Below are 228,252 nucleotides of genomic sequence, written 5' to 3'. Positions count from 1 at the left end.
TTTCAATTATATGTATTTTTTAAATTGTGATTTAAAATCTTTTATTGCCCTTAACTTTGAATGTTTTTTATCCTTTTCTTTTTAGAATGTTTTTTTCATATAAACAAATTGTTTAATTTTTCATTATTAAATTTTATTTAGTTTACATCTAACCATGTTTTTTATATATTTTTTATTTGAATGTGCTGTGCTATAGTATTTATGTAACACAATACTTTTTATGTTTTTCACATTATATTGAACAGTTTTTATAATATATTTAATATGTATTTTGTAAGGTAAGAAACACTGCGTGCTATGTATATTAATGGCATCACCACATAGCCTCTTCTACGAAATTAAAGATTTTATACCAAGAAAGGAAAAAAATATGATGTACGAAGCCTATGTCAAAAGTAAATTGATCGCCTTCTGGGGAACTGGTAACAAGACAGACATAACAAGAATACAAAGACAACAAAATAAAATTCTTAAACTAACATACAACCTACCCTACCTGACCTCTACGACTGAACTGTACAAAAAAACACACCAGTTTGACATAAACTACTTGACTAAAATTTAGACCTTAAAAATTGTGCACAAAATAACACTGGAAAACATGCAAGACGAGGACATAATATATACACAAATATAACACCAGACAATAACAACACTATTATATTGAAAAAGCAAAGACGAACACAGGACAGTCAAAAATACTACATTATGGACTTAAACACTACAACGACTTACCTTAGTACTTGAAAACTTTTACTGGAGACAAATTTAAAATCAATCTGAAAAAGCACATGATGACTGAACTAACTAGACTAGACGAGACATAAAATGACTAGACAATATTACATTTATAATGTAACCCTAACGGGTTTTTTAAAATTGTAAATAAAAAGAAAAAATATATTTATATATATATATATATATATATATATATATATTCGTTATTGTTAGTTAGTCGTTGGCAAAAAATGAAAAGTTATGGTTTATTCAACTAAATAAATTAAATTATTACTACAAATTTGTCCTAGTAATTTAGTAAAGTAAATTATTTAATATAATAGACTATTGCTGTATTCTACGATCATAATAGCTGTGTCTGCGTTTACAGCTAATACACATTCAGAGTTCCATCCAACTGTATGATATATTAAGTCTTCACGTGATTAATTTGTGATGCAGTTGTGGCCACGTGCATTGTGAATTCGATTATGGACTTAAATCGGCGTCAAAAGTAAGGGGGAGATAATCATTCATTGAGCTTTACAAATCGGCGAAAATAAATCTCATATAATTGCATTTTTCTTGCAAACTGAACTATACCGCGACGGACCGCTAATATTCAAATGATATTAAGGTTCTTAAAATCACAACATCCTTTGTCGTTGAGTATTACTTAATTGACTTTTTTGCATGTGATGTGCGAGAAATTCAAAATTAAATTTCTAACAAAAACATTTTGTCGTTTTTTAAAATCTTGTTCTTCACATACTCGTAGATTGAGTGTTTCTACTGACATGTCTTAGTGGAGCTGCATTTTAATTATCAAACAAACAAACAAAAATTCAGAGGATAGAATGCCATATCAATCTATCTTTGCACACAGACCTCGCTTCCTCTATATTTATACATCTTCTCACGCACGCACGCCGATTATTCCTACTTTTGACAAGTCCATCTTTAAGTATTTGATGGACTTGATCGTGCCATTTTTTCCTCGGTCTTCCTCGTTTTCTGTATCCATCGAAATTCGCGTCGTAGATCCTTTTAGCCGTTCTTTCGTTGTTTATTCGCCCTACATGTCCAAACCAACGCAGCACCCTTTTCTTGATTCTGTCGATAATGCATATCTCAGCCTTACACAGTTCACGGATCTCGACATTTGTGCACCTATCATACGTCGTTTTACCACACATTTACCTAAGGGATCGCATTTCGACAGCATTTAACCTGCTTTTATCATCATTTTTCTAATTCTATACTTAATATACGAATAATAATAATAATACGAATATAGTTTTATTCCACCTTTATTTTTATTTTTTACCAGTGACCGGGTTTCGTCGTGACCGACATCGTCGCACTGATGGGAGACTAAATTTTTTTTTATGTTACGTACGTACAATTGCCAGCAGGGGTTGTAAATCATGTTTTTTTTATAAAAATGGGAATAAAAGAGTTTAAATTAAAATGATTTAAGTATAAAGTAAAAACAATTGTATGAATTTAAGTGTTATTTAAATATGAAAAAATATTATAAATAAAACTATATACGTATTTTTACTATCATAACTGTTCTATCCATGATGAGTTTTGGTTCATTGAGTCAAATTATAAAGCTTATTACATATTTCTCAACGTTTTGTACCTACCCTGAAATTCGATTTTTATTTCATAGAGTTACAATACAATATTCAACGTGATAGATTATACGAAAACTTTATTGTCAGATGGTTGCGATTGTAAAATTCTAAATGCGAAAAGGGTTGCGATAGATACCGTATTTTGCGGACGATAAGACGCATCAGACCACAAGACGGACCCCAATATTCGGTTGAATTTTCAGAGTAAAAAAGTGCGTCTTATGGTCCGAAAAATACGGTACCTTATAAACAGAGACGAATACTTTATTTGAAAAGAAAATACAAACGTTTATGCATCTTCGGGGCCCGTTTTTGTCTGCTCCAAGTGATAATATCACACTCTGTATAACAATTTACCGCCTATTTTTTTTTAATACGAGTATGTCTGTATAAAATCTTTGAATGTTAAATAAGAAAATTCGTCTTTAAATTTGTACATTTTTTTTTTTTTTATTTTCTTTTATTTAGGAAACATACAGTACTGTTACAAAAATTAATTATTTACACTATCAGACTTAATTCTAATGGACCAGTGAAGTTTCCATATTATAAAGCAATTATAAGTAAGGTTAATTATGAAAGTATAAAAAAGAGAAGGAAAAAGAAAAACATAAATGAAAGTTGTTTAAAAATTTAAATTTAAGTAAAAAAAAGATATTTTAAAGTTCGTAGTGAGTATTTACAAATGGAAATAATATTAAAAATGAAGAAAATTTGTAAGAGTAATTAAAAATTAAGTACATGTTCGAAATATCATTAATCCCATATTGTTTGATTTTTTTCATGTGTTTCGTAGTAAATTTCATCACACGAAAATCGCGAGGACCTACCAGATTTCACTTTTGTATTTTATCCAACAAATATTTTTTTTAAATATTTCTGTGCCCACACTTTATTTTCTCGTTATTGAAACAGGCTAGATCTTAAATTATTCTATCAATAACGATTCAGAACCGTTGTTTATCATAAATCTGATTTAATATCCCACAAATGATCTCTTTTAACTAGAACACAAAATAATAAAGTACAAGTTTACGGATATAATTTATTCCAACAGCAAATTTCATCTTCTTACGTTTTTCCCTAGCAAAAGTTTTCTACGCTCCTAGATTAAACTGACCCATTTTCATCCCTAGAGCGTGCAATTCATTTTAAAAGAGGCGGATGGCCATATAATTCCTTGTGCTGCATTAGCTTCTTACTATTACTTTCCTTAATGTTCCGTAAAGACATTTATATCAAAAGTAATTTGATTTTTAAATGAACTTATTAAAATAATTACTACCATTTTCTTGGCAACTCAATTGTTGGGCAAAACTCGTCCAACTGTTAAAATTGACAACTGTAATCTGTTTGCTTCATGTTGACTGATAAAATATTCAACTGAATATTATTTTCAGTGGGAATTTAATGTTCTGACTTCAAGTTAAAACGTCTTCAAGTTGATAAATTTAAATAACTGGATTAAGGGAATGTTTCAATCTAAAATTGGTTTGTACTGTATAGGACCATACTTTGATCATATAATTAAATTACTTTAATTTTTAAATTAATGATATTTTTGTATCCAATAATAAATTGAATAGGATTTGTCCGAGTATTTGCTATTTTTGTAGTGAAAACACTACAATCATTACTATGATTAATTACAAACTTCATACGTAAATGAACTTGATTTTAGACTCTGGTTGATCTTAACAATATATAGGAGAAGAACAACGCAGAATTCATTATTACTGATGATATTATCGCTTTGAAAAGTAGCCTCTGCTGACAGAGTTTTTCCCCACTCCGTTTTTTGATAGAAATTATAGCAATATACATAGCTCAAAACTTATAAGGTTCATCAGTGAGATCTCAGTTTTTATTTTAATGACATAATTTTGTACATATTTTTCTTCATTATAAATTATGGTATAATTAGCCAACTGGTGAAGCACTGCTTTAAATTGTGTTTATGGCAGCATTGGAGTATGACGCTGAAACATAATACGTCCCAATCTTAATATATTATTGTATTTAATAGGCCCTGATGTTGTCTAATAATGGTGACACTTATTCAAAATGTCAATTTTTTCAACAGATTTCTTTTAGTTTTCACTTTAATTAGCTTATGCCACGGTTTATTACTGCTTCGGGTACATACCTACCAGGCGCAAGCGGTATCTACCAATAATAATACTAATGAATGGCCATATTTGTAGATAGCTTTGATTCAATTTAAACTTTAATTACCCTCTTTAAATACGCTTTTCTTTTTGTTTAAAACCACTTGATTCATTTTTCATATTTACATTTTATTTTTAACCAATATTTTTTTCTTTACCCGTCTCTACCAACGGGTAACTTATTTTATCGATAGTTGGGAATTGCACTGAAAGAAAAATTATTAAATGTAATTATAAAACCTTAAACCACAACGTATTCAAATCTTTGAATCATTAATTACCTATTTGAATATTTAACTTACTCAAATATAATTTACAAACTATTAGGAGTACAATTAAAATTGACAAAAAAATATTTTAATACATGTCAAATAAATAATTGTTTATCAACCGCAAAAGCATGTCGAAATCCATGAAATTGGGTGATAAATACGTAGAATGATTCTATTTAATTGCAAAAGAATAAATAAACGATTTTCATTTTCATTTAAAACGTATACCCACTTGTATTTTAAAAATTACTTTAATTCTCGCACTGCAAATTCCTTATAAAAACGGGTAATAAAGTGATTTTTAAATTTTTTATGTCCAAATTTTCACTTTGTCTTCTGTTAAATGTATAAGCAGTGATTCTGATGAATGTACCAGCATTATCGTTAACCTCATTTTAGACATTCTACAAACCTTCATAAAACCTATAATGAAACGTCATAAATATTATCTAATACCGAGGGTTGCATCGCTGCCCTAATGCACTCCCTATTAAAGCCTTAATCTTATCAACATAGGCTTTTTTTACAAAATTTAACATAATAATACATTATATCATGTACTTTTATGCCCCTGCCCCTTGATTAATTTTGTTTGGATTTATTTTTGTTTGTTTTTCACGGTGCTGTTCTATATGTTGTACTTAAATTTTTTAATTATTTTTTTTATTTTTCTTCGTTTACTAATACTTTTATTAAAACTGTGCACACTAAATCAAAATGACCAATATTTTTTTAAAATTATTACAATGAAGTAGTGATACTCGCTTGTCACAAGATGTCCTTTCTATGCTAGTCATATGACATGGAAGTGGGCAGAGCTACGTGGAACGTGGTTACTGGAAAAGTGCCGAAGGTAAATCATTCAGAATCAGCGCTGTCGACAAGGCACCGGAAAAAGAAGAAGATAAACATATATTATAAGATAATAAAGTATTTTAAACTAATTTCGTCGGTTGATTATCAGTTTGAGACTCACTACACTGAATGTAGTATTAATTTTAATATGTATAAAAAATAAACGTTAAATAATTTCTGACGTATAAAACAAAACAGTGTTATTTTTTTCAAATAATTCCTTTAGTTAACACAGAATAAAATATATTTTTTATATCGACAGAAATTATTTCGGAACTGAAAGGGTTAACACCCTTCTGAACGGTTTCTGTAGCACAACATTCACAACATTTTATCATCAGCATCTTCATAATTTCCTTACCGTACCGTATGGTGCATAGGGCACTGCATTGGTACACCAATCGCAGCGCATCGTGATTATTTTTTTGTAACGTGTAGGTAACACGATTAGTCTTACGCTTCAGGTCCCAGTCCAGGGACTAAGAAATATGATGGAAGAACGCCTTTTTAAATAAATTTTTCATGTCAAACATGTCTATAATCAAACCTGAGACCCTTTGCATCGTAAGCTAATGCGCTGACCACTACACAATAGGCCGACAAATACATACGATATAGTATTTTAGTTTTAAAAAGTGTACATGGAAACAATAGAATTGCACTCCCTTACGTGCTTTCAGGAATATTGTTTTAGTTCATATTGAATATTGTCAAAAAAGTTGATGCATGCCAAGGATTGGAGATTTTTACTGGATGCCGAAAATAAATAATATTTTTAAAAATATATATATACAGATGGTAACCATGAAGTTTTGCATTATAAATAAATTGTCTATGTTTTATGAATGTATGTATGTGTATGCGCATGGGTGTATGTACGTGTGTATATATGTGTGTATATATATATATGTGTGTTTATATGTGTATGTGCGTATGTATATGTATCAAAATGTGTAAGTTTATATTTTCTTATTTATTATTTTTTTATTTATTTTTTGCACCACAACAGGCTAGGAGGCCCAATTACAGTGGTGAATTACGTCACAAAACACCCAGGCTTGAGAAAAATCACATTTTTAATTTTTGTGTTCTCCCGGGAATCGAACCTGGAACCTTCCGTGCGTGAGTCAAGCGTCTTGACCACTACACCACGGAGGCCGCCAATTATTATTAAATATAATTGGCGGCCATATTTTATTAGTCTGTGCTCTCTATTAATTTGTTAACTATTACCATATATTAGGCGGCCTTCGTGGTGTAGTGGTCAAGACGCTTGATTCACGCACGGAAGGTTCCGGGTTCGATTCCCGGTGAGAACACAAAAATTAAAATGTGATTTTTCTCAAGCCTGGGTGCTCTGTGATGTAATTCACCACTGTAATTAGGCCTCCTGGCCTGTTGTGGTGCAAAAAAAAATAATGAAAAAATAATAATAATTAGAATGTAATTGCCTAGCTTGGAACGGGGTTTGTATTCTTGTTAGCTGGGCAAAGTTAACGTCAAATTGTATTTTTGATTAAAGGTCAAATTGGAATTTATATTTATATATTTATAAATAAAAATAAAAATAAAATATAAAAAAATATTTTTGCAAGTACGAGGGTTTTTTATTAAATATAAAAACATCGTTGAAATTGCATATTTTTAGCACGAGTTCTAAATACCTCTAGCACAACTACGAGTTCAACTTATCGTGAAATTTATCGATCCTGTGGTAAGAATTGTATTTCCAATGTACATAATTGAGCAGTATGGTATTTTGGTTCATGGCGAAGTTTGTGCCAAACATCTCATACCTCCGCGTAAATAATTCAATTTTCCATTAGAGCGACTTTAGTATGACCACAAGTAAGCACGCTGGGATCGATGTAACCTGGTAACCGGCCAATCTTTTTATTACACATGATTAACCTAAGCTTAGCCGGCTGCTTCCATTAACCTTATTATACGTGTATAGTCACTTACTAGCCATGTAGCTTCCAAGCAAATTAGGATAATGGATCCTATCATTGCTATATTTGCTGCCCGAGCAAACATTTTAGCTTTATTGAATCAGTCCCCGGCGGTGAAATATAATCTTCCGAGGTCGTGGTTTTTAATGGATAATAATCAATCAAAATTATGAGAAAACAACAAATTATAGTTATAGAAAGAGTCTGATTTCTTCCTTTCTCTTGCAATATAATTTTCAAACTTTTCTTTATGTCTAAAAATGTTTTTGTTTTTCTTTTTCATATTTATATATATTTTTTGGTTACTTATGTGTATTTACTTGTTACAAATGTTATGCAATTTTATCATTATTATTATGTAAGTATGTGTATATTTTTACACATTTTTCTTGAGATCCCTAAAGGAATCAAACAGGGATGTGTAATGTCACCTTGTTTTTCAACATATACATCAATAACTGTATGAAAGAACTGAAAGATTTAAGAATGGGTGCAAAAATGAGTGGTGTAACGGTCTTCTGTATGCGGATAATGCCGTGCTTCTTGCTAGCAGCAAAGGAAACCTGCAGTTCTTGGTAACAAAAGTCTACGATGTATGCAAGGAAGGCGATATGCTTAGGAATGTTGATAAATCGAAAGTGATGGTTTTTGAAAGGGATGAAAAACTAACTAAATGTGAAATCAGAATCAGGTAGAAGAGTTTGCGTATCTGGGAAATATGTTTACTAGGGATGGAAAGACCGAGAAAGATATTGAATTGAGGGTGAGTGCCGGGAACAGAGTAAACGGTGCACTGAAATCTATTTTAGCAAACAAATGTTTATCGCAGGAGGCTAAACTAGCAGTTCACAGTGGAGTTCTAGTGCCAACTCCAATGTATGGGAGCGAAGAATGGAATTTAAAAAATAATTATGAAAGTAGGTTAAATGCTGTCGAAATGCGATCTCTCAGGCGAATTTATGGTAATAAGATGTATGATATGTGCACAAATGTCGAGATCCGTGAACTGTGTAAGGCTGAGTTATGCATTATCGACAGAATCAAGAAAGGGATGCGGCGTTGGTTTGGACATGTAGAGCGAATAGACAGCAACAGAACGGCTAAAATGATTTACGATGCGAATGTTCATGGATGCAGAAAACGAGGAAGACTGAGAAAGGCATGGCACGATCAAGTCCATCAAATACTTGAAGATGGACCTATCAAGAGTAGAAATAATCGGCTTGCGTGCATGAGAAGATGTACGAATGCAGAGGAAGCGAGGTATGTATGCAAAAAAAGAGTGATATGGCGTTCTATCTTCTCTGCCTACTCCTACAGGGAAACGGCGTAATAGTTTGTTGTTGTTCTTTATATTTGTGTTCAATCAAAGGCAATTTATGCCGTTTATGTAAAAGCAAATAAAATAATATTATGAACACAATATCAAATGTTTTAGATTTCAAAACGACAGTGCAATTTTGGATTTTCAAAGATCATTCGAGCTTTAAATGGACTACTTCAGTTGGTATTATGCTAATGTCATGTTTTTAATAGATAACCATTAAGGCGAAAATTATGTATTTTTTGCCTTTTTAATTTTACATATTACAAAAATAATTATTTAAATATTTTCCACACATTTTGTCATTAGTTAAGGGAATGCGCGGCTCGTCTTTGTTTTATTTGAATGTAGTCTTGTATTTTCTCTATGTATTATGGCACTAGAGCGATGATTTTTGTATACACTCACCGTTGTTTATTTTTCGTTGGTAATCTGCCTTTTATAGAACCAAGGACCTCCAAAAAACCCTTTAAATCGCTTATTTACTTCTGCTATCTTTTAACGTACGGTATACAAATATGATAAATATCAACAAAAAAAAACTACCAACATAGAAAACTTCTTTCTGGTTTTCATTTTTTTTTTTAATCGGGTATGTTTTTGAGTGTGGAAAATGGAAATGCGAGTCCTTGATTTTGTCAATTTTAGGAAGGCATAATCAGTCTAACGTGCAGTTGTCTTTTTTGCACAGTATTCGGGAAGGTATATGTGAGAGAGAGACTTAAATATTTTTTTAAAAGCATGAATGAATTATTTTCATTGGGATGATGATGATACTCCAACTCGACAACAATTTTCAAGCAAGTCAGCGCAAGATCACAGATGTGGGTCATTTTTGGTTATGCCACTATAAACTGTCGCTGTACTCAATAAATGTATGTATTATGTTGTTATTAAAGGAAAAATAATAAAACATGCCATACAACATTTTTGATTTAAAAGCTCATTAAATCATTTTAAACACTCCAATTAATAAATTTATGTCATTTTAAATATTAAAAAAAAAAAATCGGATATCAATAGATGTTTTTGTTAATTTAAGCCACATAGGGTTATTTTGCTGATGGCTCACAGAAATTATGCAATTAAATTTATTGTCCATGGTATTCATGGCCACTTACAACACTGGACACACGTTACTCCAGGTGCCAGGCCTGCCAACACATAGGCGCAACACGGTGCCAATGACCAAGAAACTAAATTCAGACTCAAAACAACTCTGCTATTCACTTATAACATTTTACGTAAACTTGTTCCAATTTCCACGGTTAGGTTCAAACAGTATTGTTCGATATTCATTCGTTGTATTTTTATTTAATAATTGTCAATTAAGTTATAAACAAAACTCCAGACAAAATACGGAAGTTGAAATCTTTTATTTTATACCAACTACCCTGCAACAAAACATTAGTAAAATATTAATTCCAAACAATATTATCATAACCACACGAAACAGATTCCACAATAGTATTATTATTTCCTTCTATTAAACTGTTTGGGTAGATATTAGAAAATTGCCTTAAAGCAATATTCCGTCTTTAAATATATATAAACTGATGAATTAACATTTATAAAAAGAGTTAAAAGTAATTATAATAAACAAATAAGAAAAAAAACTCTTGAGTTCAAGATCAAAATTATTTTACGAATGCAAGTAGGTATATCTATTAAATTTTCTTTGTCAGTTACCCGGTTTAAATATACGATTACAGTTTGCATATTATGAAATTCGAGAAGATAGGGGACGGTTTTTAATTTACCCCCTTTGTTTAAAATGTAAAAACCAAGCTATTGTAAACGCTCATTAAAAAGGGGTTGAAATTCAACCATTATTTGAACTTACTTATTGATTTTTTATTACATTAGATTTTACTTTTTTTAGAATCTCATACACTATAATAGCGACCAACAAATATATTTATTTAAATTAATTTTCACATATTGATTATTTTACACGTAAGTAAATATATATATGTTTCTTCACCAGAATATTTCAAAGTCCCTGGACTGGTACCTGAATCGTAAGACTGATCATCTTACCTTCAAGTAACAAAAATGATCAAGGTACGCTGCGATTGATGTACCAATGCAGGGCCCTACGCACCATTAGGTGCTGAAAGGGAATGATGATGATGATGAAGTGTATATAAATTGAAGACATGAGTGGATAAAGGCGTAATGTCGCAAATTTTTACAAAATGATCATTTTTACATAGATTAAGATACAGCCATTTCATATAAAACCAACGTTACCATCAAAAAGCAACAGAAAGCCAATTTTGAAAGGGAATGAAGGATTTATGTCATTAATATTTTTGTACTGGTGTTCAAAACTTCACCCTGGATATCTTTGCTTTCTGTTTTGTCACAACACCTTTTTCCACTTGTAAACGAAAATCGGACAGTATAATTTAAAAATAAATATCCTTCCATTTTGATTACGGTTAGAATATTTGAGCAAAGAAAGAAGCACGGAAATGGACCTACCTTTGATGCGATGAGGGCGTTCTTCTATTTTTGGCACTGGATGATGAAAGTTCGCCATTAACGATTTATGATAACTTTCACGACGATGAGCGATGATAACAAGAATTCTCATGCAATTATGACATAATATAAAAAATAAAAAAAATGTTTTTATCTTCTATCATAATGTTAGGTAGGTACAATAAGGATGGGTCAAGCGAAAGATGGGAATAAAAAGGTAATCGGCCAGGAACAATATCGAAAAGTGTTGTTTTATACTAATCACATATCTTTAATTGTTTACCCTTATTTATTATTTTACAAATAATTCATGTTAAGTGTCTTATTATTATTTATATTAGATCGAAATTAATTTGATATATTACATATAACAACACATGGAGAACATTTAAGAGAAGCGAACATAACAGTCTAAGCATTTACAGGGCTTATGACCTGCCATTGGTTGGTTTAAGTGTCCACTTTAAACACCGTGTAACATTCACTTTTCTGCACATGTCTAAACATACGACTTTTGCCAATAACTAGTCATAAGCCTTGTAAATGCCTGGACTTCCAGATTTCCTTCTCAAAAATATATAGCCTCTCTGTTGCAATAAATTGAAATCTTAATAACTCTTAGGGAGGAAATCCAGCCTATCTACAAACATTTTGACACACTCAAATCATTTTTCAAATATATATTTTTACACAGCAATAGCAATATTTTAGCTAAACTGGCACCGGGAGCGTAAGACTGGCCACTTTATTTATATGAAACGGATGATTAGGATACTCTGCATTCGGTGTACCAGTTTAGTGCCCTATGTACCCTCAGGTTCTAAAAGGGGTACAATGATGAGGTCATCAGTCAGACTAATCTTTGCAGAAATGTTAGTCACCTATTTTATCTTGCTAGATTAATTTATTTTTAAAAAAATTTACGAAGATACCTGAACATTCACGGGTTTATTAGCAAATGGCAATTTCTATCGACCGACCAAAAAAGAAAATTACATTATTTTAGCTTTTAAATAATTTTTTTTAAAAAACGATTGGAAAATTGATACTATTTGAAAATACTAAAATAAAACTAACAATTATGTTAATTATAATTTCAATTATATCAATATTTACATTTAAAGGAAAAACGGGAAAATGGAAGAGGAATAATTTAATAAATAATTGGAATAATATTATAAAAATGTACTTAGTGTTATTCTTGTTTTACTGCTTATGCTATGATACATTGCCTCTGTTACTTTAATACTTTTTATATTTTAATTCTTTATTTATTGTTAATTTGCTGCATACATAGGCCATAATTTCTTATTTTAATTTTTCTTTATTATTTCCTTATTTTCTGCTGATTTTATATCATGTATCTATATGTTTTATACTGTGTTCAGGTGTTTTGTTTCATTCTAATTGTTTTTCAATATTATTTTATACTTTGTCAAAGGCGTAAGCCGTCGAAATAAATCAATTGAAGAGAAATTGTGAATGAAAGAGTAGATATTTTTTCAGGCTTGATTTAAACAGAACTACTGCAGAAACATTTTTTATAGTGGATGGAAGTTCCACAGTTTATATAAACTCTTATATCAGTAACTGTTATTTTAAAACTTTTATTTTTTGGCTAAATAGCTGAAACCGTTTTTAAACTGTGACTGTAAAGAAAAAGTAGATTGAATATTAAATTAAACTGTTTTTAATATTTTCAATATTGGGCAAAACCCTGACAGGGTTCTGGAGGAAGACTAGACTAGTCTTCCTCCAGAAACTCGCAGTTGCGTGTGCTAGATTTAATTCCTTTTAAATAACCAAAAACACCCATCTGGAATCTGCGCGTATTTGTTAATACTCAAAATACAAATCAGATCAGAAATTGCCAGAAAACAGAAGCTTCTAGACAAATTATGATACGTAAAATAATAACGCGGTTCATGAATAAACAGAAGCACTTAATATTACCAAATAGAGTAAACAAACCATTATTCCAGTTATGATACATCGGAAATATTTTAATGACTATGATCTGGTTTAAGTCTCAAGTTTAATAGATGTTGATATTAATAAATAGGTTATGCAAATATTATATTAACTACGTCATAACTTATAACTACTTTATAGTTAAGTTATAAGTTGGAATTAATAAAACTAAAACACAAATCATACATGTTTTTTTGGTATGTAGTTCTGGGCTGGTTAAATGAACGCGTTTTTTTACGTTTTTGTATATATTTTCTATTCTTTATTTGAATATTCAACAGAGAATGTAGCTCACATGTATGAAAAAAAAACAAATAAGCCAATAACAGGTTTTCACAAGTAACACCACAGTTAGATAAATGTATTCATAAACATAAAATAAACAGTTAACTAAATTCAAGAAAAAAACACAAAAAAATATTTTGAATGGAAACGTCATTTAATAATGAAATGTCATTATAATTATTTGTAAATAAATCTTTGCTTAGTATTTTTTTTATTTTTCGTTTTCAAATTATTTAACGTTGGCCATATATTTGTATTTTGCCTAGCCGGGTGGCTTTTCACGGGGACGCTTTTATTCTTATATTTTTTTTGCATTGTATTTACCTATATATGGAAAACTTTAATCGGCCTATAATTGTGGTTTGTTTGTAAATATGTTTTGTTTTTTTGTTATAATGACGGTTTTTTTCTTTTAATAAAAAAATAAATTAATTAAAAGTTTTCATGAATTTTATATTTGAAGCACTAACTTTGTGGTTATTCATAATAATAAAATAATTTAAACGACTATGTTTTTTTTCCACCGACCGGTTTCAAAACAAACAAGCTTCTTCGTCAAGGTTTGCGTAACTAATAAATTCTTTCTTTTTTAAAAAAATAATTAGATAAAACAAGAGTATGTCTTCATACTCTTTCTCATCAGAGGGTTTTTCAAAGAACTTTTGGAGGAACATTAATAGAAAGTTTGGATTGAAAGCGCGTATTAAGTAATGCGTTAAAATTATGTTTATAATATCAGCCCTGGGTTGGTATTCTGAACACTTTTGCAAGCGTAGATAACGCTTTTTTACGACGCATTTAGTATCTACATACAAGCTAAAAATGCGTTTTCTTTGCCCGCGAGAGCGTTCAAAATGGCAGCCCTTTTTTATATGGGAGTTGCTTTATTATTTACCTTGCTTATAATACGAGTATCCAAGGTTTATATTTAAAAAAGTGGATTTTTCTGCAATTAAATATCTTAAAATTTATCTAAACTATTGGGATCATTAGGAATATATTAATGTGGGTTAATCAGGAACTTCTCAGCATTTGCTCACGTGGAGAAGAAACCACTTAAAACTCTTCAAGAGAAGCCGGCCTGTTGGCAGTAGTCAACAGGCATTCCGTTCCACTAGAGAAGTGTTTGTCATTTTGTTGCCTACTTTGGTTTATTTTACCAATTTCCTGCGCTATATTTATCATGTATGATACTACCTCTCGTGTGAGTTTTTTATTACCTATCACTGATGAGATGTCGCATAGATCTTCACCCAGGCCTATGCATTGCGCCTGCAGCTGTTGTCTTTGAAAGCTAAAAAAGGGGCAATACATCCCTAGAGTTTTACAGCTTACTCCATGGCGGGTATTTAAACTTGGGCAGAAAGGTGAAAGTTATGCACAGTGTAAAATGGCCACTTGAACGAGACATTGCATGAAAAAAAAACTCACCTGAACACTTAAATATTACTTGACAAATATTCGATACATATTAAAATCAGCTGTTTTCTGTATTTACTCGTTGAGTTTACTATATTTTTTTATAATTATTATTATTATTAATAATTTTAAGCGAGCAGCTTAAAGTTGATATGCTTAAATCTATCAGCATTTATAAATGCTTCCATTTACTATTATGTTGTATCCTAACTCAACACAGGGCTCTTGGCCATACAAAGTAAGGGATGCGTTATTATATTTCTGTAATATGAATAAATAAATAACAAGTCTTTTTGAAACCTGGCTTATAATGTACAAGGCTTATATGTACTTTAAAGGATAGTTATTTAGATCTTAATTTGTTGCAACTGAGAGGAAAAACATTTTTGAGTGGGAAAAATAGAAGTCTAGGCATTTACATTTCATTGGCTGGTTTACATGGCCTCTTTACCACAGTGTAACATTCACTATTCTGCCTATGTTTTGAAATCCACATTTTCTCAACTCTTCCATCTGTTGAATTTGTGAAGTAAAAGAGCTGAAACCTTTATCATCTTGGTGACATTCATCCGGCTGAACCAATTCACCTACTAAGCAACGCCTGAAATATAATTTTCCAATTTTTTTACTTCTTCTTTTACCAGTTAATTCAACAATGTTTTAAAAAACATTTGGACATACTCAAAACATTGTTGGATAGTTCTTTTTGTTTACCGAAAAAAAAAATATTTTGTTGCGTGTAATAAAATCATGTTGTATAGTATATACACGAGCTAATGAATAGTCATAAACCCTACAAATGTCTTCTTTAGTCTCTTCTTTAATATGTTCTCCATCTTTTTTATATTTTTGATTTTAATAATTCCGTAAGAAATGAAATGTTGTCGTCGTCTACAAAAATCTGGACATACATAGAAACTCTCGATCTCACAACGCTGCAGGATCGGCGAGAAGGGGTGACCTGATAGAGACATACAAGATACTCAGCAGTCACTATAGCTGCAAATTTGGATCCCATGTTCAAGCTTAAACAAGATACTCGTCTTTAAAGCCACAGTCTAAGGCTGGAGAAAACGAGATTCAATCTTAATCTACGGAAGCATTTCCTGAGCAATAGGGTTGTTGATGGTTGGAATAAGCTGCCACAAGAGCTGATCTCAATGTGCAGTCTCAATAGGTTTAAAAATGGACTAGATTTGTTTTCGGAAAAGTTAAAGTGCGCCAACAACTAACTTTCGTTTAAATAGATTTAAGCAAATCAACTTTAAGCTGCTCGCTTAAAATTATTAATAATAATAATAATTATAAAAAAATATAGTAAACTCAACGAGTAAATACAGAAAACAGCTGATTTTAATATGTGTCGAATATTTGTCAAGTAATATTTAAGTGTTCAGGTGAGTTTTTTTTTCATTAAATGAAAAAGTAGCCGCAGCTGTCTTTGGTAGATATGAAGATAGCTGATGGCAGATGCTGGGGACTGACTTTAAAAATGGACTAGATTTGTTTTCGGAAAAGTTAAAGTGCGCCAACAACTAACTTTCGTTAAAATAGATTTAAGCATATCAACTTTAAGCTGCTCGCTTAAAATTATTAATAATAATAATAATTATAATTATAAAAAAAATATAGTAAATTCAACGAGTAAATACAGAAAACAACTGATTTTAATAAGTATCAAATATTTGTCACGTAATATTAATGTGTTCAGGTGAGTTTTTTTTTATTAAATGAAAAAGTAGCCGCAGCTGTCTTTTGTAGATATGAAGATAGCTGATGGCAGATGCTGGGGACTGCAATTAAACCAGCCCACCTGTACTTTAGGTACGTGCACGGGACGAATGGACACAGAAGCCAAACGCTTACTCAAACTGAACAAATGTCAGGTTTTAATATCTTTTATTATGTTTATCGTGTTATTAAATATATTAAATACCATTATTTTATTGCCTTTGTTTGTCTTTGCTAAACAGGTTTATGTTTTTTTTGTTCAGTTTCTTGTACATACATTTCTTCGTATAACTGTCATAATTGGCTTAGGCTGGATAAATCTAAATAAAAAAACGCAATATGTGTGTCCTCGATATACTGAATAACTACTGGACCGATTTACGTGCGGTTTTTATCAAAATGATGGGCTTTGCCATGAGTATATTTATAACTATTAAAATCTTTAATCTGTTTTGTAGACCGTATAAGTATGTTTTATTCATCATTCACCAGGGCTGCATTCGAGAAGACTGCATGTACTAAAGAAATGAGGGCACGTTATTATTTTTTTTAAATTTGTATTTGAATGTTTAAAAATAACATTCGTTTTTAATGGCTCCCAATTAGATGTTTTCCTTAAATTCCTTATAATTTCAATCCATTTGTTCCATTTTACTAAATTTTTGTAATTATAAAATATTTAATGCATTTTAGAAAATCGTATTCCTACTTTTAAAAGGGCACCCCTGTTGGTAAGAAAAACAGAATTTGATGTTTGCGAAAAAAAATATTTCTTTGAAAATTAATTATTTTAAGTTAAAAGATTCAATCATAAACAAGTACCTAGGTACCTACTTACCAATGAAAAGTTACACCATTTTTTGACGTTTATCCATTTATCAGTATAAAGTAAAGTTTTGTTAGTATACTACATAATGTTTAATATTTAGAGAAAATGCGGTCTGACTTTCCTTCATACAAACATATTCCAGTATTTTCTACCTGGATTATGGACTAGAACAGAGATTTTTAACACACTTTATAGGTATTTACCCTATGTAAATGCGTGCCCCCTATGGCTTTGCTTTTTTCATATTTTTATTAATAGTTTATTTTGGGAACTAGAACCATCCAAAATCCCATAAAAATGCCCAGTTTCATCCGTTGTCTTCAGGCGCACGATATACAAAAATGATAAACATTTTTGCAAAATGTAAGACGTACTAATACAGATTTTTTTTTCTGATATTTTGTCTAAAAAAAACAAAATTGGTTCAGTTATTAGGTGCGGAAAATGGGACAACGAAACGTCGATTTCGTCGATATCGTCTGTTTTAATAGAGCATAAAACGTCCGACATGCAGTTGTCTTTTTTGCACAGTACCGGGGAGACATCTGCAAGACAGGGACAGAAAAACAATCTTCAAATATCAATTACCGGATTGTGGTCTTGTGGCTAGTGTCTTGGACTCACGGACCAAAGGTCTGTGGTTTGAATCCCACTCTACCACAACCTGATTCCATTTTCTATTACTGAGTTATTTACAACTCGTTGAAAATGGCCTTCAAAATTAAAAATATTTGAGTAAGTCATAAGAACGCAAATATTTCTTTTTTTTTTTTAATTAAATAATAATAATAATCGATATTCCCTGTCACAGCATATCCTTACAATTTATGTAATCCGAACCACAAAAATCAAACTTTCGATTTCGTTCATTTAATCTTTATACTACTTTATTCTCAAATCTAGCAATAGCAAAGCATTGCCGGGTTCAGCTCGTAATCAATTAAATAATAATTACTCTTTTAATTGCAAGTTATTGCCTGCGTAAATGAAACAAAAATAAAAATATCCATCATTACGTGTAGTGGGATTAGACCTCGTTCAACTCAATCAGTTTGGAAATAATATAATATTTCGAAAACCTTCAAATGTTTGTAGAAATGGCTGGATTTCACTCCCTATGGCAGTGGTTCCTAAAATATGTTTCGCGGAGTTCTGAGGTTCAGTCGATAGGTCTCTTGGATTCCGAGAGTTGGGGCGTATTTTCATAGAAAACAGGCAGCCGAAGGCCGCTTCAGATCTCCGTATTCAATTGTCGGAACCTAATTTAAGTGAAATAAACAGTGAAAAAATTTCATTTTTCACATCAAGTATGTCCAGTAAAGATTTTAAAATCAAAATACCGTCTTTCTTTTAAAGTGGAACATTACAATATGCAAACAATAAGGTGGTGTGAATTTTAATAATAAAGTTTTTGTCAATTTAGATTTTTATTGTCGAGATGGGGTTTTACCAAAAAAAGGAAGATCAATTGAGTTTAGCTATGCAGAAAGCAACTAGTCCACAATTTTGAGAAGTTTATGCTATCGAATCCAATAGAGTCAATTTTATGTTCTACTTAAAACAGCCAGGCCGTTTTCATACAAAAAAAACTATTATAATCACCTTGGGAAAAATGTGTGATGTCAAAATGTCATGAGAATAAATGTCACCTTATACATTCGGAGTTTGTATGAGGTTTCATTCAATATTAGATCTGTCTGTTTTTAAAATCATTGAATGTGATCATAAACACAATTAAATTCTTTTTTGTATTATAAAAGAACAAATGCATGCATTATGTATCATTTGCTAAAGTAAAAAACATTCCAACTCTTGTGTAGATTAGATTATTTACTCTTTTCACAAAAGTGCTATTATCTCAGTTTCACTTTTCTATGGCTGGCTGCTTTTTGCATAACTACGTTCAATTAGTGTTCTATGGCAAAAAAAATATAGGGACCGCTGCCCTAGGAAAGCACCAAGATTGAAATTTATTGCAACAGAGAGGGAAAACACTTTTGTCAGGGTAAGGTGGAAATCTATTCAAAGTTTATGACTTGCTTTTTACTTCATTGAATTGCTTAAAAAAATAAAAATCGAGATAAAAATTTATTATATGTACGGCCTACGCCAATAACAACAGTTACGTGAAGAAACATAATATATACAAAAAAATTAACAAAAAGAACATAAAACTACGTTGCAAAAACAAACAAAGGCAATACAATATGGTAGACAATACATTCATAAACACGATAAACATATAAGATTTCGAGCTTAACCATGCCAATCCATCTTTATCCCACACTGTTTAAGTGGCAAAGAGATCTACGAAAAGCTGGAATATCTATCCCAAAAAATTCATAGTTGTGCGACAAATTGACTAATCTACACATTTTGGACATTGGGGCATAAAAACAAAAGTTGATCTTATAAAATTTAATAAATATTGATAACTGAGATAATACATTCAACAATGTTTTGAGTATGTCCAAATGCTTGTAGACTGGCTGGATTTTCTCAATTTATTGCAACAAAGAAGATTAACATTTTTGAGAAGGAAATATGAGAGTCTAAGCATTTACAGGGCTTCTGATCTGTCATTGGCTGGTTTAAGTGGCCACTTTACACAGTGTGTAACATTTACCATTTTTCCTATGTTTGAACATCCACATCTTCTCAACTCTTCCATCTGTTGACTTTTGTGAAGTAAAAGAGCTGAAACCTTTATCATGTGGGTAAAATTCATCCGGCTGAACCAATTCACCTACTAGGCAACGCCTGAAAACGTGATGTTGATGTTCAAACAGGCAAAATGGTGAATGTTACACAGTGTGTAAAGTGGACACTTAATTTAAGTAATGACCGGTCATAAGCCCTGTAAACGCATAGACTCTAATATTTCCTTTTTAAAAATGTTTTTCTTCTCTGTTGCAACAAATTTTAAAATAATACATATTTGCACATGTCACATTAGAAACGTATTTTAAAACTACATTGTCTTTTTTGTTTACTTAGGGTATATAATTTATTCGGCGTTTTCTAAAGTCGATTATAATGATTAAAATGCGATTCCCAACGCCCCTTAAACCACACGACTAGTATCAATGCGAAATAATGGCACGCAACTTTAAACACAATAATAAGGTACAGATTTGTGGTTTTGTGGTTTTGTCGTATCGTACGGCAAAAATCTCGACCCCCGCTGAACCCATCAATTTTACGACTTTTGTTCTACCCATCTCAATACTAATCCGATATAACAATACCCTTCTTTGGGAGCCTACTCCTGGATCGTACGACATTAAACGGACTTATTGTTTTTGCAACTATTTTAATTGGTGAAATTGAAATTTAAAAAATTAAAAAATAACAGATTGAGTTTTTCTACTGGCATTTCTTGGTGAAACTGAATTTTAATTATTTATATATTTTTTATTATTAATATTCAAAACATTAACTTTGTGGTCCAACATTTTGATATTATGTTTATAACATTTGTATAAAACCACTCACCGACTTATCTGTCTACCGGTTTCGAGACGTAACCCGTCTCTTCGTCAGGACAACAACACTACACCAACATGCAAATATCACTACACACCTACGCCACCACCGAGGGTTAACCCTCGGTGGTGGCGTAGTGAAGCATGTGTCTAACCTGCATGTCGATTTTATATTTTTTCAAATCTACTATGGCGAAGGTGTGTAGTGATATTTGCATGTTGGTGTAGTGTTGTTGTCCTGACGAAGAGACGGGTTACGTCTCGAAACCGGTAGACAGATAAGTCGGTGAGTGGTTTTATACAAATTTTTTTAACATAATATTATACATTTTTTATTTATAAATTTTTACCAGTGACCGGATTTCGTCGTGACCAACATCGTCAGACTGGTGGGAGACTAAACAAATTTCATATACAAATGTTATATACAAGTGCAAGCAAGGGTTGTAAATCATGACTTTATATAATTATGAAAATAAAAGAGATTAAATTAAAAATATTTAAGTATAATTCAATGTATCTGGTTGGCAATTAATATGTTTGTATATATGAAATAAGAAAGTACTCGCGTTGTCACGTATCGCGTACCATTTCTTCGTTTCCATTGTGACCCACGTTTTGCCGGCCACCGAGACGGCTTTCCTCGCTGCTGCAGAGTCCGTCTTCGTCCGGATGTTGATATATCTACCGAGACTCTACAAAAAGTTGTATTATAAACGATAAATGGCTACACAACATTAGTGGTTTGACAAGGAGTGCAAAAAGAGGAATCTAGTGCCGCGAATATAATAATAAAAAATAATATTTAAATTTTATTTATAAACCATTACGGATTACATATATTTAATATTTTCTTTTTTAAATTCATATTCTACGGTTAATAATAATATTTTTAAATCTTTTGTATAGATTGTCCGAGTCTTTTGTTAAGTTTTGTCTGGTAGTTTATTGTAAAATTGAGTTGATAAATATCAAACGCCAGTATGTCCACAACAATCCACCACAATGTCGATGTGGACCTACTAGCTTGTGAATGGAAACAGGGTTTTTTGCCAGTGTTTTCATTGTAATAATGAGGAAACGTTTTAATAGGAACAGAACTAAAATCATCATATTTTTTTCACTAAATTGTGTAAAACAAATGTCAAAAATAATTTGGATGGACATACTGGCGTTTGGCGGAGGGAGAGAGACTATCCACAGACAATCCATGCCTAGAGTCAGGCGTAATCACCATCCTCAGACATGAGGCACGGATTGAAGAGACTGGCGTTTGATATTTATCAACTCAATTTCAGTCTCTGATTCATTGTCTCGACTGTTTTTGTCTCGTTTTAGAAAGTTGTAAATAAAATTATTCTCATATTATTTTATTGTGTCCATGTTTACTACATTTGTCTAGCACTGCATTCTTCTTAATAACTTAAACGTATTTTGATTAAAACACGTTTAAGTTGTATTTCGATCTTCAGATTTGTTAGGGATTCATGTGTATTAGTTGGATTTTAAAATTATTTTTGTGAGGTTTAAAAAAAAAATCAATTACACAACATATTATCGCTCAAATTCGAAGATAGGTTCCGAGTATCATACCCCTTTGTGGCGCTTTACCTAATAGCACTAATGCTCCTTTACTAAGCTTTAATCAAAATGGGCAAGTAAATAAAGCACTCCAGCCTGAAGGAGAGCGTTTAACCTCTTGTATCAGATAATCTCTGCTTACATCGCTAACGATAAACATCCGAGGTATTCATACCACAACTATTTTGCAAATTGTTCCGACGTATACAAGTTTCCGGAGGTAACCAATCACGAAGATACTTGAGAATTGGTGTTCCAATACTTACTATTCTCACTACCGACGTAAGTAAGGAGATATTACTGGTTGTGTTTTGATCGGGATCAACTTTGTAAATGAACCACATATAATATCCTAGAGCAGTGGTCGGCAATTAGGTTTGGCAGCGGGCCGTTTGAAAATGTCGGTTATTTTTGGGGCCGTCATCACGCCGACGTCACTCGTGCGCGTGCGGTACGAAAACCAAAATGGTTGGGAAATCAGGAGAGAGTGTAAATCTGAGTCAGGTATAATTTATAAGTTTGAGAAAGGGTCTCTGAGATGGTTTGTTCATGTAGAACAAATAGATGACGAAAGAATGGTAAAACAAGTATAAATGACGAAAATGAACGGTAAAGTGAGACGAGGACGACCAAGAAAGACGTTGCATGATCAAATAAACCAAAATCTTAATTCTGGTCTTGTCAAAAATAGGCAGAACTGAAAAGTATGGATGACAAGATGTATGAATGTGGAAGAAGCTAGAAATGTATGCCAGGATAGAAGTGTGTGGCGGTCTATTCTCTCTGCCTACCTCTACGGAGAAATGGCGCGATGATAGTAGTAGTAATAGAGAAGTTAAATTTTACATCTTATCCAGGGAGCCCAATGTCTCTGGGTATGAACTGAACGAATATTTTGGGCCGTCTATTCTCATCAAAGGGAAGTAGTGTTACTAACCCTTGATGTTGAAATTGTCAAACGTAGTACCTACCTCCTAGCAATCCTTTCACTGTGTCTTGATCAAATTTATGTAGGTTATAACCTTTAAATAAGCCGTGCTGATGTGACAATGATTTATCTTTTGGTGATTTATATGAAGGGCGTCAGATATAAGAAATTTTAAAGTAATGATAGTCATAATTCAATCTGGTGTTATAACATTTATAAAATTACTATGATGAACATAGGCTATTATTATGATACAATTAAATACAGTTTTTGCTACATTCGTGTCTCCGATATGGTCGTGAGGATGAATGACAATATCCGACAAAGGGCCTCCATATAATTTTCCAAACTTATATGGAGGCCTTTTGGCGTGTCGTTTGTGGTCCGTTCAGGAGCTGAACAGGAACCCGAAGGGCCAGAAGGAATCACCTCGCGGGTCGAATTTGGCCCGCGGGCCGCCAATTGCCGAACGCTGTCCTAGAGTATGAAGCAAGTATCAAAATTCAACTTGCGGTTTTATTTAAATTGTTGATTTTGGATGAGCTTTTACCTTTGAAAGTGCAATATCTTACATCTAGTAAAATGTAGGTATCAACTTGTGCCAGAAACCCGACGTTAAGACATTTTTTATTTTGGTTGGTAGATAGAAAAAATGTGTTTAAATAGTTTAAAAAAAATACCTTTAACAATAAAATGTATTAATAAATACGATATTGTGAATATATTCTTTTCAACTTTCTCGTGAGGAACCCAAAATTGTTTCTAAAGAACAAGTTCAACAATATGTCATATCATTTAAGAATAGAAAACCACCGCAACAAGAGTTTCGAATGCAAAACCTTATATGTAGGTACCTAAAAATTTAGTTGATCGAGTTTTTTTTATTTAAAGTATGTTTATTGTAAAAAAAAAAAGTACACAATTTTAATGGGGTTTGCGTCAGTCTTTTCGGGAATCGAGTCCGGGACATTGTGCATTGTTACTAAACGCACTAACCACAAGGCGGATAATATATAAAAATGCTCTCTTTCCTACCAAAAAATAGTTATGGTCCCGCGCTTGAATATTGTTTATTGTGCTTCTTTTTTCATACTGTCATAAAATGGTTTGTATTTATTTAATAATTTTATGAAAAGAAATTTAAATTGATATCTTTGCTAGAGATAACCAATAAAATATACATATTTCCAGCAACGTTGAAAATATTGATTCATTTTTTCGGCGTTATATTTTAATATCCATATGTCCGGCGCGAGTCCTTCTATCTCGTATGAATCTCATCTCTCCGCCCCTTCCTGGAGGATACGGCATCCGTCAGCCATTTGAAAGTTATAGTCGTGTATTAAAATCGTATATGCGAATAGGCAGCAAAAGTTACGTGATACGACGCGACACATCCGAGGGAAGACGCCGCGTGTTTGTCCCTACAATCAAATCTAATATAAATGGAAATCTGAAACTCTATCCGCTACCCGGTAGGCACCCCCGACGCCCGACTCATACCCCTGCCTAACAGAGGAAGGGTACGCAGGACTCAAACATTTATTAGCACCGAGGTTTGAGACATATCGAAAACTAAGAAATAAATTGAACTTGGTTTTTTTAAGTCGTGGCATGTTAAAGTTTTGGAAGTACGTTAAACTATGAGCCTTACTCATAAACATGGCATAAAGTCATACTTAAGTATAGTGGTATAATAGGAAAATATCACATTCCACGAATACCGGTAAAAACATATGAAATATATTTAGAATAATTAATTGTACTTCCAAAATCAATATGGATAATGTGGAGATATTTTTATACGTACATGTAAAAAAGAAATTCAATAAAAATACATTGCTAGAAAAACGCGACGTGTTTGGCCTTGGTTGTTGTGACGTCAAGATTCGTGATAATGTTCGAAACAAATTTTAATGGCCTGGAACAAATAAACATGAATCGTGACGTACTAGGGGCGTAGCCAGTGGAATGACCGTTTTTGCGGGAATTCAAAATCATAAATTTAAAAATATTTTTTATGCTACTAATAATTAGCAATTATTTTTTTTTACTAGACAGTACTTCATATCTTTATTACTTTTAAAAAAAAAGATATTTCCCTATTCGGATGGGAATACCATTTTTATTATAGTGGTAGAATGAGAATGGTATTGCCATCCGAATTATACCACTTTACTTACGAGTAGCTTTACGCCAAGTTTATGAGAAGGTCTTATGTTTTATTAGCACCAAGATTCGGGGCATGTTGAATCTTACATCTTACAAGTAAACATCGCCCAATATTATTAGCACCGAGATTTGAGGCATGTGGAATTCTAAGAAGTGAACTCAACTATGTCTTATTAACACCGAGATTCGAGGCATGTCGAAGTTTTAAAAGTAAACTCATCAAGTTCGCAAAATCGAAAATCACATTATAGATACAAATTGTTATTTTAACATCCTTAAAATTAAGCTTTAACATTATGTCAAAATATATAATAAAGAATACCCAATTAAGAAATATAAAAAAAAACCTAGACTAAACTTTAATGAATAATATTGTTTAAAGATTTTTAACCCTGCTTTCAATATTTCCATTAAACAAAACATTTTCTTTTTACTGTTTTAATGGAAAGTGGAAGTAGGTAATAAATTTTGATTGCATAATACTCTTAAGTCTCTTTGGCCGAAAGTTATGTAAGTTTGCGTTTGAGTCGAGGATCTAGCAGTGGCGAGCCGTGCTTTATTTAATCGGTAATCTTTTAAAAATATTCATTAATTTGTACTACATATAAGTACTTACATAACATGTAAGTAATGTAATTATAAATGACTATTTTTTTGTGGTTCTGTGAAAATCAACTCAAACAACAATATTATTAACCACGCGATAAACGTGGCTTTATTCTACACTATTTTAATACAATACTTGTACAAAAGTTTATTAACAAATACCACAATGACATTCCGCAGATATTTCTATTATGATCTGTCATTGACAGTACTGTCAAGACTTGAGGACTGGCCGATTTTAAAAAAAATGAATAATGCCTAAAACGGCCACTGTGAACGCCACCTGTCCTATGTGATAAATAATATGTCAACGGTAGCCCATCAAAGTAAAATAGTCCTTCGGAAAAAATGATCGAAATACTAGTTTCCAAATAGAGAATCTTCTAATAATATTTGTAATCTGCAAGTTTGTTTTAGTACTAAAAAAGCCGACTTGGGTTAAAGACGAAAAATACAGTGTTCTTTTTTGTATGGAAGAATAAGCTAAGGTAATCGGCTAGTTTCATCGTTCAGTAAGAATGCCCTGGGCGCACTTCATAGAATTTTTTTTGTAGAAATATATAAACGGTGATTTATAATAAATAACAAATACTTTTATTTATTTTCCCATAAACATGGTTACTATAAATTATTATTATTAAAAGTCAAATATAATGGTAAGCTGTGCATAGTCGCTTACTTTGACGATTCGCCCCTGGGATCTAGTGATTATATTATTGGTATATGTTATAGTTTTTCTTCTAACATCTCTCTATTCAAACCCACACACCACTTTTTTACAAATTTATTGGATGTACATTTTCATACTCTTGAATTTATGTTTTAAAAAATAATTATCCATTACAACCTCTCACTTCTGATGACAATGGAAGTATAACAATTTTATTTACAGTTTCTAAACAGAATCATAAACAAAAGGAAGTTTGCACCAGATGTAAGTTTGCGTAAGAGAAACACAATTCTCTAAATTACACCTACATGTGCACATTCTAGACATAAACAAAAATTATACGTACAGTTTGTTCCTTAGACAAAGAATGTACATAATATACTCCAAACTTAACTCTGTAAGCGAAAGAGAGACAACATTAAAACAGAGTGCAATAAGTAAGACAGAGATAACACGGTTGTCCTAATTGTAGTTGAAAAAAGATATACATTTTATTAATGTTTTTGCAGATGCACTATAGTCAACCTAAATCTAGACCTTCAATAAGTCATGTTTTTTATGTAAAAACAAAATTTTTTTTTAAAAAAAAAAGGTAAATATTTGCGTTCTTATTATTTACCCATATATATCGATTTTTAGGGCTATTTTCAACGATATGTAAATAACTCTCACTGTAAGAAAAAGGGAATCAAGTTGGGGTAGAGTGTGGTTCGAACCTCGGACCTTTGATCCGTGAGTCCGCAATACTAACCACGGGACCACAACCCGATTGATATGTACATATCTCAACCGGGATGAAGGAATTATTTGGAAATGTGAAAAAATAAGCATTTACATATCTTATGTTAAGAGTTACTCGTTCATTTACAAAAAATATAACTTTTTTGGATGTGTGAAACTGATAGGAAGACCCACGGTCTTTAATAGTTTTGGGTATAAGGATGAATGTACTTTCAGTTGTATATACGAGTATAAATGTTTATTAAAAGCAGGCGTATTTTCATATTATTAGACGCTTTCTCATAGGAAACATTATGTTTACTTTTTTAGAGAATTGAATTCCAGTATTGGTCACGAACATTTGGACATACATACTCAGACTATTGTTATAAGTTGTTTGGTTATCGAGACGAAACGTATAAAATAATTTTTTTTTTAATGTTAACTAATATTGTACTTTTTCTATAAAGACTATTCTTACACTACAACAGGCCAAGAGGCCTCAGAGTTGCAAACCTATTAAAATCTTACTAAATACCTAAATCTGAACCCTATCTTAGTTTCAAAGTTGCATCAGCCAATATTGTTTTAAATCTTTGACCAAGCCGCTCTTATGTCTGTTTAGAAATCCTCCACTTTACCTTACCGATCAGGAAGTTATTCTGAGGATTAAATGAGAAATGAGGCCGAGAGAGATTCGAATCGTGACCACAGAGATGTGTATTGGAATTCGTGGAGTAGATTTTTCTAAGTCGTGAACTTATATGTGGGAATTTATGGCGTATTCAAATACAAGTATGTATTCTCCGTTTTAAAGTGAGTACATAAGTATACGGATTTGCTGAAGAAACGCATAAAACCGGTGACCAGTTTTATCGCTTATTATAAAATTAAACATATATTAATGAAATCATTAAATATAAAGATATCAAAATTATTTTTTATTCAATCTTATCTCTGTTTTTTATTTGTATTATTATTATCTTATACTCTTCCGGAATTTTTTTTTTCAAATATTTTTAATATGTGTATGCCATATATATTATATTCTTATACACTTACCGTAATTTATTTTGAATTTGTTACCATTTTTTGGTATAAAAAAAACTCGTTTTTATTACGCTGATTTTACTTTTAATTTTGCATTGCAGTATGCTTTTTTGGTTTCTACATGTCTTTTAAAAATTCATTTGTTGTTTTTTTTTATTATTACTTACTTTTTTTTCTCAATCCCTTCAGGCGCATTGTAAAATTAAATAAAATTACAAAAAAAAATAAAAGTCATTAATTTATGAAATGCCGTTAAAGTAAACGGTAATTTAATTAACATGCATTTAATTGAGGGACATTTTTACAAAGTGTCGTTTTAATAAGTGTAAATATTAAGTGTTCGCATACGTGGTGTCCGTTTTTTCCAAATTTAAAAATGAACACTTAACGTAAAACAAATTGGAACGTCATTCAAAAAAAAAAATTCTGCTCTTCAAGAAATTGTATTTTTTGGGCAAACGCAGCCGATTTCCAAGGTCCAACGACGAATACATTATTTGTTCAGGAGTCTAATGTAATTAAAGACTTGAGCTTGATAATCGTGTAATCATACTGTGATTTCCAATCACTCGGTACATAAATATTTGCATATATAATACCTCATCATATAGCTATCATATAGGTTACATACCTATTGATTAGTTGTCCGTGTTCATATATGCAGAGCAGTAATATCGAAGATGCAGTTTCCCGCAAGCTCTGGACTTGTGCACTGGGATTTTGAATGGTAATTGTTCCTGTATACATTTGAATAATTAAGTATCCGATAGTGAATGAATCCGATAATCTTTACGGTGCACAGATTAAGTGCATATTGTTTAACTATGGCCTACTGGATTACATTTTACACTAGAATACTTATCTCAACCCCTTATGACTCTGGAAGAACCTTGTTAAGACTAACAAATCTTAAATTGATCATTTTGTTTTAATATTACCTGGATACAATGGAATAAATTTTCAGGTTAGTTTATAGTTTTATACCTTAGAGCTGTCGTAAAAAGTAAAACACGGCTGTTGACTTTTTGCCGTTTAGAAGTTATAAATACAGAAATTATCGCAATAGGCTATTTTAAACGTGAATAAAACACCGAAGTCCACTTTCGTCAAATGCTTTTTTCAGTTAAAATAAAAACCTGAAGTCAACTTTGTTTTAATGCAAAAAATATCAGTTGTTGCAGATATGCTATTTTAATGTGTACTTTTATTTACAAAAAGATTTTTTTTTATATTGTAGGTTTTTTTTTATACATTTAATTTATCTCATTTCATTCAAAAGTTGTGATGTTTTGAAAATTGTTCGTCGTGTGTTCCATTTTTTCCTAGTAAATATTCCTTAAATTAAAAATTATACAGGGTTTTCAACGAGTGTTCTATAAAAAAGAATTATGAATTTAATTTTTAACGCGGTGGTGGGGCTAATCACTGTCCTGCGGAAATAAAAAATGTTTCGGAACAATGTCCTGTCATACAAATTGTTGTTTACACGTGGACAATAGGTCGGATGCTAAGAAATGACAATATTGCATTTTCGAAAAGAAATAGCAAATCAAGATATACTCACAAACACCCATGAGAGAAAAACTTGTACATATTTTCGTAGTTCATATTTATTAACATATAACTCGTTACCATAGATACGATACTGGTTGGCAGCTGTAATAGAAATTATAAAAACATAACTATTCATCACTCTTTAAATAAATAGGAATTAATTTACAAATAAAACTATATTTCCGTACTGTTTTGTTGAGTGTAATTAAAGCTTTTAATCATCAGTGTCAAAGCTAACATTTGGCCAAAGGTAAGGTTTGAAAAATGGACCTAAGCTCCTTGATACCACAAGACATTTTTTTCAATTTACCCATAGTTTATTTCCAATATAACTGAACCCCTACAAGACTAAGGTAATCGATATTTTAAGAAAAAAAAGTATCCCTTACCAGCCATAATAATTGCCTGGTATATTTCATTGTCCTATTTCTACTTGATCAAATATTATGCCGGTGAAATCTGATACTTTATTCCAAGTAGCACATCACAAAGGTTGTAAGACACTCCATTGTTCGCCCTTTATCTTGACTAACATCTTCCAATATATTATAACATATTTTTCAATGTCAATATGCCTTCATTCTTCAGAATGTGATAAGGGTGGGTAATCTAATTTCCAGTATATAAAATAACAGATTCGCCATGAATTATCTAGTAAAGATCCTTTCTTCGAGAATTTATTGTACTAAGTAATCATTGTGAAATGACTGCTGATTTTGGCTTTCGTTTACTTTTGGTTATTCAACTGTTTTACTAATAAATTATATTATTTGAGCAGACACGCGCTTTAAAAATACTTTTATAATTAAGTAAATGTATATTTTGTTTTGCTCGATACACATACGATAAGTGATAAATAATTATTACAAGCACCAAAATAAAGCCTAATACGGCAGGGCCTCGAAGTCCGAACAATTAAAATGTATACCATGTTCGGATGTACGAAGCATTTGAATTGTATGCAGATATTTTGAAAAGCATTTTTCAAAATAAAACTAGGTTTTTTGTAACTGAAAGTATGTTTTGATCATTGAAAATGTAACATTATCAAATCGTGAGGCTATTAATCACACTCTTTAAAATAACTCCAATATAGTGCTTTAACGAGTGTTATTTTGCGACATGGAAAACGTTTTATCCCTTAATGTACGTAAATACTTTTTTCTGAAATTAAGATACCGATTTCATCCGCCCATCCCAAGCAAGTATTTCAGGTAGACATGGATTGAGTATGTGAAATCCTTGAAACTGGTTCCGAAGCTCATTTCTTACATTTCCTACTTTTTTTCACGACTTCATTGGTTAAAGGCTCGAGCCAATCAGTATCACCATTGTTTATCAAGAAATTGTTAATCTGTACTTCTGTAAAGGCCTCTGCTTCATAAAGGCTTATTGGTTAGTCATCTCTACAGTCAAAATCTTCCGCATCTTGGCCGGAAATATAATCTGATTCAGAAATCAACAGATGGAACAATTGAAGAAATATCGATGTTCAAACATAGGCAAAATGGTGAATGTAACACAGTGTGTAAAGTGGCCACTTAAGCCAGCCAACGACAGGTCATAAGCCCTATAGTAATTAGTTTATTTCATAAGTTAATTTATTACGAGAAATTGCGAAAAATGCAAAGTAACGGGGGATTCTTTATTGGATTGATTTGGGGGATATTATTTTACATGCACATAGCTTCTAACTTCAAAAGCATACTCATTGAATTCAATTCGTTGGTAACGGACAGGCAGAATGACTTTCCCAATCTATAGATATATCCGATAAAAGCGTTAGACGTCTCTTGGCTAATTCATCCGGAATGCATAGCGCTTTAAGATACTCCTAAGCAGCATCGACCATCCGTTTACCCTGCCAATATACTCGTAGCTTGTTTATTCATCCATTTAGAATGTTAGCATAAATATTAAAATTATGTGTCAAAATTAAAATTTGAAAAAAAAATACTAAATTCATATTGAAATAAACCTATGACTAAAACTGTACTCATAAAAAAATCCTCAAAATTTAACTGATGGTTACGAATATTTATAATATTATGAGCTTGATCGAGTGGCGTCCATTTTGTATATCGCAATACTAATGCAAAAATTAGACATTTTCAAAATTGCCGTTCTCAGATAACGAATGTTTTATATTTAGTACGAGTAGAGTTTGAAGATATGTATATTCATTGATATCCTGTCTGTACCCGGACAGATAAAGAATACAGTTCTGAATATGGAATAAAACCAGCACCCTGGACGAGTATTTTAGACTCAATGGCTACTCTCAGGTAAAAATCCTGAAAAAGAAAATCGATTGTAGATAAGTTTGTCTTTTAGTGTAGTGGTTGGTGTATCCAACCGAATTTGAGGACAGGTAAGATTCCTGGGAGGGTCGACGTAAAACATAATTTAAAATGTGGCTCCACTCTGTAATATTTCATTATTTCTGGACGGGCACTTGAAGCGTAAGACTAATCACCTTGCGTTTTGATCATCTTGCGCATGTGTCAAATAATGTTCCTTAAATATATGGCGTTGACTACAAGTGCCAATTAAGTACAATCCGTTGACAATTAGTGTCAAATCCTGTACCTTAAAAATATATCATTGACAAGTGTCAAATCATGTTCCTTGAAAATATGTCGTTGACCAAAATTGTCAAATCATGTTCTTCGAAAATATTTCACTGACCACAAATGTCAAATAATGTTCCTTATAAATATGACGTTGTCTGCTAGTGCCAATCATGTACATTCCGTCGATAATTAGTGGCTATTTGCCATTAATATATCATTGACAAGTGTCAAATCATGTTCCTTGAAAATATGTCGTTGACCAAAATTGTCAAATCATGTTCTTCGAAAATATTTCACTGACCACAAATGTCAAATAATGTTCCTTATAAATATGACGTTGTCTGCTAGTGCCAATCATGTACATTCCGTCGATAATTAGTGGCAAATAATGTACCTTAAAAATATGCCATTGACCACAAGTATCAAATCATGCTTTTTAAAAATATGGTGTTGACAAAAAGTGTCAAATCATGTTTCTTAACAACGTTAATGTCACTGACCACATTGTTCAAATCTTCAACAAAATAACTATGACGCTGTTAGGGGTTGGCAGAGAGTATAGAATGCCACTTTACCCTCTCTTTGCACACAGACCCTGCCTGAATCGAGATTTACAATGTAATTTTTGATGGATGTGAAAAACAAAGACGACCGAGAAATAAATGCCATGATTGAATCTAATAAATAATTCAAGACGGATAGAGTGCACATATTTACACTGTGAATAAGAAGATTTATTAAACGCCTAAAGATTTTTCGCGCACATTCCACATTCCACATTACACAAATAATTGCCACTTTTTCACGAATTGAGAGAATTCTCTTGTCAGTAGAAATGTTTATAATTCAAAGGTTAATTTTTAACTGATCTAACATAACCCACTCATAATGTTTATTATGCATAGACCATAGAACTTAAAAAATAATTAAAAGCGTTGTAAAAACCCCCAAAATAAGGATGTCATTCATAAAGTACAAAATTTACAATTTCAAAAAATGATCAAGGTACACTCTAATTGAAGTACTAAAACGGTCCCTTTTGCACCACTGGATGCTAACAGAAAAATTATGATGATTGTAAATATTTACTATTTTATTTTTAAACGATTTTTCGCATCTTTGATTTACCCAAAATTTCAATTTAGAGCCATTTTCTTTTAGTAGTAAAAAACCGTCTTAGAAAACGGAAAACAAGTTATGATATAGCGGAATTTGATCCTCGGACCTCCTGATCTGGAGTCCGTGACTCTTTCCACCGGACCACAACCCGTTTTCATGAAAAAATAATCTGTAATGCGATTTTCTTTAGATCCATGAATTTGTTTACGAAAAATCTTTAATCAAACTTTATTGAACTATGAAAGCTGTTGATCAAAGGCAAATTTCAACAAAACAATGCTTAATTATTTTGCTTTGCCGCGTTAAAAAAAATCTTATTATTTTACGTATAAATATTTAGTTTGAAAATTCTCGTCAGAAATTCATTAATTCGTATTCCAGTTCCAGACGAACAAAACCAGTTCTATATTATTGATCTTTTCCCAAACATGGTGCTCGACCATTGTTGGCTGTTCTCATCCTAACCCCTTTATTTTAACCTCACGAGTCGGCTCTTTGTATAGCCTCAAAAAATGCCATACCATTTAAGTGTCTCGTGTTCAAACTAAACCTGAGTTTTTTAACAATCAGTTTTGGAACGAATACCCCTCGATGCATTTAGTTGACAAGTTTAAACATGTAGAAATTATGCTGGCCCCACAGTAAACATGAAAGTACAGAGAAGTTTTATGGTTAGAGCCACATGTCGTTTGTCATGTTTGTAGATAAAAAAATGTAATAAAGCCTACACCGTCACTTAGGCACAGTTCAGTACTGTCATCGTTAAAAAGTAACAGCTAAGATTTAATGTGTTAACAAATCGACAAAGTTGTTAGAAAAATACTGTCCCACAATCCGCCATCTTATTTATTGTTAAATACCTGTATTAACTATCTGCAAAAGCGTGTTTGATCTCCTCTTAAGTTTTCCAACTAATTAAACCTCAAACCTTAAACCAGACAATGACAAGTCATAAGCTTTGACTTTCATATTTCCATCTCTTAAATGTTCTCCGTCTCCATTGTAATATGTTATTCTTAAAAACTCCCGAGGGAGTAAAATCTAATCTAAATAAACTCAAAATATTGTTGATTAAACCATCTGGTGTAAGAGTACAAAAATTTAAAAATATTTTCAGGCGTTTCCGAGTAGGTGAAATAAATTAGACAGATGAATCTCACCCGCATCAATAACGGTTTCAGCTCTTTAACTTTACAAAAATCAACAGACAGAAGAACTGAAGGAATAATTATTGATACAAGGGGAAATTATTTGGATAACCAAGCAAATTGCCAACGAAAAAATATGCAAACGTTTGGTACATAGATGGGAATGTTGTGGTAAAGAAGAACCAAAATGATAAAACTATATCTACATATGAATAAAAAAGGCAATTTTCGTATTTGTGTCCTCGATAGACTAAAAAACTACTGAACCAATTATTTACATGCGGTTTTCAGCAAAATTAAGAGTTTTGCTATGAACATATTTAAAGCTTTTAAAATTCAATATATTAAGTTGAAAGAAAGTTAGGAGCGAAAATGTTTTATTCGTCGTTTACCAGGGCTGCATTCGACGAGAATGCATATAAAAAAATGGAAAGATGTTGTTCTTTGCGTATAAAAAAAAAAGTTTTTGAATGTTTACAAACAACATTCTCTTTTTATGGATCCCAATCTGATTTTTTTTCTTAAATTCTTTATAATTTCTACCCATTTATTTCGCTTTAATGGATTTTTAGTACTGATAAATTAATATTAACTGACATTTAATACATTTTTGAAAATCGTATTCTTACGTAAAGCGCACCCCTGTTGGTAGAAGAGCAGAGTTTGACATTTGCAAAAAGAATTCGTAATTTAGAAAATTAATTTATTTCATTTAATCATATAAAGATACATATTACAAAATAAAACGTATCCCTAATTCTATGAGGCCATGAGCCTTGTGTTGAGTAGGGGTACAACAAACTAGTTTACCCATATTCTATACGTAATGCATATCAAATTATAACCGATTATTAAAAAAAGAATATCAAGGAAATTCACGTATATATATACCTATATATGTATAGTTAGAAATATATAGTTAGATCATTTATATAGCGCTTTTTTTGAGTAAATCACGTCAAGGGCGTTGTACAATTAATTAATATCCCAGCACGTCTTGCAGCTAAAGAGCGCATGGAAGGAAAAAAAAATCTCGCCCTTATTTACACATTTTTAAAATGTCAAAAAAAATATGTATTAATAAAATTCAAACAAAATAAAATAACAATAATATTAATAATAAAATGGAGTAAGATGAGGACACGTCTCGCAGCTACTAAGCGCATGGACGAAGACGGTTGGAATCAGTCGGTAAACTGGCCACATCGGTTTTTCACAGTAAAACTTATTATTGCCACTTCTAGTGTATTATCTATTCCGTGGTTGGAATTCTAGCAAAATTTAGGTATTTTATAGTTGATAACATTTACATATGGAAGCTAGATTACCAATCGTTATGCAGCTACAAAGCGTATGGAGGAGTGGAATTTTAGCAAGTTAAAATGATATCAATAAATTTACAAAAAATAAATGTAAACATAGAGCATAGAGCATAGTAGTAAATTTTTCAAGTGTTCATGCCAAGAAGCAAGCAATATAAACTAAATAAACATAGCACTGTTTGAACATTATGGTTAACAAAATAAAGATAAGAGTTTACCTTTGCATACAGTGATGTAAAAATAATATAGTTATATTTATTTTTTAGTGTTCAGTTGCTATTTGAAATGAGAAAATATTATATATCAACAAACACAAAGCCATATTTTATTATTAATAGTTTACGTACGATCTAAGGTTTCAAAGTAGTTTCCTTCTCCCTTCTCGGGCAACCGGGTAATGATAACCGATTACCTTTTTAGGAATAGCTAACGCAAAACTTGTTCACAACACAAACGGCAAGATGGCTTAATATGGCGTAGGAGGAACGCTCCACACACACGATCACGCTAGTGTAGGAATACACACATATACAAGTATTGGCTATCGTGGGAATCACTCTAACAATTGCTTCGGTGAATCGAATTCACTTACTAGTTTCATTTTTAATCAAAATGGCCGGCCGGTATCATGGAAAATAATTATTTAATCAATATCTGGTATTTTTGTACCATCTACTGGTGTTTTAATTTGATTTATCAAATAAGAAAGAAAATGAACTTATTTTTATTCATTACGTACATTCATGAAGCGATAACCTTTAATGTGATATTTTACGAAGGTGCTTCAAAAGGTAACCTTTTATATTATATGAAAGTATTAATATTACATGATATCAAATTTACTATTAAAATAATTAACGCTTTCATATTACAGATTGCAATAATAATCAATAGTTTCGGGATATTATTCTTAATCAATTATTGTTATTTGGTGTTTTTAATGGGGAAACGTATTTTTTTCTTTTTGGCGTAATATAACGGATATAACTAAACTGTGGTCCCGTGGCTGTGTCGTGAACTCACGGATCAAAGGTTCGAGATTCGAACCCCACTCTACCCCAACTTAATTCGAATTTTCTAATAGTGAATTATTTACAACTCGTTAGAAATGGTCCCCAAAATGGAAATATAGCTAGTTTTCCGCCTAAAGTTGGTAATATGGATAGTATAATAAACATTCAAATATTGTTAGAATTTTTTTTTTAAGGAATAAATCGTTAAGCCTCTATTTTGAGGCTTGTCAGCATGTAGAAAAGAGGGGATAGAGACTCATGAATTGACAATTCTTGATGGAATTCCATTGTTAAAATATTATATAAATTTTTACTTACATACCTACTTTCAAAAAAAAGTTTTAGTCTGGTAGGTACTAAATTAACACAAACAGCTCCCATTTTTATGGCGAGTTAGTTCTTATAACAAGGAAATTTGATATAAAAAATGTTTTCTTATATGCGATAAAAATTAGAGCATAAAATACAGCAAAGTTTTTTTTAAAATAATAAAAATCAACTACTTTGAACGACACCACTAGTTCTTTAGAATCAACCAATGATAGAATGTGGTGATAGATTTCTGGTTTACCGGAAACCAACTCACCAATCAGCAGAACTCATCGAAGAAAACTTGTGACATCACACGCGGAGCAATTACAAAATGTTAATCAATAAGGTACATTGAAATATAAAATTTTGGTTCAATTTGATAGATTAACAAATAAAAAATGTTCAAAAAACCACTGAACTTCCTTATTCTAAAAATATTTCGTTGGTTATTTTATTTTAAATTAATTAACTTACTAGAACAAGATTTGATGATAATTATTTAAAACCGAATGATTGAGTTTTTTGCGTAATTTTTAACGTAGGAAGACTCGTGAATTCTTTAATCACTTTTCTACCTACATGTCCATAAATTTAAGAGATTAATGCTGACGGGTGACGGCATGTGCTCAGTATGCTTCGGGTATCCAAAAAATAATTAAGTTGGTCTTGAACCCTTCTACAAATCGCTCGGGGCGAGGAGGCAAAACTGGTCAAACTCGGTTCGATAATTCACTTTTACTGTCCTTATTACGAAGGAGCCACTGTGAACCACTGTTACCTACTGGTACAGTACATGTTCTTCGGTAATTTGCCATCGCGGTAATATGGTCGCATTCCTCGACCAGATTCCAGGGTTTTTTCCTTTTGTTGACTTTTTTTCTCGTACTCGCCTCGTCTATGACTCAACAAATGGCCGTCAGGGTCTTACGAAATTAGTCCTGCACTTAAGATAAAATGTTGCGTTCCTCGAGTTGTTTTCTCACGCCGAGAAGACATTGTGAAACTGAGTGGAGATAAAGTACAAGACTACTTCTTTCATCAATGCCTTTTAAGAACGCCATCCCTAACAAACATGTGTTAGTACGCTTCGTATATTCAAGTTGTCGCTGATAAAAAATATTAACTATTCGTTTTCAATAAATTTAAATCAATTAATTGAAAAATATATTTATTCTATGGGAAAAATGTTTGACCTGAAAACAACATTTTTGTATGTATTTATTTATTTATTTATTTATCATATATACGGCCTAAGCCAATTCCAACAGTTACATGAAGACACATAAATGCAAGAAACTGAACAAGAAGAACATAAAACTATTTAGCAAAGACAAACAAGGGCAAAACAATAATCATACACAATTTATTCATAAAAATGAAAGACCTAAGACTTCGAGCTAAACCATGCCAATCCAACTTCATCCCATACTGTTTAGTCGCGAAGAGATCTACGAAAAGCCGGAAGATCTATCCCAGAGAATTCCAAGTCGTGTGATGAATTGACTAATCTATACATTCGTATAACGTATAAACTTATATGTATTTATTTAATATGTAATATATTTCTTGACTAACTTTGTATACTTTGTGGAAATCTGTTATTAGTTCTGAGTTTATACTCTATCTGTTTGTTTACAATAAATATGTATGTAGAACTGTTGATTTCCCAAATAAAATCAAATAAAATCAAATAAATAAAATACTCGTTTTTTATTATTATACTAGAAAACATACAGTTTGAAGGTAGCCGTCTATACAATTTCACATGCATATATATCTTCAATAATTATAGAATTACTCAAAATAGATAGAATTAAATTGATGTTTTTTTTTAATGCATTTAAAAAAAAACTTATGCAGTACACAATACAATGAAAAAAAATAGTTGTACGTTTGTATTAACTAAGGTTTATTCCTATGAGATGGGAAAATGGCAGCTTTAAAAAACTGGGAGTACGGCTAGGAATAGCAGACGCCACATTCAACAGTATGAAGGCTGTCTGGTTGGAGATCGAATATTTAATCAGTAAAAACCAAATGTCGCTTGTGGCCAAAACCAAGTGGCACCTCACCAGGGTCCAAAACGACGAAATACTGAATTTCGAGAATAGACGTCTCAGAAGAATCTTGGGTGAGCGGTGGTTTTAAGTTACGGACGCAGCAAACTCCTGAGACAACTGTCATCAAGCGGAGGCGATACGATTGGCTGGGCCATATACTGCAGATGCTTCCTGAGAGCCTTAACCACGCTTGCCAACTTCACAAGGCATGGGTTCTCAACATCCTGGACGTCCGCTGCTTCCGTTCGTCGGCAGTTTATGTCAAAACTACGGAACGCGAAACTGGCTTGGGAGGACGCACAGAAACTGGCAGCGACAGAGATGCCTGGAGACTCTTTGTGGATACCATATGCTCCAACTAGGAAGCGGACATGGAATAATGATGATAATTTAACTTATTAATTACGTGCAAAAAATAAAAAAACGTCATCATTTTATTTTCGTAAATATCAAAAATATACGTACATAACATTAAAAAAACTTTCATTGTGTTTTATCATCATCATCATTCCCTTTTCGCACCTAATGGTGTATAGGTCACGGCATTGGCACACTAATCGCAGCGTATATTGTTCATTTTTGTTACATGAAGGTAATAAATAAAACACATAGACGGACTCACTAAAGTAATGGCATCACTACATAGCCTCTTCTACAAAATTAAAGATTTTATACCAAGAAAGGAAAAAAATATGATGTACGAAGCCTATGTCAAAAGTAAATTGAGTTACATGATCGCCTTCTGGGGAACTGGAAACAAGACAGACATAACAAGAATACAAATACAACAAAATAAAATTATTAAACCAACATACAACCTACCCTACCTGACCTCTACGACTGAACTGTACGAAAAAACACACCAGTTGACATAAACTACTTGACTAAAATTGAGACCTTAAAAATTGTGCACAAAATAACACTGGGAAACATACAAGACGGCGACATAATATTAGTCAAAAATGCTGACATACACAAATATAACACCAGACAACAACAACACTATCATATTGAAAAAGCAAAGACAAACACAGGACAGTCAAAAATACTACATCATGGACTTAAACACTACAACGACCTACCTTACTACTTGAAAACTTTTACTGGAGACAAATTTAAAATCAATCTGAAAAAGCACATGGTGACTGAACTAACTAGACTAGACGAGACATAAAATGACTAGACAATATAAAATTTCTAATGTAACCCTAACGGGTTTTTAAAATTGTAAATAAATAAAAATAAAAAATTTAAAAAATGATCAGCGTTACGCTTCAGCTGCCAGTCTATGTGACTATGTAATATCATACTGTAAAAATGCCCCTTTATATAAACATTTAATGTCAACCATATCGGGAATCGAACCCGAGACATCTTGCATAGTAGGAAAATGCGCTGACCACTACACCGCGAGGATGGCATTGTGTATTATATACAATTATGATTATTTTATAGCATTTTTACATTTTGCATTCCAGGAACATCCCCCATTAGAACGAATTACTTTATATATTTTATTTAAGTTATTTAACTTTATACTTAAAATGTTTTTTTTAATGAATTATGTTTACGCAAACCTTATTTTTATTCTAAATTAAAATACATAAACATTTTGATAAATACAGTTCATTCAAATTATAATAAACATTTGCTTATGAGTGCTTTACGAAAAGATTCAAACAAATCATGCAAATGTGCCTGCTTACACAAGCATAATATGTATATTTACTAGGTTCACCGACAGCCACATTAACATATTCTTATTTAATATTCGAACTTTAAAAAACGTCGTTTTTCTGTAGGAGTAAAGTAAGAACACAAAGAAGATAGAACATAGAACGCAAAACTACTTAGTATAATATATTTACGTTCAGACCTCGCTTCCCTGTATTCATACATCTTTTACACGCACGCCGATTATTCCGACTCGTGACATTTTTATTAATAAAAAAGTCTTAAACTCTCTCAATCGACATAAATTTAATAAAATGCGTATAGTTTTGATTTTTGTTTTTATTCGTTCAGTGCTGTGAAAATAACTATTTTTTTTTTTTATTTCTTTGGCTTCGGTTTAAAAGGGCCAATGTCGTAAATCACAACATTACTGCAGAGTAATTTTACAGCTATTTTATGAAGTTATAAAAAACTGTTTGAGGTGAATTTAAAACTATTTTCAATTAAAAAAAACACTACCACGTATACGTATATTTATTTATTCATTCAAATTACAAAATTAAATATTTATGAACTAATAAAGGCTTTTTAGGCTATGCCCGTGTCAAGCCACAATAAATAACAATAAAAATACATAGTAAAATTAATTAGATCAAAGTATAATGACATAGAATCTAGAAAAAAAGGTAAATGTAATAAATAATCAAATTCCAAAGAATACAATGCAAAAAAGATAATAAGAACTAATTTTTAAACTATAAATTATACAAATTAAGAATCACACATAATCAAATATACAAAAAAGTGGTATCATTAAAATCAACAAAATAATAATAGAATATATTAGTATTAAAAAATAATAATAATAATACAAAATGTGTATGTATATGCATATATTTTTTTAAAACCTGTTTATTTTTCAATTGAAAAAAAAATCACGGACACAGATTTATGCTCAATAAACATTTTTTTATAATGTGGAAATTACAGTAAATTTAAAAAAATATGAAACATCGTCAAAATGCGCTTATGTTTATTCTGAATAGTACTTTTCAATCAGGAACTTTAGCCCTGCTTGAAATTGGATCCAAAAAACGTTTTATTACGCATGGTAAAAATTAAACCATTAAATTGTACTGCAATATTTTCTGAAAATGTAAAAAAATATATTTTATAAAAACGAATTACTTTGAACGACGTCACAAGTTCATATGAATCAACCAACGATAAGAGACGTGTGAAAGATATCCGGTTTACTAACCGTCAATGGACCAATCGGCAAAACTGACCGAAAATAATCAGAAGAGAACCTCTGAGTCACATGCGGAGTAATTTCAAAATTACAAAAAAACATGTAAAAATTGGCTTAGTTTAATAGTGCATAAACAATATTTTTTTTTAACAAGGAAATTCCTCATTAGTGGATAGTTCAAATATTAGATAGTTGGATGATCATATCATATTATGTTGTATGATATATTATGTACAACAATTAATAATAAATATTTTACGTGTCCAGGCGGATACACAACGCCGGATAAGTGTTTTCGACTGAATAAGGAAATCGATGTGAAATCGGTTGTGTAATAGTTGGTAAGTTTTCATAGCATTTTTGAAATCTTGGGTTCGATTCCTGGTAGAGTAAAATATCATTCTTTTAATCGGAGGCCCGGCCCGTCTGGTATTGTCGCATTACACAAATAAAGCAAAGGTCCATTGTTTGTATGATTTCTTCCAGTATCTTCCAGTTTTACATACATTTACCGATCGGGAGCCGTATTGCTATCTTCATGATATAACCCGTTACGCTAAAAATATATAGTAATGCAACATAATCGGGAAATATCACTTTATTTTAAAAATTCTAATTAATAAGGGTCTATGAAATACTTTCCATTTAAAAAATAGAAATGTACTTTTAGTAGCATAATAAATATTTTGAAATGTATATTTTTAAATTCGATGCATTGACACGTTTGTGACCGTTTAAATTTAAATATAACGGCTTCACGAATATTGATTTTACAATAATCAAGGCCAAACATGTCGCGTTTTATAAAGACATATTTTTTAACAATTTTATTGTTTAAATTATGTATGAAAACATTTCTCTACAATATCCATATTGATTTTTAAAATAAAAATAATTGTTCTAAATCCATTTCACATGTTTTAAGCGGTATTCGTAGTATGTGATATTTCCCTATAAGTGAACAAATCTGAAAGTCCTTAAATTTTTCTCTAGATACGTGTTGACCTTTTTTACAACAGCCCCGCGTTTATTTTTTTAATGCTAAGAGTAAAATAATTATTTGTCTTTCTACATTTGTAAAAATATTCACCTCGAAGTTAAAAATGATTACAATAAGATTTACGTCTATTTTTTTTTAATGAGCCATGAGAGAATCTCTGCCTCGTAAAAGTCGGCGACAGCCGACCGTGCCTTCTAAATATGTATTATTATATATAATATGTACATTGTTAGTAATAAGCCGTATGTTTCATTTAAATATTTTTTTAGGAACGAAACTGAGTTTTTTAAAAAGAGTGAAATGTGGTTTGTAGTTTGTACCTTACGCTATTACTTCACTTCTATGTACACGAGTTTATGCCATGCGATATTTTTTATAAACTTCTTCACAACATTTGGTTCTCCCTTCCAAAATGCAATCTCCCCATTGTGTTATTGAATGGTGTTCGTTTTTATGGGAAGTTCCCGCATGTCAGTGTTTTATCTTCTAGGAGCTATTTCCACTCCATAAATCAAATCTCTCGACTATTTTAAAGCGCTCCTTGAAGCTTCCTTCGGCTGCCTTTATACGGGAATGACGAGATGACTATACCAGTCACTAGTCACGCCAGTATCTTTATACTCGGATTTTTTTCTGTTTAACGGTTCGCTTACATCTAAAACGATTGTTTATTCTTCACACTTCAAACTAATATTATGCAAAGGCATTCAAACATAAATATCTAACTTATTTGGTACTTACGTACTTAAGAAAAAGTTCATACGATTTTTTTTGTCTTATACGATTAATTTACATTGTTTCACTTTATGTATGTATATGTTTGTACGGAGCGTTTTTTAAAACATTATGAAAATTTATAATTTTACCAAACATTTATATATATATATAAATTGTTTGTATTTTAAAAGTAGGCACTAAAATCATAAAACACTGTAACTCTTTGTTATTCACTGCACTCGATAAAATCACCACTGTTTATTATCTAAAGCGTTATTAATTCATTATTATTTACAAAATACATAAGTCAATGAATGCTAATAACAAGTAAAATCACTAAAATGTTTTTCCCAACGCCGGCTGATGCAGCAAACTTCCGTCATCATCACCAAAGTACTTTCGAAACCACCCAAATTTTTACAGGACACGGAGCTATGAGAAGTTATCTATATAGGTTTAAATTAAAGAATGATGACTATTGTCCACGCGATGATATTTTTTCACAGAGTATCGAACATCTGTTATTTCAGTGCCCATTTTTCAGTTTACAACGCCATAACTTGAAGCAGAATGCAGGAAAGATGGAATATCCTTAACATATATCCACACTGTAGTTTAAAGTAGTTATCACGCGCCATTGTTTTTGAACTTTGCAACAATGGTGATTGGACTCATAAAGGTAATGAACCAAAATCAGAGCTCGAACATCCCATTTCCAAAATAAACAAAAATATTTTTTTCCGAGTACCTAAGCCTTGTACATGACACGTAAGGCTACTAAATACAGGGGTCCAAATATCTATAAAAATAAAAATAAAAAAAATAAAATGCTAATTTAATTTTTTTTTTCGATACATTTATAAATTTCTTCAAAACACGCATAGTAAGTAACCACCTGACCTTACGATTGGTTTTTCCCATAATTATCAAAAACCTCATTCCAAAAATAGAAAAAAAATCTAACAAAATAAATATGTAAATGCAACTACTATGGGGAACAGGAAGTCAAAATGACATAAATAGAAGACAAAGATAGCAAAATAAAATATTAAACTAGTGTGTTTATGACCTCCCTTATTTAACAGCAACTAAAAAACTTATTAAACATACGAAACAATGAAATATAACTGGGCTATTTCCAGTAGAATTCTCAAAATCTATTCATAAATTAGCCACTGATGTAATTGTAGATGGAGATATAAAACTTGAAAAAAATGTTGTTAACATGGACATAACACGAGAATATCATATACAATATTTTAAAATGAGACAAGGACAGTCGACACTAATAAATCGGGGACTGAAGTTATACAATAAACTACCAGACAAAACTGAAGAAAAAACTCAGACAACCTTTACAAAAGATGTTCAAAATATTATCATTAACAATAGAATGTAAATTTAAAAAAGAAAAAATGTTTTGCAATATAAATGTAATCGTAGCAAGTATTGCAGATTTTATGGATCAGAGGCCCGGGATTCGAATCCCTCTCTATCTTCGAGTTATTTATAACTCGATGAAAATGGTCCCAAAATTGAAATATGTCGGGTATTCATTAGAACACAAATACAATTATATAGAAACCCAGTGAGGTCACATTATTTTTATTATTAATTATAGTTTGTAAGCAAAAAATATGAATAAATAAGTAAATATGAATAAATAATTAAGTAAATATATATTCATTTTTAAAATAAATAATAAACCATATAACAACTACTTTACTTTGTCTCCGGGCATTTATAAGTGTAAAAAAAAATAACTCAGAATAAAGTGAATCCGGCATTAAAAATGAGCTTATTGTCACATACTAAGAATAATAAGTTAATGCTGCCTTAAATAATTTTTCATTAATTAAATTATTATTATTTATTTTTTTTGTTTTGTTTTTCTATTTTCATAATCTGTAATTTTTGTTTTTAGTTTTAGTTTTTGGAATTCAGATTTTTACTTACCGTTTTTAAAATTATTTTGCTTTGGCAATTTCTTCATTTTTATAATATAGTTTTATTATTACTATTATTTTAGTGAATATACATAATAAACATAGCTTTAGAACGGGTATTTTTATATCTAGTGAAGCTACTATGAGTATTTTCTGGCAATGTTTACATATCAATAACTTATTTTGTATTGCAAGTACCATTGTGTCTTTCTACTTTCGTTTATAATAATTTTCGATGTATAAGTATGTTCTTAAAAATGCCCATCGGGCATTTATATAAATAAATTAATGATAATTTTTATGCCAATAAATACCGTATTTTGGCACTGAACTAAAATATATATATATTTTTTTGGGATATTGGCAAGAATTTTTAGATTAATAACAAAAGCGAAAGGTGATATATGCATAAGAATCAACCTGTGTTTTGTTTGCGGAAAAAATATTCGAAAGGATTTTATTTATCGTAAACAATAAAATTATTTACGTATAATTATTAGCGAAAAATATTTTGATTAAGACAAATAATGAAATTTTGTAACTCACCGAATCTTTGAACCAATGATTAATATGTGAGTATGATTTTTTCGAAGGGCGCAAATTATTATGCTGTTGAAGACCGCTGATTTTGCTAAAACAAAATATTAGAAATTTTATCCCAGACAGTAGTTAAGATGGAACGTGAATTATAAAATCCATATAAGTAAATTATAGTAGAAAAAATTCGAACCCAAAACCATTAGCAACATGTCCATATCTCGCAAACAGCTAACTGTCCAATCAAAATAACAACCGTCCACTTAAATCTCTTGATAGAACCCTGAGCGGTCAAATTACAAAACAATATTCCACTTATGTTTATTTTTAGTTCCACTCACATAAATATATCCACTCAAAGTTAAGTGAGTAATGTATATTGTCGTCAAAGGATCGAAACTAACCGACAACGAATGTACATTTCATTCAGAAATAAATTTATCTGACACAACAAGTCATCATAATTCCCTTTCCGCACATAATGGTGCATAGAGCACTGCATCGGTACACCAACCGCGGCGTATCTTATTTATTTATTAACGGACATTGTCCATATATACAATTTACAGGGTTTTAATATTGCAATAAAAGAATAGTAAAAAGCATTTTTTAGAAAAGAAAAGAAGCATTGACAAACATAAGGACATCAAGTCAAAATCTGGACTATTTATTTAGTGCTCGTTCAAATTGTTGTAAACTTGAACCAAAAAAGTTCAGATCTTGTCTTGAGTTAAGAGCACATGCGGTTGCGGATAGTTTTGATGAATATGTATTTGAACATTGTTTTTCTGTTACTCTCTCGCAAATGCCTCCTGCACGTCGGACTGATTATGTCTAACTAAAATCGACAAAATCGACCTTTTTATAATTTTTAGCTCTAAAATTTTCTCCATCCCTGTTGTAATTTGTTCATAAAATATATAATTTATTAACGTTTTTCGTTTTGATTAATACTTTTATTATTATTATAAATGATTATTTCCCCATCGCTACTATCTCAAAATAAGGCTTTATGTTAACTTAACAAAACTATTAGCCCAATCTATTGTTATAATCGTATAATATTTATTATCTTTATATGCCCCGGGGGCTTTTACATAACAGGTAGAAAATTAAAATAAAACCGTATTGTGGTATTATAAGTTAATATAATACTCATATAATAAACAGTAAGGATAAGAACAAAGTATCAAATGACATTACGCTTTATAGATTTAAAGATAAAATAATGCTTATAAGTAAGTAGGTACATTAATAAATCTGTTAAAAATTTATAGTAGTTTTACTGAAAAAAATGAGATTGACCGCAGGTAATTATTTAAGTGTAAATAAGTAAAACAGAAAAAAACCCAAGTATGTACGATAAGTGCACAAATGTTGAGATCTGTCCATTATTTAAGCCTGAGATAAACACAATCGACAAAAGAAAGGAGCTCTGCATTGGATTGGACATGTAGAGCAAATGGACAGCTAAGAAACGGCTAAAAAATATTTACAATGCGAATGTTGATGGATGCAGAAATAGAGGAAGACCGAGAAAGAGATGGCACGACCAAATCCAACAAATAAATGAACATGTAAAATCTTGGAATAGTCGTCAGGCGTACATGAGAAGATGTATGAATGTGGTGGAAGCGAGGTCTGTATGCAGAGACAGAGTGATTTGGCGTTCTATTTTCTCTGCCTACCCTTACGGGGAAACGGCGTGATGGTTTTGTTTTTACAGCAATTGAATGATGAATTTTAATTTTATCGCTGTAAGAATTTTAACTCTAAAAACTGGCAATGTAAAATGAAACATTTTAATTTCTCCATACTAGTTTCCGAGGCGGTGTAGTCTGACGATTGGAGAATTTGCAAAATAATTCTGTCTACTAGACGCCACAACAAAAGTAGACTGCAATCTTGAATATCTATTTAGTATTTTAATACTTATTAGGCTATGCGCTGTTGGGAGACAGCGGCCTCGGGCAGGACGTTGTGTTTAAGATGGCAGCAGAAGAACAATAAATAATCAACGGTGGTATTCTAAGCACTCTAAGGCAACCAGCCGTAAAATAGAGACCAAAGAACAAATTTCTTAGTCCGACGTGTAGACTGAGAACTTAGTGGGCTGACCCCGAGTAAATGTGACACACGATCAAGAGGAAGAAGAAGAAGAAATACTCATCAGTCAGGTTTATTTATTTATTTATTTTATTTATTTATTAGTTTATACATACAATGTTACAAAATGGCACAAAAAACACTCTGGCAAAATTCTGCTAGTACTAGGAGTAGGCTCAGTATATGAAGGGTCGGCAAGCCAGAAATATTATTACGCCTAATGTTGCAATCGGTTCCTATATGGGAAAATGCCTGTTCTAAGAAACCGATTTGTTGCGGTTAAATTACTTGAAAGCATAAATAATAATTGGCTGATTTATATAGCGCTATTTTTTGGAAAAAATCCCCTCAAGGGCGCTTTACAATTGTATACTTAAAATTACTTTCTAACTAAGCTAAACTGGCATATTACATTTTATGATTTAAAATTGATGGTATGGTAAACTAAAAATGTGAGATTTTACTGGAGATCTGAACTGACTCGGACTGTCGATGATTCCCAAGTGTGAAGGCAATTGGTTCCAGGCAGAGGGGCCGGCAACGACAAAAGCGCGATCTTCGAACTTAGTGTTTGGGGAGCGCCGTATTTCGACAAGTTTTTCCCTGCCTGCGTCAAATGCTGACCTAAGATAAGATTTTCCTTGACATGTATTTTTATTGTGGATAACTTATATAGCGCCATTTTCGTAATAAAATACCTCAAGGGCGCTTTACATGGTGATTCTACTGTTAAGTTAATTTAATTGAAGCTTTAAATTTGTAATTTGATTAAAATAATTTATTTTGTTGTCACGTGCTACGGATTTATTCAAATGATTTAGAGAACAAGTGGGTTTTAAGTTTTTTCCGAAACATCACTTCACTTTCACAGCCTCGCACCTCTGCTGGGAGAGCATTCCATGCCATAGGGCCTGCGACCGCAAATGCGCGCTCACCAAATTTAGTGCGCTGTTTGCGTAGAGGTATAATAACTTTTCCTCTCGCCGTAGACGTAGCTGATCTAAGCGTGAGACGCCTGTCAGCTAGTTCATCTGGAATGCATAGTTCCCTTAGATATTCCGGAGCCGAGTTGTGCAGTGACTTATACATAAGCCAACAGAGTTTGTATTCGACCCTCTGTGGAAAACGTAGCCAGTGTAGTTCCCGAAGTAGTGGAGTGATATGACTGAACTTAGAGATTCCGAAAATAAGTCTCGCTGCGGCATTCAATACAGATTGTAGGCGAGTCATTTTGTTCATTGGTAGACCTGCATAGATACCATTACAATAATCGACTCTAGACACTACAAACGCATTTATTAATTGACGGGCGGCATCAACCGGCAAATTTTTGCGTATGCATTTAATTTGTCTCAGCTGGTAGAAGCATGAACTTATCGTTCTACTAATTTGAGCGTCAAGAGATAGGTCAGAATTGAGTAAAACTCCCAGTAGTTTAACGGTGGGTAAAACGGCACTCCCTACATTGGGTAGAGCCGTATCCTGGATCAAATTCTGTCGTCTGGCTGAAGCCACCCACAGTTGTTCAGTTTTTGATGGGTTTAATGTTAGTCTGTTTTCAGCCATCCAGTTTCCTATTTTCTTGATGCATCCATCAATTAAATTGACAAGCACACTTCTCTCGCCTGGTTTGCAATAAAAATAAATCTGCGTATCATCTGCATAGCAGTGCGACCACAATCCACATTCTTTGATAATGTTCTCTATATCTTTAGTGTAAAGGAGATAGAGAAGTGGTCCGAGTACTGACCCTTGAGGCACTCCTGTAGACACCCGAAAGTTGGTTGAGCTTTTACCCTGGAACACGACTGCATATTCTCTTTTATTAAGATATGAACTGAACCACATATGTGCCTGATCACGGATACCATAAGTTTTCTCCAGACGTTCAAGCAAAATATTATGGTCTACAGTATCAAATGCAGCACTCATGTCCAGAAGAGCCATCAACACCAGATTACCAGAGTCCACCGACGTTATAATGTCAGACAGTACTCTTATCACTCCCGTCTCCGTGGAATGAAAACGTCGGTATGCCGATTGCCCTAATGTAAAGGTCCGATAAAGGTATTTTTGAGGCAATTCGTGAAGGGATTTGAATGCTGTCCAGCAAAGCTTGTATTTTATTCTATATTTATTGTATTTTATTTACTAGTGCAAATCTTGAAGATGTGGTGAGATGTGAGAATATTTTTTTTCTCCCATAATAAGCCTTGCTGCTGCATTGAGAACAGATCGAAGTTTATCAGTTTAGTATTTAAAGAGATGTGCGTTTATTCCATTACAGTAATCTAGATTTATATGAAAGGAAAGAAATTATTAAAATTTTGGGCTTGAGATTTTTTGACGTGATCTTTAATTAAAAACTAAAAATAATTGCTCGAAATTTTCACGCAAATATTTACCTGCCAAAAATAGGACTGTTCGAGAGTTTTATATTTAGCGCGTGTCTGGAAAATATCGTCCCTGAGCGTTGAATACAGCCTCTGGGTCGATTATGTAATCCATCAAGAGTCTGTTCCGATCCGTTCTAAGCCATAATGGGATCATCGATAGCCAGGTATAAATTCCCACCGTCCTCTCATTCTGTGATGGTTGCACTGGCACTGTGCACTCGCTGCGCTGGTTGCGTGCCAGATTATTGTATCGCCATTTAAGAAAACAATTTTTACGTTTACTCAATTGTACAATCTTTGTTAAAATATGTTATTGTAGGGTGGGGGTGGTTCATACGATAATATATTAAACCCTCTTAAAATAGTACTAAGATTAATTATTAAAGTAATTCTATAGAAACCCTCAACATTCAATACGGAAAGTCTATATAAAATATTTAAGGTTCACACAGTAGACACTCTTTATAAAATAAATTATATTATACAAATATATAAAAATGAAAAAATAAAAGAATTTGAGATAAATAAGTCTTAGCTTACGAGTTTATCAATCATAATTTGTATATAATGGAAATATTTGACTGAACTAAAAATGTTGTGCAAAACTGATATCAAAAAGTCTTGCAAATTAAATCAAAAACTATAAAATTTAAAGTACCTTTGTAATTCACAAAGTGCCTGCAACTAAACCCCAAAATTTAAAAAGAGTTTTATAAGATATTAAAGACTACAAAACTATGTAGATGGTGTTAGGTTTGAATTTACTTATTTTTAGATTTTTATTTTTTGTTTAACTTTTTGTACATTGGTGGGCTTATTGCCAAATGGGAATTTCTTCCAACCAACCAATAAAATAAAAGTTTTATTTTTATAATTCAAATTACAGAACATATTCAATAGGAAAAAATATTGAAAACCTAAAGAAAAATAAAAATATAAATAAACGTATTCGTTTATAAATTACCTTAATCAAAACTATTACTCATTGATATAATTTGATATAGAACAACTTAAGATCCAACCAGCTAACTTGCTGCGCGAGCTTTAAAGTATCAAATCACCCCGCGGCTGAACTGAGGTCTTTGTGATGTGAGTAATGAGCTTAGCGATGGAGAAATACGCCCATTAATAAAAAGGCTATTCATTTTCTTACTGTGATTTATTATTTCATACAGTTAATTAAAACCTTTTTTTAATGTTTATGTTTTCAATTTATTGATGAAAATAAACTGTCAGTCAAACCGAAATTTAAGAAATTAGATTAGATAGAGTAAATTAATAATAATTATGCATAAATTAATTTGAAGTTAAAGAGCTGACAGTTTTATTGTTGCGCGTAAGATATGACTAAATTATTCCACCTACAAAAATATTTTACAATTTTAATCAACAACATATCGTGTAGTAATAATAATAATGTTTGGATAATTTATATAGCGCCATTTTTGTGAAAATCCCAAAATAAATATCCCAAATATCCCAAAATAAATATCCCAACACGTCTTGCTGCTACAGAGCGCATGGATGTGGACACTTAAATAATTTAATGAAAGGTCATAAGCGCTGTAAATGTCTAAACTGTTATTTACCATTTTCTTAAATGTACTCCGTCTCTGTTGTAATATGTTAATATAAACAAAACTTTGAATAAAGTGCCGTAGAAACTCTTCTAGGTACTGCCTTAAGCTATTACATGAAATAAAAATATCTTCATTTTATCGCTCTTTCACCCAAATTACTTCATAAAAAAAAAATATATATATATACAGAAGTGTACTCCAGTGGCAGCGTATCACCCTGTCTTGTTTTTCTTCATACACACGTATTTTCGTATTTTCTCCCTGGATTATGGCAATGTGCAATGTTTTTTTTACAGATAATAGATGTTTACCATTGGTGTGTCCCTATCGTTTTATTTTCATGATAAATGCTATATAATGTTAATTAGAACTATCCAAAAATGCTTTGAAGCGCCAAGTTGTATCTGCTGTTTTCAGACGTACGGTATACGAGTACAAATATGATAACAATTTTTGAAAAACGCAAAAGTACCGACACAGAAAATTTAATTCTGATAAACTACTAGATGCTTAATAAAATTGATTTTTTGCCCTTGAAAATAGATGCATTATATCTGAATTATGCTATTTGTAAAAATTATTAAATAATAAAGTAGACTCTTTCAACATACTCTCATAATAATTTTCATGTCCCCTTTTGCATGACACAAAATAAATTTTATGTATTCCATCTGCCAGTCTGTAGCACTAACTGTGCCTTTCTCTATGGTTGTTGTTAAAATTATAATTCTAGTTTTATATCTATTGATATATTTAATATGCGCCTTAATTTATTTAAAAATAAATTATGACTCATTTTATCTAGCTGCGATACACACTCACTTGTTTTTTAATTATGCTCACGCTTGCACACACCAGAGCACTTACTCTCATACAAATACACACAAACACACCCTCTTACACATATATTGTATATATATAGCACGCGCAAATTTAAGAATGTACCATTATTTAATTTTATTATCTTTTTAAATCTTATCTTTATTTTGTAATTTAATTATTGTTGACTGTATGTTATGTAGGTAAATAAATAAAAAATAGCTAAATCAGTTAAATTTTAAAGTGCGAAAAACAGAACAACGAAACCTTGATTCTGTCGATTTTAGTTAGGCATAATATCGGATAGGCATTTGCGAGAGAATGACAGAAAAACAATGTTTATATACCCATCTAACAATATTGTCTAGCACCGCACATCCTCTTAATCATATTATATACACGAAAATAAGATTATCAGTTTTTAACTTTATAAAATATCGCATCGTAAAAACATATTTTAAAATCAATATTTCAACAACAATGTATTCATTAATTAATTTATTTATTTTGTTCATTAACGCCCAAAGGGCATTTACAAAAAATACAAATGAAATACATGCTAACATACTTAATAATAAACACCGAATATACAGAAAAATATGTGAAATTAGTTAAAAAGGATATAATAAAAAGTTTTACAAAGTAAAAAAAAATGCAAGAAAAAACAGTAAGCATATAAACAAAAAATGCAAAGATATAAGCTAGTGAAATAAATTCTGTAAAGCAAACAATAAATAAAGTGTTACGATAAGCAAGAAAGACAAATTTAAGTTAAATTAACAAACAAGAAAGCATATATTATCACGAAAAAATAAGAAATAAAAATATGTATCTATGAAATGCGTATTTGCCAATATTACAATGCAATTCGATATAATAGTAAAAAACAAAAAACAAGTATAAGGTAATAAAAATAAACAAGTAAATATTTTTTTTTACTTTAAGGAATTGAATTGTCAATAATAGTTTGACGAGCAGCTACAAATAAACTAGAAATTGTGGACTTATAAGATAGTAAAGAATTGGACAGAATGTCTGCAGCCCTTCCATAAGTGTTACCTTATGAAGGAATCGTACACAAGACGTCATGTATTGTAGTTAAACACACTAACTACTAGACCAAGAGGCATTTATAACATTTAACATAAATTTCTGAGCTTTCTTATGTAGCTTTTTGTGGCATAGAAGTCTCGGTCTTTGGTTTGTAGTCTGTAGACGAAGCCGCTTAACTTTTTGCTCGTCTTATTGTTCTCAGCTTAGTTTTTTTGTGATCCTTACCGCTTCGTCCGCTTCGCCTGTGACAAAGGACACCATAGGGTGATAGAAGGTACGGGACACGGATCCTTAAAACAAATTTGTATTCTCAACAATCTCAGACCACTAACTTGTAAAAATATTGCTGGATTTTGTAATATTATTTCGACTTAAAACGATGATGTTTTGAACCTTTTCAGGAGAGTCCAGATGCGAGATAATTGTTCTAAACAAGTATGGCCAACAGGTCGACTATGGACCAATTTTTGGATGAAAGTGACTGCAAATAATCATGAAATGATATTAAAAAATACTGATTAATATATATTTCATACGTATGTAGGTTGCTTATTCACCAGTGATAAACCGAAACAAGAATTTCGGCATCTATTCTAGTTTCGCCCGAAACCGAAACTTATTTACATGAGTTAAAAGTCATAAATATTTCTTGTTTTACTAGTAATGACTTAGGACTTAAGATTTAGAGATTTTGGTATTATTTACGTTTTCTCTGGATATTTATTGTTTACTTTTAAGACTGAAAAAGCACACATAATGATAAAACTGTAATTACTTTTTAATATTATTATAAAATACATAATTTACTGCCTTAGAACGGGGAAACTATCCCTTGTTAAGCAGTTTAGATGAACCAACAGCAAAAATAAAAAATAAATATGTTTACTTTTACTTTTACTACTTAATTAATGTGTTGTATAAATAACTACTTGTAAATTGCTGTAATGAATATGTAAAAAATAAATAAATTAATTAATTAATTAAAAACATTAACTTTGTGGTGAAACATTTTACTAAATGTTATTAAATATTTGTATATAATCACTTACCGCCGACACTACTTACACTCACACTATTAAACTCAAGCTCCTCCTTCCATCCCCTCTCCTTTTTTTCCAACTATTTCTCAAACAACATAAAATATTTTCATAATCTAATCAGTACATTTGCTTATTAAAATGCTTGTCGTATTGGTTTTTATTTTTGTTCAACAACTATGGTGAAGGTGTATAGTGGGTTTTGCATGTTGGTTTAATTGGTGTCCTGACAAAGGGACGGGTACGTCTCGAAACCGGTAGACATAGAAAAGTCGGTAAGTGGTTAATAACATTTAGTAAGTTAAAAGTCTTTTCAAAACACCCAAAATTAGGCGTTTTTATTGTTAACCTAATGCTTCATTAAAATAACTGTAAAATTAAATGCACAATTGAATTAAATACATAAATTGAATGAGCAAATAAGTTTATTTTGAGCGTTTTTTTTTGTTCTTTGTTATGTTATACATATAACTTAGTATATTGAGTTTTTCTACTGACATTTCTTGGTGGAACTGCATTTTAATTATAATAATAAAAATACAAACAAATACTCCCGAAAATGGCTTTCGTTTTGGAGAACTTAATATGTTCATCCAGGGTATTGAACCAAACATGTTTACAAATTTCATCACCAAACCGTAGTCTGCACTAGTCTGCATAGGGCATTTCATTGGAAAAGTACATGCAGTGTTTCTTGATTGTATGTTACAGGGAGGTAAGTTGATCAATCTCAAATTTCATATTCCAATCCAAAGATAGTAGAATATTGCACTGTAAAACAATCTTAAAAACTAATATTTCATGCTGATCCTCTCAGGATTCGAACCCAGGACCAAAAACATGGTAGACAAACACTCTACGAGGCGGACTTTTCTCCACTCGATTTTCTGTTTTTTTTTCCTGAGAGCGGCCATCGAGTCGAAAACACTCATCCAGGATTCTGATAACTGTATTTTCAATTCTCCCGGACACTAACCAAACTACTAGAATATAACTTTTCTAGGGAAATTCAATCCTTCAATACACCGATTGGCCACTCCTACACGAAACGCATATATATAAAGTCTTCAGCGTGCGTCGCCTTCGCTAATGGCTGGCGCGACCGAAGGACCTCACATAAGACTGATTGTCATTTTATCTCTCCAAAAATGTTACATCCTTAAAACAGGACAGCCTACAGCACATTGCACCTTATAATACAATAGACCCACATGCCGAACATTTAGTTTCTGGGTTCTTACAATTTTTTTCGGCATAATTTATAGCTGGACACTATTAACCGACCTTTTTCAGTTTCACTGGAAGATAACATTAAAATATAAACGATTTAGCTTCTAAATAAATATCGTTCAAATATTAAGATAAACGAATCCTTGATTTTTTAGCGTTTTTTTACAATACTCGAAAGGTTTTAATGTGAATGTATATAATAATTTGATATGTTTTATTTGTTTGGTGAGGGAATTTGTATACACAATTTAATTAGAAATACTCAGATTTTTTGTATGTACAAAAAAATATTGATTTATGCCTCCATCATCGTATCTCTCCATTATGAGTTCAAAGTAATCACAATCGGATAAAATTAACTTATGTCAGCCTTTTTTAGCAATCCTCGAAATATTTCTGAAACTCACTTTTTGGTACGGAATTCAGTTCCGTCAGCGATTCGGTCTTTATCTCCTCTATAATTATTATCAAAATTATGGATAATTTATGTAACGCCATTCCGGTGAAAATCACCTCAAGGGCGCTGTACAATAAATGTCCCAACAAATATTGCAGCTACGTATAGCAGCTAGTGCCTGGGCGATTGGTATTTTAGTTTCTTCTTTCCAATTAAAACCTAATTTAATAACAGACAAACATAATTCATAAACGCATAACTCTTGTTGGAGTTTTTGACTCAATTAATAAATTTTTAATTAGAAATAATTTGATGGTTTATGCCATTTACACACAGAAGCTAGTTTAACGAATGTATACACCATGATTTGGTCTGACACACGTTTTGTATATCCGAATTATGTTTCCAATAATCATGTGTTCATTGTACTATACGACATTTCTTAGGCATCCAGATGTTTACTAACTGAGATGGATATGTTCTTATCATCGCTATGGCAGCATCACCTGCATGGCATGTGATGTTAATGACCTTATCTCCCTTAGTAGATTCACTACTTTTTTTTATTCTTAAAAGCGTTTTTTTATATATATTTATTCTACTTGTGTAAGAAAAGGTTTTTAGCGTATATATTGTTGTGCTATATTTAGTTATAAAGGTGCTAAACTTGGTTTGCTTCTTTGTTGTTCTCAATATGTGTCATTTTCTTAATGTTCATATTATTTATGTCCCAAATTGAGGTGTTTTAACTCCTGGGAATAAAATTCAACGTATTATACTTGTAAAATACTTTATGTTGTATGATAAATACATATAAAAAAAATTTAAAAAAAATAACGTCTTGCAGCAACAAAGCGCATTGAGGAATGACATTCGCGAAACGTCATCCTTTAATAGACCTCATCATCTTTATAGAAAAAAGTCGTTAAAAAGACCATTTAATTTTCTTAGATTATTTGGTATTATTATTATTATTATTATGGATAGTTTAAATAGGGCCATTTTTATGAAAATCACCCCAAGGGCACTGTACAATAAATACTAACTAAGGCAAAACTACCACGTATTAATCTATTTTAAAAATAAATACGGGTAAAAATTAGGTTCTTCCAACAGTGTTTTGAATTACACAGTGTCTAAAATGGCCACTTAAACAAGTCAATGACAGGTCATACGCCCTGTACATAAGCTGTCAATTTTCCCTAGATGCCCAAAACAACGCAGCACACCTTTCTTGATTCTGTCGATAATGCCTGTCTCACCCTTACATAGTTCACGGATCTCGAAATGTGTGCACCTATCATACATCGTTTTACCACACATTCGCGTGAGACCTACATATTGACTTGTCATATCACGAAACGCTTGAATTTTAATTTTGTGCCTGTCAAGTAAAAAGCCTCTGGACGTATGTTATAAAAAAATATTAATAGTTTTCTGCGTACAAAGAATATTGAATAAATAAATGCGTTATCGTTTGTTTTAATTAAAAATCTAAATTTGTAAATTCTCAATGTTTAACACAATCCAAATGAAAAACTTAACAGTTTAGGACAATGATTGTGCAATTGATATTGGAATTTGCCTCTCACGTTGGCAACACAGGCGGCAGATAACTGTTGCGCTCACAAACAACCCCAGATTAAAGGCGCCCGCCACCCTCTCCCCCCGGCTGGAAGAGGGGCGGGGAGGGGCGCACACCCCCCTCCCCCGCGCATGCGGCCTCAGGCGTCCTGCGCGCGCACTCCTCCGACACTTCTTCCTTCCCTGTCACACACTTCGCCATTGTCAGGCGCCGAGAGCGGACGCGTACGCACCGACGCCGCTAGTTCGCAGCGGACCGTCCCTTCTCACATTCGTTTTATAAATAAAATCTATCGAACCGTGAAAAGCGCTAAAAAAGTTAAGTAAAATTAGTGGTTTTCGTTTTTTGACGTGTCAGCCGTAATAATTTCTCGATCCTATCAACATTGACGGGTGTATGTCTCCGATTTCCCCGCGCGCCGCTCCTCCCAACCCCTGGATGAATCGCGGAAGCTTTTTCGCGTAAAGTTGCACTGTTATCTCCTCGGCAGAGCTTTCCGTGAATACCGCGACAGTCCGGAAACGCGAAACAGACATCAATCTACAACCGTCACCCGCGATAACGAGAATATTTACTTAGTTACCGGTAGTTACTAACCGGAGTTATCGGATACGGAGTGATCAGTGAGGATTTATCCGACTTTAGTGTTGACGATGCGAACCTTGTGATTTCAGTTCGGTTTATTTGCGTAAATTATTGACCCTCCGGTAGACAATAATGAACAGGGTAAGCGCGGTGGGATGTGATTGTCGGTGCTAGATTAGTGTCTCGAGTCGCCAGGATTGACAGAGACGGCTTCGGGATGACGATGAAGTCCATGGGCCGGTACGGGGACCGCTATGGGGACGGAGACGAAGCCCTGGGCCCCGTGCCTCCGCCCCTGCCCCGAAGGGCCCCCCGGAACATCTACGCCGAACCCTTCGCCGACCCCAGGTACCCCTTGTTACTTGTGTCCCCATCTCGCCCGATATTCTGATCACCGTTTTATGTGTATTATATTTTTATGTCCTTTCTCCCCTCGTATTTTATTTTCAACGTACTTTGATGGATGTGTGTTTTTTATCGTCAACTATTACGCGCCCCGGATCTGTATATAGGTTTAATGTACACACTACATCTACATAATTCCCGCATACAGATTCTATAAAATGAAAACCGGTTTTATTATTTTTTTTACCTTTGAGTCTCATCGAATTTGCATTATCTGTTTATTCTTTGAACATTAATGTGAAATATTACACCCTTCTGCTCTCATTTTTTACGACACTGGTATGATTTGCTTAAATTGTAATAATATAATAACGAATTACTTATTAAAAACCGTATAAAAATCTTATAAATATTAAAAATATTTACATTGAATATCTACTTACACAAATTTTAAAAAAAGCTATTTTCAGTCTCGTCAAACAAAACTAAATCTTGCAAAAATTGAAAAAAAAAACAAATGATTTGAGATCTTTTAATTTATACCTAACTCTTGTAGGTACTAGTACTTTTACAAAACGAATATTAACGTTTTTATTCGTTGAAAATTTGCGTACTTTAAAAATATGTACTTATTTCAAGTTAGTTGCTGATTTTCACAAGGAACGGATAATGATGACTCTATTTACAATATAGCAGACATAATTATTTTGTAAATTCTCCAAACTTCAGACTACACCGGCTCGGAAACGAGTATGGAGAAATTGATGTTTTGTTTTCCACAGTCAGTTTTTAGATTAAAAATTCTTACGGTGATAAAATCAAAATAACTTACGTTATTCGAATGCTATAAAAAAGTCACGCATGCATAAAATGTATAATAAAAAGGAAGCGAGGTCTATATGCAAAGACAGACTAATATAGCGTTCTATCCTCTCTGTGTACTCCTACGGGGAAACTGCGTGATGGTTCGTTAATTTTAATATTTTTTCGTTTCGTTTATTTCTATACATTTTTACTTTAATCTGTTCTTTAAATATTACCATTCCAAACAATAAAATAATATCGTAATTGTCCAAAATAAATTATAAAATATTGTCTACTTGTCTCTCTTGTCTACAAAAATGTTGATATACGCAAAATACTGTTTACACTTTATTACAGTATTATTTAGTGAATACATATAATTGGATGGCAGGCTCTACTTTGTATACATTTTACATAGTTTTTTAAAATATTAATTTAACATGTACATTTGTTTGTATTCTAAATAAATAAAATGAAAAATAAATTAAAAAACACAATTTTTAAAAGGCTATCTATCTATCTATCTACTGTTCACACGTAATTAAAAACTTTTTTTAATATTTTTTTGAAATATTTTTTTTTTATCGGTCTCGGGTTCGATTCCCGACATGGTTGATATGAAATATTTATTTTAAAGGGTGTCACCACACTAGAATATTTCATAGTCCGTGGACTGGTATCTGAAGCGTAAGACTGATCATCTTACCTTCATGTAACAAAAATGATCAAGATAAGCTGGTGTACCAATGCAGTGCCCTATGCACCATTAGGTGCGGAAAGGGAATAATAATAAATAATTTCTACAATAAATTAAACTAATTAACATAATTGCAATGATCTTTGTCATAAAATGTTTAAAAAATTAGGTGCGGAAAGGGAATAATAATAAATAATTTCTACAATAAATTAAACTAATTAACATAATTGCAATGATCTTTGTCATAAAATGTTTAAAAAATATTTTACACGTTGCGTTTTACGAACTAAGAAGTGGGTAGGTAATTAAAAATCTAATGTTATTTATTTTACTTCAATGGTCAATGTAAATTTCGCTTGAAAAATTGTATGTTGCTTCAAATAATTGGGTAACTGTGATATTTTATATCGGTTCTTTATTCTTCATATGTATTAATAAGAAGTTTCGCCAAGTCAATTTAAGTATTAAAATATATTTTTAAAAATACAGTTCCGACCCTTCCATTGCAGGACAGATGTTTTCAAATTGACCAATAATGAAGTTTGCATTGATGCAAGTACAATACTAATTATGCAAATTCTCAGACCTTTTTCAAAAAACACTTGCAAAAAACCTGCCTTTATGACCCCCCTATAAGAATGTATTGCGTGGATTCGCATTGTTCACTAAGGCTTTAAACATGCACGCGAACGCTAAATGTCGTCTGTATCACCCTTTTGAAGAAACAACTTCAAAAACGGGTTGTGGTCCTGTGGCTAGTGTCGTGGATTCACGGATCAGAGGTCCTACTCTGCCACAACCTGACTCCAATTTTTTTAATGAGTTATTTACAATTCGATGAAAATGACCCATAAAGTTGGAATATTTGCGTATATCATAGATACACACATACTTATATTTTTATTTTTAAAAAGCGTGTATTCATAATAAATGTTTGTCCCGCATTCAAACATTTTTTCTAGTTAACAATTATACTCGCCATCATTATTTACCTTTCCGCACCGAGTGGTGTATTAAGCACTGCATTGGTGCACGAAATTCAGCGTATTTCGATCATCTGTTAAATGAAGGCAAATTGATCAATCGCTTCAGGTACCACTCCAAGGACAGTCAAATATTGCAGTGAACCTTAGAATTCATAAAAACATCATAAAATAAGCTCGCCCCCTACCTAATAGCCCGATACTTTACGGATCTGGGCTTGGAGGGGGAAATTTAGCACAACGTAAACTCTCGCCTTCCACACAGTAGCCAGGATCTTTATAGACCTGGACTTGGAGGGCGAGAACTATTCACGGGGAACCGTCAAAATAGATCTTCACAGGTCGCAGTGACGTCAGGAGCTTGTATAGTACTGATTCCCGCCACTGAGAATAAGAACCTTAGAATATATTTGAATCGGGTTGTGGTACCGTGGCTAGTATTGCGGACCCAAGGATCAGAGGTCCAAGATTCAAACACCACTCTACTCTGACATGCTTCCCATTTTATAATAGTGAGTTATTTACAACTCGTTGAAAATGACCCCAAATGTGGAAAATTTGGGTAAATTTTAAGAACGTACATATTATTTTTTTCTATAAAAAAAAAATTAGAATAATTAACATTTCATGTTGCCCTGTTAGTAATCGAACCCGGGAACTTGAGAATTTTAAGCACATAAAAAAAAACAAATAAAGTCACTATTAATAACAAATATGAATGTCAATATTTTTATAATGGTAAAAGAATATTAAACGCATTTATGTTTTTGAATCTTAATAAACAAAATTTAACCATGAAAGGTTTCATTTATAAATGATTAATTTGTAGTTTTAAGAGATCTCATTTTGGATCTTAATTGACTAAGTTAACAATGAAAACGTTTAAATTTGACTCTCAAACTAGGCGGTCAAGTGGACATTTCTGGGCATCAAAAAAAGTAAAGAAAATACATGTCAAAATTTGAACACTGCGTTTGCTGTATTCAAATCTTTTTAAATATATTAAATATGGTACATTACTTAATTGTTAATTAAATGTATGAACGCACTGACCACAAGTTTTCTCAGTACACAAATCCACGTGGAATGTACTCGTATGTGGGAGTGATAAACTGCTTAGTTGTTGATATAATATATCACATCAATGTTTGCTAAACTGATGTCAAGTGGTTTAGCAAACTCGCATCTCGGGCGGTCATTTACGCTCTTCTATTATTCTGCATCGTGCATTTTGTTTTATGCAACTGTCCTCAGAATTCATTGTTTTCTCCGAGCTTAATTTATTTTATGACAAACATCATCTAATTTTAGTTGCGTTAGAGCAGATTCCCGCAGTTTTGAGTCCAAAGGTTTTTGAACCGATATAATAATAAATACGTCCGTGTTTGTCAGATCCATATTCAGAAAACATGTAAAAAAATACTACTTTTTAAAAACTTACATGCTAAAAATTGCTTTAAAGTTTATTTTTTTGCTATTTTTAATACTTTTAGTAGAAGGTTTTTTTTATTTTTAAATCAAAATTATTGATGTTAGTTATCGGTTGAAAATAATATTATTAGCAGCAATTGAACTAAATATATTCGACGCTGTTTATTTACTATCAGAAATGCAATTAGTGTTTTAATTTAATTTTATACTTAATCCTACAAGGAAATTTTAATTACATTTAGTAAGCAGTAAATTATTAATAGGGCGAAAGAAACGCAACCGCAAATTGAAATATTTTGCAATTATAAATACAATTAGGAATTCAGTATTTTGTCAAAATTTACCCGAAAGCCATTGTTGTATACTTTGCGGGCATTAAGGGCCTTTTTATAGCGATAAGCTGTCTCATTAACATAACTAACCGCAGGTCCAGCTTAGTGCTTTGGAAATGATCTAAATTCGTAAATATCGTTTAAAAGCTCTCGGCGGAGTCAAAAGCTCTCTCGCTCGAATTCGCGACATAAACATCCGGACGCTTTCGCGTATTAAAGAAAAAAACAGCTCCGCGTAATATCATTTGACTTCAAAAAGAGCCACTCGCGAATCGGAATTGTACAAAACATAATATTCTCCAGCGGAAGTGATAAGTTGAAAGCGTTTCAGCGCCTGTGTATAAAAAATTCAAGATAAGTGCCAGACAAGAAGTCAAGTACGGGGTAGTTACGTACAATAGGACCAAGCGGGGTAGGATGAAGGACCTTTTGTGGCAGAAAAAGGGTGCGTTACCTGCAGTCGTGTGAATTACACATTATTTCGGTTCATTCTCTGTGTCCACATCTTGGCGTGGTGTTATAACCACCAAAATTAATTTTTACTTTTGCACAATGTTTTATAAGCCAAACCCTTTTTAAACATGCATTTTAAATCACTTTTCTTTTGATAAAATATTGCTTTTTACTCGCGTAAATTACATTTCGTTTTTATATTAAAATAAATTTACAAAACAAACGGAAAAAAATAGTTTTTGATTAGCAGCTGAGTTTTGTCATTGCATTATTTCGTTACCACACAGTGTGTTTTGTTACCTTTATAATTTCAAATATTTTTATGGTATTGTTTATTCAAAAATATAAAATTGCTTAAAAGGCACATAAATCTATAAAACTGAATAGTTATCATAGGCATAAATTAGGAACTAAACAAAAAACGAATATATTATGCAATACACTGTGTCGGTAAGAACTCTGACTGCCTACATTAATATTTATTGTTCTCTAGGTCTAGGCAATCTAATAAACTGCGGACCATCCATAAAATATATCATATCATTTTATTTTATTTCTCCAATAACCTAAATATTCGAATAAACAAATCAGAAAAAGTCATAAATTTATTATTCTGACAAAAATGAGACGCGGAGTATAAAGCATTTGGCCAAAGGCAATTTCACCATCCGAAGAGGAATATTTGTATTCATTTCGATTTTATGAATTTATTTAAAGCCACGCAACCGTTGCCAATCTACCACAAAGATGAATGGACCGCGCGAGTATAGAAATAGAACGAATTTCAGATCTTATGAATGAACTTTTATTTCGTTTTGTCTATTGCCACTCTTGGAAACATACCGCAGATATTTCTATAGTGAATCTTTTAGGCGTATACGCGTGGCACTTTTCTTTTCACCATTATGAATGATGAAATAGGTTGAGTTCATAAATGCGCTCCCTTCATTGTGTTCCGTTTACCCATTAGTAATTAATTGGTATGCTTTTCGGCACCAACGCATTTTGAGAATTTGTGAGAAAATCTTTCGAACGCTTTGCATAAAGGCAGATTTACATTGAGTCAGTTACTGACGTCAGTACTGGGGGGAGCGGACTGAATTCAAATTAAACACCGGGAATATTGAAGTAAGTACTGACGCGACAGCGCTGTAGTGACGTGAAATAAATTTATACGATAGCAGTACCGAAGCACTGACTTGGCTTGTGTTTAAAGTCAGTAACTGACTCAATGTAAAGCTGCCTTTATACTTAGATTATAATATTTCATCTTAAAGAACATAATTTAAAAAAAAAAAAAAAATTCACAACAGCATTTAGCAAATGTGTTCTCTAAAAATATGCTTGCCGTATTAAAAAGACATAATATGCCAATTATTGTAAAGTGATATGAAACGAAATTTCAGCCTCCTTTCAAGACCAAATATTTTGATAAACTACGAGTAGGTATTCGATAATTTTAAATGCATCAAAAGAAGTGATTTATAACAAAATATGGTTGAATTTAGGATACCCCCGAATGTTTACCATATCACAAGATAATGGTAAAATATGGGGCAATAAAGGCCCTTTAAAAGAAATTGACCGAGTAGTAGTTCTGTGGTCACATTCGTTCCGCTTTTGCGGAATGAATCTTGTGGAATTCATCAAACTGCCACAGCTATCCTGCGAACTATTAATATCAATAAGGAATCCCGTCGCAAATCCCTCGGACGCTATCAGACGAATCTACAAAATGTACTCCAGATCCGAGCGACAAAAAAACTTCCCCATAGCACTTGGGGTGCGGTGGAAAAAATCGTTTAAACGTTCGTCTTCTTCCTCTTACCACCCTTTTCGTTCCCGAGTAGGGCTAGCACTCCGAAAATATTATTTCCACACTAAGACAATAAAAACTCGAAGTAAAAAAACTAAAAATAAAGTACCGTTTTCCTTTCTCTATTTCAGTACATGATGTTATAGTTAAGGAAAGGAGCGCTGAATTTCACATTATCGCCGAGTATTGAAACTCAGATCAAACCTACGGGCGATTTAATTAAATCTTTGGAGTTTCTGCGTTTTTGTGACTTAAACCAAAAAGCTTGGTCTCATTTAAAACAGATGCTCTTATGTGTCTAGGTTCAAAAATAAATTGGGTAACTTTACGAGTCAAAATCGAGATAAAGATCGCAGTCAGGCTGTCTCTCGTGGCTGACGGATATTAATTGCGGTTCATGTTTAATGTTTAGCCACAAACTTAATTACGAAATCATTTAAACGGAGATTGATAGGTCTAAATGGCGTTTTTTTTAATTAGGAGCATTCTTTTTTTAACAATATTAAATATGTATAATGTTTATATTAATTTTAAATGAATGCATGGGTGGGAAGTCTACACCAATTTAAGTTGAAGATGACAAATTTTGTGATTTCACATACACTTTTCAGATTTTTAAACGGTAAGGTTTTTAGTAGTGTTAATTAAACTAATGTCCACCAGTTATAACCGTAAAATGTACATAACTACGACATTGATCATTACCAGAATCTTCAATTCTCTTCTCTACCTAGGGAGATATTATAATAATATACCTGCATTTAAAAACACCATAAGAGACCTATTACAACAGGGATGCAGAACATTTAAGAGAAGGTAATATAGAAGTCTAGGCATCTACAGGGCATATGACCTTCAATGGCTGGTTTAAGTGGCCACTTTACATACTTTGTAACATTCACCATTCTACCCATATTTGAACATGTACATTCCTTCAATTCTTTCATCTGTAGATGTTTGTGAAATTAAAGAGGTTTAACTTTTGTACACTTTCTACCCTGTTTTTGTACAGTAAATCCAATAATAAACTATCGCTAATAGTAACGAATGGTGCTAAGGATCTTGCGCGCGGTTCACATATTTAAATTGAATTAAATTGTTAAATATGTCACAAATTCCATTCTATTCTTGCCTCTGGATTCAGTTGGTAGCCCTAAGCCACCCTCGCTATCTGCATCCCTCCACCTTCCCCTCGCATCCTCCACCCCCACCCCCTCCCACACCACCCTAGTGCTGACGGCACTGAATTTATCTAACTTGGAATAGCCACTATCACGATGTGTAGGAAGCATTCGAACTAAGGATGGTCTTTACCTAGTAAAAGGAACATACTAGGCATAATGCTCTACTATATTTATGTATGAAAAAGTGCTTCCATTAATGCAATAAAGTCATTATGAAATCATTTTTTAAGTCATTTAATATGTCTGAGATGTGCCTTTAATATACAAATAAAATATGTTTCTATTTTAATTATTTATATTTATTTTTATTATTTTATCATCTCCTAATGAAAAAACACAACTAAAAAGGTGCTGCCTAAACACAGAAAATTCCTAGCCAATCGATACTGAGTAAATGTTACTATATCAATGATGTTACTCCATTGTCTCTGTTTAAATTACGTCTGAAGAAACATTTCCTTTCTCTTCCTTAATCTCTCCTCCTTTCCTCTTTTTTTCTTTTTTCCTATTAAGTAATTGTATTGATTTAAGGTAATTTATACACAAATACATTTATTTCTATTTTTAAATATCTTAAGCTTTTTTCTATCTTTATTTTCTATTGAATATGTTTTAACTTGAATAGTAAAAATAAAACTGTTATTTTATTGGTTGGTTGGAAGAAATTGCCATTTGGTAATAAGCCGGCCAATGTACAATGAACATTATGTACAAAAAGTTATATAAATAAATAAAAATAAATAAAATTGAGATTAATATGATTTTTCCGTAACTTGGAGAGTTTCATTTGAAACAGTTGCATTATTGGGCAAAAAAAGGGGAAATGAGTAACTTAAAAGCCTGGAAAAAAATATAGAAAAACATTAGTTTTTAACATAAGTTTTGTCAGTTTATTTTTTCAAATTTAAATATGAGCACCAAAAGTAAAACAAAATACTAAAAATTTTACGTAATTTTTAAGAAAATTTTTTGCTCCTTAGAGCTCCGAATATCTTAATATTGTATTTGTTTTACATTACAAACATCATTTTATTTTATTACAAATTACAAGCCTTCAAAACGAAGTGTCGAAGAGACAAACGCTAGTATTTTCGAGGGAATAAAGTAGGAAACTTTTAAACAATCTTTACTATTTTGTTTCACTTTTTGTGCTAGTTTGTTCATTTAAAAAAAACTCACACAACTTAGGTATGTTAACATCCATAAGCTTATATATATATATATATATTTAATGTATTTTGCAATTGTCTAAAGCGGTTATTTTAACTTTAATGTTATTCAACAAAATCTGTCATATTTCTTCCTATTTTAGAGATACATTTTTTTTTAATTAAAAGAAATATTTGCGTTCGTATAATTTACGCAAATATTTCATTTTGAGGGCCATTTTAGAGTCACTATTAAAAAATGGGAATCAAGTTGGGGTAGAGTGGGATTCGAACCAAGGACCTTTTATCCGTGAGTCCGAGACACTAGCCACGGGACCACAACCCGATTCATTTTATATTATTATTATATATTATTTTATTATTTACGAAGGACTTTTAAAACACCGAAAGAATTATAGTTTTTACTTTCTTTTTTAGTTTTCCGTTATTGATTAACTCAAGTTATTTGATTAAAAAATGAGCGATTTAAATATTTGTAAAATATAATATTTTTAACGTTACGAAGATAACGCCTGCTTGTTAACTGGATTGATTACTAACTCTAATGAAAACGACGTCCACATATTGATGTGAAAATTCAGAAAGATATTTGAGGCATGCGGCCTGCCTTCCATCAGTCCTCCAATCATTAATCTCTTCAACTGTAGAAGTTTTATTTGATATTAATGATGATCTAAAGACTGGGTAATTATTTAGCGCCAAGGACCCACCGAACACAGCGGGGTGGAATAATCAAGATTCCCCATCAAAATATATTCGAGGGAATCGATGTTTAATTGATGGCATATCTAATGTTAATGGCGGGCCATTTTAGTTTAACACCGCTCATCAATAATTGGATTTGCATACTTATAACTGATGTAATAATCTGAATTGTAATTAATATTGTTAAGTTTTAAGTAACAGGTGTGGTTATTGGGAAGACGTACATACATATACTCTAAGTATATAGGTACACAATATATAAGTGTATTTATTTATAATGGAAAACGCCTAAAAGAAAACTTAGTTCTTAAAAATAGTAAAAATAATACCTACCCTCGGGTCTTTGAGCCCTTACCACATGGGTTTTTTTTATATTAAAAAAAATACACGTACCTACGAGAGTTTCCAATAATATAAAAACGTATCGGAAAATTGTCGTCAGTAACCAGTTGTATTTACTCTACTAGTTTGTAGCGGTTGGTAATTTATGAAAATATGTTCAAAAGGATTTTAAATATTTATCCTTAAGGAATAGAGAAATTTAGTATTTAAATTTACTTTTTTCATTTGGTTTATTGAGCATACAAAAAATAGTAGTTATGAAGAGAATTTGAATGCTGGGGGAGGCAGAGAAGGGCGAGTGACGTGTTGAGCGCCCTTACATATGTCCATTGGGCACTGCGCGCATAGACAACAAAACCTTCCCGCTTCTTAATCTCTGGTCCCCGTGTAACACAATCAGTCTAATTTTCTAAACGCAGTCCTAGGATCATAAATTATAGCGGTGCTCAACCACATTTTAAAATAAACATTCCATGTCGATTCCCGTCAGGATGAAAGAGTGTGGGGATGTTACACATTGTGTAAAGTGGCCACTTAAACCAGCCAATGAGCCAATGATAGTTCATGAGCCCTGTAAATGCTAAGACTTCCAGTTTTCCTTCTTAAAAATCTTGAGTGAAATCCTGCCTGTCTACAAACATTTGGACATACTCTAAACATTGTCAAATTATCATGTTTAAAAAACTCGAATAATTTATCATAAATATTCAAATTCATATTACTGTATCAAAGTTATAATGGAAATGAATAAAACCACGCAAACATATTGTATAACAAGATCGTTTTATTTGTCCTTCGAAATGTTTATTTGTGTTGAACAATTTATCCCCTCTTCCATAAACAGCAGCCACTATGATGTATTGCTCCGCTCGAGGAAGAGTCATTGATTAATCTATTTCTTTCATCAGATCGAATCCGTCAGCAGGTAACGCCAGCGGAATGAAAAATTACCGCCGTGTACACAGTAATAAATTTAATAGTTTATCGTCCTGGATATATTTATTCTGATCAGATAAACATAATAAAAATCTGACCCTTCGACAAAGGAATTATTAAACCTTCGACGAATAACTCAATTTGTAAAATATGTATAAACTATTAGCAATGTTACCTAATAGTTTAAAAAAATATATATATATAAAAGCTCATAGAGTTGAAACTTTTACCATTTTGTCAGTTGGTTTACTTCACCCTCAATGGGCTCATGTTATCTATGTTAGTTGAAGCGTACACCAACCCTCACTTTATTGATGAACATCCTCCCACCGACAAATTATAAAAGAGCAGTGTCCCTCCTAAATATTTAAATTGTTAGCTTTTGTTACTAGAACTAAGTTATTTACACCCGAAACTGCGTCGGTCCGACTAATTGTACGAAATAAATTATTCAGGCTCTTCTTTCTCGGGCAGGTCAAGTGAAGCCACCCCTTCCCACGGGGCGTGCGGGACGTGCCGCCACCTACACCTAGCCGCCACTGGGCACACGTTTCCAACGAATTTAACCTCATACTTGCTCAGACTGCACTTTTAGATTGGATTATTGCGAGGGCCGTGGCGTGCACTGGGTACTGGGTATGCTCCGAGCGCTGGACTAACATTTCGCTCTTTCGCTGCCCCAATTTTAAGGTGCATTCCAAAATGATTCCGACTTAAATTAACGTCAATTGGATTGGAAACTTTTAACTTTTAAAACAAATACGTGAGAACGAGAAACTTTAGTTCGGGATATTGGATATAAAAAGTGTTTTCTTACACGTGGTTAAAATTAAAGCATTTAATTGTACAGTAAAGTTTCTCGAAAATGTATGAAAAAATTCATGAAAATTAACTAACAAATTACAACAGGGATGGAGAACATTTAATAGAAGGATATATGTAAGGCCAGGCATTTACAGGGCTTATGACCTGTCATCGACTGGTTTTTTTTTTTAAAGAGAAATACTAGAGTTCTTATTATTTACTCAAATATTTAAATTTTATGACCATTTCCTAAAAGTCGTAAATAACTTGTGCTGGAAAAAATGGAAACCGAGTTGTGGTAGAGTGGGATTTGGACCTGAGACCATTGGTCCATGAGTCCACAATACTACCACGAGACCACAACCCGGTTTAAGTGGCCACTTTACACACTGTGTAACATTCACCATTTTGCTTATGTTTGAACATCCATATATCTTCAACCCTTCCATCTGTTGATTTTAGTGAAGTTAAAGAGCTGAAACCTTGTTGTGAAGAGATTCATCCGACCAAATTATTTCATATACCTACTAGGCACCGCCCGAAAACAATTTTCCAATTTTTAAACTTCTTAGACCAGTTGGTTTTGACTCCCTAGGGGATGAAATCCAGTCTTTTGTCTACAAACTCAAAATATTGTCAGGAAAAAGAACTACTTTGCAATGTCGCAAGTTTACCACGTGTTAACGATAGCCAATAAATTATTGGATATTGCAAACAAAACATTTTTTTATATTTTTTTTATTTGAAATTTATTTATAAACCCTTACGGATTATTACATTCATTTTACATAGAATAATATATACATTTTTTATTCATACTCTGTTGTTCAAAATAATATTTTTTACGTCTTTTGAAAAGTTTGTCTGAGTTTTTTGTTTTGTTTTGTCTGGTAGTTTATTGTATAATTTCAGTCCCTGGTTCATTAGTCTTGATTGTCCTTGTCTTGTTTTAGAAAGTTGAATATGGTATTTGTCTGATATTCTCGTATTATGTCCATGTTGAGTACAACTTTTTACAAGTTTTAGTTCTTCGTCTACAATTACATTAGTGGCTAATTTATGGATAAATTTTAATGATTCTAGTTGAAAGAGTTCAGTTATATTTAATTGCTTGGTTTGTTTAAAAAGTTCTCTAGTTGCAGTTGTTTCGTTGTGGTGGCAACCGGCCACAGATTTCCAGTTTTCGGGGTAGCCATATTTTAGCGTGTTTTGACGATTAGCGGGTACAACTTATAACTGTACGGGGTTCCATTTTTAAATGTCGGAAACAAAAACAAATTGTTTTCCTTTTTCACAAACTAATCCGATCATGTCAAATTATATCGTAGAATGAGTGCAAGTCATTGGTTCGTACAATAAATGTCAGTTAAACCAATGTTTTATTTGCTTCTTGTCAGTTTTGTTTTATTACTCAGACGTGTGTTTTGAACACTCACCGACCAGAACTTTACTCTTGACATCGCGGGCAGTGTAATTTCGATGGATTTTCAAAAAAGTTTTAAAAAATCATAGCGACGATAATGCTAGACATAAAATAATAATTTTGATTTAGTTTGACAGTCTATGAACAATTTTTGATATAAAAAATAAAACATTGAACTTCCTCATTACTAGACATTACGTTTATAAGTATAACTCGCCGGAATAGCAAGTAGCGAAAAACATTATTTTCTCGAATTCATTGTTTTCGTTTGAGTCTCAAATACGCCACAAATGTTTTCATAATACTTATCATACCGACGTACCTACGTCCAAAACATGAGCATACCCTTTGTCACCGACGAGTTGGGAAATATAAAGGGTTGAAACTATTGTTTAAACGCCCCTTCCAAACAGTAGCAAAAATATTTACCGCGACTCATTATAAATTAAAGGGATTAAAGTGTTCTCTTCAACACAAACGTTAAGCAGTCAATGATATGGTTCCTTTCTCTCTGGGGCTCTATTTGTGGCAGGATTGTATGCCACTCAAGCTCCGTACGTGGGAGACGCTAAGGGTACTGACTTTTCAGTGTACAGAGTACACGCATCCCCCGACGTCACGTGTCTGAAGTGTAATGAAATAAAGTCTTCTTTGTATCAATTTTGCAATTATGTTGAATCCCACCTGTGCCTGTGTGCAGTGCGACTCCACTAATACGATGACAATTTTCTCCTGGTTTATTTAGCGGTTTGTTAAGACTCCTGAATAGAGCGCAGAAGAAAGCCCTTTGTATCAAGTTATAAATTATGCTGGCTTGTTCTCCGCTTACCTTAGGAATCACAACTTGTGAGTTTCTGTTCCGAAAACATCATCGTTCATTTCGGATGTTGACGTATTTATTTTTAAATAATTTATAATGCACGAATTCGTCCAACGCAACGCTTCTACGAAGTCGTTTGATTAATTGATTTATTTATCTTTTTTACCATTATAAAAAAAAGCTTGACGACAATACTCCTGCCTTCCTTCTTTCGGCGTTTTATCGACTCGACGCTGCTATAAGATATAAACATTTTGGTCAAATTTGCAATTCAAATTATTCACGCCCTTTATCAATCTTTATGTCTGTGAAATTATATCTCCCTGCATAATATTCAAATTATGCAAAATATTTCAATGTTAATATTTCATTACGTATGCATATTAACAAGTGGTTATTTTTCTACGTCTCAAACAACAAGAACATTTAATAAGCCGCCTTTGACGTCATACTCAGAAGGAATAAAGAAGTTTAACATAACTTTCTAATAGGTTATGAAGTACTTTCAAACAAGCAATGAAATGCTATTTTTCTTGCTCTTAGTTTAAAATAAAACACCATTTTATATTTTTTCTCATATACTTCGATAACGGAAAGTAACTACTACTAAACTTCTTTTATTACTAATTTATATTATACGACTACTGTACTCTACTGAATCATATTAAAAAAAAAAAAACTGGTCATTTTAGACTCTAACTAAGCAAATTAATAATTGTTTTTAAAAAAACATATTTTATGGCGTTTCCAGCAAAATAATTACGAAGATCTATTTAAAAAAAATATTTTTTTCAAGAATGTCAGTTACCAATGTTAATTCTAGTTTTTTCAACTAATAGATGGTTATACTGTGTATTTATTTTTTATTTATTTATTTATACTTTTACATGGTTTGTATTCTATTTTTAAAATATAATAATGTTCCCGCACTGGGGTGTCCCGTGCCGGGGGAAACATTTTACAAAATGTGAAAAATGCCTTAAATTAGTTATTTAACAAAGTTGATATAATAATAATAATAATAAAAATACGTAATTTAATCTAATCAACCTAATTATCATTAACATATTAACTAATACACAATTCTCAATGGCGTAATGCAGATACTTTTGCTTGATTTCAGGTGAACTAAAAATAGATGTAGAATTTTTATGGTTTTTATACAATATAATACTTTTTATTTTACCGTCTATTATGTAATTTTAAGTGATATTCTAAACACCCCTCCGTATCAGACTCGCGAAAATTCCTTCAAAAATTCAAGATACATCTCGTCTTAAACGGCGCCCCCTCTGAGACGCTAATGGGGTTAAAACTCTTGAATATTAATGCGAGGTTAAAATATTATGTAAGGTGTTCATACTAGGGTCCTCTCCCTCCCTCTACCCTGCCTGTCTCTCTCTGACGACATTTTGAAGTGCGATCATAAAGAGAAGAGAGAAGAAGAGATGAAGAGTCTGTGATGAGGAAAGGGTGAGGAAATGGTGCTCGGAGATCAGCGTGGGATTTAATTAAGAGCAAATGAAGAGGTTGTAGTACCACTGTTTGGCCACAACTCACCTGTTGGGGTGAATGCGTCAAACATTTACAGTAATGAGGATCTGCACGACTTGGAAAGCATCAAGGCACCTTTAACTCCGAATAACTATTTTAAAACAAATGATGGTACATTTTAGCAAACATCGTAAATTATGTATACCGATTTCCAGGCGCGCAAGTCTTTATCGAGGCGTTCACTTATGATTACTCAAACAACGATTTCTTTACACCGATACCAGTTTTCACCAAACAATAACTAACTAAATATTTTTCATAGCAAATTCCACGAATAAAACAGAGTTTTATGAATAAATAGCTGCACTCACTGGGTAAAACACAACATTTACTTAAAAACACTCGACAGCGCGGCGCATAATTGCATTTTTAGTATTATAAAGAAATCTATTGCCGGTACGTACATTATGCTTCTAAAAAAGTGTTGTGAATGACCGCACGGTGGCGTGAGTAATAAATTGACCTGTGCGGTACGTTCTCCAGTTCAGTAGAAATATTATATCTTGATGACATAATTAAACGTTTTTTTGACAGGTTTTAATTTGGCTAACGTATTCATGAATTTTCCACGTATTGTGCGGTGGATACAAGTAATCAAAACAAAATATAAAACATTTTCAGTGCGTTTAATTCAAAGCATATTTGCCCGACAGCCGCGTAAAAAATGCCTTCCGCACACAATTACTTTTTTTCAATTTCCCGCGTTCGGGAATATTAAAGCGCGGTAAATTTTATAAACGCTGCATTCAATGGCATATAAAACAGGTTTCTATTGTCGTTATGTTTTTCCAACAAAAGGAGAATCGTAGGTATTTTATTTGCCTCATAGCGGCGATGGCGATGGTCGGCCATACTTTAGTATTAACAGACGTAGGACAATCGCAATGACAACTGAATTAATAGTCTGCTTGACAAGTTAGTGGAGTGATGAAAGGAGACCGAACACGCCTAGCGTGCATTTTATTTTATACTATTTCTAGGGATGACCATGTATTAACAAATAAAAATAATAATATTGCTTTAGATCAAGTCTAGCTGTAGTGCCTTTGTCTAATTAAGCTTAATTACTTTACCTGTTGTTTTACATCGGGCAATTAATTGTCTTTTCTACGAGTTCGGAGTACCCAATTATTTGCTTGAATATTTAATGTCATCTTTAATATTTAACAGTCGATGTTTTCAGTTCCCACGAATATACTATGTTTACTTTATCAGTAATTAAATATTAGACCTCATGCATTATCGGAAGAACTAAGAAAAACGACTTATAGCCAATTGCACCATAAAAATAAAAGTTTAAAAAAAAATATTAATAGTGTTGGATTTACATCAAAATGGATGAATTTGTTTGCTTTATCTTACACTTTTTTGCTATACATTTTGCTCATTTTATTTATTTATTTATTTATATATACGCCCAATGGGCATTTTTATGGACATATTTATACGTAGAAAATTATTTAGAAAGACTCAATGGTTTATAGTAGACTTTGTGGGAGTGGAAGCGGGAGAGAGGTGTTTATAATTGAATTTAATTCAGTGATCGTTTGAAAGAATACAACTTTTTATTAAAGAAATCAAGACTGATATGTTTGTTGGCAGACCTAAGAATTATGGGCATAGGGGAATGAAAACTATAGTTTGTTCTATAGTTATATAAAGTAAGTTTTCTGGGGTTTCTAGTTGGGATATTTAATTTTATTGAGCTCCGTAGTTCAGGCGCATCAAATAGTGAGTTGAGAATTTTAAATAGGACTATAAGGTCGGATTTATTTCGACGGTCTTGAAGAAAAGATATATTCAAGGTAGTTTCTAACTCATTATACGTATATAAGTCTCTGGATATGCCCAACCTCCAGCCTATCTTTCTTAAAAACCGATGTTGAACTGGTTCAATATTCTTATACGAAAACGAAACAATTACTTGTATTATAAATTTTTTAACTTAACTTTTTTGGTGCAACTGGCTTTTTTAAGCAAAAATAGTATCATTTTTAATCTTCTGTTAGAAATCAGATACCTGTTTAATAATAATTAAATTCCATCTGAAGACAAATATTTATTTGTACCAGAAAACCAAAGATGGAATCATACAATTTGTCAGCAATTTCTATAGCTTGTCAGTTTTAGAACAAGTCAAAACGGCTGTTGGATCTTTTTTTCGACCGATTCTACAGAGTGTATAACTGATATTCCTCAGATCTGAAATGGCGTATGTTTTATCCTTAAATGAATTTATATTTATTTCAAAATATGTTATTCAATTTCCGAGGGTTCCTTATTCCATCCCGCGTTCCCTAATCCTTTATATTTTCCCGTTTTAAATTGATTCCCGTTCCAGATTCCAGCCCAATATAATGATATGCCGATATTCCTTACTCAAAGTTGAATCCAGTTTCACATACAAAGCTGGGATATTTTTATATCCAATATTTTATTTTCTCCGCGTCCCGTTTAATCTGAAAATTCAATCTCTTTCGGGACCTCTAAAGAAGTGTGTTTGTATATCAGTTATCTGACCCACTTGCACCAAACTTCTTTACCTGTAGTCGACACTCACTAACGTTAATCAATGATCCTTATTTATCCGCATTTATTTAAGACTATTGCGACATCTGCAAATGTTTAAACGAAGGAAAATTTGGTTAAAAAAAAGCTCGTTAGAATAACTCTAAAATTATCCAAATTGTACGGCAAATCTTCGTTATTTTGGGAACTTAGGTTCATTTAAACACCGTATTTAAACATCCGACACCTTTTATATTACACACATAATGAATTTAAAAAAAAAAAAACTTGTACCATATGCTTTTTTTTTTCGTAAATTAAAGCGTTATTATTAATTAATTAGCTACCCTCCATTAAATCGCGTGTGATGCGATGTTGTGGTCAATAAGATTTAACTCTCCTTCAAATTTTCACTAAAACGCGAACGGGGCGAAATCAATCATTGCAGGTAATAAAATAAGTCAACAATGTTTTGAGTATGTCCAAATGCTTGCAGACTGGCTGGATTGAGAAGAGTTAAGGAAATGTGGATGTTTAAACATAAGCAGAATGGTGAATGTTACACAGTGTGTAAAGTGGCCACTTAAACCAGCCAATGAAAGGCCATAGGCCCTGTAAATACCTAGACTCCCATATTCCCTTCTCAAAAATGTTTTCCCTCTGTGTTGCAACAAATTTAAATAAAATAAGTCACTTAAATGTTTATTCATTTGTAAAATCCACTTTAATTTGGAGTTATACTTCGACCGGTTTCGAGGTTACTACCTAATCGTCAGGAATTAAACTGACAAAGGGGTAGTAGCCTCGAAACCGGTCGAAGTATAACTCTAAATTTAAGTGATTGATACAAATTTATAAACATATAAGTGTAAAATGTCATACCACAAAGTGAAAAATGTTTTTGATAACAATAAAATAAAATTAAATAAGTATTTGCATATTTTATGTATATACGAACGGCTGTAGTCAATTCGTACGAATAATCATAGTTTAAGCATAAAGTAGATCTGGTAAATATAATAAAAGTAAAGCACAGTAAATAGAAATATTATAGGATTTATCATAAAGCAGTGAAACATCGTTAGAATGTAATGAAATATAAGATATATATTAAGTCTGCAAATCATACATTGTACACATTTTGACTTTTTCTCAATTTGTCTGGGAATTGGGTGCATTATTCAAAACTTGCTTCCATATTATTTCTTTCCTACCTGCTGACAAGCCTCAGCCTCTAAAATAGAGGCTTAGCGGGTTTTTTTTTTTTTTAAATCTATGCTTAACTTACTCACTACTACGTATTCAGCAAAATGTAAAATGGTTACAAAATTCGATAGATTCCTGTAGCAAGTACCTGCGCTCCATATTTTAGGTTTATTATTATTCCACACATCTCCGGTAAAAAATCATTCCCCGTTTATTCCGCGCCATTAGGTATTCGTAAATAAAATGAGACGAGAGCTCGTGATCCAATCAAGAGGAAAATTATATTCAAATGATAAGACATTATGCCAACAGGCTTCTTCCTCTCGTCGGCGTCGGCGCTGGCTGCAAATCTATTCCTCTTTTACTTCACTACTACTCGCGATTCTTAATACTTGCTCCTTGCTCCATGAATATTTCAAACGAGAGCTTATAACTGAGTGTTTTTATCATTTTTCTCAGTATATTTATAAAGCGAATTCGATTCATCTTTATTGAAATTGTGTTTGCTTTGCCAACTTGCGTTATCGTAGTTGGCTGGCGAAGTTACGCTCAAGTTGCTTTGTTTATTTTTGAAAAGACAATTATTACTTTTCTTCCATTGGAAAATGTTTTCTGTAGATGGTTTCATTATTCTGACGTTGGAATTGTTTCGTCCTTTAATATTTGTTCCGCTTCTTTGATGTCAATTACATACATTCATCTGTACATCGCGGGAATGTGTTATTTATTAACCCTACAAAATGTCGTTAACATCCTGGTATCATGTTTCAAATTTAAATAAAATTCTAGGTATCGATATCGAATTTGATTTACTCTTAACAAGATTCATTCTCGAAATTGTGGTATCTGTTACCTTCAAACGAATCTAAAATTACAATTTTCCTTCGAATCAAAAGCGTCGTATAAAATACGCTCGTATCGGACCGTGTAGGAAATTTATCTTAATGCTGTCGTTTTTATCCCAGCTGGCAATGTTGGTAATACATATCGCGTTACACGCGTGTAGAAATTTCATATTCCAAATTCGAAAATCAAACCGACAGAAGACCGCGGCAAATTGAACTCCCCCTTCATTCTGCGGATATGATTTATTCCATAAAACAAACCATACTCACGAGGCAGGTACGGCGTATCAAAGAAAATTGTGTTTTCCGCCTGACTGCGGGCGTATACAGATGAAAATTCGCAACATAGTATAGATACGGAGAGAGGAATACTCGCGTAGTGTGTAGGGATGCGCCCGAGAGATTGGTGTTACCAGTTGTTTGCTCGAAGTATTGTGGAGTTGGCAGCTAATAGCGGAAATTAACTTACATTCACCGGCAATGAACCGAGCCCTTTAGAACTTAGAACCCGCCGCCCGCCGCCCGCCATGCGAGCTTCAGGTCTGAACTCGCCCATGAGGATGAACCAAACTACATATTAAACTTTGTTCAAAGCAGCATTGGAGTATTTGGATATCTCACCAAAATTCTGATGAATTCTGAAATACAATGGCTTTGAACAATTTCATCTTGACCCTAGTTATAACCAATGTGATAATTATTCATGTCTACAATATTAAATGTGAATAACGTTTTTGTCTTTTTGTACCTAATCTTAATTCGTTCGAAACAGTACCACTTTTAATATTTCGGAATACGTTTACAGTCTTTAATATTAATTAATAAACAAACGTCCTAAAACAAAACTTAATACAATAAAGCCTGGTTGTTTAAAAACGACTAAAGTTGTATTATTTACCATAATAAATTCTTGTATTACGTTTTTCGCAACGATAAACAGTATTGATCACAGATCATTTCATTGTTTTTAATATATGGGATGCTCGAAGATATTTGAGTATCGACAACAGACCATTAAGGGCGTTATTCATCTCTCCAGCTCAGTCAATTAGGCGCACCAACCCTTTCAAAACATATTGGGCGGATTCTTTGGATCCCGAAATAGCTGTTAGTGTCAAAAAACAAATGGGATTTGTTGACGAGGGTAATTGCTCGACGATGTTCAACTATTCCAAGTCATTTACAAAGATGGAAGGAACGTAAAAATCCAATTTACTGGTTCGAGATGAAGTCCATTAAGTTTTTATGGAAATCGCTTTGGCCGATTTTGCTTCACCTAAGTTTATAATACTACTACACCGTACGGCGTGTAATTTGGACATAAAAAAATGTCTTCGGTACATACTACTACATACAAAGGTATACTCACGTTCCTCACACCAAGTTTTACAAAAACTCTAGCACGCTTTGTAATAATGATGTTACTTATAGTTATTTTTTTTGGGAAAAGAAACGAAATCAACGTCAAATCGTTAATTTATTGGCGAAGCAACTGTTACTACGTAACTGTTAACTATCAAATTCAATTGTAAACAACTTATTTTATATTTTATTGTACATGAAATAAAATGTATATTTTTTTTGTTTTTTTTGGCAGCTTTGTTTTAATGTCTTGTAGTGTTTAGGGCCCCAACATGTGTTTCTTATTAAAACCGAACTTCAAAATATTTGGGTATCTAGAACCCTGTACAAATATTTGGGGTATGCATTCTTCGAACGTGGTTAAGTAAATATGCTGTAAAAAGGGGGTGCAGGCAAAGCTATAATAGTAATATATTTAAAATACGTATTTTAAAACTCATCAATGTGAGACGCATGGCGAGCTCATAGGGCATTAATAACTTGATCAATAACATCATAAATAGCAATTGAAAGACGTTTTATTTCATATTAATTGATTAAGTACAAATTTTCTATTATTCACGAAATCTTTATAACAGCTTATATTATACATAGTAGCTACGAGAGTTAATGTTTTGATTACTCATCCAAACAGCATTAAATAATTTATAGGCGTAATTTTAGAATGAACTACTCAAAGAAAAAACCAACTTTCATCATTTACCGATAAATAATTCGCAACACAATTATAAACTTTTCTTATAAAATTATTTTACCCTCTCCGTAAAGTTGGTCGTTTTTTGTCTCGTTTTTCATCCTTGGGTCCTTGGCTGAATCAAAGTGCCTCTCATTCTTATGATAATTTATTTAAAATATTTAACGCAAAAGGGAGATGAGTTGTTTTATGATTTTCGCGTGTTTTGTTTCGTCGGAAACATAAGTATTCAATGCATTATTAAACGAAGCGAGAAAAATGTAGCAGGCGGGGGACAAGACAAATATACCGAGAACAATATCAGGCAGAACTGGGGTATTTCGTGTGTACATAGGAATAACTCAGGTATTATTTTCCTAACTAATTAATTATTGCTGTGTAAACCTCCCCGAAGCTTTACGACTATTGTTCGTCACAAATACCAGTGCGTTAGTGGCACTAGTACCCAATGAAATCCACACATCATCCGTATTTAGTACCTGTTCTGTACGTACACTTTACATAATACACAAAACCCCAACACACTTTAGGACATTAGACTATTGTCTTAGCATTCAGTAATAAGAGCTTCTCTATGTTCTTCATATTTTGTATAATGGAACATAATATTCATGTGCTCTTGCCAAATAACTAGGCGTAAATGTGTTCAATACATGGAACATAATATGTTACGCACATACAATTAAATACATTAAAACTCCTTGACCTAGTTTTGCAATGAAAAAAAATCGCCATTGATAAATCGTTAAAAAAAACTCGGAAAACTAAACAACTATAAATAGTTACGACGATACATATATTTAGGGACTAGAAATAGGTAGTTGATATACCTTTTTAAGTTTGATAACGTTTACTATGTTTTTTTGCTAACGATGTTAATTTTTAAATTTTCACGATTCCGTCACTTGATTTAACTATCCGCTTTGATAGATTTTTTTTTAAACCAAAAATAAAAATAAATGTAATAATAATATAACGACAGCTATTTGTTGATAGTTGGAATTAATTGCAGCTCAGTTTAATAAAAATGTCACTTCAGGTGACTAGCAGCTGTGATAAAATTAATCATTTATTTTACTGCAAGTTCATTGTAATTTATTATAGAAATAAAATACGATAGGTACTAATATCCACAAACTTGTGGTTTTAAGTATCACTCGCCTCTTGCTTATATAATTAAACAAAATGAGGTGCATGATCATCTAATAATACCGACAAAGTGATGCTGATTCGAACCATCTGGAAAGATTTGATCAAAGTGAATGAAGGCATGAACCCGGAGTGATCCAGATCTTGAAACTTCGGTAGCGGGAAGATGCACGAAGCCGCAATCTGTTTCGTCTTATTTAGTTTTGCTCTTCTGTTCTGCTGTCGGCACCAAATGAAACTTTGTTTTTGTTGGTAATGAGAACATTAGCTTTAGGCGGGAGTGCGCGAGGCGCCTGCGCGTTCTAACTACGTAATATATGCGCATATTATAAGTCCAATGACTTCCCGGGAACTCGGATTAGATTTAAATATTTATTTTCATAAATATCTAAAAATATAAAAGCGACTTAATTTTTACATTTTAAATTCATAGGACCAAAAATTTTCAACAGCTTGGTACAGAATTTCGGGGAAACAAAAAAAAATAATGAACCTATCGGAGCAGTAGTTAGTGAGGGCGTGCATCGTATTTAATACCCACTAACTTAACTAAAACAATATTTTCGTTTGTCCAAACGTTTGTAGACAAAAGACAGGATTTCACCCCCTCGGGAGTCATTAAGATTAACAAATTACAAAAGGGATGGAGAATACTTTAGAAAAGGGAATATGGAAGTCTAGGCATCTACAGGGCTTATGACCTGTCATTGGCTGGTTTAATTAGCCACCTTACACACTGTGTAACATTTGGACAAACTCAAATATTGTAATAAAAACCAACCGGTCCAAGAAGAAGTTTAAAAATTGAAAATTGTTTTGAGGCGTTGCCTAGTATGTGAAATTATTCAGTCAGATGAATCTCTTCACAACAATAAAGGTTTTAGCTCTTTAACTTCAATAAAATCAACAAATGGAAGAAATTAAGAAATATAGATGTTCAAACATAGACAAAATGGTGAATGTTACACAGTGTGTAAAGTGGCCACTCAAACCAGCTAATGACAGGTCATTAGCCCTGTAGATGCCTAGACTTCCATATTCCCTTTTCTAAGATATTCACCATCCCTGTTGTAATTGGTTAACTAAAACTAACTCTAATTCCTGCTTCGATACACCGTTACCCAGTGAATTAAATCGCACTTATTTTAACAAAAATTGACGTTATTTTTCATTGAAAATGAGGTTTTTGGTAAGGATAAGAGAATTATTGTTTAAATTCGTGCTTATTTTTGTTACAGGTATTTCGCCTGTGGTACTGAATAAAAAAATATTTTATCGTCATCCGATTGATTGACGTTATTTTTAAATCTTTACATGTAGGTACAATAATTGTACATAGCTTCTGTCAAATATTTCCATAACTCTGACATTCTGTTTCCAATTTATCTTCCTCCCTAACGAAGATCGACAAGTTTGATAATGCCCCCGGTGTAAGCATGGATTGGAGACATTCGTGGAAAACAAAGTATTAAATTCAACGCGATTGTATTTATTTTCAAGATAATTTATTCCCCTGTCAAAACACCTCCATTGATCATATTCATTTGATAAACGAACCATTTATCTATTAATTGAATGGCAGTCTCAAAGAAACCAACGAAGTATTTTGGCAAAAAAAATCCTATTTCCTAGAGCATTCCGAAATAATAATTTCGCAGTGTTGTGAAAGCGCGTGTTATTTTGATGGTATCTTGCATTTTAATTTATGAAAACAAACGTGTTTTCTTATCTCTTAAATTTTCACTTCATTCAAATGTTTTGTATAAAATATCATCTTGAACAAAATTACCAGCGCATTAGTCCTTTTTGTTTTATCGCAAATTCAATGCAAGTATCGCATATTGAAAAGTGGGAGAACTTCTATAAATTACATTAGTGAATAATAACGATTCTCGTATATTTTTATTTACGACTCAACTCGGCTTCAAATCAACAATTTAATTAGCAAAATGTCGACTTTATCGAGTCTATTTTTTAAAATCAAAAACTTTGTTCCGATACAGGAAAAAATTATAATGTATGAAGCCTATGTAAAAACTAAAATATGTTATATGCAACTACTATGGGGAACAGGATATCAAAATGACATAAACAGACTACAAAGATAGCAAAATAAAATATTAAAGTTAGTATATGACCTTCCCTATCTAACAGCAACAAAAGAACTGTTTGAACAAACTAAACAATTAAATGTAACTGAACTATTTAAACTAGAATCTTTAAAATTTATTCATAAATTTTCCACTGATGTAATTGTAGACGAAGAATGAAAACTTGAAAAAAACTGTAGTAAACATGAACACAATACGAGAATATCAGACAAATATCATATACAATCTTTTAAAACGAGAAAAGGACAATCGAGACTAATACCCGTATGCAGAGACAAAATTTAAGGTGAGGAAAGTACATTCTATTGTCTTCACCTTCGGGTTATTTTCTGCATTTGAAATTAGAATGTACGTTCCTCACCTTAAGTTTTGTCTCTACATACGGGTATAATAAACCATGGACTAAAATTATACAATAAACTACCAGCAAAACAAAACAAAAGACTCAGACAACCTTTACAAACTATGTTAAAAATATTATTATTAACAGTAGAATGTGAATTTTAAAAGTGAAAATATTTTGTTAAATGCATGTAATCCGTAAGGGTTTATCAATGAAATTTAAATTTTTAAAAATGTTGTCTGATGTATGACCAGGTGTCAAAGCTCCTTCAAAATCTAGAATATAATGTTATTCAAAAAGTCTAGGTATGTTTTACATTATTTACCCACATTCACACGTGTTCATATTTATTTTTAAAAGATAATACATTGAATTTTATAATGTTTCTCAAGAAAAGGAGCAACTTTTATCTTCGGAAAATAAATCTAAACGTTATATGTTTTTCAGTGAAAAGATTTTATTCATCGTTTATTCGTATCTATACATTCGTTTTCAACATTTTTGATGTCTTTAAAAATGTCAGAATTTCGTTTAGATACCACTGGTAAGCCATTTTATTCAACATTTTAAAGAAATATAGCTGTCATATTTCTTACGCTAGAAGATGAATACAGCTTCAAATTAAGGGTGAATGTTCAAATCAGGTTGAATGCAAAACTTAGAGATAGTGTCATGGCGTGTAGCGGTCTTTTCATCGAAGACACATGACGGAATGTTCATAGTTCATAAATGTATTCAAATTTTCATAAAAGAATACCACTAGCTCTGTGAGAACGTTCAGTTATTTCTTTCTCGGTTTCTTGTTACTATCTCGCGTGTCCTCCATATTGTTCGGAACATTGTTCCTCGCCGCTTCCCGCGGCGCGGAGTAATGCGATCCTAATTGTCCTTATAAAATCCGATCTCGGCCTTTTTTCTATACTCTCATTTGTCTCCGGGTGCTATCATAATTTATCTCGGCCCGACGTTCTCGGGATTTATGGTAGCGTAATTCTCATGCAGTATGGAGTATACCATACAGTCGAGACAATGTAGTATAAAGAGAGGCCCTACATAGTGTGCGGTTCACTACTGCGAACTTACTCGACTCGCGAATATTTTGGACCGTCATCTCTCGTACTCGTACTGACCGAAACTTTGTATTTAATTAATATTCCAGCTTAAACTTTGTACTTTGCTTGCTTGTGAAGTTGTTTCGGCAAATATAATAGTAGTTGTTATTCTGTTACTATTGCTGTATTATTTATACAAGACATCTTAGTATGGTTTAATCTTAATCCGATACTCTTCATTACAAATTGATTACTTGGAATAATTCGTATTGAAACAAATAGAACACATTTTTGGTCCAATTATAACGTAAACATTCTCACGGTACAAAGTCCCGAGTCCCAACTCCCAACACATCAGGGCTGGTATTCCGAACGCGTTTACAGCGCGCTATAATGCGTATTTAGTACGTAAAAACGCGCTATACCACGCTATAATTTCGTTTAGAATACCAGCCCTGGTAGGTATCGTTCAAGATTTCTTATAAACATGGCCAAAACCGAAAATTCGAAATGCCTCCATTTAACTTGGCTGGCTTCTAAATGTTTATCCTTGAGATAGAATAACTCATTTTTGTAAGTAATGTGGGTTCAGGGTACTTTTTTATTCTGGACCGGGCATTGTGGTTATTCTAAAAGCTTTAGATTAATTGTCTTATGAAAAATAAGTATGGCTAAGAAAGCGAACCGAGCTTTGTTTATTTTAATATTCTCTTAAGCGGAAGGGAAATAGCAAAAAAGGGTGCGGCAGCTTTTTAGGTGCGCGATGTTATAGCGTAGGTCATTTTTGTCAGGGATAGATTTGATTTATTATTAGACTTTAATAACGTATGTAAAACCGCTATCGGTGAACATAAAAATATATAAATAAACAAAGATGTTTTTATATGATCTACAAACGCGGCAGACACTCATTTATATTTTTATTCTCCAAAACTAACATCTGTAGAGTTAAACAATACATTCTAATGAAATTAATGAACCTCGTAGAATATTCAGATATGATTCTATATCAATTTAAACATTTGTTTTCTATGTGTGGGTAGTAAATCTACGCACAGAATAAAGATGCCGTTTTATTCAAACATGATCTTATCGAAATATAAATGGGGAAATCGCGATAAAAACCTTACATGAAAGTAAGAAATTCGCGTTACACCTACGCCTATCTTTTGACTTTGTAGCTGCCACCTGCCTCGCCAATTTCCCCAGGAGTACCGCATCCCGGGCTGGTGTAGGCGTCCCGATGCCCAGCGGTGATCGGACCCGATAAATCTCGTCTCCGTTCCCGTTCACCCCCGCCTACGCGGCGCCGCGCGACGTTACGCGCGATATTTGAGCATATCGGCTTGCATGGCTGCATGTTTACCCGCGATCTCGACGTTTATACGACAAAATGGACGCGCAACCGGACAAAAGGAACACGAAACTCGAGGCGAAGCCACCCATCTTGCGGTATGATTTATTATAATACCTACACCACTAAAATATGGACCAGAGGATGCAGTATAAATCACGCACTAGTCGGTGTATTATTGCAGCTTATTTCGTGATTCGTTGCGCTGCTTCGTTGTTAATATATTTTCATATTTCCCATATCGTGCGGTCTTGTCCGCCATTGTTTGTGTTCTTATTCAGTCTACGATAAATTGATATTTCTGTTTTGAATTATTTGACACGCTCACCGCATGTCCACGAGGCCGCTCGTATTATATCTATTCCTGGCGTAATTGATCTACCTTAGCACCAGCGCACAGCGCAGCGCTACCTTCTGTCTCTATCGATATATGTCATAATTCCTCTCAGCTAAGTGCATCAGTGTTTTATAGTAATATACTCGTACCTAAATTATGATAGAGAAGTCGTAACAGCTGTAACTATTACATACTTTTATACGAAATTCATAAATACGTTTTTACTGATTTATTTATATAAATAAATGCACTTAATCACAGTGATAAAGAATACGAAAAAAAATCCTAAAAACGCTTCGTACGCCGAAACAAATAAACAGCGGTTTATGATTAATGAATTCAAAAAACTTTTGTTGTTTTAAACGTGTCGAAGATCTCCGATAAAATACCTTAATAAATCAAATTCAAAAGAATTTAAGTTTTTTTTATTTTTATTAACAGCGCGACACCCAGGGGTTGCATGTCACGGGGAATAATTTTATTTGACGAGCGTTTTATGTCGCATTTCACATAGAATCTAATAAAGATAAAATTGTATCGCACGAATGGAACTAATGAACGATAATTTGAAGTTTCCTAATGCGAGTCCTATGGTTTCTATCCTGGACCACCCATAGCCATTAATATGAGGTACTCGTCCCCGCTAGGATCTTCCCGGGATAAATATTCGTGTCAGGTTACCCAACTGGGACCAAAACATTAAAAATCGTTTATAGCATCCGCAGTAAAGAATAAATATACAGAGACGCCTGCATACCAGACAGCATGTAGAATGTAGGTACGAGTACAAGGAAACATGCCCGATCACGCGGCCAACCAGTTAATGTAAATCTGGCGATTGGTTTTATTATTAATGTTCCCTTCAGGCAGTACTAACAAACTCACGCGTTATACTATACAATACGACTTCTGGTTCTAGTACGAAAGCTCGACTAACCGGAGTACTGAAATATTTTAATAAGTAACGAAATATTCGATTTCTTTGTTAAGACGTAGGTACGGGAATGTATGTAGGTAATATATAGGTATATAACATCACGGATATACGGGTTCTAGTGATATTTCATTCCTTTGGGACTCAAGGTCTGTAAGGATATGTAGACGGTAAATAATTTCCGGCGTATAGAAACATTTGAAATACTACCGAAATATTTTATTCCGCGTCGTATAAGAACGATTCAATTTTACGACTTCTGTCAAGAATAAATGTTTCATTTTGTATCTTTACTGTGAGTCATGATTTCTTGGAAAGTCCAAGTACCTACTACTCATGTACAAAGTTATTACAAGTTGTAAGCTTTCTTAAGGAAATATTCCGTCACTCTTGTTTTATCATTAAAACCTTTGTTCTGAACCACGTGAGTTTAATAGCAATTTATTGATTGAATTTAACCATTAGTTGTCTAGACTGAAAGTCATACCGTTCTTTAGCGCCCATAAAGTGCTTCCTATCGATAAATTCTTATTTCATTGATCATGTCCGATCCGCACCCGACTGCACTCTTATGAAAACACAAGCGAAAACATTTATTTTTAAAGTACCGAAGCTGTTCTCACAAGAAAGACTATGTGAATCAATTTTACTGGAGAGTGGATTAGAGCGTTTTCCGTTCCTTACAAATTGTACAAAAATATATAAACATTTTAAATAGGTTTTTTGGACTAGCTGTCTCATCAATCAAAGCAATATAATCCACATTGAGTTATTAGTGTTCACTTAAATACGTCTGTTAATTGAATATCGTCATTAATTCGAACTATTTTAACAAATAATTATACAATTGTGACATGCAGAATTTCATGAAATACCAAAGCGTAATTAAATTTATACCACGAAATATGATTTTATGCCTAATTAACAAATATTTTGTCACTAATTTCGGGACTGCGGTATTTTATATGCAAATCCCTTATTAGTCTGCGGAACTTTGGTATTCGGCCATACATTGTGCGGGTACTGGGTATCTGTCATTTGTGGTGTGTTTTTAAATAATTTTATGCAGCTACTGAAAAGAGCTCATCAATATGCAAATCGAAAGTTTAATAGAAATCCGATACAAGTTTAATTATTGGCTAGATAACGAACAAAGCTCGCATACTTGAATATTCAGTCTTGAGGACTCTAAAAATCAGATTTCTGTTATTAAATTTTAAAATAAGTTTTGCTGATCCAGAAGGATTGAAATTCGTTTATCATAGAATAAAAGCTAAAAAAAAACAAAATACATTTTTTTCAAAAAATTATTTGTTTTATATCATGTATTTGTATTCGTATATAGAACGGCATATTATTTGCTAAATTGTCCTCTATATGACGTGACTGTCGTAAAAATTACTTTGAGTAAACCAATCTGAGTAATCAGAAGCAAATTCGCCATAATATATTTTTTTCGTGATATCAAACACTAAAATTAAGTCTTTTTTGGGGAACACATTATTTTATATGAGCTTTTATAGAAAAAAAATGTATTTGGAGAAAATCACCGTTTTTAGTTCATTTCGCAACGCACATTCGCACGCGAACTGCATGTAATTTTTTTACAATCTTAATTCAGCCATCTCCTAACGAGAGCTTTTAATATTTACGGCCTGGCGTAGGTAGATTACTGATTACTGCTTCGACAATTTAAAACCACATATTAATTATTATTTATCGCCATGAACATTGAATTCACAAAACACGGAACTCATCCAATAAAGGTAAAACATTTTCGCTAACAGCTTAAGTTTACAATATTTACGCGTTTTCGCCTAGTCGAGATTTTTGATAAGAATTTTTTAAAGAAAAAATTCGTAAAAAATCCGTGTATTAACCATTATCCAATGACGGTGGCTTTTAATATTACAATTGAAATTATCTACCTATGATTTTAAATGATCAAGAAAATAAAATATGCCTTATATGGATTTCCTTTTCTATTTGTGTATCTTTATGCGTCACTGAATAATTAAATTTAAAAAATAAAAATTAAGTACGTTATTACCATTTTACTTTATATGGTATGAATAAGTGATGAAACCTGATTGTGTTATTAAAAAGATTTACTCGCGGACGTTATCAATTTAAACAGTATTTCATTTTAATGGTATATTGTGTATCTTTTCATTGGCACCTTGAACGTTCTTCGTACAAAGAATCTCCGAGATCCGGATTCCATCACGTCCGTGTGCTCCATTATATTAAACACTTAATAAGTATTTCCCATACGAAACGAATCTTCACGGCTTGGTGGATTAGAGACAATACTAAGTACGTAGTAAGGCATCTCTGATCAATACGTCACATCTCCGATCTTCTCTGGAACCGGGGCAGAGGAAAGTGTCTCTGGAACGTCACGTCCGCGGGACACATTGTCTGTCCGGAATCCGATGTCCTTTGTGTTAATATCGCGGAACACAATGAAGACTAGAACTAGATGTCCGCATTGTGGGACATTGTATGCCCGTGTGCACCGCGAGATGGGGCTCCATTACTCAAGCCCTGTGAGGTATGGCCGACATTAACTCTGGTACTCTCGTCCTTATACACGACGCTATATCTCATTTTTCAATTCACCCAGCATTTATCTTCGGTTTTAAGAGGACGCTTCGCCGTTTTTTTTACGTAGGTAGCCCCTTTGTCAACAATCCTCCATTTGTAGAACTTTAGTTCATAACCCGCTGTACGCAAGTTTGAAACATTAATTTAGCCAAATTATTAATTTCATTTAGTATGCTTTATTTGCAGGGGATTATCTGATTGGAATTTAATTACTCGCCCTTTGTAGTATTCGCATATTCGTGTCTCAATTTTCACTGAATCAACCACTCCGCTTACTATAGTCTACAGCGTTTTGTGATCGATCACGAGTGGACTCAAATTTGCATCCAATTATAACACCTCACATACCTCATTATTATGCATTATTATCCCAGCAGATTTTGATTAATCCTTTTCGTATCCGCTTAATTTATTTAAAAAAAACTTATTTTACGATTTTTTATTCCGTTTTTCCTATTAATATTTGAGACTTTGTAATACTTTGTTTAAATCGTAAAAAAATATTCCGCACACTTTTTGTTACATGTTTCCGTCTGTTTTCAAAACAGCTGCCATAGTTGATTTATTACATTAAATCCTCTACACATGCCGTTGACAGCAGATTTTACATATAAATATTAATAAATGATCAGTCAAAATCAATTAAATTAATTTACATTACGACAAATTAATCCGTGGAACCGACGCCAACGCCAATGGCGCTCTTGTACAAATCGGCTGTGGTTTAAATACTGATGGATCCGATAATCGGCTTTGTGAAAGGCAGAAGTAGGAAATAAATTATTTGGTTCAAACAGTCATGTTGGTATTTATTTCCAATCAACTTAATTATTATTTTCTATTTGATCAACTTTGATTATTTCGCTCTTCGCAACGCACGCTGGAATTTATTTGACTGATTAATCACATTTCCATCATATAAGTTAATCCAAATGTTTGCTCACTCAATAGTTTTAAACCTAAATTAAATCATTTATCAAACGGTTAAGTCGAATTATTTTCAGAAATTTCAAGGTTCATTATAAAATAGAACACAATCTATTGCTCTACACAACAAATTGGACGGTAACATTTCCAAAAGTATGCTAGAAGTTTGAATAAGTCATCTCAAAACATCGGTAATCACAAAGGTAGTTCTCATTTTAAAAAAATAGGTTATTTGTTTATAAAATTATTATTTATATTTTTTAATCGGACACAGTGCAACTAACGATTTTTACTGCTCAAATTCTTTTAAAAGTGTTGACAGATTTTATAGCCAGATAAATAAATGACAAACAACTTGTCTCACCTATCGACAGTGAAGTAGAGTTATCAACAAAAACCATCAATAGTAGACATTACAGTTAACGTTTGTCTAGTTTGTTGGCGATTAAATGTTTTTATACGATGTGAGAACTGTGTGTGGTTTCCACATTCGAACAAGATCAATCAAAACGGAGATCAAACCAACCTTTGAAGATAGGCGGAGACACTTAGGAGACACCCGTATTAATAGTTAACAAATTTTTACGACCCGAAGCACAGATGGCCCTGTATTTTCTCCACCCCACTACTTATATTTTCCAGGAAACATTGGAAAAGGGTATTGAAACCACACCGTACGATTTGAATTTCACATCCAGGAAAATGCGCCTTTTTACTTTTGCAACCAAATAATCTGATACATTTGTGTTTTCTGGATTCGACTTATTGCTTGGGTAAGATATTCGGGCGCTATTAGCTTTTTGGATATTGCTTTGAAACTAACCGCCATTTTATATTACACTTTGCTATAAATATTCACTTATATAAGAGAACATCTTCTGAATTTGATGCCCGCTAGGTTTATATCGGCATGTTGCCCAATGTTTATTAAAATATCCATTAAACCTTCTTAATTTTTAATTTAATTTTTTGTATTGTTAAAAAATATATACAAGATTTGATCATTAGAATAAATCGAAATATCTCGCGACGAATATGCAGTAAAAACTTAATCTTATTTTATTCTATTTTTATCTCTATCAATTCCTAGTTTCCCCGTTTATTCTGGTTCCGGTTTCGATTTCGGGCTACGTAAATATGAAATATTAAAGGAAATTGATTTTTCTTGTATTTACCATAGATAATGGACACTCATAAGAATAGTATTAGTGTCTACATATTTAAACATTTAATAGGCCGTTTAGGCACTTTGTGCTTTTTCAATTTGAGATTTTATGTTCGTAACTACCTTGATTTCAATGTGAACAAATTTTAGGGACATAAACGAACACATGATAACGGTTTTTATAACCCATTTTAAAATTAATAAAAAAGGTTTCCGTCCGAACGCTCGACTGTCGCCTTCGGCCCCGCCCAGGAAATCAATTAAGATAACTTCGGCGCGGGCTTTCAAAAGAAATCCATTCAACATATGCCGTTCTATCCACTCTACAATACCAATTTACCCGAAGAAGAGTTCATGTTCCGTAATTTCCCTTCGTGAGACTTCCGCTAAGATGGTTCTGGTGAAGTAGAGATGCGCATAATCGATTGATGGAAATCACCGAATAATTCATGACATAAACAATATCCGATTGATTTTAAATTCGAAAAGAAATACACAAATACTTTCTCGTTTGTTAAACATATTCTCTCTTGTCGAGTCGAGCTTTTTACATTGGATGCAATCATTTTTCAGTATTATTATTATTACTTCATCATAACCATGATTTATAAGGTACGTGATTTTTTTTTATTTTTTATTTTTATTCCAGTAAAATGGCTATAAAGTGCAGAGCCAATTCTACCATATAAACATGAACATAAATATAAATATAAACAAAAATATAACAATAAACATAAATATAAACATAAAATAAAATTTTATATTGCAGCACTTATGGTGGTCTTAACATATTGCGCCATCGCTCGAACAACGGTGATTGGATCCACTCTGCAGTGGCTTGGAGAATTTCGTTATTAGAGTTTTTTAGGCGTTCCCATAGGCTCCAGGCTCTTTTGCGAAGCAGGGCAGCGAAGGTGTTTATTCGTCCAGCTGTAAACATTTCAGAGGCACTGCAGTACCTAGGCAATCCAAATAATTGTCTGTATGAGTTGTTATACGTGATCCTTAATTTATTCCACGCTCCTTGAGTATAGTTGTTCCAAAGTTCCGCTGTATACATGGACGCCAAATACAAAGTAAATATGATTTTCTTCACTTCGTTACTGCATTGAAAGAAGCGTCTCGCTAGCATAGAGGCCCTGACATTGATGGCTCTTCTCTGTCTCTCTATGTCCTGATCGTCTTTACAATTATCAGTCAGTATGTGCCCTATATATTTGACTTTTGCAGTTATTTTATCTTAAAAGTCTGGTTTCTTGCAGAGAAATGGCTTCACAGCTTCGGTTAAGCTTGAACTCTTCCCTATTTGCGCTATCTCTAAGTGTGAAAGCTCTACAATACAATTATACAAATCGTACAGTATATTCACGATTACGGGTGTAATCGAACAACTGCGTTGTGGATAATAGGAATAATTCGATAGTCATAACCGGATTTGCGCAGCGCATCTCTAGTAGAAAGTAAAGCAAAGCAAGGTAACTCAATCACTTCCTCTCGATCCTGGCGTGACAGATGCCGCCCAACGCCATCGGCCCGACTTGTATGGGCTCGCATACTAACCCCGAGGTAATAATCGATGACCTGCGTGCCCCGTATTTCTAAACCCTTAATTAAAGGAAAACTTTATTCATTGCATCCTCGTCGACGAGCGCTCGGAACTCTCTGGAATGCGTGAATAAAATAATATACGAGCTAAAGTTCAAAAGGAATTTACTAGAACGACCCTATTATTTAGAGTAGTACCTAGGTACCTCTGGTTGTTCTACTTTTAAAATAACAAGTGCCTACCTAGTACCTACCTACCCAAAACGTGAAAAATATTTTATTTGTCCAACGAAACCGAGAACAGCACTTAGTAATTTTTATTTATCTAATTTAGTTTTTCGGGATTCTTACGTGATTTCTTCTGATATTTTAAAAGGTTTACGCGACCGTTATTTTATATATATTTCTAGAGGTAGATTTAAGGAATGAGTATCGACGCAACATCTATGGTAAACGCTGATTATTCGATTTATCGAACGATGAAATTCCATTGGTGAAAAATTAGTTTCTTCAATGATGGCCCATGTGCATGGCCGCAAAAATATTTAATAAATTTCCAAAATAAATTATGAAAATCAATTGTATCGAAAATTTTGCATGACTGTTAAAATTGTTCTTAATTGATAAATGCTACCATAGTTTCAATGAATATTTAGAAGATGAAACAGAGTAAATTTAAATGTATTTAATATAAGCACTATGCACTATTTCATTTATTTATTTTTATTTACATTGAGAACATTACAGAGTACCTAATTAATTCTCAATATATTACTAAATATTCATAACAGATTGATTGAATTGGAAAGAGGAAAAAAAAGTCTTAAGTAAAATGAACATGCATATTACAATTTGGATATTGCCTTCCTAAGAGAAATCCTGCTGTCATGAAATATATCGACATCCGAGGCGATACGATTGAATAACACAATTGCTCTACCTACCGGCATAACCATTGGCAGGTTGGTTCTGCATCGTAGTAGGTAGCACAACCTGTGTTGACTTTGTCGAAGATAATTATCAGGGACATAATATGGACCGAATTCGTTCAGAATATCAGAATTATGTATGCGACCACCAATCAGTTATAAAAAGTGAACACCCAAATGAATATTCCATCTCCCCAACAATGATTGGTAGCCCAGCATTCCTAATAATAAGTCCATCAGTCACTATAACTATATTAATATTATATTTTTACCGTTTGTATTTTCATGACTTTTTGTTTAAAATAATAATAAAAAACATTTAAAACGAAATAAAATGCAAAACACCTGTGATTTTTGGTCTTAGGAAATATGACTACATTTCTGATTATCGTAAGCAAATAAATTGGCTCAAAATTAGACAGCGGAGAGACTATCACTCCCTCTCACTTCTGTTCAATGTACTTCATAGTCCTAACGCTCCTATATACATGCGTGAAAAATTTCAACGCTTATCAGTTCACTGTTTACCTATTCATGTGAATTCTCAAGTCACTTCCTAATACCTATCCACAATTCCTCTTTCTTCTCTAACTCATAAAGTGTCCATGCTGCTCGACTGTGGAATCATCTCCCATCCACCATCAAAGTTGTTACTACAGTATCTCTGTTTAAATCACGTCTGAAGAAACATCTCCTTTCTCTTCCTTAATTTCTCCTCCTTTCCTCTTTTTTCCTTTTTTCCATTGAGTAATAGAATTGATTTAAGGTATTTTATATACAAATACATTTATTGCTATTTTTATATATCTTTAGCTTTTTTAAATTTATTTTCTATTGAATATGTTTAAACTTGAATAATAAAAATAAAACTTTTATTTTATTAGTTGGTTGGAAGAAATTTCCATTAGGCAATAAGCCCAGGAATGTACAATTAAAATTAAGTATAAAAAGTTTAAAAAATATCTACATTTTATTGATTCAAATTCTTTACACACAACACAATTTCAGTTTTATGTTTTAGATTAATCGAATTAAAAGCATACAGCGTAGAAGTAAACAGTAAAAAAAAGATTACAGTTGAATTCTTAAGACAGGATTCAACTAAAATCTCAAAAATAGATTTTTTCGAACAAATTAATATACATAATGTAACACTTGAAAAAGCTTTTTTTTTTGCGTTTCTTGCGATCAATTTTTTAATATGTTGACCAATGATTGGGCCATAAAAGTGTATGTTATTGAATGATTATGCAATCAGCATTTTTAATTATCTTTGTAATATTTTAAAGTGTTAGTTACGTTTGCTGTTCAATAAATTACTGCTTAGTTCTAAGACGCCTGAGTAAAAAATTGATAATAATTCCATCATCATCATTACGCCCCTATCCCCACCCGATGGTGCATAGGGCGCTACATAAGCACACCAGGTGCAGCGTATTTCGATCATCATTGCAGGAAGATAATATGATCACGCCTAAGGTGCCAGTACAGAGACAATATTTCAGTTTAAAATCACCTTTAAAAAACACATGTGACCCAACCAGGAATCAATCCAGGAACCTCGAGCATGGTAGGCGAACGCGCCAACTGTACGAAGAGGATTTATCTCCACTTGTTTCCCTTTTCAAGATTTTTACCTCAGGATTTTTCGCCACGTCAAACTCGCCCGTTCGTGATTCTGGTTTTATTTTACAACAGAACTATGTATTTTTTCCCCTCCGACACGGAAGTTAATTACAAGAAGTAAATTTTTATGCTTTCTCTGTTTTTGCTGCAGTTTTTTTACTGCATATACTAAACTAATTTCTTCACAGTTCATTACATAAATAATTCGGCGTGCGTCCCAACGAATCACTCGCTGTAAAAATTGATTTACTGCGTGCCTAAAAAATAATTTGTCGTTAAACTGCTCCTCTGTTTCTAAACTGTTTGTGGAGTCGGTAGTCGGTAGTCGGTAGGAAGGGGGCTATTAACTACGACTTGTGTGATTAACGCGACACGAGATGATTAATCTTAAAACATAAATATGAAGTCTGACTGCGTAGGGTGGCGCCTTTTAATTTACGGCCTAGTTTTAGCATACTTGGCCTATTTTTATATCGCGGAAGCTTTATATTGATCCCCAAGAGACAAAGATGCCAAAGGTGTACTTGAATATTATTGTATTTTATATAACTTATAGTAAATAACCTAACGAAAATACAAATCGTGTTTGGAAACAAAAGTTTTAATGTGAAATTATATTCATCACCTACCACAGATAAAAACAAATTAAGTACAAAGAAACTGCAATTACCTGATACCTAAACTTATCAATTATTCAATGTGGAGATATAGTCAAGCAAAATAAATAACAATGCTATAAAAACTCTAATCATGCCCCAGAGTATTATATATTCAAATTCTTTACATTTTTTATACATTTTTTTTATTAAATTAAACGGCACTACCTTTTACATATAAGTTGCATATACAATAAAATACATACATGTAAGTGGAATAAGGAAAATATAGTATTTAAAACAAATAATTACTAAACAGTTATTTACATATTAAGGAGTAAAAAAAAAAGGTACACAGATAAGATACACTCATATTTGACAAATTGTTAAAATAAGTGCGATTTAATTCACTGGGTAACGCTGTATCGACGAATGAATGACAGTTTGTTTTAGTTAAAAATTACAACAGGGATGGAGAATACCTTAAATAAGGGAATTTGGAAGTCTAGGCATTTACAAGGCTTATGACCTGTCATTGGCTAGTTTAAGTGGCCACTTTACACACTGTATAACATTAACCATTTTGCCTATGTTTGAACATCCATATTTCTTCAATTCTTCCATTTGTTGATTTTAGTAAAGTTAAAGAGCTGAAACCTTTATTGTTGGGAAGAGATTCATCTGACTGAATTATTTCACATACTAGGCAACGCCTGAAAACAATTTTCCAATTTTTAAACTTCTTCTTGGGCCAGTTGGTTTCATTACAATATTTGAGTTTGTCCAAATGTTCACACACATATTTATTTATAATTTCTTATCATTCAAAAAAATAAAACAACTGACACTCCGCAACGCGCCTATGGACCAGTGGAGTGGCTGCATCCACAAAAAATAAATCATTTAAAATACCTATCGATATTTATAAAATGGTATCCTTTTTAAACCTACTGCATCATAGTTCAATTCTTTAGTTACAAATTCTACAATATTTTACTTACTTTAATGGCGTCATTATAAAAAATTACTAACCTAAAGACGTTTCTCAACCACAATTCTTACCCTTGGCATTAAAAAAAATGCATTTCGTAGTACCTATTTCAAAAATACGCAATTACGTAGTATCTACTTTAGATTTAAAAAAGAACTCAAGAGCGGAGGAATTTCGACTATTTATAATTTTTAATTCGTAATTCTAGGCAAAACTTATTATAATTATTAAACTGTGTTTGGTAGATGATACGAGTTCGCGGGAACAATATATATTACGAGTATTGAAACTGCAGATATGTAGTTAACAGCACAGCGTCGGGTCGTGTTGAAACAAGCACGCCTGTGCTTGTGTTGTGAACTCGCCTGTTTGAAACTCGAGGAAAATTCTCGCTATTTGGTCGCTGCTCTGTAATGAAGTGAATATCCTCGCTTCCGAACAAACAGATGGAATTGTGCACTGTTTGGCGTTAACAATAGCTGTTTAGCCAACCCCCTCCGACCTGTACTTGTGTATATATATATAAGTAGGCAGCGGACATACCGAATATCGTGATTCGTATGCAGGGGCGAAGCGCGAAAAATGTGTACGCAATCAAATTTGCTAAGCTTTTTTTATTTATTTTTAATTTACTCTTGTGTTCTATAAAAGTATCACATTGTTGGTGTCGTGTTAGTGTTTTTCACAAAAACACATTTTGAAAATAAGGGTACCTATCCGTTTTAGAAACACAACAATGTGATACAAGTTTTCTAGGTTTTTGACCTAAAGTATAACATTTCAACCTCTTACAAAACTAGATGTTGCTGCGAACCTAACATTTTTATGAATTAATGAATTAAAATAATATCGTCTCTATTTATTTAATTTTATTAGGTAATTTAACTAAGATACTATATATTTGAATCGGGTTGTGGTCCCGTGGCTGGTGTCTCGGACTCACAGCTCAATGGTTCGTGGTTCAAATCCCAGTCTACCCCAACTTGGTTCCCATTTTCTAATAGTAAGTTATTTACAACTCGTTGAAAATGGCCCTCAAAATTACATATTTGGGTAGGTAAATCATAAGAACGCAAATATTTTTTTTTTAATTAAAAAAAAAATACGTTCTAGAAAACATACGATTTGAAGGTATTCGTCGATACGATTTCACACGTACATATATTTTTAATTATAGAATTACACAAAATGGATAAATTACATTTTTTTATTTCTTAAATAGTATACAATACAGTGAAAAATAAGCTGTACGTGTGTACTTATTAACTAAGATTTCTTCCCATGAGATTATTTGCAAAAGTTGGGAAAGTATATGGTAGGTTCATATTACAATAAAGAGTAAAGAGTCGAAGAGGCAAGAGCCAGTTGGTTTTTTATTGTGGTTTAGAGTTTTTTATCATCGATTTTTGTTTTATCATCTCTTTTAGTTATTTGGGGTAGGTCTTTATAAATGTACGCTCTCATCTAGATATTAATATAATATGAAGGTAACCTACTTATTCAATTACAGCTATTATTGTGCTCAAAGCCGGAGCATCTGAACTCTCGAAACCCCGTCAGTCGGTTATGTTCTCAAATTGAATATTATTATGCAAATTGCAACTAAACCCCGCATCGTGTAACCTTTTTAAATCGTAACCCAATCATTTACTCCGCATGCAAATGGCGGTCCTTTCAAAGGAGGGAATACCGACGCCCCTCAACTTACATTACAATATTATTATGAATTGTCGTGGGCAGAGGTCTATTGGAGATTAGGCGACAGGAATGGACGTGAGAAACTGACAGTGACGCGGGATCACCTTCCAGACAAAGTTCGGCCGGTATCAAATATTTACCGACTGTCAAACTTTCGTACAACGCCATGTAGCTCGGTGAATGATTATTATCATCGCACATACCACAACACACACACAAATTCACTCAGCAAATTAAATGTATTTGAGAGCATTATTACGTATGATTTATGTTGATTTTTCAATATATTTCGTGACATTTATGTGAACAGTTAACGATAGTTATAAAACACGACAATTGACACCAACGCAATGAAGACCATTTCAATTGAAAGTCAAATACTTTAAATTGACCTAAGGTCATAAAGGGGTTCATTTATTTAGGAGATTCATTATTTTACGATGAAAATTGTTTAAGGAGCGCTCGAAATCAAAGAAGAGAATTTATCTTTTCCATTAAACTTCGGCGCAATATCATACATCAATCTATCAAACAACTCACCCTCCAACCTCCAACACTCCGCTCGAGCTTTCATAAATAAAGTTTAATCGTGAGTCAATAAAAAACACCGTGGATTTATATTATACAGAGATGGTTGTCATTGCTCCTCGCCGCGGGGTGCGGTCCAAACTTGTATACCTAATATACTTTTACATATTGTAATCAATTCAACTTGTAGTTTGTGTTGTGGACCAACGTCGAATCTTATTATAATGCATCGATTTCGTGTCGTGACACGCCTATGAACAGATTTTAGTTTCTACGAAAAATATTTACATGTAACTTAATATCCTTTTGAAATGACATGATTTGTCATCGTACCAAGTGGATACTGGTTATATGTATACATGACTGATTGGAATTCTTATTTACCGAAATGAAATTTTGACAAACTACTATTCTTTGTATCGATATCTTGGAAAAAATCTATGTCATGGCCGCTTGTTAAAATAACGATAGTTTACTTTTGAATTGCGTATCAATGTCGTGAATTTTATTACCGGGTATAAAATTACAGCTACTTTGCTGTACACTGTATAATGTCGTGTAATCGTTAGAGCCCCAATTATTCGGCGACATTAATTAGGCAATATCGTAAAAATTCAAAACGGGCTCCTTCGCGAAAATAAAACGGCCGAACACGCCACGACTTTCCCCCAAAAAGTCCATTATTTTAAACACATTCCCCATGAATGGCCGCAGTGATTGGATTGTGGAGTTCCGCGACTATGGGGGATACTCCCAAGAGACTTCTGCTGCAGGAACGTATTCCATTACCCCGAATACATGACGAAGGTTTCCGAAGGATATAAATAATATCTTATCTGTCAAACTGGAATATGTATCCAATTAGGTTAGTGCTTGTTAAATTCACCAAATCGACTCCATTCCATTTCAAATATTATTTGCTTATAGATCAAAAACAAACATCTTACAAGGAGTGGGTATTTATATTACGGTTTTTTATCTAATATAAATAAAACGTTTTTTATACGTTAATGCTGTAAACGTTTCAATTTAAATACCAGAATATTTGATGATTTATAAATTTGTATATTTTTTGAAATTTTTTCGGTTTATTATTAACGGGTTGGTTCTTTAATTAAAAACTTTTTGAAAGCAGAATATTTTTTTGTAAAAAGATTTAACAGGAATAGGTTTAAAAATTTTAGACAGTTAACAAATAACAAATCAGGTAATATTAATGTTTTAAATGCCACCTAATAGTATCAAATAAATAAAATACTAGGCAATGTGTCAAATGTAATATAAAATATGGAACTCGTATATTAATCATGCTTCATAACATATATTATTCAATTCGGTTTGTAATGCTTCAAAGCGTCCCTAACTCTTCAATGATATTTTTTTTACTAAACAAACAGTCATCATGTGTGAATATCTCGTAAATGAATAAGTACTGGGTAATTCAACTGAACATAATGTAACAACAACACTTCAATCATTGCAACTACCCAATTACAAATGCGACATCTGGTTACTCTGTTATAGGGTAGCTCTTGTAATATAACTGTAGTTTGTGTGTTCGTATTGGAATTGTGTTGTGAAAAATCTAACGATGGATAGTCTTTCAAAAAAATAAGCAACGCATGCTTATTTTGACATTTTTATTTGATATTTTGATTATATGTCTAAAAATAATGATTGCCAAATTATGTTTTCATATACCTAATTAATAGCTTATTTTACATATCAAATTAAATTTTTCAAATATAGGTTTTGTAGTAAATAGTAAACAAGTGTGTTTTTATAAATTTTATATTTGAAACACTAACTTTGTGGTTATTCATTTTATTTTCAGTTTGTTTTCAATCCGTTTTAAATAAATTAAAAGCGCAGTTTTATGCTGTCTTATATTTTCAAGGGGGTTTTCAAATTTCGTTTTAACCTTAAACTACATTTTTCTACCATTTAGTAACTAGTTAAGGGAAATTCATAAATGGCCTAAAATAAACAAGTCTTTTGTAAATTTCATTTTCATACTTCCACAAAGGAATGTCGCCAAATTTTTAGCAGGTATTTACCTAAAAGCAAATGAAAATATTCGAATATGGTAATGCGCATAACCGCAATCGGTCCCTATAACTTGTATTTTTCCTGAAGCACATATTCCCGTATTGGACTTTTGATCAATGAATAATTTATGTATCTACATATTATGTTACGTAGACGGCACAAGTTTTCCTCGGGGAATAGAACCGGGGTATTTGTTTCGAGACATATTGTGTTGATTCTATTTGAATCGGAATTTAAGTGGGTGCGGAAAATTGCCTTATTAACTTTTCCAACCGATTGAACTCAATATCTGCAATGCCTTATTGGGAATATTTGATGTGATTTATTTATTCAAATGCGATTACTGAAAACGCTTTTTATTTACAATCAAATTGATATCAATATATGTATTTCTAATTTTTAATGAACTTTATAAATAGCTTAAATGGTTACAGATTTTGGTAGATAAAAAATCATTTATTATTGGAGATCTTTATTGATAAAACTGCTCAGAAGCTTATAAACGAAATTCTCAAAATATGTCACTTCATTTGTAAAAAGAAGATATATCTAAGAAATAAACTTAAATATGTAAAAAAAAAAAAAATCCAAAGTGAATACGATTATTATCTTGAGTTATGTTTTGTTTATTGTTATCTTACTAACGTAGACGGCAAAATTGTCTTTTACAAAACTTATATTATGAACATATTTGGTTTGACTATTTTTAAAAAACGTTTATTCTTTTTTACCTAAGATTAAGAAACAAAAATTGAACCTAAAAAATGTATAACACACATTCACTAGAATTTTAAAACAGTTTAAAAATAAATGTAAAAATTTCATTAAAAAACAAAATATTAATAAAGGATTAATATGTTTAACAAGAAAATCATAAAGTTACTTTTTCATGTATTAATTTTGGTACAAGTTTCATTTCCATTCACCATCTTCGAAAAAGTTCCAAAGATTTGTTCTATGAGAACAATACCCTACATTAAATATATCCGATACGTAGGAACAACTATTGCCGAGTTCACGGAGTCTGTTTAATACGGCATTACAAGTATACACTGTCCGTGAATTGTTGCTACAAAACGGTGGCACCTTTCTAATTATTCCTCCAGGCACCCTGAAGTTGATGAGAGTTCTAGGCGATCCCGTATGGAATTTTAAAATTTAAATAACTTCAATGTTTTTGATAATCAATTAAGAAGCGATCAAAAAACCCCTTTAAAAAAAAAACGATTGTTTCAAATTATTTTCTTCTCAGTTTAAAGGGGGAAAATAACTCCGTACCGGAGATAGAGCAGCTTACTCACTTTAGTTAGGTTTTTAAAGTCACTAGAAATGTCCCCTTGTACCTAGGAACAGTACTAGCTCTGGGTATGAAAGAAGGGGGGAATGGAAGGAACTGGGAGAGTACTCCTTATATATTATTCAAACTTGATTTTCTTGGGTTAAATTTGTTAGGAAAGAGGCAAATCCCCGCTGTATGGGTTATCCTGCGCCCTGCGCTAAGGGGACGCGAGGTTTTACTCGTGTTTTTATAAGGATGCAATCAAAACGATATTGCCTCTCATCCCGGAGAATATTTAGAGGTTATACAATAACCGGCAGCCTTTAGCGTATTACATTATGTACTCCTATTCGCATATTGTACGTTCTTGTTAGAATAGGTCTTTCCCAAACAATATCCTTATATCAGAGGCAGTTGAGTGGATGCTGTACATTACTATCCTATCATCAAAACGATTTTATTTCCATATACATTTTCTTACGGTTTAATATGCACAAATCAATAATCAATCCCCCTTACCGCTCCCATTGGTACATAAGACACTGCATTTGTGAAACAAATGCAGCGTATTTCGATCATCTGTTATATAAAGGTCAGGTGATTAATCCTACGCTTCAGATGCCAGTCCAGAAACAATGAAATTTTGCAGTTTAAACAACCTTTAAAATCAATATTTCACGTCCGCTCTGCCAGGTATCGAACCCAGGATCTCAAGATGGAAGGCGAACTTACCTTCACTCATTTTTCTGATTCGGAACTTTTACCTGAGAGCAGCGATCGAGTCAAAAACATTCGTTCGGGATTCTGGTATTATTTCACAGAAAAGTGTATATACCTTCCCGTTTATTGTCTGTAGCATATTGTTTCCAATGCAACATGATTTATTGTCGAAATCCTTTAAATCTTACAATTGAAATACACAAAATGTTATTAAGTAAGTGAATAAAATGTATTAACATTTTCTTAATATAAACTATATTTCTTATTGGCGGGACGGACATATTGTTTGAGAATTATTGCAGGAAATTATTACCAGAGTTTTGGTACATTGATTTAGATGTAAAAAAATAGAAAAATTGTATTGACATTGCTATTTACGTAGTGTTCTTGAATGTTTAAAATAAAGATTCTTTTCAAGCCGGGAAAGTAACATGTTTTTTTTTGTTCTGCGTAAACATTAAAATCACAGTGTTTATTCGCTAAGGCACACGTGTATTTGAATCACTACCTTAAAATAAGCATGTAGGTATATATTATTCTCATAATTCTCATCTAATTTATAATATTTGGTACGGTTGGGTTTACGGTTCAGTGATCCTATAAATAAGGGATAAAGTACTTGAAAAACAGAATATTCAAAGGAAAATTAATATACTGAAATCACGAGAATCGTATGAAAATTAGAATGGAGATTCAAAGGATGTCTACCTTTTTGATATCATTACATTATACTCATATCTCATATCTTAATATATTTACGCCTCGCCATAAATCCATACAATATATCATACAATTTTGTCAACATTATCTCATTACCTCTTCTCTTTGACACAATCTTTCGCCGAAAATATGTGAAATGCCTTTGAATAAGTAATCTTCAGTGTAACCTTACTGTTCCTTTAGGAAAATAATTTATCTAAAGACCCTAGTAATATTCCGTTACTATAGAGTAATATAGAACCACCCAAACGAAGTTCTCGGGGAATATTATGGATCGAATATAGAAAGAGCCCCCGTCTGATCAAAAACGAATAAAGAGATTATTTCTTCAAAGGGGGCACACACACAGCCACGGCGAAGCATAAGGCTAAGTTTTTCGATAATATTTTTTTTTCCGTAATTAAAATAAATTTTAAACACTTTATATATATTTTAGTTCCAACCTGTTTCAAAGCTGCACAAGCTTCCTTATCAAGGTTGAATTAAGCAATAAATATTATCCTTTAAAAACTTATAATATTAGAAATCAAACACTGATTCGAGTCTACTGAACACTTTATTTTATTTTTACAAATATAAAAATATAAAAACTTCGTGACAATTGTTTCGCCTTGTTAGGACATTTTCAAACGAATGTGAAGATTATATGGATTGAATGTCCTTATATAGTTATATAATTCAAGGTACTTAAGTAGAAAATATACGTATTATACTCGAACAATTGGAAATTAATAAATATCTAAATAATCCTAATTTTAAAATAATAAATGAACAAACCAACCTAATATCTTCACCTCTATTAAACATATTAAAATATACTGTTATTCTTCATATTGTTCCTTTTTGTACACGCTTATATGACGCGTAATTAATAGATGAATCATGTTACAATTGCATTTAAATATTTTGATAAGAAAATCTTAAAAATAGAAATATTGTATAATAATACATTTATGTTTATATAAATTTTCTCATAATATTTCAATCATGTTTTAAAATTAAAATGAACAGCAACCTTTTATAATATTATTGATATTTTTTCGACAGCAGTTATCTAAATTTACAAAACTATAAAGCTTCATTAATTATCTCACAATACATACTTGTATGTCAATAAATACTTATTTTGTTATATTTTTCCCGAAATTAAAATATAAATACCTAAATTCCCCATTATCTATTAAACACTTAGCCTCGCCCTTAACCATTGGTTTTTCCTTCAATTATGATTAATGTACACGCTATAGTTCACAAGATTATTTTTATTTTCTACTTAAGTACCTTGAATTATATAACTATATAAGGACATTCAATCCATATACTCTTCACATTCGTTTGAAAATGCCCTAACAAGGCGAAACAATTTTCACGGAGTTTTTATTTTTATATTTGTAAAAATAAAATAAAGTGTTCAGTAAACTCAAATCAGTGTTTGATTACTAATATTATAAGTTTAGATATGGAGTTCAACAAAATAAACACCAAATCAATCAATATTATCCTATTTTATAATTTTCACAGTGTACTAAATACTAAATCTAATACATATGAATGCAATAAGCCGAGTCTTAGTATCTTGTAGTATTTTGTGTTTGTGTTATGGAGTGAGGGGCGAGGGAAGTTGGAATTTGATTATCTTTATCTTTACATATATCATTCTTCTGTACGTGTGTATGTCACTGAACTCCTAAACGGCTGGACCGATTTTTATTTTTTTTATGTGTGCTTTCGTGGGTTTCTGGATGGTTAAATTTAAAATTGGACCCGGTAGGTGGCGCTGCGATCTGTAACAAACAATCAACTCAACGCACGATAGCGACGAGAACTCTTAGCCAATCAAATGAGGAGATAAAACGAAAAACCAACCCTCATAACGAATTTACAAATAGCTCAAAAAGGGCAAGAATAAATAACGTGTGTCCCTATTTCTTTTTCAATCTAAGTTCTAAGATTTTTTTAAATTTTTTAAAATGAATTTTCGCATATCAGAACATATAACCCCAAAATTTCACCCCAAATGAGCCAATGACAAGCACCAAATATCGGAACGGTGCGGCGTAGGATAACAAGATATTGTTTTTTAAAAATTTAAATCACACATTGGCGAAACGAAAAGATTGAAATGTCAAACTCAATGTCAAATGTCACTTAGTATATTATAGTTCAACGAAAATTCGGGTATCGAAAAAATGTGAGCTGAACCAGCTTATAGCAGGCAAGCCAACGTACGGGCAAAACAAGGTCTGTCGAGGTATAATTATAAAATGAATAACCACGAAGTTAGAGCTTCAAATATAAAATTCATAAAATATTGTTTTAATTTTACAAAATAAAAATTCAAACACGTTTGGATTTTATTAGCATTTTTTGTTTTCATATGGTTTGATTCTATCCATTTTTCTGTGATACTACCAAAATAAAAAGTTTTTTTGGGTCAATAGAACCTGATCAAATATTTTGTATTTCTTAAAAAAATATATGGTTACTTCGTCATATATATGACCTATACATTATTGGGTGCGGAAAATGAATTATGATTATGATGATTTGTGTATTTTTGGCTTTTTTACATTGCGATATTTTTTGGTTCCTAATGAGTAATTAGTAAACATTACCCTTCGGGTGGATAAACTGCGCCCTGTACCCCTGGCAGGTTTACCATTCCCGATTTTGAACAACAGAATTTTCGTAAGCCCTAATCCTCTCCATTCACATTTACCCCCGCGGGAAGGGACCGCTATGTTCAGTCTGGAAAATTGGGAAAAGCTATGAATATTATCTCACCTTATTTTATGGACGTCACTATTATGGTACCCTCCTCCGACCCGCCCCGCCACTTCTCCCATCTCCAAATAAGCCGAGGAAAATGCTTGATTATATGACTGAACACGAGTCTAAGGCATTAGTAAATTCTGACTTAAAGCAGAGATCACAAATTCCTTTCAGACGCGAGGATCATGGATATTATAAAACTTATTTTCTCTGTTTTTTAAACTAATAAAAGTTTATTTTATTTTATAAAATGCATATAACATAGAAATCAACGTCACTTAGCAATATTGATGTTTAAGAATCTGATGAATAGGTAAATAAGTAATTTAGCATTGGCTTTACCCTTGTGTATCTGTTTTTTTTTCTAAGGATTACTCTTGGAGCTTTTTTTGTAATATGGTGAATTTGTTTAAAGTGTTTTGATCTCTGAAATATTTTTCGTGATAGCTTTCAAGTGTACATATTACATTGTTTAGAAATGTTAATAATTAATATATTTTAATGATTATTATATATAAGTTAATATATTGAAATTCATGTATTATCTTAGTACGTTTTAAGACTAAATAAAAAAAAAACATTTTTTTTACAAAATGCTTCCTCGGTACTGTGCGAAAAAGACAACTGCCAGTCGGACTGATTTTACCTAACTAAAATCAACGACCCGTTTTTCAAAACCTAGTTGGTTGATTTATTTTTTTTTTGAGAAAGAGTATCGAAATGAAATTTTCTGTATCAATATCTTTCGTTTCGTTCTTCTAAATCATTTTTAATACTTGTACACCGTACGCCCAAAGACGTCAGATAAAACTAGCTGCTTTTTTGAGTTTTTGATAGTCCTAGCTCCTATAAGAAACAATTTAATCAAAAAGGAAAAACAGTGGATATACGTCATATTAAATATACTAGCGCCATAATCAAGGGAGAAAATACTAGAAAACGTTTGTATGAAAAAAAGTCAGACCGTCTTTTCTTCTTAAATGTACATTTTATAGTCTTTGTAACATCTGCAGTATAAATTAAGAGCAATATTTTTATTTATTTACGTACAATGATTAAGTAATGCAATTTTGTGCACACATAATTTATTCGCGGATTGTTTTTGTCTCACACAAGTTAATGTAATAGAAAATATATGTATATTATATCAATTAATTCGCTGTTTATGATTCAATTGTATGTAAGAAAATTTTTATTCGCTAACTGTACTGTACGGAAAATGTAAATGATGGTTTTGAAAGGAATGAAAGTATGACTAAATGTGAGATCAATGGTTGCAGTGAAACAGGTAGACTAATTTGTTTATCTGGGAAGTATGTTTATTAGGGATGGGATGACAGAAAAAGATATTGAAAGTAGGGCTAGTGCCAAAAACAGAGTGAACGGTGCACTTAAATTAATATTGACAAATAAATGTTGTCGCAGAAGGCAAAATTGACAATTTACAATGGAGTCCTGATGCCGACCCTTACGTATGGGAACGAAGTATGGAATTGGAAAAACTAGAATGAAAGTAGGCGGAACGCTTTCGAAATGCGATGTCATAATGATATGTGGTAAAACTATGCATGATAAGTAACATATATAGTTTTATTATTGTTAGTTGGATTTGGTAATGCCATGACTTAATCCGTCTTCTTCTATTTCTGCATCCATCAACATTCGCATTCTAAATATTTTTAGCCGTTCTTTCGCTGTCCACCGCTCTGCATGTCCAAACCAACGCAGAGCTCTTGGCCAAGAAAGGTCTTAATTCGATCAAACGAACACCGAAAGAACGGCTAAAAGGTTTACGAAGCGAAATGGATGCAGAAATCGAGGAAGTCCGAGAAAGACATAGCGCGACCATATCCAACAAATAAATGGACATGTCAAAAGTTGGAATAGTCGTCGGGCGTACATATAGAAGAAGCGTGATGTGCATGCAAAAACAGAGTGATATCGCATTCTATCCTCTCTGCCTACCTTTACGGGGAAACAGCGTACAACACAACAGACCGGGAGGCCCAATCACCGTGGTGAACAGCACAGAACACCCGGGGTTGAAATCCACGTTTAATGTTTGCGTTTTTCCGAATGTTTGAGTTTACTGTTTACTATATTGATGTGCCATTTTTTTTTGTGTTCCGGATCCTATATTTGTGGTGATATGCTCATGTGTCTGTGTCAACTCATTGCTCGTCCCATCTAAACACAAGACTTTTAGTCCCATGGAGTTGGGACTTTTGTCTCAAATAATGTGTAATCAACTACATGTATGTAAATAAATAATCGAACCCGGAACCTTCTGTGCGTGGGTCAATCGCCTTAAAAACTACACCACGTAAGCCGCCATTTTTGTTTGTTTTTTTGTGTCACAGTTTGTTTGTTTGTTTGTTAAACACCTTATATACATTTCAAAAAATGTTAATTATTCTAAATGATTTCCTCTGAAAATTCTAAACTTGACTTTTATACATTTGAACTTAAAATGGAGAAGCGAGCCGACCTTTTGAAGCCATTGTTTTCCCCGCTTTCTTTTCATCGGTGCTTTTTCTTTGTTAAGCATGTTTTTCAATTAAGTATTGTTTGCGACCGCTAACGCTTTACTGTATTATATATGTATAATACCATGCCTATGCCTAGGTACAATCGCTGAGTTTTCCCGTTGCATTGTACGAGGCGGTAAAATACTAGATCTTCCATTTCCAGTACAGTGCGCAATACAATTATTGTTTTCATAATTACTTTTAGAAACAAAATGACCGCCTCTGCTTTGAACTCTCATCCCTTTATCGTGGTCTCGACTATCGTATTACATTTTGTTGCAAAGTTCACCCCGCCCGAAAGCACACATTAGGGGGAAATCAGGGCGTTCAATATTATTTCCAAGTAGGAACATGATATCCATTAGAATCATTAAAAAACGGCAAACAAGAAACGTGGCCCCAAAGACTGAAACATGTTTTTATATTAGTAGACGTAAGCCTCACTCCGAGAACGTAATTCATAAATGAAACATTAAATTAATTTGATAGTGTAAATAAAACATAATTCTGTTTTACTCATTGAGGAAGTTTAGTGCTACGGGAAATTCTATATAAAAATATTTTCTCGCGTGGAAGCATTTAACTACACGTCGAAATTTCTCGAAAACGTACGAAAAAAATATTAAAAATGATTATTTTAAAAGTGAATTACTTTGAACAACCTCGCAAGTTCTAAATAATTAAGCAATGATATATTCCCGGTTTCGGAGAAACTAACTCACCAATTAGTAGAACTCACCGACTATAACTTATCACATCACTTCTTCTGCAGCCTTATTCTTGTCTTTTCAAGTATATAGGGACTTGTATATTTTCAAAAATATATTTAAGTTTGCCGAAATCAGCCCAACTTAGCCCTATTCTTCTTGGTAACTTCGCTATCTGGTTATCTTTACCAAGTTTGACTTTGTGTCCTAGATAAATGTATTCATCATCCACTTCGATTTTACTATCGTTTATGAAAATGTCTCGTCAAGAAAATATCACATCACAGGCAGAGTTATTAAAAAAAACAAAACTTTAAAAAATCATATTAATAATACATGCAATGTGATAAATACAAAAAATACAGATCTATTCATTGCGCTGATAATACGATACACAAATATTTTTTTTTTTCATTTTTGATTAGCTTGATAGTCTTTTAACAAATAAAAAATATTTTACAGTTGATAATATGTTCATAATATTGAGTATAAAATGTTTCATTTGCTTTTTGTTAAAAATAATGTACACGGATATATAGTTGAATTGGCGTTCTAGATAACATTTTTTTACCCTAAATGTGTATTCGTAATTCGTATAAATATTATCTTGTTCATCTTGTCTACCGTAAAGTTTTACCCACCCAGGTAAGCGCGCGTTTAAAGGAAAACAACAACGTAATGCAAAGTAGATTCGGAGGTACGAGCAAAGTTTGGAACGTGTCTTGTTTTCTGATGGACCGTGTACAGTCTCACCTTTCTTTACTTTACTTCTTATATCTTGTTATCGCCTAGAAAGCCTCTCCTGCTCCACCCCCGAACGAGGGATTAAGGCAAACAGTGTAGGTGCTCCGCTTTTACAAACTTTTTGCCTTTCCTGAATCAGACTGTGTTAATAAAAACCACGGCTATTCATTGCAAACATTTGCAAACTTTCCAAGCTTCGTAAACAAATTTTCACTATAACTTCGTTCCTTTACTTGCCTACTCGTGCTCCCGCACATCTAGGAAAAATCTTACCGCGCCCACATTCCTTCGTGTGAAGTAAAGAAATTACTCTGGGTCCTTTGAAAATATTTTCTTATTTTATTGGACAACTCGAAACCTTCCCTACCCCATAAATCTATAACGTAGCTTCTTTAGTATTTGCTTACTCTTCTTTGCGAGATAAATGGCGTCGTGTTCCGTTTTGATCTGATATGTTGTTTGAAGTAATTTACGAAACAACATAATGTGCACAATACATCTTAGAAAAACAAAACCCCTTTGTACCTGGTTAAAACGTGTTCTAGTAAATCCATCTCCAACTTCTATCATCTCGGATCTAAATCCTGGCTTAAAGAGTAATCTGTCTGTACTTGGAGGAGAATTGGTAACATCATCATAGCTGTTCTATTTTGATTACACGTCCCTGGGTATGTACAATCCGACCGTAATTATATTGTTATTTACCTCACATTAATTTATGGGTTGTCATCACGCAACGCAGATGGTACTTTTCCACATTATCAAATTTAACTCTCAAGTTTTTCGAAGTTTCGGTAATTACAACTTAAAGCTGATAAAAGTTTTCTGATAACTTGGTAATAATTATAAAAGCCCCCATCTAAATTTCGTACCTAAGCGGGCGCCGAACGCTAATCATAAAAAAATCTAATTACGGTATAAGTAAGGCTCGCATCGTGATGGTTAAGTAATGTATTGTTTTGTGAATAAATGTGTTAATGGTTGATTTATTTATAGTTCTGAGATGAATAAATAAGCCATTGTTCTTATAAAACCAATCTCAGAGAGTTGATTGTTCTCGAGGGCTCGGAGCTTTAAAAAGGATCCGGGAATCTGTTTATAATTGTGTTTCTGCTCGAATGATCCGCCTAAGATGACGATATATGCTCCACCATGCGGAAGAAAGTGTGTTAACCCCTCGTCCCAAGTATTGTGTTGGTTCCTCGGGCCCGACTTCCGCACATATTGTGTGACAACATAATTAACATAAAGCAATGGGCGTGCCAAGAAGTGACATTTCCCCGTCAGCGTTATTACTTTGTTTTGAGATTCAATTAAAAGTAAATTTCATATCTCTTCAAGCGGATAATTCTGTATCAAGAAAACGTTGCTCTAATGCTATGTTTATGGGAAGTTATATTTTATGCAATTTATTTAATTTTCTATCATAATTACGCTTCCGCGGTTTGAGCTGTGTAAATAATGTCGTTTCAATGCTGTTACCCACGCATTTAACGTGTAATAATGAAACATGAAATAAATTCGTATCTTTCCATTAAGTATACATTTTTGTTTGCATACGGTTTAAAATACTTTTAATTAGGTATTGACATTGACAAAAACATCCAGCGTAATTGATCGGTTCTCATTTAAACATCGAAGAAAATCTTTCATGGTATTCAATAATTATTTATAAATATAATATTTGACAGAAATGCAAGAGTCCAATAAATCGTTAAGTATATCAATGAAACGTTTTTTTTATCCAAATTGACGACTAAAATTTTTCGCTCCGCAAAAGGACAAGAGACCCCAGCGAAAAATACACAGGCTTGAGAAAAAACACATTTAATTATTGTGATCTCAGCGGTAATCGAACCCGGAATCCCCCGTGCGTGAAGAACCGTATTATCCATTTACACCGCACAGGGGCCGCCAGAAACTAATTTCACCCTGTTAAAATAAGATAATCAAATAATTTTAACGCATACTTATATCATAATTAAGTTATTACAAATAAACTTTACATATCCTTCATTATTTTTGTGTATAATTGGATAATATTATCCTATAACTTAGATAATAATTGGTATTCCCTCGCTTCGCTGATCGTAACAAATCGTTTTTTGTTCCTTTCGAGGAAAGAAATAAAAATAATGTAAATTTAAATGTGATGCCCCTTGGTAAATTACACAGATGCGTAATGATCGTTTCTTGGGCGCCTCGAGCCTCATATGAAGCGACAAGTCAGCCATGAAATTACACTTTCATAAGCAATGAACGCGCACGCGCCAATTCTGCCATTAATATGAGGCACATCCCTAATGGGAATTCGCTGAAAAAAGTCGAGCGAGCTAATAAAGAACGTCATTCAGAATGCCGACATTACGGAAACTATATATAAGTTATAACATTTTCATATACCTACTAAAATGTCATATCAATAATGAACAAGTTTTTCAACAATGTTTGAGTATGTCCAAATGCTTGCAGACTGGCTGGATTTTCTCCCTAGGGAACTATTCATACTTAAATTCATTTCAACAGAGAGAGAAAACATTTTTGAGAAGGGAATATGGAAGTCTAGGCATTCACAGGGCTTATGCCAAAGTGCATGTATTTTTCTACTTGAAGTTTAATAGATATAATTAAATATGCTTGATTTTATTTTATGCTGAGAACAACAAATAAGAAAAATTGACTTACGGTAATTTCTTATTATATACAAAATTAATTTTGACATTGTGGGAATCAAAATTACTTTAAAAATTTAATATTTACGGCCGCGATATTTTTATACCGGGTTAAGATTATACTAAATACTGTATTATCCAACAATTCACGAAATAGCAAATTTATAGTTTCGTATAAAATGTTATCGACAAAATTAAGAAAGGTCTTTTGCGATGGTTCGGTCATGTGGAGCGAATGAATGATGAAAGAACGGCCAAAAAGATTTATGATGCGAATGTGTCTGGTTGTAGAAGGCGAGGAAGGCCGAGAAAGACATGGCATGATCAAGTACAACAAATTCTTGAAAGTGGTCATGTGAAAAGTCGGAATAATCGACGTGCGTGCATGAGAAGATGTATGAATGTGAAGGAAGCAAAGGAAGTGTGCCAGGACAGAGTGGTGTGGCGTTCTATCCTCTCTGCCTACCCCTCCGGGGAAATGGCGTGATGGTTAGTTAGTTAGTTAGTTAGTATAAAATGTTTAAAGGTCTGGTATTCACGCCTCGTTGCTTTTATGTATTAAATGTAAAATATGTGTTAGTAAAACATATCTTTAATTTGAGTATTTGAAAACAAATGTTTTGTTATCTGTTTTTTATTTTAACTCCATAATTTTACATAAACCGTAGACAGACGCAGACATTTCAATTTATGCATTGTAAAGTGTAACTTTTGTAATAAATTTAAAACATCGTTTCGTATGACATTTTCTTATTCGTCTGGAGTGTCTGAATTAGCATAATATTCTCTTACCCAGCTGTTTAGAATACGAAATAAATTGATCGTCACTCTGCAAAAAACAGCTACCCCTTCAAAATTCAATAAACGACGAAATATTCGTAGTCCAAAATTATATTTAGGTTAAAAATAGCAAACAATTAATAAATGCGTAGTTCTTGCATTATTTTTTTTTTTATTTTAGTTGATCTTGTAACAATAACGAGTAATACAGAACATTTGGTTTTTCGTATTTTTAATAGAAAAATGTATTTTTATTTATTTATTGCTTTTACGACCTAAACAATTTACTAGTAAAAACCTTTAAAATATGCAAAACAAAAGGCCGCCAGAACTATAATTCTGTGGCTTCCTTGTTCTAACATTAAAATTTCGCATTAAAAAAATACGTAAGATAGTTTTTCGTGCCTTTTTTTGATTTTTCGTGTCCAACATCTTTATTATTGAGTGATTTAACTTTTTTTTAAAGTAAAATAACTGTACTGTTTATTTTCACTGCAGATGCATAAATCCCTGGCATATTGAAAAGATGAAACATAAAATAAGTATGTTTTCAGGGGGGTCAATAATTTTTATAGTCGAATTTCTATTATTTCTTGGGAGACGCAACTTTGCCAATCTTTTAATTTATCAAATTACAACAGAGATGAAGAATATTTTAGAGTATGTAATTAATCTAGACATCTACAGGGCCTATGACCTGTCAGTCTTCTTCTTTTAATTTGATTAATTCATTATCTATATTTTACATCTATCGTTTAACATTGATTCGAATGACAATTTTCTTACGAATCAACGATACATATTATTTTATTTGTTATCAAACTGTTTTCGCTGGCTTTCTTCTGCATAACAGTACAAACATACTATTATTATTCATATTTGTAAGTGTGAAATTCGTTCAGATCATTAAAATCTCAGAGGAGATCTTCGGGCCATTTGATGTGTCCCTACTAATATTCCCTACATATCTCTGTTCTAATAGTTTCATTTATAAATGCCTTGTGCAATGGCCCATGAGTCAAAATTTATTCGAAAATTATTCAAGATCGTTTTAAAATAATCACTTGAATAAAATAAACACGATGTCGTATTTTATAGAAGAATAAATAGTTTATTTTTGTACATCGGCCTTTAAAGCAACCTAAAGCGGGCTTTAACGTTTTTTTAATTTGTTGACTTAATTGAGGAATATTATAGTGACGTGCTTCTTTAAAATCTGACAAATGCATAGCTTATATATTCGTTACTGAACATAATTAATGATATCTACGATTGTATTTATTTGATCATTTCATTTTTGCAGTAATAAACTTATTCACCAAAAAGATCTTCTATGATCAAAATATTTTCAAATTATAAAATAGTTTTATTTTGTCTTTTGGTTTTTTATCATTATTATTTTGTGAAACTCAAATAGTATAACTAATGAAATGATTCGTTTTATATGACCTACCTTATTTTTCAAATATCCATAGATGCACAACCGTAGTACTGCGTTTGCAAAATTTACCAAGTTGTGTTCCATGTTATCCATCAAATTCACAAAAAAAACATCATTTTTGTTTATTTTCAATGCACAGAGAAGCTCCAACAAAGCAAAAGGGGAAATAATATATGTACCACGTTTATAAAATATTTTTAACGTAATAAAAGTCTAAAAAATACTATCCAGTGAAAGAAAAAAAATGCTATTTATTTTTAGCATGTTTTTTTTTTTTAATTTTCGTAATTTTGAATTCCCGCAGAAACGGTAATTCCATGGGCCACGCCCCTAATACGTCACGATCTATGTTTATTTGTCCCTGGCCATTAAAACTTGTTTTAGAACATTATAAAATACTACATAATGGACTTAAACACTACAGCGACTTACCTTACTACTTGAAAACTTTTACTGGAGACAAATTTAAAATCAATCTGAAAAAGCAAATGATGACTGAATTAACTAGACTAGACGAGACATAAAATGACTAGACAATATAAAATTTTTAATGTAACCCTAATGGGTTTTTTAAAATTGTAAATAAATAAAAAAAAAATTTTAAAAAATCACGAATCTTGACATCACAACTGCCAAGGCCAAACGCGTCGCGTTTTTCTACCAACGTTTTTTTATAAATTTCTTTTTTACATTTATGTATGAAAAAATTTCTCCACAATATCCATATTGATTTTGAAAATACAAATAATTATTATAAATCCATTTCATAAATTTTTCTCGGTATTCGTAGTATGTGATATTTGGATATTTTCATATGTATTATGTTTTTTAAGAAACCCAAAGTTATTATTATTTTGTTATTATTAACATGAGTTGTTAATAAATCAATATCTAGACGTTTATAAAAATAATGCAAACATGTTATAAATCCAGTACTGTTGACTTATAATTTTCATGCCAGTTGCAATCTGATAGATTTACTGTTGTCATACTGAGTGAGCTGAACTCGCTTTTATATTGCACCACGCTACCACAGCACTTCCCATTTTTCTTCCTTTCATCCCGCGCAATATTACGGGTATATATTGTTATGTATTCGTCACCATCCCCAACATACATTACGGCTCACTCGATGCGTCAAACCGTGTATGAAAATAATGAACTTCCACATTGACAGCACTTACCGTACCATAATATCCTGTACCAACAGTATTTGTGCTGTGATGTAACGCAGTAAAACATTAATGGTGCGATATGCAGCCAGCACATAACGATAATTCAATCCAAGCAAGTATAGGATATCAGAATGAAACTGCACAATCTAAAAATGTCGAGTCACTCGACTCCGACTCATCCCCTCGAGTATCTTTTTTGTAGTAGGGGAACTAAAAGATTAACACTCAGGAAATCCTATTATTTTTGGCCTTTCTTCTAGACGAATTCAATTTTCTCGTATTGTTTTACACCTTACAAAAAAATATTGGTGAGAATGGTTTTGAGTGATTTTCGAAAGAACGCCGAACGTATCTCAGAGTAATAAAAGCGTTCTGAATTTTTGGTTTGGTTTTTAGTTTAACAATAAACGTGTAATGGATGGTTACGGTTAGCGTTTGCAATTCTCGACCTGAAGCTCAATCATAAATAACTATCGACATGCTAAGCATTTGAGCGACCATGAACAATAATTTACATGCTTAAGTTATCGCAGTCATAAGTTAAAGCCGGTGTAATCTCTAAGTTAACGCTCGTGTCGGTTTGTTTTTGTTTTTCTCGTAAATAAATACAGTTCTTTGGCAAAAAATCGGCATTTACTATAAAACATAATACAATATATTGCATCTGCAAAATAGTAAGGAGTATTTAATACAAAAAAGTGAAAATTAAATCATAATTACTATGGCGACTGCTTTTCTTGACATTTGGCTAGCCAACCGCCGCGCGCCGGCTAAATGCAATAAATAGCATGATAAATAATAAATAAATAAACGAAAATAGCAGTTTTGGAATATTTTCCATATGTATAGCGGTGAAATTCAATATGTGATTGCGCAGCAGGATTATACGTCACGAAACGTAAATATTTTGACTTTTAATATTAGGTGTTCACGTATGTTCTATTGTGATCGCGAATACGATAAACAATCATGGTAATAAATTGTTATCACGTCGCTTATTAGCACGTCGATAGTTATTTGTGATTGAGCTACTGAGTATTTACGGCCCGTTGTATAGCTGTAAACTATTGCTTACTTTGTGGTTGATAATTATATAATGGTTTTTGTCCGTACGGCGACTCTATAAGGCAAACAAACAAACCATCTCGCCGTTTCTGTAGGGGTAGGCAGAGAGGATAGAACGCCACATCACTCTGTCTTTGCATACAGACCTCGCTTCCTTTACATTCATACATGTTCTCATGCACGCACGCCAAATATTCCTACTCTTGACATGCCCATATTCGAGTATTTGATGGACTTTATCGTGCCACGTCTTTCTCAGTCTTCCTCGTTTTCTGCATTTATCAACATTCGCACCGTACATCATTTTAGCTGTTCTTTCGCTGTCCATTCGCTCAACATGTACAAACCAAGACAACACCCATTTCTTGATTCTGTCGATAATGCATGTCTCAGCCTTAGATAGTTCACAGATATCGACATTTGTGCACCTACCATGCATCTTTTTACCACACATTCGCCTGAGAGATCGCATTTCGACAGCATCCAACCCACTTTCGTAATTATTTTTCCACTTCCATACTACGCTCCCATACGGGTTGGCCTGCCTGCCTCAATGAGTCAGTGGCGTATTATTTCCCTTAGACCTACCTTGTATACCTACAATAATTTCATCATTGAATAACTGGACTCTTCTTGTTCTAGTAATTATTTATGTATTTTTTATATGTTTAACCTTTATTTTTATAAAACTGAATAATTACCTACACCAATAAGATTAAACTAGTGTAAAAATAAAATGAACTAGATCAAAACAAAAATCCTACCTACAATTTACGTATTGATTTCTTTATTTTTACTCCCAGCCCTATTTTTAATTAACAAAAAGCCTATTATCAGTAAAATCATAAATTAATAAAACTAAAAATCTATGATGGCACATAAGTAATAGATACATAAACTTCAATCTGTTTTCAATGCAGCAGCAAGGCTTATTACGGGAGTAAAAAAATATTCTCACATCTCACAACATCTTCGAGATTTGCACTGGTTAAAAAGCCCAGAGAGAATAAAATACAAGCTGTGCTGGACAGTATTCAAATCCCTTCATGAAATGGCTCCAAAATACCTATCGGACCTTTGTATTAGGGAAAATACATGTCAAAGAAAATCTACTCTTAGGTCAGCATTTGATTCAGGAAGAGGAAAACTTGTTGAAATCCGGCGCTCCCCAAACACTAGATTTGGAGATCGTGCTTTTGCCACCGCCGGCCCCTCTGCCTGGAACCAATTGCCTTCAAACTTACGAATCATCGACAGTCCCAGTCAATTCAGATCCCAACTAAAATCCCACTTCTTTAAACTATTATACCCTCAATTTTAAATCTGGAAATATAATGTATCACTTAAGTTTAGTTAGAATGTAAGTTTAGATATACAATTGTTAAGCGCCCTTGAGGTGATTTTTTACAAAAATGGCGCTATATAAATCAGCCAAATATTATTATTATTATTATTATTATTAGGGTACCCACCTAATTTTAGACTTCAAACAATCGAAACCGATTCAATACACTGTATTCCAATATTTCCGTTTTAAGCTCATAACTTCCACAAAATGAAGGTACGTAATCAATGTTTATTTTTATTAATAGTTTTTTTTTATAAGTAGGTTCCAAACCTATACTAGTTCGTCAATCGCAAATACCATTAATTTATGAGAAAGTGGAATGATTGTCACCAATAATTATTATTAAATAACCAGATCTAAATTTATAGCAACAGAGATAAAACATTTTTTATAAAGGAATATATAAATCTAGGCATCTACCGGGCTTATGACCTGCCATTGGCTGGTTTAAGTGACCACTTTACACTCTGTGTAAAATTCACCATTCTGCCTAGGTTGAAACATCAACATTTTCTCATATATCTGTGGATTAAAAAAGATCTCAATGTATTTCAACCCTCTGTTGTTAATAACTCCCTAGGGGGAATTTAGCCTGTCTACAAACATTTGGACATACTCAAAACATTGTTGATTGATTACCACATTCAGGTCCACGTTAGTACAGAACTCATCCATCCACATATCTCTTATCTTCTGTCAACGTGATTATTGTCGTTTCCAATGCTCGATCAAATAATGGCTGATTGCGATGAAATTTCCGCCATTTTGCCGACGGCAGCGCCAGCGGTAGTTTTTCGCAACCACGAGTCATACGTCATACATCATGGCGGGTGACATATCCGCCGGGGTGGCTTGTTGTCGGTTGCCACTGTACTGGGAATCAGGAACACAGATTGACGATGCAGTTACGGGCGAAAAAGGCGCCTTTCATAGTGATAACAATAAAGCACAATTATGGCCAACTGCGATTTAGTCCTCGCGTTGTGCGTTGCTTCGTTTGTCGCGCGTATCGGGCCCTGGGCTGGTATTCCAAACGCTCTCGTGGCCGTATTGTCTCGAGTATTTACATACAAAATACACGAGAAAAACAGTTTTCTCGTTCCACGAGAGTGGTTTAGAATAGCACCCCAGGTGAGCGGGCATAACAAGATATAACATTTTGAATTTTAATCCGGACGTTTTGCGCTCATACAGATAAACCTACAATCATATTTGAACTGATTTTACTGGTGTCACATTTTTACAACAAACAAACAAAGCTATCTAAGACTGTTTTATTATCCAACAGGGAACCATTTTAAGGTGGTTGAATGCACGCCATTGAAAAAATTTTAAACAACTTTTTACCATACTAAAACCATTATCTTTTTTTTAAAAGAAATATTAACGTTCTTATGATTTACCCAAATATTACATTTTTAGGGCAATTTTTAACGAGTTGTAAATAACTCACTATTAAAAATGGAAATTAAGTTGGGGTAGAGTGGGATTCGAGCCACGGATCTTTGATCCGTGATTCCGAGACACTAGTCACAGGACCACAAACCGATTTAAAAGATTCTAAAGTATCAAAAACGCATTCTTCTCATATTTAAACGAGCTTTCATAAATTTATTATTTTAAATAAATATAAGTGTCTATAAAAAGCGCTTATAAAAATAAACAAAGAGTAAATGAGCCAATAGAATTGATACTTATTTGTTAATAGACTATCAAACTAAGATATTTTTTTTCTGTGAATCGTATTATCATTGTTAAGTTTTGTAATTTAATAATTACTCCGCGCGTGGCGTCACTAGTATTCGTCGGTGTTTATCCTGATTGGTGATTTGGCTTCCCGGAAACCGGAAATATTTCACAACACTCTATCATTGGTTGATTTAGAAGAACTTGCGACGTCATTTAAAGTAGTTCGTTTTTATTAAAATCGTTTTCATGATTTTTTTCATACGTTTTAGAGAAACTTCTCCGTAGTATTAATTGATTGAATTTTTACCACGCGTAAGAAATCATTTTTGGTATTTCAAGTATTTCATCGACTAATAATTCGGAATGAATTTCTATCGCCAAATATAATCTAGCGAAAATTCGGTAAATTTAAATTGCAGCAAAGGGTATGGAAAACTTTGCGTTGCTAAATGACTGTGTCGACACCGAATACAAACATTCCAACTCCCTGATTGCTATCGATTTGTTCCCTGTATGCGATTAGAATGTTATATAATGGCTGCGCTTCGTAGCTCGCTTGTACATGGCGAAGATTTTCCTGGAAAACAATCGGACCGTGCATTTTCCTATTGGAAATGTGTTTCCTAGATATTGATTTTTGAATTGCATTTATTCCTGTAATCAACAGTCAACGCGACGTACAATGCTTTACATACATTCTACTGCTTTGATATTGCATTCTCCCATTCAATATTTCAACCCCTTTGTGTTCGAACAATAATATTTCTTTTTAAATCCAAAAGATAATAATATTTCTATCACGTATTGTATATATATGTTTATTTGTGCCCATATTTAGTTTATTTCAAATCGTTTTTTCATTATTTTATTCATATCTTATTTAAAAATGACTAGGCGTCTTGTTATTGTAAATAAGAATCATTCGATTAACACACCCAAATTTCTAAATTAATTTCAACAGAGAAGGAAAACATTTTTAAAAAGGGAATATGCAAGTCTAGGCATTTACAGGGCTTATGACCTGTAAATGCATAACATTAAATTCTAGGCATAGAATTAAATTTGAAATCAACATCTTAAATTTATATTTAAAAATATTTGAAATATATAAAGACTTTTGACTTATTGCATTCTGTCAGTATAGCCTCGATATATATTATATACTCTAAAATTGGGCCTATTTTTTGAACAAACAGTTTGAAGTGCCATTTTACCGATGCAATTTAAATGTATTGATAAATGAATAAATGTTGTGATGAAATGCGTTATTTTTTTGTTGGCATTACACGTACATATAAATAAAGCATCTTTTTTCCTTTTTATCAATATCGGCTGACAGTTTCCAGTGTTAACGAAAAGCTGACTGTATAATGAAAAACTAATATCATTCAATTTCGTACAAAGTTGGATTATTTGAATCGAGGAAAGGAGCACGGGAATGGACCTACATTTAATGCCAAAAGTATGTTCTTCAATATTGGTGCACTGAATGATAAAAGTTTTCTGTGAATTTTAACGATTTATTATATTAACTTTCAAAACGACGCGCGACGATTCCGAGAATTCAATGCAATGTCTTGTAATGTCAAAATTTTGTTTATTTTGTTTCAAATCCAAATGCTCTATATTTGTAAACCTTATATATTGATGATGAGATATATATATATATATATATATAGTTGGATAATTTATATAGCGCCATTTTTGTGAAAATCACCTCAAGGGCGCTGTACAATTAATAAATATCCCAGTACGTCTTGCAGCTACAGAGCGCATGGACGGTTGGGATTCTAGTTCCTCGTTTTCAATTAAGATCAATAAAAAATTATAACAGATAGGAGCTAGATTACAGGACGTCTTGCAGCTACAGAGCGCATAGACAGTTAGAAATTTAGCCCCCATTTACACATTTTAAAAATTGACAAATAAATTTAGTGTATTAATGATACTAAAAAAAAAAAAAATAATTTGAATTATAAAAAGGAGTAAGATTACAACACGTCTTGCAGCTACTAAGCGCATAGACGATTGGAATTCTAGACCCCATTTATAAAATTTAGGTATTTTTAAGTTGGTATATGAAAGCTAGATAACCAATCATCGTGCAGCTACAAAGCGCATGGACGAGTGGAATTCTAGCAAAGTTAGAATGATATCAATAAATTCATAAAAAATAGAGCATAGTAGTAAGTTTGTGAAGTGTTCATGCCAAGAACTAAGCAATAAAAAACTAAATAAATAAAGCACTGTATCAACTCCATGGTTAACAAAAGGAGATAGATGTCCGAAGAGAATCTTTTGTAGACAGTAGGTAGATATCGTCACCATGTGGTCCACTAGTAGGTACCATGTGGGTACCATGTAGGTACCATAAGGATGGGTTAATAGAAGGATAGGAAACAAAGGTAATCGGCCAGGAATAATTTCGATTAATGCTGTTTTACACTACCAGACAGATTACATATTTACAAATTACATTATTATTCCTTTATCAGCATCTAATAATGCGTATGGCTATGTATTCATACTCCAAAGGTCAAGGTTATCAGTTTTACTCTTCAAGTCACAGTCCAAGGGCATTGAAACATTCTAGTGTAAAACCACTTTTTAAATCTATAATATATTTTATGACAACTTTGTCAGGAATCGAACCGGGGATCTTAAGCATGGTAGGCAAACGTGCCAACCACTATGCAACGTGTGGAATAATCTACCCACTTATGTCAGATACACCCTTTCTTTCTCTCTTGTCTCTTCCTAAATATTTAAGTTTTTCCATTTTCTTTCCTTCCCCCTTTACCCCCTTCTCTCTTCATAGTATAGTGTATATATTTACTCAATTTTTTATTTTTTTAAAATATATATGTACATTACTGTTTTGTTTTATAGTGTTAATATTATAATTTACCGACAATATGCTCATATACCACTGATTTTCTCAAATTGAAATGCTTATATAGCAGATAGGGAGAAAAAAATTCTTTACTGTAATATCGTACCCGCCTTTATGCATATGTATGTAAACTGTACATGTATATAAGTGTTAAAATAAATAAAATAAATAAATAAACGTGCCAACCGCTACGCAACGAGGTGTCAAAACGGTTTCAGGCATGTAGAGGAATGTACTGTCACTGCAATATATCATGTCATGGACGATCGATATACGCTGCATTAAGTGTACGAATTCAGTGCCCTATGCACCATTTGGTATGGACATGGGTATGATGATGATGTTCCGTTCAGACACGGTACAAGTTATTCCATGTTATTTTCGGTGTGATAATTTCAATTTGAATGTCTGATTAATTACTAGTATTTGTTATTTTAATGTATCTAGCTAGTTTAAGCGGGTTAGCGTAAATATGGTCTGCATATTCACGTCGTGCGCGTCAATAGCCATTATGGCGACCAACGGCCCTTTCGGGTCATTAAACCGCATGCGAATCAAATATTACTCGCCCTGCGACATTCGTCCGTGTTATTTGGCACATATTGTAGGTGGAAAAGAAAAGAAGAGATAAAAGTCGGAAGCTTATTGATTTATCATTTATCAGATAACAGTAAATGGGGTCGCGAACATAAATCTCGTAAATCGCATCGGAGCCAATAGGAGGACATAACTACTGACTACCTACTGACGCTCAGCTATGCAGTTACGATGGCTCAGATAATGTTTCATCGAACAGAAAACTAATCCGAACTTCATTATTTCAATAAGTTTTCATTCTAATACATTAACTCTTAAAATACTGTGATAAATAATCCCTTTGCGCGCGGTGATGTAACATCGTGTTACCACTAGTAAAAGACGGAATAATTTAAAGTTCAAAAATTGAAAAAAAAAAAAACATGGAAACATACTGTTTAATAATCCCTTTTCCATTATTTGTGCAAATAAACATATAATTTAGCCCTGTTATAGTAAAATAAATTGATAATCATAAATACGCCGCTCAGATTACGCGCGTGCGTTTCCCACCACTGTTATCAACCGACTGATATCTGAATCTATTTTACACTTTACTTACTTTTGTTTTTGTCTCTTTCACACTAACACCTGCCATAGAACAGCGTTCCTGTATTCCTTGTGATGAGTTCTATCTTCGTGCTCTTTCTTATACATATGTGTTGCTGAATTAGCGGACACTCTTTTTTCGCGTAGCGAGGATAAATATTTTTTTGTATTAACATCCAGCATAGTTGTACAAAATTTACTATCCAAATCCGGTGTGAAAATGTCCATTTAAAGATTACAAAAAATACGAATTCATCATTTTTTTAAATAAGAGAGATATATCAAGTCTTGTGTTCTATGCCGACCAGTGTGACATCACAGCCACACAAGAGTTAAAGAAGTGATATCGATTGTGTGAATAATACAATAAATTATGTTTAATATCAAAAACATTTTTCACTTTGTGAAATGACATGTATTACTTTTTTTTTGTTTATGAATTTTTACGATCATTATCATTTACCACTATACACATCAAATTGATTGATTCAAAAGAAAATATTTTTTAAAATTTATATATTGTGTTTATAGCTAATTAATTAAAGCCTACGTTTTTTTACATTTTACTATTTAGATAATATTTATTTATTTATATATATATACGCCCAATGTGCATTTTTAAGGACAAATGTGTACATAGAAAATTATTATAAAAAAAAGTAGAAAGACACAATAATATATAGTAGACTTGGTGGGAGTGGAAGCGGGAAAAAGTTGTTTATAATTGAATTTGACTATGTGATATAATGAAAGAAGATCACTTGTTATCAAAGAAATCAAGACTGGTATGTTTGTTGTCAGGCCTAAGAATTCTGGGCATAGGGGGAATGAAAATTGGCGAATGGGAATGACATTGGCGGCCTCCGTGGTGTAGTGGTCAAGACGCTTGACTCACGCACGGGAGGTTTCGGGTTCGATTCCCGGTGAGAACACAAAAAAAAAAAAAGTGATTTTTCTCAAGCCTGGGTGCTCTGTGATGTAATTCACCACTGTAATTAGGCCTCCTGGCCTGTTGTGGTGCAAAAAAAAAAAATGTAAAAAAAAACTATAGTTTGTTCTATGGTTATATAAATTAAGTTTTGTCTGGGGTTTCTAGTTGGGATATTTAATTTTATTGAGCTCAGTAGTTCAGGCGCATCAAATAGTGAGTTAAGAATTTTATATAGGACTAGAAGGTCGGATTTATTTCGACGGTCTAGAAGAGAAGATATATTTAAGCTAGTTTCTAACTCATGATAAGTATATTGGTCTCTGGATAAGCACAACCTCCAGCCTGTCTTTCTTTAAAATCGATGTTGAACTGATTCAATATTTTTGATGTGAACACCATTATATGGAGACCAGATAACAGAGGAATACTATAGGTGCGGGCGAACTTGGGAACAGAAGAAAGTTTTAAGGGTATTGTTTATATTTTTTCCCACCGTTATTGTTTATTATCCCCACTGTTAGTTTTTATTTTGTATATGTTATTTACGTAGTTTTTATTTTCTGTAAAGGCTTAAAAGTAAAAGAATTAAAATAAAAAAATATTTTGTTTTTTCTCAAATCCAAAAGTTTAGGTAGGTAAAATTAAGTTGTTTATATAATTGTATTTTAATTTTCAATTAGAGTTGAGTTTCGTATTCCACATTTGTAATGTTCTTGAATTTCTTTTATAAAGGTACAAGTATTCGAAACATAAACATTTTAATTATTTTACTAGGATTGTGAACAAAATGTAATGGGCCAACGTCATAATACTAATTGCGATCATAAGTGTGATTGTATGACATCACGACAGTAAATATGTGACCATCTTTATGTTTTCTAGAATAATGACTGGGACCAAACATTACGAAAATATTCGACTCATCTGTCTTACGCTGAGGTATCCAATTATTTGCCATTAGCCTCAAAAGTAAAAACATAATGTTTCGTGAACGGCCTGGGAACGGCAAAATGCAGCTAGGCTAGAAGTAATGAGGGCTCTATATAGTTCAGGTGCAATCAAAAGTAATTACGGTGACAGGGCACTAAAAGCCCTCGGGCCGAGTCCAGTACCAGGCGCAGTCCCTTGCCTTATTGTGGCCTGTCCTCCGTCATGCATCACTAAACATGAACACAAGGCACCCACGCTACAACTTACACCCCTATTTCAAAATAACTTGTGGGAAGATCGTTATCTTCAATCGAATCGATCGATTCGTGTGTTTATTTTTGTCATTGACTGCGTTATTCGATGTCATGTCAGATTCTTCCGTTATTTCTTGGTGAAGAAACGTAGAAAGCATCGAGTGGCTCATTCCGTATCGATAGACGGAAAATGTAACGATTTTAGCCCCTCGCACAATGGAGCCACACAGTGGACTATAAAGTAAACATTACGTGTGAAGCTCGACGCACGTACACGTACGTACCTTTGTGTTCCAAAATGGCGGTGTTAACGTTATCTCGCGCAGTCAGACCCACCGTCCGCGTCCTCTCTTCCACTCGGGATGTTAATTTTTCGGGGTTTCATTGTCCGCGCACTCGTAATAACCGCCGGAGGACCATGCGGTAAGGGTATCGACTCATTATTCCGCCCAATAAACGCTACGTTTGATAACAAAGGGATACTCGGCCGTACAAATTTGTTTAATGCGAAAACATTACCTTCCTCGGCACGAATGACTCGATCTTTTTGAGCATTGTTTATTTTGCGCCCCGCTGAAGACACGTTCCGTTCATCGAGCAGTCGGTGCTCCGCGCTATGTATGTAGATGGCTGTTTAGACACAGACGTAATGACTACTCTAGGAGTACCGTCACCACATCCGGCCCGACCCTTATACCTTCCGTACTACTCGTCCTACGACTATAATTTATAATTAAAATTGCTCTTTTATCACAAAAGCAATTTGGAGTAAATTAGAAATGACATATTGTAACGATTGTAACAGTTTTGAACAATTAAATTCCATCAAACCCCCGAATCGTTCATTTTCCTATTATGGAACATCGTCATTATCGTCGTCATTTGAATAGGAAATTTATTCATGAAGTCTAAACGCATGTATGAATATGTAACTTTCCAGATAGAGCTGTCATTATAGTATTAACACGAACAGATTAATGTCAAAACAACACTGAGGGAGCAAGGAGCGCCGCCTCCTACTACCCGCCACCCGCCACCCGCCACCCGCATGACCGAGAGAACTTGAATAAGTGATGACACGCAGCCGAGTCCTCGCTGGAGGGAAAGTCTGGCGCCTGGAATTTCCCTACTCGCTCATTGGCCGCTTCCGTTACAAATCTCGGCTCCAGCGAGCTCATTACTACTGTATCATCCCACGCACCGAGCACCCCCTTCCCTCCCCCGACCGCCACTGCCCACCCTGGAAGATCTAATAAAAAAAGTTTCGTTTACCCCCGCTTTTTTCATATACATTTTTTCGGATTTTCCTTCGAGAAACTTCCACCAGAGAAGGTATCATCGTCTCATAACCGTAGCCCGCTTCCCGTTCGGTCTGTTCCAAGTTAGTTTTCCCCGCCTATTATGTTTTCACGTCATGCTGTATACGGAAAGGAAGTTTTAACGCGGACATTTGTATTTTATGTACATACGCGCCTTTTATTGGGGTTTGTGTAATTTTGGGAAGGAAATTAGAGAAAGTTTTCTATCTATTTACAAACCCGAGAAGAGGGGTACGTTGTTGATCTTGGTGTGTATCTTCGGTATCGATGAGATTAATAACGAATGTTTTTTTTTCGGAATTATCTCGCATATATTTGTCCTAAGTAAATAACTAAGACGCTAACGCCACGCTTTAAAAGTTCCGCCTCCGTCAGAACGAGCGGAGATAAGAAAATACAAACGACGCTTGATTGCTTGAAGAAGGAAGCCTGGAGAGTAGTCGCAGACAGCGACAGTAGACAGTGGCAGTAAATAGTAGTAGCAACACGAGAGAGTAGAACGCACTCGAGGCGCAGGAAGCATAACACTAAATTAAGAGTTAGAAGTCGGAGCTATATGAATCGCTTAGAGCCTCGCGAAACGAATAAATATATTATAACTAAGGCAAAGTTTTGCACTCTCGGATGAACTATGGCGGTAAGGAAGGCAGTCGGATATGGGATGGGAAGCTATACTTGTTTTCCTCGTAAATCAAATTTATCATCCCCTCTCGAGGGTGAACTCCCGTTAATTGCATAAAGTGGAAAAAACTTATCGATTGAAGTACCGGGATACTTATTTGTTTTCGAAAAACTAAAAGGCTCTCTCTGCAACATTATTTTTTTACGACTTTATTCCAGCCTCTGGCTTTTCTTTTGGAAACACTATAAAGTAATTTATTCATTTGTTCAAATTCTAAATGGTTAGTTCTACATCGAAACTCCATTTACAAATATTTTCATGCTCTTTTCTGTTCACCCGACATTTATATAAATCTAACCTTTATCAATAAAATGTTAATAAAGTTGCACTTAACGTGAACCATGTCCGAGCGATACCAGCATTAACAAACTATCAATATTCATATTGAAATAAACATTTTATGACACTGAAGAGATAACCTACATCGACGAATTATAATATTAAAGATATCATACTTTCTTTTTAAGTGTTTGTCAAAGATTTATTATTTTGTTTGCTCTTTCATTTACGTTTTGTTAAACCTTTCTGATTAAGGGACATCTGGATATTTTTTCAGCAATCGTATACTTGAGAAATTCACTTAGTCAATTGGTGTCGTTGCGTCACGTTCGGCAAATTCAATTAAGGAGATCAATCCTACCGCAAAAGGATGAGTGTCCAAATACCCTCGGTTCCAGTCTACGAGTCTGTTCCAGCGCAGCGTGTCCACTGTCCGATGAATCCGCCTCAATTACTTTCAATAACGATACAATGAAAGTTTAATCAAATAAATTGTTGCTTGAGCTCTGTCGTTCCATTGGCGTTGTCCCTAGTTATTTTTTAGATGCACCGTCGTAGCCATTACAATCACTGGTGTTATTTAGTGAGTGCAAAACTGGGCGTCTGCAGTTGCACATCGAAATCTTCGTAATCTTTTGTAAACTAAAGCCACCATGATTATAATTATTTCCATTAATAATACACGCGCCTGTTTTTATAAGAAACATCTTCCTTTTCTAAAAACATATAACATGCGGTTTTCAGTCCTTTTTACTACAATGGAACTACTTTCTACACCGGGGAAACGATCTACATACACAGTACCATGATAAAAAATTTATCATACTAAATAAATAACAATGATTGACAAGTTTCTTTGTATAAAAACCATTCAGGATATCAAAAAAATAAAATTGTTTACTATTTATTGTGCCTTAATTGTTTTAAATTATACAATATGACAACAAGATTCTATAAAAAAATGTAGCTAAGATAATTCACTATCACTTTCAAATATTATTTATTAAAAAAATAAAAGACGAGTGATACTTTAATCCACAAATTTGGAGTATCCATACTGGATACGAATTTGTGGATTAAAGTTTCACCCGTCTTTTATTTCTATAATAAATTACAATGAACTTGCATCGATATTTTTTTACTAACAAACTTAAATGTTTCAAATATAATGTTTCATACACCAAGTAAGTAAAAGAGTGATATAGAGCATTCCAATAAAGAAAAGCACAATTACATTACTATTCTTCTTCTTCTTCAGCCTAGTTGTCTCCACTGCTGGATAAGGGCCTTTTCTAAACGTCTCCACTCCTTCTTATCACGCGTTTTTATCATTCATGTTTTACCGACTATCGAGGCAATGCTGTCGACCCATCTTTTTTGTGGCCTTCCGACATCTCATTTGTTTGCCCATGGTCTCCACATTATTATTATTATTGGTGTCCACCTGCCATCATTTTGCCTCGCCAAGTATCCTGACTACTGCCGTTTGGTTTTTACTGTACGATCCATAATATCCACGACTCCGGGGGTTCGACGACTTATTTCTTCATTTCGTATTCTGTCTCTTAGACATACATTGGTTGGTTGGAAGAAATTGCCATTTGGCAATAAGCCCGCCAATGTACAAATAACATTATGTACAAAAAGTTAAATAAATAAATAAATAAATACACCGAGCATCCGTCGTTCGATGGATCGTTTTTTATATTACTATTACGTATTGTTAAATTATTGTTTGAACTGCGTTTTGAAACCGCGTAAAACGAGGTTCGAGTGTACAAATATTTTCACACTTAAAAATAATCATAAAAAGTTTAATTTACTGAAAAACTACTAAGGGATTACTTAAAACATCATTGATATGGTATTTTATTGTTATAGGCGCGTACTACAGTAAATAATAACACATGAAAAAGATTCAGTACCTTCATAAATCATAATAATATCTTAAAACATTTCAAATCTGATAATAATTTTGATGGCCAAATACTTCCATAAAAGTTTTTTTCGTATCTAGTCAGCAAATTTCTTCCGAAATATTAAACTTATGTCGCCAGCTCTTTGGAAGTTGTTTGGATCAATATTAAATAATATCTACTCTCGTACACATACTTATATAATATGAAGGTGTGTGAATGCGTTGGTATGCCGATGTAACGGAGAGCACTGATGAGGAGTATTATGTTGACAGCAGCAACCAATCAGCGGCCATTGTAAAACTTGGGAAGTTATTATGGAAATGAGAGTCACACACCCCGGTCTTCCTCCCCGCCGCCTTTCCACCATTTTGCGTTAGAAGCGATTCCAAATAGTGTGGGGTTATCGAAGCGGGCTACTTATAGATATTTCATATTTTGGAAGCGAAAACAAGGATAATTGTGCTTTTTTTTTTTGTAAATATAAAAAACTATATTAGCATAAAAAAAAAATACATGTAATAAAAAAATGGAACACTTTAGGTTGAACTTGCCACAAAAGAGTCTGGCTCTTGTGTTTGGCAAGTTTACAAAATAATATAAAAAAGAAACAAAAAATGCAAAACAAAATAATACAATAAATAAAAAATTAAACAAATTAAAAAATTGAGAAAATTTAACACTAATAAAAAAATAATTAAAAACACAAAATTTATACATCTTAATTTTCAAAATACGGTTAATGTTAATTATTTCAGGAAGCTTTTCTTTGATTTATCCTTAAATTTTCCGTAATTTATTTCTTGACGTAGATTTTGTGGTAAATTATTGAAAGGCTTCCGTCCTCTATAAGTATAATGATGTTTGGCCGTGGTAGTTTTAATTCTCTGTAGAGCGAGGCATCCTGTTCTTAACCTTCCTGTAATATGATCTGATGGGAGGCTCTCCTTATGCACCTGGAGCATACAACACTTTCCGTAGATATCCTCCACTCTCGTCAAAACATTGAATTCCTTGAAAAGTTCGGTAGTTGAGAAGAAGGGTGGTTTATATATTATTATTTTAATATTTTTTTTCTGTAGAACATTTAAGGGTCTAAGATGAGCGTTAAAAGCCCCTCCCCATCCAACTATTGCATATTGAATGATTGACTGTACTAGAGCATAACAAACTGTCTTCAATTGATCCGTCGATAAGATAGATCTAAGCTTTTAAACAATTTTCTTAGTCTTTTGCACATTGAATCTATTTGTTCTTTCCATTTAATATTTTGGTCGATTATTATTCCCAGATATTTTATCTTAGATTTTTTGGTCAGGGTAACACATTGAGAAGGACAGATTGTATGGTCCCCGCAGTTTTTGTCGTGAGATTTTTGACTATATGATAGGTCTATTTCTATTGTTTAATGTGAATCAACAATATTTTAAGTTTGTCCAAACTTTTGTAGACAAGGACTGGATTCAACTCCCTGGGGAGCTGTTAACATTAACATATTACAACAGAGATGAATAACATATTTGAGAAGGTCATATACAAGTCTAGGCATCTACAGGGCTTATGACCTGTCATTGGCTGGTTTAAGTGGCCATTTTACACACTGTGTAATATTCACCATTCTGTTCATATTTAAACATCCAAGTTTCCTCAACTCTTCCATCTGTTGACTTTTGTAAAATAAAGGAGCTGAAACCTTTATCATGCAGGTGAGATTCATCTAATTGAATTATTTCACCTACATACTAGGCAACGCCTGTTGTTAAATTCACCTGGTGCATGAAGAAGTATAGAAATTGAAAATATTTAAAAATTGTAGGTAAATAATTCAATTAGATGAATCTCACCCGCATAAATAAAGGTTATGGCTCTTTAACTTCACAAACATCAACAGATGAAAGAATTCAAGGAATACAGATGCTCAAATATGGGCAGAAAGGTGAATGTTACACAGTGTGTAAAGTGGCCACTTAAACCAGCCAATGACAGGTCATAAGCCCTGTAGGTGCATAGACTTCTTTATTACGTTCTCTAAAATGTTCTTCATCTCTGTTGTAATACGTTTATTTATTGTAAATGCTATGTAATATGTACACATGGATGTGAGTTTCTTATTCTTGTTTTAATAATTGATTAAGGATTATTACATATTATGTGCATAATTTGTTTGTAATCTGCTCTCGTTACATCGTTTTATATACCTATAGATAAGGTAAATTTATCTTAAATGTATAAACTTGCTTATTCAGTCAATAACGAGATGTTCTTGTCACATCGCTGATTCATCAAAATGTAAATGGCACCACCGCCGTACATAATCCGATAACTTAACTGTGGTTAAATTAATTTCCCGTATTTAAAAGCTCGCCTTTATAATTTTTGCCAAGTCACATCGACTAATGGCGGACGCTGTGCCCTGCAGTATCTGCCAAATTGAATCATTCTCCCCAACCAAGTTTTCCTGTACCGCTCAACTTTAAATGACAAAAGCCCGAGGCCTATGTTATACGAACAGGGTGTGTATTATAGTAGTAGAGGCATAGTGCTTGTTGTGGGTATATTATATGATAACCCATTCAGACAATAATCCGGTGCAGATTGAGCGCAGTACCTACAGAATACATCACTCTTGTTCTACCCGACAATTCATGTGTCGGATGCAGGAGCTGATAATGTCAACGTGTATTTCATACCGCGAATGCAACTAATTTGTTCTGTTTCGTAATATGTACCTACGTTACTACCTGCAATTTATGTAACCCTAGTAAACAAATTCGTTGCACAACAGTGTACTCAATTCGTAATCCGGTATTGATGAGATAAATGTGGTTTAAATTAATTAACCCCTTCTCAACGAGCTTTGAACATTATTTGCAAAGTGAGTACTAACCCTATTTACTTGTGGCTTTTTCAGAATTAGTTTACTGAATCTTTTCGGGCAACTATTTTTTTTTCGTTTTGTCGAGTTTATTTTTTAACTGCACGTTGCATTTGTACAGAAAATTTCTTCATGGGGTCGATTATTTGAGATATTATTTGTGTTTTATATGTGCATTCATGTGTGTGCGTGGATGGCTCGGAGTGCACATTCGGTATTTTTATTTATTTTAATTTATTACCTCCATGGAAAACGCAAATGTTAACAATTATTCTTTTCTCACTTGAAATTCTTATTTATTTATTTTTTTGTCACATTTAATGTTTATATTTTTTGCATAATTTATGAAAGCTTAATTGGTCTTTTTATGTTAAAAAAATGTTGTTTTTATACTTATTATGTATGACTGTATGTTTTCTGAATAAAATAAAATAAATTATTGCGAGAAAACTTTAAAACGTAAACAAACTGACGTATTGGCATTTTTCGAAATTATGTCATCAAACTGTAAATGTATTATTTTTTTGTGTAAGTATATACATATTTAAGTAGATAAATAATAAATTTCATGGATTATTTCTATTTTTTTCGTGTATATAAAATGTATTCATAAGGTATATAATAACTTATATTTACAAATAACTTACTAATTACATGCAGGACATAATAGTCCGAAGTTAAATAAATTAGAAATTTTTGAATTAAATAGGATAAAAAATAATAGCGATAGAATTTTAATAAATCAGCAGATAGAATTCAAAAACTCACCCTTATTAGTCCCCTTAGTTGGACCCTGTACATTGTAATAAAACAATAAATATTTTTATAGAAGAGAATCCTCTCTTACAGTACACCGCCAACACAAGTTTCAATAATTTGTCCTACTCTGTTTCATTAATATACGTATTGTATATCTTTCAACTTATTTTTAAATGTACCTACACTTAAGATAATATTTAGTTTTATATAAATTATCTTTCCACTGCATAATGTTTAGAGGGTGAAAGCGCTAATTGGTCAAAAAATAAGTGGAAGTGTACCAAGTATTTTTAATTTGTAACTTATTTGTAAATATAAGTTATTACATCATTACAATGGAATTCCATCAAGAGTTGTCAATAAATAATTTTAATCAAATTTTCATAAGGTTGTGAGATAATGGAATAATCGGTTTTGTTTGTAAATATTATAATTTTATTTCTTCACTTTGTTAGTGTTATTTTAGTTAAATGTTACAGTTGTCTTTGTTTGCTAAGTTTTTATGGACTAATTGCTGAACCTTATTAATCTAATGCGAACCTTTTTTTTAGCATGTTTTTTAAAAAGAACGAATCATATGTATGTGCAGTATAATTGGCTGTAATTAAATAAATAAAGGAGAAAAAATAAAATTTATAATCGTTTTCTTTTCTTCAAAGTTTTTCCTGCATTGGGTGAAAAGTAATTTTCGATATTTTTTTTTATTATTTGCATAACGTTATTAGGGATGGAGGAGCTTATGATCTTCGACTAACTTACCACCCTTCGAATAAATAAATGTGTAGAGAAAATATCACAAAAAGACTTTTGATTGTGTTTAGCCGAATAGAAACGGGTAAATATGAAGATGTCACATCCAGAACATGACCAAACATCCAATGTCACAAATTGACAAACTCGACTGACGAAAGGGGGCTTTGATACAAAATATTGCCAGGGGTGTATGACGAATGAGGAGGCTAATAATGCAGTGTGCGATTTAAAATTCCATCTACTTTCAAAGTTCACCACGGGGGTTGCTGATCCGAACCTATGTAGCTGATGCTTCCTGCGAGGGGAAAACTGGGTAGACCCCGCTCGAGGCGTTTGTGCGGATTAAAAAACAAATCATGGAACGTTTTGCATAAATCTATATTATGTTCGAAATATGAGCGTATTTATTAAAAACTGTATTCGGATGGCATCGGGTAGCGGTTCCCGGATCGAGCGGGCGAACGTGCGAACGGGATGGTAATGCATTCGGATCGGACAAAATGAAATACAAAACTTCGCCTTTTCCAACAGTGTTCGATGGCTTTATTGTTGTCCACAATCGCAATCAAGAATTGAATACCATCGACATTATTTGAAACGAGAATCGAAAACCATAAATTGATATTTCGTGGTTGAAATTTTTTGCATTTATTGGCTCTGAGTAGATTCAAATAAAACCAATATATTATTTTCATCATACAAATAATGATTACTTTTTTTGCAATGTATGCGTTGTGTAAAAAAAAAATCAGACGGTATAATGGATAGATTTTTTAAATCATATTACTAACGGAATTGGTTCAAAACAATTTATTTATTAAAACGCAATACGCAATTCCACTATTGCACAATTATTAAATTTTTCTGTCTAGAGTTGCTAGAAAGTTCCGGGTTAAGTCGGACTCTCACATACTAAATCAATACATATATAGATATAGATAAGTGTCCTCGGCACGGGTACCCCAGTTATAGTGTGAAAAAAAAAACATTATTAATATTATGACACACTCAATTTTCAAAATATATAATAAAAATTAATACATAACTAAATATAATACAGCTATGTTTCTGATAATACAGAACTGTAGCAAAATCAAGATCGTGTAACTAAAATTTAGGATTAAAGACTTTAAATTAGTTTAATATCTCTCATTTCTAATGTAGACGTATGTTTATATTGCGACTACAGGTATTTTGAATGATTAACTATTGTGTGGCTTTGATGTCACACTAGTCTATACACAATACAAGACTTAAAATATATATCTTATTTTTTTAATGATAAAGTTGTTTTTTTTCTAATCTTCAAATGAACATTTTCACACAGAATTCGGAAAGTAAAACTATGCTAGATTTTAGTACAAAAAATATTTAGCCTTACTACACAAATAATGAATGTGACTTCAATACAACTATAAATATATATGAGAGAGAGCACGAAGATATAACTCATCTTTTTCTATTTCCGGTGTTTGTGTGAAACAGATTCAGTCGGTTATTGACAGTGATGGGGGATGCACACATGTAAGATGACGGGCGTATTTATGATTTTTAATTAATTTTGCAATAACAGGGCTGAAATATATGTTTATTTATATAAATTACGGAAAAGGAATTATTAAACAGTATGTCTTCTTGTTTTTTTTCAGATGTCTGAAATTTAGAATAATCCATCTTTTGCTTGTGGTAACACGATGTTACATCACCGCGCGCAAAGAAATGATTTACCACAGTATTTAAAGAGTTAATGCTTCGCCTATGTTAATGTGTTAGTGCCTGTCGGTGAACCAAGTGAACATACTAATTTAGTTTGTGTCAGTACGCACACTAGAATTATTATTTTAATGAAAACTTAGTCTTACACGCAAATCAAGAAGTTATTAAAGATTTGAGTAGACTGTACCTGTTTATCATTTTCTCTTGTGGACAGTGGAAGCAGGTTGTGAGTTAAATTGACTAATTTTAACACGCTTGTTTCAGACTGACGCCATCTCAGCTGCAGGGGAACATGGGCGGGATGGGCGGCATGGGCACCATGGGCACCATGAGCTCCGCCGGGGGCGGCGCCCTGGGCATGGGCGGCTTCCCGCCGCGCGGGCGGGGCGCCGCCCCCGCGCACTGCGCCCCCTACTCGCCCTCCCGTTTCCACATCGACAAACGCTGCCAACACCGCTGCTCTTGGAAGTGCTTCTCCATCGCCATGATCCTTGTCGCCGTGGTGCTGGCCTCCATGCTGGCCTATTTTGCAGGTAAACTATTTTTTGCATACATTTACAAAAAACAAATACAAAACTTAATAAAAACAAATTCATATCTTGGCAAATAAACGTTTGTCGCAAGAGGCAAAATTAGCCGTTCACAATGGAGTCCTGGTCCCGACCTTGATGTATGGGAGCAAAGTATGGACTTGGAAAAACAGGGATGAAAGTAGGCTGAATGCTGTCGAAATGCGATCTCTCAGGCGAATGATTGGAATAATCGGCGCGCGTGCATGAGAAGATGTATGAATGTAGAGGAAACGAGATCTGTATGCAAGGATAGAGTGATGTGGCATTCTATCCTCTCTGCCTACCCTTACGGGGAAACAGTTCGCACAGAGGCACTCCTTACAAGTTAGTCCAAGATCCTTCAATCTTCTAACTAAGGAACTACAAAACATCAAATCACTGGTTGGATTAGCATAGACGGAATAGATAGATTTAGTCTTAAAAAAAAAAAAAAAAAAGGCATACTGTAAATAAATCATGTTTTCGTAATAGCAGCATATATAAGTTTGGTTTTTCTTTTCTTTATCTTTTCTTTTCTTTTCATGGTCATGTTATCCCATATTTATATTCTATGAACTTTTTAATAATTCAAAAAGGAATGGCCCACGCTCAGACGCTGAAGTCATAATAATATATGTATGGAAAAATAAACAAATAAAATATAAAAAAATTTAAAAAAACGTTATGGTTTGTTTTTATATTAATATACTACTTTTTTTAAAGATGATCACTCTTACCCTTCAGTAGACTTAAAATTAGAAAAACATATCCCGTCAATCTTGCTGGGAATCCAACCTGGCGAAGATACTAACCAAACGGACTAATTCCCACTCGATTTACAAGATTTTCACCTCGATGTAGCCATCAGGTCAAGAGCACTCGTCCAAGATTATTAAACAATAAAACAAATTAACTTAGAGTTATGCAAAGATAATCTGTACAAATACGACAAAAATAAATCAAGAGGTTGAAAATTCCAAGAAATTTATTGAAATTTTTAAAAATAACAATAAAAATGGAGACCATTTAGATGAAGGAAATTTGAAAGTCTGCATCTTTGTGATCATTTGTAAACCTCAATAACTCCCAAGATGGCAAAATCCAGTATTTTGTCTACAAACATTTGGACACACTCAAAATATTGTATTTAAGTTTTTTGAAATCCTTATTTGAAGGGAAATTTCATTTTCATGTCATCATCACTACATATACTCATTTTCATTTACTTCCGAAAAAAAACTGTTTATTTTAAAGCTTTAGCAATAATATTAGTATTTTTATTAAGACATATTTAATGATGCTTTACCACTTGATTACAGTGGGCAGAGTTAACTTGAAGTGTCTATAAAGTAAAGCAGAATTTTCTAAATATCTAAAACAAAAATGTGTATATTTATATGAAAATTTTACTGTAATGTACAAAAAAGCAAATAAAATATATTATATCGCATTGATTTTTATCGTCGGCCTCGTAGTGTAGTGGTCAGCACGTTTGCCTACCGTGCAAGAGGTCTCAGATACGATTCCTGACATGGTTGACATAAAACATTTATTTAGAAAGGTGTTTTTACATTGGTATATTTTATAGTACCTAAACTGACACCTAAATCATAAGACTGATCAATCTTACCTTTATGTAAACAATTATCGAGATACGCTGCGATTAGTGTACCAATGCAGTGCCCTATGCACCATTAGGTGCAGAAAGGGAATGATGAATAATGAACCTTCACGAATTTACTTTTTTTTCTCATGTAATAATTTGTTCAATCGAGTGTAAAAAACGTTAGCCTCTTCAATTTTAGGTGGAATTTATACATTCATTCTGAAATGCAGAAGACCCAAATATTGCCAAAAATATATAATACTAGCTAAACCCGGCCACGCCTCGCTATGGCTTTGTTTATATTAATTCTTAGGGGAGTAAATAAAAAATCTAGCAACTATACATTTACCGAAAAAATACATTGCTTAATGTAATATCTTAATTTGCGTTGCTGTGAATATACTCCAGAATGAATTTAAGGTAAGAAAATTGTAAATTTGTCTGAAATAGATAAAATGGCAGCACTGTGTAGAACTGTCATTCAGTACTTGTTAACTATGGCAAATTATGAGTCAATTTAAAACGCATAGAATGTTCTGTTTCCGTTGGAATTTCCAAATAAAAAGTAAATAGAAACACTATTCTGCTAAAATGCAATGTTCTGTAAAAAAAATTAGTCAATCCATCGATTACTTTTCGAAATTTGCGGCCACAAACATACGGGACCTCATTTTTTTATATATAGATAGATATGTTACAACTAATGTTCCCTGAAATGTTTTTTGTTCTTACAAAACATTTCGGTCTGCAAACGCGGCTAACAGTTTTAACAAACGGATACATTGTATGATTATTCGTATCCTTAATAAATCATGCTGTCACTATATAAGATGATCCTATCCTAATATGAAGACTTGCGACTCACAAATTGTGTTGAGCAAATGGGGTCACAATAGTTACTCAATTTACTCACAAAATAATGATCCCAATTACGTTTATAAAAGAGATAAATATTTCAACATTTCCCTCAAATAATATTGTGATTTTTGAGCGATGGCGTTTCGATTTTTTTAAGTACGAAAAATTCACCATCATCATACACTTTTCGCAACTTATAGTGCATACACTACATTGGTACACATAAAATTCATATCATTTGAAATCTTTAAACACATTGTGTAGAATGTAAAAAATTACTTTTTTTTATCTTTCCTTTATGTTGCATATTTTTTTATTAAATCTACAGTTTCCTGTCGAAGTAAAGCATAAACACCGAAAACCTCTCTTTTCTTAAAAAAAAAAAGGTTTTTCATTGAGTTACTCGGTTGGAAAATGAACCAATTACCTAGTGTACCCGCATAAAATAAATTTGCAATACTTTAGCTTGACATGTTAACTATCATTTTCATTTGATAAGTTTATCATGTACTCAATAAAAATACGCAAATGTAATACTTATATTTAATATTTATTTATTCATGTTTACTGAATCAGTTAATAGGCTTTGTGCAATAAAACAAATTCATTAGAACGCTCAAAATTGCAAGATATTTTGAATTCCAGATAAAACGAACCGCTCGTTTCTCGTACCTCTTTCAACCCTTTGCCTTTCTAAATTGTCCAACTTCAATTGGACAATTGTTATACTGCTCACTACATAAGACTGAAGCCTTTAACCCGCTTAAAATATAAACATATTAAAAGCTTGCGATGGAATACGCTGTTACAATATTTTAAAGCACTAAATGAAAATGTATGGCATTAATTAAGGAGCTGGTACTGGTACTTAATCGTAATAAATAATTATTAGTTAATTTTAATAACGTTTTTAATTTGCACAAATCTTTGTAAACCAAAACTGACATTTAAAACCTCGAGACAAGTTATTGTACACCTACTAAAAATCTTACGTTCTTTTCACTGTATAATGTGAAACGTTATTTTTAGAAAACAATACTGAACAAAGAAATTAATACTTTTCTTTATTATATTTTTGATATTCGTCTGAGATAGGATCCAAATTTATTTATTGATCAAAGTATGTACTATCATTCACCGTATTTTCCAAATTAAGATATCATTCGTAGTCCATTAATCAAAAATCATTCAAATGTACCGTTCCTTTCGAATGAATAACCAATGATCATCAAGAAAATATGAATCATTCGGATTAGTAAAAGATCCTGTTTGGAGTACTCGCAATAAAAAAATACTGGAAAATCTATATGTTTATATGAGGCACCTGCTACTAAAAAAATATATTATAAATTTATAAGTTAATGTTATTTATATAATTTTCACACGTTTGTGTTATTTATCATTAGCGAATTCCGAATTGGCAAGTTATATTGTTCCAAAAGTATTTAATTTGTTGCCACTTGACATGAAAACATGTCATAGTAAAAATAAAATTAAGTTTCTATTACGTAAGTGGTTAGTAGATAAAACGTTCCTATATTGATTTATTATTTATGTAATATTTATGTAATACATTTTTAAAAAATTTTTATATTTTTTATTTATTATTATTTTTTTACATTTATATATATTTTTTTTATTTTTTTTTATTATTATTATTATTATTTTATTTTTTTTTATCCCTCATTGAATATATTTTTGTTATTTTCTTGGGTTAACCTTTTCTTTTATTTTATTACTTTCTTACTTTCATATTTCATTTACATTTTTTAGATCTTAATTTTAATATGTATTTTTAATTTTCTTACTGATTTTGTTTTTTCTGTAGATATGAATTGAATTTCTCGATTTACTTTACTTTGTTTAATTTATTTTTTATCTTGTTTTGATTACATTTATGAGCACACACTATTTATATATGTGTCTATTATTTTTTTTTCTTATATTTAAAACATATTTAAGTAAATTACTATTCTTTAATTTTAATTGTATTATTTTACTCTATTTTCTTACTTAAAAAAAAAAGTATTTTTAAACTATTTTTATGTTTATTATTTTATACGTATACAGTATTATGTCTGTACTCTTCTTATTTGATTATTAATTAAAACTAATGTCTGAGCAGCCGATGACAAACTATTATTGAATAGTTTATCGGGACAAAATATATCTTAATACTTTGTTTTCTTTATAATGTATTAATATTGTAATAATATGTATATTTTATTGAATAAAGACTCTATAAACTAAAAAAAAAAAAAAATTGTAAAAATCCCACTTCCTCTCTACTTTATTTCCTCATTTTCAACTTTCGTGCAGTGCTCAATTTTTTGTTTCTTGTGTAATATTTTATATTTTCTCCTTAGTGTGTTACACATTCTTCTATTTTATTTTTATTTGTGAAAAGCTTTAACTGGATGTAGGTACTACTTTTAATACTAATTTACTCACATAAATTCTGTTGTTTTTATTTTTTTTTAATAAACATAATACCCTTAATAAAATGGGGTAGATAGAAATTAAATCATATATTTTCATTGGTTCCTTCTGATTATATAGGCACTAGGAACTTATTTAAATAAATTTCGCCTTTTGGTCAGACGATAATATTCTGAATATAAAAGTTTTCTGTTTGATAACATGTAAGTAATCGAAAGTAATGTTATTATTTGTTTATCTATTCAGTATTGAATCCGAGTAAAAAAAGTGAGATTACCCAAACCAAATATCAATTTGTTTATTAGTGCGTAAACAAAATAACGTTTTGAAAAACCGAAATAACTTATTGTTTTAAAGCCAGACAGAAAAAAACATATTTGATCAAACTAATTTTTATTTTATTTAACTGAACTGGGAATGATTCGATTTACTATAACCCTTTAAAAATAGTGCATTGAAATATTAATTTCGTTGATTTATATTTTCGAACTTTTCGCCAAGTATTGTATTTATGCCAGTTATATTAACTTTATTGAATTTACAAGTTTTACATCAATATTTCGTCAAATTCTCAGTCGTTTTTTTTTTCAATGCTTCAAAAACTATCACAGTAAACACTTTGACAGTTTCATTTGTACCTAATGTTAAGCAAGAAGAATTAGTTATAACGTCCATATTTCCATAAACAGCAGTATTGATGTTGAAACATTTTATATGATAGATATATAAATTATTTTTCTTGTATACGCATCACGAAAACTCATTATTATTATTATTATTATTATGGATAACGTATATAGCGCCATTTTCGTAATAAAATACCTCAAGGGCGCGTTACATAGTGATTCTATTGTTAAATTAATTTAATTGAAGCTTTTAAATTTTTAATTTAATTAAAACAATTTATTTTGTTGTCACGTGCTACGGATTTATTCAAATGATTTAATTCAAATGATTCATGTTTTATAATAATAAATTTGCGCCGATAATGAGAAAATTATGAAATCGATTTATATTAGAATTTACTAAGTTTCCAGCCTAAACAAAACATGTTATTGCTCTTAAAAGGCATCTTTAGCTTATTAATTTCTACTTACCTACTTTTATTGTGATTTTACAGATAAAAGAACTCCATTATGAAGTAATATTATAATTATTTTCTTTTCTCTACTATGTCAATAGCTAATTATGGCTTTTCTTAACCACATTCATAATTGCCATTGTACTGTGTTTTGGTCACTTTTGAACTATTGTAATATCTGCCATACAAAATAAATCATGCCGTAATAATCTAATAATATATTATTTGATAATGATTTGTTGAAGAGTTCTTTTATTTCCGTAATGTGAGTTAGTTTGTGAGGAGAGAAAGAAAAATAAAACGTTCAGTGATATTAGGTAGCTTGGTACTTTATATCGCTTTCCCGCCTTGAATTGTTTTATTTAAAAAGGATTTTTGTGAGCTACCCCTCATAAAGTAGTCCCTCATTTGAAGCGCTTTTCTGATCGCTTATAAGCAAGCAACCTTCTCTAACACACGAAGCATGTTAAGCAAACACGTGAATCGCACCGGATGAAGCGTTCAAACATCGGATACACATAAAACGCGTGTTTGCTGCGTCTGTTATTAATTCAGACCAATACTCCTTAATGTATAATCGATCGCCCCTCCCGCCCGGAGTGGTGTGTATACACTGCGTGTGTGTTTGCGTGGCGCCTGTACTTAGCGCATACGAGGGTGTGTTTGTGTGAGTATGTGTGTGCGCGTCCTTAAGGAGGACAGATCCAAAAGTAATCCCACTTCTTGGAACTTTTACAATAAATTTAACGAAAGTATTACACGCGCCCATCGGTTTATTTGAAATGATCATTTTTTAATTATTCATAATACATCGGTAAAATATTTGTATTACTATAAATAAAAAAACCATCACGCCTTTATCCGTAAGGGTAGGCAGATACGATAAAACGCCGTCACGAGAAATACAAAAAATAATTGTTTTAAACAAATATTTCTTTACCGAAAGATATTTGTATATAAAACAACTTACCTACTTTTATATGTCTACCGGTTTCGAGACGTACCCTTCTCTAAGAAAAATCGTACAAAAAATCACAGTTAAATTATAATATTTTTTTGATATAATGGATACCAGATAACTATATCAGATCTTTTTTTAGAATTTATTGCCCAAAGCCTAGTAACCTACCTACCAGGCTCTTACATTTACGTGTGAATTTTTCTTTCGTCCACTTTTAAAATTTGCATCTAATCTACCTTTTTTCATTATTTTGATTTATCAAACTCGGTGGATTAGGTTTTGTGTATATAATTAATAACTATGTTCTATAATTAAATTTAGTCATTAAAATTTGAGCCGGCTTTAGTTAACTACATACAACAGAGGTGTCAAATTAAATCGAAACGTCAAACTGACAGTCAATCAGCTGTTACGAACATTTTTCGAATACCTACCGTTTTCGTTTAATTTGATAACGCTGTGTGTTAAGTTAACCTACAACACCCATAATTCATTTTAATATTTATTCTACTTTAACACGAAAAATATTTTTCCGGGTATTTAATAAATGAATTGTAATCAGAAAAGAATAAAGAGAAAAAGAAAGACATTGTTTGATTAAATTCAACAAATATTTAAAAATAGACATGTCAAAATTCAGAGTAATTGCCGTGCATGCATGAGCAGATATATGAATGTAGAGGAAACGAGGTATGTATGCAAATACAGAGTAAAGCTACGTTCAATACTCTTTACCTACCCCTACAGTGAAACCGCGTGACGGTTTGTCTGTTTTTGTTTTATGACAATTGTTAAACATGTTTTAATAAATTTTGTTTAATAAGGTACTTCTTATATCATACGTTTACTTTTTTTTACGTTATGTAATAAAATATTACTTTCGATTTATACTTAGGTACACTAAATCATAGAAGCTATCTACAAGAACTAGATTTCTGTACACGTCTGTTGTATTCCTTTCTCGAAAATCTATGTAGTAATGTAGGTTTGTAAAATATAAATATTCATTTTTGTAATTCAAACATAATTTTTCTCTAAATATTATGTTATATGGAAAACATCAAAAATTAAATATGCAGAATTGAAGTATGCAGCTCAATTATTTTTACCACAGACTTTAATGGACTTAATTTACTAATAATTTTCATTACTATGAAATTTACATAAATAAAATTATGACTCTCGTGGACACGATCACTGATTATTCTAGATAAATGTGTATTTTATTTTTCAAGGGCTAATACGATCGATACAATTTCGATACCGTTTATTTCGTAATTCCCAGTGTAGTGAGTATTTTACGCACCCTTCAAACAGCGTCTAGTGTGTGCCATATATCAGTACAAAGGAGATTTGACTGTAAAACGTGACGTAACTCAGAACTGTTTCATTCCCACGAGAGTATTGTAGCGAGTAATATAAAAATGATTCCAATTCTCTCTCACCAGCACTGAACTGTGTTGTGTTGTGTGTTGTGTGTTGTGTTGTGTTCAGTGCTTGAACTGCTCACACTGTTCAGACTACTCACACCGCTTGCTCCTCACTCCTCGCCGCTCAACACTTCCCTCACTTGTGTTTCAGTAGCCCCCTTTAAGCTGAAGCATTTTCACATTTTCAATTCACCTCCTTTTCCGCGCTGCTTTTTTTATTTCTCTCATTTACCTAACCGCGAAATGTAAACGTAAAATATTCAGTGGGAATGTGCGGTTCTAATGAGAATCCTCATTTTTTGTATTAAAAAAGGAAGGAAAGACGAGGTGTGATTGGGTTGGGCATAATAAGAGCCGACTTCCATTCGTGTTTATTCGCCCGCTTGTTTTTGAACTCGAAATGCGGTCGTGAAATTTTAATATCAATTTTTGCCCCCGCTTATTTTCATTACCCGAATTCGGCTGATTTCGGTTTTTACCCTTCAAAAAGAGGACCAAAGATATTATTGGAGGTCATACTCCATAAAATTTCTCATTTATTGGAGAACGTTTTTACGATCCAAAATAAAATTTCGGTGCTCTTAGGATATTTATAATTTATTAACCTTCGAGTCGCTACATTTTAATATCCTCTGCGTCGTTGTAGAAAATAATGTTCATGATATTAGTTTATATTTAAATTTCCCGTAAATTTTGCTAATAAAAATGTATTTTCTTTATTTCAGCTCTATCTTCGATGAAGTCTAATGTAGATTCAACAAATTGCATCATTGTACAAGATGTGAAAGCTGTGACGCATGACCAAATGACACAAGACTCACAGTCTACACAAACTCCAACAGAAGGTAATTTGAAAAGAAATTATTTTTTATATTTTAAATTAAAATGTGTAAAATAACTTTTGTATCTATATAATGCTTCTTGTTTCACAGAATCTGCAGCGACGCTAGCGTCAGAGCGGTCTGCTACAACGCTGGCTGCACCGCACCTCCCTCAACAACAGACGCAAGCTCAGCACTGGCCTCCTACGCTGGAACTTAGAGACTTCGACGTCTTGCACACTTCCACCATTCCACCCTTCCAGTTCTGGAACTCCGAGTTTCGTAACAAGCAGCCTGCCTATGTTCGCCTTAACTTCACGTTGCCTTGGGGTGCGAACTTCGCGGTTTACGGAAGGAGAAACGTAGCTCCCAGCGTTACGCAGTATGATTTCGTTGAATTCGTGAGAGGAGGACGCGTTGATCACAGACTTAAAAGAAAACGGAGAAGCGCTGAAGATCATAGATCTACCGATTCGCATAGCGTCAACAGAGCTTCTAGTCACTCGAACAAATCGACCAAGTCAGACATTTTAAGGAGCATTCTAGAAAGCTACGATGGAACTGATAGAATCCTTTCGGACGGTGACCGTAAAGGGCCGTTTTATTCCAGATCAGAGGACTTGACTAATTTCACCCCAAAAGAAGACGACGATCCAAAATACGCCATGATCGAGCCTAGACCAACAATAGATTTACAGTTTTCTATCGATCAACATATGATAGCTAAGAGATCCCCAATGCCGGAGAGTATGATGATGAATGTCAGCCTCCTGCAATACTTAGATACGGGACGATGGTTCCTTTCAGTCTACAATGACGAACTGCAACCTCACTACGTAGAACTAATTGTTTCGGAAGCGGAAGGTATCAGCAATTCCTGTCCAAACGATTGTTCCGGTCGTGGCTCCTGTTACCTCGGCAAATGCGATTGTATCGATGGATTTCAAGGAACCGATTGCTCCAAAAGTAAGTACATATAATTCGATACAGCTCTCGTTAATTCAAAAATAAAACACAGAGTAGAATGTTCAATATGGAGGGCAGTTCTTTTAAAGTCAATTGGATAACATTATTAGTTCCGAGTTTTAGTGTTAATCTCTGTTTGTACACAAAACCTGTCACTGAATATAAAACAACGGGGCCGCAATTCAATTAATGTGCTTCTCGCACCCTCGCCGGTCATTGATCGGTTTAGTGTTGCCAGATACGCGTTGTAAATTTCAATTTACCTAATTAACCCCACACGGACGCCCTTTAGCCCATTGTACAAAAAACCAACCTTCGGGGATGTCGCCCGGTGAAAATTGAATCCACCGAGAATACCTATATACGATACTTTTTTTCAGAACCGAGCGTATTTTGTTATTTACGCGATGAAATTAAATTTTCTACGATAAATTGCTTAGAACTTCCCAGCTTTACAGTAAAGCCAAAAATATTTTTTAATCGAACATTATTTACTGCTCAATTGTTTTCAAAATTGATTTGAATAATGCCTCGCTAAATTGTGAAAACGTACTACTTTAAAAATGGTGCTTCGATGTTTTTTAATGTACGTATATTTAAAATACTTAAATTGAATACGAAGCAAGACGTTTAGATACCTAGGCTGAATCGAATTTACATGAATATTTGATTCTATGTGATCTCGATCTGTTAAGTAGGCCCAATTTGTTTCCCCTACGTCACCCCCGGTGACGTAACATTTTTCCTTAATACAATGCGACAGTTGATTATTTACGCCATGCCGAATAGGAACCTTAGTCGTTAGGGCTGGCTGACAATGCGCTGTTAACACAAATTGTTATTACTTATAACAATGTTGTATGTTAAATCAACAACAAAAGCAACAATGCATCGTACACATGTCAGCTTATTGAAAGCCTACAATCGGATTCAAGATGTTATCATTTAGGCTTAAATTTACAAGTTTATTGTAGAGCGACAAACAAGAATACATAATCTCATTCACAATGTTGATATACAAACTTTGCTTCAGAAAATAACGAAAGATCTTTATTCATTGTTTTAGGGGTTAAACTTTTTACAGGCGTTTTTTTCTACCATACAATACATACACATTCTTCCCTCATGGTATACTTGTGTTTCCTTTTTAACGATTCGCCATTTAGAGTATACGTGTTATTTTGTTTGTATAATTTATTTACGAAGTAATGTATTCGCTTTTTGGAGAGGTAAAAACATGTTAATTACTGCCCGTTTCGTGTTTTACGCATTGCACTGAAAATTCAAACAGTAAATAAAAACTCATAAATGCTTTTTTTATCACGTTACAAATCGTTTCGAAAATTATAACAGGCACCCTACACCGTAAAATCACATGTTAATTTATACTTTAAATTAATTTATTACAAAAACTTGTTTTGAATAACATGTTTTTTCTAACAACTAAGGTTTGTATCCTATTACCAATTGTTGGTTCTGGATTCAATTCTTAATAAGGTCATGAAAACTTAAAATTCGTACCTTGGTTCTGTGTTGTATTTCAACCGTTGCAGCGAGTCTATTATATGTGCGAAAATAAACAGTTCGATTCTTATTTGGTGATACAAATAATATAATTTCGACCACAACATTCTACAATGTTAGATAAACACAATAATTATTATTACACTTATTTAAGTGATAAATAAATCACAGTCACGAAAAGAGTTCTATTCAATTATTGTGATTTTACCTAAAATCTAACCCAGAATCTCGTACGAGCGCTAGGCAAGAATCCTAATCATTACGCCACGGGACTCCCTTTATAAACAATTTTTTTTTCATACATTAAAGAAATCTTTACGTTCTTGGAATTTACCCAAATATTTTATTTTCGGCTACATCTTTTAATAACTGTAACTAACTGTTCTTGAAAATGATAATCAAGTTGTAGTAGAGTAAAGCTTAGTTGTTTTGTTACACATATTTATTTAACTAAATGTTATTAAATATTTGTATACAACCACTTACCGACTTTTCTATGTCTACCGGTTTCGAGACGTGCGTCTCTTCGTCAGGACACCAATTAAACGAGCATGCAAAACCCACTATACACCTTCGCCATAATTGTTGCACAAAAATATAAAACCAACACGACATGCATGTAAGTAAGCACATGCACTGACTAGGACAAACATGCACTATGTCATCATGCATATTTAATATTTAATAACATTTAGTCAAATGTTCGATTATAAAGTTGATGCTTTTAATAATGATAATACATATTTATTTCGTTACGTTTTATTTACGACGATTGACTACAGATATTTCATTAAATCCAAATTTAGGACTGCGATTGAGTAGGACTTGTTATGATATAAATATGTATTTATTATGAATAAAAGTAAAGTAAAACAAACTAACGTAATCGTTATTTGTGTTTTTGTTTCTTCTCCAGGTGTTTGCCCCGTGCTGTGCTCCGGTCACGGGCAGTACGGCGGGGGCCTATGCCACTGCTCCGAGGGCTGGAAGGGGCCCGAGTGTGACGTGCCAAAGGGCGACTGCCTACCGGCCGACTGCGGGGGCAAGGGGCGCTGCGTCGCGGGGGCGTGCGTTTGCAACCGAGGCTGGAAGGGCGAAGCCTGCGATCAACGTAAGTCGTACAAACGTAAATTTTATGTCCATTTTTTGCAATTTTATTAGCAATTTTGTTAATTTATAAAACTGATGAATGAGGAATTTCAGTCATTTAAAAAAAGAATTTATGTATTGTATTATCAGCGCTTTGATCTTTTAAAGTTTTGCAATTTAGAAATTGCTCCGCTTGTGACGTCACAAGTTCTCTACTGTTAGTTCTGCCGATTGGTGAATTGGCTTCCCGTTAACCGTAAATTTATCACAACGCTCTATTTATGTATTTATTTAATGCACAAAATACACAATTTTATCATAGAGCACAATTATATTGTTTTACGTCCCGACTTGTTAGAAAATTCCGTGTTAAGTCGGGACTCTTTTATATATAAATCAAAAACACTTATTAACATATTAAACAATCTACAAAATAATCAAAACAATATACAAAATAATGATTGAAAAATATAAATAATAAAAAGTTATACATGTCGAAAAATGGAATGCAGAAAAGTTATATAATAATACATGGCAACAATTAATAATTTATCTATCATTGGTGAGAAACTATGTCATAAATTTAAATGCTCTAATTTTTACCGCACATGAGAAAATATTTTTAAATCTTATTTCCCGTAGCGCTGAACTTCCTTGTTGGTAAAATTCAAAACAATTTTTTTATAATTTGTTTTCGCATAGTCAAATGTAAAGTAAATTTTAATAAAAAGGGTGAGAATTACTCGTAGGTATCATTAATATAATCTTAATACTTTTTGCTCGCAACGAATTTAAGAAAGTGTTGTTAAAAATATATACCATTTTTGTAATTATTTGTGCTCTTATCCTATACTGACCTATTATAGATCAGCATAGATAATAAATAAAGAAAACAAATAAAAAATTTACTGTACGCAATACTGACCACTCATTTTAAAAGTTCATTCTACAATATAATTATATCTTCCAAGCCCTTCGTTTTTTTTATTTTAATTTAAGAGAAACATTTTATTTACCTAGAAGAAATATGGCTAAATATCAATAAAATTACATCTGAAATAAAAATGATTTTATATGATTGATTACAACATGCTTTCATTCGTTTCACGGTTTTCAAATCCGGGTTTTTAAACAGATTTGAATTTAATCAACAAAACATATGTCGTCACTAAACGCATGCTTTGCTGTGGTTATGCCAATATTCATAAATATAAATGTGTACAGGATTTTCTTGTTAATCATGGTTTTCGCAAAACAGGTCAGTGTTACGAAAACAATTTTTAGGCTTATTACACAATGTGAGTTTTTTATGAAAATTCAAATAAATACGGAGAATCTCTTTGACAAGGAAGTCTAAAATTCTAGATCTATTTTTTACACAGATTTCTCAATAAAAATGCAATTATTAGAAAATTTTCAAATCTTCATTTTCAGGTTAAAAATGTATTAAAATGGTTACATAAAAATATCAAATACACGTAATGAGTACAAATATTTGGAAGTGTCCAAAAAATTATTAAATTATTTTTATATTGGAATGTAAAGGGGATAAAACAGTTAGGGAGGGGCTAGCTTTATAAACCAAAATTCAACGTCGCTGAAATGAAAAATAACCTTTTAAGTGAGCATTTACCTACAATTTTGATAAATAATCACTATATACTATACACAGTTTTTCAGGGCCAATACGCGAAACTTCAGAGGAACATTCCTCATGATAAGCTTTTAAAAAATCCTTCCAAAACGTCATTAATTTTTTTTTTTTTAAATGCCATTTCAAAATGGATTAAATCTTTAATTTCTCGCACAATCATCCCTTCCGCAAGAGGGGTAGGAGTGGGGTTTGTGGAGGGATTGTTTGTCCGAGAAATAACGGATTTACTACATTTTGAGATTACATTTTTTTTAAAAGACTTTTTGGAAAAAAACATCAGAATTTTTTTTAAAGCTTTCCATGAGGAATTTTTCTCTGAAGTTTCGCGGTCTGGCCCTGAAAAACTGTGTATAAGAGAACACACATCGAACCTATATCTTCCGAATCAGTGCAGTTGATTATGCATAACTTTTATAAAGTAGCCATTTCTGATTTATTCCAACGAATGTTCATTAAATGAAATGTAGAAAAATCCAAACGGAAATGGACAATTTGGTTTTGTATCACGTTTGACAAAAATAAATACTCCATTAAATTTCACGTTTTCCAGTCATGTGACGAAATTTCACGCTCATTAAAGTATATTAGAATAATACAAAGTTCACCCATGCGACTCAATTAATTTATATGCGCCATTTTACTTTATTTGGGAAATCTAGTTTTACGTCAGCTCCCAAATATTTCACTGCAAAATATGTTTACTCGGTGTTGTGAATTGTGAATATTGTTTGACTAAATCAAGTCTCTTCAAACATTGTTATGTTGTATTGTACGAAAACAAGAACAATATCCGAGGAGCCAACCCGTGTTGAGCGAAAATGTTTTTGTTTTACATAGGAAAAAAAAAATGAATATGATATAATACTTATTTATCATGTATTATTCGAAACAAAAATACCAAATAATCTTAAATTAAAAAATATCCTTGAATTCAAATACATAAAAAAAGATATGTTTTAATAAATCGTTAAATATTCAATTAACAGAAAAACAAAAACTGTGAATCAGATAAAAACTAACTTATACATTTTTGGCATTAGTATATACAAACTATTAAATAATTTAAATTAAAATATTTGAAAAAACAGTATGTCAATAATATCAATAATAACTTAGAGCAAAACTGTGAATTTAGTAGTAATTAACCTTTTATAGGACACCTAGAACAAAGTTGAATCGGGTTGTGGTCCAGTGCCTTGTGTTGCGGACTCATGGATCCGAGGTCCGTGGTTTGAACCCCACATTACTCCAACTTGATTTTTATTTTCTACAAGTTTGTTATTTACAACTCGTAGAAATTGGCCACCAAAATCGAAATATTTGGGTAAATGAAAAGAACACTGAAAATTATTTTTAATTTTAAAACGTGGTACATAAATATGTTGTATTTATTTTATACAATATTATAACGTACACTGATACATCAGCTTTTTTAAATGCAATAGGTTTTTTATCTTAAAAAAGGAATTCATTTTATTAGGTTTGGAGAAGGTAAATTTACACAAAACATAAGAGTTTATTATGTTTCTTAAATATCCATAATAATTTTAATTAAATTTATTATTGCGTACAGTAAATTTGATGATGCCAATCTTATTATTATGTAACTAACGCATTTATTTAATGAAATTATCGGTTTAAAAAGTTTTTAGTCCAATGTTTGCTTCGATGATTTCACTTTATTAAATTTACTCGAAAAAATCAGGAATCCTTTCCTGAGATAATTCTCGAATTCCGGACAAAATAAGGCCATTTTGGCAACATTAATTAAACCCTCCATCAAAACACATCAATCAACCGAACCCAAAATCAATCGCCAACTTTGAAAGAACGTAATGGAAAAACTACCAATCATCCTGCGAAGTTTTATTTTCGTTCCTACGTATTATTTCGTCTTGTTGACAGAGGAGGCTATTTAGTGGGGGAGCCGGAAAAGTATTACATACAGAACTGTTAACCAATTGCTGATCGCTGAGCCAATGGCTGGTACATATTTTTTCCTTCACTCCGTCTCCGGTCACGTGAAAAAGTAATTAGAACCGTTCACCCTAAACCTCTTGATAGCAATATCCGCTCTACCACTAATGTTTTCTATTTCGTTTGCTTTGTTTTTTGCCCAGAGGCTACACCTGATTTATTTAAAGGCTTCCAATTTGTAATTAGAATTTAAGGTGCATACCAGCCATTTACTACCGCGAAATGCCTACAAACTATCCGAAAACATGCGCACTAGAGCGTTATCTCATTAGACATTAGACCGTTAATTATTATATTTTGAGTTAATACTTGTTTCAATCCAATCGACAAAACAAGACGTTAAGAGTTCAGCTCGGCGAGTGCTTGACATTTAAAAGTTCAACCCTGTACAATTATTAAATCAAGTTATTTGTACTCACTTAACGTCAATACACGCTAAATGTCTGAAAACATGGCTACCCCGGAAACCGGAAATCTGTTGCCAGTTGCCACAACATAACAGCGCTATAATTTATTCGTTATTGTAAACACGTGATCACGTTAGCCTCTGACGTTGCAAAGCGGGTATTTTTTAAAAATACATTTTAGAAAAACTTCGCCGTAAAATTAAATGCTCTAATTTTTACCACACGTAAGGAAACATTATTTGATATCCGATAAAGAAGTTCAGTGCTACGGGAATTTGGATACAAAAAATGTTTTCTTACGCGCTGTAAAAAGTAGCATTAAATTGTCCGGCTGTTTCTTGTAAATGTGCAAAAAAATCAATAAAAAATATGACGACTTCACTAGTTCTTCCAAATCAACCAATGATAGTGTTGTGATAGATTTCCGGTGTACGAGAATCCAATTCACCAATCAGCAGAACTCACCGAAGAAAACTTGTGGCGTCACTGCGGAGTAATTTCGAAATTGCAAAAATAATCATGCAATACATAAAAATATTTTTTTAAACTTTTCTTTTATTAGTTTTTAGTTTTACGATTTCAGTAATTATGTATGTTCATTATTATATTTTTGTACCTTTTACTTTATTTTTATAAAAGTTTTTTCTTTTCTTATTCTTTAAATTTAAATTTATCTTGTTTCTATTTACTTTATTTTTAAAACTGCATATAAGTATATGTATGTATTTTTATTTTATTTGCAACTTCTAAGTGCCTAACATTTCTTAATTGTTAATTGCTTTTATTTTGATACCGATAATGTACTTAATCAATAGCTTACACCACTGTGGAAAATTTTTATTTACTGTTTTCACAATTTTCGTTTATATATATTCTTATTTTCTGTATACAATATAATATGTAAAAACTGTTGTTTTTTTCCCAAATAAAAATTAATTAATTAATTTAAAAACACCGAGCTTCCTCATTTCCCGTAGCACTGAACTTTTGGTGTAACGATTTTCTGATTCTCTCCAGCCGACTGTCCCGAGCCCGAGTGCACCGGCCACGGCACGTGCGTGGCGGGCAAGTGCTACTGCAAGGCGGGCTGGCGCGGCGAGGCGTGCGGGGAGGTGGACCGCCAGGTGTACCAGTGTCTCCCGGGCTGCTCGCAGCACGGCACCTACGACCTGGACAGCGGGAAGTGCGTCTGCGACAAGCACTGGACTGGCAGCGACTGCTCTCAAGGTAAGCGTGATCCTCTGATGCATTGCAACCTTTTCAGCGTCGAAAGACATCCCGGAGGCGCGACGCAGAAGCGTCGGTGAGGATCTAAGGCACGATGGCTTATCACGACGGGTAATTTTTATTTTTATTTCATTTATTAGGGATATCAACAGTAATACATGTAAAAAATATATAACAAATAAAATATACAGAGAATAAAACCAATGACAGATATTCACTGAAATACATTAAATACTCGTCCAATACATGCTAGTGTGTTTGTGTTAGTGTAAATGTGTGAGAGAATGGCTAAGTTGGTGTTATAATGGAATGAGGGTGGACATGTGTGTAAATATTATTACACAAGTGTCAAAAATATATCAAATATTAAGAATAAGAGATAAAATAAGATTTTATTATAGAAACTGAGTATAAGACAAAAAACTTTATTTTAAAACGCGCATTTTAAATGTTAATTTGTGGCAATCAAACGGATCAATAAGGATAATAAATGATAACAGGAATCAAAATGCCGTGATTCAAGTGAAAGTGAAAAAATACGCTAAGATCCCTAACGAAATCAACTATTTCAATTGTTGCGTGATTCAAAAAAATAAATTAATTAAAAGTCCATTTTGAACATATATTATAACGAAACAATCATATAGGTGTATTATGTATCGGAATCACTAACTTTGTGGGTATTCATGATAATTCAAATAAAACAACTTTGTTTTTAACAGCTTTTTGTATGTTTTATTACCGACCAATTTCGAAGCTTCACAAGGTAAAATTTAGTATTAACAAGGTTAAAAACAAACCTGTTTTATTTTAATAATTAAACTGTTAAACCTTTTTTGGTACAACTGGTTATTAACACATCTTTCTTTCCTCAGCGGCTTGTGGACTGGACTGCGGCGCGCACGGCGTGTGCACGTCCGGGCGGTGCCGGTGCGAGGCGGGCTGGGCGGGCACGCGGTGCGAGCAGCGCGCGTGCGACACGCGCTGCGCCGCGCACGGTCAGTGCAAGAATGGAACGTGCGTCTGCTCTCAAGGATGGAACGGAAAACACTGCACTCTACGTGAGTTAACCATTTTAAGACAATACTTTGAAAATGCGCGGTTTCGTGAAAAATTTACATTCACGTATTGGGCATCGATCTATTAATGGCATACCAATCGGGGAGTTTTTCATACATTTGTGTTAAATGAAGGTAAAATAATAAGTCTTACGCTTCGGGTGCTAGTCTAGGAACTATGAAATACTGAATTTAAAAATAATAAAAAAATTAAGAAATATTTGCGTTCTTATAATTTACGCAAATATTACATTTTGAGGGCCATTTTCAACGAGTTGTAAATAACTCACTATAAGAAAATTGGAATCGAGTTTGGGTAGAGTGGGATTCGTACCACGGACCTTTGATCCGTGATTCCGAGACACTAGCCACGGGACCACAACCCCGACATTGAAGGGTTCCAAAAGCCCAGTATCCACCTGGAAAGTTTTCCTAAGGAATTGTAACTTTATTCAGATTAATAAGGGAGAAGAAAGATGTATGGACGGAGGCAATACGTCGACCCCACCCCTCGGATCCCCTAAATGTATCTGTTTTTTGTTTATTTTTTTAATATAAAATACTGCAGCGTAAATACGTCCCTTTAAAATTAATATTTCCGAGTAATCCATGAGGCGAACATTTGTTTAGATATTTAATTTTCTGTGCCTGCATTATATTTAGATAACGCCTTCTTCAACGGCGGTTTCATCAGGGTTTTTTGTGCATAAATGTTATAAATTAATCGGGGTGTCCTTCAAACTGCAAAATGTCGTGAAAGGGTATGGGCTGGTATAGAATGGTCGGTGGAGGGGTGACACGGCTCCGGTTTGCCCGATCGGGCTTGGTTCTCCCGGTTTACTAACAAGCTAATGACCTAACATACCCTTTCACCGTCACAATTGGGAAAATTAGATTGATGATGACATACAAATTGATTATATGAACTAAGGTGCACCGACGGTAACACAGGCATTGAAAGCAGTTCATGTTAAATAAAAAAAACGCGTCTATTACAAACAATTTTCTGTTTAAAAGTAATTTTCCGTTCATTATAGCTTAAAATTAGGTTTTGCAATGTGCGTATCTGAAAAGAGGCCATAAAATCTCTAAAGAGGACAAGGGATAAATGGAGGCGGCTTTTAATGTATAAATGTTTGTTTGTCCTATAAATTTTCTTTTAAATGTCTTTAGATGTTGTCTAATGCCAATGTTGACCTCGAAAACTTAAAATATATTTGAATACATACATTTATCCATAAATTAACTGAAAAACATACCATTATATCGGTAACAAAACAAACTCACTTCAAATTACGCTTTATTGAATTATAGCTTACCTCTAACCGCAACTGACCACAAAGTTAAAGGTGATGTAATAACAATCAACAGGAAGCTGGTAATGCTTATTTCAGTTCGAGCATTATGTATCGTAACATAAAACGAAAACCAAACCAAAACCTGCATTTAAAAAAACATAAAAGAGTTTTGTAATGTCCAAATCAACAGATAGGAAAGAGCCTGAGAACTCTTTTTTTTAAGCCGACCAACAGGCTTATGAATTATGGCTATATATTCTAGACTAACACTTAATCTAAACAATCTTAAAGTCTCTTTAAATTTACAAAGGTATAATTATGGCATAATCTAGGCGGACATGGCAAGGGTATCATCGCGAGTCAGGAGTGACAACACCGCTTGCTTCTTGAATGCTTGGCTTTGCTGTTGAAACACATCGACAGTACCGTTTAATGAGATTTTGTTCATTGTTCCAAGGATCTTTGGCCGAGGGGAAAAGAATCCGATGTTGGTTTTATAATTTCCCACAGCAAATACAGCACTGATACGCAAGTTACGGTGAGGTTTATTAAAGTCCTTATATCAGTAAATAGTTCTTTTTAGAAACTACAGTCTAGTTTTAAAAATAATAAAAGTTAATTACTCAGATTGAAAAAAAAACATTTTAATTCTCAAATTAATCAATAAAATAATAAAGTCGTTTAAAAAAAGCTTGTTAGTCAAAAAAGTTATATTTTTAATCAATTTAATGTATATTTCGTCGTATGTTACAAGATAGTTCTTAAGCAAATAAATGGGTTGGTGAAAATAATTATTGTTTGTTTGTTAATTCAGATTTCTTTTTTTAACGTTTTTATATAAAACTACAAATGTTGCCATCATACTCGCTTATGTGAAACTACGTTTGTTTTATTATTTTATTTATGAACATATCATAAATGACAACAAACATACTATGTTTTTTTAAATAAATATTTTGAACTACAAAAAAAATAGATAACAGATAAATAAGTGCGAAGGTTTTCACCGTCACTGTTATCAATTTGTTTCTTTTTTGGGTGATACCGTGTCTGTTGGATTTGTTCTGACGTTTCGACTACCATTCCACTCAGTTTACCCTAAAAGGATGGCTCCTGCAATGGAAGCCGAAACGTCGCAACAAATCCAACATACACGGTATCACGCAAAAAAGAAACAAATAGATAACAGATAGATTAACAGAGTTTAGAAATTCGCATTTGTATGACCAAATAAAATGTCATTTTATTTATCTTCCAACTCCTTCCCTTCGTCCATTGTTTGATCAGGCGATTTACATTTTCTTGACACTTATTTCTTGAACGATTTACATACTGTACTTAGAAAATAGTTTCACGTGTTTTTCTACCGTCGGCGTCGAGGGGTTTACTCAAGCTGATTTTTACCAAACAATATCTATCAAAAATAAGGTTAATTATAAGTATTGCCATTGTTACTCGTGACTGTTTCTCAACCACCGAAACGAGCATCATACGAGCGACACTATCATTATTTAAATGAGTTTTAGAAGTTGTTTGACGAAGAGTCATCATAAATAACCGTACCTTGTGGTAGAATAGTTTTACAGTATTATGCACACATTGGGTACTTTCATCGTGGGCGCATTACCATACTAAGCAGAAAACAGGAAGTAGTGAAGTTATGCATCAAGTTTATCTGACACTATACTAAAGAGACGACGAAAGAACCGTTTAACATAATATTCTTGTTGATTGCGTTATTTCGTCACGAATCTTAATTTTATTTCATTTAAATAGATAACGATATATATTATGTTCGGGCTTAATTTTTTCATAATTTGATAATAGGTATGATCTGGGCCGTATTACAAACGCTACCTTCACCGGTACATACCGAGACGGTGTATTTAACTTTTATACTATCTGTACTTTCCTCGGTATGGCGAATTTTGATCTTCTACTGATATGTCGATACGTGTTTTCATTATGTCATCGCAGACGTCATATGATCGAATTCAACCAATAAATAGCGCGGAAACTTTACTCTGCGTTCCATGCTATGAAATTTAAGTATTCCTCTTTGGGATTTTAAATTTCAAACTTCTTTTAATGAATCTTAATTTAAGCAAAAAACCGTCGCTTGAACATGGTTTTTAAATAACATTTGACAATTACCGAGACGGTAAGTATAATTTTTTGACCGTCTCAATCTATCTACTTATTACAAACCCGACTCTATCGATAAATAGATACTTGCTTTTAGGTAGGTAGAAGAAAATGTGGAAAAAATATAAAAATTATAATTACTTATCATACTGGCAATATTTTTTACAACATCTCAAAGGTCACGTAATCTTACGCATGCGTTCTAATTACCCCTAGTTTTAAAATTGTATTATCTTTGTGAATTTTAAATTAGTAAAATCCAAAGCAATTTTTCTGTCACGTCAATTAGAATATTTTGAATATTTCGTGAATGATTTATGTTTTTTTAAGCATCAATTAACTTTAACGTCAAACGCGAAGATTTGAAAATTAATTTAGTCCTGTCATTTTTCGATATTTTTCTTTGGGGGAGCTTACAAAAATTCTTGTTCTTTTAACGTTCTTGTCAAAGAGAAAGTACACAGTTTCGTTCCAAAGGTCTTTGAGCGTGGTCAAAAGAGCATCGTGACTGCAACTGGATGTGCCTTATTGATACCTATTTAATTAAACACCCCCAGGGTGGATATTAATACACCGAGGGTGGGTGTTTTCCCCATTCCTCCCTTTCATCTCTCCCCGTTTTCTCCCTCTCTGTCTCTTAATGCCAAAGCCTCTAAACCGCAGCGTTCGCTTCAGCCTTCGCCGGCAAAGTATGAGTGAGATATTCCAAAGAACCGGGTGATTATAAAGGAAACATTATGCGAAAGAGTGCTTACTTTCATTACAAAACTTGCAGCGTGTGCAAACTAACATTTTGTTACAAAATGGTATGTTCTTTTTAATTTCCAAGTACTCCCTGTACTGTGTGCAGTTAAATGCCTTTTGAGTATTAAAAAAAAACATGTATTATTGAAATTTTTACGTTTTAATTTATTTTGTTTTGTTTTATGTATATTTCTCTACATTTAAAATCTTAAAATAAGACCGAATATTTACTAAATGTGAAAGTCTAGGCATTTACAGGGCTTATCACCTGTCGTTGGATGGTTTAAGTGGTCACATTACACACTTATGTAAACACTAAGATCTATATCTTCTATTGGGTGTATCCTAATCAATCTTCTAAACACGTCATGTCCCTTCTCTTCTCTCCATGAATACCAAATGGAGGTTCTCGCTACTATCCGTGGCCCTTTTTTTCTTGTCGGATATCTGGCGGCTTCCGAAAATAATTTCAAGGCTTCTTTAAGGTTTTGACATAATTTCGACGAATGATCATGTCCAATCAATTTAATCCCGGTAGGTAAAGAGTTATTCCCTCTTTATCTCAATTCAATAATGTACATATTATGATACTTCTAGATTTCGGCTTTAGACTTTCGGCACAAAGATACCAAGGCTACCTGATAACAGAGAGCTCATTCGGGCACTTTTTCAAGTTCGGCATTTAGCAAGTTTTCCTTATATTTTCGAGTATGATCAAAAGCAACTATACATGGGCACAGCCAAGGAGACTGAAGTCCTCGAGAGCCGTGTACGGTAGCAAGCTATCAATTAGAATGAAAAATATATATATGTTTATCAACCCATTCCACGCCCGTAGGTGCACAGGGGACTGCGTTCACTGCATGCAGCGTAATTCGATCATAAATTTCATAAAGGTTAGGTGATCAGTCCTACGCTTCAGGTCCCAGTCCGGAAACGATGTAATATTGCTCTTTAAAAAAACCTATTAAATGAAAATTCCACGTTCATTCTACCAGGAATCGAACCCAAGACCACAATAATAATGGCCGAACGCGCCTATCAACGAGGCAGACTTATATCCTCTCGATTTCCTTATTCAGTACTTTTACCTGAGAGCTGCTATCTAGTCGAAAACACTCGTCAAGGGTTCTGGTTCTATTTCACACACAGGACAGTGTTCTTTATCCGCCTGGACACAGATATTTAAAAGGCGTTTTTTATCTTCTAAATTTGATGCAGCAGAGACGAAAACCACTTTTAAGAAGGGAGTATGGAAGTCTAGGCATTTATATTATGACCTATCATTGGCTGGTTTGAGTGGCCATTTTACACACTGGGTAACATTTACCATTCAGCCTATGTTTAAACATCCACATTTCCTTAGCTCTTTCATTTGTTGTAAAAGAGCTGAAACCTTTATCATGTGGGTAAGATTCATCCGGTTGAACCAATTCACCTACTAGGCAACGCCTGAAAACAATTTTTTTTTTACTTCTTCTTTTACCAGTTAGCTAACTGAACAACGTTTTAAGTAGGTCAAAATATTTAATTCAGGCTGTCTGCAAACATTTGGACATACTCAAAATATTGTTTTTTATGTTCACTATTTTTTTTTAATAATAAATCTTCTCTATAATGCAAGCGCAAGTCTCGAGCCTGACCACGGGGAATATAATCGAAAATATATATTTACAGGAGGATTATTTTCAATTCCGTGTTTCTGGGACTTCAAAGGGAAGACTTTCTAAGTTATTACGAAGAGATCGATTAGTGAGATAGCGCAGTATCGCTTCTGACGTGAAATACGAAAAACTTTCATTTAAATATTCTAATTTCACCACTAATACTTTTTGGCGCTTCGTACATTTTGCTTCTTATACTTATGGGAAACTCTTTTCGAGAAATAAATAAGGAGGTCTAGGTATTTTCAGGGATTATGACTTGTCATTGGCTAGATTAAATGATCACTTTACCCAACTAAATTATAAATATGATATACACGGTTTTTTAGGGCCAAACAGCTATACTTTAGAGGAACATTCCTCGTGTTAAGCTTTAAAAAAATCCTTATAATTTTTTTTTCAAAAAGTAATTTAAAAAAAAAAAATATGAAATCTCAAAAGGTAGAAAACCTTTATTTCTCGAACATGAAGTCTCTTCACAAACCCCTACCTATCTCCTACCCAGCCGCTTTCCTTATCCGCGTCTGGTGCGTATCGCTTCGTTGGTCAAATACGTTTTTATCGCAATTTTTTTTTGTCAGGGAGGGGAAGGGGTTTGCGGAAAGGATGATTGTGCGAGAAATTAAAGATTTACTCCATTTTGATATGGTAAAAAAAATTTTAAAAAATTTAAATTTCGTTTTGGAAATTTTTTAAAAGAATATTTTTAAAGCTTACCATGAGTAATGTTTCTCTGAAGTTTTGCGGTCTGGCCCTGAGAAACCGTGTATATGAGAAACATTGATATTTTTTAGGTTTTGTTTAGCGAAAATAGGGTGTTTTCCGATTACTGTTATCTTAGTATTTCATACATATATATCTATCCACCTTTTGCTTTTATTTTTGTCTAAAGCAGAGTTCACACGAGGACAGTACAATAGACGAAACAATACTGTCCTGTTCCAGCTCCATTAACAGCCTCTACCCCGCAGGACGGCACAATTCGACCATAGTTCAAACGCGGAACGCTGCGAAAATGTGGGGGTATGCCATTGCCCTACGGAGGTAGCCCGCCCATCTATATCCATGTCAATGTCTTGGTTCATTGTCCTGTCTCCAAATTTTTCTTTATACTAGAACAATAGGAAGATGGGACAAGATAGTGTTGTCGTATCTTTGAGTGAACTATGCATTAGTCTTGAGTCTTTAGACTTATACTGATCCAATAATAGCTATGCAACTTTAAATAAGGTCAGTTAGAGGAGTGTCATACTTTTTTGTTATTAAAATTAAACGCTCTCCGTGACCATATTTTAAATACGACATCGTGAATATTTGTTTGTTATTATTTTATGTACAGATCCTTTTTTTATCAAAAACATCATGTTATTCATAATAATCTAAAAATATCTTCGGCTGTTCCTTTTTTCCCGTTACCTGGGGTAAGAGTATAATAGCAGTATTTCTCCATATATAATTATAATATAGACATAATCTTCTTGAATTCAAATAACTAGAGTAACCGCCGATTTAGTCATTTATATGAGAAAGAAAAAGAAAGCAAAATTACTTTCATTCTAATTCGGGGCAAGAGTGTCATATGCTCTCGATTCAGGGATATAGAACAATATTTTTTAAGGATTTAAAAAAGAATATTATACTTAAATTAAAAAATTCATAGTTTTGTTAGTAAATCTTTATTTTTACTATGAAATTTGATCAGTCTTCTTATTACGAAGAATGGGGGTCAGTGCTATATATGCTCTTGACGTCCCTGTGACTTGTGTAGATCTATCGTAACGGATCCCCGTAAATCAGTTCTCGCTCTCCAAACCCAGGTCTCCACCTACACCTGGAACGTTACTTTTGAATGGGAGCTCGATTTTGTCAAAACGACGTAATCCTTGACCAACTCCAATATTTCCTTCCGAGTTAACCAAACCTCTGTTATTTCCATTTTTCGACCGATTTTTACTATAGCTTTTGATATCACTGTGTTTCTGCGTAGTATTTCTGATTTTATGCCTTTTTTATACACTTGCGCCATTATCGTGGCTCTGGGAATATAGTATTGGAAAACGGCTCTCTAGCCACCGTGTTGACTATGTTTTTACCTCTCTTTTTGTTTCATCCAAACTTTCTCTTGAATATGAAACTCTCTCAATTTTTCTGACATATTTTCGCGCCATAATGCTAAAAATGGACGATATTAAATACTTAGGTAATAATATGAAAAACAGAAAATAACTGATGATTAAAATTAGAAATGAAAAAAAAAAAAAAAAAAAAAAAATCCTTGGGAATATTGTATGGCAAGATAATTATTCATAGTATGTTTTCAATTTAATAAAAAAAAAAAAAATAAAAATAAAAAGGTTTATGATTTCTCACTTGGGGTAAAAAGAACGTATGATTCTCTTACCCAAAGTTAGCCTTGCCCCACTTTGAAAAAATACTAACAAGATTTTAAATTATTAAATAAGTGCTAATTATGCATAATTATTATGTAAAAAATAATCTTACGTGCAGAACATTCAATAAATATTAAACTTACCAACCAAATAGTGTAGTACAATTTATTTTTATGCAGATTACAACTCTTTCACCCGCGTGTCTTCTCTCGTTATTTCCCTTTTAAAAAAATTAGAATGCAATCGATTCAACATTGTTTCGATTGACAACAATATATCTCTCTGAAAACTTTGTTAAAACGGACTGCGCAAAAAGGCCCTTAATTCTATAGATTTAGATAGATGAGCTTCTGTCCCTCTTGCCCTGTAGTTACTCCTACCCCACCTGACTTTATATCAAATAAACGCTCATCTGCAACTATGAAACTATTTATTGTTTTCTGTATTTAATTATAATTCATTAAAAAATCAACTTTGAATTTATTTATATGCCTATTCGAAATTACACGGCATATACGTATTAGCATAATATGGTACATTTCTGAAACCTTCAGGGACTTTTAAATCCAAGTGAATATACATAATATTTGTATGTGCATACTGTAAAAATAAGGATGCAAAATATTAAACTCGGGCAAAAAGCAAAAGAGAAACCACGTTACTAATCCTTTCAGCCGCGATACTAGTGTATGCAAATTCCCCTACATAGTTTTCTTTACAGTACATTTTATACCATCGCAACTTTAAATGGAAAGCCTTATACGTTTAATGACGTCTACCTTTCCTGCATTTTCAAGAAACTTTCAAGGGGCCCGTGTAGCGGAACAATCTCAAAATGTGAATATTAAAATACAAAATACACGAAACACTTAGTGTTTTTAGATTTATAACAATCGTCTTTTTTGTAATTTTGTTACGTCATTTTATAAAAGCGCCACTTTTTAAGTATTTTATAAAGAAAACTTCTAAATATTCAAAGAATGTTAAATACCTTGGTAAATTTGATAAAATGTAACGATACGGCGTTTTTTGCATTCTTACTCGTATGATTTACACAAATATTTCAATTTGTCAGAAGTGGGTAGGTAACTGAGCTTGAAAAATGAAAATAATGTATGATGGGTTTATGAGCCTCGAACCTTTGAAACGTAAGTCTAAGACACTACCATAGGACCACAACCAGGTGGTATGTATAAATATTGTAAGTAAATACAAACGCAAACACTTTACTTCATAACGGTTCAGAACCAATTATTAAAAAACCTGAAATTAGAAAGTAAATATATATTACTCGTCTTTTAAATATTAAAATAAAAAATAGGATGAATTACTTACCAAGATTTTCAGCAACAAATTTTAATGTTTTATCTTATTTCAAATTTCGTTATTCACGCGTATTGCAATCAAAAACATTTGTTGCATTAAAAATTATTAAATATTACGTAAAAATGCAATCATCTTAGTTTTTATGTTAAACAGAACACACATTTGTGTTTTTCTGACAGTAACTGCAGATTGTAGTTATCATATTTTATTAAAATTATTTGTTTGATTGGCTGAACTATAGACATTAAATGGATTGTAGAAGTATGTAAGAACCGTGGTTCAGTAATGAAGACAGAACACGGATATTGTTCCCGAGTACTTAAGCCCATCGCCAAAGAGTAACTTGGAAGTTTTCAACTTTCTAGCGATAAAACCAAGATAGCGATATCTTGCATGTTGGATTACGTTGAATGTGGTATCTCATTTATTTTGCATTAAGTTCCCGAGCTTTGGATTGAAAATCCGTGTCTCAAATTGCTTTTCCAAATTCGTTGGTTGGAATCGACGTTATTTATTCACTGTGTTTTTAATTAACAATTGTTTTCCAAGCAACTCCTTCTCGGAATCTCGGTCAAGTTGGAAAAATAACCAGAACTTTTGTTATACATATTATATCAAAGGGCAATTCAGCAAATAAAAACTGTTTATTTTGGATATTAAATAACTTCCAAATTTATGGTCCGATTCCAATATATAAGGTAACAATGCCACTTTTTTTTCGTTCTGCTCCAAATATGACAAATTTTCACTTTATTATTATTTACTAACAACTACAATTACGTTTCTTCCTTCTTTCTTACTTCCTTATTAACTGTGGAAAACGTTTGATGTGTAGGTAGGCCCGTGTACGTTTATCCTTTTAGTGTAATATTTTTAATGTCCGTTTAGAATGTATGTCAATTTGGTAATTTCGTTTCCTTTCTTTACCTGTGTTTGTGCCCCGCTCCCGTTATTTAAAAAATATTCAAGTTATCAATAATTAGAAAAACAATTAAAAATTTGAAATGCCTCCATGATTATCCGTACGTTGGCGTTGATAGAGTTTTCTAGAACTTGTTTTTATTTTTAGCTGGATGCGAAAACAGCTGTTCCCGCCACGGGCAATGCAGCTTGGAAGCAGGAGAATATTCCTGCGTCTGTTCCAGAGGCTGGGCTGGTAGTGATTGCTCCATTCCTCTTGAGATGGAGTGTGACGATAATGTCGATAACGACCATGGTAAGAAAGACCCAAATAATCTCAGATTCGATTAGATAACCAGATTTAGATTCTCATTTACGTTAATATCGTTGTAATGACAACAGACGGTACTGCCGACTGCTCGGATGCCGAATGTTGCTCAAGGGATTCGTGCAAGGAAAACATCATGTGTCTCGCCTCCAACGACCCCGCTGATGTTCTGCTTAGGAAGCAGCCACCGTCTGTCACGGCTTCCTTCTACCAGAGAGTCAAGTTCCTCATTGAGGAGAACTCTGTACAATCGTACGCGCACATGGATGATTACTCCGAAAGGTAGGTGATTCGTAATATTCAACTAGATATCCTTGTTCAATAGTGCTTTCGTTATATTATCCGACTTTGGATTGGTTTGTAGAGTTTCTCTACTTGTAATTTAATTTAGGTTTATAGTTATTGACTAACAGGTTAACTTTAACTAACAAACTAAATATATTAAACTGTATTATTTTATTAACGAAGAATGTCCATGTGTTTTTAAGTTTATTTTATACCATAATTTGAGTTATTTCCATTCATCTTTACGACATTACAATCGGTTGCCCCGTTTTTTTCTTTATAATTATCTGCATCAAATATTTGAACCAATCTAGTCGGAGAAAGGCAATGTTTCTCTTAGTCCAGTGTTTAATTTTAAGTGAAATCTAGGACTAGAGCTCTGTGCGGTTCTGACCCTAAAGGCCGCGACTGGTCCTCAACACCCTGTCTCTTCCTTTCTCCTCGCCCCTCCGCTCCCGGGTCTGTTGCGAACCTCACTTCATTTAGTGAATTACAACTCCTCGTGTTTCCTATCGGAAACTGCGATCCAACACTTTCCATGGATGCCCTCGGAGTTCCCAGAACTCCCTGATCCATGGACAGTGTCCCACACCAGCCTAACTAGAACAGTTTGTCTCAGACCCGAGATGTTTGTGTATTGTCTAATGTTATCCCTTGTGTGCGTCTTACCATTTTGTCTGTCTCACCTCTCTGTTTCACACACCACATTTTAAATGAAAAAGCATACACGCGTCTGTCCCTCTCTCTCACACCGGATGGAGAATGACGGGATTCGAGTCCTTAATGGAGAAAGAAATTACGCTTGCACGCACTTTCCGCTGTCAAAAGTTATTTTTTGTTACATTTGTTTCCCTGAGTTGTGTATTTTGTTTGTACCGTTTTATTATATTATGACTTAGTAAAGAGTTTCCGTTGAATTTAATCACAATAAGAGTTGGTCAGCTTGAATAGGTTGGGCAAATTGGTTTGGCTCGGGCCATGGCGGACACAAGCCAGTGGCGGACTGTCGCGTTCCTGAAGTGACTATACCATACCGTACTCTGCTAAACCGCGTTAGGTTACGAGATTATAAGAATATACACGTTCTCATAACGAGTTTTGTCATATCTTCCGTGTGATTATTTGTATTTGTGCCGTCCATAGTAATTTGCTACTTGTGTCTGTCATGAGCTTGTAACAGTAAAATATATTTTTCACCAATAATCCAGTAAGAACCTCCATCCCTTATATACTTTATTCACTTGTGTTTGTTTATTTTGTTTGAACATTTAATACATATGTACTAACGTGTGTTTTTTCATACCGGCTGTGTGTGTGTGAGTGCGAGTGAGGGTGAGTGTAGTGAGGAGTGGTGGAACAGGCTGTAGCTATATGTGTAGTAATCTGTCCTGTCTTTCTGTGCCCCCGTGCCGCCGTGTCCCCGTGCTACTCCTAGCGAGTTCTGGAATTCCTTTACACCGTGGTAAGTCGCCGCCAACCCCCCGTATCCGTTACGTCACGTCACGTCACGTCACGTTACGTTGCGTTACGACTATCTCTGTTTGTAATCGTCTATTATGTATGTGTTGCTATACCTCATTCTCATACCTTTATTTTCTACTCAACGCTACTTCCTCAGTGGCCCAGCTTCGTGTCCCCATTCCCTTTCGTTCGATGTATCTTTATTTATCTTATTTTGGTATGTGTATGTAAAAGTATGTGTATGTCTCGCATTAGCGTAATATTCGTAATACTAAATCTACTCGTTACCCCGCCCCGCCCCGCCCTTCTGTCCCTCCCTCTCTCCCCCCCCCCCTCCTCCGCCCGCCACGCACCCGCACCCGCACCCGCACCCGCTGCTCTGTGTACCGCGCACTCCCGCTCCGTACTCATCCATCATTATCTGTATCGCTCCATACCATCTGTCTTGTCCACTGCGCTTCGACTTGTGAGATACCTCAACCCGACACGTACACGCACACTCGCACACCGCGCACCCGCACACACCCGCGCGGCGCGGCGCGGCTCCCGCCCCCGCCCGCTCCCCGCAAACCGTGAAGCGGAAGCGTGATCGCCGATCAGAGATCGCCGACCGCCGATCGCCGACTCCGCCGACACCGGCGCCCCTCGCTCTCCAGCAGACCCCGCAGCTCCGACAGCGTCTCTGGAGGAGATCGCGCGCCGTGTTTGACTTTCATACTGCCTCTGCAGCTACATAATCTCTCATTCGGAACCGACGCAACGTCGTACCGTCAGTATGATTCAGAATAAATGTTCACGGTTACGGAACTTGATCGAAATAAATCGATGATAATAAATATAAAGTTGAAAAACAATTCTTCTGACAAGTGAGCAACGCAAATCGAGATAATTATATCTCCCAAGAATGTAACGTAGAACAATAAATTAATTGGAAGATATACGGTGATGAGAGTAGGGTGTATACTCGTTACTCCTTGTTACCCCTTGTTACCCCTTGTCTGCGTCTCATTGTTTATCTGTTACCTCCCCTCTCCTTCCCCCGCCCTACCATTTTGTGTTTCCTCCTCCCCAGGACCGCCTACCCCCTCCAGCCGACTAATTTCTTCTAAACTGTTTGCTGCATTGATCCCGTAGAGCTGAACGATTTCTCAAAAAACGACGTCTCTGTTTGCACTTTCAACGTTATCAAATTATTTAGTTTTAAGTCTTTTAAGTTATATCTCATGATCGAGTTCTGCTACATTATGCTATAAGCGTTTTCAGATTGGTGCTCATCTTTATTTCTATTTGAAGCCTACTATGAATATATATTTTTAAAATGCACAACAGTAGGCGGATGCCCAATTACAGTGGTAAATTACAGCAGACAACACCCAGGGTTGAGAAAATCTAATTGTTTTTTTTTTAAATACTAACTATTTGCACATTTTGGCAACGTATTTTTTCCTACACTAAAACTATTTATGTCATGACTAGTTTTTTTATTATTATTCAGTATTTTGTTGAAGATTTTTATTGATCTGGCAAAAAAAATGAGATGTGCGAAATTTTTAATTCGCCCTAATGACTATTTTTATAATCTAATTTGAAAAAAAATACGATCAACTGAGCCTATTGCAGGTTAAGTAAAACTGTTCAGATATTTTTAATTAACATGGATGTTTTGTCCATCAGTATAAGAGAATAAGTATTAAAAGGGCTTTTAGATTATACTGATTACAGAAATGTCATATAAGCAATAAAATTATAAAAACTAGTTTTTTTTTCATCTGCAATGAGCTCAATTTTAGTAACATTTTCGATCAAATTAGAAACATTATGTGCATTGGGCCATTTTAGTATTTTGTTCGTACTAAAAATACAATATTTCGTAATAACATTTATTTTTTTAAACTAAAAAATGTATGTATTCATAGTAGGCTCTCTGTAAATATGTATAATATCCATGTTTAATTCAGACACATTTCTGTATCATTATTTTGTCATTAGATATAAATATAGCAATCTCCATTGCCATAACTGATTTAGATTGTAACAGCAATGTAAAATATGCATTTATTTGTCCAAAGCATGAAATAAAAATCATGGCATACACCCCAGTTCTGCATGCATCATTTTGACATATATTCCATGCATCATATTGATTATTTTCAGAAATATATTACTGATTTTCATGTACACCATTAAAAGTAAAACATATTCGTTAACAACTAAAATTCTCAGTCATGGGTTAAACAAAATTTATATCATGTTTTCAGTACGTATGTGGTAAAAATTGTACCTAACAATTTAAAACAAAAAAAACTTGAACAAGTTGGTTTTATAAATACTAAATATTTTTATGAATTTTTTGAAACATTGGATTTCTTGTTTTCTTATTTTTTTTTCCTTGTTTATTTTTTTCTATTTATCACTTCTATTAGTATATTTTATTATTATGTAAGCCTACAGGAAATAATATAGTTACTATATTTTGCATATAATGTGGTTTTAACATGCTTTGTTGCTTGTTTGAATAAAGACTTTAATAATAATAAAAAATCTGCAATTGAGTAATTTAATTTTATCCACCGTAAGTTTTTTTATAAAGCAATGATTTCAGTATTTTAGAATATTTTCTGGCATCACATATCACGTATATTTTAAATTAACCATATAATATATTGATATCAAGCTATTGAGATAACTAATATAAAATATATTTTAAATGATTATGCGAGATTTCTAGAAATTAATATAAGTACCTTATTACTTGACGATAAATTTTCCTTGTGCATACACAAAGTGTACAATAATTATTACTTTTTTGTGTTTAACAGTTTAATTTCGGTCATTTGTAAAACAACAAATTAGTTTAAAGAAACAGTGTTTGAAAATCTCACGGTTTGATTTTATTTTCATACTTAATAAATCTTTGTCCGTCAAAACAGTGAGTCTTTATTTCTTTAAAACTCAAACAATATTGTTTTGGTTTTTAGGTATCATTTTTTCCATTATAATTTTCATTTCAATTTTATTTGTTCATATATATGTACAATACAAAATGGAATATCTTAATTCATACATATAGAAATAATTAAAATAATTTGGTAAAATTAGGTATATATAAAAAAAAACACATAAGTATACATAAATCCAGAGAATAGTATGTTAAAAAAGTAAGAGAATCTTGTAACGAAAACTCCCTCAGAGACGTGGAAAATGTCAATGTCTAAAGTAATATTGTTCAACATAGAGATAGCCCTTCCAACAGGCATAACCATTGGCAGGTTGGTCCTGTATATTGGAATGTGAAACAGTCTACGCTGACGCTGTCTAAGGAATATAAAAGCTAATGCTCCGCGTAATTTCAGGGTTGTCAATGATACCGCGCAACAATCGAAAGAAGTGCGTAGTTAAATACACATTCCTGCTGGTCTTCAAACTGCTGTAACCGAGCATACCCTGGAGTAACTCAGTAGGATAAAGCCACGGATAATATCATCATTCCCTTTCCGCACCTAATGGTGCATACGGCACTGCATTGGTACACCAATCGCAGCATATCTTGATCATTTTTGTTAATGGAGGTAAGGTGATCAGTCTTACGCTTCAGGTACCAGTCTAGGGACTATGAAATATTCTAGTGTGAAAACACGCAATTTTTACCCACATCCTATTAATACACCTAAATTAAACGTTTAAACAAACCTAATGATAATAAAACCTTAAAATTGTATCCAGGTATCTACCATTTTTCTAGGGATCATTGACCCGCGGGCAGTTTTTTTCGATTTGTTATTTGTTTACTTTTCGTGTTTGAAAAAACAACTGAACAAAAAACTAATACATTTCATCTGTTGCAAAGCTTAGCAATACAAAAAAAATATAATGGTGAGGGAATATTTTGACTACTTACAGCTTTATAAAGGAATGAATGTTGATTTTTGTAAAAGTTCTCGAAAGTAAATATAAGTTTTATTAGAAATTATTTCTTTGTGTCTCAAATTCGAGAATCGTTTCATTTTTGTAAATGTATTTTACTATTTTTACCCTAGTAAACGTTATATATTCAATTTTTAGCCAAAATAAAAACCCTTTCGTGAATAAAATAAGCAAACTTCTTTCAATATTTATTTTTTATCATTTGCTCCTTCTTATTTAATATTTTTACCTATAAAAAGTATTACTGCAAAACGATTCATTTGTGAATTTATTAATTCTGACATCTGAATGATTTTCGATTAATTTCCAAAGGTTTATAAAGCCTCAAAATGTTAAACTTACCAAATCCTTTCATAATCGCATTATAAAAATCTGGATTAACAAATTAATTTATTAGTGTTTGACATCGGCTTACAATAAATTCAAATCTGAAGTTGACGTTAAAAAATACATCAAATAGAATCCGGTACGTATTTATTTTTCAATTAAAAAACCAAATATTATGTTAAATTTCAAATAAAAGGTAAACCCCGTTATTTTTAAGTGTTATTTGAAATATAAGTAGATATCAACACGAATCCTGATTTTTATTACTGTTATTAATTAATATAGTTACACAAAATGATAAAGGTTTTTTTATCTATTACGATCTAATTTTATATATTTAGTTAATCTTAAAACTGTAACTTTCTAAAAAAGAGACTAGCTCTTGGGCTTGGCTTACACAATAGTTATTTATTAATCTGAAATTAGGTATGTCATTTCGAATAAAAATAATTATGAAAATAAAAATACAAAATAAAGAGAAAAACTGAATATAAAAATACAGTAATATAATGAGTTTTTCCACTGACATTTTTTGGTGGAACTGCATTTTAATTATAATAATAAAAATACTTTATAGTTTTATTTCACTTTTATTTATTAATTTTTTTATAAATAAAAGTGGAATACCCTTGTGAACGGGTACAGTATACAGTAAATACCCACTAACACCCAGTACGCCGCGTCTACTCTACAACCAAAGAGGGGCACAAGTTTACCCAAACACTTTTATTTATATTTTTTTTACCAGTGACCGGGTTTCGTCGTGACCGACATCGTCTGGACTGGATGTCAGTCACGACGAAACCCGGTCACTGGTAAAAAAAAAAAAAAAAATGATAAATAAAAGTGGAATAAAACTATAAAGTATTTTTCTTGTTATAACAGTAATACTAATTAAAATAAAATGCTGTTTTTACTCGGGTCAAAAAATTTCTTTAAATTTACTTCGAATTATTTACTGATATAGTAGTTTTAAGTTCATTGGGGAGATTGTGAATTTTTTTTTCCTTTGAAAACAAAACTATTTCAACTATGACTTGGGTATGATTTAGAAATGTTGGTATTATTTTGGTATCTGCTTAACTTATTCACCTTAAAATCGTTTATTTTTTCTTCTTCGTAAATTTGTATACTATAATGTATTTTGAAAATAGGTAAAAATTTGTTTTAATTATTGAAAACAACTACCTTCCAATCTGGCTGATGTAATGTACAACCGTCGCATAACTGTTCTTACTTTATTTTTTTTAATGCGCATTTTTTTATTAAACTTTATTGTACATTAACGAGTTTGTTGCCAAATTGCATTTTTTACAAATATATAATAAAATAAAATGTATTATTAAAAACGAATCCGTACACAGTTTGTAAATAAACAAAATAAAATACATCAACTAGAAAAATGTATATGCATGTAAATCAATTATGTTATCTCTTAGTACATATTTTGTTCACGATGTCTATGTTAAGTATTGAGTAGATGTATGCACATTTACTGCATTGTAAAATGAGGAACAAAGACATTAAAACAGATTAATTGGGGACCATAAAACTAATCTAAACATTAACTAAGTTGTAGATATAAATAGATGGTCGTTATTGGTGCTATAATGATCTTATTACCATATGTTAAGTGAATCTTAATTAGTAAATAAACACAAAATCCGGAATTATTTTCAATTTATAGAGATTCTCTTGAAAGCATTCTGTCTTGTTTCCGGAACCCATCGATCTCGAATATCAAATAACAATCTCGGCGGGAAACACAAATCCGCGGCTTCACCCCACTTGACTAACCGTCAAACGGGGAGATTCTCGCTTTCGGCAAACAACTTTAGCCCTGCGAGGCTAGGCGCGGTCGAAAGCCGCCTCTCATTATCGTGTCAAATGTCACTGGGTGAAATTCGATTTCTTGTTGACAGCGTGTCCGTCGTGAACGGGTACAGTATACAGTAAATACCCACTAACACCCAGTACGCCGCGTCTTCTCTACAACCAAAGAGGGGCACAATTTTACCCAAAGGGGTAAAAAAAAATTAAGAAACACGTAGAATGCAAATGCTCTTTTAAAAACATCGCATCACTAATTAAAAATTGTCTCTAAAAATGTTGTGTTGGTAAATACATTATTAATAAGTCATTTAATGCGATAGTTAACAAACTTATCACGCCGATTAATATTAAATGGTGTTTTTTGCATTTTTTATTTTTTATTAAAAAAGTCGAGATTTGTTCAATCTATCAAATAATATGAAATGTAACGTCAACTGGAATAAAATAAATATTTTTTCAGTTTGAGTCATTCAAATGAATTTTTAATTAGTTTTATTAGTAGTCACAAAAACTGCACTTATAGCGTCTTTCCATTTTTTTTTTAATATAAGGGGTATTAAATTGTTTATTGGTTTAAAATACGCATATTTTCAATTACCTAAAAACGAGACGTTTTGCGCCCTATGAAACAAAAGGCACGTTCTACGTTACCGCGCCATGCCTGTACTCAATGTTTGTCAGAAGCACACTCGGCGGGCATGTGACGTAACGCCAACTGCGAGCCGTTTTGTATGTGCTCTTTTTTTCAAAACAAAAATTGTGAATGAAAACTTTATTTTATACATTGATAGTCATATTAGTTATAATCGTAAAAATCCGCTCTAAATATTTTATCTATTTTCAACGTTATTCCCGATTTGTGAAATATTTTTTTTAATATGACAATGGACCAGTTGCACCACAAAAAAGTTACTAATTAATTTAATAAATAATTGTTGCGTTTTCTTCAGAAATGGGCATAATAAGCAGCATGAAAAAAGTAAGATAACGACCAGTTTTGACCATTTTTACAAAAATGCAATAATTATTAGGCATCTACCTTATTTCAACTTTTTTTTTTTTGCAACTCTCAATAACTAGGAAAAAACGTATCTTTTCTCCCTCATTAAAATTTTATATTTAAAATCGATATTATGAGACAGTGAGAAATCAATTTAGAATCTTGTACATGAAAGAAAAAAGTACCAAAGAATCCAGTGCTCCTCAGAGGAAATTATCATTGGCAAAAATTAATGACATCCCCGTATTTTCTTTTTTAAATAAGTTAATTATTTTGGCATATTATATCCGCGGTTTTCTTAATGGCTAAATACCACGGGGGTGTACGCTACCCCACACGCTATAGGAAGGTTTAACCAATAGGCGGATTGGCCGTCATTTGCAGAAATTGGGTAAATCAGCTTAGTAAATGACTGAGCCACCCCGCGATATTTTATATATTAACCTCCGCCAATTTTAAGACGACTGGGGTAATTAAAACCTGACGTTTTTCTGTAAACAAGCGTAACTTCAAAATATGCGTACGCGACGCGATGAACACAGCAAGAGCTAATAACTGTCCAAATATATATCCAGGTATTAAATAGATCCATTTTGTTATTACAAAAATAAGTACAAATTTTTATATAGTTTAAAATCTACTGTAATTTAAAATATTAAGACACTTGAGACTATTTTATTTTTACTCAGCATTTTTATGTAAAATTCGTTTAGGCGTGTTTTAGATGAAAGGGGATGTTTTGCGTCATTTTATCATTTAACCTTTAGTTTTGTCATTTATCAAATTTTAAACCTATACTTAAAATAACAAAAAAATTATAAACCTGCCAAATTTAGCAAAAAGGTTTTTATTTAACAAGTCGGCAAAAGCGTTAAAAATATAATAAACATTGAGCAGATTTTTACAATTCAGATGATATTATATTATCAATGTATTCAAAATAAGTTTTCATTCATGTTTTTCGGATTTAAAAATGAACACATACAAAACGGCGTTACGTCATTTTGACGTCGCCCGTCATGCCCGCCCACTGCGCTTTTAATAAAAATTGCGTACAAGTATGACGCGAAAACGTCATTCGTGCCGTTTGTCATGTAGGGCGCGAAACGCCTCGTTTATACATCGTCTCACTTTAGAATATCCGTCTGACCACAATACTGAAAGAAAAAATTAAAGCTTCTTAAAAACAAAAAAAATCACTTTAAGCATAATAAACCTTGTACATAATAAGCAAGGTAAATAATAAATGCAACTCCCATTAAAAAAAAACTACGTCACGTTTACGGATAATTAAATATATGCATTTTTTAAACCTTTATAGAAAATTTATCCGAAGTCGCACGAAATATTAATACAATAACCATCGTAATTTTTTTTAACCTGAAAATATTATTTTTAAATAATAAAATAAAATAACTTTTTTTTTCCATGAGTCAAATCTAAACGACTTTTTAGTGAAATATACCCACAATTAAATATAATATTCAGGTTATAAACAGAAAACATTTAATATCTTAGTAAAATTATTCGTATTCAGTAATTCGTATTTTATAATGTTTTAATTCCGAAATATCGACATTTTAATCGTACATGGGGTACTTAATCTTCATCATTCTTGTTATTTTACATGAAGGTAAGATAATCAGTCTTATCTTCATGTGCCAGTCCAGGAACTGTGAAATGTTTTAGTGTAAAACCACAATTTTTGATAAATATTTCATGTAAACCGCTTCGGAAATCGAACCCGAGGCCTCTTGCATGCTAGGCAATAACGCTGGCCATTACACCAAAAAAGTACAGTCGAAAATTAAATTTACGTATAGGTTGATGCGCTTAATTGCGCTGATGTATCAAAACTTAAATAAATAATAAATTTTAAAAATGTCTGAAATTGCAGGTGTATTAAATGAAATGAGTGATCTTCATTGGCGGCCTCCGTGGTGTAGTGGCCAAGACGCTTGACTCACGCACGGAAGGTTCCGGTGAGAGCACAAAAAATAAAATGTTATTTTTCTGAAGCCTGGGTGATCTGTGATGTAATTCACCACTGTTATTGGGCCTCCTGGCCTGTTGTGGTGCAAAAAAATAAAATAAAATAAATAAGTTGAAATATCCAGAAAGGACCAATTCCCACCCATGGTAAAATAACATAGGGTGGACTGATATTTCTTGTCGTCGGATTTCTGGCACAAGTTGTTTGCTACATTTCACTAGTTGTGCGATAGTGCACTTTTAAAATTTAATTAAAACTGCAAGCTGAATATTATTAAATATTATTTTTCGTATTAAATTTTTTTCTTATTATTATTTTTTTTACATATATACATTTTTTGAAAAAAAAAAAAAATTTTATCCCTCATTAATTACATTTTTGTTATTTTCTTGGGTTAACCTTTTCTTTTCTTTTATTACTTTCTTACTTTCTTATTTCATTTACAAATGTAAAATGTTAGATCTTAATTTTAATATGTACTTTTAATTTTCTTACTATTTTTTTTTTTTTTTTTCTGTAGATATGAATTGAAATTCTAGATTTACTTTACCTTGTTTAATTTATTTTCTTATCTTGTTTTGATTACATTTATGAGCACACACTATTTATATATGTGTCTATTATTTTTTTTTCTTTCTTATATTTAAAAAATATTTAGGTAAATTACTATTCTTTAATTTTAATTGTATTATTTTACTCTATTTTCTTACTTAAAAAAAAAATAAAAAAAAAATCTTTAAACTATTTTTATGTTTATTATTTTATACGTATACAGTATTATGTCTGTACTCTTCTTATTTGATTATTAATTAAAACTAATGTCTGAGCACCCGATGACAAACTATTATTGAATAGTTTATCGGGACAAAATATATCTTAATACTTTGTTTTCTTCATAATGTATTATAATGTAATAATATGTATATTTTATTGAATAAAGACTCTAAAAAAAAAAAAAATAATAAAATACGAAATATTTTTATTTACTTTTTAAATAAAGATTATTTGATGTCATTTGTGAAGCATCTCATTTTTCTAAAATTTAAGCTACCTACCTGTGCTAGAAACCCGACGTCGTATTGTAAATATATATTTTTTTATTTTATTATTGTAGTTGGATAATTTGTGTAGCGCCATTTTTTGTGAAAATCACCTCAAGGGCGCTGTACAGTAAATAAATATCCCAGCACGTCTTGCAGCTATAGAGCACATGGACGCTTGGGATTCTAGTTCCTCGTTTTCAATTATGATATATCGAAATTATAGCAGCTGGGAGCTAGATTACAGCACGTCTTGCAGCTACAGAGCGCATGGACGGTAAGAAATAACCCCCCATTTACATTTTGTTTTAATTTGACAATTAATTTTAGTGTTTGAATGATATTAAATCAATTTTTTTTAACATGAGCTAGATTATAACAGGTGTCGCAGCTATGGACGAGTGGAATTCTAGCAACTTAAAATTAAATCAACAAATTAAAAAAAATATATACTGAGCAGAGTAAATAATTTGTCAAATGTTCTTGCTAAAAAGTAAATAATACAAAACTAAAGCCATAAAGAACGTTACGACATTATGGTTAGCGAAAGAAATAATGAAAGATATCGATATATAGAAAATTGTAGGCCAGACAAACATAATAACCAGTACACCATGAGATCGATTAATCTCCACTAGATTTCTTTTTGCTGGGTTTTGACCTGAGAGTAGCCGATAAATATATACAAATATAATAAATGTCAATCCATTCTGATTTTATCGTGCCCTGTGGATGTGGACGGTACGTGTGAAATAAGCCTTAACATAATTTTTATTTGGTACACCAACCCCAGCGTATCTTGATCATTTTTGTTGCATGAAGGTAAGGTGATCAGTCTTACGCTTCAGGTACCAGTCTAGGGACTATTAAATATTATTGTGTAAAAACACCCATTTAATTAATATTTCATGTCAACCATGTCGGGAATCGAACCCGAGACCTCTTGCATGGTAGGCAAATTAGCTTACCATTACACCACGAGGCCGACAAAAGAATATAAAAAATATCAATCCACCTTAATTTTACCGTGCCGTATAGATTTAGACAATTTGTCTGAAATATGCCATCCTCTGCCGGATAGCACGCGCCTAGTTTGTTAATTCAGAAATTCTCGTAATTTTATTATTTTATTTATTAAAAGAAAACAACAGCCATTACAACAACAATTTTTTTTTACAAATAAACCAAAATTATAGACCAATTATAGTTTTCTATGCATTACTAAATACAATGTCAAAAAAATAAGAAAAAAAGCGTACATTGAAATGCCACTCCGCATCATTCCACACATAAAAAATAAATAAAATATTACAATAATAATGAAACAATAAAAAATAAAAAGAAAAGGTTTTTTGTTTACTCGGACTTAAAAATCCTTTCGCTGGCGGATCCATACGGAGTAATACAAAGCTATCAGTCGTCTCTTCTTTCTTCTTTCAAACAAGATAAAATAATTACAATATTAAGTAGATACAGTTAGATTAAATTATAATTATTATTGTTATGGATAATTTATATAACGTCATTTTCATAAAAACCCCCTCAAAGGCGCTGTACAGTAAGTATGGCATAGGCGGTTGGGATTCTAGTTCCTCGTTTCCAATTACGATAAAATTTCATTACTGATAGCAGCACGTCTTGCAGCTACAGAGCGCATGGACGGTAGACCTCATTTAAATAATTTAAACGTTGACTTTCTAGTGTTTTTATATACCAAAAATCGTTTACAAATATGTGCTAGATAACATAACGACCTCTAGCTACAGAGTGAAACCTCAGGGTTCATTACAAATTATTATTACTTAGAATTTTCATAGGCATTGCTTACTTGAATACTTTTTTGTCGCACAGAAATAAATAAGTTTATCGCTACCCGTAATTGTATTTTTGTACAGGTTTTCTTGAGTACAATAAAAATTTTGACGTATTAAAGAGTATTTTCACGAAATGGGAATAACGTTCAAAGTATTATAAATATTTAGAGCGGATTTTTACGATTCTAATGATAAAACTATCATAAGAATCGTAAATAAAACAACGTTTCATTCATATTTTTTTGGTTTTTAAACGAGTACATATAAAACGGCTAGCCGTTAACGTCACATCACTTTGACGTCACACGTCATGCTCACCGAGTGCGTTTTAGAGATTTATATTTAAAAATGATCACCATGATCATTTTTAAATTTGGTGAAAAACGGACAAAACTTGTATATATAGGCAATCCAAATAAACAGAAAAATACTAGTTTTTTATATTCCTAAAAACTTACTTTAACAATGCTAGATCTCGTGGACAAATTTACGCATCCAGAGGCCGTATGAATGCAAGTTAGACTTCACATATTAATATGACAATTTGCTTGCTGAATTCGGCTTCTGCACGTATTTTTCTGTACATATCGGCAGCATATATATTTATTAACTTTACTATTATGGATAACTTACATACCGCCATGTTCGTAATATAATACCTCAAGGGCGCTTTACAAAGTGATTCCGTAAATATTAATTTATTTTAACTCAAAATATGTAATTTAAATAAAAACGATTTACTTTGATATCACATGCTACGGATTTATTTAAATGATTTAAATAACAAGTGGATTTGAAGTTTTTTTTCCGAAACATCACTTCACTCTCGCAGTTATGCACTTCTGCTGGGAGACCATTCCATGTCATCATGGCCTGCGACCGCAAATGCGTGTTCACGGAATTTAGTGCGCTGGTCGCGTGGAGGTATAATAACTTTTCCTCTTGCCTTAGATGTAGCTGATCTAAGCGTAAGACGTCTGTCAACTGTTTAATCTGGAATACATAGCTTCGTTAAATATTCCGAAGCATACACAGATTATACATAAGCCAACATACATATTTTGTATTCTTTCCTCTGTGAAAAACGTAGCCAGTGTAATAAGGAACTTCAGCCCTACGGGAAACTGGATAGAATAAATGTTTTAAATTGTGAAAATTGGGGCATTAAATTATAAGGCAAAGTTTCCTGAAAATGTACGAATAAAATAATAAAAAACATTTTAATAAAAACGAACTACTTTGAACGACGTCACTGATTCATGTGAATCAACCAATGATGAGAGAGTTATGGAAGATTTCCGGTTTGCTTGCCGTGAATGAACCGAGTGGCAGAACTGATCGAGAATAAGCGGAAGAGAACCTTTAATGTCACACGTGGAGTTATTTCAGAAATGCAAAACTTAAAAAATTCTTAGCGCTGATAATACGATATATAAAAATTGAAAAAAAATAGGCTTAGTTTAATAGTCTATTAACAAATAAATAAAAAAATAAAAAACACTGAACATCCTCATTCCAGTAGTAGTGGAGTGTAATGTATTTAACCTGATATTTATTTATTTTGTTCATTAACGCCCGAGGGGCATTTATAAAAACCATACAGGCTGCTTAAAAATAAAACTCAAATAAGTAAATAAGTAAAAAAATCAGAAAAAAACAGCGTGAAATTATGAAAGATATGATAAAAAGTTAAATAAAGTAAAAAGACTGAAGGCCGACACAAAAAACAATAAGTATATAAACAAAACATGCAAAGATATAAAATAATTCAATGAATTCTGTAAAGCAAACAAAGGAAATAAAGTCTTACGGTATTTGCAGTCAACACATTACCCAAATAGGTTAAATAACCCGCAAAGTAATGCCGACTACAACGAGTAAATTTAGTTTTTTTATTTTTTTATTTGTGAATTGACTATTAAATAAAGCCATTTTTTTAACTTTAAGTATCGTATTATCTGCGCTATAATTTTTTAAAGTTTTTTCAATTTTAAAATTACTCCGCCTATGACGTCACAAGTTCTCTACGGTGAGTCCTGCTGATTGGTGAATTGGCTTCCTGTAAACCAGAAATCTATCACAACACTATCATCGGTGGTTGATTCACAAGAACACGTAACGCCATTCAAAGCAGTTCATTTTTATTCGAACCATTTTTTTTACACATTTTAGAAAAACTTCGCCGTACATGCTTTCATTTTTACCGCGTGTAAGAAAACATTTTTTACATCCAATTTCCCGTAGCACTGAGCTTCCTCATTGCTGAATAAATAAATAATTCATAAATCAATTCCCCATTCATAAACGCCCGCATGACTAAAATGTATTTTAACAAAACACAATAACGTTGAAATATGTATGTAATGTGTTAGCTTTTAAATGTGTAACAAATAGGAACGGTACATTGATACTTAAAAAAACACAATATTAGTTTTTTTTTTACTATCGACATTCAGATTTCCAATGTAAGAATTTGCTTGAAAAATATTGAATTCATTATTTTTTAATTGATATGCTTGTTTTACATAAAACTTATAGATATTTTTAATTAACATGGATGTTTTGTATTGTACATATTTTTTACATAAACAACATGAACAAAAAAGTATTTTTGGATTATGCTGATTACAGAAATGTAATTGAAGCAATGAGTTTACTTCACCTTTTTAAATATCAATAAATTTACCTGGTTTAAAGTAGCAAAAAAGGTAATAATAAGAAAGGCCGTAAATTGGCAAAAGCGCTCGTTAGTCAAATAATAAGTAGGTAACTTTCAGATAATATTAATAATAATAGGCAACTTTCTAAAAACAAGTTGATATTACAGAGTATAATTTCATATTTAATACTCCCCTAAATTAAGTATTCCCGCAGGCTTTCGTATAAATATTTAATTGATTTACTACCTGGAATCGAGGGTTCATAAATAATACCCCGTAAGTAACAAAATAATTTACTAAAGAAATATGCCTTTGTTATGTTACGATGGGTTCATCTTTACTTAGAATTACTAACTATTTTTAGATGCTGTAATAACGTTTATAAAATCGTGAGTTGATTTTCCCTTTGTACTTTTAACAGTCCTAGAACTAAATTTCTAACTTATGAGAATAAAAATTTGTATGAAGAGAAATTAATAATAATATAGGCATGAGATATCTTTCAAATAAATACAGTAATTCAAATAGTTTCATCGGCCAATGGCTGGTTTCTTCTCTTTCGTGGCATTACATTGGTGTGCGTTTGAATAAAACACAATAAAATTTCATAATTATTTTGAATATACATTAATTAATTAATATAATCATTTTAGTAGCGTCTATTTACTTTGTATATTTTATTCTGTTTTTTATTAAATAATTACAATCATTGGAAATTATTTATAAAGCACCATTTGCGCGAAAATTCAACCGGTTAATGTGTCTGTGAACCAAGTAAATATACAATTTGTCGTAATCGTAGAACAAAGACGGATGTGCGAGAAATGCGACGTTGATTTTCTTTTATATTTGATCTTGAAAAGGTTTATGAAGGCTTTATACTCGTATACTAGGTTTGAAAAAAAAACGTATGTAACTAACCCAGTATCGAAGTATATATTTTTTTACTTATCGAGTTTTGAGATAAAGTGTCCATAAAAAATTAAAACCGCTCTCATGTAAAGTTGAAGGAAATCACATGCATCGTTGTTCTACGTTCACGACGAATTGAATTGCGCCTACGTTTCTACCCTGCTAGGTATACGTCATACTGTTGTTTTTTTTTTTTAAATAAAACAATGCTCATATCACAAAATGCAATGATTGTAAATGGTACTTCGTTGCAATATATTATATAACAATTTACGTTTAAAAGGAATTTTTTTGGCCGTATGGTAAATAGTGATCGACCGAAGTTTCGATTTCGGTCAGTTTGGGCCATTAAAACGAGTTTCGACCGCGGTTTCTGTTTCGGCCTAAAATTGGCCGAAACTTGGCTCAGCCGTAACCTGCGATCGGAATGTATCCGATTACGTTTGTACTTACGCCGTCCCGGGTGCATCTTATGGCTCGTGACTCTTTCTCGTGAGTTCTAAGATTTTCTATATTTATATATTTGTATTTCCTTTATTTATTTTCATTTAGGAAAAAAACAACAGTTTTTACATATATTGTATACAGAAAATAAGAATACATATGAACGAAAATTGTGAAAACAGTCAATAGAAATTTTCCACAGTGGTGTAAGCTATTGATTAAGTACATTATCGGTATCAAAATAAAAGCAATTTAACAATTGAGAAATGTTAGGCACTTCAAAGTTGCAAATAAAATAAAAATACATATACTTATATGCAGTTTTAAAAATAAAGTAAATAGAAACAAGATAAATTTAAATTTAAAGAATAAGAAAAGAAAAAAGTGATATAAAAATAATGTAGAAGGCACAAAAATATAATAATGAACATACGAGTACATACATAATTACTGACATCGTAAAACTAAACGGGTGTACTGTCCGTAAGGAATTTTCTATATTTCATATAGGAGAGATGAAAAATGTCTGCGTGACCGGAAAGAACAGTATTATAATAATGACATTCTCTAAAGAAAAAGTCGTTTTTCTTTGAGTTAGTCCTAGGTACTGGCAAATTAAATGTAGTGTGGAGTCTTGTTCTGTTGGGTACAAGATATTCTAAAGAACTTGTAAGTAAAGGACAGTCTACGACGTTGTTTATAGTTAATAACTTAAAATTCCTGTAGTGTACATTGAAAAACTGTTACATATAAGTTATATGTTTAACATAACAACGAACCAAAAAGCGCCTTTAACTTATTGAAATAAGTTTCTGTCGAAAATCTTGTTTCTGTCTGTCACCAATGGCAAATGCCTTTCAATTCAATTATTGCTTGTGAAAGCACGCACATTTGAATGATTTATATGAAAACTTGTTATGCACGCACAAGCAAAGTTTATTACATATTTGAATCGCCTGTGTATCGGTATTCATCCATAATATCAAAACAACAAGAAGTCATATTTTAGTATTTATCCCATGAAAATACCTTTTCAAAAAAGGAAACCTTCGAATTTATACATTTCGTTCGCAGGGCGAATCTCTAGGTAATCATTTTTTTTAAAAAACATCTGAAAAATGGTATTTACGGGTATCGGTTTGTTAGCCTTCAGTATTCCATTATTTACCCTGTAAAAACATCCTTTACCGCTAAGGGGAGCCAAATTCACGTTATTATTTATTTGGAGTTCTGTAAAAAGTTTTCAACATCAATGTCAGTTCCGACAATGTTTCCATAGTCACCGAATTTTCGGGGAGGTTCGAGAAGGTTCGGTCCGTAGATTGGGCTGCTTTGACAAACAAACATGAGCGGCACTTTCTATGAATCCTGTTGCGAACTTCCCCCGACCGGGCGAGGATCAAAGGGCTCTGTAATTTTCTCTCAGCGGGTAGCGACCTGCTTTAAACAGCACGTCGATTATCGGTTGTTACGCCCATGTCTGAAGATTTACAGTTCATAATGTCGGCCGTTAGATGGTGTTACGTGTTTTATGTAACGAACGTAATCCACAAAGGATTGGAGATATTTTACTTTATTTCACGTTCCCGATTTAGGTTGTATGAAATTATTTTCTATGTAATTTCTATTTTCGTTGGGTAAACGCCACTTTGTTTCGAGCATCAAAATTAGGTGTTCTGTTTCCAACTGAGGGGATTTATTTTATGAAACAACTACAAATGAATCATTTCTTTAAAAAAATATTTGCAAATATCATATTTATTTATTTTTAAAAACAACAGCCATTAAAACAAAAAAATTCAATATTATACAAATAAATCAAATTAATAGGCAAATTATAGTTTTCAAAAAAAAACATACTTATTTAAGGCCACTCCTTATTACTACACTTGAAAAAAATATATAATTTAAAATAAAACATACGAAAAGAAAAAGTTTTTTGTTAATCCGTTCTTAAAAAATCTTATCGCCAACGGATTCACACGAAGGAACCCCAGCGGTGCTTTTCACAACCGCACTCGTGGCCGTAAAAAAACACTTTTATCTCGCGTATTTTGTATGCAAATACGCGAGATAAAAGATTTTTCTACGGCCGTGAGAGCGTTTGGAATATCACCCCAGATTATTTTTTTAAACAAAAGAAAATAAATATAATTTGAAAGTTCATAAAAAAATATATACCTATTTGAAGTTTGTTAAATAGAGTTAGATTGAATTATTACTATTATTTGCAATTAAGGCTCTAGCATTTTCTTTGTAGTTGTTAGAGTGAGAAAATATATACCGATTTCATTAAAAAAATTGCTGTAAAAAACGGATGTAGTATTTACGCCTGGATCCAGATAAAATGATGTTATCTTTCTTTTGCATGTAGATGATAAAAGGTACGTTCAGAAGAAGTGTATAAACGTAATTATATATTATACAACATGGATACATAATAATGTTTACGTGTTGTTTTCATTAAACATTTTGTTTATGTAGATACCTAGCATTTTCTTTTCTTTTTTCAATAAATATTAGCGATCTTATAATTTACCCAAACAATTTGATTTTTGGACCTTTTTTTAGTCGTAAAAAAACCGTGTTAAAAATGAAAAACAACTTGTGGTGGAGCGGGGTTCAAACCTCGGACCTCCTGATTCGGAGTCCACGACACTACCCACGGGACCACAATTCGTCGTGAATTTAGTAAAATGATTTAATGAATGAAATAAAGTAGATACTAGTGCGATAATAGTGGGTAGATACTCTCAGAATTTAACAAAAAAAAAGATATTAGTAATTTTCTTGTTTAAAGTACTTGCGTACATACTTTTCAAAGCTTACACTAATGCAATAATACATTAAGTAGGCACATTAAATTATTTGTAAAGGCACATTTAGAGCAGATTCATCTTTAACACCGAACTTTTTGCTGTGATAATTATTTTCGAATCAACTAAATTTTACGCAGTGAATCTAATTTATAAAATGGAACAATTTTAACATGTATCGTGTATATTTTAGTTTACTATTGTTATTATGTATATTAGGTACGCATGAATTTGTTTTAATCACCATCATGGGCATGCGTAAAAGTAAAATCATCCCAGTATATTGAGCATGAATCCACGAAAATTTGACAAAAGTTCGAATAAACCTTATTTCGTTAAGATTTGTTAAATTTTTTAGCAATCACTCTGCTATGAGAAAAACATTATGGTACAATCGTTAACAAAACTATCAGTCAAAAGACTGCGTCTGATGAATTAACTTTACAATTTTTTTCAACTAAGTATAAGTTATGTGTGTTTTTTCCAAATAAATATATTTTTTTGCAAATTTTTTGGTCACGGTAGATTTCCATTATTTTACAAATATTAAAAAATATATGTATATTTAGCCAAGTTGGTAGTCAGATTTAGGAGTCGAAGTTCTATTTTATACTAAAGTTATTTTTTTCTTGTTTTCGTAAAAGCGGTAACAGTCAAATAATTATACTTTCGTTCCCATATAAACAAATACAGTAAATAAGAATAATAATAAATAAGGGAGAAATATTTATTTGGGCCTTAGTGCGCGTATTGCTTATTTTTTTTATCATTTTTACTCAATTCGTCATTAAAATTGAGTGCATGTTCATTTGTAAATCTCCTCTAAAATTAAATCTTAATTCAGTTTTACTCGTATGCACATAATTAATCAAAAATAATTTTTCAATTTACTTCCAAATTTATAACTGTCTTGATTTTATTTTTCCTTTGAGATGGGTTCAATAATATTAGGTAGGTACAATACATAATATCGTAAAAGAGAACTTATTTCGAAAAAACATCGTAATATTATGTTTAGTTAATAAGTGGTAGTATTTGTAAACTTTCTTAATTATCAATATGATTGCTTACTTGTTTACAGTAAATAAATAAATATTTGTACAATAATAATACTAGTGTACAATATGTAAGTATTAGTTTGGCCGTTGAAAGTGCAAGCAAGTTATTTTCTTTATTTTCAATCAAAGCAGCAATGGATCTCGTTTAAACTTTTTAACCTTTAAAGATTGAAACGTTATAAAATAAATCCCAATTTATGCAGTCCTATAGGTACATTTCAAAACATAAGCATTAGATTTAACTGTTTAAATGCCAAGAAGAATACCGAATAGTTTAATAAAATACAGAATTAGGTTCTATAAAGCTTAGCCTAGTTGCATAAAATATTAATAGACCAACATGTTTTAATACTTAGGAAAATAATATCTCGAAAAGATCGAACGACACAGATGCCGCAGCCGGTCTGTTAATTTGCATTTATTACAAATTATACCTCTTTTACCATTGACTAATTATTTTCCATACAAATTGCTTCAACATTTCCTATTCTACCTTACTGCCAGATATGGAAAGTTATGCATGAAATTCTCTTCTTTTAGGATTTTGATATTTACGCTACATATTATGTAAAGGATTGTTCATATAATAAAAGTATTGTATCAATATTCGGGGTAATAATGTTTTGTGTTTAGAATATTTTTATGTATTTTGTTTGATGAATAATCTTATAAATTGGTTTATAACTCCACTTAACATTTACTAACAACATTAACAAAATTCATTATTAACATAACATATTCATTAAGCTTTCAATATCATAAACTAATATAAATTTATTTTTTTAATACATGCAATACCAAATATTCAACTTTTTTTAAATAAAGTTTTAAGTGGTTACTTACTTTTCGTGTCTACAGACCCAATAGGGTCTTTAATTTTCATATACAATTTCAACAGTTTTGAATTGTAAAATCATACACATTGATAAAATATTATTATATTTTTTGGCACTTTCAAAAATTAAGCATGTCACAAATATAATTATTGTGTAATAACTTTCAGCTAATTTTACCACATTCATTGATATTTGAATCATTTTTATTAATAGTAGATTGTTGTTTCAATTCATACACTAGTTAGTTTAATTATTTTATTAGAATCTGTTTTTTATATAAAATTGAAAACTTTTAGCCGAGTTTCCGTGATGAGGGGACAAGTATTGACATCTCAGGGCCTTGGAATAATTGGCCTACGAGTCTCCGTTGATCGGTTCCCAAGATTAGGATTCACTCTAACAAGACAAGGCGGCTGGTAAGTTTTAAAACCATTTTCTGACAATGTGCTTAATGGTGTTCTCCGGGTTACTTATGAATTAATCTTGTGCAGGTTCGATGTTCTCGTGAATGGAGGAGGAGCCGTAACGCTGCAGTTCCAAAGGTCGCCTTTCCACCCTCTAACCCAAACAGTTTTTGCACCGTGGAATCAGATAGTCGTGTTGCCTCCCGTATATATGCAACTGAGTAACGAAGAAGACCGAAAATCCGAACCAGGGTAAGATATTTAGTATTTCGCAATCTCAATTCTCGTAAATCTTATTGTTTCCGTGACTGATTTTTTCATTTGAGTTCAGATAGTAATGATATTCTTGCACAACAGTTTCAGCATCCTGCCCAACCGTCAAATTTCCATGAACTTTCCCGGATTATCGTCTTCTATCTTTACGCGAGGAACTGAACCGTGTATGGCGCACGACCATGAACTACTTTCTCCGAGATTGGCAGGAACATGGGCCCCTCATACAGTCGGCGGCCAGCCTGGAAGAAGTCTTATACTTGCCGAAACTCAGGTAACTAATAAGAAAACTCAGTGATCTGAGTAAATATTTAAACCTCTCTCCTTTCAAATGTAAGTTCTTATTATGTATAAATATTTCAGTTTTATTAATCTAACTCAACTCGATTACAGATTGTTCAGGAGTCTATCCCGATACCTGGCTCCGATCTACACCTGATGTACCAGTCTTCACAAGCCTCTGGTTACTTGAGTACAGTACATATGAAACTAACGCATGATGTGATCCCACCAACACTTACCCATGTTCATGTAAAAGTGGAAATCGAGGGCTCCCTGCATGTCAAAACTTACGAAGCAGATCCAAATCTGACTCACACTTTTGCGTGGAATAAAAGAAATGTATACAAACAGAAAGTATACGGAGTCGCTCAAGCAAAGATATATATCGGATACCAGCACAGTACATGTCGGGAGCCTGTTTGGGAAACACAAACGGCAACTCTGCAAGGTTGTGACGTAGACATTTCAGACATCGGTGGTTGGGGATTGGACATTCATCATCATTACAACTTCCACGAAGGTATTCTTCAAAAAGGAGACGGTTCAACTCTACATTTGAAACAGTATCCTTGCACTGTCCAAGTTCTTATGGGAACCGGATTACAGAGGCCACTTTTGTGTCCGGACCATTGCAACGGTAAAGCCAAAGACGCTAGACTTTTGACTCCTGTTTCTCTCGCATCAGGACCTGATGGCAGTTTATACGTAGGAGACTTCAACCTAATTCGACGAATCAAACCTGATGGAACAGTTCACACAGTACTGCAGATAAGGTAATTTTATCAAATTACAATCTACTTTACATTTTGATCGAGGTGTATACTTTTTCCGATCGGTACTAATAGAATGATCTCTTTGTTCTAGCGCGACCCAAGTATCCTACCAATATTATCTCTGTGTGTCACCGGCTGATGGGCATCTGTATGTGTCAGATCCAGAAAAACATCAGATCCTTAAAGTTCTTTCACTGGACGATGTACGAGATCCTACAATCAATATGGAAGCTGTTGTGGGTAATGGGGAACGTTGTATTCCGGGGGATGAAACAAACTGTGGTGATGAGTCTCCAGCAATCAGAGCTAAACTGGCTCACCCGAAAGGTACATTTCACCCAATCACAGCTGAAAATTTATTTTTAGATTCATCTATTTGTGACAACAATAGTTTTTTCATAAAAAATTTCGGTAAAATAAAGAATTTAAAAAAAAATCGTACATAGTGAGCAATATGTAATAAATACGTACATTCCATTTATATCTTTAATGGCCTTTGTTTATCTGTGAGTGTCAGAAAGTTTTCAAATGAAATATTCTAGTATACATACTAACACAAATTGTCATGAGGAAGTTTAGCGATTTTTTTTTATAGACTGTCAAACTAAGCCTGAAATTTTTACTTTTATGAATCGTATTATTGGAGCTATGATTTTATTAAGTTTTGTAATTTTGAAATCACTCCACCCGTGATGTCACTAGTTGTGTCGATTAATTGTCCTGACATTTAAAAAGAGAACCCTGTACATATGAAAACACGCTAAACATGGCTCCTCGGAAACTGGAAATATATCAAAACACATAAGTTATTGGATATTCTAAACAGCTGTTCACTAAAAATGACACCATAAAGTAGTTCATTCTTATTAAAACATATTTTTTCATATGTTTTTTAGAAACTTCACTGTGTAATTGAATTTATGCCATTTAACATTTCAACGCACTTTACTTTGAAAGCTCACATGATACAATAATTTATCAGTTAATTAAATGTCTTTTGATATGGATGATGCGAAAAAATGAATACATTTTTCTAATATTGCGTTTATAATTTACTTTTAATTTAAGAAAATTTTTCCCTCACTAAAGACTCTTTCTAGTTTAGTAAATCTGAGTATCATAGAACTTTTTCTGCTATGATTATCATACTTGTGCGTGAATCTTAGTATTTATGTGAGAGGAGAAATATATCAACTCAGTAGATAATTATTTTACTTTTATTTTAATTAATTAATTTGTATGAAACATTAAAAAGGATTGCAAATTTCATATTTTTTCATTTTACGTGTTTCATCAACCATCCACTTGAATATAGAGTGAAAATAAACCACCGTAAATAAATTTGTATTAATACTCAGTACCTGCATAGTTACTTTAATATCTATTTTGATTGCAGGTCTTGCTATAGCTGCTGACAAAACTATGTATATTGCCGATGGAACAAACATCCGAGCCGTGGACCCGAAGGGAAAAATTCATACTTTAGTTGGACATCATGGTCACCATAACCACTGGACACCAGCCCCATGCAACATTGCTACCCCAGCACACCAAGCCCAACTCCAGTGGCCTACTGGGCTCTCTCTTTCCCCTTTGGATGGCTCTCTGCACTTTATTGACGATAGACTTGTCATGAAGCTAACACCCGATATGAAAGTCAAAGTCGTGGCTGGAACTCCGTTACACTGTCACAGAAATCCAAATAGTAATGAACTAGAAGGAAACGACAAACCGGAATATGTCAATGCTTCGATTGTCGAGAAAGTAAAACCCGAAAATGTATTGGGTACAGTCCTGTCTTTGGCTTTTGCTCCTACAGGGGAACTATACATAGCAGATGCTGATTCTAGAAAAGTGAATTCAATCAAATGTGTGGACACTTCAGGAAAAATTACATTGTTCGCTGGAAAGCAGCAATCAAAAATGAAGGATTCGACGTGCGAATGCAATTCAAGTTTGTCTACTACTATTAATCCACAGGCTCGAGGGACCCCAGACCAAGTGAATCCAAACTGTCCCTGCTCACCAAACTACTATGGAGAAGAAACAACCAGCAATGCTGAAACTCTCCTATCTTCCAATGCCAAATTCCAGTCAATATCAGCCCTTTCTGTTTCACCAGATGGAGTACTAAATGTAGCAGATCAAGGTTTGTATTCAACCATATAAAAAGTACCATACTTCAATATTTAAATTAATGTTAAAATGTATATTTATGTAAAAAAAATATTTGTAAAATTCTTTAATAATATGCATGCTTACACTTTCTATTATGTTGTATCCCAACTCAACATAGGGTTCTTGGCCTCATAGAGTTAGGAATATGTTGTTTTCTTTTTTTTTTAAATATGTATCTTTGTATAAATAAATTAATTAATCAATTAATCAAACACATTGCTAAGATAAACTAGGATCTCAGATTTTATTTAACAATAAAATTTGAGATTGTTTATCTTATTATATTCTATTCTACACCTGTTACAAATGTATGATTTTTTATTTCTTTTCTAGGATCATTACACATATTGGCACTAAAACATTATTTGCCGAATCATGATGAAAGTGGAGAATTTCACATTCCTTACCCACCAACATCTGAAATATATGTCTTCAATAGATATGGACAACATGTTGCCACTAAAGATTTAGCTTCTGCCAAAACCAGATATTCATTCCTCTATTCTAAAAATACAAGTTTCGGTAAACTGTCAACTGTGACTGATGCTTCAGGAAATAAAATTCAATTTCTCAGAGACTATAGTAATCTTGTCAGTTCTATAGAAAATACGCAAGACCACAAATCCGAACTAAAAATGTCAGGTGTAGGTTTTCTTACCAAATTGACTGAGAAGGGAAGGTCAGAAATTGAATTAGATTACGACAGTAATACTGGATTGTTAAACAGTAAATCTGGGGTAAGCCGAGTATTTTATATGCTTTTTTATTAGCTCATTTAATTTACATATTTTACTTTTACTTTGGATGTGATTCAATATGTTAAACCGATTACTTTTTTTATTTCAGGGTGGTGAAACATTTATGTATCAATATGACGATTTGGGTCGTGTCACTTCTCTTATAGTACCGACTGGAGAAATTATTAACATAGCATCAGGATTAAGTAAAACTCATGGTTTAGTGGTAGATGTATCAAATCCTGTCAAAGCTATAACAGTTAATGAAAAACAACATAATAGTGAACTCTTAATGCAAGGTCAAAACTCTAAAGCATTGATAATTAAAAATGAAGAAGAAACCACTAAAGCTTATATTTATGCAAATGAGACCCTTTCTGTCATAACTCCTTGGGGAGGAAAATTAGAGAGTTCCGCTATAGCAAAACATCCACTTCTTGAAGCAGCTCTCCCTGTTGAAGCAGAAATGTTGCGAATGTGGTCTCACCAAACAACAACATTCGGTGATAACCTCGTCAATACTATGACCTCTGGCTACAGCTTAGTGGGTGATGTGAGAAATCCACAACAAACACTCAATCGCGAGATTTGGGTCAATGGTTCAAAAGTTCTAGGTATAGAATTTGACCAATTCACCAGCAAAGAAACATTTTACGATCGAGATCACCAACCGATACTCATTATTACATTTGACCCTGCAGGATTACCACAATCATTTGTGCCGTTTAATGGGGAAGCTCCCCTAAATATATCTTACGACAGGTTTAATAGAATGGATGGATGGAATTGGGGTAGTTCTGAGGAAAAATACACTTATGACCGTCACGGGCTGTTATCTGAAATAACCAGTGTGCAAGATGGAACTAAAATTATATCTTATAATGACTGGAATCTTATTTCCAAAATAACCCTCGCTAGCCAGAGAAGATTTTCTTTGCTGTATGATGATGAAGGTGGCCTAAGGCAAGTAACTTTACCAAGCGGTACAAAACATTCATTCAGCATTCAACCATCTCTTGGCTTTTTACGTGTAACATATACACCTCCTGGATCATCTCGGTCATACCTACAACACTATTCTCACTCGGGAGCTCTCTTGCAAACAGTTTACCCGGGAGATGGAGCTCGCATTGTATATCGCTACCATGGATCCGGACGATTGGCTGAAATTGTGCATGGAGATGGTAGAACCGAAATATCATATTCCAAATCCTCCGGTATGCCCAGTGAAGTACTTCACACTGAAAAAGATATGGATTATCGATGGGATTACCAATATTTAGGAGGTTTACTTATTGAAGAAAGAATTGACTATGGTGCAAAAACCGGTCTTAGCAATGCCAAATTCTCTTATGAATATGATACAAATTACAGATTGACATCCATTCAAGGTCGCATTGGGGGTCAAACACTACCCACACATAATCTTGCGTATAGTAGCAAAACAGGTGCACCAGAACTTATCAGCCAATTTAAAATACTAAGACCAAAATTCAACGAAACTACTGTCTTTGATGGAACTGCAATATTTTCACGCGCCACTGATGACAGATTTTTGGAAAAACAAATCACAGTTACAATTCACAGAATGGAAGTATTCAGGATGGAATTTTCTCATGATTCTCACGGACGCATATCGCAGACTAGAACTTATACAAAAAATGTTGGAGTAAATACATACACCAATGTCAAGAATTATACCTGGGACTGCGATGGTCAACTATCTGGAGTAGAAGCTCAGGAACCGTGGGGGTTCAGATATGATGATAATGGAAATATGTTATCCCTTATGTATCGAGGGAATATCATACCAATGGAATATAACGCAATGGATCGTATTGTGAAATTTGGAGAAGGACAATATCGCTATGACAACAGGGGTCTTGTGACACAGAACGCCAGAGAAGAACGTTTTCAATATAATGCCAAAGGACTTTTAGTGAGAGCCACAAAAAAGGGACGCTTTGATGTTCGATATTATTATGATCACTTAGACAGGTAAATAATTTTTATTTCATTTCTAAATTAATTTTTAAAGATTAACTCAAGTTTTTGAAAGTACATAAATAAAAATATTAAAACTAATTTAATGTTTCCATTCCTTTTTAGATTGGCATCAAGAAAAGATAACTTCGGAAATGTTACTCAGTTTTTCTACACAAACCAAGACAGACCTCATGAAGTTGGCCAAATATATTCTCCAAGAGATGGAAAATTGATCACGCTCATATATGATGACCGAGGGCACTTAATATATGCACAGGTAAATAAATATATTTTGTACATACCACCTTAATACAATCATTTAAAAATTTATCCTTTTCATATTGCATTATAAGTCTTATGACTACGGAATAGAGTTTCAATAACTTTTCAAGTTTTCATATTTATATTGTAAATGTGAAAAATTTCTTAAAGTTTTAAATAAAACTTTGATTAATTATGGATCAAATCATAAATTCAATTCTTGTTCAATGTTTCCCCATCTCTATTTCAGGTTTATCGCCATAAGTATTATGTAGCAACAGATCAATGCGGAACCCCGATAATGGTATTTAATCAATATGGAGAAGGAATAAGAGAGATCATGCGATCTCCTTATGGACACATGGTTTACGATTCAAATCCATACATATACTTACCAGTAGACTTTTGTGGAGGCTTATTAGATCAAGTTACTTCTCTGGTGCATATGCCAAATGGAAAAGTGTATGATCCGTTGATAGGACAATGGATGTCTCCACTATGGGAAAATATAATACAGAGAGTGGCAAATCCTACTCATTTACATCTTTACAGATTTAATGGAAATGACCCAATCAACTTAAAGCAAGCTAGAGAAAAACCCACAGGTACCTATTTCAAAATCAAATACTTTTCCCAAAAATCAGATACATATCGCTCTTGCATTATGAACAAAATTTCAAACAATAACTATTTTTCCAGATCACTTGAGTTGGTTGTCACGACTAGGATACAACCTGAAAAGCCTCGCTCCTCAACTGTTTCCACAAGAACTACCTGGTGGATCTATTCTTCCACCGATTTCAAGACCTCCAACAATCTGGGGAAACCCTAAAGAATCTTGGTCTTTACAAGTCCCATCACTAATGTCAAATTCTCCGGCAGTAAATGTTGAGTCAGGATTTATTTCATTCTTATCACTTAGAAAAATGTCAGATGCTAAATCACTGTCATCACCTCCTAGATCAGCGCTTAAAACAGATGTTATGGATTTAGCTCCTAAAAAGATTGGTGCAGCATCTGAACCTCCCTTTGGGAAAGGAATTCTTGTATCACGCACCCCTCAAGGTCAAGCAATCGTCTCCAGTGTTCCTGCAGCAAATGCTATTTATCGAGATGTATATACTTCAGTATTTAATCGATCTTATATGCTTCCATTCACGTTTGTTGTCCATAGTGCTCAACAAGATGCATTTTACTTTGTTAAAGAAGAAAACTGGAGAGCCAATGAAGACAAACAACAGCTGAAACGTATGCAAGGTCAAGTAAATTCTACTTTCCACGATATCCCCAAAGAAAATGGCAGCGGTAACAACTATCTCGATGTTAAAATTCATGGTGCTAATGCTGTTATAAATCTGCGATATGGTACAACAGCAGAGAAAGAAAAACAACGTTTACTTCACCACGCAAGGTTGGCAGCAGTAAGGAAGGCCTGGCACAGGGAAAAGGAAACTGTTCGCAATGGCTTTACTGGTAGTGTGGAGTGGTCAGCCACAGAAATGGATGAAATACAAAAGCAGGGATTCGCCACCAATTACGAAGGGGAATACGTTCATGATATACAAACTTATCCTGAACTAGCCGAAGATCCTTTTAATATTCGATTCATCAAGAAACAAACTGACCAATCAAAGAGGAAACGAAGGAAAAGACAAACTAGAGATAGAGAGAAAACTCAATGCTATAAAATATGGGGGTTCAGGCACCCTAACTGCTAGTCGTAAATTCTAATTTCATTGAAATGACGAATTTATTTATCATGTTTTATCAAAAGACTTGATTTAAAAATTATTTTTGAAACAAACCCACTTTTCTAATGGAATATGAAGGAAACCAAAGTATATTTGTGTATTCAAGATGCCAAAATTGTGTGAGAACGAGTGAATGTGTATGCATGATATCCTTGTGATTAATTAAATTATAAATAATATATATATATTATAGTGAGTTTCATATAATTATGACTCTTTTGTTTCCACTTTTGTAAATATGAAGACCTTGTGATGGAGCTATACATGCATAATTATGTTTTATTAAAAATTTACTTTGGAATCATCAAAGTATTATATCAGTGGCTTTCTCCGTGTTTAGTAAATGTTTTTGTATGCATACTCGTACTTTTTTTAAGTAGATAGGAATATCATGTATTATAAAACAATCCTAAATGAATTTAAGAAAGTCAATTTTTCAATGCAAGTTCGCTAACCAAAGTGTGTATTATATTTTTTACCAGTAAAGCAAAATATTGGACAAACGTGCATGTACTTAAATTATTATTCAAACTCAAGATGTGCTATGTATTGTGAATATAAATCAAGTTTGAGGATAGGGACCAATCTCAGATGGAAGAGAGGTTTTTACCCTTCAACATTTTTTTCAATGAGAAATATGCATCTGAATAAGAATACCTAGGAAGTATTATAAAATGATTTATCATTTCATGAAGTTCATTGAGTTTTACTATTTAAAAAAAACATTGTTGAGTAAACAAAAAATGACGAATATTAAAAATACGTTTTTTCTTTTATATTTTACTTCAATAAATTATTTATATATTTTTAGTACCTATGTCTGTATAAATAATAATGTATTTTATCTATGTATATTCTATCGAAAATAATCTTTTTGAGGAAGCCACTGAAATGTATAAAAATATGTGTAAGAGTTAAAACTCGTGTAGATAGCATTTTCAGAAAAGAATTAATATAAATTAATAAATGGACTGATTTGTGTAAAATATAAATGATTATGCGTACGAATTTTATTTATTGATATTAACTATCTGCCAATGCTTTAACAGTGTCCATAATATGAATATAATATGAATAAACCCATAGAGCTGGAACTGACTGTGCCCAATTTATAGTAAGTACTTAGTGTAGGAAACTCGGGACAAAGAAAGATCTGGTAATATAAATATTAGCACCCAAAGCAACGGAGCATTCCTTGGACAAGAGATCACTCACTAAACTCTTATATTCCAAAACAATCCAAGATGAAGCCCATCGTATTATTTGTAGATTATTATAATTTACATTGTTGTCTATCGAAATATTTTCTTTAATTATTGTGTATATATTTGGTAACCAAAGCAAGCTTAATGTGAATAATTGTTATTTTTTTTATAAACACATTTAGCTTTAGGGACATTATTTATCACTTCAATTATTTGTTAGAAACATTATTTGATGTGAATGGGAAATAAACATAATTTACCCACTACATTAAATAGATAAAACTGTGTTGAGCATTGTTTCTCTATGTCAAGTATTGATGTGTTGTATTTACATTAATCACTATCATATTATGTGTTGTTAAACAGATATGTTACATATTAATAAATTATCATAATATTTATAAAATAAATTTCCCCTTTTCACACATTATTACCTACATGAAGATCATCTTGATTCTCCTACAAAAATAATAAATTAACAACTTTCCTGTGACTTTTCAAAAGTGATTTTTCAAAGCCTCCTGTATTTATTTGTACACTTTCTGTCCATCCAGTTACGATAAGTGTATTTAGGTTTGGTCTAAGCTGTCCAATTCATTGTCACCATAACTTAACTATAATAGAGAGTATTATATGTAAGTGTTTTAAATATATATATATTAACAAAATAAATTTGTTTTATATAAATAAACAATTGTTTTATTTCATGTTTTTCTATATTTGTATTATGTCATTTTTAGGTGAAATTTTATGGGGTGAAATATTTATTAATTTTGCTCTTAAGACTGTAAGATAATGATCGAAAATTGATTTAAAATCATTTATTTGGATGCTAGTTTAGTTTATGTTTTCAAAAAGAGGAGAATATAATTCAGTTGAAAATGTTGGAAATATTATAAATAACTAAAACCAGGTTAAAAACGTTGAGATATAATATATAGAGACGACGCTCCTACAAATCTGAGCTAAAAAGTCATCCACGAAGGAAAGGGAATGGTCAGTGAGGAATGCCAAGTGTCATCACATCATATCACATCGACTTTGGCAAGCAAAACACATAGTAAGGTAAAAAGCACACACTGTTTATATCTGTCTAATGTGAGTTTTATTTAGTATGCTCTCCTCTCCTCCGCATATGCATCACATTTGTTTATCATTTTACTACATGTACTGAAAAATACTCTTGCAGACGAAGGAGTAGGATAACTGGCGAAATCATTTCGTTCAAAGTAGTTCGTTTATTATTTTTTTCGTACATTTTCAGAAAAATTGGCGGCAAAATTTAATGCTCCAATTTATGCCACGCGCAAAAAAACATTTTTTGTATACTATTTCCCTTAGGGGTTAAGTTCCTTATTAAAGTTCTATATTTTAGCATCGCCTAATATCAAACAGCCCTCATTTCTGAGTAAATTCTCAATTGACTGTACCAAATACCTACCACCCCCGGTAGCCCCCGAATGACTTCTTTCGTGAATAATTTTCTGTTTTCCAATGAGAAAACGAGTATCCTTATTCTTATTCAGAGTACCTGTCTAGCAGATCCATATTCTGTCGGCCTTGAGTCAACACCGACCAAATTATAGATCATAGATTAAAAATTTGAGTTCGCTATTCGCCACATTATACCCTCTATCACTTTTATTCGATAAGGATGGCATGTGAAAGAGAACAAATTGACACTATTCAAGACTAATTAATATAACCAGCACCCCATATGCACATGGTAATAAAGGTGACAAATATAATATAAATATATTTCTTTGAACTAATCGGTTGAGGAGGGACCCAAAAGTAACGGGAATCGCGCTGTGGTGGGAAGGGAGAGTGGGAATACCCATTTTTCAATCCGGTGTCCCTTAAGCTAGGGTTTCCTAGGACAGCGGTGCCCGTATTTTAACGGCCGTAGTGAACGGTGATGCAGTAGACAGCCGTCGTAACGTCGACTAGAGAGTGGTTTCCTAGGAAAACGGTGTTAAATGGTGTTGATAACACCGTTTTCCTAGAAAACCACACTCTAGTCACCGTTACGACGGCTGTCCACTGCATCACCGTTCACTACGGCCGTTAAAATACGGGCGCCGCTGTCCTAGGAAACCCTAGCTTTAGGGACACGTCTTCTGAGTTAGTGTGTAAAGTCTAAGTTCTGTTACTGTGAATTTATCAGTTCGTCTGTGGGAAACTATTTTTCCTTTTCGCAAACGTGATGGCCGATTGTCGAGAGCGGCTATGAAATTTTTCCTGTTGGAGAAATCGGCCGCGGAAACTATTGTAATGCTTAAGACTGCTCATGGGGATGCAATCCTAAGTAAAACCAGAGTCTACGAGTGGTTTTCACATTTTAAAAATGGAGAAATGTCAATTGAAGACCAACCTTGTTCAGGACGCCCCTCAACGTCAAGAAATGACAAAAACATCGAAAAAATCAATGCCCTCGTTTGTGAAGACCGTCGTCGAACCATTGATGAACTCTGTGAGATGTCTGGATACCATTGAGTTCAATTCAGAGGTTTTGAAAAGATTGAGGGAGAGTATCCAAAAGAAAAGGCCAGATCTTTGGCGCACAAGCGACTGATTCTTCCATTATGACAACGCGCCGGCCCACACCGCTCTCTCCGAAAAGCTGTTTTTGACTAAAAACGGCATGACACCAGTTGTTTACCCCCCCTACTCACCGGATCTAGCCCCCTGCAATTTCTTTTTGTTCGCCAGACTCAAAAGGAGGAGAGGAAAGTGTTTTGCCACTGTGGAGGAGGTAAAACAAAAATTGCTGGGAGGGCTAAAGAACATCCCGATAGGTGAATTAAAAAATGGTTTGAACATGGAAGGATCGTTTGCAGAAGTGCGTTGTAGTAAAAAGATAACATTTGGAAGGTGATTAAAATTTGGTGTAAAAATATTAAAAAATTATAAAGAAGTTAAGACGAAATTCCCGTTTTTTTTTGGGCCCCCTCGTATTCTTGTAAAAAGGATAACAACCTTTGAAAAAAGTAGATAAAACCTATATAAAAAAAGTATTAGCGATTTATAAAAATGACGCCATCTTAATGTCAGTAAACAGTTTTTTTATAAAATGGTCTAACATATTTGTACAAATAAAGCTAAATCTGTGTGTCCAGGTAAAATAAACTAAGTTTAAAAAAAACAAATAAAAAGTCACCATGTTCCACGGTAAAATTACCTACTGTCATTTACGAAAATTATCGTAAAATTACGGTATTTTACTGCGCCCTTTGGTAAAATTTTTCATCCATTCTGATAAAAGTATTAAAATTTTTAAATATACAGGCGGTAGGTATTACAAATACTTTAAACAGTGTACATTTTAATATAAAAATAATTTAAATTGACATAATGCTACTTCAGGTTAGCCTGCTTAACGAGGAATCAAGTTCTCGGCGTCTTTAGACCTCCGCTGCTAATTTAGTTGGTAGTTCATGTCACAACTACGAGATGCGAACCTGGCTTGTGAGGATGCACAGGAGCTGGCATCCGACCGAGATGCCTGGAGGATCTTTGTGAACACCATATGCTCCATCTAGATAGTGGACATGGAATGATGATGATGATGATGACTTTTGGTAGGTCAACTATCAAATAATTAGTAAAAAGTTAGTGCAAATAGCGCTTTTCCACTATTTTGATAAAATGTATTTGATGTTCAAACGTGTATTTTAGAAAGTATTGTTCCTACGAAAAAAATAATTTATTAAGATTTTAAAGTAAATTTTGTTTTCTCAGACTTTAGTATATTTTTTTCTATAAAACTTTCAGGGACGTAATTATACATAAAAAACTGATTTTAAGCACCATTTTTTCAAAACCGCGGCTTGAGCGGTAGTCGTTCAAGGTCACAAACTTAGGATTTTACCAAGGACCCTATGTCTACCGATCCTGTTTAGTTTCAAAACATAATAACCTTTTTTATGAAAAAAAGTTTAAAAAGTGCATCCCGGGTGACCTTGAATGTCCCATACTTCCAATAAATCTCGATATGTAAAGTATCATAAAACAAAGCTACCCGTATATGTAATACCTTTGAAAAATAAAAATTAGTTCGTCAAATTCGTTTCTTACCGAAAAATACCGTATTTTACCAAAATCTGGTAAAATTCCCTTAAAATAGCGCGGTAATTTTACCGCCTTGCATCTCTAAGCCTGCGTGATTTATACATTTTATGTGTCTTTTGTCTATGGTCTCATCTGTCATCTGCTTCGGCGCGCTTCGGTCTTCGGTCTTTGGTCTACTTCTACTATATCTGTTGTCTGTGCTTCTACTCGACTGTCAAGTAGAGATGAAAATAATCGACTAAATTTACTAATCGAATGAAGGAAATAATCGAATTAATCATTCGAATGAATCATTTATTTCCGGTGTACCATAGACAATAGACACAGAAATTTATTCAAAGACAAACTCCGTTTTTCGGGAGAAATATCCATGCTTTGGAAAGTACTTTTTTTCCTTTATAAGAAAAAGAGCCTTCTACCAAAATGTGATAACATCGGCCAAAAACAAGTGACATAGATTTACAAATTAAAATTAAAAACAACACAAATATAAAGGAATAACAATATGAACACAAGCAAAAAACAATACCTACATTGCATGAAAACTTAGAGTTGGTTACATTCTAGAACATTTTCAAATGTTTTGAATTTTTATTTAACTAAAACTTATAATATTATATGAAAAACATAAGTCACGTTCTGATAAGGATTTTATTTCTAGAAAGCCGGGACGTGAATATAAAAAAAGTCGTGAGTTTATTGTATGTAACCCTAATAAAAAAGTAATTCAAAAAAATATTTTTTTTCAAAAACAAATTAATACTGATTTTTAAACAAACAAATGGGAAAATGGAGACATGGTTTGAAAATACCACCCGTGGACCAAAAAATTATAAACCTACATAGGAGATGATTTTCACAAAAATGGCGCTATCTAAATTATCCGAACATTAGGTACGTCAGTTTGTTTTATTTTTAAGCATGGCAATAATAATAATGTAAACCACGATCCTTACTTTATGGTATTTAGAATATTTACATGGGTATAATTATAGTATGTGGTTATCATTACTTGACATAACCTAATATTTATCTGCCAAAGAAAGGATGAAAATTAAAATATTTTTGTTTCATATTTATTGTTTAGGTCCTTAGAGTATATACTTTAGGTCACGCATGTAAAACTACAATCAGCTGTTATTGTGTTGATATTTCAGATCGGATGGATTTGATATAAATTTTATTATTATTAAGTACACAAATAGGCTGGCAGCAGACCTATAAACAAACGTCACTTTATTTTATTGTTATTGTAAAATGATGCACTTCATATATTAATTACATTAATATACATTTTTATTTTATCTGTGCTGACATAACTACAAAAAACAAAATCATTTTATTTCAACTATCACGTCCGCCAGATCCCAGCGCCCATTACGTTTACGTAATAACGAATTAGTTGGCGATGAAAGTAGTCGGCGTAAAGCTCGCCCATTGGTCCATTTGTAGTCGAATGAATTTAACGCACGCCTATTGGTCTATTTGTAATCGAGTGAATTCATTAGTTTGGAAATTACTAATTCATTCGATAGTCGGCGTGAGACTCGCCTATTAGTCTATTGGTAGTCGAGTGAATTCATTCTTCTTCTTCGTATTTTCATGGCCTTTTCACATCTCAACTTGGGTGTTCTGGACAGTGTGGAGTATTTTTTTATTTTTTTTTTACATATATACACATGTGTTAGTAATATAATTTGTACAAGTTAGTATGTTAGTATTTAATATAATATATACATATAATAATAAAACATATTTACAGCTTTACACCATTTATAACTAGATATTTACATAGGATTATAAATACACGTTTATTGAGCGGGGACAGGAGAGTTAGAATATGAATAGGGAATGGGATATTAATATCAGAGAGGTCGGATAGGAAATCAGGATAACAATCATTTATGGGGCATCAAAAAAAATGGTTTAAATCTTCCTCATCTAGCTGACATTCGCAAATGGCAGAGTCCCGGACATGGATTCTGAACAGGTGAGAACCATTGCAGCAGTGCCCAATGCGCATTCTGCATATGGAGGATGTCTCAAACTTGTTCAGAATCACTTTGGAAAACCAAGGGTTTTCTGTTACATTTAGTTTCAGTTGGAAAAGATGTTTACCCTTGGCTTGGGAGGAGGCTACCCAATATTCTGAGTGAATTCATTCGACTACATTACTGCATTCGGGCTTTCAGTCGACTACATTTACCCATCGAACGTAGTCGACTACTTTCATTCGACTACTTACATCGGTACTGTCAGGTGTCAAGTCAATCTGCGAACCGTATAAACTTATAGGCCGTCCAGCTCACAGACTGTCCAGCTTATTGAAAAAATTTTAGTTATTAGTTTGTGGGTGCTCATCCTGGCTTTGATGTTTCTGCATTCTGACCTACGATTCTGACAAATAAATTATAATTAGATTATCATCTATATCATTTTAAGTTGGAGAAGGTTGGAGCAGTTGAAGTTGAAAATAAACATTGTTAATAATATTAATTTATAATATTTAGCATCATGATATGATAAAACAAGCGTATTCATAAGTTCAATAAATGTAAGCAATAAACTTTTAGAATCTAAATTATACATTAATTTTCCCCGATTCCTAGATACGATATGAATCACTACTCTAGTAAAAAACCTTTATTTGGCTCAATCAGTTTAGTTAATATTAAAAATAAAATAATTATTAATGAACCATTCAATCAGAGTGCTGTTTCAGTAAACTCAGTTAACTCAATTATCATAGACTCTGAAGATGATGAAGGAGTCAGCCAGTCAACGTCAGAGGGAGGAAAAACTTTTGCTTGCATTGACTTAAATAATGAACTGTCTGAAAGTGATGAAGAAAGAGATATGAAATTACCAAAAACAAGTGACTCCTATAAGACTGTTAATACTAGTGATAGCATGATTTGTATAGACTTAAATGTTTCTGACAGTGATTCAACACAAGACAAAATTCTAAATAAACTTTCTAATAAAACACGTGATATTAAATCTGATGATAGTGACGAAATTATATTTGAACCGTGTCTATCTCCAAACCAGGTGGAGGAAACAGGTGTTGGAAATGATTCATCAGTTATTGAAGATGTCGCAGAAGAGTTGTTAGTCTCTGATGATAAAGATACTTTTGAGCTTGAAGAAGAACCTGAAGAAACAGCCAATGAATCTATGGATTTATTAAAACCACTTTTTACTGTTGATGATATAGAACATATGAACAAAGAAAAAATTGAAAGTAACTGGGGATACAGGTGTAAACATTGTGATAAAGTGTTTTTGAATAAAGAAGAATTAAGAATAGAATACCAGAAGCACCGTATGGAAAGAAAAGAATTGAAGAAACAATATGTCCAAACTTGTAAAATATGTAAAAAACAATTTATGAATAATATAAACATGATATGGCATATACAGGAATGTACAGGAGTACAACAGGCTCACATGCGCATCGGAAGGTTTACAAGAAAAATGACGAGGCAGACTCGTAATAAAATATATACTTTACGTAATGCAGCACGCGCGTTGAAATAATACCCACTGGAAACTACTCAAACCAAACTAAAATGTACACAAACCAAGTAACCATTTTTACTGCTTTCTGCAGTCATTTGCTTCTTGGAAAACATATTTTAAGTTACCAAATGTAAGTATTCCATAGATCCATCTTATTAAAAATTGGAATAAAAATATGGATTTGATGCCCATAATTATTTTCTGTAATTTGCAAATGTTTATGAAGTTAGATACATTTTGATCTTCAAATAATTGTCTGAGATAGTGTATTAAATTAGCCTATTTTATTGAACATAAAACAAATAGGTACAAATATAATATGAACACACTTTTTTCCGTAAGCACCCATTGTGTTCTAGATAGCATATTCAGGAGAAAGTCAATTTCGATATTTTAGCCAAAAGACAATTTAAAAAATGTGATTTTTTTTATTTTATTCTCAAAAGAACTTTCTCCACGGAGAAATAAATCTTTATAACACGACACAATAATCGTTTCAGCTTAAAATTTAGAGTAAAATGCTAAATCTATGCAAATATTTAATAAATCAATTAAATTGGCTCTTGGCTTCATAGTTAATATATAAATTAATAAATAAATAAAATAAATAAATATAAAATATATAAATACATATAAAGAAAACTAGCCTAACTTATGTGCAGAAATTTATTTTTTTAATGTAGCAGGGACTTTAATAAGTTTACGCTGTTTTTTCGTGAAAATTAATACTTTATTTTTAAAATTGTATTGCTTTTACATTTTACATTTTTTTTTTTTTTTTGCACCACAACAGGCCAGGAGGCCTAATTACAGTGGTGAATTACATCACAGAGCACCCAGGCTTGAGAAAAATCACATTTTTAATTTTTGTGTTCTCACCGGGAATCGAACCCGGAACCTCCCGTGCGTGAGTCAAGCGTCTTGACCACTACACCACGGAGGCCGCCAAGGGGGAGTGGCCTGAAATATGCTAAAATGTGATATTTAAAGTACTTGTAGTAGTTCTAGCCAAATTTTAAAAATACCTCATCAAAATTTGAACTTCCTTCTAGGGCTCAATATCTTTTGTTTTTTTTATTTTTATCTTGTAAAATAGTGAAAAAAAATTCTCAAAGATCATGAAATCACTGAAAACAGTCATCGTTCGAATAGGTATTTAACGTATTTGTAAATATGATACGACCTTATTTTTTAGTTTATCGTAATGCTTAAACCTTTTTCTAAGTCTCAATATCTCGTTTTTCTTTACAATAAGTTTTGTTAGACATTATATCATATAAACTGTCGCCATTTTAAGGGTGTAAAAATCCTATACAAATTTTCATACATAAAAGCCAGATTACAAATGTCGATTTATTCACATTCCACTCACCAAGGACGATAGACGTCTCTGATACTGAGTCCACGGAACTTTTTTCAAACAAAAAAATATGGTATTTTTATATACATATACAACAAAACGCACAATGGGGAATCGTAGAAACATAATTGAAAAAAGCAAAAGCAAGCAGCATTTGAGACTTATTCACATCTCTAGTAGAAACAGGTATGTAATTTATAGAATATAAAATATTGCAAAGGTTTACGGGCCTTCTTTTTTTAACAGACTTTCGATTCGGAATTAAGTCAACAAAATATACACGTCGCGTGTTATGAAAAAATATATTAATTGCACTGCAACTATTGTGAAAACAAGTACAGATAAATATTTTTTTATGTAAATAGACTTATTTATCTATATATGTAATAATGAGATAAATAGTACCAATTTTGACAAATATTAACTAGTGTTGTATTTATATCAAACCAAATGTATTTTACTGTTTTAAAACATCGGTTGATAATTAAATTTGCGAACTCATGTACTTGCTGTAGCAACGCGCTAATCAGTGTACTATAAAGGTAAGCACCCAAATGTCCACATCGCACGCATCGAAAGGATCATATCAAATAGATTTTAGAGTTCTTTGTATAGTAGTCGTACAAGCGTGTCGCCCACTGATCCGTATCGGACGGACCACGCTTGTATAAATAACTATATAAAGAATTCAAAAATCCGTTTGACACGATGCGAACATGTGGACACTTAGATTAAGGTGGAAAGTATACAATTATATTAAACTTAGCAGGTTTCTCTCAACAATAAATAAAAAAATTAAACTAAGAGGGTTTTAAAAAAATAACCATGAAAATGTTTTATCTTCTGGAGAAATCAAAAAATCTATATGAATATATCTGTACCTCAGAAGCAGACAGATGCAAATCCAGAATTTGATGAAATGACATTTCGATTTTCTTATCCAGTTTATGATCATCTCCATTGATTTTGAAGAAATATAAGTTTTATAATGAAAGAACCAAAGTATTAAAATACTGAAATACAAATTAATGCAATAAATTATTAGAAATCACTTAGAGAAAGTAGATTCTTTTAAGATTTTGTTGAACATTTGAAATTTGGATTTGCATTTGTCTGCCTCTGAAGTACAGATATATTCATGGTGCATTCAGAAATAGCGCAAACTACATTTTATATACAATATAGTTTGTGTCATTTCTATGATTCGAGAATATGAGAACGACAAGGTCATGCCCAAATAAAGTTCTATCACATTCACTATACTAAATGGAATTAAGAATGAGGATAGTGAATCTATTCAATACAATACTCAGAATATTCTGTTTTGTATTCAAGTAGAACATTTGGAAACTAATGCATTTTGTACTTACCTGTTACATAAATAATTTAGATTTTTTTTATTTTTTACTTTTACTTTTAATAGAAACTTCGCTTAAATCTATCGGTCATTGAAACACGCATGTTTAAACTACCGAGGACACTGCATTTGATAGAATAATTATTCCTAAAGGCTGTATGAGAGCCCAACCCCACAGATTCATTATATTTTGCAACACAACCGGTTTGACACTGAAACATTTTTTTTATTTTTAAATTTATAAGTTCATTCAGAATATTTTTTAAAACATTTTTTTTTGCTTAACCTAAATGTCAATTTTGGGGTGGTAAATAACTGCCATAAGAACATTTAGAATCAAGGTTTAATCTGTGAGACCACAAAACTACCATGTCGTGACACATAACAATCACATTTTAATATTTTTATTTTATTGAATACTCCAGGCCAGTTTCTAGTTTTTTTAATTTACCTGACTCGGATAGTAAGCCTGTATCCAGACAGGAATTCATCTATATTTCATTAATTTATTATCGCATTCATTTTATTTTGTGTTTATTTCATCGACCTAGGAAGAAAATTAAAGTATTTTTATAAGATCCAAATTTGTATGCAAGATTTTAAAACAATTTAAGAATAAACAAATAAATATTTTTTATGTTTTACCGTGGCCTTATTTCTTTTTTGCGTTTAAAGAACCACGCCATAAATATTTTAATGAAAAAAATTATAGTTTAACTTTTAGTATGTCTTTTAATTTTGTGGACATCTATCTTGTACTGTGGTAGCCCATATTTTTGATATGTTTTTGTCAAATATAAAAACATTTTAATAAACAAAACTTTTTTATTCAGTTTAAATTAATTGTTTCCAAGTAACATGATTTACGGAGGCAAAATGAAATTCACAGTAGGATTGAATTAATTTTAATGCATGTTCAAGGAACAAAAACGTGAAATAAACGAGGGGATTTATGATAACTAAACGCTGCTGTGCAAGAAAATTATAATGGCATTTTTAATTCATAACAAACGGGAGTCGAAAGAGCATCAAGCGCGAGTAATTTCCATGCGACACAATTTACAACTCATGTGCCAATAAAATATTTGCAGTATTATTTTTACTGTATGTAGCAAATCAATTATCTCTGTTGCAAATAAAATCGACATTATTCAATAAATTTCATTGCATTTTCAAAATAATACAATGTTTGTATGTACTGTCACAAAGTATTATTATTGCATCACTTTATTATTTATGGTGACGGTAAACGTGAACAACTATGATTGATTATAAAAATAAAAGCTTTGTTGTTAGTGTTTCATGTTTTTTATTCTTAAAAGAACACAACTATAGTTTCAGGAGATCACTCCTATCGATGAGTGATACAAAAGTTTTGTATCACCTGTCGATGAGAGGAGTGCTCTTCCGAAAACTATAATTATTGTGTTCTTTTAACTCTTTATAGGACACATATTTTGTGTTAATTTACGTCTTGCAAACCTAATAAAATATATTGTTTTTTATGATAATTCATTATTATTGTATAACATTTTAAAAAGCTGAGTGGATGACTTATCTACCAGTGTACATTATTACGATACTCTTGTGACATGAGACTTATTATTAATATGAAATATATACTGTAAAACTTTTGTTATTCGGATTAATGAGTACCAGATTTTTTGATTTTGTAATTAATATAGCAAATAGGAATCATTGAAAACTTACTTAAACATGTCCAGCAAGGTTAATTGCACAATTAAATTAAAAACTTCTCAACATGTATCTTTTTTGGGTGATCCTGTGTAAGTTGGATTCATTCCTACGTTTCGAATACCAAAGAAAACACAATTTACCCTGAAGATGGCTCCTGCAATGGTAGCCGAAACATCGGAACGAATACAACTTACTCGGGATAACCCAAAAAAGATACATATTGATAACAGTGACTGTGAAAACCTACGCACTTATTAAAAACGTATCCTTTGATAGCAAACTGGGATATTCGGCAATCCAGATGACTAGAGTTCGGATAAATGAAGTTCTACTGGACCTAGATTCTGATGGTATATTTGTTCTAGGTGTCCTATAAAGGGTTGAGAATAAAAAACGTGTAACACTAATAACAAAGTTTTTTTTTTTTTTTAATTCATCATAAAGTGTTACAAAGTGAAGGCAGATTCAATAAATAATGTTAACTATGATTGATTTTATTAACAAAAAGATTTTTGATTCATACATATTCCTTTTGCGCGTTGTAAATTCTTTATTTTTATACCAGTAAAATTAAATATTTATAGTTTACTTAAGTTATACAAAATAATTTTGCAATACACTGTAGGTTGATTTGACAACAAGTAAAAGAAAAGAAGGTATTTGAGTCATACAGTACAGATCATAACAAAATTACATTTTGTCCAAATAGATTAACACAAATGTTATTTTAAATACACACAATAAATATTTTAAAGAGCTGTAAAGAAAAAACAATGAGGAATTTCAGTATTTAAAAAAATAAAAATAAGTACTATTTTCAAAACATTGATTTCTGTTTTTTGTTAGTGCTTACTTATAAATAAACCCACAGTGACATTAAAAACTATAATATTTATGATAGACAACAATGTATGAGAGCCTAAGATGAAGTTATCATATCCGATAAAAGTAAGTATTATAGTAATTTTACCTAAGAAAAGTAACAAATATCTTATTTTAAGATTTATTCACCGTAAAACATGTAACAGTTACATAGAAAACAAAAGTGGCCACTCTTATTTAAAAACTAGTAAACTGCCAAAATAGCTAATATTAAATGTCTTAAAAATGGTGATGTTTGGTAGAAAATAGGATAATTTGAGACCATGGAATTTGTTATAATAGCTTAGCACTAAAATAAATCAATAAATAACATTTTATTTTATCTAAAGGTTATAATATATACTATTACAAAGTCAGATAAAAATGTATTTTTTATGAATAATATTATTAGAAAGCTGTTTGAAATGGAAATTAATTTGAAAAATAACATTTCGAGTACATAAAACTATGCGCCTGTTAGTTTTCTAAAAAAATAGCATTTATATTTGGGGTATAAATTGCAAATATGAAGAAATTGTTGAAAAAACCTTGAGAGACTATTAAGTTTAAAACATTGTATTTAATACATCCTGAAATATGGCAGAAATATAGACATTTATTCCTATATCAAAGCCTCACATTTTTTCATTCTAAAATTATGTACCTTATATTAGATATTCTTAGAATTAAACGCCATCTATAGGAACTCCAGAAAATAATCTAAACCAATTGTAATATTTAAGCCGATAAAACTTTTTAGTGAAATGAAAAAAAATTACAAAATCTTATGAATGAACTATCTTTGAAAAACATATAATTTTTAAAAATGTAATCACAGACTCTTGAATGGATTCAAAAAATAAAATAGAATAATTATTTTTAAAGAATTACATAAAAGTTTTAGCAATGATAAGGACATTAAATAAATATAATCATACCTTAGCAATAAATTTATTTTTAACATTTACTAAAAACAATATTTCAAACTAACCTTATTTCATACATTTTAGTTCACTTTGAAAAAAATAAAGGACTTACGTAACAGAAAAAAAAAAAAAAAACTGATTTTCTAAACATTAAGTACTATCGGTCATTTACAGTGAGATGTTATATTTTTGGCGTGAAATAAATACAATTTTAAGTACTACATAATTTTAAGTCATATTAGTAACATTTAGCTAAATATGTTCTAAGAGTATATTTTTGTAAGTAAAAATATATTAGGATTTCTGTGAGTTCTAAATAAAAATAAGTTAACATAGTACAAATTACTTTATTTACAAAGAAAATAAATAAATTAACGATACAGAAATTCCCTGACAACCATTACTTGATATATGGGAATTTAGTGGCGAGCTACCAAATAGAGGTTTCGAACAACTCCAAAAGTTGAGAAGTAAAAACAGTTATCAAAAAGTATTGAAGGAAACATAGTTTATAATAAATAATATTTCAGTGAAGAGGTTGTTTTAGAAACTCATACATTTAGAGTTGTTGTAAGCGATATTTTGTGTTATTTTAACTGACAATCGAGACATATGTTTATACAACCTTGGCTTCTGATTCAAATTTCATATAAAGCACCAATTATTTTTTGCCTGTAAAATCGGAATATGTTTCAGTTGTAGACTGATAAACACAATATGAGAAGTCAATGTATAAAATTGCAAATATTGGTCTAAAATACAATTTTTGTAAAAAAATATTTACATGGTTTCAAAAAATGTAGACACAGATTTACTATAGTTGTAAACTTGTATGGTAATAATTAATTAGTCACATTATTGGCTAATGATTTAAGCTTTTATCAAAATAAATGATTTATCGTAAGATTCGGCCAAGGATGGCCATGGGTAAGTTAACTGTTTGGTCATCAATAATAACAATATCAAAGTTTTCCATATACTGTGGTAGGTTTCCTTCAGAGTTATGGTACAAGAATCCTATTTTTATTATAGCTTCACTGTGATCCATGCCATCAGCCATCCTGGCATCACCGATTGAATCTCCGAGAAGAATAATATTTTTTCGATTTTTTATAAGATCATAGTATTCAGTGCCTTTTATGGCGGTTTCGTTCTTGTTGAAAACATGAATTATTTCACCTTTTAAACCTTTTATGTTCCCATCATTATCTATGTTCAAAAAATTTGATATAACCTGAAAAACAGGTAATAGTTATGAAAAACAAAATAATATGTACAGATTACCTATGAAATATGATAAAAAATTTAATATTATTCTGAAAAACAAGCAACATTTATTTTTTTAATACATATATGTGTGTTTTCATCTTATGTTAAGGGGTATGTAATGAACACTTAAATCTGTGATAAGATATGCTTAAATCAATTTTTTTATTAAGCTAGTATTTGTATTATACCTAAAAATTCTTGACAAACACTCCAACTGACATGGTGAACCTTTAAGAGAAGGAAATGTGGAAGCTTTTTAGAGTTCACATTGTCAGTTTGGGGGAGGCTATTTATAGATTTTTCCAAACTTAGTTCAAAAGCTGTATTACTTCACAACGGCAATCGTCTTCTTTCTCTTCCCTTTGGTCATGCAGTTCACATGTAGGAGACTTATGCAAACATGACAGCTCTCCTCGATTTAATAAAATGCATATTATATATAGCATTGAAACACAAGCGGAAAATCTGTAGCGATAAAAGCCATCGCTGTATTCTTAGGAATGCGACTGGGGTACACTAAAAACTTAAAATTTTTATGTACATACATATGTGGGACCGTAGGGATAGGAAATCACATTATATTCAAGCAAACTGTCCTGCAAGAAATATTAACTCTTGCGAGAAAAATGTAATTGCCAAGCCTCACGTGCACCCAAAAGAAGTTATTTTTTCCCCCCTTAGCAAAGCTGGGTTTAATGAAAAATTTTGTCAAAGGTATGAACCAAGGTCGGGCCTTTAAGTACTTAAGAGACAAATTTCCTATATTAAGTGGGGCAAGAGTAAGGGAAAGTATTTTTGATGGGCAACAAATTTGACAACAGAGAATCCTGCTTTTGATAGAGTTTTGGCGGGGAAAACTATGGAATCTTTGGAAGTCTAAAAAGGAGATTTTTAGGCAACAAAAGATATGATAACTATACGTAGTTGGTGACAGTATTTCTGCAAAAATTCCATTAACTCGGATGCAACATGTCCCTTTTAATCAATTTTCCTGTCTCCTAGAGCTGTCAGTGATGATTACGGAAAAAGATTCCATTTGGATATTTCTGTAATACAAAGACATCAGGGCCATTGGAATGAAGCAATGCTTGCAGATTACTGCTGTAATGATGCTCCAGAACTCACAAAGTATTGCTAAATTTTGTTTGGGTAAATCAATTAAATCTATTATTTATTTTACTAATAAAATATATGTGTAATAGAATCAATTAATTTTATTTTATCTATTTAAAATTAAATTAAATGATTCTATTTCACAATATCGTCGGGTTTCTGGCACAAGTTGGTAACTAACATTTTACTAGTTGTGAGACATTGCACTTTTAAAGTTTAAAGCTCATCCCAAATCAACAATTCAAGTAAAACCGCAAGTTGAACATTTAAAAAAAAATGTATTTGTAAAATCTGAAATATATTTTTTTTGCTTTTTAAACAAAGATTATTTGACGCCATTTATGAAGATATCTCATTTATTGAAGATTTGTAGTTAACAACATGTACCAGGAACCTGACGATATAATATTTATATTTACTATGTATTTTCTCAAACTTAATGTATTGGGTAGGCAGGAAGAAAATGCCTAAGGGAAATATAATATCCGACCTTATGTGTATAAAAAATTACACAAAAATTTAAATAAATAAATAAAAATAAATATGGAAATGGATTTGATTTCGTGGACGATACCAAAATGCAAACATATCAGAAATGATTTTCTATGGGAACTCATAAAACAAGTTTAATGAACGTTTTCAAGGCAAGAACGGATAAACAAAATAAGATTACACAAACCAGCTTGATAAAATAAGGTCAGCTGACTAATATCATAACTGCATAAACATGACAAATATTTATGTTTATGCAACTGTTTGCAAAAATATCAAGTACGTTTGGCGAAACTAATTACCATTTCTACCGAAAAAAATATTATTGAATGTTACCTTGACATTAGAAGACAAATTGTTTGAATTTTTTAAAACAGCCATAACTGCATCTCCCAAACCAGCAGAAAATACCAGAACTGGTATTTTAGCATTTTCCAAGCTTACGAACATTTCATTTACACCGTCTCTGAAAACAATAAGTTTGAAATACAAATGTGTCAAAATCATTCCTTTATTAACTGATGCGCAGGGCATTACGACGGTAGACTAATTATGGTGTGCCTCGATCATTTTTATATACAAGATTATGCTTCAGGTACCGGTTCAGGGACTATGCAATATGCAGTGAATAAAAAACCTATTTTAAATTAACGTATTTCATTAAATCAACGTATTTCATGTCATCCTTACTGGGAATCAAACCCAGGAGTTCAAGAATGGTAGGCGAATGTGCCGACCACTACACTATGAGGTGGATTTATCTCCACTCGATTTTATTTTGCAGGATTTATGCTGAGAGTACCTATCGAATTGAAAACACTCATCCAGGGTTCTGGTTTTATTTCACACACAGAACTGTATTCTTCATCCTCCTGGGCATGGAAAAATATAGAAATAAAACCACTCCATAAAGAGCCTTTACCCTTAACCATTGACGTACGAATGTAGTGCGTTTATACCTTCGTTTTGCGCAGTAATCTGTCTTTGTCTGTAGTTTCTTAGTTGCCAGTGACACGGGCATAGCCTAGGAGAGTGGATGCGTGCAGCTCATCTAAACAGGTTAGTTCGACCACTTGACGTATGTGGTTTGTATGGTCAGTTTTACAGATATTAAAAAATTTGTTTGTGGGTAAAATAAATCATAAGCGTAATAGAAATATTACAATTACTTTTCCTCGACTTAAGTATTTCAAGAACTGAAAAAAAACAGCTATCCCACCCGAATTCCTTGACGAAAACCGCCAAGTTCATTAAACTACGTAAAGTCTTACGAAAGAACTTACGCTGCTGTCTTACATTCCTAAAAAGAAGAAAACTGTCATATACTTGAGGTATATGATGAAGAGAGCGCTGACCTTTCTAAAGGGATCCCTAAAATAATATTATTCTACAACTCATTAAAAAAAGGTGTGGATTCCTTGGGCGAAGTCAAATACAGATGTTCAAGAAGGTCCAGACAGTGGCTGCTGGTCATGTTTTTACAGGATTTTGGATGATGCTGTATCCAATTATTTTATGATGTCAAATTATAACTCTTCAGATCATTTCACATTTATGAAGAACTTTTTAATTTTTTAGCAATGCCGCATTTTGAGCGAAGATATGCAATACCACAACTTCAAACTCAAAAATCTTATGGGCATATCTCAGGGGAGGATAAAGCAACTGAATTGGATCATCAAAGACCTGAAATTTAAAAAATTGAAACCTTGAAAAGGTGTTACATATGTTTCTAGCAGAAACGACATAGAACCCATTACGAGTGTCAAGCATGTGGTCGGCCAGTCTGCTTACAGTGCTCAAAAGCGACCAGTAATGTGCTGTTAAAAAGTGCTTGGATTAGTGATTTGCAGAAAAGCGGATTAACATTTAATGAAAATTGCTACTACATAATAAAATAACAAAAAAGTTAATAGTTTTTTTAGTTGTTTTTTTTATTTTATTGTTAGTGTTTATTTCGTAACATCTAAGTTTATTGATAAATGGATATTTATCTTTGAATATGATTATTGTTTTATTTACCTTTTTGCATTATATTTCAATATATTGAAAATAATAAACACAACAATTATATTTAATAAATGTCCCAGAGGTCTCGAAAAAAACATACTTATGTCATTTGTACGTCAATGGTAGTGTTAAGGGTAAATTGTGACAAAACAAACCTTGTATGTAAAAAAATAAAAATAAATGTGAAACTATGAACTCACCGAAGATTCTGGGCTACATATTTTGAAATCGTATCGATCTCTTCCGCCGGAAAATGAAATCCTCTGAAATAAACATATTTTTAAATCACTACAACCCAAATTATTATCTATGAAATTATCATCATCATTGCCTTATCCACATCTTATGATGCATAGGGGACTGCGTTGAAAGTAAGCCCATATTATGAAGTTTTTCATAAATAAAAAAAAATATGCTCAGTAGGGAATTGAAAAAGCCAATAAAAGAAGAAGAAGAATTGAAGACATGAGTGGATAATGTGACAAAAACAAATGGCAAAGATATCTGGGGTTAAAATTTTGATAATACAACACCTTCATTCGCTCTCAAAATTGGTTTTCTGCTATCTTTTGATGGTGTAGTTGGTTTTATATGAAAGGGTTATACATGAAATCTTCATCTATGTATAAATTAAAAGTACATTTTTGTAAATTTGCAACATAACACCTTCATCCACTCACGTCTTCAATTATGATAATAATATAGGAATTATGGAAGAAAACGTATTTATGAATTAAAGCCAGTTCTTAATATATAGGCCATCGCCGGCTGCTATTCCAAATTTTTTTTTTTTTTTTTAAATAAATATTTGCGTTCTTATGATTTACCCAAATATTTAATTTTGAGGGCCATTTTCAACGAGTTGTAAATAACTCACTATTAGAAAATGGAATCAAGTTGGGGTAAAGTGGGATTCGAACCACAGACCTTTGGTCCGTGAGTCCGAGACGCTAGCCACAGGACCACAACCCAATCTCAAATGAATACGTGCGTGGGCAGTGAGCAAAAAGGGTTAACGCATATAGTAAGAAAATTTTAACAAATGGAGAGTTTTTAATTTGTGTTTTAAACATTAACATCAATTCTTAGTACGAGGATAGGCGGTGCCAGAAAAATTTGATAATGTCTGCTGCTCTTCCTCTCCAGTTCCTCACTTCTAACATTGTCATATCCGCACTAATGCAGTCCATTCATCGTATATTGGGTCTTCCTGGTCTTCGTCGTCCATTCTAATTATATGGCCAGCCCACCTCAAGCGCCCCGCCCCACCTTGATGGAGTTGATTACATCGGGAGCTCCGTAGATTTCATATAGCTCCCTATTGTAGCAAAGACATCAATGATTTTTTCTTTCACAGGGCCACAGACAAATCTGAGGATTCTTCTTTCGAAAGCTGCAATGGATTCCTCAATATTCTTTGTCATAACCCAGGATTCCGAGGCATATGTCAGAATTGGTTTGATCAGATTTTTGTGTATTATGTTAGTATTATTTCACAGATGCCTGCCAATATTGTGCGAAAAAGACAACTGCAATCAACAAAATCGAGGTTTCGCTGTCCCGTTTTCTTTTTTTTTGAGAAAGAGAATCAGAATAAAATTTTCTGTGTCCATACCTTTTTTAGGATAGTTCTAATTCGCATAAGAAACAGTTTATCAAAAAGGCAAAATGATAAGACACGATAATGGTAAATATCCATAGTATCTTAAAAAAATCATTGCTCTAGTGCCATAATCCAGGGAGAAAATATAGGAATACGTTTGAATGAAGAAAAGTCAGACCGCGTTTCCTTTTAGACAAAATACGAAGTAAGCAAATTCCCCGAATCAGCAGATAAGAGTTAATACAAAACGATACTGCAAGAAATTACTTTATTTGTGTAGTCATGCGACAACACCAGGGCCCCGATTACAATGGGAAGTTAACAGAGTTATCTTCGACTGTCTTTAAAGAAAAACCAATTATTGTGCACGAAAATGAGTATATTTGCATGAACATTTCAAGTATCTTCATCGGTAACCTATAATTGAACATGTTTAGAAGAAAACAATGTATGCATATTCTACTTTTCATACAGAAAACTTCATTTTACTTTGTAGATAAAATTGAAGATAAACAATAACTTCCCCTTGTAATCAGAGCCCAGGGCCTTTAATTGAAAGAATAATATAATAGATTATTGAACCTAAAATTTACAGCACAAGTTTACAAATTAGTTTATTTCCTTTAGAATTAATTACATATTTTAGTGTAATAAATATTTTATGTTATTTGTTATAATTATATACTTTTAAACTATATATTGTATCCCTCTAGATAAATTAAAGAAATGCATTGCCATTGTTTTTGGCCAGGAGTCATCTGTAGATACAGGCCTACTTAATTTTTATAAATTAAAAAGCATACTTACTTAAGGATATCGTTTGCTATACGATACCACTCAATCATGTGTGATGTCTTTTCTTCAATAGAGAGTGTTGGATCATTTTCTATTGGTTTATAAATGTCACATAATTCTTTGTCTTTTGTTTTGTAGATTTCAGGTACTGATGGACATTCACTAAACATACCTAGAAATTTAGGTAATATATACATATTTTTTAGTTATCATTGCTCATCGGCATTGTTTGGACTTCCCCCATATTTAATCACAGGCATTAAAAAAAATATAACACTTTTAAATATTCATACATTTCAATAGATGAGTAAATTTTTATCAGCGTTCATTGCAATATTTTATAATTTGTAACAGTCAAATTAAATATGAAATACTTTTTGATAGACACAAATGTATAATCTTACCAAAACTGCTCAAAAGCTTATTCCCGTTTTCAACTCTTTGTTTTGTCAAAGTACAATCAAAATCTGCAATAACTTGCAAATTGTCTTTTCCATCTTTTACAAGTTTGTTTATTTTTTGCTCGAGCTCTATTCTGTTATTTATTTTGACAAAATCAGCTTGCAATTCTAATATATCACTGATGTTCACATACATCTTATATATTGTTTAAACTATGTGCTTGATTTAAATTATAAATCCTAAAAAGACAATGAAGATCGTAAACACAAGCAGTTAACCAAAAATATACACAATAATAATTATTATAGTTGATGACAGCTGTCGAGCTAATGACAAAAAAATTTAATTTGACAGTGTGTTCAGTGACAGTGTTGTGGATGCTGTATTAAACAATATAGCGCGGGCAAATGAAGTATTACTTAATCTGAAACCTTGTATTTTAGCTAACAAAAACGCAACTAGAAGACTTCCCTGGGATTCAGATTTTCACCTCCACAAATACACTTTCGAGATTCAAAAATAAATGTTTTTATTTTATTAATGTTGCCATCAAATACCGGCAGACGTCAGTTCGTCGATAGCCATAGTAAAACATGGTAGGTAGGTAACCAAGGTATGGTAGCAAAAATAATGAACTCTTTTCACTAATTTTGCCACAAATTTGCATTCCGTGCACATATAATTTTTTACATGTGATTTTGATCAAAAGATCGTGCAGTCAATAAATATACACGCTTTTCACGAGGGATAGTATATTGTATTCCTCAATACCTCCATTCACCACCGACGCGACGTATATATCTAATAGGTATTACTTTGTCCCATTTTTTTGTAAATACAATTATGTTGAAAGAGGGCAAATGGCTTATTGTTGAAAAGAAATAATAAGGAAAAGATATATGCAGCTGTGGAAGCACAATTGGAATGCAAGCAATAAAGTGGTGCTATTTTTAATTTAGTCTACCCCTATAGCGTGGGTTAATTTTGTAAATTTTTATTTATTGTGTGCGACTAAAGTTCGCTTTATAAATGGCCACACTGAAGATTAAACGTCAAACAAATACAAATACATGGAAGCAACCATGTTGATTTTCATTTAGAACATTATGGTCACTTAAAACACTTAATCGGTTGAATTGGCCAAACCATTTTGGTTTTTTTTCTGTTTTTTTAATTAATTTATACATCAATTGACTTTTAATCATCAATGTAGTCATATATGGAGCAAAGCGTTGTCGCAAACAAAAAATAACAATCTCAAAATTAATCACTCTCTAGGGGGTAGAGAAGATTCAGAATACCACCCCAGCAGATATTTTTGTCAATCAAATCAGCTTTTATTATTTTCTTCTTAATAAATTAAGTCAATTTTATAAAACTGTTTTTATAGCACTAAACCTTATGTATTGTGTAAAATAGTCATTTAAACCAGCAATGACAAGTCATAAGCCCGGTAAATGCATAAAAAAGGTTTTTTTTCTCTCTGTTGCACTAAATTTCAATTTTAAGTAAATTATGCTGTAAATATAAATTAAGTACGTAATGATGATCCTCTACACCAATCATACTCAACATCAACTTGCAGCCTGCAAGCAGAGATAATGTAGAACTATTACTAGTTCCTGCAAGCCGCATGCGGCCCGCTAAGCTTTTCTCTGAGGCTCGAAACATTTTATCAACAATTAAAGAAGTCCCTACAAAATATAACACTGCACAAAAATATTCCTTCGTGCTGCTCACGTTGTTCGCATCAACGTATTTTTGTTTGCCTTCCTATTTCAAAATAAAGTATGCGGAAAACGTATACTTACCGATTCTCACCTTGATTACGTATTGTGGGTAGCACGAAGCAATTGTAAACCCAATTTGTGTAAAATAGTAAAAAAATATATCTCAGTATTAAATATCACACTATTTTTTTAAAAATAAACGCTTGTATACACGTTAGTTTAGAGTTTTATTTTTTTCTTTATTTTATTTTGAGGTACAGCATACAGACATGACAATACAAATCATATTGGCAAATACGCTGTTGTTAATGTTTCGGTATGTGTGATAAACGATAAATATTGTTATTTTTATATTTTGTTTTAAAAAATATTTGATGATTTATCAAATAATCTTGAGTCAAACAGGTTTAAGCAGTACTGATTTTCCCTAAATTAATTTTGCTTCCTAATATCAATGTAAAAAAATATTTGTTATTCTGTTGCGACCACTACTTGTACTATATAATCTGTGGTTGCGACCCGCGTAACTTAGCAAGCATAAATGCACGTGGTCCAAAGAAAAAAAAAATATTTAGTATAACTGCTCCAAATCTTCATCATCATTGATTCCTTTTCCGCACCTAATGGTGCACAGGGCACTGTATTGGTACACCAATCGAAGCGTATCTTGATCATTTTTGTTATATGAAGGTAAAATGATCAGTCCTACAAAAAACACCTTTTAAATAAATATTTCACACCTCTTGCATGGTAGGCAAACGCGTTGACTATTACACCACGAGGATGACGAAAACATCTTTATCTGTGATAAATAACTACATTTATGTGCGATGATTAACTAATTATTTGAGAATGTTAAAAATTATTTACATTTTGAAATTTTCAAACTATCATCATTCATTAAAATAAAACTACATATTACGAATAAAATGACACAATTATTTCGGAATAGTAATTAAAATCATTAAGTAAGTTTATTTTGTCTGTTACTAAATATGATTTGGCCCCGGCCTAAAAGTCAGCCTCAAAGTGTAGTGATCAGTGCATTTGCTGCCATGAAAGAGGTCTCGGGTTCGATTCCCGATATGGTTAATAAATTGAATGTTGATTTTATAAGGTGTTTTTACGTTTGAATATTTCAAAATACTGAAGCGTGCGACTGATTATCTTGCCTTCATGTAAGAAAAATGATCAAGATACGTTACGATTGGTGAACTATTGTAGTGCCCTATGCACCAATAGGAGCGGGAAGGTAATAAAGAAGAAAAATAATTTATATTAATTTTTTAAAATAATATATCTTTTATTCTCTTAATAATTTTAGCTCACCGACTTTGACAAAACATCATTTTTTGTATTTTATACTACCTACGAGTACTTTGAGTAATATTTTTACGAACTTCATATTTTTTGCGTATAATCAACTAAGCACAAGAACCGGTTTTTTGTTAAGGTATTTCGTCACGCTAAATAGCGTAAAATTATTATCTTGTTCTCAATAATTTGATCTCCATATCAAAGTCATTCGTTAAAATGACATAAACTTCGATTAAATGAGTTTAAAAAAAAAAACATTTGTGAGCATTTTTATCTTGCAGTTTCTGTTGTATATTACCTAAATGTTGCAATTTTGCATAGCACGTCCTTTTGATTTAAGCGTTTCGTTCAGGCAGTTAATATAATAAGTTGATACTAGACGTGGGTAAAACCCTGTCACCGAGAGGATACGTGTCACTCGATCTGCATCACCAAAGTGACCGAATCTTTTGAGTAGTTCAATTGAACGAATGTGTCTTTTGCTCATTCGGCTCATTTAGGTCATCATATCTCCTCATCTTTCGCATCATCGTATCATTTGTGTCTCCATATCTTTCGTGTTTTTCATGTCTCTAGTTCGTTTTGTTCTTTCGTTCGCTTGAGCCAAATGCGTACGAGCGGTGAGTAAAACAAATAATTATAAACCTTTGGCTGGTTTGTAAGGATGATTTTCTTTAAAGATTTGATAATATTGTTCTTTAGATATTATAATATCACAAACCC

At 32.5% G+C, this 228,252-nt stretch overlaps 2 protein-coding genes and 1 long non-coding RNA gene across 7 annotated transcripts; 2 read left to right on the top strand and 1 right to left on the bottom strand.

Annotated features, from left to right (window-relative positions):
* Nucleotides 1-59,484: 59,484 nt before the first annotated feature.
* On the top strand, nucleotides 59,485-201,913 carry LOC148282467 (teneurin-a-like). 2 transcript variants are annotated; one of them, XM_088225034.1, is made up of 21 exons: nucleotides 59,485-60,228; nucleotides 140,571-140,839; nucleotides 149,958-150,077; nucleotides 150,165-151,019; nucleotides 153,460-153,654; nucleotides 158,688-158,897; nucleotides 159,773-159,958; nucleotides 170,592-170,738; nucleotides 170,825-171,032; nucleotides 172,471-172,497; nucleotides 193,450-193,569; nucleotides 193,645-193,809; nucleotides 193,915-194,104; nucleotides 194,224-194,885; nucleotides 194,977-195,212; nucleotides 196,282-197,034; nucleotides 197,397-197,800; nucleotides 197,910-199,798; nucleotides 199,910-200,063; nucleotides 200,298-200,652; nucleotides 200,747-201,913. In XM_088225034.1, the coding sequence occupies exons 1-21, from the start codon at nucleotides 60,098-60,100 to the stop codon at nucleotides 201,763-201,765; spliced, it is 8,295 nt and encodes a 2,764-aa protein (XP_088081160.1). In that variant the 5' UTR covers nucleotides 59,485-60,097; the 3' UTR covers nucleotides 201,766-201,913. The 2 variants fall into 2 exon arrangements, with proteins under 2 accessions (XP_088081160.1, XP_088081161.1); XM_088225035.1 differs by lacking the exon at nucleotides 172,471-172,497.
* Nucleotides 201,914-214,202: 12,289 nt separating this feature from the next.
* Nucleotides 214,203-225,033, bottom strand: LOC148282465 (7-methylguanosine phosphate-specific 5'-nucleotidase-like). Of its 3 annotated transcripts, none has more exons than XM_088225031.1 (6): nucleotides 224,914-225,033; nucleotides 224,485-224,721; nucleotides 224,093-224,252; nucleotides 221,883-221,945; nucleotides 220,009-220,138; nucleotides 214,203-218,032 (listed from the first exon to the last, which is right to left on the bottom strand). In XM_088225031.1, the coding sequence occupies exons 2-6, from the start codon at nucleotides 224,675-224,677 to the stop codon at nucleotides 217,694-217,696; spliced, it is 885 nt and encodes a 294-aa protein (XP_088081157.1). In that variant the 5' UTR covers nucleotides 224,678-224,721; nucleotides 224,914-225,033; the 3' UTR covers nucleotides 214,203-217,693. The 3 variants fall into 3 exon arrangements, with proteins under 3 accessions (XP_088081157.1, XP_088081159.1, XP_088081158.1); XM_088225033.1 differs by having other exon boundaries at nucleotides 224,485-224,723; nucleotides 224,956-225,005; XM_088225032.1 differs by having other exon boundaries at nucleotides 224,902-224,997.
* LOC148282466 (uncharacterized) lies at nucleotides 218,976-223,832 on the top strand. Of its 2 annotated transcripts, XR_015822092.1 has the most exons (3): nucleotides 218,976-219,216; nucleotides 220,457-220,731; nucleotides 221,251-223,832. It is a non-coding gene; the product is annotated as an uncharacterized LOC148282466 (long non-coding RNA). The 2 variants fall into 2 exon arrangements; XR_015822091.1 differs by having other exon boundaries at nucleotides 220,457-223,832.
* Nucleotides 225,034-228,252: the final 3,219 nt, after the last annotated feature.

This window comes from Micrasema longulum, unplaced genomic scaffold (genome assembly GCF_059751315.1).
Source record: "Micrasema longulum isolate JH-2025_06_02 unplaced genomic scaffold, ASM5975131v1 h1tg000324l, whole genome shotgun sequence".
NCBI lineage: Eukaryota > Metazoa > Arthropoda > Insecta > Trichoptera > Brachycentridae > Micrasema > Micrasema longulum.
Note: the sequence above shows the minus strand (reverse complement) of the source record. Positions and strands in the feature narration are given on the sequence as shown.

What these genes read in the sequence shown, in the direction of transcription:
- LOC148282467 (XM_088225034.1), top strand. Translation starts at nt 60,098, where the DNA reads ATGACGATGAAGTCCATGGGCCGGTACGGGGACCGCTATGGGGACGGA. An exon ending in GGGCGAAGCCTGCGATCAAC is followed by an intron (nt 153,655 to 158,687) that starts GTAAGTCGTACA and finishes GATTCTCTCCAG; the next exon opens with CCGACTGTCCCGAGCCCGAG. An exon ending in ATGGATGATTACTCCGAAAG is followed by an intron (nt 171,033 to 172,470) that starts GTAGGTGATTCG and finishes TGCTACTCCTAG; the next exon opens with CGAGTTCTGGAATTCCTTTA.
- LOC148282465 (XM_088225031.1), bottom strand. Translation starts at nt 224,677, where the DNA reads ATGTATGTGAACATCAGTGATATATTAGAATTGCAAGCTGATTTTGTC. An exon ending in ATAGCAAACGATATCCTTAA is followed by an intron (nt 221,946 to 224,092) that starts GTAAGTATGCTT and finishes TGTTTATTTCAG; the next exon opens with AGGATTTCATTTTCCGGCGG. An exon ending in ATTTGTCTTCTAATGTCAAG is followed by an intron (nt 218,033 to 220,008) that starts GTAACATTCAAT and finishes CCTGTTTTTCAG; the next exon opens with GTTATATCAAATTTTTTGAA.